Genomic DNA, 288,358 nt, shown 5'->3' with positions numbered 1-288,358 from the left:
TGAAACACAGCTCAACCCTTTCTGTTTGATTCTTTACATATTAATTACCTTTGGCTATGGATATTACCTTGTATGCTGAATTTAGAACGAAAAAAATAGTGCATATATTGAAGCGTAATATGAGCTGTTTTTGAAAAATAAATAAATAATATATTTTCTGTTTACATAACATTGAATAATGTTAATGCCATTTTTTTTTTTTTTTTTTCACTGCACTGAGTTTGGTCTAATGCCGGTGACTGTACTCCGAACTAGCATCTGGTGTGAAGACAATCCAAAGATAACTAAAGTGGTTCCATTCTTTTGCCAAGTATTTGGCCTTCTCCAAGCCAAAAAGCAAAGGCTACCCTTATGCAAAGAAAATATATTTCCTTATATATTAAGGCTCAATATATTAAATAATTTTCAGTATATTCATAGTTATATAGAATAATATATTGTGTTAATATATTACAATATACTGAGTAATACATAAGGAATTGCCGCTTTTCATATATTGGGAAATATATGACAGTATATGTCCTTATATATTGTAATGTATGTCATTTTATATTCAATAATACACTTCATAATATATAGATGTGCATGTGATAAAAAATGGTAGTGTGTGCTTAAATATATTTTAACATATATGTTGTACACATAGTCACATTTATATGGTAATATGTATGAGCAGTATATGTACACAATTCTGAGGAAATATATACTGTAATATATATCCATATATGTGAATATTTATGTAATTATGTATTTGTAAATATATATATATTGAGTATAAATACATGTGAACATATATGCACAAGAATATGGTGACATGCCAATCAGCTAATCAACTCAAAACACCTGCAAAGGTTTCCTGAGCCTTCAAAATGGTCTCTCAGTTTGGTTCACTAGGCTACACAATCATGGGGAAGACTGCTGATCTGACAGTTGTCCAGAAGACAATCATTGACACCCTTCACAAGGAGGGTAAGCCACAAACATTCATTGCCAAAGAAGCTGGCTGTTCACAGAGTGCTGTATCCAAGCATGTTAACAGAAAGTTGAGTGGAAGGAAAAAGTGTGGAAGAAAAAGATGCACAACCAACCGAGAGAACCGCAGCCTTATGAAGATTGTCAAGCAAAATTGATTCAAGAATTTGGGTGAACTTCACAAGGAATGGACTGAGGCTGGGGTCAAGGCATCAAGACACAGACATGTCAAGGAATTTGGCTACAGTTGTCGTATTCCTCTTGTTAAGCCACTCCTGAACCACAGACAACGTCAGAGGCGTCTTACCTGGGCTGAGGAGAAGAAGAACTGGACTGTTGCCCAGTGGTCCAAAGTCCTCTTTTCAGATGAGAGCAAGTTTTGTATTTCATTTGGAAACCAAGGTCCTAGAGTCTGGAGGAAGGGTGGAGAAGCTCATAGCCCAAGTTGCTTGAAGTCCAGTGTTAAGTTTCCACAGTCTGTGATGATTTGGGGTGCAATGTCATCTGCTGGTGTTGGTCCATTGTGTTTTTTGAAAACCAAAGTCACTGCACCCGTTTACCAAGAAATTTTGGAGCACTTCATGCTTCCTTCTGCTGACCAGCTTTTTAAAGATGCTGATTTCATTTTCCAGCAAGATTTGGCACCTGCCCACACTGCCAAAAGCACCAAAAGTTGGTTAAATGACCATGGTGTTGGTGTGCTTGACTGGCCAGCAAACTCACCAGACCTGAACCCCATAGAGAATCTATGGGGTATTGTCAAGAGGAAAATGAGAAACAAGAGACCAAAAAATGCAGATGAGCTGAAGGCCACTGTCAAAGAAACCTGGGCTTCCATACCACCTCAGCAGTGCCACAAACTGATCACCTCCATGCCACGCCGAATTGAGGCAGTAATTAAAGCAAAAGGAGCCCCTACCAAGTATTGAGTACATATACAGTAAATGAACATACTTTCCAGAAGGCCAACAATTCACTAAAAATGTTTTTTTTTATTGGTCTTATGATGTATTCTAATTTTTTGAGATAGTGAATTGGTGGGTTTTTGTTAAATGTGAGCCAAAATCATCACAATTAAAAGAACCAAAGACTTAAACTACTTCAGTCTGTGTGCACTGAATTTATTTAATACACGAGTTTCACAATTTGAGTTGAATTACTGAAATAAATGAACTTTTCCACGACATTCTAATTTATTGAGATGCACCTGTATATGGGAACATGTTATATTTATACACAAATCTGAGAGAAATATATTCTGTAATATATATCCATATGTATTAATTATATATACGTGTGTGTGTGTGTGTGTGTGTGTGTGTGTGTGTGTGTGTGTGTGTGTGTATATATATATATATGTTGTAGATTTTGTCCAACAGTTTGAAATACTATGTGGAAAGGAAATCTGTCACTGAATTTACATTTATTTCTTCATTTGCCTGAATCTGTAAAGAATTGGGGACCTTTGTAGGCATATTGGGAATATATTTTTGAGATATTTAATGCTGTATGTAAACCCAAGCGTTAACTAATTAAAGAGAAATGATTTGAGTGTTTCAATAAAGCTATTACATGTAAAAATGTAGTACAGTTTTTGTCTTGTTATTGCTATATATATATTTTTATATGTATCAATATATAGCCATACATGGTTCATGCATATATTACAGAATATTGAAAAATATAAGCACTAGATTCCCATATATGAAAATGTATTATTTAATATATCACATTATATTTTCCAATATATTCACATACAGTATATTTTTGTTTCGTAAGGGTATGCTTTGCTTTTGCCAAGCAAGTTTTTCTGTCCTACCATTTATGTCAGAAATAACCAAAACAGTGACACTTTTTCCTAATATTAATCACTGGTGATCACAGACTTCTCAAGATAAGTCTATAATGAAACAAAAATTCTAAATGACTCAAAATAACAATCCGGTAGTTCAGGCAAAATGGGATGGAACATACTTATATGTTCACTTATCCTTATGTTATGAATTTATACTGAAAATTCATTCCATACACTTTTATTTAGGGATTTTATTCCATGATATTTTGATTTGTTGTCATAGTTGGTAGTACTTTATGCTCAATATTTTTGTGCTTAATATGGAGCGCTATGACTCATAAACAGGATACAGCTTCAAAGTCCCTGGCATTGCCAGGTCTTAATGTCATAACTGGGACAGTTACAGGGAAAGAAAGACATTACTTGTGAAGTGCAGCAGAGCTTTTAAGAAAAAGGAAGCTTTTTTTGTTAATGTTTATCAACGAAACGTGCACTGACGCATTATGTTTACTCAAAAGTTTTACTAGAGTGAAGTTATCTTAATGCTAATGGGTTTACATTAAACAGCATGAAAACCATTTGAGTTAAAATGTTATCAGTCTACAAGCTTAGACAGGGCTGACACTGGTTAAACACAGGTCTGGAGGAAATGTTCTAACTGTCCTTAGATTGTCCGTAACTGTGACTCAAACTTTAAGTGTTTGATTGTTTCTGTGTGTACTCTATTTTATGTAAATATGTGAAAAATGACTTTGTTTGTGCCTCTATTGATATTTTTCCTTCATCCTCAGTAAAATAATAAAAAACACGTCAACACAAGCGCGATATAAAAATACTCTGGTATGAGCTGAAGCTGTATACCAGCTTTGGAGGCCCTAATTTGAAGGAGGTTAAAGTCTTCATTCATCTAGGAATGGGTGTGTCCAGCTGGATGTCAGTTCCACAGGAGATGTAGGTCATGGAGCACTATTACTACCCGTGTGTTTTCATAGGAAAGATCTTGGCAAACCAGACTTCTGAAAATAGGCTGTGTAATTAGTCAGGACCTAAGCGTTTCTAAAAGGTTAAGATGTCTGCAAGATGTTAGTTATCTGACCCCCAGCTTCTGAGCTTCTAAAAAAAAAACACAGTGACCCTAAGCCACTCTGAATCTGATGGTCTTCATTGAGGTCCTTAATTGGTTTACTGGGCAACAGTAGTCTTCTGTGATGCTTTGAGTTCTATTGAGTGCAACAGTGACTGCCCACTTTTTTCAGCAGCCTTGGTTCCAGTTATTTTTATATTTCTTTTTTGTTTCTTTTCTCCCCTTTTCTCCCCAATGTGGAATGCCCAATTCCCAATGTGTTCTAAGTCCTCGTGGTGGCATAGTGACTCGCCTCAATCTGGGTGGCGGAGGACGAATCTCAGTTGCCTTCGCGTCTGAGACCGTCAATCTGCACATCTTATCACGTGGCTTGTTGAGCGTGTTAGAGCGGAGACCTAGTGCATGTGGAGGCTCACTCTATTCTCCGCGGCATCCACGCACAACTCACCATGCTCCCACCGAGAGCGAGAACCACATTATAGTGACCACGAGGAGGTTAACCCAACATGACTCTAACCACCCTAGCAACTGGGCCAATTGGTTGCTTAGGAAGCCTAACTGGAGTCACTCAGCATGCCCTGGATTCAAACTTGTGACTCTCTAAAGGGACTTTTACAAGTTTTAAGCCAGGAACCAAACCAATCAGCTCTGAGATGAATCCATTATAGTTAAAAATCAATTCCTAGATAAAAATGAATGGGATTTTTTTTTTCTGGAACCCAACTGTTGTACTCTATGGAAAAATTCCTCTGGGTGTGATACTATAGGTCACAGTCCTGGCAAGCAGTTTATGGAGAACTACTCATGAAGTCTCGTAGATTTCAAACTTTTGATCCAAAGCAGCTCTTCCTTGTTTCCTTTAAGATATAGAGCCTGGCTTATTTTCTTCCCCAGTATAAGTTCCAACAATGATTCTATCTGAACATTTATCTTTAGAGAGTCTATTGTGCCAGTGTGAGCTTTCAATCAGCTTTATTTTGCTGACTATAAAATCTTGCCTAATGAAATATAGACTGCACATTCAAGTTTTTAGCAAGTGTGATGTCAATCACAACATTTTTTATTTTATTTTTTTGCATGTGTGACAAATCTATCCTGTCATAATAAACCCAACAAAGAACAACATTTTTTGGTGCGTCCTAGTTATGGGTTTGTCTAGTGCTCTCAGTTATGTCAATGACATATATCCCATATTATAAATTGAGATGACAAATAAAACATTTTAGACTGATTAACTGCTAAAGAAAGTTAATGATTAAACATCGTTCCCAAAGCAACAGCTATATTTGTTTGCAGGCTGCAGCCCACAACTCTTCAGTTTCAATAGAGAGTGTTTTTTTCTCCTCTACACACTCTGGTAGAAAATATTTGATAAGCATTCATATGCTCTTGTCTAGTCACAGCTTGTGCTATTCTTTAATTCCGGGGCATTTCATGGAAAATATTACAAAGGGTATGTGTGTGTTTTATTTGTGTGGAGATACTAAAATAATCTAGAACTTGTAGAAAAACAGGGAAAGTGTCTGCCAAAAGCATAAGGCATCATGTGGCCCTTTCCATACATAATGAGGGATTCCCTGTCTGTTTACAAAAACAGGCTGAGCTGAGTGTTCAGGCAAGTATGTTTTTCTCATTGGGAAACAAAGACCTTGGTTACAGAGCTCTGACTCATCTTGAGTTGTTTTGCTGATTTCAGTTTACCCTGAAAGAAGAGGTAACCAGGCAGAACCAGATCAAACTGTTTTGTAACTGTCCATAGGGACTTGGAAGGGGTTTAGTAGCCTATAGTAACTATACCAACATTATGATGATAGATGCTTTTTACACTTTGTATGTAAATCTATAATTATTTGTATATCTATGTTTTTAATAATAATTAGTTAATAATTTTATGATAATGAAACTGATTTAAAGAATTTTATAAATACATTTTAATCAATTAAATGTAATTAAATAATATCAATTATTATTATTATTATTTTATCAAACTAGAAGTTATAAATAGTTTGGAATAGATAAAAATAGTAAATATCATCACCAGATTCATTCTGAAAAACAGGCAGTCTTGTTGACAAACTTCCCTACATTTAAGTCCCATTAACTGGGAGGGCTAAGAAAGGAAATGTGGGAAAGTGACTCATGGATATAAGTGCAAACTAGGTTTAAAGATTGACCAAATTTAGAATTCATGTGCCTCACCTGTTTATTTAGCCAAGTCTCTGGGAGTACTGCCCAGGAAGGTCGTTAAATGGGACATCCAGTGGGCTGGAAAGAAAAATGAATGAATTTGCTGTACCAGCATCCCACTCAACACACACCAGGTCATAAAGTTTAAAATATCCCATGCAGAAGTGTGACATAATGTTTTACTTTTGGTTTAGTTATGTGGGCGTAGGGAGCAGTGGCATGACACAGTAATATTTTCAGATCTGTGCTCGTGTTGCCATAGCAGCCAGTGACTGCAATAGTTTAGGATGATGTAAAAATGCTCTTCTTTCCACAATACTCAAACTAAAGCAATGGTTTTGACAGTGGAAACTGAGCAAAGGGTAAGGTGGCATCTGAATCACGTTGAATGGCATGCGCTTTTGATAAATGGGGAAAACCCTATTTTTTCATGCCCTTATTGGCACATACAGGTTCTGAAGCCTTTAAGTATGACAGTAGATGTTTAGTAAAACAAGCAAAACAAATGTTGCTTAAAGGAAAAAACAATGATGCATTAACATCCACAATAATTGCAGCATGATTTCATTTACTCCGTGTTGTGCTGTGCACTTAGGAGTTTCGCAGCATCGAAAAGCACAAGGTAAAAACGTGTCAAATTTGCATGCCCATCCCTTCGAAAGACACTGCTGACTGCGTCATCGGGGCTAGCCACTTCCTACTTCACTTCCCCAAGTCTGTGTTTACAGTTACTGTATGCTACCATGGAAACTGTTCCCTAGCCAACAGAGATTAAAAAGAAAATGAAGAAAAAAATAGTAATCTCCTGACATGACCACATCATTTAGGAAACTCTTATTCATGCTACAGACTACCCTACTGAGCAGTACTGAACACTGATCTTAATTTCTCCTGCTTTGAAAGAAACCAGTCCTTGAAATGCTCCTGTAAAAAGATAGCAATTGAACAGATGAACTTGTTTTCATCTGTATAACAACATATTTGTTTTTCCATCCATCTAAAAAATAATAATAATAATAATAATTTCAGAACTGAAATTGTCATTATTTACATACCCTCATGACGTTTCCAACATTCTTTTATTTTTTTCTTCGCTCTCAAATCAAATCGAATCATTGATCAACTTCTGTAAACAGAGCCCAAATATAATATATTGATACGTCAATAACATTAAACCTCATTGGATCTTGTGTCATAATATCATGACATTTGGTAACAAGACATGCAAGAATCTATGAGGTTATTGTTGTGTTCCTATAATTTATCTGGGCTCTGTTTACAAGAGTTGGTCAATGATTTGATTTGAGAGTGAATAATGTACATCATACAAAATGATCATATCTTTGCTCGGTGATTTTAAACAAAAAAAAATTCTTAAATTCAATTTAAAGTGGTCAAAAAAAGTGCAATGAACTTAACATTGCAGGTTGCAACTTTGGCACTGGCTTTGATTTCACTTTAAAATGTAAGACAACAGTTACATTTTACTTTCAATTTTAGTGGGTTAAAATTGTACAATGCACTTGAATTGACTGTGTTCTGTTGTCAGTGTAAAGGAAATAAAAGCATCTTTAACCTTGTGCGACCCCACGTCCTCCTGCGCTAACATTGTGTTTTGTCATCGCTATATGCTATGCATAATTTAATTTAATTTAAACCGAATGATCTCAGTTCAGGTCACTCTGGGCTGTCAGTAAAAGGGGAAAATTTTGACACACTTAGTCATGTGACAAAACAACATGGCGCCGATCTCAGTGAAGTTTGACTTTGGGAGAAACGCCAGCAAAACTACATCTGGTAAGAAACCTCATTAAGTTTTACACTGAAACCTGTTTGAGTCAAAAGATTAGAGTCTCTAGTTTCATCCGATATGCCATTTTGAAAATTTGAGAGATTTATTGAGAAACGGCACGCTGTTAAACACAGTGACTACTTACGAGGGCTATAGGCCTTTTTCTCTTAAAAATACTACAGTATATTCACTGTGCATTATCATAAGTAGAATTGAAAAAACAAAAAAAAATCTGACTTTATATAGCTTAGTCCCTCTATCCACATATGAGGACATACATTTTCAAATTTTTAACTGTCATTTGTTATTATTTTTTTTATTAGGGACTACTAGTTAGCAGTCTAAAAGGAAAATGAAAAATGCACACAGCAGTCACGCTTGGGTCTCAGGAGAATAATGATGTCTGGCATTCTAGTGAGATGTTTCCATATATGGTTGGTAATTAGACCCATGGACACCCATGAACAATTAATGTCTCATCTGAGGGTGTGAGGAGTTGTTTTGGGGTGGAAGGTGTCAGCTTATAGCTTGCTAATTGTAGACAGCTTATCCCAAACAATCTGTTTTGAGCTTCGTAACACAGTGACGCCATATGCCCACATTCATTAGGTTGTTTATAGCCAAACTTGTTAGTGTTGTCCACCCACATTATATTCTGTACAGTGCTGTGAAAAAGTATTTACCCCCTTCCTGATTTCTTCTATTTTTTTTCATACTAAATTGTTTTAGATCTTCAAAACGATATATAACATAAAACAAAGGCAACCTGAGTAAACAAAATACAGTTGTCAAATATATATATATATATATATATATATATATATATATATATATATATATATATATATATATATATATCATCACCAAATGTTTCCGATAACTGGAGATCAGTCTTTCAAAATGCTGTGGTGGAATTTTGGCCCACTCTTCTTTGCAGAACTGCTTTAGTTCAGCCACATTGGAGGGTTTTCGAGCATGAACTGCCCATTTAAGGTTCTGCCACAGCATCTCAGTTGGGTTCATGTCAGGACTTTGACTAGGCCTCTCCAAAACTTTAATTTAGCTTCTTTTGAGCCATTCAGAGGTGGACTTACTCCTGTGCTTTAGATCATTGTCTTGCTGCATAATCCAGTTGCGCTTGAGCTTCAACTCATGGACTAATGACCGGACGTTCTCCTTTAGGATTTTCTGGTAGAGAGCAGAATTCATGTTTCCCTCAATTATTGCAAGTCTGCCTGGCACTGAAGCAGCAAAGCATCCCCACACCATCACACTACCACCACCATGCTTGACTGTAGATATGATTTTCGTTTTGTGGAATTTGATTTGTTTGATATACGCCAGATTTAACGGGATCCCTATCTTCCAAACAGTTCCACTTTCAATTCAACAGTCCACAGAACATTCTCCCAAAAGATTTGAGAAACATCAAGGTGTGTTTTGGCAAAATTCAGACGAGCCTTTATGTTCTTCTGGGTTAGCAGTCGTTTTTGCCTCGCCACTCTTCCATGGATGCCATTTTTGGCCAGTGTCTTTCTGATAGTGGAGTCATGAACAGTGACCTTTATTGATGCGAGAGAAGTCTGCAGTTCCTTGGATGTTGTCCTTGACTTTTTTGTGACTTCCTGGATGAGTCATCACTGTGCTCTTGGAGCAATTTTGGAAGGTCAGCCACTTCTGGTAAGGTTCACTACTGTGCCAAGTTTTATCCTTTTGGAGATAATGTCTCTCACTGTGGTTCTTTGGAGTCCCAGAGCCTTTGAAATAGCTTTGCAACCCTTCCCAGACTGATGTATTTCAATCACCTTTTTCCTCATCATTTCTGGAATTTGTTTTCGACTTTGGCATAGTGTGCTACTGGGTGAGATCTTCTGCAGCCAACTTCATGCTGCTGAAAGTTCTATTTAGGTGTTGATTTGATTGTACAGGGCTGGCAGTTATCAGGCCTGGGTGTGTCTAATCCAGCTGAACCCCATTATGAATGCAGTTTCATAGATTTGGGGATTTAGTAACTAAGGTGGGCAATAAGTTTTTTACACAGGCCCAGTTGGTATTGGATAACTTTTTTGCTTCAATAAATAACATTATCATTTAAAAAAAATTATTTTGTGTTTATTCAGATTGCCTTTGTTTTGTGTCAGATTTTGTTTGAATTTTTGAAAAAAAAATATTATGAGATATACACAAAAACGGAAGAAATCAGAAGAAATACTTTTTCACAGCACTGTACATGGAAAGCAACGACAAGACAAATTCTGAGTTTAGAAACCGGAGTCTTATTCATCCAACAAATTTCCTGGACTTTGTTAGGCTGACAGTAGGAACTAAAGCCTCAAATCAATCTTTGCTTTGTGTTGGTTGAGTCTTTTTTACCAGAAATGACATAATCATTCTGTCTTGCATAGAACCATGTCAAACAACGTGGGCTTATCTTATGAAGAAGCATTCAAATCTGGAAGAGCCATTGTGTCAATATTCACTATCACTTTCTGTTTAAGGAAAGTACCTAGTTTTCATGTAAATGGTTCATATTTCCTATATGCTCACATGATGTTTGTTTTCATAGTTCTGTCACATTACAGTCAACATTACAATATTTATTGTGGTCAAAAAACCCTGTTATGTTACTTTGCAGTAGCCTACTGTTTGAGTTTTGACCCTGTGTGTGCCCTTATGAATCTTTCTTATTTACAGTGGAAGTGCTTAATCTTGATCATTAATTATTCCAATTAATTTTATTTATATATATATATATATATATATATATATATATATATATATATATATATATATATATAAAATGTGATTCATGTGGTAATATCTACAGTAAATTGACTGGTTTCAAAAGTCAAAATATTATGTAACATTACTGAATGTAAAAAAAATAAAAAAACTTAAGGTAACAATTGAAAGTTACTACATTTTACAGTGTGGAATCACAATTAATTTCATATACCTTGAATTTATAATGATTGCAATGGGTTCAGGATGTTAAAGGTTAGCAAATATGCAACCAAGAGGCAAAGGGAGTTTTTTATGGCAATAAAACAGACTTAGAGACCCACACTTTTTTATTTATTTTTTTGTCTCGGTCTTTGCCTCATCTTGTTTGTCCTGCTTTTGAGGTTAATTTCAAAACCTCTAAACATGCATGGTTCAGTGTTGTTTACACATTCTGACACGATATGATGAAGTGCTTAATTCTTCCAAAGCCAGCTAGCCTAAAAAACAGGAAGTGCTTCACACAAAGAGATTATGAGCCAAGAAACAATGTTGGCTCACCAAGCAACTGGTTGTCTGGGTGTGCGCTGTGTGTATACAGCATCAGTCACTGTTGTTATATGTTGCCTGGTAACACATTAGCATCTCATTTCGCAAGCATTATGATTCAGAATGCATTTTCAGTTTCGCAAACACCTGTGCCTGCAGAAGACTTATATAGATGATGAAACCTTTCATATGGTGTATCAGGTTCCACGCATCCTTAAATCATATTAACTCTTACTATTGTCATTAATTTTGATGCTGCTTGTTGTATGCTAATGTTCACTGAAAAAAAAAAAAAAAAACATAATCAGTGTTTTTGTCTTTGTCTTGTCTCCACCTTGTATTGACATCCTTAAAACATGGAAGCAAAATTGTGCAAGACAGTATTGATTGTTTTTTAGAGAAAATGTCTTGAATTTAAGTTTAGATTTCTTAATCCATTGTTTTGTTTTGTTTTGTTTTGTTTTGGAATAAAATAAAATTAGGTTCATGCTTAAAACAAGTCAAAAAAAATTAAAAAAATAAAAAAATAAAAAATGATGTAAAATAACTTAAATAGACTGTAGCAAGTCTTTTAACACAGCACTTACACAGCTGGCTGAACACGCCAAACTCCATTTGCTCTAAACAGCCTGCACATGTGTTTGAGTATCTGTGTGCAACAGCATTTGCTGCTCTCTCCAAGTACTCCTCGCTGCAGACTGTAGCGTGATGATGTAGTGGATCTAATCCCATTCATACTGAATTTTAGTGACGTAGTGGATGTTTTAATGCGCATGCGTATTCACATTTTAATGTTTTGTTTTATTACTGTAGTGTACTTAATGGTCATTAATACAGTATATATTCATATTACACACACACATTTATATTAGGACTGCACAATTAAATAAAATTAAATTGCTGTATGACATTGTGTGATTATTTAACCGTAAAGGGCTACAACGATTGAAATAAATTAATAGATCAATCAAGCTGTTCACTTCAAAGTCTATGCAAGCTGCTTTGTCCTGTCTGCACTGTGTATAAGCATTATTACAGTGTATTCAGAGCGGTTCTGTGCTCCACAACTCCATCTCATGCTCAGAGTAACAGATGTGCTTCATTCGGTTCCGTGTGCTGAATGCATCATTTTTAAAGCTCTCCAGATTTACTTTAATTCACTTTCTCATACTTCCAAGTATGTTTGTCCACTACATGTTAATATATAAATATGAATAATTCACCCCATGGCATTTATGTACATCGGAGATGTTAAAATGAGGAGCACATTATAGTGAGGAGTATATTGCTTAATTTATATATTTGTTTTCTGTGGATGAAGAGGAAAAACAAGGAAAAGTAATTTACGAAATCATCCACTACATCACCAAATTCCACTATGCAGAGGATTAGATCCACTACATTATCACGCTACAGTCTGCAGCGAGGACCCTCTTTCGCTCTCGCTCAGGAAAAACAAGGCTCCTGTGACACAAATATCACTTAGCATGAGATAAGACGTCCAGCTTGGAATACAAGGCTATATGCTACAGCAGTGTCCAGCGCAACACTTTGGCCCTGATACTGTTAATCACATGGCCCCAGTGACTCTTTAGTTATTTACTTAATGGTGCTCTAAGCAATTAAAATATATATATATATATATATATATATATATATATATATATATATATATATATATATATATATATATATAAGCATAGAATAACATGAGATATCAAGCTCAGTTCTGACTCTCTAAACAACAACAACAAAAAATCTGTTTGTGACACACTATTGATTTAATGTCACTTTCTGGCTGTCAGTCATTTTGAACATTGTCTGACAAGTCTTTTGGAGGGCAGGATTTTGGAGAGAGGGGGCAGTCTAGTCTGGTGGAAGTTAGCAAAATGGCTAACAACACTTGCAGCACCAGTTTACTGAGTGAAATTTAGTTGTGTGCTAAAAGAAAATACATGATAGCTGTATGATTCTCTGCTCACTGTGTTGAGTTGCACAAGTCAAGCTTCATCTATTGTAAATCTGCTTAGTTAAAAGGTCAAAGTTCATGAGACATGTACAGTAAGACACAGTAAGGGAGTGAAAGTGAAACATTCCTATATTTGTTGGATCACCCCTACCTGCCTCCCTTAAAACCACAGCTGACCTCAAGGACATTGCAGCTGAATTACAGAAGACAAAGCAGACAGACTGCAGTAACTGCTTATAGCGCAAAACAATTCCAGGTGAATGTGTAATCAACTATCTCTTCAAAGAATTGCTTCTTCAAGGAATTTCCAATAATTTCAGGAGGTCTAAGATTTTAATTGTCCCACACTCCCACTCCGCCCTTTTACTATTGCAACACTATCAAAAAGGTCAAGTCAAAGGCTTCATCCAAGACAATATGACAGTAAAACCTGTGACTTCAAGACGGCACGCAGGCAGGCAGAATATGAGCTCCATATATTGCTTATTAAAATTGTATTAATCTATCATATACGTACCCACCCGGCATCTGTACGTGTCATCCGTGCTGCATCTGTGCGTGAGTTTATATACTTTGTGTTCTGTGACTTTTCAGTCTATAGTATTGTATTGTTTGTTTTGCTACAGATTGTAGATTACTGACGCCACTCCTGTCTCGTCTGCTGCTTTTTCATATTGTACTCTGTAAAAACAGTAATTCTTTCATGTCATTACCCTTGACTTGTTTTCACTACCTGTCAGAATGTGGCAGTAACGTGAGCCATGACATGACCTGCTGTGCATTTGCAACATGAAACTTGATATTTGCTCACACTCCTCCATCAGAGAACATACCAAAAAAATCAAATCAAATAAATTAGTTTGGCTGTTTCTTGATGGTACTGTCATAAATGCCACACATAAACATGATTATTTCATGTTGTGACCCAATGGAATGGGTTAGACAGGAAAGTCGTGGCCAAAATTGTACAGTGTGAACCCAGTTTTACACTTCGGGCAGTCCTTCTGAGGGATGATTCTAAGGTGTATTGTGTAGTGTAGCCTGATTAATTCAGTATGCAAATATGTGTGTCACAGGAAGAACCAGTACTGTATGTTTGTATGCCCTGGATTATTATTACAAATCAAGGTCTCAATTTGAAGACAGGACAAGAAGGGCAAGGTTGTAGGGGCTTTTTCTTGTTTAATAAGAGAATTTGTTGTTTAGCACAGGTGCACAGGACTAAACAAAACAAATGTTTTCATTAAAATAAAAACCTATTCTTGACTTTGACACAATGGTCCACCATTCTCTCTCAGCAAGAATGCAAAAGGCATTGTCTGCTAAAATAATAGGTGAGAACATGGGGGAAGAAAGATGTAAAAATAACAAATACATAGCAGTTTGTTAAACAAATGTGTCTATTGCTCCAGCATCATAAAAATGGCTGTCCTCACAGCCTAGGATCACTCCTTTAGCACTGGCATAATAAAAGTACTGTCAGTTCCTCCAGACTCCATGGGGAAGTGTCTTTTTATGCCCATACTAAGGAGCTGTGAGGCTGTGCTTCTCAACAGGAATTAATATACTCTGTCACTGGACGTTCCTTGCAGTTCTAAAAGCAGACCAACATTAGGCTTGCCAAGTACTGGACTGACCATCTAAAAGATCTCAGTTTAGGTCCTGACTCAGCTTGCTAAAAACCACTGAAGAAAAACCCCAGTGCCGTGGGTGGGTGAGTGAACTAAAATGCAGTCTATATTTAGGCCAAACAAAGAAGATATCGTGGCTCACGAAGATCTGCTTAATCTGGTGCCAATTATTGCTTCCAAAACGGAGATTGCCTTCTGATAATTTGAAATTAATTTATAAAAATTTTTTTGGAATGTTTATCAGTTAACGATTCTAATATTTATTATTCTGTAACAGTACATTTTTTGCTGACTAAGAAACAATGTTACAAATAATGAATCAGTGGGTTTTATGCGTATGTGTGTGACAGTGATTATTCTAATGTCCAAACACACCATACATCCATAAAGCATTTCATAGTGAAGTGAATTCTGGAATGGCCAGCATGACTCACTTAGCAATGACTTTTAATGTCCCATTCTCTGTCTCACTCTCTGCATAATGTCTTCTCACATCATTGTTGCCACAGTGATGGCGGCTAGAGGCAAATAAACAGACTGGGGATCTACTGAACCTGGAGGCTGATGAGAATAGATTTAACCAGGCCTTGCCTGATTGAAGAGTGGCATGGGTGAAGCCACACTGTGGTAGACAAGGCTGCCTGATCCTTGCCTCCAGCCATGCTGAGTGAGCTTTTCCCAGCTTTACTCCCAAAGCGAAATGGGTCAAGTCCTAGCCGCAAAGGGCACAATACTGCTAAGCACAGATGTGTGCTACAGGTGGTGTGAGGTCCCAAAGGTTTAACACCAAACTGCAGGTTGCCTCAGCATGTCCTGAGAAAATTGAGAGCGGTCATGTTTAAACATTAGCCTATAGTGGATAACTTGTGTAAGGTGGAGATCATTTAAGGTCTTCAAATCTAAGGAAAGTTGGAGCCTCAACACACAGATGTGGGTTATGCAATAAAACATTTGGACAGTTGATTTCCTTAATCTGATATAAACCTAGTAAGGCTTCGAGAGGAGTCCTGAGCAGCTGAAAAAATAAACAGCGGGCACTGAGGTGGTAGGGGACGATTGCTTCCTTCTGTGCACAGCTCGAGGCGACGTTTTGCTAACACCAATATTCGTCCTATCCAGATGTAATGAGGCTGTTTGAAAGATACAGTGTAAATGGTCAAGTCACCTCTCTCATGAACCTTTAGGGAGAAATTAGATTGCTGGTGAGTTCCCACTGCCCTATCAAACTGATAAGACAAACAAATCAAAACAACCCCCGCTGGCAGGTACACATCTGTTGCTTTTCAATAGTGTGAGAAAGCTTAATTTTTTGGTCTGTTTTGATCAAAATGTCATCACTGTTTATTTGGAGATTTTGGACAACAAGATATTTCACACAAAACTATAATACCCCATAAGAATTGGATATGTAGAATTGGAATGCCCATCGTTCACATGTTCATCACATCCCTTTCCCAGTGCATGTTACGGAATACATGTAATGGGAATACATATTTAAAATACAAAATATTAGTAACTGTATTCCACTACAGTTACAATTTATATCATTGGTATTTAGAATACAGTTACATTCAAAAAGTATTTTGATTACTGAAGAGATTACTTTGCATTTTATTGTAATTTGTTTCATTTAATATTTAGTCCTTTCAGATGGAAAACATTTATACACATAAATGATGCGATCCAAAGTGCATTTGAGCAGAGGTTAAACACTTTCTTATGATGTGTTACATTCATACGAGCAGACATAGAAGTAAGTTTGGAGCAGAAGAAATAGAAATAAACCTTGTGACCTTGAGTAATCTAACGAAATATGTTACAAATTACATTTTACAGCATGTATTCTGTAATCTGTAGTGGAATACATTTCAAAAGCAACCCTCCCAACCCTGAATATCAAAATGGGGGGTATGGTGTCGTGGTGTGAGGGATGACAGCCGGTGGAATTTTTGGTGCCCTTCTAGGGTAAAATGGTGCCCCTGTAGGGAGTAGGTGTACCACGCACACTGCGTAATATATGTATGGGTGAGACAGTACCGGTCAGTAATACTACACTGAAGATGAATAATACCAAGAAATTTACCAGTTTTAGCAAAAAATGCTTTTTGAGTTATTAATAATAAAAAGTGTATATCCCTTCTTATATACTGAGAAATTTTCTGACTTCTAAAAATATTTTCTTTGATTATTTATCTTATTATTCTTTATCTTATTTATGTATACATCAGTGTTGGTTTATATGTACTTACGTTTTTTTTTTGTTTGTTTGTTTTTTCACCTGTACTTCTTGTTTTATGACTCAGTGATTGTATTCATACATTGTTGGGTCTGTGTAATTTTGTACATCTTATTGAAAATGTAGATTGAATCTTCTGTTTTTCAATAAAAAAAATCCACAGTTCTAGTACAATATGTGGAATTTTCAGATGGTCCCTTACCACACCCTCCACAGTATTAGCATGTTTCAGCACAATGTGTGGAATTTTCAGATGACCTCTTACACACCATATAAAAAATATCCAACTTATATCAATGTTAAATTAATGATTTGGAATGATTTTGCCGTGACGCTATCTGACCAGCTTGCGGGACAAATCGCGTCCCGTATTAATTCGATATGGGACGCATACTGTCATATTTAAATAAGGGACGATCTCGTATGAGCGAAGTGTGGATGCAAAATATCTAGAGTTTATCGGAAGGAATTGTAAATTGGGAATGCAGTGAGAGGAGGGGGTGGAAAATTGGGGGAAACTCGGCAAAATCGGGAGTGTTGGCAGGTGTGATTTTACCATGTTTGAATCCATTCTGCAAAATTCAGTTTTTCCCAAAAAAATCAGCACAGAAAATGTGAAAAACTTCAGGCTGGGTCTGCCTTTACAACATGATCACACAGGAAATAGACTTGTTGCTACCGAATGTTACAATACCCTGGAATCAACAAGTGTCATCTCTCATTAGACATTTTTGCATCAACTCAAATGTGTTTATCTTTTCCTGTCATGCCACTGACAGCACATTGCACAAGCTACCTCGGAGACATAGGTTCTGGTCCTGTGAACACCAGGAAGTAATCACATTCACATAATCAATGAGCCCAAGTCAGTGGAAGCATTTTTTTCTCTAAGATTACAATTTTATTCGCAGTGAGGTTTAGGGTTGGGGTTTGGGGTAGGGTGTATGGTCAATAAATTATGTATTCCACTTCACTGCATTACATAATCTACACCTAAAAATACAACTCACTTTACTCGTGCCACTGTGGATATTTCACCTGGAAACCAGAGCTCACACGTGCCTATCCGTTCGACAACACTTTCAGATTCGGCAGTGTTTCGAATTTCAGTAAGCACAGACTGATTTCAGCAGCAGAACTTTCAACATTCTGTTGCTGAATTTACAGTGAGATCTGTCTGGTCCATGTTATTTATTATAAGCACAAGATTCTCATTGAAATCTTTGCAACAATCAACACAAGAGGCTTACTTTACTACAATGCATTTTCTCTGTTCACTGTTTGTGTATTTCCAGCAGTACGGTGACTGAGTTGGCTGGTATACCCTTGTACATCTTATCACTGTCCTGGGTCAAAGCTCAGGTGTGCCAGGTACTAGTGTATGCAAAGCTCTCCTGTACAATCTGAATCTGTTTATCCAGCTCACTAATTAAGCTTCAACTTCATAATCCAAATATTATAACACAGCTAATGGCTATTAGATCTCTGCATCAGCATGACCGTGTTTTGCTCTGTTTATAACCCAGGTGCAACAGCGTACCTTGATCGCAGTGTTTCCATGCTTCAGGACATTGATGGGTGTCTCAGATCAAGGGCATTGTTGATAAACAATGAAAGTTGCATGCTGTTCTGATAAACTCCATATGAACGGGCAGTACTTACACAATAAGTTATCAACATATGACGAACATCCAGAGTGTCTACCAGGTATGCTACGACTGCCAACACAAATATGTAAAAGCTTGACAGACAAGTAATTGGCACTGGGCTCTGAGGGCACAGTCCATTCAAACAGATATTGCCCTTTTTAGGTCATTGTGTTGTGTCACGTACACACTACTTAGTATCACATTCTGCACGTACCACATTCTTTGAAACCAAAGTAGCACCTACCAATATAAAGGCAGTATGAATATAAAACATAGTAGTAAACAGTAATAATAGGCCATAGATAGATAGATAGACAGATGGATTGATGGATACATAAAGAAAAAGAAGGAAAAAAAGAGACAAAGAAAGAAAGTGGCACAATTTTTAGCAATTCCAAAGTTGAAACCAAAGTTGTGTTTGGACCCGAACTCCAGAATCTTGCGTAATTTAATAAACCATCACATTATCCATGTAAGCATATTGTAATCTATGGCTCACTTGTGAAAATTTGAGGAATTACTGGCTTGCTTATAACTTACTGTACAAAGGATTAGCAGTGCTGATAGCAATTTTGCAGAGCTTGTGGGAACTATTTAGTCTAGTTTACCAAATTATTATTTATTTACTCTGTCATGCAATCAGTTGGCAGTACTCAACATGTTCCAGTGAACTCACACAGCTTTACTAGGCATTTGATTCTAAAGTACAATAGCCACTCAATTTTCAGCAATGTTACTTGCATTAGCGCACCGTAGATCTACGGTACATCTCTGCAAACCCCAGCTTGAATCCAGGAAAAAGGAGTTATGAAACCATGACCCACGTTACACATACAAAGAGAAAAAAAATCTGTAGAGGAATATCACAGCTCAGTGATAAAAGGCAGTATGGACTTTTCTGGGCCATTTTATTTGGTCAGTGAGGTGCCACATTAACGTGTTTGCACAGTAAATCCTGGCAGGGCTGGGTTCTTCTAGGTGTCACTCTTCTTTATTTCAGCTCTTTCCTTATAGCGCTAACCTGCTCCACCACAGCTGACCAATAACAGTTGAAAGGAAGACATCTGAAGTCTCTACTGACATTTGTTTTATTGTCTAGTATGCACACAGAGATATAAAATGGCTGTTTATTGCACAGATTTGATAAATTCTTTAATTTCTTATTTTTTTAACACTGCATGATCAATTTTAATGTTATCAAATTACACTTACAGTGCATACTGTAAATGGCTTTAGATTATATATATATTAGCTTCATATGAGTTTTTTTAAACTTGTTAAATTTATTAAAGTGAGCTATTAAGATGGTAAACATTTTAAATGAACGTTTACACTAAAATATGCAGTACAAACAATAGTATGTAAATAAACTCTGAAATAGATTTTAGCAATTTTTTAGAAACACACACGCCACTGTCCATTTAGATGTTTAAAAGAGCTTAACTTGGAAAGAAAAGGGAAAAAAAAAAAAAAAACAGTTTTATCAAGTTTGTCCTAAAAAGAGCAATTCCAAACTCGTGGATTCCTATTGTCGTTGAACATAGTAATACATCTATTTGTGTTCAGGAAGAGCATGTGACATCATTCTCTAAGCATTTTCCAGTGGGAAAATGCTCGTATTATCCTGCCGTTATGCATGGAAGACATCTGTATGAGGTTTCATTTGCAAGAGAACAACTCTAAACATTTACTACCACTGGATAAGTCACGCACAATGCTTGACCTTGTTGAACGATAGACCACACAGACAAGCATTGCGTGCCAACTATTGTTTACCTTCCACTCACAGGCTCTAGCTTGATGACTTCCCTTAGTCTTATGAAAAGTGTGATTGTATAATCTATTCCCTTGATTTTTTTCCCCTTGTGGTGAATTTAGGTTTGCTGACTGTCTCAGCCAAACTAAATGTCATGCACTGTAAAACATTTACTGTAGAATTTACAGGAATTACCTGGCAAAAGTACTGTAAAAATGTTGTTAATTGCTGTAAAACAAATTACCGTATAAAACTGGAAAGTAATTTACAGCTAATTGTTGTAATGTGAAATACAGTAGTTTGTTGTTGTTGTTGTTGTTGTTTACATTAACATTGAATTAAACTTGTAATCTACTTTACAGTCATATTTTGTAAATCTACTGAATTACAGTATTTACCTGGCAACTAGAGTTGCCAATAAAATTCTGTATATATCCTAAAGGCCAAGATGTTGCTGTAAAATAGTTTTACTGTGAAAATGCTGGAAAACATGATATATTACAATAACAAACTGTAATATATTGTTTGTCAAATTTTATCTGTAAATTCATTAACTTTTTAGAATTAACTGCTTTTAAATTTCTTAACAAATCAATAAAACCAAAGTCAAAGCTGTGGCAAATAAAAAATATATATGTATGTATTAAAACTGACAGCATATAAGCAGGACATAACAGGCAAAACAGGACATATAAGCAATTGCAAAGCACAGTGACATCATTTCAACTTAATGCGCCATCATATCCAAATCACATGGCTAGGTATTATAGACCACATGTGGATGTGTCAACAAACAACTCTTAATTAACTCAAACATTTTGGGGACAGAGATTTACATATGTCTAGCTAGGCAAAAGTGCCTTTTGATAGAAGTGTCCTGGTTTAAACACATTTTAAACTACTGTACTTGCTTAATCATTTAGTCCATTAACCTTCTGAGAAGAGTATATATACGAGGGACGACTGTGTCGTTCCTCTTCTCTGAGACCTTGCCTTTTTTGGTTGTCTTGGTGCTAGTTGGTGGGATGATTCCAATCTGCAAAATCAATCACAAAAATACTGGCAGAAGCTTTAGTATGCAGTGTGCAGAATTGAACGAAACTAGTTCAATAAAAAATAACAGTAACACTTTACAATAAGGTTGCATTTGTTAATGCATTAGTTAACACAAACTAACAATGAATACCCCACTTTTACAATCTCGTATAATATTAGTATATACTGTATATACTACTAACACATTTCTAAACATTAAAAGGTGCATGTGATAAAATTATTTAAAGCATTAGTAAATGTCTCAAACTCATATGACTTTCTGTCTTCTGCGGAACACAAACAAAGATATTTTGATGGAGATTTGATGTCTGTTTGTCCATACAATGCAAGACAGTGGGGTCCAACACTACAAGTTTCAAAAAAGACATAGGCATCATAAAGGTAATCCAAATGACTCGTATAGTTTAATCCACGTCTTCTGAAGCCATATTATCAGTGAGAAAGAACAAAATGTAACTCCTTTTTTTACTATAAATCTTGTCATTGCAGTCTCCTAGGAACGATCAAGATTTGAAGCTCGATTACACTTCCTCACACTTCAGAAGACATGGATTAAACCACTAGTGTTGGATGGATTACGTAATGTCATTTTCAGTGCTTGAAGGTTTGGTCCCCATTGACATGCACTGTACATATACTGTATATTCACATCATATCTCTATAAAAATATCTTTAATTTTAACTAATGCATTAAGTAAAGGACAAAGGACAGTTCGGACTGCTGAGAGGATTATTGTTTGTCCCCTGCCCTCCCTTCAAGAACTGTACACTTCCAGAGTGAGGAAAAAGGCTGGAAAAATCACTCTGGACCCCACTCACCCAGCCCACTACCTTTTTGAACTGTTGCCTTCTGGTCGACGCTACAGACTGAGCACCAGAACCGTCAGGCACAGGAATAGTTTTTTTCCCTCAAGCTATCCATCTCATGAACAGTTAAAGCTGCCCCATTGAGCAATAATTATGTGCAATTCACAGTTTAGTCTTTTTATATTATCCAACACAACTCTTTTGCCATTACATTCCCTTGCACTGTATATAACAGATTTGTATTTGCAATATATATATATATATATATATATATATATATATATATATATATATATATATATATATATATAGGTCATATAGTATATATGACACACACTTACACATCTACCGGTCAAAAGTATTTGAAACACTTACTCATTCTTTATTATAATTTTTTTCACATTTTAGAATAATAGTAAAGTCATCAAAACTATGGAATAACATAAAAGGAACTATGGGAATTATGTTGTGACTAAACAAAATCCAAAATAAATCAAAACTGTGTTAAATTTTAGCATCTTCAAAGTAGTCACCCTTTGCCTAGAATTTGCAGAAATGTACTCTTGACATTTTCTCAACCAACTTCTTGAGGTATCACCCTGGGATGCTTTTTAAACAGTATTGAAGGAGTTCCCATCTATGTTGGGCACTTATTGGCTGCTTTTCTTTATTATTTGGTCCAAGTCATCAATTTCAAAAACTTTTTTTATTTATTTATTTATTTATTTTTTAATTACATTTTAGTTTTATAATGAAATAAATTAATATGGTGGCACAATTATATTTTTGTCTACAAAACTAATTTCAAACATTTAAGCATACGCCTTCAGATCAAAAGATTTTTAAGATCATGAGAATCTCTGTCTTGTTGCTGTATTGTATTGTTTGTGCACTGGAAGCTCCTGTCACCAAGACAAATTGCTTGTAAGCATACCTGGCAATAAAGCTGATTCTGATTCTGAAGTAATGTTAACCCATTCAAGCTTGGTGTAAAGTGTATCCAAATAAAAAAAAATTTTTTTATTTTTTTATTTTTTTTTTAAACAAAGAACTTTAACATATCATTAAGCACATGGCTACCTTTGAATGAATGTAAGATGCAAGATGGTACACCAGCTTGAAGTAGTAAGTAATATGACGAAAATCCAGGCGGAGTCAAATCCATCATTCTCTCACTGCTGAGCATTCACTGGGTTAAAGTGAGCATTTCACCTAAAATGAATAAACATATAAGAAATCTACTAGAAATATGCAAACTAAAATACAACAGTCAAAGTGTATTATTTTATCATAGATTTCAGCAAATTGTGTTGTACACTACCTGAGGCAATCGGTCTCGGAGAGTCTGGAAGAGTCGGTGTCTTCTCCACACCAGCTAGTTGCTAACATCTACAAGTAAAAATGACAATTTAAATATGTTATTATATTTGTTGTCAGTTATCTCGGGAGATATTATGAACATCGTTCGCAACAGACTGCTTTATACTGGCTACAGATGGCGAAGACCTCAAATGCTACAGCAAATGCTCTCAATAACAAATTCAAATATGCGAATTAAATGAGAAAACCGCATGTTAGCATGAATGAAATATATGTTTTTCATTAGCTACAGATGACTGCACGGCTAATATTTAGTAGTTAAGTTTCGTCTTTCCTTCACTGTAGTCGAAATGTTGTGCCCCTCCCGTCACACAGCAATCTTTCTCAATACTGCTCTAATGCAAATCGTCTACGAAATTCAAAGAAATAAAAATGCGGATTAAGTGCTAAAATTGCAGCATCCTTTGATGTTATTAACCTGACATTTACTGATGATTTTCTTCAGATAAAGCTGACTGTGTACATACAATGTTTTCACCGTGTAGTTGAGGTTCATCTCATCTGCACTTCAGCCCAAAAAAATGGCGTCTGGCGTGTCACTTCCGTCGCGCTTTCCGCTGTCTCGCACCTGAAATAACGAAGTGCCGTGAAGTTAGCGAGACAATCTTCTAATTACGCTACACATAACATTTTGGAAAGTGGATGACTTTTACATCCGAATGTCATTATATCATGCTGTTTTCAACTATGAATTGCTATAATTCACTATATTTAACATTATATAATGTTATGATTTGTTTCTGTTAAAAAAATGGATTGCTTATACCTTCCATGCTACATTCAATAAAATAAGCATTTTAGTGAGTTTAAAAAGATGTTATTTTCAATATTTATTGACGTAAATTCAAATAAACTTACCAAACATTCTGAATAGTTTTCTTCAGCCATTCTCGCGCTGCTCTAGTCCACCAATGATTTCAAATTTGAGTGTAGCCTGTGCAATCCCATAATGCCAACATCACATGATATTATTGTAAAACGCATGAAATACAGTCACAACACCTACCTCTAAATTAATTTACAGTTGACATGGAAATTTACTGTTAACTACTGTAATACTTTTATTGACCCATAATGCATTGCAGAATACAGTTGCAACTTGTAAAATGTTAAAACAGTACATTTCTGTAGAATTTTGCTATAAAAACTACATCAATTTGTTATAGTGTGGACATAATGCTGAATAAAATGCATTGGACCTTTTGACTCTTTAAGTTGCATGGCTGTTTCTATTTATTTTCCACAATGGAAATGTGTATGGTTCTGATGCAAAGAATGGGAATGTTTTGAAATATGTAATGTAGTATCACATAGCCAGACCTGTGACTAAACAGTATAAGAACTGGTTCACATTGCAGCTTATTCTGTCCAGAACCATCTACTTCTACAGGTAGGGACTGTAGAGTGACTAATCACAGCTTGCTTGGTTTTTACATGCCTTGTAGAGTTCTGCTCGTGGTTATCTAGTTGTTTTTTTATCACCTCCAACAAAACTTCTTTGTTTTCACAAATCCAATAAATATTTCATCCTCAAAATGTACAAAAATCCAGCCAATCTGATTGGAACTTGCCAGATCAAAGTAGTACTTTCCAGTTCTGTGAGCAATATGCTTAGTTTTTTACTCTAACCCTAACCATAACCTTACAATACCCTACTGATAATTAACAATATTGACTAAGATGATAATCGTCAATGTTATAAATATGCATCACACAATCCAAACAATAATAATAATTATTATAATTATTATTATTATTATTATTATAAGCACTTACCTACAGTAGAATTGATTGATTGATTGATTTTTTCAAACTACTTGGACAGCTTTGCATTCTAGCTGCTCTTTTACTCTCTCTTTTTTCCTATGTAAATAATAAAGAATACAGGATGGTTTTGGAAGGGACAGTAGGTAGTATATACAGTACAGACAGTTGGTTTCAGAAACACTGGGGTGAACTGTTTGCAGTTTGGAGCCTGTGGAGTTTCTGCAGGCCCCAGACAGCGCCCTTTTCTCATGTCTGCTTCAGCTGTTATGTAACTTACCACCGAACCCTATCCACTCTTCCTGTGCCTGACTGGCTCAGAGAAATCTTGTATTTGCATATCCTGTCCAAACTGGGTGACTGAGAGTGGGCTTTGGTTGAACTGCTGGATATCATATTATGTATTCATGATGGCTTCTGCATTAGGGTTTCAATAACAAAATTGTCCTATTATGTAAAGTGTGGGGCTTCAGCTTTGTCTAATAAAATTATGGGAAAGGTACTTTACCCTTTTCATAAGTTCCATATTTAGATCACGTTAAGCCCAAAAGTGCAGTGGTTACAGTTTGCAGCCCATAGAATTTAGCTTGATTGCAAATGCACTTTCAATAAATCCTATGGACCACCAAAGATGCCTGGGAAATATGTTTAGTTTCATCTTGTGAGCATAATGAGCTTTAAAATCAAATTGGAAACATATAGATGCCCTTCTTCATAACCACATTATAGGTTTGTAGTTGTAAAATCACACACTGAAAAATTCAGTAAACATCACACTTCTTGTGCTGTTCTGCCAACTCTGCACCTAGCACTTGTGCTGAGATTTATATAAGTGTATAAAAGTTCTGATCTCAAATATTTATTTTTACACATGGAAATGCTAAAAATATTCAATTGTAACCAGACCATTTTTTATTTTATGTATTTACTTATTTTTAAATTACTTTTATAAAATTGCTTTCACTTCAGTTTTCTCTGAGCATGCAAATTTAAAAGATTAGTTCATGTAAAAATAACAATTCTGTCATTATTTACTCACCATAATGTCGCTCCAAACTTGTATATCTTTCTTTCTTCTGTTGAACACAAAAGCTGATTTATTTTTATTTTTATTTATTTATTTATTTTTAAGTCTTGACAGGCTTTATTTATTATCCAAGCTTCTGAAGCGATACAATCATTTTGTGCAAACTGACTTCATGACTTTGGTCACGAGATGCGATGAGAACCAATGAAGTTTGATGTTACTGACACAGCTGCCAGATTTGATATAAGCACTTTATTTTATTAAAATGTTTTGATTTGAGAGTGAATAACAACATATTTTATTTCATTGTGTTCATAAAATAAAGATATTAAACGTCTACACAAGATTTGGAATGTAGTGCTTAAGTCGTATTGATTAATTTTACTGTGGTTTATAGTGTTTTTTGTTCTTTTTCAAACTTTTTCAAGACAGACCTGGGTCACTATTCAATTACATTATGGCAAATAAATCTTGTGAGGACTTTTTTAAAATGTACCTTGTGTGTTCCACATAAGAACACATGTCATACAGGTTTGGAATGACATGAGGTATATGAATAATGACAGAATTGCATTTTTTTGGGGGGGTTGAACTATACATTTAAATGAACTTTGTGTTTCCTTTAGTGTTGCAGACCCTGTTTAGCAGCTTGTTCTATATCTGCTTCATGTCTTATTTATCTTTGACATATAGTAGTGGAGTCAGGGCATGTTCTAACACGACAAATTATCTGCCCAGACAGAAGCGCAATTACTGTAATTTTATACACACACACTAAGTGAACTGACAAATAATTAGGATGATGTCAGCCAGAACTTGACTGGCCTCAGAGCTGGGAGAACTGGGTCAGTTTTGTTGTAATCATTGGTAAAGATGATCAAATAAAACACATGCTCTACATGTCATTAACCAACAGTAGATTTTTCAAAAGGTTATATTGAGACATTTACATGAAAAAAGGACAGAAAAATCATATACCACCATAAATTGTTGGCTTGAAATGGGGATATTTTTGTGTGACTGTATAAGAATTCCATTCAACTTTTGCCATCTTGTCTTTGACAAGTACTAAACACTTCAAGCAGCTATAATCTGTATTTCAATGTAGTCCAGTTCAGATTTAAGGTCAGATTAAACGTAATTAACCTTTCTTGAAATTTTAGCCAAGGCTTTTCAGTGATCATGCCCAAACTATGCATTAACCTCAGCATGATCTGTTTCCACAACTACTCAAATCCGTGGAATCAAACCTCTCTAACGTTTGTTCTATGAAAGCTTGGAAGTTGTTTGTGACAGGAACATGTCTTGGTGTTTCAGCTTTGCCAGTAGCTCCATTGTAACAAATGAATTTTTACAGTGTAGCTTGCTTTGTCTGGCCTGTATTATTTGTAGGCTCTTTGCCCAGCAGTCATTTTCCTCAGTTGAGTATAAGCTTGCATCTTCCTTTCTGCCTCATTTCCGAAACTCTGGGCTTATATAAGACTGTAACACTTTTAATATTCTTTGATGGTGCTTATTCTTTTTGACATCTTGTGTACATTACAAATTCCAACGTCTCATTTAAAGTAATAGTTCACCCAGAAATGAAAGTCTATCATTATTTACTTACCCTTATGTTGTTCCAAGTTCATATGACTTTCATTAACTAAAAATCTTGACCACTCTAGCTCATGAAAATTTGAAAAGAGTTCATGGAAAAAGTAGCAATCACTGACTCGTGAACAAATCATTCTTTTGAGTCAGATATTTTCAATGAATCGGTTAATCTAGTTCACAAATCCGGTCTGAATGTTTCTTTTATGAATCATACACTGGCTCTTGAATTCAACTCACTGCAAAAAAAAATAAATAAAAAAATAAAAAAAATCCTATGGACCACTTTTATGGTGCTTTTTTGTCATTTAGAGGCTTGACAGCATCAGTTTTCATTTACTTTCATTATATGGAAGAAAAAAATGGACAGGATATTCTTCAAAAATTTACCTTTTTTGAGTTACTGACAAAGTCATACAATTTTGGAATGACATGAGGGTGGTTAAAAGATGACAGGACTATCATTCGGAGCAAACTATAACTATAAGCTTTAAAAAAATAAAAAAAGATTGTGACCAACAAAACATACAGTTCAAAAAAATAATCTTGGCTCACAAAGCAGTATTCTTCTTTCAACACTGCCAGCATTTCCCTGTACAACCTAGCTAATATCTTCTTATAATCTGCCAAACATTCTGAACTGCACTATAAAGAACATCAATACACTCCTCTCTCTTTTTCCCTTAAAGAGCAAGACAAACAGACACTTCACCTCTCCACAAATACCATATCAATTGCCAATGGAAACAGTCCTTGGGCAGTGTTTGAAGTGTGATAGACTGGGGGGACTTTTAGCTATACATTTTCAGGATTGATTTATCGATGCAATGAAACTCATTTCATCTTTTCAAGTTTAGAAGTGACCTGAGCTTCATCAATCATTTAAAACAGTGGGAGTTCTCCCGACGAGTCATGTGACCAAGTTCTTTGGAGACAAAGCAGAGAGGGAGTGCACTGGCCTCCATCCAACTAGGACAGAATGTACTGCATAAGCTGAATAACTTCCCCGCTCACATGCATAAATGTGCACAGCACGCAGCTGTCATTTTGCTGTAATGATGAATCAATGCAGCATTTGAGTCTGTTCTTGGCTATGGAGTCAGCCATGTGCTGAAGCTTATGCTGGGACCGTGCTTTCGTGTTGGGCACCTAAAATTGGTCACCATGGACCAAAGTTTCAGTGCAGGCTAGAAGAGTGGTAGTGCTGCTGCTTTAATCCTGTGCTGCATGTGTGCGTTTATACCTCCACACTAATATCATGTGATCCCATGTGCACTGAGTGGCCTTATGCAAAGAACCCTAACTGAGCTGGAATACACATAACACCAAGAATCAGTTTAATTTTTGTGCATATTATCAGAGATTACCTTTAATTTGCAATTTACAGTAGCTATGCTATAATGTGCTACTGTAATGGTTTTGCTTCAAGACACAGTTTTTACATTTTACATTAGACATGTGGCAACCCAACACAGTACCAAAATGTTTTATTGTAAACGGAAATATCCTTACAATAAAACACTAAAATATTTTGATATTTCGATGAACTACATAGACACAACACTTTTTATGAAATAAATAGGAACATTTATCATTTTGAAACACAAAAAAAATAGCAGAAGTTTGATTTAGATTTCTATAATGATTTGTTGTGACAGTTTCTAAATGTCTGTTGTATTTCAATGTTTTCATGCTCTGGTAGCTATTAATTCACAACACAAAACACACTGCAGTCAGCAAATCATGTTTAAAGTCATTGCAAGTGAACCCATATTTTATGTAATCTGGGTCTTTCTTTTATTTGCATAGTACTGTTCATGGTTTTTGAGGATGAGGGAGCATAGCACGAAAAATATCCATTTTGGTCTCTGCCTAATTTGGCTAGCTTCTTCCAAGTAATAGATGTATTTGTGCCAAAATACAGAGGAGTTGGGTTGTATGCACTTCCTTTGATGTCAAGAACAAATATATGTTTCCTTCTTCCTTTTATTTTACGATTTTAAAGAGGTCATGTCATGAGGAATAAAATTTTCCTTGATATTTTGACATTTAAGAGCTCATTATAGTGTAAAAACATACTGTACGTTTCAGAACTCAAAACATTCTCTCTAGCTCAAAAAGAGCATTTATTGTTTTCACCTGCAAAAAACGACTTGTCATTTGAATAGACCCTGAATAGACCATGAATGGGCTGCAACACAAAATAGTGGTACTATTGTTACTGTAGTTTGCTTTTAACCAAAGAAAAGATTAAGATGTCAAGGAAGGTCCCCAGACATTGTTGTGTTCCTGGTTGTGAAAAAAAAACTGTATCTCCGCATAGCCTTCTGTAGGATCCCAACATACTATTGATATTAGAAATGATGACCAACCTTTGTTCGGCACAGTTCTCTAAGGATTTTATTGAGAAACATTATGATTCAGACTCTGCAAAGAAACTTAAACTGAAAGATGCCAACAACTGTATATGGACAAGACAGTAATGCTGGTGAGTAACAAATTTATAACTACTGTTTCATCTGAGTTTCTTTGATATGCAGGAAATTGTGTTTTTGTTACATGATTAGGACTCCCAACACAGAGCAAATTGTGCTTATTACATGGTTACTTACCAAACAAAACAAAATTGCTGACGGAATATCATTAAATTATTTTTATTATGTAAAAAGAACGCATAGCACAATGAAAGACAATTGTGAAGTACAATATACTATAGTAAAGCTGCCAGCTGTCTCATGTTAGCCAAGATGTCCTCTACTTTGGCCCCAGTGAATGCGATTAGATGCCCATTTTCCCATATTTAAAGGTGCTATATGTAAGATTGACAGCAAGCATTTGAAATGGGTACTGCAGTCCAAATTCAAAATATTGGAGAGTTGTCTGACCTGCCCCAGACTCGAAGCTCACGCTGGTTGCCAGAATGTTGAAACGCAAATTAGCCAACTCAGCATCCGTTTTAAAGGATTTCTGGGCTTTAAGCTGTCTCCATCTTCCAAAGGCATCTCCTATATTTATCCTTGTTTTACTACGCCTCTGGTCATGGTGGTTTTTAGGTGGATGGCGAGGCTTTTTAGGTCAGTCAGAATCTGTTATCTCTCATCCAGTTCATTTGCAGGCTTCCATGGCTGCAGCACGCAGTGTTGTTTGCCTGCAAACTTGTTCAAATCTGGCAACCTGGCGGTGTCTAAATACTATTGGTGAGTGGGCAGTGGGTAGTGGGCGGGATCACTCAGGCCAAAACGTAAACAGAAATTCCGGCCCGGAATGGAAACTTCAAAGTAGAATATACTGGCTGTAGCATTGTTATCGGAGAAGCCAGTTTTTCAACTTAGCATGTTTCCTAATTCTCTAATGGCATATTATGGTTATTTTATGATTTAGAACAGTAAATATATTACATATAGCACCTTTAAGCAGCAATTCGATCGAGGGAGACCTTCTCCACCGGTCGACCAGCAAATCGATCGATGGGGAGATGAGAAAGGGAAACCCAAGGGCCGACCATCCCTTAACACTCTCCACAGCTGGATACAGATTTATTAACTCTTCAGATTCACAGCGTGTGTTACACTGGACTGTTTTTGCTATTTATATAGCTTTATTTTATCATCACCAAATCTTGTATGCCTAATAATATAAGTATTGTAGAGCAACAGTGTGCCGACTTTGTTCAGTTTTCTATTGTTATTTCAGTCAAACAACTGTTGTAGTATGATTGTGTGCTTCACATAAATTGGGACATATAGCTGTCAATGATTGACTAGACTGAGTGCTTTTTAGTGATTTTGTAAATCACTTGCACGTTTTCATTCTTTTAAAAAAAAACAGATTGGCTCTAAAAAGATGTTAGCCAATCATAACAGTGGGCGTGTCTTAAAGCAGTAGTACACAGAAACTGAGCATTTCAGACAGAGGGTTAAAGACAGGGTAGAAAAGGTCAAGTAATACTAAATTATTTGTGTTTTTGTGCATATGTTTAGTTGCAATTTATTATTTGCTGTCTGCAACCCCATCAGAACAGACCAGCGACTCACTAGTTGAGAACCACTGCTTGACTATATAAATGTACCATCCTACCCTCAAGGAACATTGTCAGTCCTCTAATATTTGTGTAGGTTTAGCATTAGTATGAGCTGGAATGTGTTATCCACCTGCAGTCTAGCAGGAGCACCCGTGCCTTACAGAAACAACACTTTTGTTTCAGCATTAAATGGGTCACACTTGTAGGCCTGCTATCCACAGTTTGTCCAGTTTTATTGACATTCCACCCTACTCACTGTACCCAGCCGGTGATTTACAGTGGAATGTTATGGTCACGCTTGCACTCTGCTCATCCCACTGTGATTAGAACTCACTGTGTTCTCCAGTGCAAAATCTCTCTCTATGTGTCTAGCATAGTGATTATAGCTAAAAAGTATCCCTCTCACTCTTTCTTTTTCCAAATTGAGTGTAAATCCTCCGGTGGCCCATTTGTTTATTTTCTAATCGTATCTGAGCGCATTACTCCAGCATTGGCTGCCAAAATGCAGATCTAAATTAGAAGTGTTCAGCATCTTCAATGTGCCAGCTCTGGAGCCCTGCCAAATTGTGTAAAACTGGATGACGAGCAGCAAAAACAAACCTGGTTAATGATTAGGCATTACTGCTGCATCAGGACCGTTTTAATTTGAGGACAGAGCGATAAATCTTTGATTGTATAAATAAAAAGTACCTCATTAAATCCAAGAGGCCGGATCCGAATGTCTTAGTAGGTGAGAGTGCCAAACAGGCCAACTGCTTGGAAACACATTAGAGATGTTTGAGTTGTACAGGGTCAAAAGTTCCATATTAATGATGCAGGCTGTTGATGGCATGGCAAAGTGTGGCCTTAATGTGTCTGAGAGGGGTATTTGGATCAGAAGCCCCTGTGTTCTAATGTAAGGTCAAGTCCCTTGTGTGTCTACTTGTGTCGCCAGTCTAGTTTAATGCAACAGCTGAAAATGTTGTTTTGAACAGAGCACCACCACTCCCTCACCCAAGCCAGAACGATCACTGTACTTGAACGTTTTTTGCTATAAACTTTATCATCCTAAAGAAATTTGCAGAGTAGCGTGTTTTCTGTTTCCACTTGATACAGCATACATGCTGAAATCAAATAAAAATGAAAACGGTTAAAAACCACATTAAAGCTGCAAATATGTGTGGTACTGAGCTGCAAAATCACTGCTAGTAACTTAGAGGTTTTGCAGTAAACATTAAAACCATTAAGTAAATAATAAAATATGTTTTATTTCAACATCCTTTCCAAGCAATGCTAGAGGTGCCAATGTGCGTGTCTTAACTTTAAAACCTTAATTAAACTTTTCTGTATGTTCAGATTATGTCAGGCCGTAATCTATTTCATAATGTGAGTAGGGCTGAAACAGCGTTCACCAGCAGCTCTCTGGAGATTGAAGGAATTGGACTGAATGTAGAAACTTGGCACATTTGTGTTTTATGCATCAGATTTGTGTTTGGTTGTTCAAAGATGATTTTGCAAGAAAACAAGTAAACAAACAAAAATAAATAAATGAAAACAAATAAATACAATGAAATAAAAAGTAAATAATAACAAATAAATAAAAACTTGTTTTTCTTGCATGATATCACTCATGTTGCTACCCATATATGGAAGGTCTGGGAAGGAGTGAAGCTATAATTTTGTTATGGCCAGGTTCTGCCAGCAGCTTCCAGAATTCTGTCCAGAATTCAATGTCTCACTAAAAGTAAGGTATTAATCAATCAAACATTAAAAAGTGAGCCAAAGTGTGACCTCTCTTCCAGTCAAACAGGATGTAATTTAGTGTCCTTTTTTGCTACAACCATTCAATTTCTTTTAGTCTGTATGTGTGGCAGTTTTAACCTTTAAATAGATACCTGCATCATTCATCTGGCATGTTCTGTGAATCCCCAAGCAGCCAGTCACAGGCTTTGGTAAAGCAGAGTGGAGTTGGCTATTATACAGTAATTTTTTTCAACAGCTCATGGCTGTCCTGTCCGTGGTATAATCTGAAGACATTTAACATAATAAAGAACATTGCGTTTCTCAGCCTCATGAATAGTGATAGATCTCTGCCAATGGAGTTCTTTCTCACACATCTGTTATGCTTGGATTGTGTTAATTATCCTACTTGAATTTTCTGAGTCCTGTACAGTTTTGCAGTTTAACTGTTTTAATCTGTGTTGATGAGATATAAATATATTTATCGTGCATACAGGAAGGGGTGTGTTGAACCATTTGTAAACTAGGACATCTCCCCATCTGCAGTCAGTAAGCAAGAGAATGAATGTGTTACATAAAAAAGTAAATAAACCAATGTGCTGTTATATTTTTTGTCCAAAGCCTGCAGAGTTTTGCATCCTATCTTAACTGTGTGGGTGTGTGTGTACTGCACAGTGGTGTTGTGTATGAATAGCTAAGGGTTGGAGCACACTAATAATCTCTAGCATACTCATGTGAAGCACTGCCTTTCCCAAACCTCAGGAAAGTCGTAAAACTCCCCAGAGAACACTATGTTCTTCTTCATGAAAAAATGCTGTGCATTTATCATATGGAACAGGTGGGCAGTAATTACTGTGTAAAACTATATAACGCTATCAACACAGAAATGGACTGGTAGCCATACCAGACATTTTAGCACTATGCCATTAGTGTCTTCACACGTTTTATTACACCCCGTTTTTATTTTAATGACTTTCCATAATTCACCTTTGAATGCACTCAAGACATCAAAACAAAAGCAAACAGGTGAGAATGGTTTTGAAACACCAGAGAGACTTGAATATCAACTTATATCAAGTTCTTGTTTATGATTTTATCTTTGTTGTTTCACATGCCCATTTCACAATGGAGACTTAAATGATTAGTTTTGCAGAAGTGGAGGCTCCTTTTACTTGACAAAGGGAATGCTGTAAATTTCCCACCGTGAGTCTGTTGCTTCCCCTTAAGGTGAAAACAGGAAGAGAAACTAACAGCCTAATATTTTAGGCTAGTATATATATATATATGTGTGTGTGTGTGTGTGTGTGTGTGTGTGTGTGTGTGTGTGTGTGTGTGTGTGTGTGTTTGTGTGTGTGTTTGTGTGTTTGTGTGTGTGTGTGTGTGTGTGTGTGTGTGTGTATAAACATCTTATGAAGACTTTAGTACAGTCCTGTTAGCTACATTTGAGAGTGCTTTATTAAATAATGTATTGTTAATGTGTTATTGTGAGTTTTTTGAGAAGCAACACGTGTTTAAGAGATATGACCTCATTCTAAATGGCAGGTTAAACTCAGGCTGAGTTGATGCATGTATCTAAGGATGACTTGCCAAGGTAGGCTTAATTGTGTCCATTACACTGATGCCTTCATTATTGTTGTAGACATGGACCAAAAAGACACAGGGTTACATAACTGTCTGACAAATGACTGATGGATATGTTCTCACCTGCTGTGACTGCTTCAAATTTCTTTGACACAAAGACAAGGTAAGGACTTTTTGTAGTGCACAAGATATAACTAGTTTATAATCTTCTCTATTTAGGTGTGAATGGTTTTTCCATTTATCACTAAGACAAACAGATCATGAGAACTTAACTGTGTCTTATTTTAGAAATGAGGCATTGTCCCAGGGAGTTCTTCAAAAACTCACAGATTTCTCAACAATAAATTAGTATTCTGCTTATTTCTGTAGATTTCAGCAGAGGCAACTCATGGTAAATAATATCATCTGCTGTGATAAAATTAGTCCATGGGAAAAGTTGTCCAAGTCACTGGGTCAAACAAGAAGGCATTGTGCAGTTACTCAGGAGATTTTTTTATTATTATTATTATTATTATTATTATTAGGAAAGATTTAGTGCTTTTGCCAGTTATATAATTTTTCTGGTTTAAATAAATGCGGTAGATTGTCTTTGGATAGGTATAAGAGATAACACAATGACCTTGTCATTGCATCAGTAGCTTAGGCCTTAATTTCAACCTCAAATTGCACCATTGTTTAGTAGATATTTTTTTGTTAGCTTCACATCAAACCAGAGGGCAGCAGTTTCCTTAAATAGTATCAGCTCTGGAAGCCCACGATTCCTGAGGTTCCTGAGGCAGGAAAAGCTGAAAGACTGTGAGGTCAAATATAGTTTGGACTTTCTCAGAGCTTACATTTGTAGAAGTCAAGATACACTCAGTAGCCCGATAATGGGAATATGTGGAGGAATCACTCTTGATAATGCGGCATTGGCCTCCACACCCAGCAACCAAACATGTAATATCATTCTCCTCTTTCAGAACACAGATAAAAAGCTTGCAAGCACTGACCAAGTGGAGTTAAGACATGATCTCACTCTTAATGCCCATGTTGAAAGATTAAAGGGCGAGAACAACTAACCCAGTTGTGCCCCTATATTTTGGAAGCATTTATACATACAATAGCAAGAATGGCTCACCTGTGCAGAAAATGGCCTAACTACACTCTAAGGCCTCTGTTGTTGGACAGAACAAATGTCAAGGAAGAGACAAACATCCGGGTTGTGTTTTGAAACTTTTAACAATACCCACCCTTGAGGTAATATCCAGTGCTGTTTACTGCATTGTGTTTCCTCAGACTGCAGGACTCATCATTGGCTCAAGCAAACTATGTTTGTTCTACAAAAGCATCACACTGCAAACATAACTCAGAAAGAGACACAACTGTATAATTATGAAACATTTAGATGTAATATCTGAGGCATGCACCACTGGAGCATGTGTCTAGTATCTTCTAAGCAGCCGTTCTCTTGTTATAGGGCATGAATGTTACTGAAGCTGTGATTGTTTCAAAAACTTGTCTTCTGAAATAAAACTAAGCCTGCTTGTCTTCCAAGACAAATAAGCCATGATTTTCTTTGGAGCTGTGGTGATTATTTTTCCCCTCAGTTCTCTCTCTGCAGGCATAAGAGATCAGAAAAGAGAGCTTTCACTATGATTGCTTCAAAATAACACCAGGCTGCTGTTAACACGCAAGATTATGAAACTTTGAATCTTCAGGCACAAAGTGGGGGGAGCAGCCATGGAGAATGTATTCTCTATAACTTCTGATATCTTCTTGAGATTCAGCAATTACAGTTAATTAACAGAACCCAAACAATTATAACCTGTATTAGAAAAATACCTATGAAATAACTGTTTTGTTGTCATTGTCAAATAGAAATACTGAACAGCAACAAAAATAATTAATTTAGATAGATAGATAGATAGATAGATAGATAGATAGATAGATAGATAGATAGATAGATAGATAGATAGATAGATAGATTATTATAACTTGATTATAAGTACATAATTTCAATGGAAGAAAAGTAAAATAATTAAATTGAAATAAGCTATTACTTCTGTATCACTTCTGTGTCTCAAGAAGTGTCTGTGTCTCAAATATACCATCTGGGCATATGACTCTCTTACAATCGCATTTAATTCATAACAAGAATAACTGCATTCATTACACAACCACACAATAATTATTGAAGCTTCAGGGTCTTTGATTTTCTTCCCTTTGCATGTCTACTTGTTCTGTTCCACCCATGTGAAATTAAAATTCTTTGAACTCACCTTAGTGTCTTGAGGGAACTAGAGGGCAAAGGTTCAGTGCAACGGTGTGTAACGGCATACCAGGTGAGACATTTGACCCACAGTTGCCCTATCTCTTTGCACTAGCATGCGTTCGCCGTGAGGTAAGTATGTAACAACAACACAGTGTATCCAACAGCACTCCGAATGCAGACACAGTATTATTTTAGGCAAGGACATAATTCTCAGGAAAACAGATGTTAACATGTTTGTCTGGTACATACATATCACATTACAAACATATGCATACACTGCTTCCATTAGCAAGTCCAGCAAAAAAAAAAAATACATAAAAAATAGGGGTAATCATGGGTCCATTCTGGTATAGACTTAGGTTATGTAATTAGGGCAGCTCACTTCCCCCAACTACCATGACATGTCACTGCTAAAAAACATGTAGTGCTTGTCCTGTGGAAGGACTCTGAATTTGAGGCCTTACCCTTAAATCATCTGCCTCATGCTGGTAGCCTTTGTTCTGCCACACTTGGTCAGAATAAGATGTTCTAAACTAGTTTTTACATGGCTGGTACCACAGAGGAGGACGCCTCTCACACAATCAGCAGTTCACACTTTTTTCCAAACCCCAGGGGGAAGAAGAATACAGTTCCTCTTACTGTAGATCTTACGGGGCTAGGAAAAACTCCACCACCTTTAAAGGTGAGGTGTGTCATTTCTTTGTTGTTAAAATACTTGCTCCTATGATCCCAGCTTAATATTCAGTAACAGCTAAAACTGAACCATTTATTGGTGGATTTCCCTTTCGAAACATTGCTCTGTTCGTTTGAGCCTCCTGACACAGCAACATTAACTCAACCAATGGCATGAGTTTGGGGCGGGACTATCTGTTTGGTCGAGACGGAAGAGTGGGGGAGTGTTCAGGGAACCTGTTTGAAAACAATTATTATATTATTGATTTATTTGTTAAGCCTATTGGTGGAGAAATTGCACACTTTACCTTTAATAAAGAGCACATTTCTTTTGCCTCTTACACAGTCTCTGCAAAAAAATCTGTAGCTTTTTTTATAGAGAAAAGGGCTTAGTAAAAAAAAAAAAAAAAAAAAAAAAAAACAGTCAGATAAAGTTGCAGGATATTTATTGTTAATTTTATACACTTATCTACAACTCAAGCTGAGAGACTAATAAATATACTATAAGCTTTGTGTATCCTTATTCATTTCAGGGTAATTGGCCAAATTTTGGTGGCATATCCGACTTCTTGCACCAGTTTTGAAATTAGCAAAGAGTGTTTAGGGTGGAGATAGCACCCATACTGTATGTGTTTGTGAGGCAACATCCTTTTATGTTGGTGTGAAAGTGGCTAATGTTTCTTTCCAAATCCCTTTTCTTATAGTTGGAGTGTGGCAAACTTATCGCATTCCCACACTTCTAGTAGTCTTGTGTAAAAACAAGGACAAAGAGGCTTACCTCATATAACTAGACCATTTGGTCTTGTGAGTACACAAGCTTATATCACATGAGATAGCTGTGTATTTTCATGAGAATAAACAGGCCTTTGTACTAGATTACTTACATTAGAAGAGAGGGAAATTAAATTTGCCAGTCTCGAACAGTTCACTATTTACTGACTGCTGCTGTAAAACAGGAGCTTGTGAGATGATTCGAAAAATTGTTTTTGAAATTTGTTTTGTCATAGTGAAATTGTAAGGGTGAAACTTTTACATTTCTAATGTTAATTCTCTCATTATGTTCTTGCGCTTATGCGATCTCAAACTTGCCAGACTTTCTTTCTTCTGCAGAAAACAAATTAAGGTTTTTAGATTTTTTTCTCAGCTGCTTTTGTCCATACAGTGTTAATCAATGAGGTCCAAAACTTACAAACCTTCAAAAAAAAAAAAAAAAGGAGTAAAATTTGGGTCTGTTTCTTCCCTAAAACTGACCGTATTGCTTCAGAAGACATGGATTAAACCACTCAAGTCGTGTGGATTACTTTTATGCTGCCTTTATGTCCTTTTGGAGCTTGAAAGTTTTGGACCCCCTTGACAAAAAATCTTCAATTTTAGACTGCATAAGAGTGAGTAAATAAATTGTCACTTTTGGATGAACTATTCCTTTAAGATCAAGGTCTACAGGCCAAAGCAGATACCGAGATATAATACCTAAAACAATCCAAAATACACTGGCGGCCAAAGGTTTGGAATAATGTACAGATTTTGCTGTTTCAGAAGGAAATTGATACTTTAATTCACCAAAGTGGCATTCAACTGATCACAAAGTTTAGTCAGGATATTACTGATGTAAAAAACAGCACCATCACTATTTGAAAAAAAGTCATTTTTGATCAAATCTAGACAGGCCCCATTATCCTTGAATAATCATGCTAAATTGCTAATTTGGTGCTAGAAAATCACTTGCCATTATATCAAACACAGCTGAAAGATATTTGGTTCGTTAAATGAAGCTTAACATTGTCTTTGTGTTTGTTTTTGAGTTGCCATAGTTGGCAATAGACCGGCATCTTAAGGTCAATATTAGGTCAAAAATGGCAAAAATGAAACAGCTTTCTCTAGAAACTTTTCAGTCAATCATTGTTTTGAGGAATGAAGGCTATACAATGCTTGAAACTGCCAAAAAAAAAAAACTGAAGATTTCATACAAAGGTGTACACTACAGTCTTCAAAGACAAAGAACAACTAGCTCTAACAAGGACAGAAAGAGATGTGGAAGGCAACTAAACAAGAGGATAAGTACATCAGAGTCTCTAGTTTGAGAAATAGATGCCTCACATGTCCTCAGCTGACAGCTTCATTGAATTCTACCCGCTCAACACCAGTTTCATGTACAACAGTAAAGAGAAGACTCAGGGGTGCAGGCCTTATGGGAAGAATTGCAAAGAAAAAGTTTCCACTTTTGAAACAGAAAAACAAAAAGAAAAGGTTAGAGTGGGCAAAGAAACACAGACATTGGACAACAGATAATTGGAAAAGAGTGTTATGGATCTTAACCCCATTGAGCTTTTGTGGGATCAACTAGACTGTAAGGTGCGTGAGAATTGCCCGACAAGACAGCCACATCTATGGCAAGTGCTACAGGAAGTGTGGGGTGAAATATCACCTGAGTATCTGGACAATCTGACAGCTAGAATGCCAAGGATCTGCAAAGCCGTCATTGCTGCACATGGACGATTTTTTGATGAGAACTCTTTGAAGTAGTTTAAGAAGTTCTGAAATTTTTTTCAAATTGTAATAGTAATTTTTCACATTATTAATGTCCTGACTATACACTGTGATCAGTTAAATGCCACTATGGTAAATAAAAGTACCAATTTCTTTCCATAAGAGCAAAATCTGTACATTATTCCAAACTTTTGGCCGCCAGTGTTTATTTAAAGATTCAATACATGATATATTGTACTCATACTGATTACAACTAAAACAAAAGGGCATGAGTCAGTGCATACACAAATGTACAAGTCATACATATGTCACATCTTCAAAAAGGATCTGAAATTGTGGTTTAAATAATAAAATCTTTAACATGACTGTGGTTATGACTTAGATACACCCTAGGTAAAGTATGGGTCACATATGTGTTGGCCTGTTATGTCAGAGGTAACTTTTAACTTACGGTACTTGACCAGATATGCACTGCACTTGAAACCTTAAACACCGATTCTTTTATTCCACTAAATGGAAAGTTAAAAGCTGTCATTTTTCAAATGAATCTTGTATAGTCTATTCATTTGATTTCAGACATCAGTTGCTGTGATATAATTCAATGGAAACTTTACAACTTATTTTTAATTATGTTATTTGGGAGATAAATGTAATTGTGTGAGTGTATTCCATAAAAGTAGTAAACACATTGGGCTCATTATGACTTTCTATTTATGCTCTCAACTTTCTTCAAAAGAATTCAAAAAGAAAAAGAAAAAAATCCTTCCTGAAGCAAACATTTTCTCATTTGATGATGTTGCTACAGGATGCACCTGGGAGCAGAATGGTAGCTGTTTGTGTAAAGTGTGAATGAGGTATCAACATTTACACTGCAGATCACACTCAATAGTTTTCCACAACATGGTCTTGGATCTGAGATTTAGGAAATAATGTAATTCATTGAAAAATGGCACAAACAGTCCTCTACGTGCCTGTATTTACATGGGAGCACAATCATGTAGTATAAATAAAATTCTCAGTGCACTGGAACTATGAGCTTGCATGCAAACTCAGCCACATTTCACCAGGCCTTGACATAGAAAGCCGCCCACCACACCAAACTGAAACAGATGTCTGAGTGTTGCATAACAGCAGAGATCTTGCAGCTGTTTTAGGCAGGCAGAAATCACCAGCGAATCCCATCTGGAAGTTCTGCTCTGTCCATGGTTTTTCCACCAGTCGAAAACACAACATTGTGTGAAGCCATTTTATTTATTATTTTTTTTTGGATAGACTATATATTATTTATTTGCTGTGGTAAAAATAGAAACTTGTAGCTTGCAAATCTTTATCAAATAACATTTTGGTGGGACATGGTTTGCCTATTCTGCTTGGAATAATGTCATCATCAGGGCTGAGGAATTCTGGGACCCCTGACAATATATTGCTATGGCGCCCATACCTATTAAAAAAATACAGTTTTGTATTTGTTGTAGGCCCCACTGGACCTTTGGGCCCATACAATCATTACCACCTGTCACCCCACTAGCTACGGCCCTGCTCATCATATTACTGCTTTTTTAAAAATGCAGTTTTAACATGTGATTTTTACGCTCCTCATGCCTAGTACTATTAGTACATGGCATATAATGCACAACATAGACAATGGAAATAAAATGTTAATGAAACCTCAGATCAGAGTGCATTTGGATTCCGATCTTTCCAGAAGTCATTGCACCCATCTACTACAGGAACCAGTGGAGGTAACTCACGAGAACACTAAATTTCATATCCTTTTTCATCTAATTTTTTACCTTCTACCTTATTGGAACCACCATAGAAATAGTCTGATCCAGGTCCTATATGGAAGTCTTACGCCAGGGAACTCTCAGAGGCTTAGGTTACACTGAGCGTGCCAGTGTTTTCAGATATCTCTTCCCAAGGAGAAAGAGATGAGGGTTTCACACACCAGCTCTGTTTTCTCACTGTGGTTGGCCCCAAAGCCATTTGGATTACTACAGATGAGTAGCCATTATGAACTTAGCTCTATAGATCTGCTTATCGGCATATCTGCCTACATTGTTAAATCTCAGCTTAGTTTTTATAGTTATTTTGACAGTTCAATGGTAAGTTTAAGCTTTGTATACCAATCATGCATGTGGTGCAGAGCTCATTGAGGTCAATGACAGCATTTTATCTTTTTATGAGTAAATGTAATTACGTAAAAAAATATTTCCATATAATTACGAGTCATATAAATTTTTTCATTGAATTGCATGTAGTAAATTCTTTTAAAAGGAGTTTCATTTAATTGTATGCAGGAAAATGTGAGCACTGGTCGATATCCATTCTGTCTTGGGCTTGAATAGTAAATGTAAATCATTAACACCTATGGATGCTAATGGGACAATACTGGCCCATTCATTGCATCAGAGGCCTTATTAACTTCCATGCCTGAACTTTAACCCTGGTATCAAATATTTATCTCATTTAACAACACTATTCCAAATCCTATATTAAGGCCAAGATTGTTTCGATTTCATCGCCACGTCACCTGAAGTTGGAATTTTTATAATGCTTTCCCTAGATATTTGATGAGAACCTGATTGTGACTTGACTGCAAATGCTGATGTAATTTCTAAAAGGTTACAGAGGAAATTCTCTAACAATTTGATCTTAAGGTCCTCTAAGGTTATGTCCATTTGTGTGAAGCAATCAAATACAACAGAATGTCCTTGTTTTCCATGTACACAAAGAAAAAGATCTAAGAGCAGTATTAGTGTAAACAAAGGTTTATTGCAATGTGCATTTTGCATCCATAAATTGTGAAAAAAAAGAAAATACCGTGGACACAAAAAAAAAGCAACAATACCCATGTTTCAAAAAGACTGCTGTCAAAAAAACTTCTCCCTGTGAAAAGTTACACATGGTCCTGTTGGTTTGTGAGTATTAGGCAAGTCTTTGGTAGTTAGAAAACTAAAAGTTCATAAACATATGGCCATCTTTATACAATGTCGTGCCAATTAGTTGGTTGGCATCGAAAGTCAACAGAACATGTCACATTCTCAGCAACAATATCCACACGTGCCTCCATTTCAGAACATTTGGCTTTACATCAGTTGCTAATTTACAGAACTATGCAAATGTATACAGATTTTCATTCCCACAAAATAAAAAATAAAAATCACCGTTTCACACAGCCCATATAAACAGGTAGATTTGTTCCATTTCAAAACACAAACAAGCAATAATCCCCATACAAGCAGCAGGCCCCATCTGCAGCGATACAAGCAGAAGTCACCACTGTGCAAGAAAGGACCATCTCAAAAGTCCTTAACTGCAATAGCTAAAAATAGCCATAGCTCTATTGACATTGAGGGTATGAATGTGAGCAGTCACACAAGGCAGGGACAATATCTGACCCCATATAGCTTGCATCAGAGTTGAGAACTCCAGCTAAAAACCTGTGAGACTTTGGGGGCATCTTTTGGGGATGTACATTTCCTTGGCTTGACTTGGATCGGCCTAGGATGCGTTTCTCTCTGGGCCAGCTCCATCAGGCAAAGCCCTCTCCTTCTCTTCATGAGAGGAGCCAAGGGAAAGCAAGGCTGGGCCCCCTTCAAGCAGGGGGCTCATCAGTCCCGTTGTACAGTAACCTCTGACATCTACTTCACTCTCTCTTTTCCACATCAGTCCGAAGAGATTGTCGGATATTACAGAAGACTAGGCCACTGGTACATCGTAATGCTTTTTTCAGGTTTCGTCGATACAGCCAGCTTCAACATGAAGCTGCATATCTGAAGGTCCATTTCAGGTGAGAGCTGTGGCTCTGCCCGCCCCTTTGGCAGAGCCACTTATACAGCAGATCCCATGCTGCTGTACTGGCGGTCGCCATCCTCGGGGGAGCCCAGGGGCTCCAGGGGGAGGCTGGACTCTGAGGGCAGCCGTGACTGAAACTTTTCTAGCTGCTCGGGGCTCGCCAGATTCTTCAGCAGGCTATTCTCACGCTCCAACTGGTTGTTCTTCTCTGCCAGCTCCTTGATCTGCTCTTTCAAGATCTCCACTTCCTCCCTGACAGCATACATTAAGTGATTCTTTACAAGATCCTAGAAGAGAAGAAGGGAATTGAGTTTCCATGATCGCACCAAAACATACAGTAGGCTATTAAATACCCTACTAAACCAAAGGAACTGATGTTTACATGTCATATTAATGCAATGAATACATTAGAACAAGGACAGCTGAATTAGAATTTAAAACAGAGAACTTTATTAAAAGTGTGCATTTGGGTTTTGCAAATTGCACTTTTGCTTTTACTGCAGATGTGACAACACAGCACATGCATTAAATTCTAGAGTGTGCCACTGCTCTGGTTACAACCTACACACAGAAACTAGATACTTCCCACTGAACTTCTACAAACACAAGCTCATTTTGATATAGTAATACATTTATAGCATTTACATTATGCATCTTACCATTGCTTGTTCGATCTTGTTGTCAATTGCCACTACGCTTGCGCCGGAGGCACTGCAAAAGACAAAAAAAAGAAAAGAAACTATTAGACAGCTGTTCGGACACTACAGTAGTAAATACCATGTATCCGAAAATGCTTGGTTGCACAGTAGAAAATATGTGATGGAACTATTTGAGAAAGAGCCTTTGTTTATGCAAACATGTATCATTTCAATATTATATACGATTTATAATGTCAAAACCATCTAATAATCCCATTAAATCCAGGGTACATATCGCCTACCTGTTGTCTAGTTTGACCGATACTACATCTCCTTCGATGAAGGATGAAAAGAACGAGATGGAGAAATTGTGCAGCTGGTAAACTGCTAGCTCCATTGGCGTTTTAAACATCTCCGTGCTCATGTTGAGGACAAGACCCGTCTGAATAATACTTCTCGCCACGTTTGCGACTTGTTTTAACACGTTTTTAAAACTCTTGTTTGTTTCGTTGCGTTCCTTTGTTGCAGTGAAGCTACAAAGAAGCCGGGTACTACGAGTGAGAAATGCGTGGTTTCTTATAGAAACTCTGTCGGCTAGTGATACTATTTCTGCCGCTGCTAGCCTTTTATACGAGGGGCTGTGACGTCACCTGACGCATGAATATATTATTCAAATGAGCCTTGTGGCATTGATTAAGCTGTGCCCTCTCACTGAACTCGTTCAAGAACTCACAGCGTGCTGCAGGAGCAGCAAACCATAAAACGCCCTAAACACATCAACACAAACAAGACACGCCATTAACAAGCGGCGTGTATATTGTTGTAACATGACGTTTTGAAATGTGACACTGTTTTCCCCTAGTTATGGCATGTTATGGAATAAATAGTTGGCCAATGACTAAATCAATTAATGTAGAACTAAACTGTATTGTCTAGATAAAAGGAACAACGTGTTCTTGTAAACCTGAGTAATTTGTTACATTGTGAAAAACGTTAATTTATTAAATTCGAGTAAATTGAGAGAATTTGTCTTTCAAAGTATGCCTCCTTGTCTAAATAAGTTTACAGTTTTGCTGTTGACAGCTGGTTCTCATGGGACTTTTTTTTTAAGAGTAGTTTTTCAGATTTTCTCACAGTACTTTTTCCCCAGTGTCTAGCGCCTCCAGTGGCCAAACATTGTAACAACAGGTACAAGCACAAACAAGCTCAACCAAATGCCTTATCCACACAACACTGTCTGAATGTTGAGATCAGGGTCACTTTAAAACTTGATTATTAGCTAATAAGTAATAAGTTTTCTTTCTCGTACAGACAGGTATATAAACACACACACACACACATACAAACTTGTTTTTTATATCATTGTGGGGACTCCCCATAGACTTCCATGCATTTAATAGTTTTTATACAGACATAATGATAATTTCTATCCCCTAACCCTAACTCTACCCCTAAACCTAACCTTCACAAAAACATTTTTGTATTTTTACATAAAAAAAAAAAATAAATAAAAAAAACATTGTTTAGTATGTTTAATAAGCCATTTCCCTCATGGGAACCGCTGGCTGGGCCCCACAAAGTAGATGATCTCAGGTTTTACTATCCTTGTGGGGACATTTGGTCCCCACAACGTAGTATAAACATGTACACACACACACATAGAGCTCTGGAAAAATTTTAGAGACCACTGCAAAATTATCAGTTTCTCTGGATTTACTATTTGTAGGTATGTCTTTGAGTAAAATGAAAAATTTTATTTTAATCTATAAAGTTTTGACAATATTTCTCCCAAATTCCAAATAAAAATATTGTCATTTAGAGCATTAATTTGCAGAAAATGACAACTGGTCAAAATAACAAAAAAGATGCAGTGTTTTCAGACCTCGAATAATGCAAAGAAAACAAGTTCATATTCATTTTTAAACAACACAATACTAATGTTTTAACTTAGGAAGAGTTCAGAAATCAATATTTGGTGGAATAACCCTGATTTTCAATCACAGCTTTCATGCGTCTTGGCATGCTCTCTACCAGTCTTTCACATTGCTGTTGGGTGACTTTATGCCACTCCTGGCGCATAAATTCAAACAGCTCGGCTTTGTTTGATGGCTTGTGGCCATCCATCTTACTCTTGATCACATTCCAGAGGTTTTCAATGGGGTTCAAGTCTGGAGATTGGGCTGGCCATGACAGGGTCTTGATCCAGTGGTCCTCAATCCACACCTTGATTGACCTGGCTGTGTGGCATGGAGCACTGTCCTGCTGGAAAAACCAATCCTCAGAGCTGGGGAACATTGTCAAAATGTTTTCTTCCAGAATAACCTTGTACATGGCTTAATTCATGCATCCTTCATAAAGACGAATCTGCCTGATTCCAGCCTTGCTAAAGCACCACCAAATCATCACGATCATCACGATCCTCCACCTGGTTGTCTAATGGTTAAACGGAGACCTGGAGAGGCCTTCAAGCCACAGTGTCTCGCATCCACTGTGTAATTTGGTGGAGGAATGGTGATGATATCGTAACATGAAGTTTAGCTTCATACACAAATTCTGTAATCGAATAATACATTTATTTTATAGTCTATTATTATATTAAAACCAAAATATCCTAATATTTTATTGTGCATGGTTGAATGTTGTGAATGGTGGACAATTGCTGCAAAAGAATGTATTTTAAGCAGCTCATCAATGCTTTGAAAATAGTCAATCAATAATAAATAGGTGCTGTTTATCTATTTAGAGTTGCTGACTGCTTTAGCAATAATGCTTTTTTCCCCCGACAATTTAAACATTTACACAGTTAATTCATCAAGTTATTATGCACCAATTCAAGCTGACAACACTGCGTGGACCACAAGAGACTACAGAAGCCTACATGTGTAGATACATTACACATAAAATGACTTAATATCCAATTTAATACTATTTTTATGTATTTATATTTCGATATGCTGGTTTTAGTAAACTGTGAGAGACATGATGTGGGTGACTTGACTCAATGAAGTTCTTGATTTTAAGTTTTTAACAACGATGAAACCGCAGTGCGAGCACCGTCTCTGTAGTATTATTCAAGCGTATTGATTGACTGATGAGTGTGCCTGTGTCATCTATGACTTCAGGGGCTAATACAGCTACATGCAGAGAGAGATGTGTTCATTCATTTCTGTTTTGTTATTTTTTATTTTTTTCATTGCATCACAAATGTCATGGACTCTGAAAAATATCCAGAATTCCAAAGGCTCGTGTCCAAACTCAAGTACCCCAACTCTAACTACCACCACCATGCTTGACGGTAGGTATGGTGTTCTTCGGATTAAAGACCTCACCTTCTCCCCTCCAAACATATTTCTGGTCATTGTGGCCAAATAGCTAAATTTTTGTTTCATCTGACCACAGAACTTTCCTCCAGAAGGCCATTTCTTTGTCCATGTGATCAGCAGCAAAATTCAGTCGAGCGTTAAAGTGCTGCTTCTGGAGCAAGGGCTTCCTTCTTAAATGGCAGCCTTTCAGCCCATGGCGATGTAAAACACATTTGACAGTGGACACTGACACTGACACCTGTGTTCCAGCAGCTTCTAATTCATTGCAGACCTGCCTTTTGGCGGTTCTTGGTTGACTCTTGACCATCCTGACCAATTTTCTCTCAGCAGCAGGTGATAGCTTGCGTTGTCTTCCAGAGCGTGGCAGTAACACATCTATACCATGCACTTTATTCTAACAATTGTTTGCACAGTTGATCTTGGGACCTGTAACTGTGTTGAAATGGCTTCAAGTGACTTTCCTGACTTGTTCAAGTTAATGATCTGCTTTTTCATTAAAGAGCTTCATGTTGAGCTCCTTAGATATTCCCATTGTAGCGTTTGTGGCTGAGTCTAATGAGCAGGGTTGGGAGGGTTACTTTTGAAATGTATTCCACTACAGATTACAGAATACATGCTGTAAAATGTAATTTGTAACGTATTCCGTTAGATTACTCAAGGTCAGTAACATATTCTAAATACTTTGGATTACTTCTTCAGCACTGGTAGATTTTTTCACTTGTTTTGACTATATAAACTCTGCCAGTACAGTAAGACAAAATACACATGTTAAAAATACATTCTCTGAAAAACCTAAATATCTTATGCAGTGTTGTTTCTAAAACAAGATCAATCTGATCTTTAAGGATTTTTAGATATTTTTACAGGAAAACAATACAAAAATTATTATCAAGAATACGATTTTTGCCCTAATATCAAAGTATTACTAGAAAAAAAAGAAATTATGATCCAACGTGAATTTTATTGATAAAAAAATACGATCGTGCCTGGTAACATGTGCATGTAAAATGGCTAGAAATAGCATTTTAGCTTAGCGTAATGCTGACAATTTACACAATGTTTATTTCTATTTCTTCTGCTCCAAACTTACTTCAAACGTACTTCTCTGTCTCCTCGTATGAATGTAACACATCATAAGAAAGTGTTTCACCACTGTTCAAATGCACTTTGGATCGCATCATTTATGTCTAAACGTTTTCCATCTGAAAGGACTAAATATTAAATTAAACAAATGACAATAAAATGCAAAGTAATCTCTTCAGCTCCTTAATGAAAAAGCAGATCATTAACTTGAACAAGTCAGGAAAGTCACTTGAAGCCAATTCAACACAGTTACAGGTCCCAAGATCAACTGTGCAAACAATAGTTAGAATAAAGTGCATGGTATAGATGTGTCACTGCCACGCTCTGGAAGAAAATGCAAGCTATCACCTGCTGCTGAGAGAAAATTGGTTTTCTAACAAACTTCTAACAAAGCCCTGCACATCACAGTAAACACAAATGTGCCATGGTACAGTATGTCTCCGTCTGTCACCATTGCCAGGGTGAAGATGTCGCAGACATTACACTGCTACTGCTCAGTTTAAAAACTAGTTTGAAAACCTTTACGACTGGTCTCAGTGTACATATTATGCTAAATACAGAATCAGTAGAGTGGCACTAATTATCTACACTGTAATCCCTTATGTAACAAGTCATCATATAATAAAGTATTTCTCATAAGTATGTGAATGCCACTCCTGAACCATGTTTTGCACAGTTTTCTTTAGAATTTGCATATACAAGCACAGTGATAATTACTATGATTGCTATTATGAATGTGTGGCATGTCATACTTTCGGTCACTGATGGTTGCATTCTATGAATACCTAATGCTTATTAGGTAAAAAAATGAAATCTAGTTTGCTCAAGAGGCTGGCAAGAGATTTCAAACAAGAAAGAATTTCTCACCATACTGAGGAACAAAATATGAAAATAACCTCATCTATAGTGTAAACTGTATCATGACTTTGTATCTTACGAAAATAAAAAAATCTAAGGCAAATTATTCAAGACTTGCATCGACCATCTGTAATTATTTTCCAACACGATCTACAGCAGATGAGTGCAGTATCACACTTCGGTGAACTCAGCATACTGATTTTAACGCCTTGTAGAGCAAGACTTGCAGTATTCGCCCTCTTGCCTGTTTGAGTGGTTGGGCAAGACAAACTTTCTTCCCTCTCACTACACACCTACACAATTAATCCATCACCTGTCAGTAATAACGATACACTCACAAGATATCAACATTCTTACACTTACGCCTGGCCATCCTTTTAAATAGACTTGGTGAGTAGGGAGGTGGGAAGCTCATGGCCGTTGCTCTATGAATGGTAGAATCTACACAGTCGCACCTCAAGATTGTGGGTTTTGTCCGGCTTTACAGTTCGACCAGTGTGAAAGTGTCCCATTCTCTCAACTGGATGGGAGGGAGATGGAAAAACAGGGATGCTGTTTTTTGTTCCCCCTCAGTTCCTTTGTCTGTCTGTCTGTCTGTCTGTCTGTCTGTCTGTCTTGCAAGAGAATGAGGCAAATACTCAGAATTCTCATTTAAAAAAATCTTTTGCTCACAGTAAGTTCAAGGGTAGTTGCGGTACTCTTATTGCAACATTAATGAGATCATAAAATTATTCTAAATCTTTGGCCAATGAATTTTTCAGTTAGCTTTATTACTTTTCCAGTAATAAATGGATTAGGAATTTTACTTATTATTAAATTTTATTATTTTCATGGCATTGCACTCACAATCAGGAATTTCAGCTGATGAAATATTTTAGAGCATAACTAGAAAATTCCATGCCAGATTCCATGACTGTGGGAATCCCGATCAGAGGACGACAATAATTTTAAATTATCAAAATCAGCAACATGACAATGCATCTGTGTTAAGCATAACCAACTCGGATGACTCTGCAGACAATAACAAATCACCCATCCAGAATTTTCCATAATGCTTTATGGTAAATATTGTTTACAGTACAATTACCCTTTTTTTCGAAGACAAGAAAACATGTTTCGACCTTACATGCATTGTGCTCAACAGCTTTGTTTTGTGTGAATAGTCTGGCAGACGGGAAGAAGCCATGAGTGACTTTGCAAAAAAGAAAAAAAAAAAGCAGTTAGCAGCACAGTATAGTGTGTACGTGCAGCATATACCACTGTGTTTGTTTGCCCACATAAAACATGTTGGTACACGAGACATGTATGCTGTATGTTATGTAAAAGTCTTGTTGGGCTGTGCCAAGAAAGCCTGCTTTTACCTGGGTAATTCTTACAGTTGTATATCACATCAGCCTATAGGCAAAAATTAGATGTAAGCTAAAACTAACTGTCATGTTCCAGAGGTAAACAGAGCTGCACATGTTTTGTGCACTTGAAAATGTGCAGGTTTTGTTTTACTTTTTGTCATAACTAAACTATGCCATGTCAGGATGGCTTTCCATCTTGTATTATACTTACATTGCACAGAAACCCTTGACCTAGTTGAGAGTCAATAGGGTGAGTGCCAGGTCCTGCCTCGAACTGCCAATAGGACAGGAATTTAGGCTACAAAATAGGACACTTACAGTAGCTCTGCAACACTATTAAAACTACACTGAATATTCGTAGTGACTATTAAATGCGCATTGTTGAAACCGGCTTCAGCCAGCCTTGCTTTCAGTGCTGTGCGTCCATATGCAATGCTCTACATGCTCCCATTAACATGCAATGAAACAAGAGAAATGAGGTGCAAAACAGGTCATTATCAAGCAATTTGACAGAATCTGCAGTTTTGTGCAGTACCTGACTGAGCAGTTATGATTGGTCAGATTATGGCACTGTTATCTTAGGGCATGGAGATGCCGCTTATGTAAGCCTCTGTTTGAACAGTTATAAAACCTCCTTTAATCAGTATGTATTAGCAGGTGCTTTGTATCTTTACGGCCCAGGTGTATTGCAGTTCCAACCCTCTTTGTTGCTATGACATCTGTCTAGACAAGGCTCATCTATAGGCCACTGTAGACTAGAGTGCTTGTTGGTTATACAAACATCTGATTACCCAGTTTCCAATGGGCTTCCTCTGTGCACATGGAAATTCTGCATAGCCTAAGCTAAATACTGAATCTTGACAAACAGCCTAGGCCCCCTGTAATACAGAGAGTTAGCCACTTAAGGCTGTCTATGACATTCAAAGCCCCTATCGCTGCTGGATATTTACACCCTCTTAAGAGTTTTGTAATTCGAGCAGATGCACTTATCTGTATTCTCGCTACTATAGAAGCTGCTGTCCTGCTGTTTGGGCTTTTTTATTTTTACAAATTTAAAGAGTAGTGAGACAGAATACAACAAGTTTGCCCAGTATTTCATCAGTAAAATATTGGTAGAGATATGAGTTGCATAATCCCGCACCAGGGTTTACAGTCTGGGAAGTAATGCTTACATTTTATGGTACATATTCTTTTCACATATAAAAAAAGAATTTCACTTGTTTAGCATGTAACCATACATGATTGTCGAGTGTACTACTACACATGCAAATTGTTTTCAGACAATATTTGTTTTATGAAAATTAGTTGTCTGCTCTGGTTATATAATTTAAAGTTACGTAACAAACAATATAGGGTTCAATACTGAGGAAATGATATATAAATCAGACTATTGTATGTAAAGTGCTTGTCTCACAGCTGCATACAGTATGTTAAAATATGAAATGCAAGAATTATTTAAGTTTGGTTACTTGTAGCCCATGTATGTAAACTTTGCAGATGTCTATTCTGTATGTTAGTGTACTAAAGGCTAACAAAATTGTCTAGATTTAAAAGTTTTTGTCTTCCAATTTCAGTAAAATGGACCAAAATATTGATGATTCTTCATGAACATCTTCATAATCATCATATTCAGCAAATTATGTTTCACAGCTGTGACATAACTAAAGCCTATTGGCTATTTTCTAAACAAAAGGGGATGAGCCCTTCGATATGTCCCCCTCAGATTTCCAGTTTCAATAGGAAATATCTCAGCACAGTATAGAAAACTGCTCTCAAACAATTTCAATTAAATGGGGTACAGAGAATGCTTCACTTATGATACTTGTATCCCTTTTTCTCTGAATAAACAATTTTAAAGGGACCAACCACTGAAACAAACAACACATGTCCACATTTAGATCAATTGATGACATGAAATGGGTGTTAATATGTCAATAGTGAGGGACGCATCGCATCTGCTCACTTGAGACATGGCGTTCAAGGAGATCGTGTACTGTCTGCAAAATGTTCCAGGATCTGAGCTCAAATCAAAGTAACCTAAATCAGAGAGGGTTGGCATGTTTTCACACAAAGTCCAGTGGGAGAAACCTTGCACTGTTTAAACAAAAATGGCTATGTTCAGCACAGTTTGTAAAATTATAATTTCACGTAGCGGCTAAGGTCTGGGCCCTATAGCAAGTTCATTTGACCAAGATCTGCCCACTTAGACAGGAAAAGCCATCTAATTGACATGTTAAGCAGCCAGTCACATTCGATTTTGCCATTACGTGGTTTTTAGGGGTGGGGTTATCATACCATGATCAAAGACCGACATGGGGGAATAAATAATTTATATAATGGCGCTTGAGTCTCCGCAAATGATTGCAAAGAAAACACACCGGAAAAATAGTGGAAAATGTGTAGAGTCTAAGTACAGTACAGAAAACCTTACCACAGATAATTTTACAGACATTTTACAAACTAAGTATGCCAAGCAGAAAATGCAGCTTAGCTTGTGGATATCCAATTTACTTTCTGATTCGTGCCTGAAACAAAACTCTGAATATCCTTAAAAGATTTTATGTCACTAACCTGGCAAACATGGGCAAATTCTTAGATTTTTCTGTCCTCAAAAGCGCTCATTGTATCAGTGTGGAACCTTGTGAACATGATTCGGCTTCCAATCGGACTGATGAAAAGTTCTGTATGTGTCTATTTGTGGAAGTTCCATCAAACCAGCCAATCAGAGTTGATTGAGAAAGTGTTCAGTTTTGTGTGCTATGTGCATTAGACATAGAACACGGAGTGTGGGCGGTTCGTGGGCTTACTGTCTGAGGTTCAGACTAGTACAATTATATCAAGTCGGTCTAATTTGTCTGTCATAGCATTTCAAGCAACAAAAAGGAGTGAATAGGAGGCCATTAACATTATCATCACTACTTTTGTTAATATAATTGTCTCGAGGTTATGTTGAATAAAATCTTGACGTTAAAACATCCTTTCACAAATTAACTCAGTGAGCTATGTAAATGATGAGCTATGTCACCACCTACAAAATTTATAATCCTAATTTCTCACACTCTGCATGTTGTTTCTAATTGGGAACCTCTGCAAAAAGGTCAAAAGTGGGATGGGTCTGTGGTGCAGAGTACATGTTATGAAGAACTATGTACAGTATGTACCCATGATCCACATGTCAAAGCAGCTACTGCTGTGCAGGCAAGAAGACAGATCGTTCCAGATGTGGCTGAGCTGCTGCACACACTCTTAATTAATAATGCATTGTTTTCTGAGGAGAACTGTCAGAGAGATTTACACATGCATGGCTGCTCGCAGGTCATACTAATCGATGCCTCTCATTAGGCCATGACCTTGTATGGGTTTTGCAATGAAAAAGAGCAGCTTTCCTGAGCAAATGGGCCTTGCATGTCACAGCAAGCTTACGTAACTATGTATGGCCAGTGGATGGACAATGGACATAATTATGTGAGAAGAAAGAAACCGTGGAGACATGGAATTGGAACAGTACAGGAAATGTCTGTCAGGAACAAATATACACTTAGTGGTCATTATACAAATATTTGGCTACACAATGCCATAATTTACCATTTAGAAACAAATATTCCAAAAAGCTGTGATAATAACTAATATTGATATTAGCATTGCCACCGTCATATAGCAATGGTAAGTGTCGTTAACTGCCACATTTAGGCTGTAAGAGGTCTGACGTGAGCCCCAGGCAGGTTTTTGGGCAGCCTGTGCTTTCCTGGCTTCAAAGTGGCAGCACTGAAAGCGTAGCCCCAGTTGTCTGGCCTAAGTAGATAAGTGGACTTGCCAAGAGAAGGGCAGAGAATCAGGCCTGTTATGTCAGAGCTTGTTCGGAGCATCCGCTCTAATGCAGATCAGCTGGCATCAACACAATGTGCAAAGTAAGCACCGAGCTTGGCAACATGCCTCCTGCTAAATCCATTCATTAGTGCATCTCATCTCAATTGAAAACAAAACATGAGCGCGTGGAGTGGTACTAATTTATTTTATCAGGTACGCTTCAATATCTGTTGGCCAGGGAAGTGCCTGTTTGTTTTCTGTGGGACCAGTGAGCCTTGAAATAAAGAGAAAATAAATGTAATTAATATTTCTGGTGCCTATTATTAAAACAATTATGATTTATTTGTACTTTGTGGTCAGTAAAATTAGCGTAATAAAAGGGCACCATTTATCATCTCGCCTCTTGCATTGCAAATCTGTATTCATGAATCTTTTATTCATTTCTTTCATTTATTGAGAAAATAATGCACTGTATAATCAACATAATCACACAGGAAATCGACATGTTGCATCCGAATTACTGATAAGCGCCATCCCCCATCAAACATTTTTGCATCAATTCAAATATGATCACCTTTTCCTCTAGCACTACTGATTGCAAGAAATCTTCGAGACACAGGTTCTGGTTACATGGAAACCCGCAAGTAATTGCGTTCGTATAAACATTTAGATGAGATTTAGGTGTTGCATTTTCGCTCTAAAATTAAATTGTCACTCCACTGACGGTTAGGTTTAGGGTTGAGGTTTGGGTTAGGGCATATGGTAAATAAAATATTAATTCCTGTTGACTATTACAAATTAAAAACTCACTTTTGGTGCACTCTGTGGACATTTCACCCCCAGAAACACATTCAACAACACTTCCAGCTTTGGCCACTGGGGGCAGTGGTTCAATTTTGATTACGACAGCAAAACATTTGACCTACAGTTGCCGAAATTCTCTGTGTGACCAGTCTTGTCTAAAGTGCACTGAAAGAATTTGTCCCCTAAATCATATGATGTTGTCATTAGATGATTTCCAAAGACAACACAGAGACAGCCTTTGACACAATTGAACCATAAACCTTTAAGCAAACATTGATGTCTAAATAATTCTTAAGGAACAGGGGCAAAGTTAAAAAAATACACTGTTATCTTTGTGCATGTTGACTTACAGCACACACTTGCACATTTAAAGATGTACACAGACAGTAAAGACAATATTCCATGATCCAAATCCTGTCACTTCCATTGTTTATCAAGGCAGATATGACATAGAGAGATACAGGGGCTTTGGTTATGGGGGATATGATCCATGTGTTGGCTTAAAGTTGGATGGAGCTATCTGCCAGGCAGGGAAGATTTACAGCTCCTGGACCGCCCTGGCTCTAATTCTTTGCTTGTTTCTCAAAATCACTGCCCCAAAGTAATTCCTCTCTCTTTGTCATGAACAAATACTAGTTAGAAAAGGAATTTCCCAGAAATGGAGCAACCCCGTTCACCCTGATACATGACTGAAAACTGAATTCTAAACATCTCTGCCGCTGTGTTTGTGTTCTTATTTACGGTTATGTACATGCATTCGTGCAATTACCCCTGCAGAATGCACATGTGTTATCTTGGGCTTTGTACGCTCTTAATCTCCTCAACTCAAAAGGCTTAAATCCTTAAATGGTATGAACGAAAGATGATACATATGCAGGTAGAAAAGTCGGTGACGTAAAAGCTCTGATCAGAGTCAGCCATTCGGAGAGAAATGCATAGGTCAACTGAACGAAGCAGAGATGTTGGTATCTGATGTGCGGGACTTTTACACGTAGGCAGCATTTGAGCCAAGTAGCTGTCATCATATCTCCATAACAATCTAGGAGCCTAGTCAGACTTGAGAAAGTTGTCCAAAAAATTGTGATATGCTGGCGCGCTGCCACTGCTCCAGAAACACGCAATGTTCAGAGGAGTCAGGGGAGGTGAACAGCATATGTAACCCCACAACAGCACGATACAAGGCTTTTCTGAATTTGATTAAGGTTGACTAGTGGCCTAAAATGATCTCAGATTATCTAGCATGCATAATGAGAGGAGCTTTGTAGGTAAATTCTGGGGACCAAGGGCACATTAGTATGCAAAAGTTTTACTCTCCTCTGCAAACTCCAAATACAAAGGATTGAAAAAGATGCCATTGAGAATGTATCTTTTGAGATATTGTTTGCAGTTCTTGGCACTGTAACAACAAGTGGAAAGCCTTTCTCAGGCTAATGCAAATAGAAATGACACAAGCAAGTGTGGTGCATTTGCTTGCGTTTTTCTTGGCTCTAAGTCAGTGTCTGTGATAATTATGAAACATAATCATAATTAGCATAATAAAACGTGGCTTTTTATTGGCATTTTCCATTAAAATTTAAAAAAAAGCTGTTTTTCTAGTTCTCACTGGGTATCAGTGCTCTGCTCCAATATATGGCAAAACAGTGAAAGATCAACAAGAAATATGCTCACACTAGGTGTCATTATCAAACCTTTTCCATTTGTATAGAAACTGATATCTCTGTATGGCCCTTATTCATGTTCATATTCCTTTTTAAGATTCTACTTTGATAGTTATTTTAAGATATGCAGGCACACAGGCATGGTTTTACATAACAGTGAACACTGTGAACCTGCCACACCCAGAGGAATGCTGAAGGAAACTTTTACAAATATATTTGTCATGTTCTCTGTGGCATTTAAGGTACAGTTCACCCACAAATGACATTTTTTTCATCATTTGCTCAACCTCATGTTGTTTCTTACCCATTTGACTTTCTTTCATCCGTGAAAAGGTGATGTTTGGCACAATTTTGGTCTTTTTGCATACAAATGAATGGTGATTGAGGCTAATTTTCTGCCTAAAATCTTAAGTCAAATGGGTTTGGAACAACAATAAGGTGAGTAAATTATGACATAATTTTTGTTTTTGGCTGAACAATTCCTTAAACACAACATCAGCATAACAAGATTTTTTCTAAGAGCTTACAGATAAATCCTATTAACATTCTCAAATATGGTGTGATTTGCCAATCGTTGCACCATGCACGCAATGACACCTCCACCACGGGACAAAAACAAAGGAGTGGAGTGCTTGAGGACTGGAATTAACTCTTGATAAAGGCAGGACCACCCCTTGCATAGCAGATTGCAACATAACTGTCATTTCTTAAATGTGCTCTAGCATCTTTAGTTGGACCTAAAAAACATTCCTTTCATTCTGAGTTGCATAGCGCATGCTCGATTTTGAAGGTCATGCTTTCTTCAGCAATTGTCTACATACTAAGCTCACCCTGTCTGGAGTATGAGTTCTGTTTTGCATGCACCCCTCCCTGATCCATGTTTTGCATGTCTGCAAGTGTTTGCCTGTTGTCTGGCTCTAAGCTTTTTCTGGCATGAGCAAAGGTGTTATGTGTGGTGTGACACTGAAAGTACCTGCAGGGTTAGAACAAAGTGAGTCACTTTGTGATACCTTTGCTCACTGTTAGAAGTGTCACCATTGAGCTGCTTTAAAAGGTGTGCCATTGCATGCTCTGTTGCCAGATAAAATTCTTCAGACTGCACTCACGCCACCTTATAAAACATTAATCTTCATTCTTTTGACTGTGGGGGAGATTCGAAAGAGAGACTTCGTGAGTGGTTCACTTCAAACTGTGCTGCGACACAAACATGGTGACCAGGAGGTTCTCAGAAAGCATTCCCAAGTAAACAGACCACAGGATGTGACTATACATGATCCCCACATGAGGACAACAAGGAAGCTGGCTAGGACTGGCCCTATTATTAGTTGTTAACACTGTGTATTTCAAGACCCTGACAACTTTTTTTAGCTTCTCTGGGGAGCCTCCACAAGTGTTTGTAAAAAAAATAAAAGTTTCCAGGAGTTTCCATGCACCAGTTGTTTTTCACATTTACGTACAGTGGCCCAAAAAAGTATTTTGACACTTGAGGCACATTTACAATGCATGAATTGCATTGCATTCGAAAACAAAATATCAAACCAAGTGGCATCTGGAAACAAATGATGCTAGACCACATACCTTAATTCACTTTTGCGAGCTAATTTTGCAATTTTGAAGCAAGATCATTTTTATTGGGTGTGTAAAGTCAGTTTCTCTAAAATTAACAGAGTAATCACAGGGGGAGTTCATCACATAAACTACGGACATTTTCCATGAACAACTGATAACCAGAAAGTGTCCAAATACCTATGTAATATATAAATACAAAGATATCTATTATTTTATCATTTGAAACCTAACAAACTACTTTTTTTATCTTTAGCTTGAAAAGTGTGTTAGTGTTATATTTTGTTCAAATAAATGCCACCGTGTTATTTTGTTGAACAGTAGGCTATTATGCATAAACAGTCATACATTTTAAGTGTGACTTAAGTATCCCAAAATGTTTGGGGCCACTGTATATCCAGTAAAAGCATGACTTTATTAATTTGGTTACATATATTTTTGTTGTTGTAAATGTTGCTATTTTGTATTGCATATTTGTATATGATGATTAATCCTAAAATAAGCTTAAGTGTGGGCAGTGCAAATATATTTCTTTTCCGAATGTCAGGAGGATGTCCTGTGTCTCTTTCCAATCTGATTGTCTCTCTGTGTGAGTGAGAGTTCTAGAGAGAGTTAAAGACAGAAGCAGAGCTAGAGAGACAGAGAGAGCACATTGAAAGGGGGAAATGAAAAAAAATGAGGAAGAGAAAGATGTGGGGAGGGAGGGCTTTCACGGCTGTTGTTGTGCAGTGTTTCCTTTGATAGTGGACTTGGCTGTACTCCCAGTTCTTTAGGTAAATGACTCAAAACATACTTACTTTCAACGCCTTTAATAAAAAGACAAGGTGGCAGTATACAAAGCAAGACTTATTTTGGATTTCTACTCAAATCAATATGTATAATTAAATGAGTTGTGCTTTAAATACTGTATATGTAATTTATGTTAAATATTTTGAGGATAAAGGGGTTGTGTTTTTTTTTTTTTTTTTTACATTTTAAAATTATTATTATTTTTTTATATAAAAATTATACATACAGCTTTTATGACCTCATAATAATTGAGAGACTACATGGAGTATTTACAAAGTCCCTTCCAAGTCAGTCCACTCGGCCGCCATCTTGGGAATGCTCCAGGGCAGCTATTTTCTATGCATAAAAGTACAGCTCCTATCTACTTGAATGGGGAAAGACTGAAATATCCAAAATGGGTGGTCAAGATTACGATCAAAGAATTTTTTTTAAATCAACAGTAAAATCTGACAACAATGGTCTCATAATTTGTGCTTCTTTAGCTCAGACCACGCTAAAAATGCTTATGCATATGCGTGTTCTCCAGCTGACTGACAGGTGATGCCTGTATCTAAAAGGTGATTGGCTCTTTTAGCTGTAAGGTGGGACTTCATTTTCTTCATCCGCCATATTGGGTGTTCTAATTTTTTCCATTAATTTTAATTCAAGTGCTCCATCTAGGGCTAGAGTCTCTGGTATTTACTATTAAAAATTATTTTGTCACACTGCAGGAACATTTAAAATAAACGAATAAAGACGTTTAATAATGATGAAAACTTAAAAGAAATGGTGACTAGTTACAGGACCTAAGATATAAACTTTTTTTTTTAAAAGTCAATGGCCACATTATGCATCAGCCACCCAAATGCTTCAAATGTAAGAATCATTGCAACTTTATCCTCTTTCAAAGCTGTCTCCCATCAGGACTGAAATTGCTGACATATGGAAAATCATTAGCCTCTTATATCTAGATCAGCTTATGGCGCACACTTTATTTAATCTGTTCTATACAAGTGACCTTTTGCAAATTGCGCTTGGCCAGGACGTTGAATGGAAGAAACTTATTCTTGAATACTAATTGAGGGGAACAAAAGCTCCCTATGGGCTTTCACCCATGGTTCCCCAGGTGACCATGGCAACACTTAAAAACCTGAAAGATAACGTCCTCTTGAATTTCAATGTGCTCTGAATGTCTACTATAGACATTTGCCCATAATTCAAAAGGATTGATTATACGTTGGACATATAATGTTGAAGCTAAAATGAAATCCATAACATGACATTGACCAATGTGCTCTATGCCTTTCAGTTGCATACTGTAGTTGAATATAGTTGTAATTATATTAAATTATGCTATACTATCACTTCATCTGAGTCAAAATTGTTGATGGTTCTGAGAATGCCAATGTCTAAGGTCTTTCATATTTGTTGACTGAGTTTCTTTGAAAAAAATGTATAGTACTGTTACATACTAATTTTTCACAGGTCTGCATCCATCATAGCTCAATCAGTCAACTCCAGAAACAAGAATATGCAAACTAGAGTAACAGATATAGTCCATTAACATGACAACACATTTCTCTCATACAAGTCTATTTTTTGACTCTCAGGTGTCGTCTGTTGGAGATACAGCTCTGGTGATGTAACTGTTATTAGTAAACACCAAAAAGAAGGGTAACACTTTACAATAAGTCTCCATTTGTTAACATTAGTTAATGCAATCGGTATCATTAAAAAACAATGAGCAACATATTTTTTACAGCATTTATTAATCTTTTTGACGTTAGTTAATAAAAATACAATTGTTTATTGTTAGTACATGTTAGTTCATAGTGCACTAATGTTAACTAATACAACTTTTAATTTTATAAATGTATTATGTACAGTATGTTGAAATTAACAATAACCAAGATTGCTGTAAAATTATTGTTCATTGTTATTTCATTTCAGCTAATGTTATTCACTTATATTAACAAATGAAACCTTATTGTAAAGTGTTACCAGAAGAAGATGTAAACAACAAGGTCTCATCTTGAATGCAAACTTGTGTACCAAGATACAACTATATGCTATATGGTATATATAAATTACATCACCTTATTTGTCAGTCATATATTTACCCCACAGAAAACAAAAGCTGGCAAGTTGTCTATGTACTAGTCAATGTGAAGACTAGAACATTCTTTGCTCTTATTTGACATCTGAGCAGCCCGGTTCTCTTACAAATGTCATAGCATGAATTGTGGGCCCTAGGAGTTTCAAATTTGGGCCACAGTTCTGTGGTTTAAGTCCAACAAGAACCCAGTTGCCCTGTTGGACAAGGCTGAGAGCAGCATGTTTCAAATTCCTGTTCCCTGTGCCTTTGATTTTTGGCAGAGCTTCCTATAAGTTACATTAGCCTGTGCCAGAGTTCAGTTCTGTTTACTTATTTGTCTATTTGCTTGTTAAAAGCAGACCATCTATTGATGATGCTTTGCTCAGTGACATCTCAGCAGAAAGAATGCGGCTGCAAATGTTGTAAATGGCACTGATAATTAGTGCCAACACTGGAAAAAATATTTTCTTACTCAGTATCTTTATCTTGTTTACCATTAAAAATATCTCAAAGTATTTTCCTTAAAGGAAGATTTTGTGTTCAATACAAGTTAAGCTCAATCGACAGCATTTGTGGCATAATGTTGATTATTACAACATTTCATTTTTACTCGCTCCTCCTTTTCTTTAAAATAAAAAGTACAAATCGAGGTTACAGTGAGGCTTTTACAATGGAAGTGAATTGGGCCAATTTTTGGATGGTTTGAAGGCAGAAATGTGAAGCTTGTTATTTTATAAAAGCACTTACATTAATTCTTCTATTAAAACTCATGTATTCAAAAATAAATGACAAAAAAAGCTAAATAACCATGGCACTCTTAATACATTAAAGACTTTTATTATCACATGGCTATATACAGAATGTAAGAGAATGTTTCCTGTTCAAGGAAAAGTCTCTATCCCTTTAATTTTAACTAATTAATAATAATACTAATTAACTATCCCTCTAATTCTAATTCTTTATAGCAAGAACATACTCTTTCAATTACTGGCTTGATCAACCTTGTCCAGTTTAAGGGAAACCCCAGATTGAACTTGGTTGTCATTTCTTAGTGAGTGATGGAGCCAATAAAAATTAAAAGACAATGCAGGCTACTGCAATAGAATATTGGATAGAATATTGGCAAAGGAACCTTGCAAAGTGTTTCCAGGATTCTCTGAATGTTTCCAGTAAAAGGAGAGGAAGATTACCTAAGAACCACCTACGGTTGTTCGTGCAAATATGGTCTCAAAGTGGATCATGAAGAATAAAGCCTGATGAATCATAGTGTTTTGAGTATGTTTCTGCCTTCTCTGTCTTGGAGAAGTGATAACATCAAACCATAAATCTCACAAAAGCCTTTAAGTAATAGCACTGTTTAACAGTTTGTCAACATCTCTTCCCAAAAAAGCTCTGCTAAAGCACCAGCGCCTTGCTTTCATCGAGACTGACCTTTATAATGATTTACATGCTTCTTTGGGCTTGGGAAAATAAACTCTTGTTTTTTGTTTTGTTTTGTGTTTGTTTTTTTAAGATATGGAAGGAAATGTTTTTGTGTTTCTGTAACAAAACTGCTCTATGTACAATATGTTATCAATATAATCAAAGTAGATGCGGGTGGCATCCATACCATATCCACAATTCCTGACTGGAACGAGAACATAAAGCTAAACAGCTAAGATTATTGCCACAGATTCTATTCACATATGCACATCGTACACTATATAATACACATTAGACAAGCATTGTATGTCTTGTTTAAAAGACTGAAAGTTCACAACATTGTATGACAATATATGACTGTCAACAAAAGTAGAATAAAACTTAAGTATGGCAACTTTATGCACCCAAAACAATCTCAGCCTTTTTTACATGTTAAAATATGGTCTTAGTTGCGTTGCATGAGACTGGTGATTTTAGAAACCAAGTTCCTATAATTAACCTTCCTATGAAGAGAGTGTTTACAGTGGAGAGGCTGTTTAGGACAGAAAATTGTTCATTGCATGGCTGCACGCCACACATACTTTGTAGCAACCTGCTGTGCACATGCCCAAGAGTTTCCTAACCCTGCAAGATGACTATCTCTGTTTAATAACATGTTACTAGAGAATACAGGGCAAAGTCCATGAGGAGAATACAGTAGAGCTATGAGATATTATTTGAATGCATGCAACAGCCCTGTGGAGAAGCTTTATCCAGAATAAGCTCTTATAGTGGGCTGATTCATTCACCCCATAGGCGTTTAGAAGAACGTTGTGTTCCAGACCAGCCAAGCCAAACCCATAATGAACCATGGCTTGTCAGGGTTAATCTTATGGGCTAGCGCAATGGAAAAACACAGGTCTCCATCACTGATTGATAGGAAAATATTGTGTCCTTGACCATACAACACTGGGATTAAATGAAAACACCTGTGATGTACATTATGCAGATTTATAAAGGGAGATCTATGAGTAAAATGAGTTGCTTGTGACTCGAATTGATGTAATCCTTGAAGCATTGTTTACTTGTTTACAAACAGCACAGTGTTGGCCATGTAGGTCATGTTGTACCACTCTAATACCAATGGCTCAGTCATGGTGCACAGATTCTGATTGGTGAGTCAGCTCACATTGACTCCCAGGCACTGATGTAACAAGGGCAAACGCTGAAGAGGGCTGTTGACAGGTTCTCTCATTATCTCAATGGACGTCGTTGCTGGGGTGTGAACGGATGAGACACTAAGGGCAAGCAACTTGTATCATCCTATGAACAACTCATACTTATGACAGCCATATCAATCCAAATGGAGTTGCTCACAAACAAGTGATGCTAGCATAGGTGGAAATGTATAAATTAATGGTGTCTATTTGCACCACGGTGTAACTGTACATTTACAACAAAATATCATGGTAATACCATGGTTACTGTAGTAAAAGCAAGGTTATTTTTTCTAAGGTAAGGTTAAGGTAAGGTTTAGAGGTAGGGGTTGATGTAGTGTGTCTGTGGGACTCTAAATAAACACAATAAACCTGGTGCAGTGATGCCCATACTGTATGTTAGTATATGACACTATTTGCTCCAGGGTGTAACTAGAATCTACCATTATTTGCACAGGGGTTGGGATGCAAATAATATTTGCCAATATTTACACCGGGGTGTAAATAGCATACAACATTATTTGCACCATGGTGCAACTAACATCTGACACATTTGCACCAGGGTGCAATTAGTATCTACCATTATTTGCACCAGGGTTGGTGTAAACAATATCTGCCACTATTTGCACTGGGGTGTAAATAGCATATACCATTATCTGCCATAAATTAATGTGACACCCCTTTCTTTTTTCATCCAAATGCATAGTTCCTTAAATAGCCTCTATTCCATCTGTCCACCCTGTCAATTTGATTTATTCTGAGACTACGTGAAATGACTGAAGTTTGTTTCAAGGTAAATATATATTTCTAGGCCTGAAAAATATCATGGAAATTAGATAAATCTTAAGAAATCATGCAAAAGTCAAATTTATAGTGAATATAAATGTTATAGTAATTACATTTCATAAGAAATTATGCTATGCTCAAAATTGCTCTTTGTGAGTGTGCTCTTTAAAATTTTTACAAAATCCTTATTCAGCAATGAAAACGTCATGGAAATTCACTGGTCAGAATGTGTAGGCACACCATTGTTTGTTCTTTCCAGGGCATAATGCAAGGTTTAAAAGTGTTGGCAAGTTATTTCATTCGAAGACCTTTGAGGCAATGAAGTCTATAATATACTGTACCTGGAGAAAGCAATCCGTTAAAGGCAGCTAACAGGGAAAAAAATGTCCATTTCAAGCTTGTAAGAGCCTTTCAAAAACTCTGGCACTGTAAACATCTACTATAATGTACTGAAGTATTTGCGATTGCTGTGTTGCTTGCAAAAAGATTATTTTGTCAGAATGCATGCCCTTTGAATCTCCATCAATGAAACGCAAGCTCATGCAAAGAAATTCCATATTCATCTGCGTGCAAAAGGTCAAGTTAGGCAAACCTAACTCAAGTGATGTCATAAGTAGACCTCTTGGCACAATACAAAGAATGCATATTGCAAGTATTTTTTATTTACACTAGAAGCCCTCCCGTGAGACATCATGTCCTGGTCCTTTGTGTTGTCTGAAAAAAATAGCATTCTCAAGTATGACCGCCCCTTAACTGGGCCATGCTAACCGGCCAAACTTTGACCCCTTGCTTTGAGGTCATTAAAATGAATGCCTTGGATGAGATCAAATCTTCTAGTAACAGACCTTTTCAGAGGTTGTGAGTCTAACAATCATTGATTTTCTGGATTTGTAAGCCAATTAATGTAAAATGACTTGCATGAATACTGAACAATAGAGTAAGATGCCCCTCACTGTTCACAGCAATGACTTTACGTTGTCTACAGCAGATTTAATTAACCTGTCATCCCGCATGTCTGCAATTGAATGCTATTATGTCTGCCTCGGCAGCGACTTCAACATGTTCAGACTTCCATTTTACCCTTAGGTAAACACCACTGAAGCCATCCAAAAGAGTGTTTTATCAAGTCAACAAACTGTGACCCCATGAAGCTATTTCACAAGCTATCAGGACCATTTTATTTCACAAACAACTGCTTTGACCTCTCCGCTAGTACTGTGGACTTGAGAATTTGGGACTGCAACCCTCACTACATAAGGTTATCTTCCAGCAGCAACTTTGTGCTTTGTAATAATAGTCATGTCTGCAATTATTTGGTCCCTGTTAGATTATATAACAGCAAACTATCTGCCTGATTTAAAGGGGTAGTAGACCCAAAATCTAGTAGACATCCAAACCTGTGTGAGTTTCATTCTTGTGTGGAACACAAAAGGAGATCTTAGGCTGAATGTTAGCCTCAGTCACCATTCACTTTCAATGTGTGGGAAAAAGATGCAATAAAATTTAATGGTGACTATGACTAACATTCTGCATACCATCTCCTTTTGTGTTCCATTGAAAAAAGAAAGTAATTTAGACCTGTTGTCCCAGGTCATGGACTCTAAGGCACACCAGTGCCTTCAATAAGCATATTTGTGTTTTGGCTATAGCATGTCTGCTCTGGATCAGTGAATGCCAGTGCTGCGTGGGCTTGCAGACAGTGCCTGTTAGTACCCTGAACCATTTTTCTGGGAACAGGAGCACCTTATACCAGACAACAAAGCCCAGGCTGGCCCCCTGCCTCTAGCTCACTGTCAACCCTCCACCAGCCCAGTCACAACAATGTTTCTATTCAGCCAGTCAGTTAAATGGATATTATACACCTCTGTGCTTGTTTGTCTGACTAGGAAAAGTAAATTACTGGACAAGCCTCTGCCATGCAGACAATTGACCAGTTAAGTCATTATGAAACTGGATCCACCTGTTGCATTCTATTACAATATCCCATCTACTGGCTGAAAGTCATTTATTACAAACAGCTTGTGTTAAAGATAGCATTCGGTACACTCAGAACTGCATGTGTGGTTGGCATAATCAGAATCATCAATGCAAATGACTTGTTCTCACAGCATGAGCTCCATGGCGCTTTAATTTTCAGACCAGCTGCAGAATTGAACGCTTCACATCTAAAGACTGCACCTCATTCAGCTTAGACATTATCAATTCAAGCTTTATATTCATAACAGGGAAAATTGATGACACCTGTTGACTATTCTCTTATTGCAGACCTAACTTAAAGGGATAGTTTTTCACTCAAAAAATAAAATTTTTGTCATCATTTACTCACCCTTGTACACCTTGTTCTTCTGTGACACACAAATGGAGATTCTGCCTAAGGGCAGAATGATAACATCAGTCCCCCATTCACTTTCATTGCATCTTTTTTGCCTTACGATGAAAGTGAATAGTGACTGAGACTACAATTTTGCCTAGCATCTCCTTTTGTTTTCCACAGAAGAAAGTTAAATGGGTTTGGAAAAACATGAGGGTGAGTAATTGATTTTTGGATGAAATGTCCCTTTTATATGCTCCTTTGGAAATATAGGGTAAACTACACAAAAAAAGATCTTAATTATGGCATATCACAGCATTGCATTCAGATTTTCCACATATTTTAGTCTCTGCTTCCATTTCAATGGTTTGGAAATGTGATCAAATCAGCATTCAAATTCTTGCTGTTCTTTTGAAATAGTACTCTTAACAGAAGTCTTATTGAAGTGTTCCTGTTTCTGTTGACACAACTGGGAGTGGCCAGCATGTCTTCAGATTGTGGTGTGATGTACTCCTTTATAGTAATGACCGTGTCAAATAAATGGGCTTGTGAGAGCTGGGGAATGAATGGGAATAACCCTCAGAGTATCCAAGCCTTGATTTCTTCACCCTTACACTGCAGAATCAGTCTGACTTTCTCAAAACAACTTTAAAGAAAAGACCACTCAGCCAAAACCACTGAAACCCTCATGACCCCGCAGCCTTTCATTTAACAGTCTGCTACATGTTCCCTTATGGCAAATAACCAGCAGGCTTTAGGAGGATCTCTCAAAATATGGTTCCATCCTGTTATATGTTTTTGTCCTCTGTGTGAGGTATCATAGACTTGGCTGCAGACAGAGGTTGATTGTTAGTAAGGAGTATTTTTTTATAAATGTTTTATTTTTATTTATTTTTTTGGCATATGCTACTGCTCATATTAATCTAGGTTGCTCAAGTCTCTGCTCCATCAAGTCTTCAATGTCTTGAGAAAAAAAAAATCTCTCGAGCTCTCATGTGGCGAGTATTAGCTTATTATGGCCTTATCCAAACCTCTCTCTTTCCTCATGTGATGTGCTGGATGCCTTTTATTAGCACTAGTGGCTCTATCTTCTATGCTGCAAGATGTGTGACCATTTAAGTTATTTCATTTGTATGTGTGTGTGTGTGGACATGCAGTTCTGATTGAATCGTTTAACATAACAGATATTCCACTGTATGTTCTTGCCAATTTTTTTTTAAGAAACAGCCAAAAAAAATCTCACTTTGGGACAGAGGATTGAGAACGAACAGTTCTGAATTTTGGCTTTTTTTTTTTTTTTTGTCAATCAGACGGTTTGGTCAGTGAGGAGGGATATTGGGTCAGTCTCTGGGCAAGGCTTGCATCATTTTGTGAAATGTTTCACTTGAAAACAAGGGCGTAGCCAGGAAATGAAAACAAAATACGTAAATATCATATACGAAAGCTGAAATAAATGTGTTACATGTATGGTGTCTGGGTGAGACCCAAAATTACATGTTTGAAGCCTCTCATCCAATGAACTCTTTTCTCCCCAAAAATATCATGATACAAGAATCTGCCATAGACTCCAATTGAAGCACATCTTCAATAGCTCTCTATGGGCCATGTGTCCACTAACTTCAGTAGGGCATATTCATAAAAAAAAAAAATAAAAAAAAAACATGGATTGCATTACTTGAATGGATAGCTCGAAAGTGATGTGTGAAATGTTACACTTTTATTTACTAAAATATGTAAATGACCAAAGAGTGATATGTAATTTATATACAGTAGATCAAATATATAATGCAAAGACATTAATCACTTTTTAGGTGTGGCTTAAGTGCCCAAATACTTTTTGGGGCCATTGCACGTCATCTCAAATGGGGCCTAACCTAGAAATCTGGCATAGTGTCTTTTCATCAAGTTTGGGAGGGACTTTAGCATGTTTTGCATAATCTGCATTTGTATTTTGGGTGTGATTACATTAGAAAATGTCCTGGGTGTCCTGGGAGTTTATGTGTCATACATTTAATTTTGCACAATTGAATCTCCTTATTTTTAATTTTGTTTAAAATATTAACCAAACACAGTCATTTCCATCAGAAAGGCAACAGAAACACACCTTTCTTTTAAAATCCCATAGACAATTCCCAAACACTGGCTCCAAGACATTGTAGCGCAATATTATAATTAGCTGCCCAGCTCCGCTTGTCTGGGTCTATGCCTATGCATGCTTGGAATTTTCAATTGCCTCTCTGCATATCAAGTAATTAGACTGGCATTTTAGAAAAATGTCAGAGAGTATAGCAAACAGGACTTGCTGGCAAGACCTCTGTTACTTCGTATCCTAAATTCAAACAGACTCACCTTCCTTATCATTGTTCCTATCAATAACACAGTGTTCCATTTTCCATATATCAAGAACCTTTGTGTGAAGAAAAAAAATCAATATTGAGTCTGTACGGATTGATAAAGTATGAAATGTGAAATATTATTTAAGGAGAACAAAGAAAACATATGCCCAAGTCATTATAGTGTTAATATTTGAAGTATGCTGAGAGTATCCAATAGCAAAGAGTAGGCCAACAAAATACAGAATTCCCTTTCCTTTCATGGAATGCAAGTACAGGCTAGTATTCAGACTGACAATGGTTATTTGATGGTATTAGATCAGAGGACTCTTGAAACAGTGGATTTAGTAACTGAGACTGTGAAGTCTTACAGTAGTGGGCCATTGGTCAGAGACTAATTGCTCATGTTTACATACTGACATACTGCTCATAAAGAAAAGCTAATTATGTAAACTGTAACCTTTCACTGCCACGTATAAAATTGAGGACACCCTATAAAGTAGATTAAACATTAACTGGCACACTAGGAGTCTTAAAAAAGGGAAAGAGGTAGGCCAATATTGTTGTAATGTTGGGTGCTTGGAGAGGAAGAGAGGAGATGCAGGAATTGATACCTTTCAATCTTTTAATAGTAAACAAAGAAAGCAATGCTATAATGTAATTATGCTATGTTACGTTTTGTTTTAAATGTTGTTTTAAACTTTTCAGGGAATCAACATATGAATAGCTACTTTTAGTTTTTCTGTATATTAAGCTGGGATAGGAGAAAGACTTTTAACATTTCAAAAATTGCACACCTCAGCTGTAACTCAGATAGTGAAATCAGATGCAAAACAACAACTTTAGTGTATTTTGAGAATCAGAACATTCATGTATAAGTAGCCAAGAGGAGAAATTTCATGACATATAACTCTAGTCATAAATTAACGTGGCCCCTTTAAGAACCAGAGTTTTGCGACACCTGCTTTCTGGCACTCTTGTGTTGCGCATGTGTGCTGGTTAGAAACATGAGAACGTATATTGTGCAAGAGAGCTCCCAGTTTTGTTCACTGGTTAAGAATTATTGGGTAAACATCACATTTTACACAAAGTGCTTATAAATTGCATTAAATAGGTGTTCAGAATAGTCATATTTTAAAATTGAGTGTTTGTTATGGATAATTTTTGAAGGATGCATATGGATTTCATGTGTGGAGATGTAAATTTAGTATTAATCATACTTCACTTAAATGATTTACAGGCCAGAGTGTTTTCCAGTTTAGTGAATAAGTATAATTCATGTTATATGTGAAAATATGAGTGGTATTTTTTAAACCGTTATACATGTCCTTAAAGCCTGATAAAAAAAAATAAGCAAAATACTTTGAGTGATTTTAGCATGTGTTAAATGCATAAAATGCTTTGAGTGATTTAAGCAAGTACTTAAATGTATAAAATGCTGTGAATGACATAAGCATGTATTAAAATGATGTATGCTGAAGCATATGGGTAGGCTTATGCTCTGTTTGTATTTTCATTTAACATTAGCCTCTACCGTATTTTGTTGTACCATATTTCATTTCCGTTTTTCATTTTTCATTTTTTCCTTTCTATTGTGTTTCATTGTACTGAAATGTATCATTCTTTTTTTAAATACAGCCCATCATCCACTTTTTTTTTTTTTTTTTTTTTTTAACAGCCATCAGATTAAACCCCCAAAAAATAGTTTTATATCCTGTGTAGATTATTTTCAACCCACCGGCTACATATAGGATTTCATAGAAAACTATAAATATACTGTAAATGGTTAACTTAATTAACTTAAGTCTGATTACACCATATTTAGATCAAACCACAATTCACCAGGGTTATTTAAATAGTTGTCCATTTGTGTTTTGTATATTCACTCTTCTAAATGCAGTAGCTTGAGATGTAGGACTATTACTGGAGGATGCTATGGCAACTCCCTTTTTGACATCCAATATATCTTATTACAATGTTATGTCATACTCATTTCATTAGTCATTATGATTATTTTTCTTTTCATTCACAATAGCTGTTTTATATATGAATTTTACATCCCCAAGTAAAGTAAAAATAATTTGCTGACTTAACATTTTGAGCTGATGTTTAGGTTGAATGGTTGTCAGCCAATTTTACTTCTTTTGTCAGATCTTGAGATAGTAATTTGAAAAGCAATGTGATCTTGTTATCAGAGAAAAATGTCAACGTCACCTAAGACAGTATGACTGGCTAGCTAGCTATTTATATTTAACCAATATCTCTGCAAGGTTGGCATAAAATCACAGATTTCCAAGCAAGTGAAACCCAAAGGGTGCTGTGTTATGATAACAATGCATTCTTATCATCTGGCTGCAAGCATCAATTGGTTACAGATCAATTCCCTCTTACCTGGCTTCAGCTGACCATTTTGCTAGTAGATCTCAATTCTAATTCTCCTGCAGACTAAACATTTCAAACACTATCTGACTTCTCAAAATATCCTGGTGTCCATATATGTTTCGTTTCTGTTTAGGGAGCAAGTTTTCATGGGAAAATGTGCAGTGAGCTTGATCCTGATTAGACACAACTGCCAAATACCGGTCATCTTATTCCAAAATTCAACATTATGTATACAATCTGAAAGCAACTAGATTCAGGCAAATGTTTACAGTTTATGGGATTTCTCATTGAAATCTGTTTTGGAAACTGCTGTGATCATTAAATATTACAGATATGTAGGAATTTGTTCAGCTATGGGGTGAAAGACCATGACAGCATGGTATGTAAATTGCCCATAGTTTAAGAGAACATGTGTTTTGCTCCAATTGACTGAACGAAGGAGACAAGTAAGTTTGGATTGGATGAAAATAAAATCCATGTGTACTTTCTGCACCAAGCAAAAGTATATGCATAAAAATCGTTGGATGGATGTTGAGTTGATGCGTTGAATTGGGACTGAAGGGTGCATTTAAGGTGGACTTACTCAAGATCCTCTTAAGTTTGCGCAAAGGCATGTTCTTCATACTAGTCCACACATTCCTGAAACCCTACTGAGTCTGTGAGCCACCTAGTTCCTAAATAACATAGTTGAAAAGGGCTACATTTAAAGTCATGGCCTTTCATGTTGTTTTGATCACCATACAGTACATCAAGAAGTGCAAATAAGGGGAAGCATTCAGTGCTTAAATTGAGGTTGTGTAACATTTCTTAGTGTTGCCGCGTGGTTGGCAATGAATAAGTGCTAATAAGTAATTCATTAATTAATACATCTTAAGCCCATTAAAATGAGATTACAGATTTGGTTCAATGAGTTAATAACAAAGTTTTATTATGGAGCTAAAATCTTGCTCACAAGGTTTTTAGAATTACATAAGTTAAAAACCACTGAATGTTCCTGGCATCAAAAGCTCCTAACACTTTTAGCTTTGGTCATTAACTTGCAATCAAGGCCGCTGTGGAGCCTTTTAAGGTTTTTATGGCCTGAGCTAGGTGTGTGTGTGTGCAAAATTGTTTGCCAGAGCAGGTGTGTATATTCAAGCATGTTTTTCACATACCTGTGGAAGAACAGCAGAATGGATAGCATCGTTTGGTCAATGTTGCTGTTGCAGATGCCCTCATTGAGCAGGTAGCATGGGTCTCGGACCACCGACTCCAGGGAGTCCTGTCTCATGATGTTGTTCAGCTTATCTGTGTTGAGGTTCTGAAAGTGAAGCTGGTCCCGTAGCTGTCTGAAGTGGTTGATCGAAGTGGGACTGCCCAGACTTGTGTGGCCCGGCTGGCCCGACTCAGGCTCGCAGCCATTGGCCAGATCCAGACAGCAGCTGCAGCAGTCCAAGCCGATGGGCGAGCGGCACTCCTCGTTTGACATCAGGGCGAAGCTGGCAGGTGAAGCTCCTTGCACACACCTAAGGGAGACAGGGAGAAAGTAGTGCTGGCAGGTCCTCCTTCACCTGCTCTCAGCACACACCACACCTGAATGTGGGTTTGTGATCTTAAGAGCAAAACTCTCTCTCAAGTTCTGAGAAGACCACCTTCTGAGTGCTTCTGTTCAAGTGTCCCAGGTGCGACGGGAGAAGCTGATGTTAGTTGATCCTTCTCGACTGTGCGTGCCAGAGTGTGTGTGTGAGTGTGTGCACATGGAACGCCGGTTTTTATGTTGCAATGATGCAGCGGGAATGTTTGAAAGAAAAACCAGAAGCTTCTTGTGTTTTTTTTTTCCTTCTCGCTGTCCCCAGCCCTGCACTTTTCCCTGCCCCTGTGTGTGTGTATACAGTGCAGACAGTGAGAGGGAGAGGCGGAGGAGAAGGTTGAAAAGTGGGAGGGGGAAATCCTCTGATTGGTCAAACATTCTGATCAGTTCACAGAAAGGCCCCTCCCATTTTCCTCTTACACTGACAATCTCGAACTTGACATCACAATTAGAGGAGGCGCAAAGTCAGAAAGGGAGTAAAGAAGCATAAAGCATGCTTTTTAACATGTGCACCTCAGTGCTGCCAGGAGCGGAACACTGAGCAAGAGCAAACTCATAGTACGTCTCCTGTTTATTTCACGGAATCAAACACAAAAACATTTTTCCTCATCGGTTTGGTCTTCCATTTCCTTAGGCTATTCAATTTTGACATGACTCCTTTTCTTTGCATGCTGTTGGCACAAGTAATGCTTGTGTGCAGTGTTTCGTGTCTCATGATTAATCTCTAAAATGTATCTATGAATTGTGTTTGCTTTGAAGCAGATATTTCTTTCCTTTTTAAGAAGAGAGAATTTTGGCACAGATGCCAATATCTCTATGGAAAAATGAAAGCAAAATAATGTATGTTTAAAGAGCATAATTAGTTAATGATTAAATGCCAGTAATCCAGTTATCTTGTCTATTAAACTCCACTGTTAAGGGAAGGTTTGAACTTTTTGTGAATTGACTCAGATTGAGAACTTACTCCGTAAATAGGATTCCTATCATATTAAAAAAACACGATAAAGGAAAAATGCTGACGTAACATTTACAGAAAACTGCAAATCTTTCAGTGGTCAATAAATTCTCAGAAACCACAAATACTTTCCAATGTTCAACTGATATCTACACCCAGGGGCATAGCAGTCATTTTAAAAGTGGGGGGGACACAGCTGTCATTAGGTGGCACGCACAGAACCAACACTTACAGTGCAGTATTAATATATTACAGTGTATGATATAAGTATTGTATTAATATATACGTATTATTTACTTTTAATATTTGTAGTATTTTAAAGATTCAAATATTGCAAAATAATTGCAAAATTAGCTGGCTCGAGTGATTTGACTGCGTTCACCAAAATTCGTTCAGATCCATTTAATGATTCAGTGACCATTTCTGGTGATGCCAGAAGGTGGTGACAAATGAGTGTCTTGTGTGAAATGAGTTAGTCACTGAATCAGTGATCGAAAGAAAAATTGAATCCTTTAAAATTTGTATGTCTATAGACCTAAAAAAAGAAACTTTAGTAAAGGGGTGGTTGGGCTGTACGATCTCCGTCGGACTGGGTGTGTTTGCGTGTGTAAATATTATTGAAAATATTTGTAGCCCTGTGTTACGCTTTCATGCTTAATTAATACATTCATGACACTTTTATGAATGGAGTAGCTAGGACTATTACTGTATCAAAATATTAGGCTTCATAAAATGTTATTAAATAATTTTTTATTCATAATTATTTTCCAAAATAAGCTAAAGACAAAAATATAAATGGTGGAATAAATTTGCACTATACTGGAAAATGTATCCCCAAAAACATTTTTAATTGGTTCAAAAACTTAATTGTGGATAAGAAATAAATGTGATACATTGTGTTGAACAGAAGAATGCACAACTGTATGAAGATCTTTTCCAAACATTCTTTGTATTTATGAAGTACAGGGAGGTCTGGTTAATATTTAAAAAAAGAAAAATAATAGTGTTGCTATGTTAATTATTGAGCCAATATGAATAAAGGATAATATCATGTCTGACTTTATGCAAACTAACACAAACAGACGGTAGTAGATTGCTGATTATGTGCAGGCTAATAGATTTTCATATCAGCACAGGAACATTTACAGAACCAGCAACTGAAATATAAATGAAATCTGTCATCTCTACAGGCAGATAAGTCTGATATTAAAACCAAGCAGGCTCACAGAATTCAAAACGTAATAGCATGTAACACATTAAGTACAAATAATGATCGTGAGTAAATGTGTTGTACAGTATCACCTACCTTTCCAAGTGTGTTCTCCAAAGATTCCAAAATATGCATAATATATCATAATTGGGGAAGAAAAGAATGACAAATAGATTATTTTGCTTATATAGGCAAGCGCAATTATGAACAATGTGGCAGAAATCCGAACTAAACTTTCTTAATTTAAAGTGTGCATTCGTTTCCTCAGCCATGCACACCGCGTCTGTTGCGAGTGCACGTGTAAAGTATGACAGCCTTTTTACACCCCTACAAACTATTATTATGTGTAAAAAAAAAAAATGTGGGTGTGCAAGCTTTCAATTTGGGTGGCATTTGCACACCCTAGAACACCCGTGACTATGATTCTGCTCCATCCGAGGGGCACCGCAGCAAAAAGGTAGGGGATCGAACCCTTAGAGTCACCCCCTCTGCATGTACATTACAGTACATTATTAAAGGAATATTCCGGATTCAATAAATCAAGTTAAGCTCAGTCAACAGCATTTGTTGCATAATGTTGATTACCACAAAAAAATAATAATTTCAACTTGTCTCTCCTTTTATAAAAAAATGCAAAAATAAAAAATAGCAAAATCTGGGTCACAATGGAAGTGAATGGGGCCAGTCTGTAAACGTTAAAATACAATTCTGTCTGTAAAATGTTAAAATTTCAAAAATATAGCCATAAGAAGTAAACAATATGCATATTAACATGATTTTTGTGCAATAAATCGCTTACTAACTTGTTTAAGTAATTTCCAATTTTACAGTTTTGATGCTATGACAACATAACACCATAGACCTTGAAGCCTGAAACCCTAAAACAACTGTAAATATTAGATTAATTAAATAACTTTAAAAAATCTAATTATTTATTTAAAAAATCAAATAATACACAAGTTTTAACAAGTTTTATAAGTTTAATTGGCAGCATTCCCTTTTTTATTTTTGCCTTTTTTTAATGAAAAGTCAAAATAATTTTTTGTGGTAATCAACATAACATTTGACATTGTAACATTTGTATGGTAACGCTTGTATTGAACCCAGAATATTCATGCATACAGTTGCAGTCGAAATTATTCAACCCCCCCCCCCCGAGACAGTAAGGATTTACAAAGGTAAGGTTTTCTGATGACCCAGAATTTTTAAACTTTACATCTATATCAGTTGTGACACATTCAAAGTCATAGTGTGAATATATAACCTAATATTTCTAAATAGCAGGATTTTTTTTTAAATACAGCCATGTCATAATTATTCAACCCCTATTGCATGTAGCTGTTTCTTAAATATGTAAGGCTACACAAGTAATTGTTTTAAAACAAAATTAAGTCATCAATCTGCAATGGCACTTATTTAAGTTTTAAAATGTAAGTTTAGCGTTGTAAGCAAAAATGTATTTCTATGCAAAAAATGCAATTAAAAATAAGCTGTCTCAAAAGCTAATAGAGGAAATTATTTCATTACACAAGAAAGGTCAAAGCACATTTCCAAGGCACTTCAATTTCCAATACACAAAGTTGGCAGCACCATTGATACATTTTTTTTAAATATGGTACAACAGCAACCTTCTTGGGGTGTGGAAGAAAGCAAAACTTCACCAAGGGAAATGTTGACTTGAATATTCAAGAAGTAATAAGGAAAGACCTGTGGAGTCCTGGAAGAAGCTTTTATAGACGTATGACACTAAACTGAAAATGTGTTTTAGACCCATGGGTCAGCAGTACATCTGGAGTAAGATGACAAGGTGATGACAAGAACGACACCATCCCCACAGTCAAGCATGGAGGTAGGTCAGTCCTTTTATGGGGGTGTTTTGTGGCTGCAGGAAACGGCTATCCTGACTATGTGACTGACACCATGGGTTCTTTCAGGTATCAGGCCATTTTGGCATGAAAAATGTGATGCCTTCAGTGTGTAAATTGAAGCTCGGTGATCACTGGACTTTCCAGCAAGACAATAACACCAAGGATACATCCAAGTTGTCCAAAATCTGGTTCAGGGATAGGTCGTGGAATGTCCTTAAATGGCCCTTTCAGTCCATCATTAAAATCCCATTGCAAACCTTTGTTGGGATTTCAAGTAAGCAGTGGCAGCACAGAAACCAAAGAATGTCAATGAGCTGGAAGCTTTTGCTCATGAGAAATGTGTAAAAATTCTAATAGAGAGGTGTCCAAAGCCTGAGAAAACTTACCTGAAACATTTATTTGCTGTTATTAAGGATAAAAGATGCTCCACAAATGATTGACTTTGGGGGTTGAATATTTTTGACGACATTTGTGGAGAGAATTAGTTTTTTTTATTTTAAAATTTGGGTAAACTGAACTCTTTGTTCTCAAAATCACTCAAATGTGTACTAAAAACTTACTTTGTTTACTGAGGTTTTAGTTGATGTGTTTTAATTCACATCACCAGAATGTATTGCTGGTCAGGGGGGTTGAATAATTTTGATTGCAACTGCATTTGCTATGATGCTTGCGTCATTATAAATGTACAGATTTTATACAATTGTAAGTTTCTTAACTTTAGCTTTGTTTGAAGTTAAATAAAAATACATTTTTATATAATTAATATTTTCAAAAATGTGTTTGAGATCAAGCAATAAATAGTGAACCCCTGCAGTATCAGCACAAGCCCCCTGTTGAAGACCCTGTGTATGTATATTCTGTTTATTCTAGAAAATTAAATTGCTGTATGTTTTTCTAGTGCATGTTAACCTGGTTGAAAAATTTAAAACTTCACACTACACCTCAGTTGTAGATTTACACCTTTGAAGAAACTTCATCAACACAACAAATCATAATTATGTATGTGTACTCTTTTCTTTTTTTCTCCCCTTTTACTCCCCAATTTGGAATGCCCAATTCCCAGTGCGCTCTAAGTCCTCATGGTGGCGTAGTGACTCGCCTCAATCTGGGTGGTGGAAGACAAATCTCAGTTGCCTCCGCATTTGAGACTGTCAATCCACACATCATATCACATGGCTTGTTGCGCATGTTACCACGGAGACATAGCTCATGTGGAGGCTTCACACAATTTCCTGCAGCATCCACGCACGTCACCACGTGCCCCACCGAGAGCGAACCACTTTATAGCGACCATGAGGAGGTTACCCCATGTGACTCTACCTTACCTAACAACCGGGCCAATTTGGTTGCTTAGGAGACCTGGCTGGAGTCACTCAGCACACCCTGGATTCAAACTCGTGACTCCAGGTGTGGTAGTCAGCGTCTTTACTCGCTGAGCTACCCAGGCTCCCTTTGTACATGTACTCTTACATTATTTATGATGGCTGTAGAAAATGTAATATAAATGGTCTCTTTGAGTGTTACCTAACACGTACACAAAAAAGCACCTTCTGTACTTCCCTGTACTGTATTTCTCCTCACAGGTAGAGCGTTTCTGTTGTAAATATATGGATGCATGGTTTGGCAAAAGTCAAACTGATCAAATTCAGTGTTGTTTTTTGATCCAGTTTATGCCAATCCCTAAGATCACTAGGGTAACATGCTTTTAGTTGTTCAAAACAGTCCTTTGCACGGGATTATGGGTGTATTTCCATTATCACTACTTAGATATTAATTAAATCAATTAAAACTGCAGGAGACTGAAGCTGATGTCAAAGAACTCTGTATGAGTCATGCAACTGTCTTGTCACGAGAGCAGAGATGTAAACATGTTTAAGGTAAAAGATGTTGCTTCATGGTAATCTTGCATTGATTAATCAAGGAAATCTTGCATTGATTAATCCAAACCCTTGTTGTGTGCCATAATACTGGTCAGCAGTCAACTTCTCCTTATCACCTCCTTATCTAGTCAATAGTCCGCTCTTAACAAACTAAAATGACCAGATGAAGTCATCTGCCTGTTTTTCATTGTGTGAATGACACATAATAGATCAATAAGCTCTTAAGTGAAAGCTATCTTCCTTCTTAGTATTTACTCAGCTGCTTTTTTCTTTGTCAGTAAAAAAACTGACTTTCACATTTAACACATTTTCTTTCCAGTGTTTTATACCAATATATTAAGAATCTCAACCACACATACTAATAAATGTATACCTAAAATGCAAATCGCTTTGGATAAAAGCCTGCCAAATGCAATAACAAAACGTTAGCCATTACCTATTCCCAATATAGCATAACATCTAATGCCTTATTGCTAACATATCTGTAAGATGGCAGTCATTTTAGACATGAAATAGCTCACATTATATGTTTTAATTTTTTGTCTTAATAATCTTTAGAGCTCTTTTGCTGCTAAGAATTTTTCTGCTGGCTTTAAGATGGAAAAACTGATGTAAAAAAAAAAGAAAGAAAGAAAAGAAAAGTTTTGCTGCCACCTTTTGGAGTAAAACTTCAGTTAAATTTTAGGGTAAATTTTAGCCCAGCCAAAATTGTGAATTCTGTCATCATTTACTTACCATCATGTTGTTCCAAACCCTCTGAAAATGAAAGGGAATGGTGACTGAGGCTAACATTGTCTCCTGTTGTGTTCCACAGAGGAAAGAAAGACACTGGAACAACAAAAGGGTGAGTAAATGATGATGATTATTATTATTTGTGTGTGTGTGTGTGTGGGTGTGTGTGTGGGTGTGTGTGTGTGTGTGTGTGTGTGTGTGTGTGTGCGTGTGTGTGTGTGTGAACTATCCAGTTAGTTTTTCCTGTATTCATGGTTAAAAATGTGTTCTTTACAAGCAGTGAAAGTTCATACAATACCTCATTGCTACAACAAAGCCAAGGCCTTACAATAGTAGGTTACAACAGGGCTAAAGGCACATCTTAAGGAAAATTAGCATTTTTTCTGGTCACAAAATGTATCAAGTATTGAATTGTATTGAATATTGTTGGAGCAACATGGTTTGTGTGAAAAGAAATAGGAACAGCAAGTTGTTTTTAATAAAATTCATAAAACATTTATTTATTATTTTTTTTAAAAGGTGACGAGGGAGTCTTTTACCCCAAACCTGGGGTATAAGGCTCCCTCACTTGGGGTAAAAGGCCCCCAGGGGGTTTATATTGATATAGTATAGATACCGGGGCAACAGTTATTATAGGGCACAATTTGTAAACTTATGTAAATACTTTAGAGACAACAAGATGCTTTTTTGAGTATCAAATAAAGATAATGCTTATTTAAAATAACCATTTCAAAAAAGGTTGCCAAAAGGTTAAAAAATAAAAATAAATAGGGGCCTTTGGCCCCTGCATCAGGGGGCTTTTTACCCCAAATACTATCACTTATTGGACAGTGATTAATTTTATATATATATATATAAATAATAATGTTGAACAAAATTGAAAATGGCAAATAAGTATTTTGTATAGCTACATCAATTTGCAACATTTTAAAAATGATTAAATGTTAGATCAAATTACCTCAAAATCAAACATTAGACAATACAAGCAATGATCTCATAGATCAGGAAAATTTTGCAGTGCATAGTGATATTTAGTGATTTGTGAGAAAATAAAATCAAAGGAGCCTTTTACCACGGGAAGCCTTTAGCCCTGTTGTACCCTATTCCATGCCAAAAAAATATATAATTAAATTAAATTATGATCTACAAAGTAATAGTGCAATATATGAAAATACTGTGTAAATAAATAAGTACCTCCATATTTCTGAGTCAACCATCCATATAATATATTTTGCACCAAATATCAATACTTCCGTTTGTAACGTCAACATGATATTAATGAGTAAAAACAGAGTAATGTTTAAGAAGAAATGCTGTTTGGAATTGTAGAGTCCCATAACACATTTTGGAGAGATTTGTGGGAACAGCACCTCTGAATCCTTTATTTATTTCTATTAATGAAGTATCCACATAATCATATTCACTTTAAATCATTTAATTATAACAGATCTATTTTGTGGAAGCAAAACAGTATTTTTACTCCTAAACTACAGGAGGAGTGATGGCTCCTCTAATCAGTGTTACAATCTATGTCACTAAGCATTATACAATCTATTCATGGTTAAAATGATCCATGCTAGTAGGGTAGTGAATGATGGATAGCACTGCTTTAGTATCTTGAATCTGATCCAGGTTTTGCTGATCTAATCTTTTTCCAGTCTCGTTCAGACAGAACCTCTCGCCACAGCTAGATGACATTGCGTTGTAGATAAAAATGTGGGTCCCCGTGTAAGCCACCTCCAAATGAGATGCAATCCATCACAAGGTGTATTTCATTTGGGTTTGTGGCCAAATAAAGCTTTGATGTAATTAATAAATAAATAAAAGAAGATAAATTAATTTAAGTTTTCTGTTCCTCACGGCTGTGCATTACTGCCATGAATGCAACAGTCATTCAAGTAGCAGTTAACTATTTAATGTTTTACTCAAATGGCTATCAACCCTGATATTAAAATCTCTTTCTTGACTCATTATTTGATCGGTTTGCTTTGGATATATATTTTTTAAAGTATTTATTTTATTTTATTTTCATTTTTTTTCTTCACAAAATTGGTTTAAAAGTGCAAATAACTATATTGTTTTAACTGCATATCACTCAGGGGTTTTCTTACCCTGCTTAGCTAATATTTTCTGTCTATGAAAAATGTCCTAAAACGATATTATAAATATTAACCTTTATTGTTGTTTCCAGGGAATTGTGGTCATTTTTAAATAGTTTAAATATGGATTTAATTTTCTTCCTTGAGTAAAAAGGCTGCCTAATAATAACTTTATTAAGTGCATGCAATTTTTTCATGTTTGGCCTGCACTAATCAAATCAAGCACTAGATGTCGCTCTATCCCCTTGCATTAACTTTACTTCAAGTGAGCTCATCATAGGACACGTCAACTGTAAATGTTTCCCAGCTGACAGAAGAATCAAGTGTAGTTCTGGTGTCCTACATTTCAATATATATATATATATGTATATATATATATATATATATATATATATATATATATATATATACACACAATACATAAATTGTTTATTTTTATTATTATTATTTTTACATTGATATATTACAAATTTACATCAGACCTTGTTGGGGGCAAATCCAAAACACTTTCTAACAAAAGAACGCAGAAAAGTATTCACATGCAGTGATGCATTTGCCTCAGGCTCAAAGCAAGTGATTAATTCTGCACATCTTGTCATGGAAGGCCATCTCCATTAGAGGAGCAAATGTGAATTGAGTCCTCAGAGACATCCAGCATCTGTTCAGTTACAGATTTATGTAGTCCACTCAAACACATCACCCCATCTTTTTCTGATACCAGACAGAAAATTTGTGAAATCTCTTAAAGGAATAATGGTTCACCCCAAAAATGTTTTTTTTTTTTTTTTGTCATCATTTACTCACCCTCGTGTTGTTCCAAACCTTTATGACTGCCTCTCTTCTCTTGAACACTAAAGGAGATGTTAGGGACATCCTCAGTAACCATCCACTTTGATGGTATTTAAAAAAATATGCAGTGAAAGTGAATGGTGACTGAGACTAAAGGCCCAGTTGTACTTTGTTATTGTTCATACCGGATCATGCCCGGTCATTCATGTTGCCTTTCAAGTATACTCTTCTGACCGCGAACGACTATGAATGCACTAAGACGCATACGCATTTTAACTGCTTTGTGATACTGTTTTAGAACAGTCAATGGCAGGTGCATGCGCATGTGCCGACGATGCTCCAAGATGAGGACTGTCCACGTGACAAGAAAATCTGGGCCATGCACGGACAGTCCGCATGGACTGTACTGATGACGGAATTTGCGCCACGCATACTTGTGCGTGGATCACCAGCGTGGACAAACAAAGAATACTTTGGCTTTAACATCTCTTTTTGTGTTCCACCAAAGAAAGTCATGCAGGTTTGGCACTACATGAGGGTGAGTGAATAATGACAGAATTTTCGTATCATAGAATGATAAACAAATATGAATCCACCACCTCAAACTTGGCTGAGATAAAATTTATTTATTTAAACAGAGTGCTCTTAGCAAAACTAGATTATGCCACTGTGCTAAATTCTTATGGCAGAATATCAATGAGTTTAGCCAGCATTAGCTAGCATTAGCATTCATGCTCAATCCACAGGGGTAAACAAAGACCTCAGTCACAATGTTCCATCTATTGTCCAGCTTTTGGAATTGCATTCTAAAATAAAAATATATATATATAACATATAAATAGTATATAATGTAGTACTTCAAAGCAAATGATATGTATTCGCTCTTGTTTTTGTTTTGTTTTTTTCAAGTCCAGAGAGCCCAGTTTGAGGATTGTGCATGCTTTTGCACCTGAAGCTTTGAGTTGGGCCTTGACCAGCAAGCTATAAGACTGATTTCAGCTCAGTCAGTGGATATCCTCCAGGGAAAACCTGCTGTGTCTTCTCAAAATTAAATTGCTGTCAAGCATCTGACTGAGGTCAAGGTTCCTGTCAGATCTGAGATGTGATCTGAGCCTTCACACTCCTTTTTTGACATGTTTGAGGCCAGTCATTGATGATTCTTATTGACACCCTGAAATATAGTGTATAATCCACATAAACCTTTCATATCACACAATACCCAAAGCGTTCATGTTTTCAAATATGTCGAACAGGCTTCACAATAAGGGGATTTTATGACTTGATCTTTCAAAGACCAATACAATGTTGAACCTAATTTCGAAAAGCGACGTGGATATAAGATGTTCTGAAACATATTGTTTTAAAAATTATTGATTTTTAGTTATTATGTCCATAGGCACTCAACACTACTCTTTATTTTGCTCTGCTGCCTCTCAGCAAGGTCTACGATGGAGTGTAAAGCCCCTTTGTTCCACACACTTTGGTTTGGTTTCAGATGCAGCTCATACAAGAGACTTAAATTATTCTTTTGGCAGCTAGCACATTTTGAAGTGTTCACTTTTTCTTTTGCTCAAAATAGAAGACATCTTCAATCATTTCCCCATAGGCATCATTATAAATCCAGCTATCATTACTACGATGGTGGGAGGCTGTGCAACACGCTGCTCTTGTTACTGTACGGCATGTGTGGTCAGACCAAAAATGTTGTTTGATTTGTCTGTTCCAAGGTTCCTTGCATCACTCAAAGTTTTTTCTTTCTTTCTTTGCAAGAAATAGGCTTAGCATTCCTTTGTAGGAAATCAGTAAAGCACTGTTTCTGGCTTTAAATTCCAATGTTTTCTCCAAGGAAATACTGAGAGAGTGGAATGTGTCTCATGTCAAAACACATGACGATGAAATCTGGCTCTTTAGTGGTGCCTTGAAAAATTCTCATTGCCTAGTCCTTGTTTACATTGTGTCCTAATGACAAATGTGTTTTGTGAAGTGTACAACAATGTGGTATTGTTCATACATTCGTTAATGTATGTGGCAAAAGCTGGTTGTGCAAGCACACAGGACTCTAAACTCAATGCTGACATGTACTGTAAATATATACTAAACTGTCTTTCTATATGATGTTGATTGCATTTTCCTGGCCTACATTTTGGAAGGATTTACGTCTTAATTAACATCTTAAATGTAATCCAATTGGGAAAAAGTCTAAATATCTGAATAAAAATGAAAGGGCAGTCAGTCCTTTGCAATTTTCTATTGTTATGCCAGTTTCGTTAATAAGAAAGATACTAATCTTTGTTTTTGTGTATTTCACTGACTTAAGTTTGCATAGTTTACATAGAAATTGATGTATTTGTTTACATGTAGAAATGATCATAATGTTAAAACTATCATATAAAACTGCTATTGGTAAAGAGAGACAGAAAAAAGATAAATGGAGACAAAAATCAACTAAATCAACTTTCATGCTCAATTTGTCTTTGGTGGTAGCATACAGAGAAAGTTGTTTCCTGTGTACTGCACCGTAATTGTTTTTTGCCTTGAGGTCTAAGGGCTTCTACTACAACTGGTTCCTCTGAAAAGCATAGCATTGGTTACACATCCAGTTTAATCTTACTCAAATTTCACACAAACAGAACAGACTTTCCATGTGGGACAAACTCATGTTACATGCTAAGAGATAAAATCAAGACATGCAAACTATCTACAAAACAAATATGCTGTATTATAAGTTATTTTTTAACAGTGCAATATTATGCTTCGTTACATCAATTAGTTCCTGTAATTTGATTGGACAAGCATTGTTCTGAGATTGTTCAGCACTGGGAAGTTTCACTGTTTGTGTTGCTCTACTTGTCTGTGTTGTGTCATTTAGTCTATGCATTGCTTGGCGACATGCAAAGCTTGATGCTTTGGCCTCTTTAGGAACTATTTTCATTGCGGATAAAAGCGCGGTCACACATACATTCTAATGGCGAAATTCCATGGGTGAAGCTGCTGTGGGTTAAAAAGAGTTCATTTAAAAACTCACTGCTAAAATTATACCCTTGTCCATTGTGAATACTCTGTTTACGAACAGTAATTGTTTACGAAGCACCGCCCATACAGAGGTCACCACCAAACCAAGCAACTTCCTATTGGTCAACGAAGCGATTTCGCCTGTCAGATTTCACAATACTTGAACTCGAGGCAAAATCAGCATGAGGAAATTCTTTGCCACAAGAAGTCCCATTGAGATTACTGTATTTCCCCCACGGAATTTCGCTGTGCAAAGGTATGTGTGACCGCGCCTTAAGAAATAGTCAGATGTTATTTGCACCTTGGTGCAAATAATAGTATATGCTATTTACACCCCAGTGCAAATAGTGGCAGATATTGTTCGCTCCCTATCCCTTGTGCAAATAATGGTAGATACTAATTGCAACCTGCTGCAAATAGTGTCAGATTCTATTTGCACCCATATTTAAATACTAATATACAGTATGGGCATCACTGCAGTGTGTTTATTGTGTTTATTTAGAGTCCCAAAGACACACTACATTAACCCCTAACCCTAACCTTCCCTTAGAAAAAATAGCCTTGGTTTAATACAGTATCTATGGTTTCACCATGGTATTATTTTGTACATTTAGAGTAACCACAAAATTACCTCCATATTACTGTAGTAACACCATGGTTAACTGCATTAAAACTATGGTTTCTGCCAAAAAAACCTGGTTACTAAAAATATTAGCAATACGGTAATGCAATCTACACACAAGCGATGCTGAGCCGCGGGAACGAATCAGCAACAATCAACAGACCCCGCCTCCAGATCAAACTCTTCTCTGCACACCTCGGCATTCACCGTGACCAAATCACTGTGATGAAATCAACATTTATATTCATTGTAGAGCGGTGTGTGAGTGGCTCCTCTGAGAGCTAACTTCAGCTGTGAGCCTGAGTAGCATGCTCATAGCTGCCCTGAATCTGACCAGAGGTCAGTTCAAGACAATCCTCTAAGCTCCCTGCTGAGGGTGTGCTCCTTTATTAGCACTGGCAACATTCTAGACATGAGACGAGAGTTTGAAGAGAGGGTCAGAGTGACAGAGTGACTCACATTATGAGAGGACGCTCTAATTAGGTCAGTGGTAAAACAGCTAATGGTGCCACTCACTCTAGACTGAATGTGTTATGACTACAATCCTCTGGCATGTGTGAATGGCATTCTTAGCCATCCTGAACACATGTAATATTGATGTACTAATGTGGAAGGCTCATAGCAACTGTGTTTTCTATTTTCAGGGCAAAGATGTCCTAATGACAATATGTCAGTTTATGTCTGTGTGGATCTACTGTGCTCTATTTTTGTAACAGTTCTAGTGCTATTAATACTGTAAAGTCAGCATCATCTGTTTCTTTTGCTTTTGCATGGTGCCTTATCTTTTTAGTGATTGTCATTCTGCAGGGACTTTTTGGGTGAAGGCTTGTCATTTAGAGGAAAATTATTTGAATAGAAATAAAAGAATGCTTACACATTACTTGCTGATATTTGTAGATTGTTGAAAACATGGCAAGTGTATTGCTTCTTAAAAAAAACAATGCTTCAATGTGTGCGTCTAAACTGTGGTATTTAAAGGACAGGTAGAAATAGAGAAAGGAAAAGAAAGGTGAAAATCCAGTCTGCTGTTCTTATCTTAATCAATAGTGGCAAACAGTGTAAGTATAAAGCAGTGATATGGCAAACATTTGCTGACAAAATGGGAATGTGTTTAATATGTATGAATCGAGCACTTTATTAATTACATAAAATCCTGTACTATATTAAAACCTGTACTATTATTATTGTTACTACTAACAGAAAACCAATATTATCATCATTATACCATGACAAATTCATATCACACCATCGCACTATTTTACTGCCATTGTTCTATACCAAAAGAGTGACAACATACCCATTACATTTTAGTTATGCAATGTATTTTGCTTTAGAGGAATGTATTATCAGATTGGTTGTCCTCTGTATTAAAGCATATGAATGAATGAAGCATGTTTTATTTACATTCAGGTTGTTCAACTTCTCAAACGCTGATAAATTAATGTCAAAATTGGTGTGAAAGGTTTTGGTGCACATTTTCGACAGCGATTTACAGTACTGCTTTGTCGCACCATTCTAAAGCTATAAGCCTTTAATTTGCAGTTATTCAAATATCAATAGCCACACATCTTTATAATCCAACCTATACATTCCACTGTAATTTTTATCTGTGAGCTGCATTAAGAGGCCTTGAACATCTGCTTTGGTCTGAGGAGAATTTGTTCTCTAGCTTGTCTTCCAAAATTATTGTGAATGAAGCACAGTATTACTCAGAGTCATGCACCCTTTGAAGTGATTCTCTTAGGATTTTTGAGAGTGTTCTAAAAATTTAGCTTTATATAAAGGGTCATGTGAGTGTCCAACAAATTCCCATCCTTGGATCTGTCCTCATGTTGGTGAGATATTTTTTGTACTTTGGATATCAAACAGATGTATACAGACGTCACCATGCTGTCTAGTTCCCAAAGGGAAGTGTTTACATTTTACCCAAAATATCATGCCCACAAAGCTCCCTCCAGTCCCATGTATTTTTGAATCAAGAGAGCCTTGCCTGCAGACTCTTGTTTCTGTGAATGCTCTGTATACAGTCTGGCAATGAAGTGTGAGAGGTGACAGGGTTTTATTTTGCCTGGTGTAATGATATGCCCATGGGCCAGCCAAGCAACTTCAGAGCACAGAGATAAGGACATTCTAGAACAAAGGGTCATGGCACCATGTTTGTACCTGCCTCTGAAACCACTCACACGACCGTACAGCCTGACTGTTCGGCAAAAGATTGTTTCAGGGTAAGCTCAGGCTCTTCCTGGAAGACTAGTCTAAATGCATTCCCCCCTCTTTTGGTGTGCGGAGAGTAGTGACAGCACTAAACAATTGGGTCTATTTGGCCCCATGTTTCCTGCCTCTGTCTAATAATAGGCTTTAGATTTTGCCTCCTGAAAAGCATACCAGTACAGAAGGGGCAACAAAACATAGCATGATCTTGTAGTATTAGTAAGACTCTTATCATAGATAGATTGATAGATACAGACAGACATACAGGCAGGCAGGTAGGCAGGCAGACAGACAGATCCTTGGTCATGGAGGCATTTAAATAGTTGTTAGCTAAAGAGGTTTTAGCTCTTTAGAATTATTTATGCTGTTTTCTTGCAAATAGCTGTTTCGTGTGATGACACCATTAGGGGGATCTGTGTCCTCTTTGGTCAAGTTAGACCCTGTTTGCATTATTTCATTTCACCTTGTGCATGTGCAACTGAAGTACATGTTTACATGTATTTCAGTGGAGAGTTACATTTAATTAATTAATGACCTAGATTCAGTTATAATCTTTATTAGATCTGTGTAAAATTATTTAATTTTGAGTCAATTCAACTAAAATGATAAAGTAAAAACAACAATATTTAAACAGCAAACCTGAGTTGAGTCTACTTGCATCAAGTTACCTTAAATAGTTAAGTTGAGAAAGTGAACTTCTAAGGGTTTTCATAGGGTATAATGTCTGCTTGATAGAGCTCTCTACAGGTAACTGTTTTAAATGTGGGGCTTCATACCAGAGCATATGGTGTTTGGGTATAATGAGTCACTAAAGTATGTTTTTAAGACCACTGAGGGTAAAATGAAGGACGTTAAAAATGAAGGACATTAAAACGTTTTTATCATTAAAAGCAACAAGTCTGGGTTTTGTAGGATGTTTTTGTAAGTAACATAATGATTTCTACAAACACATACTGTACCAGCATACATATGTGCCCCATTTCTTTGTTATTGGCAACATTTCTTAAATTATCAGCACCTAAATCCACACATATTGTATTATATCTGCTTCAGTGTTGCTTTCTCAATGAGCCTATTAATTATGCCTCTTTCTTAATAATCTTTCTGACAGACTTGGAAACAGTGATCACCTCCACAACCATTTTCCTGTCTGGTCAGATGCGATTGGAACGATTTCCAGCCATTCAAGGAGTGACCTTGAAGCACAGCAGCCAATCAGTGAAATGACCAGTTACCATCTGTCTGCTTTAACTGTGCCCAAATCTGCTATCTACCTGACGGCAGAAACTTACCAGTTCTATCATTCATTTGCAGGGCAGCATGCTGTTACAACACAGCCCAGTTGGATTTCTAAAATGTGACACTAGACCTTGCCAGATAATCAGTGACCTTTACCGTGATTTCTATACTGCCTCCTGGCTAAGACGGGCAGCAGCTGCCTAGTTATGCTGTCAAGTCAGACTTTCTTGCAGTCACTGAATATTTTCTATGTTCTCAGGCAACTAGGAGTAAAGTATCCTTGGTACACTGCATAAGAACTGTTTATGATGTTCTGATCAGTGGCGCATTCTCAGGGCCAGCAAAGCCTTCTCTGCTGGCCTAACATGCCAAATAAATAAACATTTTTCATCCTTTCATTCTCAATCACCTTTTTGCCTATGTATTTTTAATTGCTTTCCACACTTAATTAATCTACAAACAAATAGAGAAAAACGGAAAGTTTATCCAGTCAGAATTTATTCCTTGATGCTTACAAGTGAAGCATGACGACTGTTTCACAAATCACATGCCCAAAGCAGCACGTGAGTTTGAGCTCCACCCCCGCAGGCCTTCAGAATTTCTACAGAATCCCTCAACAGTGCAAATGAATGAGAAACTAAAGTTAGATTTTCAGATTCATCAGCAAATCAGATTGATTTATTTGTTCTTGGTAGGTGTGATCTTTAGGATATGTCCTGGTTATGGCCTTCTAGCTGGCCTTGAGTGACGCAGTCACGCTTTAAGTGATGTAATTTGAAAGCAAAGATCACCAGATCTTGCTGACGAGTCGACTGTCATTACTGCTGCTATCGCCATTGAGAAAGAGATCCTTATGGATTTAAAAACACAAGATGTTCTGCATGACTTTGTGATTGCTTAATTTATTAATTAGGAAAGGAGGACTGATTTTCACTTCAAGTAAATTGGTAAGTGCTTTTTGCATTGTTATTAGCAACATCAGGAGTTTTCTAAGTGTAAATTAGGCTGCTTGAGCATTCAGTGTCAGTTTTGAAAAGTAGTGCTGCATTCCATTCAACTTGGAAAGTCAGATTTTACAAAAAGTGCAATGGAAGTCAGAATTATAACTTGTAGGCTTGTGCAGAAATTCTCAACTCCGATTTCGCCGAGATGCAGGGGCGTGATATCACACAAACATGTCCACACTCAGGGAGATACACAAAGTAAGTGATAAACATTCACTTTGTTAAGTAATATTGATAAATGAGTTCGTTTCCACATTACATGTTATTAAAGCTTGTTTAACAAGCGCCTGCAGAAACAGGTGTATAAATCATTATAATCTCTTTTGATAATCGTACACCTTAAGCACAAATGCTAGCGCTGCAGCATTGTTTATCAGTTGAGTTGCTAGGAGACATCTCTAATGAGAGTCAAACCCCTGCTAAGCTAACGGGAGCGTTGCAGTTTTGTTTTCTTAAAACGTCATCTTCCGAATATTGGGAAATGGAATGCATTTATGGTCAGAGATACAGTATCAAGTAGGAATATCCCACTTCCAACTTGAATGGAACGCAGCATAACTGTATACCCTGACGAAATGAAATTTATTGCAAGCAACATTTAAATTGCAAATATTATTAGATAGATTTTTCCAAGTATTATAGACCTCCTTGTTAGAAATATGAAAAACTATAATTTTTGAATGTCTGTTCGGGAGACATATATGTCACAAAAAGTCATGCTGCAGTTAAAATTATGCTTGCTTGAGCATTAAGTGTCGTTTCAAGTTTTGGCTTTCGTGCGTGGACGTGTTTTTAAAATGTCAATTGGTATTATTAGTTAGCTGCGACATAATGTATGATGCCCAAAGGCATAGGGTGTCTTATTCATTGTGAAACTGTGTTTTCTTAATGGCATGAATCGCACTGAAGGCCTAGACTTTTAATGCACAGCCCACCACTGAAACAGATATATACTGTACTGTGTATGTATATATATATATATATATATATATATATATATATATATATATATATATATATATATATATATATATATATAGAATAAATGATTTTGAGAAATTGATAATAAGAAAAGTTAGGAATAAAAAGAGCCATTTCTACAGTAGGTCACTGATCAAATGTAAGCAAATTTGCATGTTACATCAACATGTTAATATTTTCCTTGCCTTCATTGAAGCACACATGATGCTCTTGGGAAAATTCTCAAAACATGCTGGGATAACATGGATCATCAGGTTTTGCACATGGGGAGCCCGTTTGAATGCTGTCAGCTAATTCCAAATTTAACTGCTATATATATATATATATATATATATATATATATATATATATATATATATATATATATATATATATTGAATTAAAACAAACTTGAAGCATTTTCACTATGCTGTCAGACTTTGGCAAATATAGCATTATCATTGATATCAATGATAAATGAAGATCAACAAACTTTATTAATCATATTACGTCCAAATCAGCTATTTAGATCCTAGACAGAACCGTAAAGATTTCATTTTGTTCATGTTTAACCACAGTGGATACAGCTGGAAAGAAGATAGTAACCAGGAAAGAGAAGTACCTTCAGACAAGCCATAGCTTCAAAGAAAGCATAAATGCTGAGCTTAGCTTCCTTTACCTTTCTCACATGAATCTGAGAAAACTAGATATTTTGTACTACAACCAGGTCTGTTGTCAGTCAGTATTTAAATGTGCACTCTACAGCTATCATTAGCCATTTTCATGCATAGCACATGGCACTGACAGCCTCTAGGATCCGATTGGTGCATTTATTGTTTGCCAAGTCAATGATATTCATGCAGCCATGAGTCTATGTCCCAGTGTCTGCTGGTGAATTGCTTATCACACTGGTAGATCTGTCTTATGAAATATGAAGCTTGTAAAGTGGTGCAGTCACTGGATGGGAGCCTCCAGCTGTGTACCACAGCAAAATGGAAATGTATGATGCAAACTTTGTTTTTTGTTTTTATCGCATGAATAAGCAGATGTACAGGTGTACCTAATAAAGTGGCCGGTGAGTGTATATATGTATATACTGTATATTCAGATTAAATAAAGGAAACCCCAGATTTTCATTGTGGTCTCAGACTTTTGGACACCACTGTACAAAATCTCGCTCTTTTTTGTGTTACAAAATGTTCTTCTCTCACTTTTTAATCAGTGAAATTCAGAAAGCAATAATCAGCTTCTCCTGCTCTCCTGAGGTTGCATTGAAACTGAGCTGTGGGCTCTTTGATGAAGAGATGAGGCAAGCATGGCAGATAGTGCTTCAACATTTTTTCATTATTTTATGAACAAAAAAATGTAAGCCCAGGTGGAAACTGTTTCTTACACTTTTCTGGTGAGCCACCCAGGCTTAAATGTGAGCAAAAAGTAAAAGTATGACTTGCAAGCATGAACTGGTGAGAAAAATGAGACTTTTTGCATTGAGGTTCCCTGTGTCACATTTATATGGTACATCATTTCACCAAATGTGACCACAGTTCTTAACTGTTTAAGTGGTCTTAAGTTTTCTTAGTGCTCTAAAAAGTTTGTGGGCTATTAATAAAAGACAGGGTTATCAGTTACAGAACTTAATTAGGCAGCATGCCCCATCTGTACTCTGTCTCATCAATTATTGCTCAGAACCTGCCTGAGTCCCCCATTATCCAATGAACTATTTATAAACCTTTAATGAGTCACATTATATGAAGCGTGATTCATCAGATATGATCTGATCTTATCATCCTCCACTCCTTTTCATATCTACTGTAAGCTCTAATATCGATCAGCAATTTCCCATTCAGAACAGAGGGAAATTAGAGGGAGTATGGCACAAAACAAAAACTTGCATCACACAATTAATGAATAAAGGGTGGATGCCGTGCCAATGGTTTGCTGAAATAACCTTTGGATTTCCAGCCCCACAGTTAAGAGGCTTGTTCAAATTAAATTCTAGGATTGTGATATGGTTGAAAAACCCTGAATAGACTTTGATTTTTGTGGGATTTGAAAGCTGAGCCTTTGTTCAGCTATGGGATCAGACTGCTGTATTTTTGCTTAGGACCATAGAGGAAAGAATCTTTAAAGGATTGCTTTGGTAAACCAACTAGGCATATGGCCTACAGTGCCAACTCAGCAGAGTATTTCATCAACCCAAATCTAATCTAAGATTTTTATCCTCTTTTAAGGGATTTTCTTTATTTTTATTTTTTTACTGATGCAATGAAAAAAAGAAAAGCATTCTGTGTTCCTAAATTTGCTTTGTCTGGCAAATTCATGATGACTGATTAAGGACAATGAAATCCCAATTTAGATCATTTTCATACATCAAGTGCACTATCATTTTGACAAGGATAATTCACATGTTTGACCTCTACAGAATTACATAACGTTTACCCTGAGTGACACTGATAAATGTGTTCTTGTTTACATAAAGTTGCAATATGTAACAATTTTCATGTAATATTCAACCTTTTTTTTGCCAATGTGTGAACGGCTTTTAACGCAACAAAAAATGAGCCCTTCCCGGACTTCCTAGGTTGCCTATTAAAGCCTGTAGACTGATTTTCATGCAAAGGGAGCAGGTCGGTTTTGCCAGGAAAATCCAAATGATGTGATGTTTATGCGCGCTCCCGAAAGAGCCTTGTCTCAGTAATCGCTTCTCTTCCACTATTCAACAGCAAAAACAAACTGCAACACTAGGAAATGTTATCTTAGAGATGGAATCCAGCAAACATCCGGCTCCCAGCACAACACCAACTACTACACAAACTCAGATAAGCCAAATTTTTTTGGCTAAGCGGAAACATGATCGTGGTCGAGCGAAAACTAGAGTACGTTGGCAGGGCATTTGATTCCTGGAAGGACCTTCGTTCGGTTTTGGGGATCAAAACCAACCCTGAATTGGCGTTCTTCTTATTGGACAGGTAAGTTTATATAACTGTAAAGCTGTGAAATATAGTGGCATAAGGACTGATCTGTATAATTTTAGCTAACTTGATCTTGCCTGCTAACGCTCATGAATTGCAAGCTACCTTGCTTCGTAACTTTCAAATAATTTCAACGATCTTCTCTTATTACAAAAAGTCAGGTATGCTGATTCACAGTAACTGACATAAACAATGTTAATCTGTAATTATTCAGCAAGGTAAACTACAATAACACATGAAATGAATGCTAGCCAATGTTCAAGATAATGCAAAAAGACCCATTCATTAGTGTAACGTAACTTGGTTATACAGAAAATATATATATTCTATTATTATAAAACAATAGCACATCAATATATCAAAATGACAGTTGTGATGGAATCACATCAATACTGAATTGTGTCAACATATTTATAATGTGCAGTCTATTTTATAAACAGCTACTGTCATCATCCACCAAATTTAGCTAACAGCTATTGATAAAGCTGGCTTGCTAGCTAACGCCAACATAGGCTATCGTATAAATGCAGTCAATGTTTCATGAAAAGAAAAGTGATTATTTCAAACTACAGTCTCGCATAGTCAGACCTATATCCACCCTTTGTTTTAGCCCTGTTCCAGCACTGGAGAGTCAAATATAATATACAGTCTCAAAGTTTGTAGTAAAACAATCATAACGGTGTAATTTTAATTATGCTACCATCTGTCAGCATGATGCCGGTGAATCACGTTGTCTCTTTGTACGTTACGTCATTGTTTTGGCTGATGCTCGCTCGCTCACGTCCCTATGGAGTGTGTGCACTAGTGCGAGCACGACACGAGCACCAGGTAGCTGGCTGCAGTTCACTTAACGGCCACAGGTGTCATTAATAACAAGGGTTTCTGAATCTTACATACTGCACCTTTAAGCATCAACACAAGGACTTAAATCATCAGATAACTGAATCATCAGAAAATTAGTTCTACTGCACAGCTCCCTCAAGCTCAAAACCTAAGAGTCTCTCAAAATCTGGTTTTGTCCTGGTCTAAAATCCAATGGGAAATGATTGTGAAGCCTGGTATTTGTCAAGCTTCCCTTGTTTACTGTAAACAGCTGAATGATGAGCATCCTGGGAAAACTCCACTATTGGCTCAACTTTTATCGTAAGAGTCCAACTGGCAATTATGTACCAACCATGACTATTTCTGGAGTAGGAGCCATTACACTATAAAGCTAAGTAGTAAGATCCACTACACTGCCAGCGGGTGTGCCCCTCCAATAATAATTTGAAGATACCATGAGACAATAATTTCTAGTGTTTTAAAGACGCATGCAATACCTGTTAAGCAATCAACATAGCCAATCAGAATAGGATGCTACCGCCAATATCCAGTTTTTGCCTTGTGTTCAGACTCAGAGTGAAAATGGATGCGAAAAATGTATTACTAGAAAACCATGAGAACTTGGAGACGATTCATGACAGCCCTATAAAGGTCCATCCGCTCCACACCGCTCCTCTCCATGAGGGTCCTAAGTAGTGATGGGTCGTTCATGAACGAGTCGTTTATGTGACTCATAAGAACGAGTAGTCTCAGAGAGTGATTCGTTCATTTTGTGTTGGCAGCGCATGTGCATTGCGCAACCTCTGTTCGTTTGTTACGTGAAAACCGCATAGGCACTGTACAGGAAACAGAAATGATTAGTTCTCCTCTCGAGTCTTCTGGTCTGAGGCGTTCGTTCTTTTGTCACGTGACAGCCGTATACGCTATGCAGTGACAAAAGAACGAATGACTCAGACAAGATTCCAGAGGTGAACTAATCTTTCTGTTTCTCATAATTTGTCCATGGCTGCATTATCAATTTATATGTCTACTATATTCAAGGTTTGCATAAGTAGACGTGTTGGGGGGATTTGGCATTTGAAAATGTAACATTTTAATTTAATTCTGCTCAAATGAACGAAATGAACGAAATGACTTGAATAAAGATTCGTTCATTTTGCTGAATGAGCCTCAAAGATTCAAGTCAGTAAAATGATCCGATCATCCCATCACTAGTCCTAAGCAACTGAATGTATTTAGATTTCTTTTCAAAAGCAGGGACCCACAGGGAATTCATTTTGTTTGTTGTCCAAACACTTCTCTGCCTCCAAATCAGACTTACAATATCATTTTTGTTTTTACATGTGTACTGTTTGCACTCAAAATTTATGTGTGCACTAACGATGTGAGAGCGGAATTGTAAGATGTAAATGTTGGTGTGAGCACCAAGATAAATTAAAAGTGAATCAATGTTCAGACATATGGAATGTAAAATGAATAATGTTTTTGCACAGCAAGTGAAACAGGATATGCTGTATATCTAATGTTCAGCACAGAGCATTAATTTAACCTCTGTTGTATCAGGGATATTAATCCCTGCAGTAGAAACTGCAATTCCAAGATGTGCTCATGCTCTGTCATAATTAAAATTTACCAGGAGTAAAACTTAAGACAAATATTGCAAGTTCTTGAAGTAAGTGAAAGTTTGTTATAAAGTGATTATTTCAGACTTTGGAAAGTGACAACTCACATTAGACACAAACATGTGCAACATTTAGCTTCTTTGGCTTGTTATGTATTGGTGAGTACTTACTGAATTCTAGCAGAAACGTATGTTCCAAGGAAAGATTTTCCACTTGGAAATCCACAAGTGGAAGAGGCCCAATGTGGTGAAGTTCCAAAATATGACTTGAGTTCTCTTCCACAACTCAATTAGCCTCAGCTTCTTTTTTTTAGAAAAGAATAGGAGACAGCCTGAAGTTAGATTTCTATATGCAATAATGATAATAACAATCACAATACACATAATTTCCTAGCTTCTTAGATTTAGTTACTTTGCCTTGCCCACAAAGCAGTTTTTACCAAAGTATTGGTTCATGATTTGTCACACTGGTCTTACTGCCCAGGGCGCCATACAAGCTAGAACCACTACTGCACTAGATCTTGATGGTGATTTAATCACGCCCTCCTCTACAGTTAAAAATCTTGGAGTGATTTTTAAATCTGCACTGTCATTAGATTCACATGTTAGTATGACTGTGAAAATGGCCTTTTTCCATCTTTGTAACATCTCTCGCATTCGCTCCTCTTTAAGCTTCAAGGATGCTGAAACTGTAGGCTAATTCATGCCTTTGTTACATCAAGGCTGGATTACTGTAATTCACTTTACATTAGTTTGTCTACAGAAACACTCAAACGCTTACAATATGTACAAAACTCTGCAGCTCGTATAATTATGCTTACAAAAAATAAAAACTGCCCACATTACTCCTATACTTCAGCACCTACACTGGTTGCCTATCATTCAGCGTATACAGTATAAGATCCTCATTCTCTCTTACAAAGCTCTTAATAATCTCACGTCTTAATATCTAGCTGAGCTACTCCAGGTTTATTCCCCAATACGTTCTCTGAGGTCCTCTGATGCTGTCTTTTTGACACTCCCAAAATTTAGACTAGCTTCAATAAGTGCTAGGTCTTTCAGTGTGGCTGCCCCTAGACTTTGGAATTCACTTCATCAAAATCTCAGGGCTGCACCATCTCTGTCTGATGTTAAAAACTTCTCAAAACATATATTTTTACGTGTTATTTTCTAGAGCAATTTCACTTTTTTTTTTTTTTTTTTTTTAAATCATGTTTCTTGTGCTCTGTATTTATGCTTTGTTTGATATTTCTGTAAAGCTATAAATAAAACATATTATTATTAATATTATTAATATTATTATTATTATGTTTTCTCATGAGAACAAGGCATTTATAATTGTCAGGTAATAAAATGTCATTATAAAAACTCTTGACCAAACTCCTGCAGAATCCATCCACTCAATTCTACAGATAAACAATTAATGAAGAATATATATATATATATATATATATATATATATATATATATATATATATATATATATATATATATAGTTTTTTTTTTTTTTTTTTTTTTTTGCGTTGGTATAGTTTCCACTATATACTGTAGGCTACCAAGGCACATAATGATTTTATATAATTCTACATCCATTTGCTGTTAGCTCTTACTGATTAGAATGCCAATGATTTGTCCAATCGTTTCCATTGTCCACTAATGTACATACTGTATGCCATTAAGAAGAACGCAATTGCATCGATACAGTCGAACACAGGTACGTGCAGGGGGGGCTAAAATGGTGTAACCGATGTCAGCAGCCGGTGAGGGAGGGATGAGATCTATTCCCGTAGGATGATCACGTGTCCGTGGGGAGTAGTTGTGAGGGGTAGCGTCAAGCACGTCGTGAAGACTTTATTGTTACAGCATGGGAGCTGTCAACACAGGCTGACGATATTTGCGCTTAAGTATCGCTGCGTGCAGTTTTCACACAAAGCGAACGAAAATGATCGTACGGCTGGAAGATCTCGCGACCAATTTTCATAAACTTCAGCGCGCAGCTCAAACGCAACAAAAACAATCAGTATAATAACGCAGCTGTTTACTGTTGCTGTATAATACGGGAAATACAAAAGTCTGTCACTACAAATCAAGGTAGGTTCTCTGATTTTATTCAGTTTTATAAGTTTTATTAAACGAATCCTATCGTTTAATAGCATAACGATTGTTTGACGCGCAAAGAAACAATAACTCAACTCACTAAACAGTATTCGCAGTCTAACATGATCTTGACATTAAATAAAGTAATGATTAAGATTCATTGTTTTGCATAATTTGTATTTACACGAGTGTATGTGTCGCGTGTTTTGTTATAGCTACACTGTACAAAATGAAATGCTGGTACATGTGACTTCTGTGATGAAAGCAACATGAACCAGATTCATCTTCTTTGAGAGGATAACCTCTTTTCGATTGTTTGCCTTCATTCGATTGTTTTTGTTTATCAGTCTTTGATTGACCCCAATGATTCTCTCTAGTCTTAAAGTTTTGCTTATCTTTAAAGAGAGAGCACGAGAATATAAAAGATATATTAAAAATGCTATTCATCTAGAAGTCTTTTGTTCTGATCCTAGAACTCTTGCATTTTAATTTATTGTAAATGAATGCCACTGTGCAGATATTCAAAACTGAGAAAGAAAATCCATTGCTGACTAAAGTTAAATCATTGATTGCTTGTGTGTGTGTGTCATAAATAAAATTGACATCCTCTGCTCCCATGGTAGAAATATCAGAGCTGTGTGGAGGTGTATGCCTTTAGCTGTGTGAAAGTATACAGTAGCTATTACACACCCCCATAAGTCTCTTTTTGTTCTGTGCAATTCATGTAGGGTTTGTTTGTAGCCATTTGGGAGTTTAACTAAGATAGGTGTATAGAATAGATATTACAGTGTATTGTTATATACTGCAGAGTTATTTTGGTGCTATTCTATAAGTGCTGTCATCCCTAGAGTAACACTGAGCTTATCCTACGGTATATCAACAGGGGAGCAACACCTGTGTGACCAGCTGTGCTGTCAACACTGATATGACATAAGTGTGGTTGGATGCATGTCAGACATAATGGTTTATGGTGCAGCTTTTCAATTGTGCCACTTGGAACTAGTCTGTAAAGCTTTCCTATAAGGTATGGAACACTTATGTTTGTGATGATAATAAGATCTGCTCATATGATGTGTTCATTCTCAAGGAAATTATTAGAATAGCAGGTGTTTTTTTTAGCATACGGTTAAAAGTTGCCCAGGATTGCGGTTTGAAAGGGGTTTATAAAGGGATAGTTCACCCAAAAAGGAAAATTCTGTCTTCATATACTCACCCTCAGAAAAAAACAAAAAAACAAAAAAAAAAACGTATTTTTGAGATTTATGCATTTTAATTTCTTAATAAAATTCCAGCAAATTAAATTAAATTGTGTAATTTTTAACAAAACCTAATTAATACAACTTATAAATGCGTGTATATATATATATATATATATAATATGCAAAATGCGTAAATATTAAAATGTTTTTTTTTAATGCACTTTCTTCCAAACCTGTTTGACTGAATTTCTTTCATGGAACAACAAAATAAGAGATGGCAGTATGCTAGTCTCAGTCACTGTTCAGTTTCATTGCATCTTTTTTTTTTCCATACAATGAAAGTGAATGGTGACTGAGGCTGTCGTTCTGCCAAACATCTCCTTTTGTGCTCCATGGAAGAAAGAAAGAAATCCAAATGGGTTTGAAACAACATGAGGGTAAATAATTGAAGAATTTTCATTTTTTGTGAACTATCCCTAAGTGTTGTTTCAGCTTGGCCTGTGTTTTTGCAAAGCAGTCTCAACTTCCTGCCGGTATTGTGAAGCATTCCTAAAATACCAATTTAAACTAGCAATAAACATCCAAATTAGACCTCTTCAGTGTTATTTTTGAGATATACAGTTGAAGTAAGAAGTTTACATACACTTAGGTTGAAGTCATTAAAACTAATTTTTTTAACCACTCCACGGATTTAATATTAACAAACTATAGTTTTGGCAAGTTGTTTAGGACATCTACATTGTGCATGACACCAGTAATTTTTCCAACAATTTTTTACAGACAGATTGTTTCTCTTTTAATTGACTATATCACAATTCCAGTGGGTCAGAAGTTTACATACATACAAGTTTACATCAGCCTGTGCCAGGTTAATAATTTTGCACATTTTTGGGCTTGTGATGTTCATGGTAATATTAACAAGTTTTGAGGACATTTTTTTGTTTACTTTTGGAGGATTTTTGTATTGTTGGGAAGCCACTTGATATCCAAAGTAAAATCTGGGTCCTGAAGCAAAACCAGTTGAGAACTACTGCAGTGACAGCACAAAGTGGAGATGTAAAAATAAGTCCTGTATTTATGGTTAGTAACATGTTCCCATGCATGTATGCTCCCAGATATTACTGACCATCTACACCCTTTAACCAAGGAAACATAATGAAATCATTCAAGTTGCAAAGCATTGTGGGTATTCCCCATAGCCGTTCTGTTGAAATCGATTGTGCAATGACTAATTTTGTCTTGAGCCAGAGTCAGGATGAGGTGATGTTGTGCTATTGAAAGCGGTTCCTTACAATTGCCCAGTGCTGGCCTTCTTTTCCTTTTTCAATTTTCAGTGCCATTAATGCTGATGGACACTATGGTTGCAAGGGCTTTGGATAGGGCATATGGTTGCTAGGGCATTCTGGGTTATTGCTAGTGCTTTGCTAAGATGTTCTGGGTACATACTAAGTGGTTGCTAAGATACTCTGGTCCCTAGATATTCTCCCTCAATGCAAGTTTATTTTTTGCCAAGGAGATTTCACCCTACTCTAGTAGAGGTGGGGGAAAAAAAATCGATGTTATATTATTGCAGTATTTTTCCTCACGATATTGTATCGATATTTACATGCCAAAAATCAATATTTACATTTATCAACTTCTACAACTGTCCCATAGGTGACGCAATTATTACCGCTGAGACAGAACGGAACTCCTTTGACATCACCCACAACATGGAAAAGTTGTTGACAGCTTGAACGTGTCAGAGACTATTCAAAATCTGCCTTTCTCTTTCAAATCCAGAGTTTGGCAACATTTTGGTTTGTCAGAGATCTGGAATTTTTTTTGGTTTTTGTTGCACATTAAAGTCCACATTACCAGAAGTGAAGTGCTCACTCTTTTAGTTATTAGCGTGTTTTCCAGTGCTCATGTATTGTGTGATATAGTGTGTAATGGTCGCTTAGTCAAGCTTCAATATGACATTAAAGAAGCATAAAAGCACCATTAAAGTTGTCCATATGACTCGTGCATTACATTCAAAGTCTCTTAAAGCCATACAATAGTTTTGTGAATCGCAAAAGGATGCTGTGACGAGGAGGAGGGTGGGGCCGTGCCGTGAGTGTGCACGCCTGGCCCCCAATCAGGCTAATCAGCCAAGGAGAGGGATAAAGACGAGCCGGATGTGGCAGTTCTAGAGAGAGAGAGAGCCACATGCAGCTGCCGTGTGTGTGTTTATGTTTGTGTCTTTTTGTTTAAGTTTTACATTACTTTGATGGTTCGTCCGGTTACCGCCTCCTCCTTTCCCATTTGAACCCCCACTGTTACATTGGTGCTGAAACCCGGGAAGGAGGAGGGATGCTCTGTCGTGGAGTCCTTGACCACTCCTCCACCTTCTGACGGACGACAGCCACACCTCCCCGGGCAGACAGCAGCGAGTCCTCTGACCCCTGGTGGATGGAACACCCCTCCGAATTCTGGTGGCCAGTAATGAGCCCTTATGCCCCTGGCAGGGGCTCCACCTTTCCAGGCGGCCGGCAGCGAGCCCCTCCTCCCCTCGCGGATGGCAGCTGTTCCTCCGACCCCTCCGCGTTCTGGTGGCCGGTAGCGAGCCCCTCCACCCTTGGCAGCGGCTCCACCGCTCCAGGTGGCCGGCAGCGAGCCCCTCCTCCCCTCGTGGACAGCGGCCTTTCCTCTGACCCCTCCACGTTCTGGCGGCCAGTAGTGAGCCCCTCCGCCCCTGGCAGTGGCTCCACTGCTCCAGGCGGTCGGCAGCGAGCCCCTCCTACCCTCGCGGATGGCAGCCATTCCTCCACGTCCAGGCGGCCGGCAGCGACTCCTCTGTACCCCGGCGGACAGCCGCAGCTGCTCCTTTGGGCAGACGGCAGTGGCGAGGACTCCACGACAGCGCATCCCTCCTCCTTCCCGGGTTTCGGCACCAATGTAATAGGGGGATGAAAATGGGAAAGGAGGATGCGGGAACCAGATGAACCATCAAAGTAATATTTAGTGAAAATGTAAACAAAAAGACACAAACATAAACACACACATGGCAGCTGCGTGTGTCTCTCTCTCTCTCTCGAACTGCAGCATCCGGCTCGTCTTTATCCCTCTCCTCGGCTGATTAGCCCGATTGGGGGCCGGGCGTGTGCAGTCATGGCCCGGCCCCACCCTCTTCCTCGTCACAGATGCATTTAAAGGGCAAATAATGTCTGCATTCGCAACGCGTTTCAGGGAAGTAACAATGCTCTTCTGTTGACACACACACAAACACACAGAGCACTTTAAAACGAGAAGCATATTAAAATTACTGTGAACTAGCTTACAGACAAAAACTCCAAGTTCTTCATGCAGTTACTCAAAAATAAAATCAATTATTAACAATAATAATAACAATAATACTATATTACAAATTGGAATAATATTTTAATTGACTATGTTACATCCTATCACAAATAAAATAAATAATTTTTTTTAACAGACTTATTTGAGGGTCAGTATTGTTTATAAAGTGCTTATAAAGTGTTCACTCTGTGACACTTTATACAATTTCCTTTCTCCTTCCAAGAGACAGTACGTCACCGTAAATTTCACTTGCACAATTTTCAGTATGGCAGTTTATCTCAATTTAAAAGGAAGCAGTGCAGTGTAAACCGTGATTCAAGACACTTAGAATACATCTTAAATTGCCATTTTCTCCTGCTGAAATGATTAACATTACACTAAGCTCATTAGTCACAATGCACATTAGTGTTACGTAGATGAATGTCGAAACATTCGTCAAGCCAGAAAGATTTCCATGTCTCTCAGCATTACAATAATGTCAGTGTCCCTCACCACACATGAAAATAATTAGAATTAATTGCTGACAGTTGCTGTGTTAAAAGAATTACACAAAAAGTTCAAGGCGGGTCATTAGACAACTCAAATGAATTCCTTCAAGCACCGGCCATCCCTTTCTTTGTTGTAAAACCGTAGACATTTGTAGCTTCAGCTGGTGGCTATCATTAGCTATCCTTTGTTTCGTCGTTCATCCAAACAACCTCATAGACATAGGACTTTCTTAAGGTTTTAATTTGTTTGCAAGATAAACCATCTCTATTTAAGTCCTGTCATTGAGTCATTGATAAACATGCCCATGCCCCCTCCCATATAACAAACAGACAGTGTTTGTCTTTGCTTTTTTCTTGAATAAGTACTAATTGTTTTGGGATAAAACTGAGTGTGTGAAACTTTCATAGAAAGTTTTGAACCAGACATACAATGTCTGTTATGTATTTTACTCAAGGTCAACACATAGCCCAGCTGTTAGAAATGGCACATATTTTAATAAAGTTGTAAATGTCTGAGTGGGAGAGTTTAAACAAATCACAATGCTATTGTTATTTGATTTGTTTGCTGGAAGCCCAAGAATGCCCATCAGTAGGGTGGGGTTGTCTAGACTCATGACCAAAATGGTTGCTAAAAAGAACAGGTCCATGAAAGCAGATGGCCTCTTAATATTCCTCATCCAGCCAATACCATGGAATTGGTCCCAAGGCACTAGTTGCTTTTCAGAGTATTTAGAAAAAAATTTAGGAGTTTAGTTGAAGTAAATTGGGCCTTATTTTTCACATTCATCATAATGTCAAATATCCTAAATTCATCCAACTTCTTACATTTTTACTTAGTATCTGTGTTGGCCCCTACACTGCAAAAAACAAACAAATAAACAAACAAAAAAACTGGCAGCTGTGTAGTCAACGTAAAAAATACATTGACCATGTTTCACAATGTTTGTCTTGCTAAACTTAATATACATTTCTACTGTTAACTATAAGGTAAGTCATTGTAAAACATATTTTTACTGTATATTTATATTTTACCATAAAATTATTACCATAAAATATTACTGTATTGTCTTGTTAAATAAAATATATGGCTGCCCCCTAATAGTCGACCAAATGTTAGTCTATGAGAAGAGTCTTGGTCGACCAAGTTTTGATTGGTCGGTTGGTCGCAGAAAGAAAAATAAATCCACAGGAAACTAATGAACACTGGTATTACTGCTGGTTGGACGCTAGGTGGTACTATGGGGTAATTTTCGTTAAGCAGGGTTAGGGTTAAGTCTACACAATAAAGCAAGACTCCTTGATTTCAGACTTTGAACTTTATTTTTTATTTGTTTTAACTAAAAATTCAGATGAAACTGGAAAAAAATCAAGTGCAATTAAAAATGTGTGAACCTACTTCATCTGTGCATTCTCTACCGGTCGGGTATTTCGTTGTCCGGGAAAATACATCATGTGTGTGAATACATTCGTTTTGTTCCCTCCTTCACGATATATATATAGTGTGCACTGGCGGACAAACATTTGGAACAATGTACAGATTTTGCTGTTTTGGAAGGAAATCAGTTCTTTAATTAACCAAAGTAGCATTCAATTGATCACAAATTATAGTCAGGACATTACTGATGTAAAAAAACAGCACCATCACTATTTGAAAAAAGTCATTTTTGATCAAATCTAGACAGGCCCCATTTCCAGCAGCCATCACTCCAACACCTTATCCTTGAGAAATCATGCTAAATTGCTAATTTGGTACTAGAAAACACTTTCCAGTATATTAAACACAGTTGAAATCTATTTGGTTTGTTAAATGAAGCTTAACATTGTCTTTGTGTTTGTTTTAGAGTTGCCACAGTATGCAATAGACCGGCATGTCTTAAGGTCAATATTAGGTTAAAAATGACAAAAAAAGAAACGGCTTTCTCTAGAAACTTATCAATCAATCATTGTTTTGAGGAATGAAGGCTATACAATGCTTGAAATTGCCAGAAAACTGAAGATTTCATACAAAGGTGTACACTACAGTCTTCAAAGACAAAGAACAACTGATTCTAACAAGGACAGAAAGAGATGTGGAATGCCAGATGTACAACTAAACAAGAGGATAAGTACATCAGAGTCTCTAGTTTGAGAAATAGATGCCTCACATGTCCTCAACTGACAGTTTTATTGAATTCTACCCACTCAACACCAGTTTCATGTACAACAGTAAAGAGAAGACTCAGTGGTGCAGGCCTTATGGGAAGAATTGCAAAGAAAAAGTTTCCACTTTTGAAACAGTAAAACAAAATAGAAAAGGTTAGAGTGGGCAAAGAAACACAGACATTGGACAACAGATAATTGGAAAAGAGTGTTATGGATCTTAACCCCATTGAGCTTTTGTGGGATCAACTAGACTGTAACGTGCGTGAGACAGGCACATCTATGGCAAGTGCTACAGGAAGCGTGGGGTGAAATGTCACCTGAGTATCTGGACAAACTGACAGCTAGAATGCCAAGGATCTGCAAAGCTGTCATTGCTGCACATGGAGGATTTGTTGATGAGAACTCTTTGAGGTAGTTTAAGTTCTGAACATTTTAAAAAAAATTTGTAATAGTAATTTTTCACGTTACTAAATTCCTGACTATAGATTGTGATCAGTTGAATGCCACTTTGGTGAATAAAAGTATCAATTCCTTTCCATAAGAGCAAAATCTGTACATTATTCCAAACTTTTGGCCGCCAGTGTGTGTGTGTGTGTGTGTGTGTGTGTGTGTATATATATATATATATCGCAATATCCAATTACATCAGCTGAGGGATCGGTGAATATTCTTGCTTTTGTGATTTTGCACTGAAAATTTAATTACTTTATTTAAAAAACGAAAAACTTAAATCAAATACATTTCTAAATTCAAATTGCTCTCCAAACGAAACGAAAAAGCAATTAAAATAATGATCAAAAAAATTATATAAATATAAGTAACCACCTTTTCCATTTACCATCAAGCAAGGATCCGTCTAAACATTACAAAATTACTTACACAAATGAAGACATAAAAACAATTCTAATGATGATAATAATCACTGAAATATAAATCATGGTTCGAGGTGAACGTGTTTTTGTATTATTTTATGTTGTAATCACAGAAGTATAGGCTGCAGAGTTGTGGTCACAATGAACTGCTCGTAAAGCAAACTGAACTTAAAGCACCTCCTGAGCTGAGGTGTCTGAGGTCATTTGCAGCACTCATAGACGATACTGTTCTTGCAAAAAAAAATTCAGAAGACAGAAACCAAGAAAGAATGAGAACCTTTTACATGCGCGTCTTCCACGAGACTGCACACCTCCGTACAAACAGCGTGACATTCATGCACATAGATGGCTTTTCTGTCATCTGTTCTTCATAATATAATAAAGTGTGTTTCTTCAAGCGCGTGCCTGTGCATGTCTTATTTGTAATATTAATTTGATAATAATAATAATTTAATACATTAATGGGAAAACGAGCCAAATATCATCTTGACATCGTCAAAGGCATCAGCTATGGCGATCACTCTGATCATCGTCGATCCCTGAGATCATCGTCTTTCGGCATAACCCTAATGTGCATTTCTCTCTATAAATTAACAAAATGTTCAGACTCCTTGCTGGTTTTTCCGACACATTCAGAATCATTACCGCATTACCTATATAGTGGATAGGGGCGGTTTCAGACACAGCGAGTGTTCCATGACCGGGGTTGGTGCCCTACGCACTAGGCCGCGTATATGCATTTAGAGCGCGGCGGTACTGCTGTACAGAACTAATGATCTAAATACTTTAGGGTGACCATACGTCCTCTTTTTCCCAGACATGTCCTCTTTTTCGGACCTTAAAAAAGCATCCGGACGGGATTTCTAAATTTGCAAAAATGTCCGGGAATCGGCTTTAGTTGCATCTCTCCGTGAATGCGCAAAGCGCTGTTGTGATAGGCATCAAACAGCTTGACAGTAGCAGCAAATGACAGCTGAGTGGAAAAATGCCCAAACGAAAGTGCAAATTTACAGAAGATTTGCACAAAAAATTCCCATGCTTTCGTCCAGGTCGAGATCTGTGGGAAGCAGAATGTATGACATGTAAAGCTGGCACTTATGTGTCAGTTGCAAATAAAGGTGCAAGTGATTTAGAAGCACACATTAGCTCTGTGAAGCATAAAGGGTCAGCAAAAGGTGAAAGTTCATCAGGTAAATTTAACAGACTACTTTTTGCGACCAGGTAAAATTGTTATCACATTGCTTCATTTTCCATGGCCATTCAAAATTATACTAATAGTAAATGAAGGTACACTCATGGCATCAAATATTTTATTTTAGTACATGGACATTCAAAAGAATGTTGTAGATTTTTATATATACTGTGTATATATATATACACTATATTGCCAAAAGTATTCGCTCATCTGCCTTTAGATGCATATGAATTTAAGTGACATCCCATTCTTAATCCATAGGGTTTAATATGACGTCGGCCCACCCTTTGCAGCTATAACAGCTTCAACTCTTCTGGGAAGGCTTTCCACAAGGTTTAGTAGTGTGTTTATGGGAATATTTGACCATTCTTCCAGAAGCGCATTTGTGAGGTCAGACACTGATGTTGGACGAGAAGGCCTGGCTCGCAGTCTTCGCTCTAATTCATCCCAAAGGTGCTCTGTCGGGTTGAGGTCAGGACTCTGTGCAGGCCAGTCAAGTTCTTCCACACCAAACTCACTCATCCATGTCTTTATGGACCTTGCTTTGTGCACTGGTGCGCAGTCATGTTGGAACAGGAAGGGGCCATCCCCAAACTGTTCCCACAAAGTTGGGAGCATGGAATTGTCCAAAATCTCTTGGTATGCTGAAGCATTCAGAGTTCCTTTCACTGGAACTAAGGGGCCAAGCCCAGCTCCTGAAAACAACCCCACACCATAATCCCCCTCCACCAAACTTCACAGTTGGCACAATGCAGTCAGACAAGTACCGTTCTCCTGGCAACCGCCAAACCCAGACTCGTCCATCAGATTGCCAGATGGAGAAGCGTGATTCGTCACTCCAGAGAACGCGTCTCCACTGCTCTAGAGTCCAGTGGCGGCGTGCTTTACACCACTGCATCCGACGCTTTGCATTGCACTTGGTGATGTATGGCTTGGATGCAGCTGCTCGGCCATGGAAACCCATTCCATGAAGCTCTCTACGCACTGTTCTTGAGCTAATCTGAAGGCCACATGAACTTTGGAGGTCTGTAGCGATTGACTCTGCAGAAAGTTGGCGAGCTCTGCGCACTATGCGCCTCAGCATCCACTGACCCCGCTCTGTCATTTTACGTGGCCTACCACTTCGTGGCTGAGTTGCTGTCATTCCCAATCGCTTCCACTTTGTTATAATACCACTGACAGTTGACTGTGGAATATTTAGTAGCGAGGAAATTTCACGACTGGACTTGTTGCACAGGTGGCATCCTATCATAGTACCACGCTGGAATTCACTGAGCTCCTGAGAGCGGCCCATTCTTTCACAAATGTTTGTAGAAGCAGTCTGCATGCCTAGGTGCTTAATTTTATACACCTGTGACCATGGAAGTGATTGGAACACCTGAATTCAATTATTTGGATGGGTGAGCGAATACTTTTGGCAATATAGTGTATATATATATATATATATATATATATATATATATATATATATATGTATATATATAATGTATGTATATATATATATATATATATATATATATATATATATATATATATATATATATATATATATAATGTTATGCTAATAGAGTGTCTTTTTCACTGTATTAAAGTTTGCATTCATAGTAACACTGTTTTGAACCCTATTATTCCACCCCCAGCAGCGAAAAAGAAAAAAAAGGTGTCTCTTTTTTTTCGAAAACCATACCAGAATATGGTCACCCTAAAATACTTATTACACTGAAAACTGTAACTACACTGAAATAAGTATCTATACAGGAATTTAAAAGCTATGAAATAGCTAATGTAGGCATTAATGAAACATGATCTTGCTTTGGTTTATATTTCAGCATTATATATAATGTCCTTGTGGGACATTTTCACGTTTTCACTGTAATAATTAGAAATGTTTCCAAACCTCTCTTATTGACAGATTCATCCAGATCTGACAAGAGCCTTTAAAGGGATAGTTCACCAAAAATGTACAATTCTCATTATTTACTCACCCTCATGCCACCCCAGATGTGTATGACTTTCATCTGCTGAACTCAAATATAGATTTTTAGAAGAATTTCTCAGCTCTGTAGGTCCATACAATGCAAGTGAATGGGCGGCAACATTTTAAAGCTAAACAAAATCACACAAGTCAGCATAAAAGTAATCCATAATACTCCAGTGGTTAAATCAATATCTTCAGAAGCGATGTGATAGGTGTGGATGAGAAACAGAGAAACAGATCTCCTTCACATTCTTCTTCTTGTGTTTTTGGTGATTCAAATACTTCTCTGCATATCGCCCCCTGCTGTCTAGCAAAAAATGACAAATATTGATCTGTTTCTCACCCACACCTACCATATCACTTTAGAAAATATGGATTTAAACACTGGAGTCTTATGGATTAATTTTATGCTGCCTTTATGTGCTTTTTGGAGCATCAAAAGTTTGGCCTACAGAGCTAAAATATTCTTTTAAAAATCTTAATTTGTGTTCTGCAGAAGAAAGGAAGTCATACACATCTGGGATGGCATGAGGGTGAGTAAATGAGAGAATTTTCATTTTTGGGTAAACTGTCTCTTTAAAGTGATAGCTCAGCCATAATTTAATATTCTGTCATAATTTCCCTACCCTCATGTTGTTCCAAACCAGTGTGACACTTTGTATTATGTGGAACACAAAATATGTTAGACAGAATGTTAGGGACTGACAGTCTCAGTCACCATTCACTTTCAAAATATGGAGAAAATAAAACATTCACTGAAAGTAAATAGTGACTCAGGCAAACATTCTGTCTAATGTTTCCTAATTCTATTGCATGGAAGAAAGTCATACAGGTTTGGAACAACATGATGGTGAATGATGACATTTCCATTAATAATAATAATAATAATAATTCTATAGTACGTTCAATGTGTATTATGTAATGGAATATAGGGGAGTTAACGTCTATTATGTCATTTGTGAAAGTAACGAGTTACTCACTACTTGAGTACTCTTTTAATTGGATACTTTCTTATTCTTACTCAAGTGATTATTTATGTTAGTACTTTTACTTCTACTTGAGTACAGTTTTTGGCTACTAACCACCTCTGCAGAAGACTTATAGTTGACTCTGCAAATGAAGTTTTGATACAAGAAAGACTTTTAACATTGGAAAAATTACACACACAAGCTTTATAAAAATAAATAAATTAATAAATAAATAAAAATTAGGTAACTTAAAAAAAACATTTTTCAATGTACTTTTTGTAAAGCTAACTTTATGCTTGTCAGTTACTATGTATTTTTTATTTATTAATTTATTTGTTTACTGTCCCACCTGATGTTGTATGTATTATTAAATTTTTATGGGTAAAGAATTCAGGTCTCCCAAGTATGGAGATACTAATTAAATGTTTTGATCATGCATATTTTATCATGCCGTTCTGCTAAGTACTGTAGCAATTTGAATTTTGCTGTTCTTGGTTTTGACTGCTATTTGCACAGATGTTAAATACATTGATTGAGGGTAGAGCAGATTGTCATAAATGCATTTCATGTGACATCAGGTCACCACTTTAATTTTGGATACAGTATTTGCATTCTCAAGAAAAAAAAATGTGCATTAGCTAATTGCTGCATTCGCCTCTGAGCAGCACTAAAAACTCAGAAGTTTGGAAAGCGTTTGTTTGGAAAAAAGAAGGGAAAAACGAATTGCTTTGATGTATCACCATAAATCTTCTGTTGTTAATTTGCGACCCACCATCCTCCACCCCTTCTGCACCCTGAACATGAACAGGAAATGGACTATATGCCCACACCTCTGTTTGTGGGAAAGGTTGAGGAGCATTTCTAATGCATATAATTAGCCAATGCCAACAAGCGATTAAATCCCACAAAGTTAGTAATTAGTCAGTTTTTCAAGTTGTCTAATTTCCGTTAGATTGAAGAATTGATGAATTTCCTCCCACCAAACTCTTTCTCTTTCTCTCTGCCTGCTGCCACATTACTGGTTTCTAAGAAAATTGTCTCATTAAAGGAATAGTCCACCCACAAATGAAACATTCTGTCATCATTTACTCACCCTCATGTTATTTCAAATGTTTCTTCTGTGAAACGGAGATGTTAGGCAGAATGTTAGCCTCAGTAAATATTCATTGTATCATATGGGTTTGGAACAATATGAGGGTGAGTAAATGATTACAGAGTTTTCAATTTTGGGTGAACTCTTCCTTAAGTGATTTGCCTAAAGTCACTCCTAAAGGCACAGCAACATGAACTAGTGACAGCGAAAGTCATGGTTATTTTTGTGACTCATGAAGTGCCAAATCCTTCTGAGTGTCTCTGGTTTAGCCCTGCAGTTTTGTCAAGTCAAGTCAGCCATTATTTATAGATCACATTTAAAAACAACAGAAGTTGACACAAAGTGCTTTACAGATCAATCAAATAAATATACAATGACAGAGTTATACAGTATATATATCAGTGGCGGCCTGTGCATTTTAAGTCTAGGCCTTCAGTGCAATTCATGCCTTAAGAAAACACAGTTTCACAATTATTAAGACACCCTATGCCTTTGGACATCATACATTATGTTGTGTTCTGTGCTGTCATTCCTAGGTTGCAATACTATTCCAAGCCTATAGGGGACACTGTGTCATGTTAATGTGAATTCTACCTGGCAAATGCATATAGCATTGAACATATAGCATATAGAGTGTTGGCTGTGTGCAGTGTAATGCAGTTAATAAAATATGCAGATAGTGTTTAACCAGCTGTCCAGTACTTTCATTTCTTTTACAACTTTAAACATTTCACATTACTTAACAGCCATGCATGAAAGTCAAAACCAAGGATGCCCAGTACTAGTAAAAATCTATCTAATAATATTTGCAATTTAAATGTTGCTTGCAATAATTTTAGTTAGGGTTAGGGTTGAACCGACACTGAATGCTCAGGCCAGCCTAATTTATACTTAAAAAAACTCCTGATGTTGCTATAACAATGGAAAAAGCACCTACCAATTTGCTTGAAGTGAAAATCAGCCCTCTTTTCCTGTTTATATCTCTGGTTTTTAAATCCATAAGGATCTCTTTCTCAGTGGCGATTGCAGCAGTGATGACAGCTGACTCGTCAGCTATAGATCTTGTGCTCTTCGCTTTCAAATTACGTACATCACTTAAAGCATGATTGCTTCACTCAAGGCCAGCTAGAAGGCCTCGACCGGGACATATCCTAATGACCACACCCACCCAGAACAAATAAATCAATCTGATTGGCTGATGAATAAGGAATAAATTCTGATTGGATAAACTTTTAGTTTTTTGCTATTTGTTTGTAGATGAATTAGGAGTGGAAAGTGATTGAAAATATATTTATGCAAAAAGGTGAATGAGAATGAAAGGATGAAAAAGTATTTATTTATTAGGCATGTTAGGCCAGCAGAGAAGGCTTTGCTGGCCCTGAGAATTCACCACTGATATATATATAATAAATAAATAAATAACTTTTAAATACAGCATCATGTATTTAACTATTTCAAACTATTCAAGCACCCATTCAAAAGCTAAAGAATAAAAATACGTTTTCAAAGAAGATTTAAAAATGGCTAATGAAGAAGCTGACCTCACATGGAAAGGGAGACTGTTCCAGAGATTAGGACCTACCACAGAAAAGGCACGATCACCCTTAGATCTATAGTGACAATGAGGAACCCTCAAAAGAAGTTGATCAGAAGACCTGAGCACTCTGGTGGGGGAGTAAAGGAGGAGAAGGTCACTGATATATTGGGGCGTGAGACCAGATGGTGCCTTGTGGACATAAAGCAGAATTTTAAAATCGACAATGAATTTCACGGGAAGCCAGGGAAGAGACGCTAATACAGGGAAAATGTGATCCCTCTTTCTTGACCCTGTTAAAAGCCTAGCTGCCGCCTTTTGGACCAGATGTAGGCGGGATAACGCAGTTTGAGGGTGATCAATGTACAATGAGTTACAATAGTCTAACCTTGATGAAATTAGTGAGTGGATCACAATTTCCAGGTCTTTATTGGAAAGAAAATGTTTTACTTTAGCGATAGATCTCTGGTGGAAAAAGCTACCCTTGACAACAGCACTGATCTGCTAATTCAAAAGTAATGATGAGTCTAAAATCACTCCAAGACTCCTTACATGATCTTGTACATTCAACGTCAGAGGACCTAACTGGGCAACCAGGCCAGGTAAGGAGGACACGGAGGAACCTAAAATCAGAACTTCGGTTTTGCTTTCTTTTAATTGTAAAAAGTTGTTTGCCAGCCAATGTTTAATATCTTTGAAGCAATTAAGGACGTAATCAAATTAACACTTCTTGTCTAAGCTCACTGGGAAATAAAATTGAGAATTGTCAGCATAACGGTGATACGCTGTACTTCTGGAATATAGAGCTCAGAGGAAGCATATTCAGGGAAAATAGTAAGGGTCGTAAAATTGACCCTTGAGGGACACCACATGATAATTGAGCCATCGTAGAAGAAAAATTCCCTACATTTACAGAAAATGTCCTATCTTTTAGATAGGAGGCAAACCACTGGAGGACCATACCCTGGATGCCAGCCATACACTCAAGACGCTTGAAAAGAATATTATGGTAGATAGTGTCAAACGCAGCACTGAGATCTAGTAAAACTAAGACAACTTATGAACCTGAATCCATGGAGAAAAAAATATAATTAGTGACCTTCACCAATGCAGATTCGGTGCTGTTCAAGGGTCTGAAGCCAGACTGAAGTGTATCTAAAATGTTAAATGTATATAGATAGGAGTAGAGCTGCAAATAAACAACTCTTTCCAAAATCTTGGAAATAAAAGGCAATTTGGAGATTGGTCTATAATTGTTGTGTATTGCCGGATCCAAAAAAGGTTCTGTTAACAAGGATGTAGAATTGCATGTTTAAAAGTGCTTGGAACAACTCCATTTGCTAAGGAGCTGTTAATTATAGCTGTCACACTGGAACTAATAGTTATGAAAATGTCTTTAAGAAGGCACTGAGAAAGAATATCCAGCTTGTAACTGGAGCATTTCATCTTGGAGACTACATCTGCTAACTGTGCTGACGTAACTGGTTGAAAGTTAGGCCACAGCGTGAGGATCACTGCACTGTTATGCTACCCATGTGTAGGCGGGTCTCGCTGTGCCTTAAGGAGCAAATAAAGACTCACATTGTTGCCACCCAGTCAGGCTGCTGGATTCCAGAGCTTGAGAGAGGAAATCTATCCACAACGTGAACAAAAGCAGAGTGGCATACCTCTGAAGAAATCAGCAGGGACCCTGGGAAAGTTTTTTCCCATCTTTTTAATTGAAACATGTTGATACTGTATAGCAATTTAATGCGTCTACAACATTCCGTTCTTGTGTATGTGAAATGTTTTTTCCAAACATGTTGAATTTGTAGTGCTTTACATTATCACTGCAACTGTTTCAGTGATGGAAAAGAGTTGGAGATTTTTCACAATGATGTTAAAAGAGCAGTATGTAGACTTCAACAGATTAGTTCATTTGAATGGATGGAATCCAATGAACCAGTTAAAAAAATGAACCAAAAACCTATTTGTTGGAGTCATTTCTCAAAAGTGTTCCCATAAGTTCCCACACACCATTTTCCATTACATTTTGGGATAATTTGTAGACCTTTTTAGGAATAAACTGCTGTTCATCACTTTGATTTAAGTTAGGTTGTATTGATATCTCACAATAGCATTCACTAATACCTGTAACCATCATGACAGACAGCAAAAGTAAATATAAAGTGTTTGTATTATGTCTGTAACAATTAGATTTTTATTCTAAATTATTTCGGATTCCGCAGCTTTCATTTTCTCAGATATTCGTCGAAAACGCTTTGAATCCGTTCAATTCAGTTCCATCTCAACACTTAACAGAAGTTTTTTTTTCTCACAATACCAATATTTTCCATAACCTGAGAGTGGTTGACAGCTCTGACTTTAGAGGTTGACAGCATAACCTGCCACATGTCACATGTCAGTGACTTGACAGACATCTAGTTGTCAACTTCGGTTCTAATCATACAGGATATATCAACTTAGTGAGTTTTAGGGAGACCTGAATATTTAAGGTGTCACTTCAGTTGTAAAATGTGGTTAACTGTGAATGAACAGAATTATTTTTTGCACTGCAAACTGGACTGACAATCACATTTCACTGCTGTGAGTATTATGTATTGTGAAAAATGGCCTGTAAGTTGGTCAAAACTTCTGTTAATTTTTTATTAATGAGAGACGAAGTTTAGAATGTTCTTTGTGCTAAACCAAGTCTGTCCCTTATTTTAAATAAAAATTTTCTTCAAAGAAGGTACTGTGTGAAACTGTAAACAGAATATAGTGGCTTGTCATTTCATCCTCTAGTTACCTCAGTTCAGTTCACTCTTCCCACATATTCACTGGCGGCACATCTTTAAAAAGCCCACAGCCTACAATTAACAGGGCGAGGCTGAGCACACAGGGACTCTCTCTTCTAATTGTTTAGCATATTGTTCTTGAATGAGATCCCTGAGATGCGCTCCATCAGTAAGACTTTGTTTAGGTAGAAAAGAACACCAAGGAAGGCAATTTGTCACTTCCTCCTGCTATAATGTATTCAGCAGGCAGTAATGACAGCTTTTGTCTCTCTCTCTGGGTCATCAGCCACAGCTGGTGGGCACAGCCTCTGCCAGCTAACAGACAACATTGCTTTAGATTTTCATCCATTATAACCTTGCATTTTCTGTGGATTTTAACGGAATTACGTCTCATCTGCTTTCTCAGTGCCCTTTTGTCATTTATTGAATTTTTGCAGTATATTCTGGTCTGTTTGGCTAAACTGCCTTTGTGCAATTGCCTTGTGACATTTTAATGAATTCTTTTTGAAAACCGCTTTTCTTTCTTTGTCTGTCACTGTACAGAGGCCATAAATATGCACATTGGAACTCCTATACGTTTTGAGGTGACAAAAGAAGAGTTTTATGATGTCTTGAAAATTGAGTCCAAATAATATGTTGGCTTATCTGAGCATAAGTGCAATACCATCACAGCACTGACTTTAAAGAGAATGGGAATATGACTAGGTTTTGGTCTTGTAAAAGTAATGACGTCAAATATGAAAACACAGCCAGAACTGTCAGCTGTTGCTATCTTGTAATTTATTTCATGATAGACCCCATGAAATCAGAATTGGAGTTTTGTGGCTTTTAGTCCATGTCAGTTAGCATTGATGCAATTTAGGCCTATGCCAGCAGCATTTCTCCTAGCAGCTCGTGCCTGTTTACCCTATAAAGCTAAACAGGGTTGAGCATGGCTGGTACATATTTGGGAAACCACGTGGGTAACACTACACTGTAAACCCGAATAAGTTAGCAGAACTCAAAAATTTGAGGTAATCAGTTACATCACATTTTTGAAGTTAATATATTACAAGTTTAAGTAAGCAGAACTGTCAGATTTAGATTTTGTGCTACTCATGTGTGTTTGTTATTATTTTTTTCTCTTCTTGAAATATTGAATAAGCTAACTCATACATTTTAATGGTACTTCATTTTAAATGTTACTCTTTGGCTGAACTTTAAATCACCATGTAGGCTCAACTTAATTATGTCAAGTAGAGGGAACATAGCTAGCTTGTACTAGCTAGAACAAGCTAATACAGTGAATGTTAGTATGCTGAATGCATGCTAATTGGATAAACCATGCTTTGATTAGCATAGTAATTGCTCAGCAAGTATATCAATATACTGTAGAACAATCTAATATTGTACCTGTCCTCAAGCTCCACTGTTCACCATAATGGTAACCCCCAAAAACTTAACATGACAAACTCTACTAAACAACACAACAAAACATTAAACAATAACAAGTATCTCCCTTTACATTTATCTTGCACAATGACACTTAATTTGAACATTTACTCTCCCTGTTGAGTGCCATGTAAAGCATGCCGGGAAATAAAAAATCCCCTTCTCAGTTTCAGGTAAATTTAAGTTCCTGTAAATTTAAAAAGACAAGTTCATTAAACTCAAAACATTAAACAATTCAGGTTACTTAAAAGGTGTACGTTTCGTGAACTCAACAGAAAGAGAAAGTTCTAAATACTCATCAAGGTTAATTTATTTGAACTAATTTGTATTATTAAATTTTTCCCTATTCAAAACAATTAATTATTTTGAGCATTAGGGTTTACAGTGAATGGTTGCTGGAAGAGGTACAGTATTAGGGAGTCCAGCAGGGGGTGCTCACCCTGCAGTCTGTGTGGGTCCTGATGCCCTAGTATAATGATAGGGACACTACACTGTCTTTTGGATGAGACATTAAACCAAGGTCCTGACTCTCAGTGGTCATTAAAACTCCTTCTCGTAAAGAGTAGGTGTGTAACCCTGGTGTCCTGGCCAGATTTACCCACTGGCCTCTATCCATCATGGTTTCCTTAAAATCCTCTATGACAGCGGTTACCAATTAGTGGACCGCGGTCCGAGTCCAGACCCCTGGTTGTCCTATCTTAACGTTTCTACAGTTTTAGTACGAAACTATACACACCACAAGCACTCGGGGGCGATCAGCGCTGTCTTTTTCTCAAGTGCCGAACGTGCTTCATTCCTGCTCTGTGCATGTTGCCTCTCTCCCTCGCGATATACACAAGGCGTCACATAAAGCCTGATTAGGCTACATAGAGTTCCGGGCACAATTATTTTAACAACAGCAGCGGAGACACGGTGAGCAGAAATGTAGATGGAGACTGGCATCTTTTGTTAAAACACACTGCAGAAAATGAGAATAAAGCAAAGTGAAACTATCTTCATCTGTCTAATAAATGACTCGGATGGTTCAGCTAAAGCAGGTTTGTGACAGGACAAGTTCACATGTCACCTTTTTAGACTAACGTCTTTTTCTGTCTAAATTTAGCTTTATTGATCAGCATGTTACATGCCTTTCATGACAAACAGTTTTTTGTTTCAATTTTGTGAAAATTTATGTCACCATCTCTGATTATTAGTTATAATTAATAGTGTTGGGTTCGAGTCCACATTAGTCGAGTCTGAATCAAGTCCAAGTCTTTAAACAATCGAGTCTGAGTGGAGTCCGAGTCCAAAAGGGGCTAGTCGGAGTCGAGTCCAAGTCTGAATAAATCTGTTCAAGAATCTGAATAAAAATTGTAACTGTAAACTCATCAATATTTTAAGCTTATTTTAACCTTCACAACTAAGAAAAGCAATTTGTCAATATAATTGCAAAAAACAAATGATTAGTATCCTGCTGAACAAATTTCAAAGTGGTTTCAGAATGAAAGCATAAGCTTTAGGTGTATGAAGACAGAACTGTCCTTTAACACGCTTCTTATTGCGTTCTGTTGACATTTCAATTATTTGTTGCTATTCCCCTCCAAAGAAAATGAAAGCTGCATTAGTCATTCCAACCAGAGTTATTATTATTTCAAATTTTAATGTAGTTTTTATTTCTACTTCATTTTCAATTTGTTCATTTAATTTAGTTAAGTTTTATCTAGGACCAACCAGACACACAATTATTCATTATTTAATGAATAATCCAACAGACGTCTTAAGACCGTAACAAGCAAAGGTCCAAGTAGGCCCAAGCAGACTCCGAGATGTCTGCTCTCCCACTAATCATTATCAGCTTTTACTCCCCCTTTGCTGACACTGGTCCAGCAACTAGTGGACCTCAGAGACATTCCAGGTGGGGGAAGGTAGCCACATGTAAAAGCAAAGGAATGTGGGGACAGTAAACTCACTCCATTCCCCCATAGGAAAGACACATAAAGCCCATAAAACAGACTTTTCTTCATTAATTTATAGACTAACTGTTCTATAACTGAACATGCATATCCTCAGGACATTGTGTGTATGATTATTACTGTCTCGTTTAGTGACTTTTGTACTGCATACCGTTTTGTGCATGCTTTATGACAGAACCACTAAATAATGTAAAATTATTGGTATCATGCTTCCTATCAAACGAATCCTTGTGTGATGCCCTAAACATTGGTGTATATCACCCCCTTATAGCATGCATTGAATGCTTGTTATATTAATCAGAGCATAAAGGGGTACAAACTGCCAGCTTACTCCAATCATGCAAATGAGTCAGCTTCCAAACAAAGGAACTTTTCCTGCTGAAAAATTGCATTTTTCTCATTGGTCAAGCCAAACTCGAGAGGAGTGGCCTCCCTCAGGAGTTAAAGGGCACTGTCAGAGTGACCTCTCTCTCTCTCCTCTCTCTTGCTGCTTCTACTGGTTGCTGTTTGTGTGAGACCGGAAACACCCGGTCCGACCGCGAGGTTGCGGGCCGGCAGGCCCCAAACACATCAAGCCATGTGTAACTTCCTCGACCATAATGGAGTCAGACTAACACCGCTCCTTTTCCTTACAAATTCCCTTACATAATAATGTAGAAAAAGGACAGTTTAATTTAATTCCTAGCTCACACATACTGTTTCCCTACATATAATGGTGGAGGTACGCGGGCACTTTAACCCATCCCGTGTACATTTGTACTACCAAATTCTCTACAATACATTTAATGTAATTAATTAAATACATTTAATGTGTTTAATACATTTAATAAATGGTAATATTAAAACATTTAATAATGCCCATAAAATTAAATACAACAACATAAAATAAAAACAGAAAAGATCAGATACCATAAAAAAATTATTTAGATACTACAGTATTACACTTCACACTTTTCAGTCCTCCTGCTGTGTCTAGGTGTAGCCTACTTCCCTAAAGTCAAGATCAAACTCACCTTGGGCTGACATTTCTTTTCACATTATATTTAGTATGGATAATAGGTAAATAGAGACTTCTCCCCTCACCTGTGTTCTTCATTGTATTTTCTGACTTTTTTGCCATTGAAAAGCAAATGTGACGGATTGAGTTGTACAATTTCCATCATGGTATATTTCATCCATCATATTAGTTTAAATGTCCCTGATACGTAGTCAGTTTGATTTTGTCTCGATTATAGTCAACATTTTCAGTTAGAAATTACTTTGCGTAGTAAGCGTGAGTCTGATAAATCATGTGTTCTATTTAATCATTTGAACGTACTTTTAAAGTGTATTTACGTTATTGATATTTCTTGATGAGATCAGAAGAGCACGTCTGGCGAATGGCGATCTCTTTCCCGCACACACATACAGCATGGGTGCGCAGGCGAGAGAGCTAAAAAAGTACTTTGAAAGAGTGAGCGCTGCTGCTCTCAACCAGAATAATCACACGTAAGGACATATACGCCTGAAAATGTATACGCAGTATCAAATACACAGAATGTATGATAGTACTAACTGTAGAGAGCACATCAATATGAAAACAAAGCCAAATCCCTGACATTTATAGTATAATTTGAAATCCCGGCCAGATGCTTTTTTCAGGTCTGAAAAAGAGGACATGTCTGGGGAACAGATGACGTATGGTCACCCTATGTTGTTTTTTTTTTTGTTTTTTTTTCATTGCATCACAAATGATATGGACTCTGAAAAAAAATCCCAAGTCCGAAAGGCTCTAGTCTGAGTAAAAATGCATCCGAGACAGTGACAAGTCCATTAAAATTGAACTCAGTTACACCAGTTCTTTCTGGTGGAATGGGCCAACATTCCAGCAACTAATTGTGAGAAGCTTGTGGAAGGGTACCCCAAACATTTGACCCAAGTTAAACAATTAAAAGGCAATACTTACAAAGTGTATGTAAACTTCTGACCCACTGGGAATGTGATGAAAGAAATAAAAGCTCTTATTATTTATATGCTAGTATACTCCTTGTTGACAAAATCAACTTTAAGCAGATGTACGCCTTTAAAATGTACAGTCCAGATAAGCCCTGCAGTATGTCCTGTCCTGCACAAACGTACTGTTTCAATAGAAAACGTGTCAACACACAAGAAAACTGTGTTCATCAAGTAATTTCATGGTGTCTTTAAATTAACAGATTAAAAACGAATGGCTTCTCCATTGTTACTAGAATGGTGTGGATGCAGCATCATTCAAAATCAATAGTTTTCAGTTACAAATGCCATTGTAGAAATTCACTATTCACAATCAGCCATGATTTATTTAATCCAAGAGTAAAAGTGTCCAATAACAAGACGGGTACTGAGATTAAGTGAGTTGTATTCAGCTGGTTATGTGATTCTAAAATGGCAGCCCCCATGAGGGCGCCCATGCCTCATGTAGAATAAAAGAGCTTTTATAAGGTTACTAATATGGTTGGAGTCTTCAGCTCATGTGAGTGGAAATGATTTTATACAGAAGTTTCAAAATTACAATTAATTTCTTAAGAGTACAACTTTTTTAATAGGGAAAAAATTACTGAGTGCACCTTTAAATCAAGTCATTTTTATTTGTATAGCGCTTTTCACAACTCACATCGTTTCAAAGCAGCTTTACAGGAAATCATGCATTAACAAAAAATGAAACTGTAATATCTATGAAGTCTTAGAGTGATCATTGTGTAGTTTGATTAAATATGATTGTAAATTGTGTAAAAATAAAATAATAATTACATAATTGTATTTAGAACCCCTGTGAGCAAGCTGAAGGCAACTGTGACAAGGAACACAAAAATCTATAAGATGTTGGTTAATGGAGAAAAATATGCTTGGGAGAAAAGCAGGTTTACTGTGGGGGCCAGTTCCCCTCTGGCTAAACAACATGAATATAATGCCAGTATTAGTTATTTGTGTGCAGTGCAAGTCATGGTTTAAAATGAGTAAATTAAGTAAGCGTTAAGGTCCAGTGTTTAAAAAAACAAACACATTTTTTTAATGAACTTTAAGATTAATGACTAATGTCTTTGAAGTCCATCCTGGATTAACTTCAAAAGTTCACACAGATGTATTGTCCTTTGTTAGTTGGCTGATGAAGGCTTTTGTTGGTAATTAAATGATAGTCTATGTATTCCATTTCAAGAGTGTAGTCCATCAATAGACAAAGGTGATGCAGGCAGATATCAATGAGGTGCATCGCAGTACAACTGGCAGGTCATTTCGTTGAGGTTCGGTGGGGTCCATCCTAAATCCAAGGTTCAGGCAGTGGCATATGAAGTATCCAGTGTCTTACAGTTGGAGTTTGCATCAGTTCATCCTCTGAAGTCAAAAGACTGAAGTGATGTCTGGCTAGCACCGGCTGTAGTTTGTCATCATCACTCAGCGACACGTAGCAGTGGAGTCTGACACCAAGCAGGAACGGAGCTGGATCTGGCCGGCTTTGGTAACCTTGGGATATGAATCCATGGAAACCAATAGAACAATATTAGCGTAGATGCCATTCAATTTTATGCAGAGTTATAGATCATGATAGATGTTTCTGGTTCCGGCAGACCTAACTAAAACAGCTTAATTGTGTATTGATGGATACATTAGGTGTATGCCTGGCTAAATAGACTTAAACTGAGTGAATGTGTCTGCATCCTGAACAGTGTTAGGGAGACTATTCCGTAGTTTAGGTGCTAAATATGAAAGGGATCTACCTCCGTTTGTGGATTTTGATATTCTTGGAATTATTAACAAGCCAGAATTTTGTGATCATAATGAATGTGATGGAATATAGAATATGTCAGAAGGTCACTTAATTACTGTGGAGGTAGACCATTCAATGCTTTGTATGTAGTTAACAGAATTTTAAAATTAACACAAAATTTAACAGGTAGCCAATGTAACGGCGATAAAATGGGGCTAATATGATCATATTTCTTAGTTCTAGTCAGCAGTCTGGCAGCTGCATTTTGAACCAATTGAAGTTTATTTATTGAACTTGCTGGACATCCTCCCAGTAATGCATTACAATAATCTAGTCTTGAGGTCATGAACGCATTAATTAGTTTTTCAGCATCAGCAACAGAGAGCATGTGTCGTAACTTAGCAATATTTCTAAGGTGGAAGAATGCTGTACTACAAACATTGGTAATTTGCATTTCAAAGGACAGATTGGTATCAAATATAACACCTAAGTACATTAATCTAGAAGATGACGTAACAGTACATCCATCGAGAGTCAAATTATATTTTAGCAGCTTATTTTTAGAGGTTTTTGGTCCAATAATTAGTACCTCTGTTTTGTCGGAATTGAGTAGAAGGAAATTTCAGACCAACCAATCTTTGATTTCTTTTATACACTCTGCTAATTTGGAGAATTGTGAATTTACGTTGGGTTTAGAAGAAATATAAAGTTGGGTATCGTCGGCATTTCAGTGGAAACTTATGTATAATGAGAAAAGCAGAGGCCCTTAATCAAATTTGTTCTACATTGATTTAGTAATGGAACAGACACAGTCTCTATATGATATCTGTTGCTTTAGTGTGAAGTTCAAAATAAAACATATTTATAAACTGTATATGAACTGTATGAAAGATTTCAAGAATTCTATCCTAACATCACCTTTTGTTTTTAATTGTTTTTTTATTTAGCCAGACATGTGGAAGAACACATGGAAGGCCTAAAGAACACTCAGAGTGTTTGTCAAAAGGCCAGCAGGGAGACGAAATAAGGAGCCGATCTGAACTGTATATGACTGGTTGAGGTAAAGGGATAGCCTTGTGACAGGTGGCTGGCCCTCAGTTGAACCACACCGTTCAGTGGCAGGGCTGAGTAACCCCCTCCCTCCAGTCCTCAGAGCTCAATTTCCACTTCCACCCTGCTGGCCAAGCCTGAGCCTGTGCCAGAGTAAATCTCATGGGACAGCAGACACCGCGGCTATCAATTTTTATCATTTCGTCCACGATACGGAATAGCACCTGAGGCACTTACTGTGAGTGCACCTAGAAAATGGAACGATAATAAGCTGAGTGGTTGTTTGTCTTTTTATGCTCATTAAATTTTATCAGCTTTATCAAGTATATTCTGAACTGTGGAGAGATTATTAATCAGATACAAGTGAGAAAAGAATCTGGATGTTATTTGTAAATTGTATAGGCTATGGGCAGCTTAACATTGCTTTTCAGGACTTATTCATTCAGAATATGTTGAAAATCAATCCCTATATAATGAATTTTGTTAATTAGGTTGAGGCTAATTCATAATGATTGTAGACTGGATAAATGCATCTACTATCCATGAACTGTCTCAGTATTTATTTAGTGTGTGTTTATGACTCTCCTAATTCACAGTCATTTCACTATCATCAAATTGTAGTGTCAATGGGTGTATACTTATATAATGTAGTATAGTATTTCAACTACATTAAAACTGATGCATAACTGCAACAAGCTGTTAGTGCAATTATTTATAAGGTAATTTTGCTACTCAAAAGCAAATACAAACATGGGGACAATTGCCCATTGTTTGCACACTTGCTCTAGGGGAACTGCCTGTAGTAAGTGCACTGCAAAGTCACTAGATAAGTAAGAGTCTGTTGAATTACATATAGTATAACTGTTCTCGAGTTGAACAAGCAAGCCACTGGGTGGCACTAGATGGCAGTGTGGACACACACTCCAACACCCACGCTTACACTTCACAGACATTATGTACCAGTCAGCATAAGCAAGCACATGTGCCATTTTATTTTGTATTTCAGAAATCTCTACCCCATCTATAAACATGATCATTTCATGTGGATATGGATAGAAATCTCATGAGACACCTAAACTGAGAAGGGGAAACATGTGACAGAAATGTTTTTGTGCAATCACTTCAAGGGTTTTATTTTATTTGTGCTTATTCAAAATGTGCCTTCTGACTAAGACTGCTTTAGAACTGCTTTACAGCTGCCAGAAAACAACTCCAATAATAAAATGAAATATTTGCAATCTATATGTTGCTTGCAAAATATTTTATTCATAAATGCAAAATATTTTATTCATAATTGTGTCATTATGGCAACTACCAACAGGGGCTAACTGGCTCATGCTAACAGGCAAACCTTGAGACCTTGCTCATACAAAATACACACAAAACTTAAAGGGTTAGTTCACCCAAAAATGAATATTCTCTCATCATTTACTCACCCTCATTTGAACGTAATCAAAGATTTTTAGTAGTATTTCTCTGTTCTTTAGGTCCATACAATATAAGTGAATGGGTGCCAAAATACTGAAGCCCCAAAATCCACATATGGGCAAAATAAAAGTACTCCAGATGACTCTGGTGGTTAAATCCATATATTCTGAAGCGACTTGATAGGTTTGGGTGAGAAACAGATCATCATTTAAGTCCTTTTTTTACTATGAATTTTCCTCCCTGCTCAGTCAATTTCCACTTTTCTTTCAATTTCTCATTCTCCTTCTGTTTTTGGTGATTCACATCCTTCTTGCATATTGCCCCCTAATAAGCAGGGAGGAGAATTTATGACAAAAAAAAAAATGACATAAATATTGATCTGTTTCTCACTCACACCTACACTGTAAAAAAAAAAGAAAAATGTAAATTGGTTAACGAGTAGTTACCATAAAATATACTTTAAAATTTGTTAATATATTTAAAAAGACAATGAATGTAGTTTTACGGTAAAATGTTGAAAAAGTTACATGATTTTCCTGTATACAGTGCATCCGGAATGTATTCACAGCCCTTCACTTTTTCCACATTTTGTTATGTTACAGCCTTATTCCAAAATGGATTAAATTCATTATTTTCCTCAAAATTCTACAAACAATACCCCATAATGACAATGTGAAAGAAGTTTGTTTGAAATCTTTGCAAATGTATTAAAAATAAAAAACGAAAAAAAAAAAAAAAAAATCACATGTACATAAGTATTCACAGCCTTTGCCATGACACTCAAAATTGAGCTCAGGTGCATCCTGTTTCCACTGATCATCCTTGAGATGTTTCTACAACTTGATTGGAGTCCACCTGTGGTAAATTCAGTTGATTGGACATGAATTGGAAAGGCAGACACCTGTCTATATAAGGTCCCACAGTTAACAGTGCATGTCAGAGCACAAACCAAGCATTGAGGTCCAAGGAATTGTCTGTAGGCCTCCGAGACAGGATTGTATCGAGGCACAGATCTGGGGAAGGGTACAGAAAAATTTCTGCAGCATTGAAGGTCTCAATGAGCACAGTGGCCTCCATCATCCATAAATGGAAGAAGTTTGGAACCACCAGGACTCTTCCTAGAGCTGGCCGCCTGGCCAAACTGAGCGATCGGGGGAGAAGGGCCTTTGTCAGGGAGGTGACCAAGAACCCGATGTTCACTCTGACAGAGCTCCAGCGTTTCTCTGTGGAGAGAGGAGAACCTTCCAGAAGAACAACCATCTCTGCAGCACTCCACCAATCAGGCCTTTATGGTAGAGTGGCCAGACGGAAGTCTCCATAAAAGGCACATGACAGCCCACCTGGAGGACTCTAAGACCATGAGAAACAAAATTCTCTGGTCTGATGAAACAAAGATTGAGCTCTTTGGCCTGAATGGCAAGCATCATGTCTGGAGGAAACCAGGCACCACTCATCACCTGGCCAATACCATCCCTACAGTGAAGCATGGTGGTGGCAGCATCATGCTGTGGGGATGTTTTTCAGCGGCAGGAACTGGGAGACTAGTCAGGATCGAGGGAAAGATGAATGCAGCAATGTACAGAGACATCCTTGATGAAAACCTGCTCCAGAGCGCTCTGGACCTCAGACTGGGGCGAAGGTTCATCTTCCAACAGGACAACGACCCTAAGCACACAGCCAAGATAACAAAGGAGTGGCTACGGGACAACTCTGTGAATGTCCTTGAGTGGCCCAGCCAGAGCCCAGACTTGAACCCGATTGAACATCTCTGGAGAGATCTGAAAATGGCTGTGCACCGACGCTCCCCATCCAACTTGATGGAGCTTGAGAGGTCCTGCAAAGAAGAATGGGAGAAACTGCCCCAAAATAGGTGTGCCAAGCTTGTAGCATCATACTCAAAAAGACTTGAGGCTGTAATTGGTGCCAAAGGTGCTTCAACAAAGTATTGAGCAAAGGCTGTGAATACTTATGTACATGTGATTTTTTTTTTTTTTTTTTTCGTTTTTTATTTTTAATAAATTTGCAAAGATTTCAAAAACTTCTTTCACGTTGTCATTATGGGGTATTGTTTTTAGAATTGAGGAAAATAATGAATTTAATCAGTTTTGGAATAAGGCTGTAACATAACAAAATGTGGAAAAAGTGAAGCGCTGTGAATACTTTCCGGATGCACTGTAATTAACTGTTAAAATGCATATTTTGTTTAACAAGAGAGTACATGTATTATTTATTAATAATAATTATTATTTATGTAATTATTGTTAAAATTATGGTAAAAAACAATAATCGGGTGGTTCCCAGAATTCCCTGCATGACCCATTACATTTCATTATATTTTATGGGAATAGTTATGTTTCTTCTTATTTTTTATATCAGTTATGTACTTTGTGGTGCTCTGTGTTATATTTGATGTAGTTTAGTTAATATTTATTACATAATTTTAATTTCACACGTTACCCTAATGATGTTTAGTGTTTGTGTGAGTGACACTGAGCACTGTCTCTATATGTTTATTGGTTATTGCTCCTGGACTATTGATGAACTTCATGTCATCATGTGCCCTAATGTAATTGCTTCGGTGATTATCAGTACATTATAAAGTGAAAAGCAGATTTTTACAGTTTCAGAAGGTTAATATATTAGGTTTATCATTTAATAATATAAATGACTGTACTGCACTGTAAAATATACCATAAAAACAACAGTTTTAAACTGTTAAATTTTCAGGTTGTTCTGTGAAGTTGTTTACATTTGTACTGTATTTTTTTATATATTTTTTTTTTTAAATAATGGGATTTTTTTGCAGTGTATCATATATTGTCTGAACACATGGATTTAACCACTGGAGTCATATGGATTACTTTTATGCTCCCTTTATGTGGATTTTGGAGTTTAAATTTCTTTGGCACCCATTCACTTGCATTGTGCGGACCTACAGAGCTGAAATATTCTTCAAAAAATCTTAATTTGTGTTCTGCATGATGACATGAGGGTGAGTAAATCATGAGAGAATTTTCATTTTTGGGTGGACTATCCCTTTAATTCTGTGTTATCAAAAAAATATGATGCATGAGCCTGGGTTGGATGTATTTTTTTATTTTTTTGGCAGCTCAACTTCAACATTTAGTTGTGTTGAGATCTTTTGATCCCTCTTAGCAGATTTTGCCTGAGACAACCTGCCTCAAAAACTGGCTTTTCACACATTACAGCTAATCGTTATTGAAGGGATTAGTGTACACTGACAAGATGCACTTACCCTCTCCTCTCTGACTGATCTAATTAATAGGATCAAAAGGGACGCCATATTGTCGACCACTACTTTGTCTCAGAAGACACTTAGAAATAAAACCAGCTGTGCTTGCAGGCTTTAAAGAAGGCTTTTGTTTTAGATGTTGTTTTTTTTTTTTTTTTTTTTCAAGTGAGATTGGATAGACAAACATAAAAATGGCTAATTTATTATCAAGTAATTTTCTTCAAGACTGGTGTTATAAAGACTGCAGTTTTCATGTCTTAGCATGACACTGTTTTACAGCTCCAATTTTTTCACACATCTAATCCAGCCAGCTTCTCTCTAAATGACATTTAAGCCATAGGTAATTTATTTTTCAAAGAGCTGGATACAAAATTGTCAAGCACTGCCAGGATGCATGTCTCCTCAGCTAACAAAGTGGCCCTTGAATAAAGAGTGTTAGCTTTATTCAGGGGGAAATGATCAGCACTGCTTTGCTTTGTTCTTTTCTTTTATACTCCTGGTGCTTAATTATGGATGAAATTCAAATATTTTGCTATGGTTTAAAGAATACTGATGTGATGATCTGATAAAGTTGCCATGTAATTTGAAATTATGAATGTTTTGATTTGTATGGCTTTATTTTTGTGAGTAGTAAAGCCAAACACGATGAAGTGTATTTATAATTTTAAGATATCTGTCATTGTTTGAATACATATTGTGGACATTAGAGAGAGAAAGAGAGACTGGTTTTGTAGAATGCTCTGAATTACATTATAGACATATAGACACTTCAGCTTTTTTACTATTAATGGGAAGTCAGGATTGAATTGCATAGAGCATTGCATTATTCTTTTATTTGTTTTATTTTTTTTAACTGAAACTGGTAAGATTTAGACTTTTGCAGAATTGCATTCTCTAAAGCAATTGTATGCGAATTGAATTACTGCTCTCCATTTTCACTGACCTTTCTCTCCTCATGGAGCTACAGTATAAAGGCACTGTATAAGGCAAAGGGGTGTTTTTAGTTTTATTTAGTGTGGCTGAGGGTAGCACTGGAGGAAATGAGGGCAAAATGGCTTCAGTCTCACACTCTTAAGACCCTTTCATTCCATTCAGACTGTCCCCTGCTTGTTCACAAGCTCCAACAAAGATGTTCTCTATGACTCAGACTCATTTAACGGGGTGGGAAAACTCCCTGCATTTTTGGAGCATGCACTGACTTCATACTGCACAAAGAGGATATTATTTTGCGCTCTTTTGAGGGCACCAAAAGTGGAGTGTCGCTGGCTGATAGATTTTTACCCTGAGCTTTTGTCTTCAGTGTGGTGACAGAACATGAGCCGTGTGCCATCGGGAGTCTCACATCTCTATTTTAAGCTGTATTGTGTCTTTCACCTGAGAGATAGACCACAGGCTGTAAAGCAGGTGGGAATAGAAGGGTGAACCCATAGAAGGCAGATATTTGAGCTGGTGATCTGTGTTTGATCATAGGGAGAACCACAAAACACACATCAGCCAATGTGGCCTTCAAAAACTGCATACATACAAATCTATTTAAAACTTTCTTTATGGCAATGTACTGATATACTGCTTTGACAGGTGTTGTTAAAGACCCTATAAAATCAAAACATTTTTGTGGCTTTTAGCTCATGTCTATTAGCTTTGAAGCCATCTGTATCCTAGTATACTTCTAAAAGTTGCCAAAATTGACCTTTAGTAGAAAAGTATTTCTCTTCCAGCAAGATGAAGGTTAATAGCTAGGAATGCATGATATATCGGCAGCTGATATATCATTTGCCAATAGCTGGGAAAATCAAAATATTACTATCGTGCGGATAATGGAATTAACGCCGATATTTTTGCCGATAATTTGTTACAGTTTATATTTACTTGCTGCTGGAGACTGCCTGCAGTGTCTTTCCTTCAGGCAGAAACTCTGGCAGTCTCAAGTGACAGTGTGCGTGCGCATACGCAGCGTGCCTGTGTGAGTGAGAGCCAAACTTATGTTGCTCTGTGAGGATTATTTCAAAATCTCTGTTCTGCACCTTGTAATGTTGTTTTGGAGCTGGTTGTAGTCATCTGCTGTAAGTAACGATGGCATTTCCCATATACTGTTTGTTTCATAAGGCAATAAACGAAACGCGGCAAAAACTTGTATGTATGTTACATGGGGGCTATCGTTTTCACTTATTACTTAATGAAACCTAAACAGAATGTGGGAAATGGCACATTGTTACTTATATCACAGCATTGGGATTAAAACAAGTTCAAGCACAACCTAAAACGTCACATTTAATAAGTTATACAGTTATACAGCTGTAGCAAGCTTCTGTGAACGAGACAAGCATAAGAACAAGCACGCACAGTCATAACACACACAAACCACTGCTACACTCGCAGTCCAGCTGCTGGCACTAATAATACACCATGTATACAGAGATTAGGGTTCGTTTTGTTTGTTTTGTTGTTTAATATTCGTTTTATGCAGTTTATGGCCTCATTTTGGTTTAATGTATTATTACAGTTGTTAGAAGTTTATTATTGTCTCGCTATGAGCGAGTCACCAGGATTACAGTAAACACCGACATAAATGGGCACCATAATTTATGTAGTGTGTATTATTTATTTTTCGTTTAACTCAGCATACATCTGTAATATAGGCACATTTATGGTTCATGTCAGGTCCGTAAAACCTTAAATAGTAATCCAAATTCCAAGCTTTTAAATGACACCAATCGGTGCATCCCTATTAATAGCTGTAAGCCTATTGGCTATATACTGTATAATATAAAAGATGAGCCCAATAATTCGGCCAGCTCCAATTTCCTGTATATACTGTATATATACATACTGTAAATACGGCAACACAGAAAATTAAAAAAGTGTCCTTCAAGCAATTTCAAAATTTTAATGGGATCTTTCACATTCACCTTATTACAACCATGATCTCCTGTCCATCCCCTGCAATATAGTTTTTGTTTTCTTGATGTGCTTGATTTACTTTCTCTTGGATGTAAAATCCACATGCCAATCATTAAATGTACCCAGGGTAATTGCAAGACTCCCTGTAGCTTAACACATTTTAAAGAAATAGGACAGAGTTTAAAAAAAGGTTGTCCCCAATTCCTCCCTATTTATGAGATGAAATGTCATTGCAACTCTATTTTGAATCCACTCATTAGCTTCACTGAAGGCGTGTTCCAATCAACCGCTAGGGTCCTCCGAAGTGGACCTCACATGGTATTCAGCCATCTTAAGAAAGATTCCAATCCGAATGGAGCATACATGTCCAGTTGGAAGGGTACTCCTAACAGCATAGGTAATACGTTTACATCGATACATCGATACACTTCACAGGAAGTGGAGAGGGAAATTGACCCACCAGTCATTGCAAACCATCAGAGTTATTGAGTTATATTAAGAGTTATATAAACTGTTATTGAAGGATGGGGCAGTTAAAAACACTATTGGACCCGACTGCAAAACCATAAGTTACCAATTCCACTCATGAATGTTTCAAATGTCATGGCTGTTTGGTAGTTTATGGTGCTGCTGTGCTTGAGTGAACAGTTTAATATATTTTGATGCAATGTGTTTGGTGTGCACCCTGAAATTTAGTTTTATAATGTTGTGGAGTTTGTTCATTTTCTTCTGATTGAGTTTCAAATATATATGGCTATGTGTTCAAAGGGGCTGCATGATGTTAATCAATCATAACAGTAGGTGTTTACATTAAAACTTTAAAGGAGACGCTGTGGCCAAAACCATTTCAGACAGAGGGTCAGAGACAGGGTGGAAAATGGTCAAATCTAATTAAATTATTACTGATTTGAAAAAAATAAATACAACTTTACTAACATTATCAGTGGATAATAAAATTATAGAAAAAGAGTATTTCATGACCCGTTAAACTGAGTGTGTAAGTGTTAGCATGCATTAAGGCAGAGCAATAGCATTATGATAGCATAATAAGAATTAAGAAAAATTAAGTAAGTCTCTTACTTGCTTCATTTAAGTGCCCTCCCTGATTTAATGCTTTGGCCCACATGGGAGGTACTTAAAGGCTATAAGTGTGTCTTTACCTGGTTTCAGTGGATATACTTAATGAAGAGATCCATATTAATATTTCATTTCTATTAATGAATGAGTATAGACATATCAAAGACATTGGTGGCCCTCCAGAGTACACTCTGATCATGAAATATTCACCTCCTGAATAATTTATCTCTCACTGTCAGTGTTTGTGTTAACAGAAGACCTCCAAGAGACAGTGCAGACTGGCAGTGAGGTTGGAGGACTCTCTGTACAATATGTACAAAGGAACATATCATTGGCTTCATGAACAAAACTCAATTACAAGTTAGTCGCTTAGTTTTTGGAATGTTTACTTCTGAGTTGCCTTCTTTCTAGAATTTTCTTATGGGGACAATAACAAAAATATCAAAGGTTACTTACTAATATCTTTTTACCATATCAAAAAGAGCAGAGCTGATTCGATGTTTTCAATATTCTGAACAAATAATAAACACATTAATAATGTACAACTTTTGGGTTAGCACATTACAATTGGGCATTGCTTTTATCTTCAGTTTGTGCCGCAACCATTTTGCTTTGCAATCAAAATAAAGTATATGAATAGGCCTGCAGTTTTACATTTTATATATTGCCTTAATTACTATAACTGGCATAAAAAAATTTTTTTTTTTAAAATGAAACATCTAGCAATACTAAAATGATCTTTCTGAAAATTGTGGTTAAAAGTCACTCGTTCTTGAAACTTAGAATTCCATGACATTTGGATATTACCCAAAAATTTTCATTTTTTTTACATTCACATCTTCATCCTTCAGCCATCTCAGACTCGTGACTTTCTTTCTTATGTGGAACACAAACAAATCATGATCGTACCAGATATCAAGATTTATAGTTAATAGTTTCGATTTAATTGTAATTTTGGGTGAACTATTATTTTGATATACAGTTGGTCAGAAGTTTACATACACTTAGGTTGCAGTCATTAAAACTATTTTTTTAAACACTCCACAGATTTAATATTAGCAAACTATAGTTTTGGCAAGTTGTTTAAGACAACTACTTTGTGCATGACATAAGTAATTTTTCCAACAGATTGTTTCACTTTTAATTTATATATCACAATGATATAGATGAACGAGATGAATATAGTTTGGTGCGAAAAGTGCAAATCAATCCCATAACAACAGCAAAGGACCTTGTGATGATGCTGGAGGAAACATGTTGACAAGTATCAATATCCACAGTAAAATGAGTCCTATATCGACATAACCTGAAAGGCTGCTCAGCAAGGAAGAAGCTAATGCTCCAAAACCGCCATAATAAAGCCAGACTACAGTTTGTATGTGCACATGGGGACAAATATCTTACTTTTTGGAGAAATGTCCTCTGATCTGATTAAACAAAATTGGAACTTTTTGACCACAATGTCGAAATGGCAAAATGGTTAAGGACAACAAAGTCAAGGTATTGCAGTGGCCATCACAAAGCCCTGACCTTAATCCGATAGAGAACTTGTGGGCAGAACTGAAAAGCATTTGTGAGCAAGGAGGCCTACAAACCTAACTCAGTTACACCAGTTCTGTCTGGAGGAATGGGCCAAAATTCCAGCAACTAATTGTGAGAAGCTTGTATAAGGCAACCCAAAATGTTTGACCCAAGTTAAACAATTTAAAGGCAATGCTACCAAATACTAACATATGTAAACTTCTGACCCACTGTGAATGTGATGAAAGAAATAAAAGCTGAAATAAATAATTCTCTCTACTATTCTTCTGACATTTAACATTCTTAAAATAAAGAAGTGATCCTAATTGACCTAAGACAGGGAATGTTTTCTACAATTATACGTCAGGAAATGTGGAAAAACTGAGTTTAATTGTATTTGGCTAAGGTGTATGTAAACTTCTGACTTCAACTGTAGATCCATCCAACCTTATTTGTGATTACATTTACAATGAGTTCCAAGAAAACTATGTTGAATTCATGCATAATTAGAGTATATTATGCATATTATATATTTGTTTCATCTGTGCATCTGAATCAGTTTAACTTGCACTGTAAATTACTTAATATATACAACAAATTAGTTTAAAGCTGTTTATTTTCAGTTTGGAAAGTGTTATTCAAAGTTAGTTACAAGTTCAGTTCATAAAGCAAGCTCCCAAAGCTCACCAAAATGCCCTAAGGTTTTCTGAAGGAAAAGTCTCTCCTCCTGGGTGTTGTTGCACAGGCTGAGGTGCACATTTATTAAAAGTGCACTGTGCCAGGAAAAGAGCTCGCTGAACCTTATTAAGGTGAAATACTCCAAGGTTTTAATGCTGTCATAGCCCTGCATTTCATAGTACAATTAGCCAGCTCTTCACACACAATTAGCCAAAACGAGTAGCCACCTTGATGGGACACGTCAACTTTAATAGGAATCTGAATGCCTTTAAGTTTTATAAGAACACCTGAAATGGCAGCAAAGTCTAATTACCTGCCTTTGTCCTTGGGGCCTTAAAGTTTATTTTCAAAGTTCTTCATACTTGTCTCTATACTTGTTTCTTAAAGCTTTTTTTTTTCTTTCTCTTTGCAACTTATACAGTCTTGTTCATAAAGGTAAAAAATTAAAACATCTGCAGCACATGAGAAGTAAACGACTATCAGTACTGAACACTCACTCCTGTAGTGGTCAATGAGATCATAGCATTAAGTGTTCCCACGATGTGACAGATATGCATACAGTGTTGTGTTGTGTTATGTTGTGTTGTGCAGAGACCTGCAGATAATGTGCGGTGAGCTAATTCCTGGGTTCTGATTATCAGTTTCCTCAACTGGTGTTCCACTGGATCGGCCATTCTTTCCCCCACAGTCTCTTTTTCACATAACTGCTAATGGAAAGAATTACCTGAGCTGAATATGCTATAAAATGAATACATTGTTCATTACAAAATAATTTCTCTAGCGAGCAATGTAGTGGTTCCTAAATATTGTGATTTAGGTCAGCTAAATTTACTTTATTAAAATGAATAATGGTAATGATAGTTTGAATGTTTTTTTTGTGTGAGGTAAGTTTTAGAATGAAGATCCTGGAATAAACAAATTGCTTGACTTTTTAAAGCACTTTGCACTAAAATTTCAAATGCAAATGAAGCGGAGCTCTTGACTCAAGTCATAAACATGAAAATGGACTAACTGCCAAGACTAAGCCCTGAATGTTATTGAAGGCAACATTTCATTTATTCTGCAAAGGGTTATCGTGACACATAATTTCTGTCCTCCATGTCTGAGGAATATAACTTGGCCTGCAGGAAGTTTGACGAGAGAGATAATGTTAGATGTAAAATGAAAGTGGGCAGTTTAATCGCACACAGAGGTGATTTTATCTGTGTTGTGCCTTACACATCCACTCCACGAACCCAGTGTCAGCAACATTCATTACTTTACAACTGCAATTTACCCCTGTGTAACTTCCATTTGGTTGCAGTGTAGGGCACTTTTAGAAGATTATTTAACAGACGCAGTAACAATTTAGCTGATTCTGTGTGGGGATTGTGTCATTAGCTTGTGTAAAAATGTTAAAAGTGCTGTGTGTAATTTCTGTGCTCTTAGCATAACTAAACGGCAGAACAAAAATAATTGCTATTTTGAAACAGATGTCCCAATACCTCACTCCACCTGCCATTAATTGAACAAAAAGATATTCCCACCCCAAACTCAGGAAATTGGTTGAACCAATGTTGCTATGTTGGGACTCTCAAACAGAGCAATGTTTTGAAAGTGCTGCAGTGTGTTACATTGTTTAAACTTTTCATGGGAATCAGTCTACAATTGTCTTACTTGTAGTCTCTGAATATTAAACTGGAATTTACAAACATTTAAACTTAACTTTTACCTTTGTAAATTATCCCCCTCTGAAACATCTTAAATCTACAGAAATGGATGGATGGATGGATGGATTTTGCCAGATGTTAGAAATAGAACACATCAGTTGGCCTAAATGTTTTTGTTGTTCCACTTGACTTAGCGGTGTGAAATCTGTTATCTAACTATTCTAAATAGTTCAATAGAATGACTGCAGTTCCCATTGGCTTTTTTTAAAAGTGCACTCAGTTATGTTTTTCCACATTAAAAAGTTTTACTCATAAATATATTATAAAATCATGACCACTCACATGAGATGAGGACTCTAGTCATATCAGTAACCTTATAAAAGCTGTTTTATTCTACGTGGAGAGGGTCCCCTCATGGGGGCTGCCATGTTAGAATCACATGACCAGCTGAATACGACTCACTTAATCTCTGTAACAACCCTGTTATTGGACACTTTCATTCAGGGATTAAATTAATCATGGCTGAATGTGAATAGTGCATTTCTGCAATGGCATAGGTACCTGAAAATATTGATTTTGAATTATGCTGGATCAATGCCACTAGACCAAGATGACAAACACTGAATGCACCTTTTAGCGACTGGAGTTTGGCATTCCTTGTTGTGATTGCACGCAAATTTGAGGAAAATATTGATTTGGACAAACCGTGATCAAATACCCTGAACAAACATGTGCACTCACATTTTTTACCATGCAAAAACAATATTACGATTGTAGTCAGTGCACCTTGCTCCTACAATTTTGTTGTATTTAAGAATCTTTGACTACAGTAAACATCGTTTGCATTTTGAAATTCAAAAATATCTTTTGGCTATAAATCTGTCATGCTATGGTTTATGCTAGTAAATAATAGCTCACATTCTTCAGTATTTATGAATGCAGGTGACATCATCCTCTGCTCTGCAATTGTCTGAGAGGGGAAATGTTTACTTGTGTACTTCTATAAATATAAACACAGACTAGTGGAATAAAGATTTTTAGTGTGTGGGCGTTCCCTCCTAAAATACCTTCAACATAATAGAAAATTAGTCTCATTCCTTTTTGGAAACCTTTTATTGGTTTCATATAAAGGGAGAAAGAAGACTTGGTAGGAAGCATAACCTCAGGCTGCTGACAGATTCACTCCCGGTGTCACGCTCCACTTGCTCATCACAAGATAGCCCCTGCGTCAAAGGTTCCCTAAAGTGCTGACCTTTCACTTCACCACACCTGCCTATATTTCTAGCTTCCATTTTCCATTAAAATGTAGAGGTCATATTCAGATAAGTCTTATGACAGGGAGATTTACTGTGCACTGCACTATGTTTCTCTTTGTCTGAGAGAGAGTGAATGTTGAATCAGGTCAGTCGGATCTGTCATAGTCATATTTCTTAGTCTTAATCACATGAAACATAAATGCTAATGAAGACGTACGTCTCGGTGTGAATGACATTTAATGAGATTAAGTGGGAGAATACACAGACAACCCTTTGTGCATTTTATTTTATTTTTTTTATTTTTCTATCAAACATTTGTCTTTAAACCTTATAGATTGAACTTGTAGCTGTTTATAGATATGACTTTGGTATTTCACACAATTTCATCATCAAAAGGGCAACACTTTCTTTGGTGTTTTTATCTGGCAACAAGAGGTGAAGACACTTGCACAGTCATTTGATACATGGATAAACCATCATCCTTTGAAGTGATTGTTTAGTCAATTTCATTGAAAGCTCAAGATATTCATGAATTGAAGTATTCTTTGCATATGATTTTGTGGCAGCGATATCAAAGCTGTTTATTGTGCTGCTTGAACATTTGGCAAACAAACATTTGCTATTAATGCCCTGGTTTAAATGAATGAATGAATGAATGAATGAACGTTACATTTATATAGTGCTTTTCTGACACTACACTCAAAGCGCTTCACACAGTTAACAGAAGATTTTCCTCAACCACCACCAGTGTGCTGCATCCACCTGGATGATGCGATGGCAGCCATAGTGTGCCAGTACACTCACTGCACACCAGCTATTGGTAGAGAGGAGAGAGTATAGTTATAGAGCGGGATTATTAGGAGGCCATGATTGATAAGGGCCAATGGGGGGAATTTGGCCAGGTTTAAAAGTGCATTGTTTAATTTCTAGCGACACCCAACAGAATTGCAACTAAAACGTTTTCACACAGGTTTTCCGAACAGTTCAGACGTCCCCAAACAGAGTCCTTCCCCGAACTCACACCATTGGATGAGCTAATGTTACTTTGTTGGGAAACAGATTTTTTTTTTTTAAAGTGATAGTCAGGGAATCAGATGGCTTACTTGTACTCATCACTGCAAATACAACTGGTATAGGAGAAAGTATTTTATCATCGAAAAAAATGGCACAATTCATGTTACAGACATTACAGCTGATTTTCTATAAAGCTGAATAAACAATTCTCATTCGAAGGAATGGTATCATCCAATCACTACCAACCATGATAAAATGTATTATTATAAAATTCTGAATCTATGTACTGATTATCATTGTCCCATGTCTGCCAAACATGTTGAGTGGTCCAAACATCATCTAGAGCCTGAAACTGAACTTTTGGTTGGATTTTAAGAGTGAATGCATTTAGCTGCATAGAAAGCTATAGGATGCTCTCTTGCTCCCTTGCTCCCTATTTAGTGAATGACTTAACTTCCAGTGTACTGTCTGTCTGCACTGGTCTCAGAACTAACTTGCACCTTATTTTCATCCTAGCACCATATAAAGCCTCTGAAAGCAAAATTTTTCATCTTCTGGATGAACCCATTTATAATTATATAGGAATTCATTTACTTATATTAATGAATAGAACTGTATTGTACAGTGATAACAAAATAAAATATAACAAAATGTATACAAAAATGAAGTGAAATGACCCACAGATGTGTTAATGGTGAAAGCTATTGAAAATAACTAACATGTTTTTTCAGCTTTTGAGGGAATAAGGTCCCATTTTCCACAAATGTGGACATCATGTTTATCAGCGCGCTGACGCACAAAAAATGAATGATTTTTTAAAATTGGCATATCAAACGAAACTAGAGATGCTACTCTTTACAACCAAACAGGTTTCAATAAAAAACTTAGAGGTTTCTTTCCGGAGGCACTTTTATTGGCGCTGCACCTGTAGAAGCACTTCATGCAAATCAATGTCATGCTGTTGTGTCACGTGACACTGTGCACCAGAAGTTTAACCCTTAACTGACCCTTCAATGAAAATCAGTGTAGAGTGTTGTGAACAGTTTTCAGATGGTTTAAATTAATTTAGATTATGCATTGCATATAGCGAAGCCAAAATACAACGTTCACACGTGTACGCGGGATCGCACAAGGTTAAGTTATTGAGTGTCTCTTAAGGATTTTTAACTGCCATATTGCCTCATGTTTAAATGTCGACTGTACGTTTATTAATTATGGGAATGTATATTTGAATTGCCCATGGAAATTTTTATCTGCATTGTGAAATCAAAGAATTCCTGTGATTGATTGTGTCATCTCAGCTGCTTCCAATATGTTGATTTCTGAGCACACTATAGTCCTCCAAGTTTTAGCCAACTGACCGTGCAATCTTTAGATAGTTTGTTGTAGAGGATTAGGTTTGCTACTATACTGCTACAATGCCCAACCATTTTTTTCAATGCCCACACAAGTGATGTGCTGTTGGTTATTCGTGCTATGTGGTCCATGGTAAGAAAAGTCCTATTGAAACATTGTGAAACCAGAGTGAAGCTGACCACCCACCCAACATGATAAATGAAGGCCGGAGCACTCAGGATGCTGGGTACACGGGTTGTGTCCATATAGCCTCAGACGGAGCCATCTCTTGTCCTGTTGTTCTTCATTACATAAGCTCTACATCCTGGTCTCTGCTCTGAATCAGTAAACAGTTTAGGACACTGAACTGTATTAGTCATGGAGAACATTATAATCTTCAGTCTGTAAAGGCTGGATTCATTATCATGTGCCATTTAGTAGTCTAGACAGGGTGAATAGATATAAAAAAGTAATGTTTCCTTTTCATTAGTGACTCAGAAATGAAAATGTCTCCAGAAATAATATTCTTTAATTCTTTTGATGCTTGCCGTTCTGTGATTCATGTCTGTATGATAAACAAAGGAAAGTTAAAGTTTAATGATACATCAATTTAATGTGTCATTCCCTCCATAGAACTGGTGCTGGATTAATGAAGTATTCTTAACAGGAAAATTCTTCTTATTTTCTAACTTAAGAAAACATTTTAAGAATATTTTGTAGTATCAAAAGACCTTTTAAGGAGTCTTTCACACGGAACACATTTTTGTGTCCATTTGCTCTTTTCTTAAGTTGTTTTTCTATGTAAACATGTGTCTTCTATGTAAAACACCACGTCTCACTGTTTTTTCGACATCGTATGCGTTTGTTTTTTCACGCCATGTCAAGTTTTTCTTTTTTATTTAGTGCAAGAACACGTTCATTTGAACAACCCCTTAGGATGTTCTTATCTTTTATTTTTTCTTAACCCATTAATGTTTATAGTTAGATACAGTCTTATTTATCCTAAGAATATTCATAATTTTTTTTTTTTCTTAAGGACATTTTGGTGATCAGGCCCCTGGTCCTTAGTGTATTAATTTCCTGCACAATACTGTTTCTATAATAATTCATCTTTAGCCATATTGTTTAGTATTTCAAGCATCTCTGTCCCTTCTAATGGACAATCTCCATTTGCAGCTCTCTCTAATAGTCAGCTAACATTGGATACTTTTATCATTACACAGCAAACATCTTGTACACCTAATCCTGAGAGAACCACTGTGTGCACATAAAATAATGTCAATGTAAGTGTGTTGTGGTCTTTTCTAGCCCTAACAAAAAGGTGCCTGGCTCTCTTCTTTTCCTTCTGATAAAAGCTTAATTTGTTGTTCTACTGACACTGTCAGCTATTTGCAAATGTATGTAATGTACAGAGCTGTCTTCATTGTCCTCCATTGCCCTGGGCTAAGCTGTTTTTTTTCCCCCTCATGTTATAAGTCTGCTCAAAGGAACTGGCTATAATGTGTTACCCAGAAACAAGGGAGCCTAATAATGGTCATTACGACAGTGTCGTGCTTTGTCAGTGTACATAAAGATTAAGTCAACAAATGTGTGTGTGTGTGTGTGTGTGTGTGTGTGTGTGTGTGTATATACACTATATTGCCAAAAGTATTCACTCACCCTTCCAAATAATTGAATTCAGGTGTTCCAATCATTTCCATGGCCACAGGTGTATAAAATGAAGCACCTAGGCATGCAGACTGCTTCTACAAACATTTGTGAAAGAATGGGCCGCTCTCAGGAGCTCAGTGAATTCCAGCATGGTACTGTGATAGGATGCCACCTGTGCAACAAGTCCAGTCGTGAAATTTCCTCGCTACTAAATATTCCACAGTCAACTGTCAGTGGTATTATAACAAAGTGGAAGCGATTGGGAATGACAGCAACTCAGCCACGAAGTGGTAGGCCACGTGAAATGACAGAGCGGGGTCAACGGATGCTGAGGTGCATAGTGCGCAGAGGTCACCAACTTTCTGCAGAGTCAATCGCTACAGACCTCCAAAGTTCATGTGGTCTTCAGATTAGCTCAAGAACAGTGCGTAGAGAGCTTCATGGAATGGGTTTCCATGGCCGAGCAGCTGCATCCAAGCCATACATCACCAAGTGCAATGCAAAGCGTCGGATGCAGTGGTGTAAAGCATGCCGCCACTGGACTCTAGAGCAGTGGAGACGCGTTCTCTGGAGTGACGAATCACGCTTCTCCATCTGGCAATCTGATGGACGAGTCTGGGTTTGGCGGTTGCCAGGAGAACGGTACTTGTCTGACTGCATTGTGCCAACTGTGAAGTTTGGTGGAGGGGGATTATGGTGTGGGGTTGTTTTTCAGGAGCTGGGCTTGGCCCCTTAGTTCCAGTGAAAGGAACTCTGAATGCTTCAGCATAACAAGAGATTTTGGACAATTCCATGCTCCCAACTTTGTGGGAACAGTTTGGGGATGGCCCCTTCCTGTTCCAACATGACTGCACACCAGTGCACAAAGCAAGGTCCATAAAGACATGGATGAGCGAGTTTGGTGTGGAAGAACTTGACTGGCCTGCACAGAGTCCTGACCTCAACTCAGGCCTTCTCGTCCAACATCAGTGTCTGATCTCACAAATGCGCTTCTGGAAGAATGGTCACAAATTCCCATAAACATACTCCTAAACCTTGTGGAAAGCCTTCCCAGAAGAGTTGAAGCTGTTATAGCTGCAAAGGGTGGGCCGACGTCATATTAAACCCTATGGATTAAGATTGGGATGTCACTTAAGTTCATATGCGTCTAAAGGCAGATGAGCGAATACTTTTGGCAATATAGTATATGTGTTGGGGCACTTTTTTTTTTTAATTTATTAATTTAACACCCTGTACCATGGTTCAGTGATCAGTATTTGCTCTTTGTACTCCAGGATTACATTATCTGTTCATTAGGCCCGCCAAGTGCTCTGGCAGCAGCTGGTCTGGAAAGTCCTGTACCACAGGTGTGGACTCAGTGGAGCGCTCTACATCTGCGGTAGGATTCGCGTTCTGCTTTTTTAGCACGGCCTCCACTCTAATTACGCTCTTCCTCACTCTCTTTTACTTTCATCCTGTAATTTCCTCGAGCTCAATCCCCTACCCAGAGCCGCATGTCCCCGGCTCTGCTGATTAGTGCTAAGTAGGCTGGGGCCCACAGGTGCACACGTCCTCTCTGTGCTATTTTTACCTCCTCTCTCATTCAAAGTGGGGGGAAAGAACAAATACAGTTTACTGTTCATAGTAGGGCTGGGTATCATCAATTACATTATGATGTACATGATGCAACAGTTAGTTCCTGTCCTCTAATCTGATTGGATAAGCGGCGCTCCAAGAGTGCTGATATTTATTATAACAGCGCCGGGCTGCTTCATTGTATGTATCATTACATTGTCTGTGTTTCTGTTCCAGAAAAGCTACTAATCTTTGCGTTGCTTGGCGACAGGCAACTGTTTATGATGCTTTGGCTTCATTGGAACTATTTATTAGTGTTGCAAAAATAGACAAACAACTGGTCATATTTTGTCTAAAATATAAGTTACTTAATATGAACTTCGTACTGTAGTATTGTTGCAGAATTAAATAAATATCAATACAACAATCTAAAGTAAGATGCAAATCGCAAGAAAAAGAATCACAAAATATCTGTATATGATGACATCGGCACAGCTCTTGTTCACAGTCTATCCAAAAGGCCCCTTTGCTTCTCCAAGTATATTTTGTCTTGCTTCTTGCCCATGTGTTTCTGGTCAGGTCTATGCACAGATTACTACTGAGTTTGCCTTCTCAGCTCTGTACTTTGGCAGGAAGTCAGACCTCCCAGAGAGTGCGAGATGACGCTGCTGGACTCTCATAGCAGGGCATCCCCTCTGGCTTCTCAATCTCAGTCTCACTATGGATCAAATAGTGAGCTGTACGCTATGTGTGAGTGTGTACATTTGTGTGTTTACAAAATACAGGCACTGTCCCATCTGAAAAGACTAGCTTAGAAGGGCATGAAATTCCATGCTGGTCAAGGGCAGGCTAGTTTTTGCTAGTTAGCACCGACTTAGTGGTGGTATGGCTGATGGCCATGTGGTTCACCAACAGAACTACAAAACTTTGACTAAGTTTGGAGTAGACGTGATTTAAGACCTTGAAAATTCTGTAATTTACTGTAAAATATTGCTCAATTATTGAAAAAAAAAAAGTGCAATGAAAGTAAATGGAAAGTGAGTCTGTCATTCTTCTGCCTAACATATCTCCTAATGAGTTTTTTGTGTGTGTGTTTTATGAAAGAAAGTGTCATATGGGTTTGAAACAACATGAGGGTGAATAAATGATGGCAGAATTTAAATTTGTGGGGGGAACTATCCCTTTAAGACGTTACAACATATTGAACGGGCTGTACTGTCTATTCCTCCCAACCTTGTCTTCATTGATATAAATTAAATAAATTGCATTTTTCCTGATTAAAGGTCCAATGCAGGCTAATCTAGTTTAGCATCCAAAACACAATAAATGCTGATAATCAGGAACATGCTGGTCTTTTCAGTAGGGTTGGCAGCTTCACTTCTCCTACAACACAACACTACAATGATCCTCATTATGCAGAGAGCCTTTTTTGCTCCATAAATCAATCAAAATAACTTCAATTTGGCATCCGTATATTACAAGTTAAATTAAGTGGCATTTCAAATTGCAGTTGCTCTAAGGTAGTTAGGTCTGTTATGCAAAGAGCAAAACAAACCTTTCCTTTATAGGTATTTGATCTAGGAAGACAAAGCTGCCCTTTTTTGCTTGCCTAAGCTATAAATCAGCTTAACTGAATTTCCCTCCAGGTATCAATCAAATTTTATCTTATTCTGATTTAAAATTATGGTACATTGCCTTGGTGTGAGCCATGACGAATTATCAGCTACAATGCATTTTACAGACTCCTACAGAATTACACAATTTGAAATCTGCCATCTTTGCTGATGGGCACTTAGTTCTGCATCCACATTTATAAGCCAGTCACCTGAGCTGTAAACGCCATGTGTTGAATCATTCTACAGTGGCAGGAAAATTACGTCCTGACAATACTGATTTGCTGATGGCACAGCAAGAATGCACACAATCCAGCAACTCGGCAAGTCAGCAGCGACTATCAAGCACTGACCATTTCACACATTTAGAGCCCTAAAAAAAATAAAACCCTTTTAAAACATATAGGATAATATAATACAAATGTGATTTATATGTTACTAGAAAAAGTGCAATTTTGTTAGAATTTACTAGGCTAGAATTCATACCCTTCAATGGAGGAAAATGCTTTTTGGGTCTAGATAGCTTTTGTTGGTAAATGCAGGTCGGGGGTTCAAGCCCCAGCATCGCCAAGATGCCACAGTTGGGCCCTTGAGCAAGGCCCTTGACCCCATCTGTTCCAGGGGTACCGTATCATGGCTGACCCTGCACTCTGACCCCAGCTTAGTTGGGATATGTGAAAACAAATAAATTTCACTGTATATATGCAAACAAATTATGTATAATGTGTGACCAAAATAAAGGCTTCTATTCTATTCTATTCTATTCTAACTATTTGGGTCATGCTAACCAGCCAAACCTTGACCCTTGGTCACATCTTTAATTTGGCATTTAGTGTGATTCATTATTAAAGAAAACTATATATGTATATATATATATATATATATATATATATATATATATATATATATATATATACATATATACAGTATACTGTATACATATGGAAAAATAGGGTCTTTTGCCACTTTTTATTGATATAGAAGAGAAGAGAGTCTAGAAGAGGCAGGGTAGCGTTATATTAGGGAGAGTTTTTATTTGTTTTGTTTGTGGTGTGTGTGTGTGTGTGTGTGTGTTTGTGTGGGTGTTTTGTGATAAGTTGTTTATTCCAGGTTCCTCACAATAAATACATTGGGATAAAACCGAAAAACGATGTTATTATTCAACACTTGGCTCATTCAGAAGTAGCAGTGCACACCCAATGAATCATTTATTTATTTGAAAATTTAGTATCAATGTCAAGCCTTTCACTTGCAAATAAGACGTTAGAAGAGCCTGTTTTCACAAAACATCCTCTGTATTCCAATCCTGTAGATAAACCTTGCCCTGTATGGGAAAGTAATGATGCCCTCTCTGCAGCAAATTGTAGTTAAGCACCAATGATTTAAAATTGCATTAAGGATTCTGTGGCTGACTCGGCTGATAAACGCTGTCTCAGACAGTTCCTTCTGCACTCCCCTTTAAGACATTTGTCATCCTGCTGTGCCAGCGCCTGTGTTCCCCTTCCCCTGTGTAAAGATCCCTTTGCAAGAGCGTTTTTCTCTGACATTCCTAAAGCTCTCAGTGATTCAGGTAATGCACTCTTCCCTGTCCAATGCTCTGCCGACTACTCCTAGTAACCAAAAGCATGAAACATATTTTTCTTTGACACAACTGTGAGTGGCGGGGATGCTGTCAGTAAGCTCTTTGTGATGTATTGTGAATGTGAGCAAAGAATGGAGCTCACTCGTAGATGTTGAGAGATGACCGTAAAGCTTGTCTGCTCAGCTTTCTGCTGATCATAGGGATGTTTTTTTTTTTTCTCATCTAGGCTCATCAGAGACTGCAATCTAAATCAGATTTCTCTATTGGGAATATGGAAAACTAACACGTTACAATATTAGACGTTATAGAGCAACTTATATTCCTGTTGAATGTTCAGCATTTTGCATAATATCATCTCTCAAAAGCATGGAGAAGTGGTTAAACCACCTGATCTATTAGTTTGAGAGCTTCACGCCTTGATAACCCTTCTGGTCTAATTGGTAGTGCTGTTTTTCAATGAATTGCAGGCTTCTGACAACAGCTTAATGACTTCAATGAAAGGTCACTATTTATATTTTAGAAACTGCACTAAAATCTCACAGATCTGGAGGAAGATCAAAGTGAAATTTGACTCTGCATTCTATATACTGTTTGAGTAGACCCACAGTACTTTATTCTTTTGATGCATAGGAATCTGACATTTGAACTACATGACATTCATCTGGCTGAAAACCTTCTATTTATTGTCCAAAAATGTTTTCTTCCTCAACTGGACCAAGGAGAAACCAACTTTAATTTGTTAGTGATTTCTGGAGACTTTCCAAATGCTACCATTTGAGAGAATTAGTGTTTCACTAAAAGGGAATTTAGATACCTTTTGTTTCCTTTTTTTTTTTTTTTTTGCTTTTATAAAATACAGTTAATTAAACTTTAGAATGTGAGCAGACAGCTCTGTGCACTGTGGGGTCTTTGTTCAGTTTAAGCCTGTTAACTTGTCTTAATTTGTGCTGATTTGTAATATTGTTATATAACTAATAAACATTAACAACCCTCTGATGCATTCATTATTAAATCACAAAGGGAAAAAAAATCAAATAAATATATATATACCTTAATGTTTCTTTTTTTCTTTAAAACAAAAATGTAAGCATTCCTAGTCAAGCTTTTTCTCCAAAATTATGTAATTTGAAAGAGTTACATAGGCTAATCTGCCCTTTACAACAGAAGATTATGCTAATTATTTCAGATTTACTTGGTGCATCACCACTCTCGTTGCTTTGTTGAATTTGTGTTGTTACACATATATAATGCAATGATATACAAAGAGGATAGCCATATATTTATGTGCGTGGGTCAAAGGTAATTCTCACACCTGAATTGTTAAAGGAATATTCTGGATTCAATGCAAGTTAAGGTGAATCGACAGCATTTGTGACATTATGTTGATTACCACAAAAATAAATTTTGACTTGCCCCTCCTTTAAAAAAAATCTAAAATCTAGGTTACAGTGAGGCACTTACAATAGAAGTGAATAGGGCCAATTTTAACCATTAAAATACTCACCGTTTCAAAAGTATAGCCACAAGATGTAAACAATATACGTATGAACATGATTTTAGCATGATAAAATCACTAACTAACCTTTTCTGTGTAAAGTTATAGCCAATTTTTACAGCTTCGTTGCCATGACGATGTAATGTCAACAAACCCTAAAACGACTGTAAAAACGATGATTTAAACAACTTTACAACACAAATAATACATGTGTTTTAACTGAAGAATTAATGTAAGTGCTTTTGTAAAATTATAAGCTTAACATTTTTGCCATTAAACCCTCCAAAAATTGGCCCCCGTTCATTTCCATCGTAAGTGCCTCACTGTAACCTTGATTTTTGCTTCTTTTAAAGAAAAGGTGGGACGAGTCGAAATACATTTTTGTGGTAATCAACATTATGCCACAAATACTGTCTATTGAGCCTAAAATGTATTGAACCCTGATTATTCCTTTAAAATGGCTTTTACAAATATCTCTGCACTTTGGTGGACAATCTGCACCAGAGGGTTAAAAAAAAGAAATTTCACTAAAATTACTCTGGTGTGTATCCATAATAAGTTGAAGGCTATGAAGAATAGGCTCTCCATTGTGAACTGCTGCTTCACAGCTATAATAAAAGTGCTCAGTTTCTTTGATTTCTCAGCAAAGACCAGCAAAAAATACCTGAAATATGCACAGTAAAAGGCTTCAGGTATGAGTAGTACCTCTCCTCTCTCTATGATGTGTGCCTTCAGAACCCTCTTGCATTCCTAGGTTGAGACGGATAAAAGTGGGTGCGGGTGAAGAAACCTTCAAAGAGCTGGATGTGGAACTCTCAAGGCTCTTTGAAAAGCTGCCCCCTTGTGGAATTGGAACGGTAGGTAAAATCCCATCAAAGTGCATGGGCTAAAAAAGCTTGTATAGCCTGGGGTGTGTTCTCTCCAGCCCTTTGGATGGTTGTGTCACCCGTGCAGTTAGACAAACTAGCAGAGAAGGGAAAGTAGTTACCTTGAAATTGATTTTGATGACTTCCTGACATGATGGACACTGCACCAATCTGCCACTTTGTCACACTTTGTCAGTGCCTTAGTGTCAGTGCTGAGTTCGGATTCTTGGAATCAATAAATTCACATTAGTACCAACACAAGATGTCAAAAGAGCAACTTCAACCATCATTAAACTTTTATACTTTGCTCCCAAAATGTCAAAATGATGGATTGCTGCAGTACATTCTACGTTTTCAGTGGCAATCAGGCTGAGAGTAGCGCAAGTTTTGGTATCATGATGGAGCTGCAGAAATGAATTAGAATTTAGAGTTGACATACTGATACGTACTATTTGCTGTCTAATTAGCTTGTTATCTAGTCATATCTTTGAACCTTGCATATTTTCAGCTAACAGTGACGACAGGCAACATACAATTGAAGTCAGAAGTTTACATACACCTTAGCCAAATACATTTAAACTCCTCACAATTCCTGACATTTAATCGTAGAAAACGTTTGTTGTCTTAGGTCAGTTAGGATCATTATTTTAAGAATGTGAAATGTCAAAATAATAGTAGAGAGAATTATTTATTTCAGCTTTTATTTTTTTCATCACATTCCCAGTGGGTCAGAAGTTTACATGCACTTTGTTAGTATTTGGTAGTATTGCCTTTAAATTGTTTAACTTGGGTCAAACGTTTGGGTAGCCTTTCACAAGCTTCTCACAATAAATTGCTGGAATTTTGGCCCATTCCTCCAGACAGAACTGGTGTGAGTCAGGTTTGTAGGCCTCCTTGCTTGCACATGCTTTTTCAGTTCTGCCCTCAAATTTTCTATCCGATTGAGGTCAGGGGTTTGTGATGACCACTCCAGTACCTTGACTTTGTTGTCCTTAAGCCATTTTGCCACAACTTTGGAGGTATGCTTGGGGTCATTGTCCATTTGGAAGACCCATTTGCAACCGAGCTTTAACTTCCTGGCTGATGCCTTGAGATGTTGCTTCAATATATCCACATAATTTTCCTTCTTCATGATGCCATCTATTTTGTGAAGTGCACCAGTCCCTTCTGCAGCAAAGCACCACCACAACATGATGCTGCAACCCCCATGCTTCATGGTTGGGATGGTGTTCTTCGGCTTGCAAACCTAACTCTTTATCCTTCAAACATAACAATGGTAATTTTGGCCAAAAAGTTCAATTTTTGTTTCATTAGACCAGAGGACATTTCTCCATAATGTAAGATCTTTGACCCCATGTGCACTTGCAAACTGTAGTCTGGCTTTTTTTATGGCGGTTTTGGAGCAGTGGCTTCTTCCTTGCTGAGCAGCCTTTCAGGTTATGTCGATATAGGATTCGTTTTACTGTGGACATAGATACTTGTCTACCTGTTTCCTCCAGCATCTTCACAAGGTCCTTTGCAGTTGTTCTGGGATTGATTTGCACTTTTCACACCAAACTACGTTCATCTCAAGCAGACAGAATGCATCTCCTTCCTGAGCGGTGTGATGGCTGCGTAGTCCCATGGTGTTTATTCTTGCATATTATTGTTTGTACAGATGAACATGGTACCTTCAGGAGTTTGGAAATTGCTCCTAAGTATGAACCAGACTTTTGGAGGTCCACTATTTTTGGCTTGGCTGATTTCTTTTGATTTTCCCATGATGTCAAGCAAAGAGACACTGAGTTTGAAGGTAGGCCTTAAAATACATCCACAGGTACACCTCCAGTTCAGTACACATCCTGTACAGTGTATGTTATTATTTGTTTATTGTGTTGTGTGTAATTATGTGTATATTAGACTTTAAATTGTGTTGTGTTAATTTGATGTTATTGTAAATTGGTATATGTCTCATCACTGTCACGACTGCTATGTTGATCGGAACTGCACCCAAGAATTTCACACACCATTGCACTTGTGTATATGGCTGTGTGACAGTAAAAGTGATTTGATATGATTTGAATTTGATTTGATTTGACATCCTATCAGAAGCTAATTGTCTAAAGGCTTAACATTTTCTGGAATTTTCCAAGCTGCTTGAAGGCACAGTTAACTTGGTATATGTAAACTTCTGGCCCATTGGAATTGTGATATAGTCAATTAAAAGTGAAACAATCTGTCTGTAAACAATTGTTGGAAAAATTACTCATGTCATGCACAAAGTAGACGTCCTAAATGACTTGCCAAAACTATAGTTTGCTAATTTTAAATCTATGGAGTGGTTAAAAAATTTGTTTTATGTGTATGTGAACTTCTGACTACAACTGTAAATATGAATACTTAAAGGGATATATCACCCAAAAATGAAAATGAGTCATCATTTACTTAGCCTAATTTTGTTCCAAACTCATACTTTTTTTCATCCAAGGAATACAAACTGAGATGTTAAGCAAAATGTTAGGGACCACCAGCCTCAGTCACTATTAGCTTAGTTTCACTGTGTGAAATAAAAGATGCAATGAAAGCATTCTGCCTGATATCTCTTTTGTGTTCCATGGAATAAAGAAAGTCAAATGGGTTTGGAGCAACATGAGGGTTAGTAAACGATGACAGAATTATAATTTTAGATGAACTATCACTTTAAAAGTTGTGCAAAGATTGTTTCTATTTTTGGTCAAATGTTGTCTTTTGTTTGTCAGGTATCTACCCAGGCTGCAGAACTAGTGGATATTTATCTGTCAATAACAGTTGTTGTTTGAGGTTTGTAGTGTTGCAGTAATTGTAACATCTCACTGTTTGGTGTGCTCTCATCTTCGATCAGCTCCAGCAATGCAACTTTTATCTTTTTTCGTACTCTCTTTCTCCACAGAATGTTTTAAACTTGGCTGTTTCAAATGATGTAAGTAATAATAACAAGAGGCAGTGAAAATGCTTTGTATTTATTTTTGATGTGACTGTGAGAGCGCACTCTCTTTTCCAAGACGCAAGAAATAAAAAATGGGATTGGGTTTTTACAGCAGAAACACAGGCTTTCTGTGTTTAATGGCTCTCATTGAAACTATCAGTCGCATCTCTGGTCCAGTGCACAGGGCTTTCCATCCAAGATATCTCATATCTCTTTGCTCGCAAAGCAGAGTTTGCAACATGAAGTAACGTGAATTTCTCTTCTGATTTTCATTTTTGTGAATGTGTACAATGATGAATGTTTATCTGTCTAGATCTTTAGAACAGAGAAGATAGATACAAAGAAAGTAATGCAGCAACGGATCAATTTTGGTGCACTTGCACTTATGGTAATGGCTGTAGTCTGGTGTTGTTTTATTATTAATTTATGCTTTGCTGATTTGCTTTCATACTTTTGCTCAAACTTGGGGTTACAGGTTTGTCCTAACCTTAACTCAACATGCAACTCATCTCATACCGTTAAGGACGTGAATGATGCCTTAAAGAATGTGGCTTGTTGAAATTGATGCTATTACTAAGCAATCAAACTTGTAATTTTTGTGAGACTGACAGTGAAATGGGTGAAAAAAGTCCATAGACTTGCATTGAAGGAGAGACTTGAGCCAAATCTAGAGACCAGAATATAATAGAGACTTGGGGGTGGGCTCTTTTGTCTTTGGTTAGCAAGCAACCACCCTGAATGACCCAGCAGTCAACTAAACCCTTGCAATGAAACCCTTGCAACCATTTAGAAACCTTAGCAACCTTAAAGGAATATTCTGGGTTCAATACAAGTTAAGCTCAATCAACAGCATTTGTGGCATAATAATACCACAAACATAAAAAAAAGCAAAAATCTGGGTTCCAGTGAGACACTTACAATGGCAGTGAATGGGGGCCAATTATTAAACATTAAAATACTCACTGTTTCAAAAGTACAGCCACAAGATGTAAACAATATGTGTGTTAACATGGTTTTAGAGTGATAAAATCGCTTACTAACCTTATCTGTGTAAAGTTTTAGACAATTTTACAACTTCGTTGCCAAGACGATGTAATGTCAACAAACCCTAAAACACTAAAAAGACTGTAAAAATGACGATTTAAACTTTACAGCCACATTCACTTCCATTGTAAGTGCCTCACTGGAACCCTGCTTTTTTTAAAAGAAAAGGATGGATGAGTCGAAAGTCATTTTTGTGGTAATCAGCATTACGCGACACATGCTAAACCACCCTAAAAACCTTAGCTGTCACATAGCAATGCCCTTTAGCAACTACACACCACAGCACCCCAACATTTTGGTGGGAGTTTTTCATAGGCAAGCACCAGTCATGTTTTCTTGAAACACATTTTGGTTAAAAGCTCCCTTGTAATACGTCAAGACTGCAAAGCTTGTGACACATAAAAGCTCAAAGATCATAATCCATCCCTTTAGTTGCTGCTGCTGTAACAGAATGATTTAACAAGTAAGGATTTGTGCAGGGTTCCATTTACATTCTAAACAGGCAGATGAAATGAGTCTTGATTTTTCCTTGCGAAAGCTCAGAGAAAATAAAATTTACTTTGTATACCATGACTTTTACTTACTTGTCTCTTGACTCATCCTGAGAGAATATACCCAGTGGCCAACATTGTCTCTCCAAGTTACAGAGTAGGTAAAGGGTGGCATTGCTCATTAGCCTGATCACCATTGGCTGTAATTACATTTAGCCCCAGAACAAGCTCATTCATCCATGCTTTATTATTTCATCGTTAGACTGATCATTAAATAAATTTAATATCTGTCGTCTGGAGTTCCTCATTAGAGGAGATGTTCGTTGTGGCTGTATGATAAATGGAAGGAGGAATGTCTGTAGTTGGTCAGCCTACAGGCATCTTTACACTGCAAAGATGACACAGAGGCCATATTTGAAACAGCATATATACTGCAAAACGGTGTGTTTATACAGGCTTTATAGAGTGTCACATGCTTTGCATAAATATGTTTACACAGGAATGAGGAATGATACATTGTCTTGTGGAATATAAGGAAAATAATACATTCAAAAAGTCAACAGATTGAAATTTTAGTCATTCAAAGAGAATCTGCCATATGCTGTTGCAAAATAAAAATATAACGCCAGGCATCAGGTTTGACATCAGTTGCATTTAATCACGAGACACGAAGACAGAAGACTTGGAAATGTTGCGCACAAGTCATATGGACTACTTTATTTTTTTGAAGCTTGGCAGCTGTGGACACTAGAAACTGTCTTTGTATGGAAAAGAGCTGTAGGAAGATTCTTCAAATTCTCTTTTTGTGTTCCATGGGAAAAAAAATTAACAGTATATTGGTTTGGAACAACATGAGGGTGAGTAAGTAATGACAGATTATATATTATGGGTAAACTATTCTTCAGATTCTTCTTTTGTGTTCCATGGGGAAAAAATAACAGCATATTGGTTTGGAACAACATGAGGGTGTGTAAGTATTGACAGATTTTATATTATTGGTAAACTGTTCCTTTGATTCTGCAGTGTAAAGATGCTTTAGGTGAGGCTGAGCTGCTCTGTGGTTGGCATTTCACCTAGAGGAAGTGCCAGAGTGAGCTGATCTTTCAAAAAGGCAATCTAGCAGATGTAAAAGTGATTTGGAGCTTAGTCTGAAGTGCTTGTATTTCACATAAGTGAGGTATCAGCCCCATTCAGCAACCATCCAGAGGAGTGTGATTCACAAACCAACCTTATGAATGTCAGATGAGTCTGACCTGTGAGGTGGTTAAATGGTGTGCAGTGTCTGTTAATGCCATTTGCCTTAAAGTGCAGTCTCGTGAGTAATGATGTCACTGTACCAATAGTAGATTTGCTGATTTAATCAGAGTGTTTGAAAGAATCATGTTATTTCTATTGCTGCTGGTTTCATATGGGCACTTTTATAGCACATGCATGACCAACACACTCGCTCTATCTGTTTATTCTGAGTACATATGCTACTTTCATGCTCCGATCACTCCATTTCAGTTCCTTTTTTTTTCCCCGGAGAAACAAAAGCCTCCAGTTGTCTGTTGCATTTTTAGAATTAATAAACAGTCAAGACGTAACAATCTTCAATCTCATCAGCTTAAGAACGAATGGTCAGTGCATGACCTAGTTTTTTGTCACTGCGTATTGATATGAAATGACATGCATTGTTACAATATGCACAAATCCGTTTCCAGTACACTGGATTCAAGTGTTTTCAAAAGCTCAGTAATAAAGGGCATCAGTTGGAGCCCTTGGTGTGATTTTGACATGAGTGAGAAATATGTGTCTCTGAGATCTGCATTTGTGCATTAATAAAAACAGATTGCCAGTACAGGCTTTGTAAACACACATTAATTACAAGGCTTATATGACATCTGGTCTCCCAGAGGTTAGCGTCGGTATACGCAATGCTTGATCAATGCTCTAGCCTGTTTCAGTATTGTTCCTGTGATGGAAGAGGTCACATACTTTCACAAAGCTAAACAATAAGATGGTCTGAAGGCCAGTGAGAGAGTGTTGGGCCAGTTGACAGAACCGCCTTATTGGGCCAGTGCTGCATTGTCACTACTTTTTAACTTTGTTAATTACATATGTGTTATGTCTCGCAAACCAAAACATTTGTATTTGTATCATATACAGTATTGAACGTTATTGTCAAATTGTGATTTAAATATGACAGCAAGATAACAGTGTCTTGCTGGCTAATATAGATTACTTTTTATTGAAATTGCAAAAATGACTTGGGATAGTCTATTGGAATTGGTTGAAACCAGTAATGTTTCATAATGTATGCCATTGATTTTCAGCAAAAGTGTCTTTATGAATTTAGAAGTATCATGGAGTTTAGGCTTGGGATCAATACCTTTTTCACGCATCAATAATCAGAAACTTTTCCAGATGATTATTGATCTATATCAGCATTTTTTCAGATACAAATAGCCAAATGGCCTACTCGTTGCACAATCATTTTTGTCTCTTCATACACATTTCTCAACACAATTTTTGTAAAGTTTGAGCGGCAGGGTAATTTAAAAGGGGTTGCACGGCGGATGTGTCTGGCAGAAGACATGGCGCGTTCTAAAATTTTTGAAGGTACGCACACAACCGCCGTCAGTTGGTGCCGCCCAGCTACAACTGCAGCTAAAATTCTGCAGCGCCATGGAGGGCAACTCGCATAGTTTTCCATTAAATTCGACCCAGATCATTTCAAATGATTTCTCCTTGATGCAGCTGAAATTTAATCTAAGCACAAAATCAACATTTTCAGCAGAATTGTCTGTTATTTTAGTGGATTAGTTGTATTAACCTGAGCTGCATATATTTGTGCTTCTCATAAGTGAGATCAGACATCAGATCTGTGAAGTTCTCACGCTTTTGTATATATTGATTGACAGGTGAGGTTAGGTGCTTCGCTGCTGCCGGGATGCATACAGGACGAATTAGCATTTACACATCAAATGTGATGAGTTCAGATGTGTTTTTGACCACATATGCATGTGGTTTTTGTGATCTGATCACAAAATGTTTTAGACCCTGTTTAGACCTGTATTCAGCACTGACCACATGTGATCAAATGTGATCACCAAAAACGCATCTTAATACCAGATGAAAACAGGGTCTTACACTAGCCTGAAAACTCATCAACATCCCTTTGGTCATTCTTGAAGAAGTACAAAAACCTTTGTAACTTTTGTGTGTATGGTGACAATATCAACAACGTTCGTACTGCCACCTGCACCGTGTCGACGCATTTTGTGGGTGATACCTGTGCCTTGTTCTACCCACAACATGGTGCTTCTGGTCTAGTGTGCAACCGGCTACAGTATTAAAGGGTTAGTTCACCCAAAAATGAAAATTATCTTGTCATTTACTCACCCTCATGCCATCCCAGATGTGTATGACTTTCTTTCATCTGCTGAACATAAACAAAGATTTTTAGAAGAATATCTCAGCTCTGTAGGTCCATACAATGCAAGTGAATGGATGCCAAACTTTTGATGCTCACAAATCCACACAAGGTCTACATAAAAGTGCTCCAGATGACTCTTGTGGTTAAATCCATATTTTCTGTAATCCATATGATAGGTTTGGGTGAGAAACAGATCAATATTTAAGTCCTTTTTCTTTCACTTTCACTTTTTCCTCCTCCTATCCCTACTGGGCAGGGAGGAGAATTTATGTTAAAAAAGTACTTAAATATTGATCTGTTTCTCACCCACACCTATCATGTTGTGTCTGAACACATGGATTTAACCACTGGAGTCATATGGATTACTTTCTACTTTATGTGGATTTTGGAGCTTCAAAATTTTGGCACCCATTCACTTGCATTGTATGGACCTACAGATCTGAGATATTCTTCTAAAAATCTTTGTTTGTGTTCTGCTGAAGAAAGAATGTCATACACATCTGGGATGCCAGGAGGGTGAGTGTGGGAGAGAGAGTGACTGGAAAGCACAACAGCCCTGAGAAAGTCATTAATTAAGAGTGCTTTCATTTATTTATGAGTTATTTTATGTTATCGACGGTACCATCGATTGTGTGTTTGTTTCAAGCACAAGTACTCACAACCCAGGTGACGAGCCTTACCGCTCTCCCCCTCCCGCAGACCGACACATGAACATGCCCCCCCATGCCATTACTCACTCATCATGAGAGAATTTTAATTTTTGGGTGAACTATCCCTTTAAGTACAGTAAATGTTAATCACCCCCTTAGAGTCTCCCAAATCTATTATACCAGACTACATTGAACAGAAGGCCAACTGACAGTGAATTGGAAAGCACACAAATTAGGGTTCTAATTTAAATGTCAGCCAATGCTAATATATAGTTGCCTCAAAAACGTATAGAGAAAATAATGTGCCAATCAATAATCAATGTATCGATATTTTATGACATTCCTAATGGATTTTCATAATAGCTTATTTTTGTAAGAAAATTTGACATTTATCACTTAATGTCATACAAAGTCCAGTAAACATAAAAAAGCTAAATAAATATTCGATGTGACCACCTTTGCCTTTAAAACAGCACCAATTCTCCTGGGTACATCTGGACACTGGTTGTTGGCAGATAGGATGTTCCAAGCTTCTTGGAGAATTCGCCACAGTTCTTCTATCTGTTTAGGCTGTCTCAATTGCTTTTGTCTCTTCATGTAATCCCAGACTGACACAATGTTCGGGGGGGGATTTGTGGGGGCCATGACATCTGTTGCAGGGCATATATATATATATATATATATATATATATATATATATATATATATATATATATATGTAGACACATATAAAAACATATTGATAAATATAGATACTTTTCATATTTGTGGCAGGACAAGTTAAAATTTGAACAACTGGTCAAACTGGGCCAGCAGAAAAAGTCCTGACTGTTGAGCCCTGTCTTTATTATTTAGGTGTATAGTTTCATTTTTCCTTTTTTCTTTTTTTGTTAGATCATTGCTTTTAAGTGGGAAAAAAAGTTTTTTATAAACATGATAAAACATGATCCCTGCCAGTCTTCTTGTAACATATTACCATTTTACTTTGGACACTTAAACTGAGTATTGTTAAGTACCCCATGGCATAAAATGAGTTGCTTTAGAAACAAGAAAACAAAGATTGCATTGAAGTACATAATACTCTTTCTTTCCTCATTATTTTTTGCATATTTAAATCTTGAGTTGCTCATATGCACTGTGCTGTCTACTCTGTTAAATGTTTTTGAACCCTTTTCCTACTGTGTTTCTCTGATCTGGAAGCAAACGTGGGAGGAGGGAACATAATGAGATTAAAACATGTTTACCAGTTCTGATTCATATGGGACTCTTTGCTTGAGTGCCCATCCCCACCCAATGAAAACATGGGTCAGTTCAAATACCCCACTTAACATTAACCAATAAACCCCAAATTACCATCTAACTGAGCCAGGCTGAATGTGGCTAATTCTCGTCTAGTCAAGACACTGATTTGAACTTCTTTTCGAGGTCATCAGCAGGCCAAGGGGCTGCCCGCAGAATTACTTTGAAGCCGCTGGAGTTTGCTCCGTTAATGATCTGTCATTTTAAATGGTCCACGCGTGAAAATTCATCTCACACGGCTCACCAGCAGCAATTCCAACTGAATTTTTACTGGCAATTTCCATTCACAGCATGGTGAGACTGCATTATGCTTCTTAATGACCAGTGTAATGCCTGGCAGTTTATAATGAAAGCAGAGGTGCATGAGATTAGTTCTTTATCGATTTGGCCTTAAGACGATAAGACCCACTAACCTGTTTAAAAAAGGCTTAATCCTAAATGACCAAGACTGTGCTGTTCATCATCACAATGCATTTTTAATGCACTAAAGAGTAACTCTAAAAGCATTCATTACCAATTAAATCATTGTAGACGAATAGAAGAGGATTTAGAAATTGACAGGGGTACCTTCTTCATAATTGATGAATTATTAATAAACTGATTCAGACCAAATTAAGCAATACAAATTTATATCACATTTAAAACAGACTGGCCACACTAACTAACATCTCTCATGTTTTGATATGAATGCTGATTAAGCAATGTCTTTTGTTGCGTCAAAACTTTTTTCTTTTTCTTTTTTGATGCGCTTTACTGCTATTCGTCCCACTCTGTTGAAGCGTAAAACATTTTATTCACAATCATATGCAGAAACTATACTATGAATTGTATTTGTTGTATACAGTAGGCTATTCAAATAACTTCTGACTGTCAAATACAGAGCCAGCTCATGATGTTTCTGGTCTCTGGCCTACAAATCATCTTTTGTTTCTAACCATATGTAGCAGTTGTTGCAATTCACATAATTTTAGAAACACTGACAATTTTAAAATAGCCCATTCCAAGTGAACTTTTTATACCAATAGATTTTCTTTGAAAACTGAAAAAACTTGGATACAAAGTTATTCATTTTGCTGTTGCTGAAGTATTAAGCTCACAGCTGATTGGTCTTGTGGATATATAAGGTGGAATATAACACATGGTTTAGTGTTGTGGTCCAGTCATTCTGTATTTTACAACTTGAATTACACTTTAATTCATGTTGCTTTCCACTGGGCTGTAGAGGCCATGTAATCACACAAGCCAGCTTTTCCATCCCAATAAAACAAATCACTGCATTCAGCAATGGTCTGCTTTCAAGCACCGAATGCTGAGATAGCCCTTAGCGCGACTTGTTGTACCATTTAAAGCACACTGTGATCCTATCCCTTCTGACAGCTAACAACAGACACTTAGTTCAAGACCACATGCAGAGCTAGCCACTCAGGCATGAGCATTTCACTGGGACTTAAAGGATAAAGCTATTTTTTCTGGACAGCATTTGTCTTTGGCTGTAATTTCTTAAATCTATTAAGGGGTGTACATCCTAATTATATGGAAACCTAGCAAGCCTTCAGATCAATTTGCCCCCTCAGCAATCATTAATTACTATGGTACTTGTGACAGACACAAGCCATAAATCCCTAATTGTTTTATTTGATAATTATTTTCCTAATGTATTACTCCTGCTTTTATTGGCCGGAATATTTTGTGCTCCAGAAACTTTAAAGGAAACACAATAGTGCCATTTCCCAGTTTGAATTAAAGGAATAGTTCACCCCCAAAAATTCTGTCATTATTTACCCACCCCTTGTTGTTCCAGACCAGACTGATCTCACCAAGACCGTAGCAGCCGTGTCCCCCGCACTCTTTAAAAATGTGATTTGGTCCCCCACACTTTTTTAAGCTAAACCCATATCGAATACAAATGGTGGATTTGTATACAGTATTCTTTGCATTTTGTTACTTTGGGCTGATTGAGCGACCATCCAGCCAATCGCAGGTGAGTTTCATGAGCCAAAACAACCCTTACATAATAGACCGTCAGTCAGACAGTCTAATCAACACAGCTCCATTCATTTCTGAACGAACGTTAATGAAACTCAATATATGTTAAACTCAAAAACTGTAGGGAAATTATAGATTTGCTTTGTTCTTATAATGCTTAAAACCTTTACTAAAGTCTCTTTGTAGATCTGTAGACATAAAAATTTTAAAGGATGAAAATGTTCTTTTGATCATTGATTCAGAGACTAACTAATTTCACACAAGACACTCATTTGTCACCACCTTCTAGCATTACGAAAAATGGTCACAGAAGGAATCATTAAATGGACCTGAACGAATTTTGGTGAATGTAGTCAAAACACTCGAGCCACTTTAATTTAAATCCCACAATGCACAAGCACAGAGTCAAAAAAATAAAAATAAATTGTGCACATGCACAATTGTCATTATTTTAATTTATTAAATATTTTATTCAGGACCAGCTTGTGCTCAGTCTTTTATTGTCATGTGCTAAACAGAAGCAAGTGCTCCACAAGATGCCCTTTATTTTTGCAGCTAATTAATTTGCAATATTTGAATTTTTAAAATACTACAAATATTAAAAGTATATAATACATATATATTAATATAATACTTACTGTATATCTTATATATTAATATATACTGTAATATATTAATACTGCACTGTAAGTGTTGGGTCTGTGTGAGCCACCTAGTGACAGCTGTGTCCCCTCCCCCCTCACACCTTTAAAATGGCTGCTTCGCCCCTGGATCTCACAGTGAAATCGGAAACAGCAGCTTGACTTTACTTTAGCTAAAATCAGTCTGTGCTTACAGAAATGAAAATCACTGCCCCCAGTGGCCAAAGTGGAAAGTGTTGTTGGGTGCATGGGCAGGTGTGAGCTTCATTTTTCTGTATGTAATGTCTACATAGGGGCGCCAAAAGTGAATTGCGAAGTGAGTTTTTTTTATTTATTTATTTATTTTTTTTTTTTAGCTATATAGGCTGTAATACAGTGTAGAGGAATGCATATTTTATAAACTGTACCCCCCAACCCAAACACCAAACCTAAACCTAACCATCAGTGGAGTACAAATGTTATGTTAGAAGGAAAAATGCAACCTTTTAATTGTACACATCACTGATTAGGTGAATGTGATTACTTCCTGGTTTCAGCTCGGGATCTGAACCTGGGTCTCCCATGCTGTTGACACAACATGCTTCCGGTCGCATCACAGGGGAAGGTGAAAATGCTGGAGGTGATGCTAAAATGTCTGATAGGAGATGGAGCTTGTCGGTGAGTCAGCATAATGTTGCCAATCCAAGGGTACCGGAGCTCTTGGAAACAACATGTCGACTTCCCATGTGATCATGTTGTTCAAACACGTATGCTGTTTTTTTTTTCTTTTCTTGCGGAACTCTAAAGGAGAATTTTTTAAGAATTTTTACATAGCAATTTTCCATACAACAGTTTATAGTGACCACAGCGGTCAAGCTCCAAAAATGACACCATAAAATGAGTCCATATGACATGTGCTACAGTATATTCTTAGCCCTCTGAAGCTATATGATAGCTTTGTGTGAGGAACAGACTGAAATATTTGTTGTTTTCACTGATAATCTTCCCCTTCACATTCAAATTAGTGCATCACATCCACTTACTACTCACAAGCAACCAGTGGTTAATGATGTCTAAAATGTGTCAATGCGCTATTTTTTAAATCTGAGCATGATCGTGAAAGACATTTGAGAGTTTTGGTGGTGGCGAAGATTATCAGTGAATAAAAACTTCCATTTCAGTCTGTTACTTACAAAAAGCTATTGAAAGTCTTTAGTATTCTTTGAATATAGCTCAAAAAACCAGATTGGCCACCAAGATGTGTAATTAATTCAAATCTCTCCTACACAGAAATGCATTTCACATGCAACTGGATTTTTTCTTAGCAAGGATTTAATGAATCCTTTATGTCACCAAAAAAGCAAGTACCCTTGATTTCTGAACTCGTTTGCATGTGTGAGCTAAATTGACTTGCAGTGGTTGCTGTAACAGCACTGGATGTCTAGACTAGCAGCCCAGGCAGCAATTAGTGATTGTTTGTTTTGATTTTATGTTCTAAGTGTTAGAGCATCACACACCAGCAATGAGTTGAGAACCCAGTGGTAGGACAGCATGGCCTTATCTCACTCAACAGGGGGTCCGCTCATACTTTAATATCTTATACAGTGTGACATTCAATTGCAATTTGCAATTTTCTTTCAAGAAAAACCGGAACTAGACTGTAGATATCAGGATGTGGCTAATAAATTATTAAGGGGCATTCAGACCGAACGCGTTCTTGCGTTCAAAAATGCAAGGTGCAGCACAACGAATACGACAGAATGTAGGTGTCTCGAGGCCCGTTTTTAAAGGTTTTAAAAACTTTTAACTTGAATATAGTGCTCCTGCATGAGATGCTGAAAAAAAACAAAAAAACAGTGAGGCGTGGCACAACGTTCAAAGATGCAAAAACATGTTCAATTAATCATTACCAGATCCTTTAAATAAGGCTCTGAATTAATCATATCGTAGTGTATATGCTCACAATTATTTCCTCAGCGGAAAGTTCAGGAATATTGGATCGCTCTTATTATAACCAATGAAGCTGTCTGCATGATCTGCGGACAAGGTAAGGATTACTTTTTTTGTGTGTGTGTTCCTAATTTGTAAGTCGTTTTGAATAAAAACGTCTGCTAAATGATTAAATGTAATAGTAAACGACTTGCGCAGCTTCTTTCATTATAATGGGAGAAATAGTCACTTTTAGAGCTCTACCTCTCAAACTTACAATTAGTTTGCATAAATTTCATTCACCTACCAGATATAAGATGTGTGCTACAGTTGTTAGTTCTTCATGTATCCAGCAGTCTAGCTTCATTGCACCAGTTCATGCATCCATTTGTGGTTGCTTTTTCAGAGATCTAAACACTTTAATTTCCATTAGTTCTAGGCATCCAGAGATTATCCAGCCACCGAACAACATTTTAATAAGATTGTTGTTGATTTGCTCAATGAGAAAGAAAACATTCGAGACACTTCACAAACTCTTTCAGTTCTCTTGCTGAACAAGTTGACTGGCAGTATACACAGTCTGAAAAATCCAGTGTAAAAAATAATATTAACAGTTAAAACATGTTATCAAATGGAATAAGAGTGATTATTTACCACTGCCACGCATACTGTATAAACTTGTGTGTCACGAGGAGGAGGGCGGGGCCGGGCCGTGACTATGCACGCCCGGCCCCCAATTGGGCTAATCAGCCGAGGAGAGGGATAAAAAAAAAAAAAAAATATATATATATATATATATATATATATATATATATATATATATATATATATATATAATTTTATTTTTTTATTTTTTAATCACTTTTATTGTCACACAACCATATGCACACGTGCAACAGTGGGTGAAAGTCTTGGGTGCAGTTCTGAGCAACATAACAGTCATGACAGTGATGAGACATATACCAATTTACAATAAACTGTTCATTCCAAACTTCCTCAGCCGTCTCAGAAACAAGAGGCGCTGATGAGCCTCAGTGTGGACGGACATGTGAGTTCCTCTGTAATGTGGACACCGAGGAACTTGAAGCTGCTGACTCTCTCCATCAGTGCTCCGTTGATGGTGATGGGGCTGTGTTCTCTGTCTTTTCTCCTGAAGTCCACCACAAGCTCCTTGGTCTTGCTGATGTTGAGGGAGAGGTTATGCTCCTGACACCAACGTGTCAGAGTGTGCACCTCCTCTCTGTAGACTGTTTCATCATTGTCAGTGATCAGACCTACCACCACCGTATCATTAGCAAACTTAATGATGGTATTGGAGCTGTGCGTTGCCACACAGTCATGTGTGTACAAGGAATACAAGAGAGGGCTGAGAACACAGCCCTACTGGGCTCCAGTGTTGAGGGTCAGTGATGAGGAGATGTTGCTGCCCATTCTAACCACCTGACGTCTGCTTGACAGAAAGTCCAGGATCCAGCTGCACAGCAAGCTGTTTAAGCCCAGAGCCCGGAGTATCACATAAAGCTTGGAGGGCACTATGGTGTTGAATGCTGAACTGTAGTCTACAAACAGCATTCTCACATAAGTGTTCCTATTTTCCAGGCGGGAGAGAGCAGTGTGTAGTGTAGATGCAATGACATCATCAGTGATGTGGTTGTTGTGGTAAGCAAACTGCAATGGGTCAAGTGAGGCGGGCAGCACAGAGCAGATGTAATCTCTGATTAGTCTCTCAAAGCATTTGCTGATGATGGGGGTCAGAGCAACAGGACGCCAGCCATTTAAGCAAGTGATTTTGGATTGCTTTGGTACAGGCACAGTGGTGGACGTTTTGAAGCTTGTGGGGACTACAAACAAGGAGAGGGAAAGGTTGAAAATGTCCGTAAAAACACCAGCCAGTTGGTTCGCGCACGCACTGATGACGTGGCCCGGAATGCCGTCTGGACCTGTGGCTTTACAGATATTCACCCGTAAGAAGGATCGGGTTACATCCATTACAGAGACGGAGAGTAGCTTCAGCGCGAGAGTTCTCTCCATGAGGGCGGTGTTATTTCCCTCGAAACAAGCATAAAAAGTATTTAGCTCATCTGGGAGAGAAGCAGCGGTGTTCACAGTGGAGTTTTTATTCCCTTTGTAGTCTGTGATGATATTAATTCCCTGCCACATGCTTCTAGAGTCGGTGGTGTTGAACTGTCCTTCAATCTTGTCCCTGTACTGGCGTTTGGCTGCTCTGATAGTTTTGCGGAGGGCATAACTGGCTTGTTTATGCTCCTCCACATTCCCGGAGGTCCACGCATTAAGTGCCGCACGAACATCGCTGTTAATCCATGGTTCCTGGTTGGGGCAGATCCGTGTTGTTTTGGTCGGAACAACGTCCTCTATGCACTTTCTGATGAAACACGTTATGCTATCAGCGGAAACCTCAATGTCGTCATCAGAGGCAGACCAGAACATCTCCCAGTCCGTGTGATCAAAACAGTCTTGTAGCATAGAATCTGATTGATCCAACCAGCACTGGATCATTCTGAGGGTGGGTGCTTCCTGTTTCAGTTTCTGCCTGTAAGTGGGCAGAAGGAAAACGGAAGAAGAACAGTCTAATTTGCCAAATGGTGGGCGGGGGAGGGATTTGTAGCCATCCCGGAAGGGAGAGTAGCAATGGTCCAAAACCCGGTCCCCTCGAAACCAGTTGAAACTGATGGTGGTATTTTGGTGCGATTTGATTTGAAATTGGCTTTGTTAAAGTCCCTGGTCACAAGAGGTTTCCTGCTCACGTATTCTCCCATACAGTTCCTTGAGTGCCCGGTCTGTGTCGGCTTGTGGGGGGATGTACACAGCAGTGATAATGACCGCTGTGAATTCCCTCGGTAGCCAGAATGGTCGACACAGAAGCATGAGAAATTCCAGATCAGGAGAGCAGAAAGACTTGATAGAATGTACGTTCCTCTGATCACATCAGGATTTGTTGATCATAAAACATACACCATAAAACATACACTCCTCTGCTTTTACCTGAGAGGTCTTTCGCTCTGTCCGCTTGGTGCACTGAGAACCCCACGGGTTCGATGGCTGAATCTGGAATCTCAGCAGACATCCAAGTTTCTGTAAGACAGATAATGCAGCAGTCCCTCATCTCTTGTTGGAAAGAGATCCACGCTCTTAGCTCGCAGAGTTTGTAGCTGTCATGTGTCCTTCTCCTCGCAGGCCCGGCCCCGCCCTCCTCCTCGTCACATTGCGTTAATTTGTTTAAAATCACTGTGTAATGCACACACAGTATGTACAGTATGTATTATGACAGTTAAAACTGATGTTTTCAATTGGAACAATACTGATTGTAGCTTATTGCCATGTGTATATATTGTGTTAAACATTTGCTCAAAAACATGCATGTTACAAAATAAACGAGAACAAATTTAAATGCTCCAAGAGTCTATATAATGCAAGCAATAAAACACAGATCTTACCCAACAAAACCCATTCAGTCTGACCCATTATTAGATACTTTAATACTTGCCAATGACAGAACAGCTGTTAAAGACTCAACAACAAAGACTTAACAATTTTGTGGAGACACCGCACGGTTTTGGTGTACAAAGGCATTTTGAATACAAAGACATACAGTATATACACTGCAGTGCACTGCAAGTCACAGCAATAGTATTATAATGATTTAATATTTGGCGAAGAAAAACACTTAAGATCCATGAAGTTGTTTATTACAGAAGGTGATATTAAGGCGAAGTTGTCGCGAGACACAGTATATTGTATAAGAGATATATGAGAACTCACGTAAGATTAAATACAAAGGCAAAAAATGCAACAATGTGGAATTAATTATAAAGATAATCCACATAAAATCAGATCATTTTTAAAGGGTATGCAAGGCAATGGGGAGATGCAGCAATATAATTTACATGATAAGAGAACCCAAGAGAATTATTTTTATTTATTTATTTATTTTCCATTTTTAAGACATTTGATGCACACGAAATCCTCACAACTGGTTCAGGATTTGTTCCTTGAGCTACTTCAGCATTTAATGTGGGTGGTCAAAACAGCTTTCTGTGTTTTAGCGCAGTTGCACTGGTTTTGGTAACTGCAACGGCTTCTGACACGTGATCCAAAGCTCATAATTTATCGGTCATTGCATTTCTTCACTGAAAAAAATTAAAATTGACACACTCACCGTAAAAAAAAGTTTCACTTTGTCAGTGCACGATTCGGCACAAATGTTCACTTCCGGTGTGAGTAGCTTGGTAGGAATTCATTATTTCGATTCAAAATGTTGATCATGGTGAGAAATCGTGGCTAAATTCATATTTGGTGTGCAAAGGATGTGATAGATTCTTGGAATGGATTGTAGTCTTGTTGTTTTCCCTTGTTTTCACAGAGGCAAACTATTTTATTTATTTATTTATTTATTTGCATTCCTCATCTCTAAAAATATACATTCAATACGATTCAATGCAATTCAGCAGAGTACAGTACAGTATATCAACCATTACAATTCACTTGAAAAGTACTCACTAGATTTTTAGCATCTTCATGCAATGAAGAGTTGTGCCCTAAAGTTACATTTGATCTGTTGATCATTTGCTTTATTTCTTATTAATATTTAATAAGTACAGATAGTTAAAGTGAGGGTGTGAGTCATGAGTATGTGACTGAGGTTATGCATGCTGAAGAATTCCTCTAGGGGCCGGGGGAAGGGTGGAACTGACATTTCTGGCCATTAAATTTGGTTTGTCAGAGTGAAAGCATCTGTGTATGATAGTAATGGAGTCTGCATATTAGAGCACCACATCTCTGTCAGAAACAATATGTCGTTGTTCAACTGAAAATAACAACAACAGCAACAATATAGCCTGTCTTTTCTGGTTTTGCAGACTGGCCAAGAATTCAGCTTGGCCATTGTTTATAACCAAGATACACAACATTTTTTTTTTTTAAACATTAAAAAATACATACCAGCAGTTCTCGGTGTCTGATTCAGTGTTTATGCTTAACTATTTCTGGACTCTTCTGAATTTTTCCCATGAGTCATGGAGAAAGTCTTTTTCTGGTTAGAGGGTTTTACACAGTGTTGGGCAAGCTACTCCAAAAATTTAGCTAGCTAAGCTACTAACTACTCAACAGAAAAATTTGCATTTTCACTAGTTGTAATTTAATTACTGATATAAAGAATGTACATTTACACTAGTTGTAATTATTTAAATAAAAATATACATTATTTACGTAAGAAGTGCTTTGCTGTTATGTTAAATTGGAATTTCAACTAGTAATACATTTATTTTAGATATCTGTAGTTGTGTTTTGATTTGAAGTGGATGACAGATCATTGTGAAATTCTACTAGTGAAAATGCAGTTACAGATATTAAGAATTACAGTTTTTACTAGGTGAAATAAAAATTTTGATATCAAGGATGTGTATTTCTGTGAGTGATGGCGTCATTTTTTACATCAAGAATTAACGTTTTTAATAGTGCTAATGTAATTACTGATATCAAGAATTGGCATTTCCACTAGTAGTAATTCCATTCCTGATATCACTTAGCGTTTTAACTAGTGAAAATTAAGTTGTTGATATCAACTGTTCTTATTCTGCGTATGATTAAAAGTCAATTTGGCTTGCCATAATATGGCATGATGTAGTGGTTTAGCTTTTGTCAGTGCTATGCCACTACCTAATAAAAAATATAGCTTCTCTACTGAAAAGTTACTTGATTTTGAAAAGTCACAAAGCTACCACCTCGCTACTGAGAAATGTAGTTAAACTATGGCTTCATTGTTTGTTGCGAAGCTACTGTCCATCACTGGTTTTACATTTACATTGCTTTACACTGCATTAGCCGATAGTAGTTAAAGTTTGTTGTTTTTGTAGAACTTTGCATAAATGTCTGTGTTTAAGTGCTTAATAAAAACTACTAGAAAAAAAAATCAAAGTTGTCATCTCTCTCCTATGTTTTAAGAGTACAGTATAACACAATATTAAGTATACAATAAAAATATTGAAGCTTCCTTCTCTTTGCATATTATTCTACTTAGATATTCTACATAGATATTTCACTTCAGGTAAACGTGCTCACATGTGCAATTTCTACCTAGATAAATATGATTCAAAAATATATTTTATTTTATTATCCCCTTTTCTCCCCAATTTGACATGCCTAATTCCCACTACTTACTAGGTCCTCGTGGTGGCGCGGTTACTAACCTCAATCTGGGTGGTGGAGGACAAGTCTCAGTTGCCTCCGCTTCTGAGATAGTCAATCCGTGCATCTTATCAAGTTGCTCGCTGTGCATGACAACGCGGAGACACACAGCATGTGGAGGCTCATGCTATTCTCTGCGATCTACGCACAACTTACCACGCGCCCCATTTAGAGTGAGAACCACTAATCACGACCACGAGGAGGTTACCCCATGTGACTCTACCCTCCCTAGCAACCGGGCCAATTTGTTGCCTAGGATACCTGGCTGGAGTCACTCAGCACACCCTGGATTCGAACTCGCGACTCCAGGGGTGGTTGTCAGCATCAGTACTCGCTGAGCTACCCAGGCCCCCCAAAATCATTCTTTTAAATAAATGTTTGTGCTAAGTAAATGTTAATAAATAAGTAAAAAAGTAAATGTTTGCACTGTATCAAAGTCTTTTTAGCAAGTCAGTCTACGCGATGGCCATCTTTGGAATGCTTTCTGGCAGACTGGGCAGCTATTTTTCTAATGTAAACAAACGGCATTCAAGTGCAGCTCCTATCTGCTTGAATGGAGAAAGACCGAAATATCCAAAATGGTTGGTCAAGATTACGATCAATGAACATATTTAAAATCAGTAATAAAATCTTACACAATTATGTGTAAATAGATTCCACAATGATTTTTAATGAGATCAAAAGGACATCATGATTGCATCTATTGGTTGTTTAATTAAACTCATGGATGGCTAAACAGTGCTAAGCAGATAGAAACATGTTGAAAGTTTTCTAAAAATGGGAACAGCATTTTGAGAAGAGTGGGAAAGTTCTCTCTGTGGTTTTGTGCACATGTTGTGGTTCAGCCCAAGCTCTCAGATGAAAGTAAGTGGAGGTTTATAAACCAGCCAGAACTCTGCAGCCCATCTGGCTTTAGTTTCTCAGCTTCCTGTGGACTGCAGCCACTTGCTGTTTCTGCTGGAAAGACAAATTTGATACCTACAATTAAACATTGTTTACTTTTTATTGTTTCTTCTTGGAGGCCTGCTTCTGATTGGTTAATTGTCACCCAATCCCACCTTCAATTTAAATATTTCTGAACAGTTATCAGTCAGGTGTGTTTGAAAGTTCCATTAACATGTCTGTCCTGAAAGCTGACCCGATACGTCAGTGGCGGATTTAGGCATGGGCGACATGTGACCCCCCCCCCCCACCCAGCAACTTCCTGAAGGGAGGGTTCGCCCAGGGCGCCATACAAGCTAGAACCGCCACTGCGTCTGCTGTGTTTCCGATGCGTGATAGCGTATAGAGGCAGCTTGTCATGCAGCATGTCACCCACCTCAAACTGAATAAAAGAGGGGCGGTGATGCGTTTCCCCTTGGATCTTCACGCTGATGTGTTAATGATGATTTGTTATGTAAGCGGCCCTCGTGTCATTGTTTTTCCTGTCAGCTAGAGTTTTACCCTCATTCTTTCACCCGGGCCCCTCAAACTGTTCAGTAGCTTGTGATATTTCTCCCGCTGAAATAAACTTTAGAAAAAAGAAAAACAGGAATGCCACAGAAACATTCCTGGCATGCAGGCAGCATAAGAGCTGATACTGGTTGAGTGAAATGAATTAATTCATCATGAAAAATGAGAGCACATCCCCTCAAAATTATTCCATACTTCAACAAAATTCAAATTGATTCACTCTCCACATTATAATAATTTTTCCCTCATCCAAACCGCTAAGAGTTTTGACCTGAAAGCTTCTCAAGGCAGTTCTTGCAAAAAGTGTCTTTGTATTTCGTCAGATAGCCACTGACACCGCTTTCTACATTGCTGTAATAACTTTGGACGTATCATCTCCCCTCAAAGTGAAATAAGCTTTGCAAGTCTGACAGGTTTTCTTCCTGTGATGGGTGTGTCATGTGGCGGCAGGCGCACAGGAAACATAACATTGTCTTCATTCATCTACATGACCACAAACATTTCATTGCAAAGCTCAATGGGGTTCTCGGTTGACTAAACCACAGCCAGTTTACATATTGTCTGGATCTGCTGCTTTAGCAAAATACTGTCTTTTTAGGTGGCAAGAATAAACCGTATTACCTCATTTTGTTGTGCCATATCCCTTGTTTATGTTTTGCTGTAATTGGTGAGCAGATATCCAGATAAACCGAGACAGTCCCCATTCTACGAGCCGTGTCCCACGTCCTGACAGAGGTACAGTAAGAACCTTTTGTCTTAGCTTAAATGTTTTACGAAACGGACATAGCTGTGTTTTGTGCTTTTTCTGTCATGAGGAACAAGTGACGAGTAATGATAGAATATTTATTTTCTGCACTCAGAATCAGTGGTACTTTCTCCAAGCAGATCCCAGAATGTGTTAAACTTTCCCCGTACTGTACAGAACTGCAATCCTATTAAGCTGTTACTGGTTCATACATCGCCCTTCACAAACTATGCAGCGAGAACGGAAAGCATATCATGTGTGCTGGGCTTTGCTTACCGTAAGCTAATATTGGGGAGCAGTTAAAAGAGAAAACATGAATTTCAACCAGTAACTTATTTTTAATATCAATAGCACACGTGAATACATAGTGAAATGACTATGTATTCTGTGTAATACTATGCAATGAATATGAAGCTTTGATACATTTAATATATAAAGAGCATCTTTAAATTCATTTTTTAAATAATTTTAGGACATTTCAGTTGTGCATATGTCTGGTCTCCATTCATTGTCTGTGTAAATTTGGCACAATATTATGTTTTTATCATGTATTGATCTCTTTAACATATCTCCTGCACACACTATTTCTGCTATATTTTTCAATGCAGGAGAGCGACAACAATAAACAATTATTTTAATTATAGTGTTTAATTAAGTATTTGACACTTATAAGTTTATGCAAAACTATAGACTTTTACTTACATCAGCTGTAGAATATTCTACAGGTAATTTTATAGACAGACATAATTTCATCGTAATCTGATCACCCTATTTGCAATACAAGAGTCAGTGCATGGGCCAGTTAGCTCTTGCTGGTAAAGTACATGCCACAAATACATAATTCTGAGAGCAAAAAGCGTCTTTCTTTATTGACGAACATTAAAAGTAGACATGTATTCTAATTAAATAAACATTTTTGCAGGCAACATTTAAATTGCAAATGTTTCATTATATCATAGCAGATGTATATAGTATATTAGTAGATTATGTATTATAGTACATGAGGTGCTGAATAGCTGTGGAAAAAAAAAAAAAACACTGGCTCCAGCTATACTAGGGTCTATTACACTTTTATAAACTTCTCAAGTAAACCTTTTGTAAAAGTCTGAAGCAGATGCCCTTGATTTCTGATTATAGATTTCTCTATTAGATGCGAGCTAAATTGTTTTGCCAGTGTTGACGTCAGACTGTAACCACTGTATTTCTGGACTAGCAGCCCAGAAAGCAATTAGTAATTGTTTGTTCTGATTTCATGTTTGATATCTGTGCATCACACTCCAGCCATAAGTTGAGAGCCCAATGATGAGACAGCATGGCCTTATCTCAGTGTGAGCCACTCCACAGGGAGTCTGCTCATACTTTAACATCTTTTGTGACATTCATGCTTTCATTGCAATTTAAAAAAAATTTTCCCCGAAGGAAAACAGTAATAGAGTGTAGACAGCTATGCAGTCTGTCTCTTTGTAAAAATAGCTTCACATTGTTTAGCTGAATATCAGGATGATGCTAATAAGCTCCAACTGGTTGTGTATTTTATAGGCTACACTCTTGTTATGTATTGAATTAATTTGTTTGGGATTTTATAGCTTTGAGATTTTTATTCAGCTATTGCACCTTTTCTTGCAGAGGGGCTCATTTTGTGTGTATGTTCGTGTGTGCATGTTTAATGTGTTTGCTGATAGACATGCAGTGACCTTCTCTGTCATTATTTTACTTGTCCTCAAATAGCTTACTTGAGGTAATTTCCTTTTACCATGCATCTTTACCTCCTATGGGATTCCTCTTAATAATTTGCTGAAATACCATCTCTCCTCGGATTTATGGAAATAGTTCTGCGAGAGGTGTAACAAGGTCAAGGATATCTTAATTGTCCCCGAGGGGCAATTTGTAGTACAGTCAGCAGTAAACACACAGCCATCAGACAAACATTAATAAATGGAAAATAGATACAACATATTTATTTATTTATTTAACGAGTTCTTACAGGACGTCTATTTGTCCTACATGTTGGCAGATTATATCTGCGGCCAGACGGAAGCAACTTAAACTCCTTGGACAGGGGGTGGCTAGAATCAGCCAAAATTGACTGGGCCTTCTTTAAAACCCTGACCGTGTACAGATGAGTTTAATGATACTCTGCAATCTGTTTCTATTTTTAATGTTAAGTGACCCATACCAGCTGACAAAAGAATACGTAAGGACAGATTCAATAAAACAGGAATAAAACATTTTCATAAAAGTATTATCAACATTAAAACTTAGAAGCTTACGATAAAAGTGCATACGTTGATGGGCGTTTCTACACACAGCATCCACTTGATACTCAAAGGTCAACTTGTCATCAGTGACAGTGCCAAAGATATTTGTACTGCTGCATAAATTCAACAGCCTGATCATTAAACACTACAGGGGATATGACCATTGGGTTCCTCCTAAAATCTATTGTCATCTCTTTAGTTTTAGATACGTCCAAATGTCCAAAAATGACAATTTACACCAATGGGGTCATGGCTGCTCATTGGCAGTCCACATCCGACCGTAGCATCCATAATTCCTGTTAAGGTTCATATTGCAGCCAGCATGGAGACGCGCTAGTCTCACTGGTGATGATTAATGACCCTGCCAGTAAGGAGAACCCGATATTTAAACTCACTGGAAGGAGACTATAGGCGCACAGAGCCACCACAATCTCTCATTCTGGAGCTCTCACTTGAATCTGCGCATAGGTAGCTAGCTAGCGCCTATTGTGTGTGTGGGAGGAGCTGATTTCCTACGATTGTCTGGCTGCGCTCATGTTGGGTTCATTTCTCTAAAGTTGCGTTCTCGTGACAGATTGCGTCGCGGAGGATTGCGCGTCGAGACAGCCACGGACACCGGGTCGCGCTTGTTTCTGATATCAACATTTATTTTATTTATCCTTTCTTGGTTTCTTTCAAGATGACAGAAGAAAAGAATGTTCGACATTTAAAGCTGGTATGTGAGTACTCCTCCGGTCATCTCCTCGCTCTGCTTTACTACTTAGTTGGGGTTTAAAATATGAGATACGGGCAACGGAAGTCATTCGAAACGGTTTTATTCGTATTCTTTGAAGGAATGGTTCAGTGGTCAAATTGAGCATAGTTTCTGATGTGAATTAACTGCAGAGAACTTTCAGTGCTACGGCTGTTGGCTTTAACCCATGGCTGTGTGTCGAAACCTAGTGAGCTGTCTACCTAGACAGCGTTTTTTTGGCATCATAGGCGCCTGTGACGGCCAGCATGTAGCACCCGCCTATGACGCCTATAAAAAAAAGCTGCACGCGTCTATAATGCCTCAAAATGCTGTCTAGGTAGTCAGTTCACTATTTTTGGAAACACTGCCCAGTAGTGCCGGCGTGTTTTATTTCTCAACCTGCCTCTGTGTTGCACTTTATAACGACGCAATTACTGAACCGTCTGTTTAATGCTGCTACTAACTTACATTGTGCTGTTCCAGATTATCAAGATTCATCGATTCTATTGCGCATACCGTTGTTAAGATGCATGACATGATGTGGCAGCAATACCTACATTCCTGTTATTTTGTATAAAAATGAACCCAGCTTTTGTTTCACTACAGGCTTTATTTATGCAGAGAGAGCAAGGCAAAATTCACTAATAAACATAAAGTCAATAATCTCACTTGCAACGTGGCCCTACAACTACACATTATGAGGATAAAGGTTTTACCCCCAGGCTTCCTCAGGGTGGCTTACATCAGCCAAAGTCTTTTGGAGTGTCTAAATGATCAAAAGTATTTTTTCTAAACTCCGGAATATGGTTGTGTGTACTTCAGTTTGGAGTTCATTTCTCAAATAAAGTTAGCATAAAAATATTAAGTTGTATAAATACTCTTCATGCCCACTGAAAACAATCTTGCATTGTTCATATTACCGTGAGCTATAAATGAATGAAACGTAGTGTATTAAAAATATGAAATATCTGTATAAATCCTTTAACAGAAAGCAAGTAAATGTGGGTTTATTTGTTTGTTTGTTTGGCATTCACTTGAAGGCAGGGGCGTAGATTCTGGAGGGGATGGGGGGGGAGGAGGTAACCCTACCAATAATCAAAACAAGTCATTACATGAAAGGCCTTCGCATAAACACTTGTGAAGGCACACTGTTTTTACACTCCTGCGGCTAATGACATGACACTCACTCTGCTGAATTACACGAGTAAGAGTGAAATGTGATGATATAAGGTAATGCATAAAAAAATGCTAAAATGGGTTTTACTGTGTTTTTCGTTGTGCCTCCTGCCATTGTTGTTGTCTCTGTGACATAACAAATTGTATGATGGACTATTGTGTGACCAAAGGGCAACCACAAATTACCATTTTGTCATTTTTTGCTGTAATTGTGATTTAGGCTGGCTGCGTTAAACCACACTGTAAATCAAGTGCCGTTTCAGCTGGGAAAACTGTTACTTAAATTGATTCATTTGTTTTGCCATTGTTATTGTGAAGCAGTACACAAGGCCGCAAGCTGAACGGTTTTTGACATAATTCATTCTGGTGATGTGCAGAACTTTCGCCTGACATGGCCAGTTATAGATTAATCAAGCAGTACTTGATTAATATTCTGCACAGTGCTCTGAACCGATCAGAGGGAAAAATGTATGTAAAGATGTGATGTCATTGCTCATACTAGGGGTGGGTGATATACCGGTAGACATGATAAACCGGTGGAAATTTGGCAATCGGTATACATTTTGGATTATCGTCTGTTTCACGGTTATGCAAAACCGCCACCGTGTGGCAAGAAATGTGCACCTCATTCTATTCACGTAACACGTACGTGGTACACATTCTGTTGGAGAAATGGAGGAGGAAGGCGGAGCTGCTTTATGTGAGACTGAGAGAATTGAAGAAACAGGGTTTTTCAGGTACTGACAAATTCAATGACACCAATCTCGCGTTCTGAACATGCTTCTCATCAGACACACGCAGCGGTGTTTCACGTGATTTCCGTGCATGCTTTATCTCTGAAAGTGCGTGTGAGTCCAGAAGGCTTCTAGATTGGGCTCCACAGACACTTGCGCTACTCAATCCGGAAAACTACTGAGTTTTGTGGGGGGCCTGGGTTGCTCAGTGGTAAAAGACGCTGGCTACCACCCCTGGAGTTCGCTAGTTCGCTAGTTCGAATCCCAAGGCATGCTGAGTGACTCCAGCCAGGTCTCCTAAGCAACCAAATTGGCCCAGTTGCTAGGGAGGGTAGAGTCACATGGGGTAACCTCGTCGTGGTCGCTATAATGTGGTTAGTTCTTGGTGGGGCGTGTGGTGAGTTGAGCATGAATGCCGCAGTGAGTGGCGTGAAGTCTCCACACGCACCATGTCTCCATGGCAACACGCTACATGATAAGATGCGCGGGTTGACGACTTCAGACGCGGAGGCAGCTGGGATTCGTCCTCCACCACCCGGATTGAGGCGAATCACTACACGACCACGAGGACTTAAAAAAAAGCGCATTGGGCATTCCAAATTGGGTGAAAAAGGGGAAAAAAATCCCCCCCTTCCCCCAAAAAAGAATAATAATAATAATAATGCGCTATGTTGGAAGTCGGTGAGAGAGCCTGACATTCTAGCCAACACTGATGTGGAAAACAGCTAAAACAATGTGTTATGCGCCAGCAATTATGTGCCATCTGTCATGCAGATTTTTTAAACTACACATCATCACCCTTTATAAAATTCAGTGTTTGTTTCAGAATGATGTTAGATATTAGAAAGCAAACCGGCTTTGCTTTCAGATATTCAAATATTGTCTACAGAGATGACTTAAACCATTAAGAGCCTAATGAAGTGTTTTATAATAAATATACTAGTCAACAACATCAGACTGAAATGTGAAATTTAGTATTGTGGTAATGTTGATTACCACTTTTTGAATAACAACAGTTGTTTTTATTTGTTTTTTACTCTGACTATGTCAAATTCCAAATAAAGAGAGAATCATATAAGAGGAAGTAGTTTTCATTTATAAAGTATTTAATTAAATGACTGGATTTTTCAAAAATTGGCATTGCAATATGGTTATTTAATTTATAAACCAATGTTTTTTTTTATTATTATTATTATTTTTTTATTTTACTTTTTAAATTGAACTATATCTTGATATATATCGTTATCGTGATATAAAATTAGTGATACCGTGATAGAAGATTTTGGTCATATCGCCCACCCCTAGCTCATACTTTTATTTACTTTTTAATTACATTTTAATTTACTTTTGCTTGAGTAAATGACAGTTTAACCTCATACCTCCTGTCATTGCGACCAGGCAGGTTTGGCTGTTTTAGTTTATGAGTCTGCATTGTTGTCAGCATTCCACGAGAAACGCTATTATAACCACAGTAAATGGAAACAAATATTTGTTCTCAGCATTTAAAGCTTGCTTGCTTCCGGTCGGTAACAGTTACAATGACATTTTTAAACTATGCTGCCTTTCTGTTCAATACTGCTGATGTGTATACTCCCTCATTTTCCCATTATGTGTCTCTGACTGCAATTATTGATCTTTTTTGATAATAGGGATGGGGTTGAGTACCCGGAAATGACAGCAGTGTTCAATCATGAAATCAATAATTGCATGACTTGACCTTTTTCAACTTCAAAACAGTTAACACTGATCGAAATCCAGAAACAATTTTACGTAAACGTGCCAAAAAGGTGCCTCATTTTTAAGTTTGTGATTGGTTACAGCACCATTACATCATTTTCTGATGCATGTGTACTGTACATAGACCAACAATTTAAAAAATAGCACAGATGTGTATGCCTGAGCACTCGTTTGAGTGATCTATTAAATAATAAAATTGACAAAATTGACCAAAATGCCTATCCCTGGCATTCAATATATTTAGCTTCATCACATGGCCTTAAATTCAGCTCACATAGAGCTCTGTTGAGAGCCACTTGTGGGGCCGGCTGGGGACTGTGTCTGGATTGGACTGGCTCTGAGAAAAGCATGAAGGGTACATTTTGCACGGTCCCTAGCAGACGCTGCACTGATCAGGTCGCTCTGCTATAGCTGGTGAAGCTGAGGTGAAAATCTCACTGCTTTACGTTTTAAGGTCATAGTGTATCTAATAAAGGTGTTGCATATTGATCACATGCTCTCAGTCACATGTTTTATTCAGGGCTGATGATCCAATTCAGTTCCTTGGCATTCCTCAGTGCCGTACTGTTTATTCATGAGACGTGCAGGTATCCAGGTAGTCCTGCTCGTGACCTTTGTTCTAATTAGGTGCGTCATAGTCAGCACGCGAGTACAACATTAAGATATTGTCTTAAATTATGAATGAGTTTCAATACCACAATCTGCTAATTAATTTGAACTGCAGACAGACACTCAACAAAACAAGCTGCTCCTTCTCAGTCTGGCTCTTGTTCTTTCATAATTCTGTCTCAGATGCATCACAAGTAAATTGCTAGGCAAAATAGCAAAAATATGAATGTATTTTTGTACAGAGGAGCCGTGAGTTCGAAACAGTCATTGCTGCCAAATAGATTCAAAATGTTTAAAGCAAGATGTAAAATACAATAAAAAAATCGAGTTAAAAAATTACTCCCTAAGTGAACACGAGGAAGAATTATATTTTATAATTTTTATTTATATGCACCAATATAACAGTGTACAAAAATATTTAAAAAAAATTTTTTTAAACATGTATTTGCCAACAGGTTTTTTGCTAAAATATTTTAAAGAATAATTCCACACAGGGATTTCCGTGCAAATTTTGCATGGTAATGTTAACAAATAATGAAATCAGTGTTTTGAACCAATTCATTTAATTTTTGAATTCTGATTTGTAGAAATGTATCCAACAACTCGATATTTTTGCCACTGATGTATGAATCAGAAGTGCGATTAATTAATCTCTTTCTATTAAAATCTTAACACTATGAAACTTATGAGTTTTGATCCTGAAACTAGTCTTATATTCACAATATTTAAAAATATACACTGGCAGCCAAAAGTTTGGAATAATGTACAGATTTGCTCTTATGGAAATAAATGGTACTTTTATTCACCAAAGTGGCATTCAACTGATCACAATGTATAGTCAGGACATTAATAACGTGCAAAATTGCTATTACAATTTGAAACAATTAGAGATGCACCGAGTTGATACCTGGATCAGTATGGGTATACTTCCTGGAGAGTTTAGAATGTCAAAATAAAAGCGTGAGGGTTTAAAAAGTGCATGATTTAAATATATTACTGTTGTATTTACAATTAAAACTAAAAGTTAATAATAATAATATTCATAACAATTTATTATTATTATTATTATTATTATTATTATTGTTGTTGTCATCATTAGTATTTGTTTACAGTTTATAACAATATTTAAGTTAAATGGGTTCCAAAAAAAATAACTGTGTGAATGAAAAGTGGACTGATGTCTTAACTAAATTGAACAAAAAAGATATCTGAATCCTTTAAAGTCCAGATGCATGTTGATACATTTTTGAAAGAAAAAAAAAGACAAAAATAAAACACGTTTCTTTTCTATTGAAGACTTGAAGACTGGAATTACTGTTAATTTTGCTGCTACATTATCCAGTATACTAGTTAATAATAAAATGTTTCTTAATAAGCTATACATTTATATTGAAATAATGTGTAGTTAGAGGTTTGTGTTTCTTTACATATTAAAGAGTACTCCCAATTAGTATCACAATAATGTAAAGATATTCTAAACTGATTATGCAAAAAAAACAACACTGGTATCGGCTTGGGATCGGTATCGGCCGAAACTGAGATTTCTGATATCGGAATCAGAAGAGGAAAAATTGGTATCGGTGCATCCCTAGAAACAATTTTTCAGAACTTCTTAAACTACTTCAAAGAGTTCTCATCAAAAAACTCCTCCACGTGCAGCAATGACAGCTTTGCAGATCCTTTGGCATTCTAGCTGTCAGTTTGTCCAGATACTCAGGTGACATTTCACCCCACACTTCCTGTAACACTTAGATATGGCTGTCTTGTCGGACATTTCTCATGCACCTTACAGTCTAGCTGATCCCACAAAAGCTCAATGGGGTTAAGATCCATAACACTCTTTTCCAATTATCTGTTGTCCAATGTCTGTGTTTCCTTGCCTTTTCTTTTTAGTTTTCTGTTTCAAAAGTGGCTTTTTCTTTGCAATTCTTCCCATAAGGCCTGCACCCCTGAGTCTTCTCTTTACTGTTGTACATGAAACTGGTGTTGAGCAGGTAGAATTCAATGAAGCTGTCAGCTGAGGACATGTGAGGCATCTATTTCTCAAACTAGAGACTCTGATGTACTTATCCTCTTGTTTAGTTGCCTTCCACATCTCTTTCTGTCCTTGATAGAGCCAGTTTTCCTTTGTCTTTGAAGTCTGTAGTGTACACCTTTATATGAAATCTTCAGTTTTTTTTTTTTGGCAATTTCAAGCATTGTATAGCCTTCATTCCTCAAAGCAATGATTGATTGACGAGTTTCTAGAGAAAGCTGTTTCTTTTTTTGTTGTTGCCATTTTTGACCTAATATTGACCTTAAGACATGACAGTCTATTGCATACTGTGGCAACTCAAAAACAAACACAAAGACAATGTTAAGCTTCATTTAACGAACCAGATAGCTTTCAGCTGTGTTTGATATAATGGCAAGTGATTTTCTAGTACCAAATTAACAATTTAGCATGATTACTCAAGGATAAGGTGTTGGAGTGATGGCTGCTGGAAATGGGGCCTGTCTAGATTTGATAAAAAAAAAATGACTTTTTTCAAATAGTGATGGTGCTGTTTTTAAATTCAGTTATGTCCTGACTATACTTTGTGATCAGTTGAATGCCACTTTAGTAAATTAAAGTACCAATTTCCTTCTGAAACGACAAAATCTGCACATTATTCCAAATTTTGGCTGCCAGTGTAAATATAAAAAAATGAATATTGAATATATACAGCAATCTAAATATTCTATACTTTGCCTACTACCTCTAATCACAGTGTGCCACTAACAGCAGAATTCTGTTGCACTGTGAACAATCTAGTTAAGTTACTTTTTTTTTTCCCCCAACATATTTTAGCATGACAACTGCATTTACTGTAAATGCAGAAGTGAATCCCTTAAATTTTCATTCCACGTGTGTAGGGAATACATGACTGACTCCCGCAACTGCGATGATTTACAAGTGATCACCATAGTAACGCTTTAGCTTCTCGTGTCTGTGAACAAGAAACATGAATGATCACGTCATTAACAACTAGTTGTTCAGTTTGGTTTTGTACATACTGGGTGGAATTTATGAAAATGCGGTTGTCATTTTTCGGGAGTTAATTCAGTTGTAGAATGCAGGTGTCATTCCAGTATTTTATCGAATAGTGTGTGTACAGAACAGTATTAAGCACTAAAAGGTGAACTGACAACTGAATTTATCTGTAGTGTGTACATGGCCTAATTAAACTTATTCCCCTGGATAGTCCCAGTTCCAGAAACGACACTGCACTCCACCTCTCGATTTCACTGGGTGCCATGATGCACCCCTAGGAGCTTTCACATCACCTCCGATCCTGGGGCTACTCCTGTACCATCACTAACTGAGTGGCATTTTCTGTTTGTGTACAGTTTGTCGCATTTTTTAGTGTATCCTGAAAAAAAGAAGCTTAATTGGATTTTCTGCCTATGTTGACATCCATCCTGCCATTCACAGAGAGGAGTACTGAGCTGTGAGACACTGGAAGTGAGATAGACAGTTGACTCTAACAGAGTTGCTGACCCTGGGGGTGGGTGCTCATGTACAGACTGTTCCACTGTAGCCCTGCTACTTCCTCCTGCAAATAGCAGCTGAGCAGAAAATGGGCTCTGTTCTGTTTGGTGCCTGAGAGGTCTCCATAGAGACCCAAACCACTAGTACACTTCAAATCATGGGATTTTAAATGCTCTGAGAAGGTTATTGACAATCCGGAAAGCTTTTATAATTAAAATTGCATTTCCTAAAGGAAAGTGCTGGCAAGACATCAAAAGTATAGTGTTAAAGTTTTAGGAAAGTTTAGGTTTTAGGCTTTGGTTTTAGGCTTTTTATGTTTGAATAGAGTCTGCACGTGAAGCGGTTCGGGCTAAATTAATTGCCAAAGTTTTATGGTTAGGGGTTTAGAAAAAAAAAATGTTAACCAGAATATCAATACAGTGCATACTTGCAAGCACTGTAATTCCTTATGAGGCTTGTCCTCCTTCATGTTGTCCCATAGGATTTAAAAGGTACGCAAAAAGCAAGAAATTTGATCACGTCAAGGAATTGATGCTTTGTCACCATAAATGATTAAGTTGTCAGTCAACCATCTGAGATGCACTATGTTGTTTGATATCCACCTAGAGATACAGTGTATCCAGCTCTGTCTCTGGGCTGGTATAGGCAAAGCTGAGCATACTGGAGTAATTGGCTCTGGAAGCAGGCGAGAGGTCAGGAGTTTCCAGCAGCAACCGAGGGAGCTCCCGCTGTGGTTGTTAAAAGCCAGCTGCGGTGTGTGGATGTATATGGGTGTCTGCGTGCATCCTGTGATCTCACCTTGCACACTGACTCACCAGTGTTGTCATCCACCCTCACCGTAGAGTCTTGTCCTCAGGGGCTGGTAAAGCACAGGCAGGGTGGGATGCGACTCGTCTCAACGTGATTACAGACACATACAACACACTCTTCAACTCTAGTTGTCATATTAACACACTCTGCTACATTACATTTACATGAAACTACGAATAAATATGTCAAGGACACATACAGTATTGCATTTTTTCCTGTTGGATAATGTATAATTTTTTAATTACCTGAAAGAGGCGTTACACTATTCAGCCATAACAACAAAATGAAAAGGCATTTGCAATGCATTCCAAGGTAATTGTGTAATTTTTCTGCCTCTAGCAACACCAAATGGAAAAATAATGAGTGTTTTTTAACACTCCCCCTGTCTGTCATTGGTTGATCCATATTTTTCAGAGTACACATCTCTTGACTCAGTATGACCAAATATGACCAACAGCACATTGTCTTAAGATAAATTCATGTGCATGCGTAACCCACGCGAGCTTACCTTAAAACCCTCGACAGAGTGATCTAAGATCTGAGCTCTGCCCATTAAAGCTGAGCTCCACATACTGTATATAAGGCTCTTGGTTAAGAATGCAGGCACAGAGAACTAGTAGGAGGAAGAGAAGGGATGAAGAGCAAGCTCACCAGGACTCATGATGCAAGACAGACACTCGCTTTGCCATCATGCGAGCAGAGAGCAGGGACTCCTACTCACACCGTCAGCTCAGTAACATCCCAATTTTAGGCAGAGTTGGATTAGAGTGCTCGGCTAAAAAGCTTTCTGCAATTTATGCGATGCATAATCCATGAATTTGGATTACAAACGAGCTAAGTGTTTGTGTTTCTGGTCGTGGAATGCTATCTATAGCTCATTGTGTTGAAGCACATTTTTGCTGTTTGATGGCTTTTTGTCTCATTCAGTCTAGATAAACAAACAAACAAACAGAAACCAAGATGAATTTTGCTGAAATCTGTGTGCATTAAGTGGAAAATCTGTATTGTTGAATCACTGCTTAGACAGTAAGTTTTGTCTGAATGGATTCAACACTTTTATTGCTTTTCTCTGAATTCCGTCAGTTATAATGTAAGTCAAGGTTTGCATCATGAACTGTTGTAGTTAATTTCACATGAAAATGTTCAACTCTCTCTGAATCTAAACAGACTATGGTTTTTGCTGCTGTACCTTTAATATATGTGTAAATGAGCTCTGTTTTCATTGGCTAACTTTTGTAATGTCATTTTTTTTTATTTATTTTTTTTAGGATGGCTCAATTTGCCATATTCTAAATTGAGTTGATATGTAAATGTTGGCAGTCACATGTTAATATGCTCATGGATATGACTTTTTTAGCAGTTTAATTTAAATGGTTTTGGTGGACTGGGGAGGGGGCCTGGCAATGGGAAAGTTCAAATATGTCTACTTAGTATTTTACATTTTTTTATGTCAAAATAGCAAGTTGGAAATCCCGTTTTCCATGTTATGCACTTTTAAACGGATAGTTCAACACTCTTTTCTTGCAACTAAAGTGGATGGTGACCATTGCTTTCAAGCTTTAAAGTGAGAAAAAATAAAATAAAAACAAAAATCAATAAAAAATACCATAAAAATATTCTATATCACTTAAGATTTGAGAACTACCTATCGAGGCATGATTTTCAGTGAATAACGATATACATTAAGTCTGTTTCTGACCTAAATCTATCATATAGCTTCTGAAGTCTTGGAATATAGAACGCAAGTTTAATGGCCTACTTTTATTATGCATTTTTGTCTTTGTTGGAGCTTGACAGCCTCTGGTTCCCAACCACTGCCATTGTATGGAAAAGACAGCAAAAGAATTCTATTAAACATCTCCTTTTTGTGCTTGAATGAAAAAATTTCAGTTGACGTGGGTGAGTAGATAACAGAGTTTTCATATTCAGATTTTAACATATACAGTATATTAAGTGTTAAGTTTTAACAATTATATTGAGCTGGACACAGGACTGACCATCCTTTAATAAAAGAGCAGCTTTTTATCACAGTAGCAAAAACCAGAGGAAGCTGATCTTCCTGCCTAACACTGAACAGACTCATAGAAGTGAGCTTATGCTGGCATTTGATCTCCCCTGCAGGCATATTTTCCATCTGTATACTGATACCCTGCAGTGTGTTGAATGAACACAGAGTAAAATGGTTTTGTGCTACTGTACATGGTAAAGCCATGAGTCTATGAAAGCAGTTTGCACCAAAAATACAAACTGCATGACTTTTGTAATGGGGTGGGAGGAAGTAATGGCTTGCTCACCTCAGCACAAATGGAAAGGCATAAACGGAACAGCAAGACTTTGACATTTCAACAAAAAGAATCAGCAAAGCAATCAAAGTCTGCCAAGATAAACAATGCCTTTTCCCTACCCCCGTCCCCAAAGGAAATACCAAGCATTACAGATGATTATAAAAAGAACCTCCTCACTTTCTTCAGCCATGCAAAGGGGGGTGTTCCACATCTCTGGTTGTTTTTGGAAACATGCCAGCATCTCTTCCACTTCTGTCTTGCACTTCCATTGCACTCTTTTCTTCTCTATCTCTTTGTCTGCCCTGCTTCTGCATGGGTTAGCAACCTTCTAACACCTCACAAACAGTTGTTTATTTATTAATAAGGAGCAGCACTTGTGTGTAGAGTGTTCATGTGGGCACTTCAATGGAAGAATGTGTTTGGACACTGACCTGAGTGATTGCTTTGGTTATGTGAGGTCCTCAATCGTTCATCGATCACGCAGCACCCTTTGCGAGTTTCCAGCGGTCGTCTCCACACACATTGTAATACACAGCTCCTAGAGGTGCTAAAATATGCAAAGTATTAGTGCAAGAACCAGAACACAGAACCTTTTGTATATATTGAATCAAGCTATTCTTACCCATTTTCGTTTTACCAGCAGACTTACTCACCTTGATGTTGTTAAACCCAAATGGCTATCTTTCTTACGAAAATGAATGAAAAAGATGCTGTCAAGCTCCAAAAATAGCATATCCATATCATGTGCACTATATTCCAAGCCATATGAAAGCTTTGTGTGAGGTAAAGACTGAAATAGGCTTTAAGTCATTATTCACTTATAATCGTACCCACTGCCAAAGCTCTCATATCTCATTCACGCTTCAGCATATTCAGTTGTGATGTGACACAATCAGTTACCACACACACAACAACTAATGCTGTTGAGCATCATTGACCAGTTGACACAAATGAGAATTGAGAGCTACAGCAAATGGGAAGCTTTTTGGCCAAAAAAAAAAAAAAAAGATTTCAGTCTGTAAAAGAAGATATTTCGGGCCTGTTCCTCACACAAATCTATCATATGAATTCTGCTAAACTTTTCCCTTTGTTTCACATAAAATTAAAAGTCATACAGGTTTGGAATGACATGAGTAAATTATGATTTTGGTTGAACTATTGCTTTAATGATGAGCTGGAGAGAGACACAGATTGAAAATCTGGGGATGAAATCTGTTTCATTAGTGATATTTCTTGTTTAAAAATGCTCTGCTCTTTTTTTTTTTTTTTTTTTTTGCCCATCTTTCTTGGCATTGATCCAGAGTTTAAAGACAGATTCTTTTGAACAGTTCAGCCGCACTGTGAACAAATGCCTCAGTGGATTATCCATTATGGACTTGCGGAAAGAAAAGGTATTAAATGTAAATTTCCATTACAATTGTTTATGAGGATTTGAAAGCTAGAGTTCATTGACCATGTTTTGAAAAGTAACTTCCATCTATTATTATTTTCTGAATAATTAAAGCCAGCAGGGTATTTCAGACATAATTTTACTTTAAGACCTTGTGGAAATGGTGGAAGGGTTTTGAAAGGTTACATAAGTATTCAGGCTTGTTCCTAGGAAACCAAGAGAGAGGCCATCAGCAGCTAATCAGTTCGTTTGATTGGTCATGCGATACTGAGTCAAAAACTGCACTTTCATACATACATTCCCACATTTCATACTGCTGACAAAATCTGTATGTCTGGTGAAAAGTTAATGGGTCAGAAACCCCTCAGCTATTATACATGCCAAACATTATTTATTGCCCATTTATAATGAGCACATTCTGAATTTTATACAGTACTGTGCAAAAGTTTTAGGTACTTAAGATGTTTCACAAAAACATTTGTCTTAAGATGGTTATTTATATCTTCAGCTTTAGTGTGTCAATAGGAAAAATTCATTTTAGACTCCCAAACATTACTTTTGCAAATAGAAAATATTAGAATAAAAGAACAGGACGCTCTGCAAGAGATGGAATTGCCCCCACAGAGCCCCCCCACTGAACATCGAGTCAGTCTGGGATTACATGAAGAGACAGAAGCAATTGAGACAGCCGAAATAGATAGAAGAACTGTGGTGAATTCTCCAAGAAGCTTGGAACATCCTATCTGCCAACAACCAAGAAAAACTGTGTCCATGTGTACCTAGGAGAATTGGGGCTGTTTTAAAGGCAAAGGTGGCCAAATATTTTTATGTTTGTATGAGGTTAACTGATAAATGAAAACTATTTATGGCATTATTTTTGAAGACATCCTCACTATGCAGAATTTTTCACAGTACTGTATATGCAAATAAAACACAGTTGAGTTGGACAGAAATGTTTTAAAGACATTAAACTGTACACTAAATCATGTGAAGTTACTTTGAACAAAGCAAGTAATTTTGGTATGGTTTGGTATGGGATGGTATGGAATGGTAAGGTATGGTAAGATCTGGCAGGTATGGCTTGATTTGCAATGAAATACATATCAAACCCCTTAGAAAATACTTTTGCAGTACGATAGTATAATGATGGTATGAGGTGGTATTACCATTGTACATTGATATATATACCATGGTCATGAATGATTACAATTTTCATATACCATGGTATTTATATGGTACTCCAAGGTACTTCAAAGCATATCATGAAAAATGTGATAGTATGATAGTTTTGGTACCTTTTTTGTTAGTGAGAACAAAAAGAAACTGTTTTCTTAGGTCCAGGCCAAAGCAACATGTACAGGTCAGTGGTAGTGAAAGGAGCCTCATACATTGGGAATTTAAGCTGCATATGAATTGGTACCCTAATACTAAGTAGGCTTTTGTCATGATAGCTTGTGGAGACACCAGTTTTGAATATCAAAAATGATTTGGATGGAGCAGAGAGACCCAAGACACCATACCAGATTTGTGTGTTCATTATTATCAGAGGGAAATGCCAAATATCACATTTGAGACCTAAATTAGGAACCCATCAGATTGTCATTTATGTGTGGCACAGACCTCTTTTTATTCAGCCTGCAGAAAATTTGCATATTTATAGGAATTTTAGCGTAAAGGTGCGCCATTAGTTCGGTCGTCAGTTCCTCGCACGTTTTGTGTCAACACATTCTGCTCTCTGTGTTAGCAAACTGGAAATGAAACCAGATTGAAAATGAATTTTGCAAGTGCAAGTTTGTTTACAGTGGGGCATAACAAAAGGATTTGCTGCAGCCTTTGCATGTTTACACTCCTATTGATTAAACTCTTCATGCTTGTCATCAGGGATCTGCACCACAATGCTGAACCAGACCTCAGTAATGTTTGTAGATTCAGTTCATCCTGTTCACCAATTACATGACAAAGAGAAAGTGTTAAAGGATAGTGACAGAAATGAAAGTGATATGATATCACAAGCCAGAAATATCAGAGAAACCTGCCATTTATGTTGGCAAGTCATTTCCTGATTTTAAAATGATGAAATCAAAGACTATATTTTTTACTTTGATGCTTTCGCCTATGATGCTAAACCACAGTCCGAAAGCGTCTGATACACTTTTGTTGGCTCCAATGGGACAATTTGTTCTCATACCTCTGTTTTTCTGTGCTGTCCTGTGAGGACTCTCTTTAACATTGTCTAGGACATATTGGGAATAAGCAAAGCGCCATCAGCACTGTTCCAGTTCTCACCCCCGTCTCTTCTCTGAAGGTGCCTGGAGGTGAGGACGTGAGGTCAGTAGTCCGTGTAAGGAACACCAAGCCAAAGAGTGTAACCAACTCCTTAGCAGCTCTTTTTGTTTAGCCTGCTTCCCTATAATTTGGGCTTAATATTTCATGTGATTTTGTGCTGCATTTTATATCCCATTTTGTTCTCACCAGAGCAAATGCACATCAATAATCAGGGTAGGGAGGGTTACTTTTGAAATGTATTCCACTACAGATTACAGAATACATGCTGTAAAATGTAATTTGTAACATATTCCATTAGATTACTCAATGTCAGTAACATATTCTAAATACTTTGGATTACTTCTTCAGCACTGGTAGATTTTTTCACTTGTTTTGACTATAAAAACTCTGCCAGTACAGTAAGACAAAATACACGTTAAAAATACATTCTCTGAAAAACGTAAATATCTTATGCAGTGTTGTTTCTAAAGCAAGATAAATCAAATTGATCTTGTTTTAAGGATTTTTAGATATTTGTACAGGAAAATAATACAACATTTATTATCAAGAATATGATTTTTTTTTGCCCTTATATCATAGGTCTTACTAGAAAAAAAATACATTATGATCCAACATGGATTTTCTTGATAAAAAAAATATGATTGTTCTGTAACGATAAAGACAATGTATTTACATGCATTTTATTAGTATGCAGGGTACCTTTAAACGCTGACCATCTAATTTGCATATGCGTGTGCTATGTAATTAGAGAGTTACTACTCAGTCTGTGTCAGATCTGCTCTCCCTGACCTTTATTATAATTTTATGTTTTGTGATGCTAATGGTTTGTTAATTTTCTCATGTATAAGAAGAGCGTGCAGCCTGTGTATCTGCCATTAAATGTGTGGAATACAGACTTTTGCTGTTTGGCACCTTGATTTGTCGGACTAAACCATTTATCTCCAGGGAAAAGCGTTACAGTGCCTGGTAACTTGTGCATGTAAAATGGCTAGAAATAGCATTTTAGCTTAGCGTAAAGCTGACAATTTACACAGGGTTTATTTCTGTTTCTACTTCTGCTCCATACTTACTTCAAACTTACTTCTCTGTCTGCTCGTATGAATGTAACACATCATAAGAAAGTGTTTCACCGCTGTTCAAATGCTCTTTGGATCACATCATTTATATGTATAAATGTTTTCCATCTGAAAGGACTAAATATTAAATGAAACAATTGACAATAAAATGCAAAATAATCTCTTCAGTAATCAAAATACTTTTTGAATGTAACTGTATTCTAATTACCAATTATTTAAATTGTTACTGTAGTGGAATACAGTTACTTATATTTTGTATTTTAAATACGTATTCCCGTTATATGTATTTCGTTACTCCCCAACACTGTCAATAACGGAAGTGCTTTGTGGTAGCAGTGAGATAGAGAGTGGTAAATAATAAATTTCACCAACATAGACTATCTTTGATCCCAGTTCTGTGCTGGAGTTGTGAAGACTTTTGAAGGGAAATAAGTCATAAGATATCAAAGAAGATATCAGTTTTTCAGTACCACATTTATGGTTGGCAAAATGAATCCTCAAAATCAGACTTAATATTATATATTAATATCATATTATATACAATGGGGACCAAAAGTCTGAGACCACTAGTAAAAATGCTTATATATTTCTTTTTTTTCTTTTCTTTTTTTATTACAAATTACATTCAGCATAACAATTTCAGTGAAAAGTTTAGCTGAAAAAATGACATTAATTTCTCAGAATTTCTTAGTGTTTTGTATGTCTCTCTTGTACTTTAGTGTCAGCACACACTCGAGCTGGCGTGTACTTATCAAGTTTGTGCAAAACCTGTTGATTAATGTAATCCCTGTATGATTTGAGAACGTCTCAAAGAGCATCTTGTGTGCTTCAGTGGATACAAAGAAATCTGACCTTTTGCATAGAAGCTTATTTGATTAGTGACCTAGAAATATTGCAGGATCTTAAGTTTTTCGTATTAATTTGACGTCATAATGTTTATTCCCAGGTTTTGAATCCCAGATATTCAGTGTGGGCCCCAATGTATGTATACTCTCAAAAAGGATCAAAAGTAGTCAAATTAGACTCTCCATTGCAAGCCCTTTGTTTTACTATTTAATAATAAAGTAATAATCAAAATATTTTACACTTTTTTCTTTTTTTTTTTCTTATTCAAATCTTAATTGTGGCTGCTGAATGTTGTGAAACAGATTTACATTTCTGTTACCATGTGTAGATACACATGTTATGTATTGTACAGTATTTGTTTTAGTATGTTGCAAGTAGATATTTAGCATTTTATCGCTTTCCTGCAACCTGGAGCTCATGGATCGGCCCTTGCAGGGTTTGAATAAAGAACCTTTTGGTTATCAGCCTACCTCATTAACAACTACACCACAACATCCCAGCTTAGTGTTGCAGCAGCACAAAAGTTTGTTGGAACATCTCCGCTGGTGGAAACCCTGCCACTTCCATATCTGGGACAAAAGAGGCATTTTCCATCATTTCACAACCCTGTTATTCTTGTGTGGTAGGGCAGCAGATGGGCTCTGACCTGGATCTGCGATCTTCGGACATGAAGGTTACCCATCCGTATTTGTGCAGATGCCAGAGCATCTAGTCAGCGCCCACTGCTCTGATCCCTCACGACACTCAACCACCACAGTACTGTTTACATTCTATGAATAGAATTGAATGTTTGATTAAGCCCAGCATTCAAGAGAGGATGTGGAGAAAACTGACAGAGGCCAGTAGCTGCAGTGTAAAGTGGAAGCTGGACCCTGGGTATGGAAAACTGTAGGTTACTTTTTATATGACACAATTGATATGCAACATGTTATGCCTAGTGAAAATACAACAAAGCACACCTTTGGGGATTGTTAGTCATGGTTGAAACAATATGCAGTTTGTTCTTTGGTGTTTTCCATTGTTAGTGGGGTGGGTAAAAATATAGATTTTACGATGCATCATAATCTTCATTTGAACGATCTTGATATCGTTTTTTAAATCCCAAGATGGATCTTTTACTCTGTCCACAACCCTCCACTACAATGCAAGGAAATCACTCGTATTTTGCAACCAAATTCCACGCTATGCGGCTAAAAGTATATACATGTACATACACCGATCAGCCACAACATTAAAACCACTTGCCTAATATTGTGTTGGTCCCCCTCGTGCCGCCAGGACAGCGCCAACCCGCATCTCAGAATAGCATTCTGAGATGATATTCTTCTTACCACATTTGTACAGAGTGGTTATCTGAGTTACCGTAGACTTTGTCAGTCCGAACCAGTCCGGCCATTCTCTGTTGACCTCTCTCATCAACAAGGTATTTCTGTCCACAGAACTGCCGCTCACTGGATGTTTTTTGTTTTTGGCACCATTCGGAGTAAATTCTAGAGACTGTTGTTTGTGAAAATCCCAGGAGATCAGCAGTTACAGACATACTCAAACCAGCCCATTTGGCACCAACAATCATCCATGCAATTATTTAATCAGTCAATCGTGTGGCTGCAGTGCAGTGAATAAAATCATGCAGAAGCAGGTCATGAGCTTCAATTAATGTTCACATCAACCATCAGAATGGGGAAAAAAATTGATCTCAGTGATTTGGACTGTGGCATGATTGTTGAAATATACCTATATGAACTGATATTGAATCAAATCAAAATCAGAATCGAATCGAGAGCTTGTGAATCCGAATTGAATCAGGAAATCTGTATTAATACCCAGCCCTAGTCGTTAGTTCCAGACATACAGCACTTATAGATCATATAAGCATCACCTACTGTACGCATCACCTAAATGGCCATCTGTGATATTGGTGCACAGTTTTTGTGTATAAAACACATCCTCTGCAGTTATCCATTAATCTTTCTTTGACATTGAAAAGAAATAAAGTAGCACTTATGGTTTGGGAGACTGGCCACTTACTTTTAGGATCGAATGATGGGATCTAGGCAGCCTTGTGTTGATGCTCCCTGTGTGACTGCATTGTTTGGTTGAGTTAAAGTCAGGCTAACCACTCACCACTGAAATCTCACTGTGCTGTATCTAAAAACTGGCTTTACACATTCACTTATTGCGCTGTCTCTTGGGAGATTAAATAAACTGCCTGCTTAAGACATACTTCAACCTGATAAAGGTGCTTACACCTGTTGGGTCTAATTCTAGCACAAGCATGTACTTCAGAACACTTATTTAATTAGTAAAATGTTATGAGTTCTACATGAAGTCACTGGTGAAATAATCATTTAATTTGTAATTAACATCTGTAACCTTTTGTTCTCATCAGAAATTTGAGGAATGCTCCCTGCATACTAACTCCTTCAGCTCACTCATGTCTTTTGTTAAGGCTAATGTCACATAGGAGACGGGTTTATTTTTCAGAAGACATACTATGTTCACTGCATCGACTGCAGAACCACACAATGGCTCTAGTCTCAAAGCAATAGATGTTGGTGAAGAGATTGTTACACAGTTTGGGCTCTTTGACACGTGGTGTATTTGTACAGTGGTGCGATTTAGCACACTGAAAACCCTAATAAGTTAGCAGAACAAAAATATTTTAGGCAATCAGTTACATCAAATTTTTTAAGTTAATAAACTCCCAAGTTTTTACATTTGTGTACTACACATACATGTTAGTTACTATTAACTTGCAATATTGTGTAAGTTACCTTACACATTTTTATGTCATTTAACTTGAAATTTAACTCTTTGGCTTAAGTTCCATATATCTCAACTTAAATACTTCAAGTAGCTAGTACACGGAGTGCTAGCATACTGAATGCATGCTAATTGGTAGCAACATGCTTTGATTAACATAGCAATTGCTCAAATAGTAAAGCAGTATCTACATAGTTAACTTATACCCTAAGCTAAAGCTCTGCTATTCACACTAATGGTAACCCCTAAAACTCCAACATAACAGAAACGCTTCTAAATAACACAGCAAAACACTTTATATAACACTTAATTTTAACATTTACTCTCCGTTTCGAGTGCCATGCAATGCATACTGGGAAATTCCAGCCCAGTTTCAGTTAAATGTAAGTTCCTGTAAATTCAAAGAGACAAGTTTATTAAACTCAAAACAGTAAAGCAATTCAGGTTACTTGAAAAGTGTCAGTTTCATGAATTCAGAAGAAAGAGAAAGTTCTAAATACTCATCAGGGTTAATTTATTTGAACTGATTTGTATGATTTAATTTTTCCCTACTCAAAAGCGTTAAAGGTGAATAAGGTAATCGTGAATGTTCACAGGCAGCAGTGGTGAAGAGCCGGGGATTCTGTGCCAGATAATTCACTTGAAACACACCTGCTTGCTTTTATTCACTCCACTACCCTCTCCTGGGATTGGCCTTTTCATAAATGCATCCTACAGCTACGTAGTAGAAGTGTAGTCTTACAGAGGGTAAAATAAGTGTTGCCGTGATGCATAATAAAAAGTTGGTTTGATGCTTTGTAATTTAGGAATTATTGCGCTTTTATGTTTATGAAATTGCAGGTGCCCTGTGAAACTGTTAAATAGATCTTTCTTCGATAACTTTACTGCTGTGATTCACTGTTTTGTTTTAATGCACAATACACTGTGCAATTTGTATGTTCATGATTTAAAAAAAAATGGTTTCAACTCGATTTTTAAATTTTTTTCAGAAAATGTGAGTGATGCTTATTGCTTACCTGTGCAAAACCTTTTTTTTTTTTTTTTGTGGATTAGAGTACTCATCTAAAAAACTACTTGATAATGCCCATCCCTAACCACGATGCTAGGGTGTTATGGGTGGTTGCAGGGCATTGCCATGTGGTTGCAAAGGTGTTCTAAGTGGTTGCTATGGCATTACTAGGTGGTTTTTAGGTGTATTACTTGCATAATTTTGAACGTGTTTCTATGCAGTTGCTAGGTGTCCCTGATGATTGCTTTCAGTAGTCGGTACTGATACCAGTGAAATTCTACGGTTCTCGATACCAATTTCGGTACCACAGCATAAATGTGCTAATATGACAATGTGCTATTGAACACACCTGTTTAGCCTATTTAAAAAGTTACATTTCATACATTACTTTTTGTTATTATTATTATTATTATTATTATTATTTTCCAGAACCCCATGTTTTAGAATTTAATTTAATTTCATCATCAAAATGGTGTCTAATCATTTCATTCTTAAAAATTTTAATAAGTGAAAATAAAACTTTTTAACATGTCATTGCATTTTTTTGCCACGCTTTTATTCGACAGCAGTCTTGCTTGTGATATATTGCTTAGTTATTATTATTATTATTTATTATTATTATCATTACAGTGAATATTACATTTAATTATACAGTTGTAATATATTTCTTTCACAATTTCTTCAATTGTAGGGCTCTAGCTTATATTTTGAAATGTGCTTTTATTATGACGTGTATTTTTTGCCAGAAGCTTCACTTTCCGGATAAACAGTTTGCGACATGGAGACTTTTAAGTCATGTCTGAAATCTCATCTCTTTACACTGACCTTTGAGTCTGACAAATGAAATGTAGGACACAGTTTTGGAGTGTTTGTATTTTGTGTTTTATATTACTGGTGTTTGTATATGCTAATTTTTAAATGTTACGTTTTAAATTGTATTACTGTGAAGCACTTTGGTCAACTCTGTTGTTTTAAATGCTTTATAACAGAGGTTTTCAATTGGTGAGGCACGTCTCCCCTGGGGGGCGCCAGAGAGCATGAGAAAAAAACATAACGGTTCACGTCTGTACACATCTGTCCTGCTAGCTTGCGTGTTAAAGTGCATGTTATGCATATGCGTGTTGCAAAATGGATCGCTTTGTAGTGTCTACAATAAAAAAGTCTACAGGAGAGGAGGCAGATTCCGTTCACCTTCACTTACTTATGTGAGTGCAGGTTTTCCGCTTTGACCCTGCTTAAAAGCAAATACCAATCAAGGCTGCAGGTAGAGGACGATTTATGTTTATTCCTTTCTACCGTGCAGCCCCGCATCGATCACCTGTGCGCATCAAAAAGTCGGACTCATTGTTCCCACTGATGTAGGGGCGATGAAAATGAAGAGGCAAAATCAGATTTTTTCTTAATTTTTTTTTTTCTTAACGTAGGCCTATATGGAAGTGATTTTTACGCATTTGATATTGTGACAAAACAGCGCTGTCCATCTTGCTGATGTTGTTTGATGTTTGATGTTGATGTTTTCAAAGTTGAATTGGCTTAAGTAGCCTAAAATCTCCAAAATAGCTCTTATTCAATTGAGATAACGTTAGTAGCCTGTGGCTGTTAATGAACATGTTTCCAGTTTAGTTATTTGACCGTCGAGGGTTATCTGTTCAGTGATCAGAAAATAGAGCTGTCCATCGTGCTGATTTCGTTCTATGTCTGATTTTGTTGGCTCTTTGGTTATTGGGCTGTTGAGAATAATTCGTTTAGTTTTTTGACTGTGGAGGATTCTGTTCAGAAGGCTAATTTTAACAGTTTCCCAATTGCTTGAATGTGGTAAAAATGTGTTGCAAAGTATGTGTTCACAATATGTTTTAAAAAGAAAGACAAACGTGTTTGAAATGTTTTGAAAAAATATAACCTATTTCAAAATGAAACTGAATTTAAAATGGAATGTTGATAGCTTAATAAAAAAGTTTATCTTAATAAAAAAAAAATAATTATATTGACGAAACTCATTTTGAGTGGAACATAGCCTAGAAGCAATACTAATAATAGTATTACTACTACTACTAATAGTAGTAGCCTAGTAGTACCAATAATAATAGCCTAATTAGTGGTTGTGGAGGTGTTGGGGGGGGGGGGGCACGGCTGTCTTCAAATTCTCTAGGGGGAGGCTCACTTTCACCCAATTTGAAAACCCCTGCTTTATAAATAAAGTTGAGTTGAGAGATTAAAGTGCAAATGCTGTGATTTAATAATAAAATTGTGTAGTTTACATGTGCTGCATGGTTCACAGTAGATTAGTGCTCTGCTCTGTCATCTGTGGAGTTTTCAGTGTTTGAGCAGTCGGATTTATATATTCATTTAAAGTACGCATCTCTTCCACACTAAGATTGCAGCCTTCAGCGGTTTAATAAATCACACTAGGACATGTCATGATTTTACTTTGATAAATTGTCTATCTCAGTGTGAGTAACAGAGCATGTGCTCAAAATGAGCATTTTAAAGCAGTCGTGTCAGTCATATTTTGCGCTGGTACCGGATAGAGTTGGTGCTCGTTACTACATACTGCAGACTGCAGAAACACTGGTATTGTTACATCTTTTTTATTTTAGTATCGACTTGGTAGTACTGGTACTTTTGACAACACTATCTCAGTTTATTGTCTATTTTGCTTACATATGAATAAAATTCTCTTTCAGCTAATGCTGTTAATTATACAGGGAACTTATAACCTGATACTATACAAAATAAAAAATTTACCAATATTATTTTATCATTAGTTTATCATAATTTTGGTCACATTTTAGCCTTTGAAAAATGTACAAATATGTTCCATCAATAAATATGATGTCTTGAAATTGCATATATTATATTGCACACACATTTTTTATTGCATGTTTATTGTTTACGTGCATTATTTGTACTATTTACTTATTTACATGACATGTAGAAAAAGTGCTAAATTGGTACTGTCTTTTTATGACTACCGGCTGTTCAGCCAGTGAGTGCAAATTAACGAGAGAGGATGCGCACTTCTTTTTCTTTTTTTGGCGCTTCTTTGATATGTGTGATTAGAATAAATTTTCTTTTTTTTTTTTTTTTTTTGATCAACAACTGACTGAAAAGAACAGAAAGCATATTAAAAGAGACATTATTCTATGACAAACTGATTGCGTGGATCTCATCTTTGGACACACATTAGCCTACACAGACCAAACTTTTACTCTCAACAGGCAGTGAAAAGATCTCGGTGCCTAACTTCGTATAGAGTAAAACATTAATATTGATATTCATTTTAAGCCATACATTTTGTTAGGTCAAAATCCAGTTCTTTTCATGTACCCTCTGGAATCTGCCTACGTACCCCCGTTTGGGAATAGCTGATCTAAAGAACCCATAAAGTAACATTAAAAACCTTTCTTAATCTCCAAAAATGATATAGAAATGTTTTTGGTAAAAAGAGAGTACTTTTCTGAACAGAAGGTGCTGCAAAGAACTATTGAGGATCTTTTGTTTTTATGAGTGTATGGTGGAGGATTTGCCACTCTTGGGGAACTTCGCTTTCTTATTCACTCCTCCTGCTCACATCATCCGTCACTCAGCATGTCGGCAGGTCACTCGTTTACTAGGTGTTTTTTAGGAGTATCAGTAGCATAATTTTGAGTGTGTTTCTATGCAGTTGCTCGGTGTTCCAGATGGTTTCTAAGGCATTGTTTAACCTGTAATATCATACTTTTGCTAAACAAACCCATTATTTGAGGTTATCTGAGTAATGCACTGAAGTTTAATACTCTAGGGTAAGCATTCATTGAAATCCCTAAACCTAAGGATGAGCAATAGTTATAGTGATGCTTACCTTTGCAAGAACCACTAACAAATAAGAGCTTAGCTTTCTCAAACACTCCTCCCACTCACATCAGCTATCACTCAGCATGTCGGCAGATCACTCGTAACAAATTCAGAGGTGATAAGCTGCGAATAGCTTCCCTGGCACCTGTCTCTACAGCGGAGCTCAGGGAATCCCTGAAGTCCACTCACTCATTCTTAATTGATGTCTCTCCAGTCGCCCATGAGGTGTGGGGCTACGGTAGAGCCCCAGTGGCTCTTTGTCCAGTCTGGACTTCCTTTCTATCCGTGACTCCAGCTGCCTGGCTACTCAAGCGTTAGAGGAGTTAATGAGGAACTGGTAACCAGCTGCAGGTTGACAGGAGATAAATGGCTCCATTAGAGTGTCTGGGCTGCAGGGTGGAGTCTGACCCACTGGCCCACCCTGACCCACTGGCTGCACCACAGTAAGCCACTTACAAAGATTATAAAACTAGCAGACCAACCAGGGATACTAGTACACTGAGGTGTCTTCAGTCAAAGTACACTGGCTGGAATGGCCTATATTGCACCATCAGGAGGAGCAGTGTTATGGTAGGTTTATTAAAGATTACAATGTCTTACATTTTCTACCTGTTGTTGAAGATAATCAACAGATACAAAGCAATAATATCTATGTAGTCATAAAATTAGTAATATGCCGATAAATCGACTGATATTTGACCATTTCAGCTTCAGCCATTAACCATGCCAGCTTGGCCAATTAACAGAAGTGCTACTATATAAGTCAATGTAGAAAATTTAAATATAATATATTATACATATTTTTAGTTCATTTTGAGTATCTGTTGTGTAAAAAAGTATGTCTCAGTTGCTTTAATTGAATTGCATTAGCCTATATCACACTTTAACAAAGTTCACAATTAGGGGAAGCGGGAGACGGTGAATCCAACTCAAATGGTATGTTTATTTTAAACTCAAAATCATGCTTTTCAGTGGTAACACTCAAAATCCACTTTTCAGCAGAAACAGTTCAGCACAGTCTCTGGGTGTGTGTGGTAACTCTCTCTCTCCTCACTGGTGTCCGGCTCGCTCATAAAACCCATCTCCACTCTCACTGCAATGACAAACAGCTGTTAGAGACAATCATTGCCAGGTGATGATCCTTACCATTCTCATCTCCTGATCTCACTCTCCATTCACAAGCCGGCGCTAAACCACGCCCCCACCATCAGAAACATGTATACTAGCATTATCTCAACCCCCTGCTCTCTAGTATTTACAGTATATTAATATCGACATGACCATTAAGACATCCACATTTGTCGACAATTGGTAAAACATATTGCTAGAATGAAAAATTACCTAAACTGACTGGTGTAATGTGATATGATGGATTTCCTAGTCACCTATATTTCGAATCCACACAGATGTGAATGTCATACAGCATTGTATTGTATGAACATTCTCCTATATTTTACTCTTTCAAGGACAAAAGATGACTGTTACTTTATATGACATGTCCATGCGTCTTGATGTGTGTGATACATTTGTTTTGCAATCATTCCCTCCTCACTGTACAAACCAAGAAGCGACCCTAATACAACCAAATATTAACAACAAAGTTTTGGTTACTGCCTACTTATTAAATTTGCGTTAAGTAATCATTGTCTCATTCTCAGTGTTTACTTATAATTAATGGAAGAACAGTCCTTTGAGTCATTTTAAAAATGAATTGTCTCTGTTGTTTATACAAGGGTAATTGTCATTGTTCCAGAAATGCCATACGTCTCAGTGATGCATGAGTGTTGGTTTTAATTTTTTCTACTATCATAGCAAGCGCTGAAAAAGTAGAGTCCCAGGAGACACCAAGACAGGACAGTCAAATGCAACTGCCTTCTTTTCGACCAAACTTTGCTTAGTATTTGCATTTGCGTGAGATTATTCGAGAAAAAATTACATATCCTATTATGTTACCTTAGTGGCATTTATGCGAGGCAGCCAGGCATTGGTTTCCGAAGAGGTAAACATGTTAGACAGTGGCTGGAAATAGGCTGGTATCTACGATTGAGCATTAAGTGGCTTTGTTAAATCATTACCATGTGAGTCATCTCTTATTGAGAGTGCTTTCCGTCTTTTTTTTTATTCCAAGTCGACATCAAAGGGAAAATAATGGGAAAATAATGCCTTAATCATCCCGAGAACAGATCAAATAAACCAGACGGGCTCTGAGAGTGTGTGCATGTGCACATGTGTTTGTGCATGAGGGAGGCTGTGCGTGAGCAATGGCAGACTCTGATCAGCCGCCATATGGAGCATTTTCATCATAATCAGATTATGTGATGTGGGGTCTTTCTTTGAAAGGAGCAAAATGTTTACTTCTCCATGAACAACTTATCCAATCTATCACATCCTTCTGCTGCCTGTTACACTTGCACTAGACATAAACAGTGACCCCAAAAGGTATTGGACACTTAAGCCATGCTTAAAAATGTCAGTTCCCCTCATATTCACACAGGTGTCCTAGCAAAGTAACCGAAGGTGTAGTTCATCAAAATAACATAATGGACTTTTTGAATGGGTTTGACATCCAGTTAGTGTCCAAAAACTTTATCTTTATTTTGAACAGTATATCTAATGTTTTATTATTTAAAACTAACAAGTATCTTTTTTATGAAAATTTTTTTTTTTTTTTTTTTTTTTTAAAGTGTTCTTGCTCTTTTTTTTATTTTTATTTTTTTTTATAAATGCTACATTTGATGGTCAGTTTACATGCAAAACCTTTTCTAGCTCACTTTATACATTGATTTTAAAAATTGATTGTCCCTAATTTCCCATGTGATCTGCCATGGGTCCATTACTGACCTGAGGTCATGCTGTTTGTGAGTCTTGCTTCTCCCACCCATCCATTTGTCCATCAGCCTGATACAATCAATACAACACAGTAATTACATGAAATTTCCGTTCTTGCAGAACCTCCTATCAGTCAGCAAGGTGACTATATCACAAGGCCCAGCCTCTTATCGCCATGACATCTGCATTTATTTATTTTTTTCAGTGAAAGTGACTCTTTCCAAGTCGACCACTGTGGCTTCAATCACTTGCCCATCATACCTGGCAGTCAGAAGTGCTTGTCAAGTTAAAGGTTTTGTAGAAGGTCTCTGGATGTCTGTAGACTTCAAGGGCTTTTGACTCCTCATAGGAGCTGTCAGATATGTTTAAGCAGCAGTCTTAAGCAGGGCTACAGGTCAGAAATGGCAATAACTTGCTGCTTCAGTAGAGCAGCCTTTCTTGAAGGTTCTGACATGCTCGATAGCCATTTAAAAGGATGGGAGTTAAATTCTGATGTGGCAATGATAGGATGGAGATGGACAGTGTCACTGGTAGATCAGAAGGTGCTGGGAAATGTGATAGACTAGGGCAATGCGATCATAGCCTTTCATGTGAGTTCAGAGTCCCGCATTGATTTGTATGTAACATCAGGGATGGGAAGAGTTAAAAGCCACAGGGCAGTTTGGCTTGATCAATATGAAGCCACATGGCTGCGCACATATCCAGGCAGGAGAGATGTGATTTACATGAGAATGAGAAAGTGTAATAAATAGTAAGAAAATAACAGAGAATCTTCAATGCAGCAATAATATCTCATAATATAGTTTAATCATGATTTTCTTGTTTCATGTTGGTTGATCAGTGTTGTTCTGCGTATGAGTGGTTTTGCTTTGTTTATGTGTGTCTGTTAAGTGTTTTTGGTGAAAGACATTTATTAGTTAGCCATTCGTAGGTTGATACTCCTGAAAAGTGTGCTTTGTCTTAGCATCACAACCAACACAACACTGGCTCAACCAATGTCATGAGTTTGGGTTGGGACTATCTGTTTGACTGACCAATAGCAGGTATAAATGTTTAGGAAACCTGTTTGAAAACAGATATTATAATATACACTTCAATAAGTAATGCATTATCACACCACATGGCATGAAGTACAATTAAAAAATGAGGGCTGGATACAGGTCCCCGTGCTCAGTGAAGATTATGCTGATTTGTGCCCATTCATATTCATCAAAGCAGAAACAATCTAATCTGCTCGATTAAAGCAGAAGTGATTTAGCAAAAATGTCTGGTTAGAAATAAATGTGCAGGAAATTACTTGCAGAGTGTTGGTAGTTCAAGGCTTTTTGCTTTCTTTTAAACAGTCATAAAGGAAGTGGTGCATTATATCGGTTATGACTTGATGGGCAGATGAAGTGTTGCTTGATGACATTGATTGCTTAGCTGAAGCTCAGCCGAGTGTGAGTGAATGTGTTTGTGGATTACTCACATCTGCACTGCTCATCTAGCCCAGAATGTTTGGTAATAACTCAGCACTGCTGTCTATACAGAGAACTGAATTTAAAAGCTACCCCCCTGTTATTTATTTGACGACACAGCTTGCTGGAAATCCTTAAGCATGCTTTGACATGTATGTTCTCTTTGTAAAACGATTAGCCTAAGCACGCTCACGCCATTGAGCCAGAAATAATGCTTTAGTGTGAAAGGGATAGATCAACCAAAAATTGAAATTCTGTCATCATTTTATCATCCTCGTGTTGTTCCAAACATAAATGACATTCTTTCTTCAATTGAAAACAAAAAGAGTTGTTAAGGACTGACAGCCTTTTCAGTTGGAAATTCACTTTCACCATTCACTTTTTGTGTGGGAAAAAAGATACAATGAAAGTGAATGGTGACTAAGGCTAACATGCTTCCTAAATTTTTGTGTGTGTGTTCCATGGAAGAAAGTGTTAGATTGTGTTGTTTACCAGGAGATGGTGTAAATGATGACAGAATTTTAATTTCTGGGTGAACTATCCCTTTAAAAAATTAATGTTTGTTTGATGTTATTAACCAAATTGCTTAAAATTAAAATGATTTTCCACTCAAAATGTATTACCTTTTGTTTTTTTCTTCTCTTGTTACTTACGGCATACGGTAATCACAAGAAATGTGATTATACATTCACTACATTGTCAAAAGTACTGTATGTGGAGACCCCCTTCTAAAGTTTAGCTCTTGCAGCAATTTCAGAGAAGACAAATCTTAAAGGAATACTTCACCCAAAAATTTAAATTTAAATTCTCTCATCATTTACTCACCCTTATGCCATCCCAGATATGTATAACTTCTTTAATCTGCTGAACTCAGATGAAGAGTTTTAGAATATTTTTTTCAACTTTTTTTTGGTCCGAGCAATGCAAGTGAATGGGTGCCAAAATTTTGAAGCTCTAAAGATCACAGAAGTCAGCATAAAAGTAATCCAGTGGTTAAATCAATGTCTTCAGAAGCTATATGATTGGTGTAGGTGAGAAACTGATACATTTTATTTTTTATTTTTTTACTATAAATTCTCCAACCTGCTCAGTCAATGTCCACTTTAACGTTCAGTTTCACATTCCTCTCCTTGTGTTTTTGGTGATTCACATTCTTAATGCATATGGCCCCCTACTGGGAAAATAATTTCTAGCAAAAAATTTACTGTTTTATCTGCTTCTCACCCACACCTATCATATCACTTCTGAAGGTATTAATTAAAACACTGGAGTCGTATGGATTACTTTTATGATGGCTATATGTGCTTTTTGTTGCATAAAGATTTTTGCATCCGTTCACTTTCAATGTAGGGACCTACAGAGCTGAAATATTCTTCTAAAAATCATAATTTGTGGTCTGCAAAAGAAAGAAAGTCATACAAATCTGGGATGGCATGGGGGTGAGTAATTGATGAGAGAATTGATGAGAGAACTATCTCTTTAATGCCACTGCATACAATGACATTTGAGAGAATTTTGTACTTTCAACTTTGAAACTGTTTAGGAGCGCACTTATCTGTGTGGAGCTGTTATGGCAGAAAAGGGAGGGATTAAAACCTATGGTTTTGAAATTAAATGCTCAAAGAGCACATAAGATTGTTCTGTTTGGGTGTCCACATACTTTTGGCCTTAGCATGGCATATTTGTTTTTGAGTGGAATTTCTCTTCTCTCTATGCTGCTTTTGCTATACTAAAATTGCTTGCCACTAACCCGTAGCTGTCCGCTGCACAGGTGACTGACCAGCTTCTGTGGGATTTGATGTCACCTTTAGATTGGTTCAACTGAAGATGGAAACACTGGAGTCCGAGCTGACATGTCCAATCTGCCTGGAATTGTTTGAGGATCCCCTCCTGCTGCCCTGTGCCCACAGCCTGTGCTTCAACTGCGCTCACCGCATCTTGGTCTCGCACTGCTCCAGCACCAAGCCCCTCGAGTCCATCTCCGCCTTCCAGTGCCCTACCTGCCGCTACGTCATCACGCTGAATCAGCGTGGCCTTGAGGGCTTAAAGCGCAATGTGACACTGCAAAACATCATTGACCGCTTCCAGAAGGCCTCCATCAGCGGATCCAACTCACCCAACGAGAGTCGCCGGCTGCGGCCTTACAGTGCCACGCTCAGTGGGAGTGCGCGGGGCAGCCCCGCCAGTAGCGCCATGTCGCTAGAGCGAGTTGGCTGCCAGTTCTGTGATCAGGAGCCACCAAGGGAGGCAGTGAAGACCTGCGTGACATGTGAGGTGTCGTACTGTGACCGCTGCCTGCGGGCGACGCACCCCAATAAGAAGCCCTTCACCAGCCATCGTCTGGTGGAGCCGGTGGCAGACGCTCACTTACGTGGGCTGGCCTGCCTGGAGCATGAGAATGAGAAGGTGAACATGTACTGCGTGGTAGACGACCAGCTAATCTGTGCTCTCTGCAAGCTGGTGGGACGACACCGTGAGCATCAGGTCACATCACTTAGTGAGCGCTTCGACAAGCTTAAGGTGAGTCCAAAATTTTGAGTCAAGATTTTCTTTAAGACCCCATTAAATTGTTTGACGATTGCAGTTTTCTTTCCTGTTTTGACATTTCCTATTGAAACAGGAAGTTTAGATGGGATTTTTTAAAATTGCCATTAGGCTTTAGTTACGTCACAGCGTGGGACATTCTCATTCTAGAGAGCATTTAAATGGATAAATCTATGTTGTGTAAGATGAGTCATAAATATATTTGGTCCATTTTCCTAGAAAGAAAATACTTTTTTTGTAGTAAATTTTACTTTTTTTTTTTATCTGCTAGGTAAGGTAAATTGTGTTAAGTTTTAGGAGTACATTAGCATATAGATGGCTTCAAAGCTAAAACACATGGACAAAAAGCCATTGGGTCTTAAAACAATTATTGATTAAAACTATCTGTTATTGGTATTATTGTCTAAGGCGTTCAATTTAGCACTTTGTTATTTGGAAAAACCCTTCGCAGAATGAACAATAAAAAGGTTTCAACTCTTTTTGACCACGACTTGCTCCATTTCTACCAATGTTCAGTGAAATACAAATTCAAATCCAAATGTCTTTGATATTTGCTGTGTTCATTGCTTTACTGTCAATGTGAACTCTTTCATAAAATCTTTGCTTTCTTAGAGATGATCTATTGTAAACCCTTATTTATGCATAACATTGTTTTGTTTTTGTTTTTGTTTTTTTAAGGCATACAAATTTCATTTCATGAGAATCAAACTAACCTCATTTTGTGCAATATTTGTTACCCTTCATCTTGAAGCTTTTCGTGCATAGTAGTAACCAGTACTGCCCAGCTGTTCCATTGAGCTATAGACATTATCATTTTAGATGAGTCTGCTGTCCCTAAAGCCATTCTCTGTTCAGCATTGAGACGCAATGCTGACCTACTACAAAGAAGCTGATTGCTGAATCAGGGCTAAAATATCGAAGCTCACACTGGCTCATTTGAACCAAAGAGCTCCCAACCTAAGCAAAGCTGAGAATACTCAAACCCACCCTCACAGACACACATCAGTATAATCATTCACAGCTGCAGAAGGCTTAACAACAGCCTGAATCTATATAGGTTGTGCCCAGTTAACTGTCATGTTGTTCCACACCTGTATGACTTTCTTTCTTCTAGGGAACAACAATGGAGATGTTTCATTATATTGAAGAAAAAAAAAAGTGCAATGGCAATGAATGGTGACTGAGGTTAACATTCTGCCTAACATCTCCTTTGATTTTGAAACAACATGAGTTTTAGTAAACATTGAGTGAATTCTCATTTCTGGGTGAAATATCCCTTTAAGGCCGCTAGCAGTAATGTGTGAGTTGAGTTCTCATGGGATGGATTTGTTAATATAAGCCTACACAGATGCCTTTACACCATCATAATCTTGCTCTCGTGAATAGGCAGCCATTGACTTCTGCATCAGCATTAGAATAGCAGGCATCGAAGGCACATGTGATCACCCTGTGATCTTGTATCCCCGCTGACCTCTTTGTTCACACCAGCTCACACAAAGGAAATTCCGATCATTGACACTGGGCCCATCTGGTTTTTGAGAAAATGGATGCAGCTCTGCTCAAACAGCCTCGATTGTGCTAGATAAAGTTCATTGTGTGTTGCAGAAAGTCGATACCTGAGAAAGGTGCTCCTCTTTTGTCCCAAGGTCTCCTTGCAGGGAAGCTGCCATTATGGAAAGGTTACAGCATTCAGATCGACGTTTAATTTTCTCTTTGTATACCAGTGGACTGAGAGGATTACCTTGGTTTTGAATTACTCTGGAATGCTCTCTCTATAATTACCACTTGTGCTGAAGAATCTTGTTGTACACTATACACACTGTACCTGTGATAGTCTTGTCTCGTTCTAGATGCCCTATATTCTTTAAAAGTAGTTTCTGTGAGTATCCTAAGATGCTATAGCTGTGTCTCAAATGACACACTATAAACTGCACTTACACTATATACAATGTACTCAGTCATCTAGTATATGAATGAAAGGGTAGCATTGCCTCAAATGTAACACTAACGCCTTTGTACTACACTGAAGCATTAATTTCAGCTGAATGAATTGACCTTTCAAATACATATGAAGTTTTGCTGCTAGCTTTAGCATGTTAGCCAACCTCATTTCAACCCTTGTATCTCAAATGATTCACAAATATATTCACACAGTCTGGGATGATGATAAAACATTAGCAAAGTGATGTCTCCGCAGAAGTTTCAGTAGTTGCCACATTCGCCATTATAACAATTGTTTTGTCAGGGAACCTCTGCTATGTATTGGGCAAGCCATGACTGCTGAGTGCATAAAGTGTCCAACATTCTACATGTTTTTCATACACTCTTTACGCAAAAAAATGGCATGTAGTGCAGAAATGTGTGATTTGGGACACAGCTTATATCTAAAATGCACTTTAATGCACTTTTGCAAACGTCTGGATTCCTGTCTCCATTGCAGAGGCTTATTTGAATTTCCCCTGCTGAAGCTTTGAACCTGCCTAACTTTGAACTCCCAATCCACAACCTGGGGAGAGAGAAGACGCAGCAGGGCTCAGGGCTTCAAATTTTTAATCATCTTCCGGCTCAAGTTAAATGAGAAATCCTTGTTTGTACGTAAGCTTCACTATGGTGGATGATGATTCAAGCAGTTCCACGCATTCAGATGGGCTCTGCCATTTAATATTCAGCATTCGTTGAATCGCATGTTACTTTTATAGTGAAGCCCAACTGCTAGCTCTTCTATTGTTGGTGAGTAACTTACTAAAAGTAGCGACGCAACTAACTTAACTACATTTTTCAGTAGCATCGCAGTAGTTCAGCTGTTTTCAAAATAATGTAGTGTGTTTCTAGTTAGGTTAAACTCAATTCAAGTGTTAAGTTTAACTTAATTTAGTTAATTAATTCAAAAACCTTCAATCTTTTTCTGACAGAATAATTCAGATAAAAAAATTAATTATATAGTTATATATTTAAATCTATGTAGTTAGTATACTGTAAGTAGCTTATAGTGTATCTAACAAATGTTTTTTTTTTTTTTTTAAAGAGTAGCTTGACTGTAGTTTATCTGCTTTAAATTATGAGTAGTTTCTAGCTTCCCTAAGCAAAATTAAAGAACAGCATTTGAACAGGGTGTTGTCACTGCTGTGGATTTGCATACGCTTATGATGATTTTCTCAGAGGCATTGCTGCAGGCGCGCTAATTGATTGAAGGTCAGATACTTCAGACATTCGGTTCAGCTTTGTGTGCTTTCCTTCAAGGAGCTAATGAGCTGCAATTATTTTAAAAACTCATCAACGCCTCTCCACACACTTGCCACCTCTAAACAGCTGCAGAAACTAGCCAAGACAAACATTATGTTTGGTCCTGCGCTGTCCATAGCACTCAGCATGCTTCTTCAATCCTCCTATTGATCTCACTCTTCTCCTGCATTTGAACGTGACTTACATGAGGAGCGTCGGACAGCGAAGCATTCAAAGCATGACAGCACTCTTGCGAATGCTCAGGGATTAGGTTTTACAGGGCCAAAACACAAAATATGAAAAAAGTGGCGATTAAAGGTTTAATTTCTATTTCGGAAAAGTTGCAAGTCGCAGCAGTCAGCTTTGATTAAAGTTCCACCCTGTTTGGCGGTCGGGCCTCTTACTCTAAGCTCCTTAGGGAACCCGTCTATCTTCTCACAGATATATGAGCCCAGCTCAGCAGACACCAATTTCTGCTGCATTTATTGAGCCCTCAGTAGGCCACTGGGGTCATTTTCAAAATGTTCCTAAAAGACCGTTTTAAAGGCCAGAATAGCAAGTCAGCTGAAAAAGTGTTTGATATGAGCTGGGCTTTCCTTTCACAGGACCTCAGCCAGATTTTCTTACTGCGGCCTCATTTGCCCATACATGTGCCCAAGGTGTGCAGAGGAGATAATTCAGGAGGCAATGTGCCATGCTTATAGTCTAAGTTCTATAGAAATACCTCTCGTGAGGGTAATGAAATATACAGAGTATGTGTGCTCTCACAGTTGTGCTGTGATCTACACCTATATATAGAGGAGAGACTGTGACCACAAATCACCCAAAAATTTAAATGATATAATTATTTACTAACCTCATGCTGATTCAAACCTGTGACTTTCTGTCTTCCTTGGAACACAAAAGGAGACATTTTTAAGATTTGGGGTCGCTCTTTTTCATTAAATTGCAATGAGTAAAAGCACCATAAAATCATTATAAAAGTTATTAATTCAACAGACAGAACAGACCAAGTCATAATTCACAAAAAATCTGTGCTAGCTCATGAGAGTTCATGAGAGAAGTAGTGATTTCTGATTGTGAACAAATCATTCTTTTAATTCAGAACTTTTCAATGAATTGGTTAGACCAGGATCGGTTGTCTGAATGATTTGACTAATCTCAAGTTCAACTCATTGACTGAATGGTCTGGTTAACTTAAGCTCACTGGCTTGGAAGACTATCAGTGAATAACAGTATAAATTTCAGTCTGTTTCTCTAACAAAGCTATTGTATGACTTCAGAAAATTTGGAATATAACACTTAAGTCAAACATATTACTTTCACATATATTAAATATAAATATTGCTTTCACATCCTTTTTGGAATCTTTTTAAGCCTTAGTCCCCATTAATTGTAATTGTATAGAAAAGAGCAAGTGCGTTCCACAGAAGAAAGAAAGGGGATGGTGAGACAGAATTAATTTTTGTGCAAACAATTCTTGAAATATTCTGAAAAGATTTACAATAAAATGAGCATGTGTCTTGATCATTTTTGTTGATATTATTGCTTTTTGGAATTTTACCATCTGTATGGAGATGTGCCAGTGTTTTGCAGCTGTATGAAAACCAGGTGGTGCAGAAGAGTGTTAGTTGGTTCTGTATGGAGGCCTTCAGATGTTCTTTGGGGCTTTTCTATTCTTTATAAACTCTCATGTCTGCGTGTTCCAACCTGGTGCATGATTGCATGCAGAGATCCCCACATGGTGCATGCTGTGAAGATATATAGTGACAGGTTATCAGAGAGGAACATAGAGGCTTGTTTTTAAACTGCTTTGAACCTTGTGCTCCGCATACACAATTAATGCAGAGGGGAACTGCGAAGCTTTTAAGAGCATTGAAGTGGAGTCATCAGCCTTACAATGCGAACAACCATCTCCTCTCTGCACTCTGGTCTCCAGGTTCAGGTGCTTTTTAAGTGCGGGGGGCTAATGTTGTATTTCTCTGCTTTGTGCTTTGGCGTGAAGTGCAAGGCACCACTGTCATCATCCAGCTGCATATGCGATGTACAAATTCAGCAATGCTCAGAGTGTTGGATTAAAAGCTGTAGTGGATCTGGTTTTAAGAGGTTATTCCACTGCAGTCTTGCCCCTCTATGAAATAGGATTTATGTATTAGTTATTCATGGAGAGTCTCATGCACTCATGTTCTACCTTTATGTCTTATTTTGGCTGTTGCAGTGCCAGACGCCAAAGTCCTGTGAAGTTATTTATGCTTGAGGTTTTGCTTTGGAATTCGTCTTTAATGTGTTTATCCCTGATGTTTTACCACAGAGCTTAACTGTGGTATTCACTGAGTGTTGGTTGTGTTCAGGCTTTGATGTGGTGGCATTTATCTTCATTCCTCCATCTTTGTCAGTCAACCATTTTCAGAATGAAGTGCGCCTCCTAATGCATTCTTTATAACATACACTATAAAAAGCAAGGTGACAGTGTTTCAGACATTACAGAGGATGTAATTTTGTTGCCTTTAAATTGGATAGTTCAAAACTGTTTGTACATTTCATTAACTGATGTATACCATATACCAACCCACTTGATCTACTAAAATCTACTTTGTATCTTAAAGTACACTGATAACCACCATATTAATACGGGTGGTAAAATAGAAGGCCATGATGATTTTAAGTTTACCAAAATTGGCCTCTCCATGAACCATAGCTAATGAAAATGTATAGGCAGTGTGTACAATGTTACCTAAAAAATATAATAAAATAAACATTAACTAAGCAATAGAAAATGTAACATAAAACACCATGATAGACATAATCGATAACAAAAGTAAGAAAAAACTTTATTTAATAAAATAAAATTAAATGTGATGTGATGTGGCACAAAAGGAATTCTGGGGACATTGTTTTACTCTTTTTCATTGTAAACTATAAGGTGACTTTTTTTACTTACAAAAGAACATAATTTTAACAGTATTTTTCAGAAAAAAAGTGTATCTGTTGTCTTGTTGAATATAATACTGTATGTATTTTTACTGTAAATTATATGGTAATTCATACAAAACAAAATTCTGCAGTATTTTACAGTAAAATGATGGTTTGGTAATAGTAAACCAATTTACTATTTGTTTTCCTGTTACAGTTTTTTTTTTAAGTGTGTGCTATACATGGCTTATGATCAAATTTGCTGTACGAAAATGTTGTTCCATCTTTTCTGGCTATGATTTCAAAGAACGAAAATCTGTAAATTGCTCAACATCAGCTTTGCTCTGAGCTATTCTGATCCCAGAAGTTCAAGGCTCATGTGACCTTGGTCGTCCACTGTCTTTGCTCGGGATACTTGGAACATTTCCACCAAGAGCTGGAATGTCAGATGACAGTCCAAGGAATGAATTTCCTCCGGCCCCGTGTCCATCATGCAGCCGCTGCTGCGTACATTCCAGCTCATACTGTATGACTGAAGCATGCTGTTCAGCTGCCAAGAATGTTGCCTCCCCTAGGAGAAAACAAGAGCACATCCGCATTGCATTCGAGACCTATTTCCTCAGCCCTGAAGAACCCCAAACCTCCTTCCCCTGCACCAGGACAGTAATCGACCATGACAAGACTCCCCTTCCATACTATTCTTCACCTTTAAAGGTGGAGTAAGCGATTCCTGAGAAAGACTGTTGATATTTGAACTCAAAAGCCAAATAAACACTCCCCTCCCTTCAGTGCTCCTTCGGAAGCTCCACCCCCCAAATTCATGCACGCGCAATAGTGTTGTGTGGATCGGTCCAATCCACTTTGTTTATTTTCCCATTTACAGAGCCAGGGCTGTGTACAAACACCAGATTTTTTTTTCAGCACACACACAGAACGGACAGCTAGCGGACCATGAAGAGATATTCACAGAATTTGACAAAGTGTATTGGATTAAAATGGCTTATTCCACCTTTAACTCTTCTGTCAATGAGCCAGGGAGCCGGACAGACAGCCTGGATCTTATCTCACAACCATAAAGGTCACTGTGAACACCAGACAAGATGGAACAAGCTAAAAACAAATTCAGACAAAAAGTAATCTGGACTTTTTTGTTGAATAGCTTTCAAAAATCCCATGAAATCAAAATGAGATGTGGCTATAGGTCTATGAGCTTTGAAACCTTCTATGTACTATTAGTCTCCTATAAATTGACATATTTTAACTTTACCAGATGCAGTATGCATATTTAAATAACAATCTTTTCTAGGAAAACAGTCCAAATATATTGATTACTCAGCTTGAACTACAGACTTTTCTCCAAGCAAGTCTGCTCTCTAGACAGAGAATGTCCCTCCCCCTTATACCGTCTGCAACTGCCTAGCATGTAGCATATCATAGTTCATGTTTATGAAGTTACTAAAGTCTATTGGATATTTATTTATTTATTCAAAATATCTGTCCCACCCCAACTTCCTGTGTCAGTAGTAAATATGTCCAAACATGACAGAAATCAAATGCACGTCAAATGATTTCATGGGGTCTTTTATTTTAAAATTTTACAGCAATATTATGCTCTCTATTACTGTTTAAACATTTAGTATAAGCCTACTAAAGGGACTTTTCATCTTTTTATATGTGATTAAATATCCCATTCTTGATGCAAAACACCGAAATGAACAAGCTTGAATAATATTTCCATCTTCACCAGTGTGCAATTATTAAGTTAGCGTGTCTGGTCCTTGGACCAAGTTTAGCTCTAAGCCTTATGCATTTCATGTCATGAGTGCACTTCTATTTATTTTGAGATATATTGTGGATCCCAGACTAAATTTCTTGCCCATGCAGCCCACTAAAGTCCAGGACACCTCATGCATGCTTTATACACAGAGCCATCCTTAATGGACTGTTAAAAATGGCTGTTTCACCTATCAGCTGTCCGTAGTGCCAGTGTGAAAAGAGCCTGGTCCAACAAATCTGCCATGCTGCCACACACATGAGAGTCCCAGCAGTAAGCTTAGTTCCCATCATACAGTCTGTTTATCTCCAAGCGAGCGTTAAACCCCATGCCATGCATGCTAATTATTCTAAAAGATTAGAACCAGTGGAGATAAAAATAGTTTGCGCTGTCTACATAATTATACATTCTGCATCTCAATGCAATGCAGAATCTATTCCTTATCAATATGGAAACTGGAAAATTTGGAGCAATTATAAATGGCTATAAAAATCTCACACCAGGTGTTAACCAATAGCTGTAATTTTAACTAAAATAATTCGTTTTAAAGCTGTAGCATCATAGGAGGAAAGATGATTTAAACCATTGTTTTTATAAATATGCAGTATAGCCTGAGCTTCATTCTGGTGATTGTTCCTTACTAATGTAGTTTAAAAATGGGAAGAATATTAAATATTTGGGCTTTATTACATCCAGTTTAGGGGTAAGGGCACAATAATAGGATTTATTAGGACTCCCGTCCCAGCTGCAGACCAAAGAGTGGTAAACTCAGAATTATAGAGTAGTTGTTTAGATAAATTATTATAAAAATGGAGCAGTGACTTCAGGGTATCCAAAGGCCAAAATAACAATGACATTTTCACTTTTCTAACACAGAATAAGAGGCCTACCCTGCCAAACTTAAAACAAACACGTGAAAACATAATTTACACAGGCTTGTAGCATGAAAAGAATACAGATGTTGAGATTAATATTTTCTTTTATGAAAATATTGTTGTATTGTAAATCCATAATGATGTCTTAAGCCCTATTCGCATGGGATTAGTTTTCAGGACAATACATCTGTGAAGTAATTTTTCCTGAAGACAACTGGAAGTTTATGTCATTTTGCTCAGGACATGTGATGTACTGGATGTAGAGATTGCAGAGATGGGGACAGAAAACGAGGACAGGAATATGTATTTTCTTCCAATTCTAATATTTTACACACTTCAAATAAATAAAGACATGTTTCAGGCTGCAGTAGTGTAGTGACCACTCTGTTTCAAGCATTCCTCAGTGTTCATGTTTATTGTAGTCAAACATATTAGTTTGGTTGTGCTGCAGTGGTCTGGGTATCACGGAACGTTGTGGATACTTTGTATCTGTCATTTTTATAGCACTGCTTGCTTGCCTGCTTGCGTTTTTAAAACCCAGATCACACAGTTCTGACAGAATATCTCATAAACCACTATGTAGTTCACAGACTACCATCCAGAGTGTTTCAAAAACCCATCAAAGGGATTTTTCACTCTTATGTAGCCAATTAGAGGCTGAAAGCTGTGGTTTTGAGAGGAGATACAGTAGTTTCAGTGTCTGTTGCTGCTGTGAGACTACAGTCGCCCCTGTTGTGCATCTCAAATGCCCATCTCATTCTCCTGCGGTTTGGAAACTAGGCCGTGTCTTTGCTGTGAACCCTTAAAGAAGGCAGCCCTTGTCACTCTTGCCATCAACACTACTTTTTATCTGCGTTTGAAAACATATTTACACTTCAGAGAAGTTTTCTCTGTGTGAAGGCATTCTGTATTCTACAGGCCGCTGAGGAAAGCCCACAACTGCAACGAATTTAAAGTCACCTTCCTGCCCAACTCAGGTTTATAGTCTCGCTGAGGTCAGAGCTTGTAAAGAACAAATACATCAGAGGTTGCTGGGTCTGAAATCTTTTTTTTTTTTTTTTTTTTTTTCAGAATTGCAGAGAGGAAGTCAAGAGATGTCAGTTCAATCTTTGAGTCGTGCTTTATTCATCTACCATTGCACCTTTTGAAAGCTCGTGTTTTTGCATGTGCACAGATCCTTCCCTATATACAGTTGTAATTTTGTATTGTATTAAGGAAAATAGAAGACTGTAGTATATAGAAATAGTTTAAGACAATATTTACATTTCTAGAAGAAAATGCCAGTGTTTGCAAGCCGTTGCCGGCTTTTCTCCTTCACTTCTTCTTGCTGGTTTTTGGGCATTGAGAGGGAGATGGACAATGTGTACAGAGAAGGGACAGAAGGTTCCCTGATGCAGAATGACAGCTTGACTCACCCATCATCCACAGTTGAAAGTTTCAAATAGCAAGTCATTGCACATGCCTGCCCATGTGCTCTGCTTAAAGAGGGGGAATTCTTATGTTGTTGTTTTTTTGCTTTGTATAAAAGTAGCCTAATTTATCTGAGTATTGCTAATCTATGGATTTATGGATTTAAGTTTGCCCCACATAAAAAGGATGCATTTGTTTTGAGGCTTTCCCCTTAACAGGTCCTATTCTGGAGGCCTCCAAGCAAAAAGGCTTAAAGGGAGTGTCAGCAAAAGATGACTGAATATCAGTTAGTTCTCGTTCAAAGTGGTAATAAAATGAAAACTTCAAACTTGCCTGAACAGGACAATTGTACCACGCTGGCTGACAAAGCTTTCCACTTACAAAAATATGAGATCTTTTTTAAGAGAAAGATACATGACCGATATGCCAGGGTACATCACTCTCTCAAATTGGAGAGACACAAACCTTTTAGCACAGACTGAGAAAAACATAATGGCAATTAGTAATCTCTAACATTAGCTCAATTCCATAAGACCAAAATAAAAAAATGTCTTGCCAGTAAGAATAATAGGCTTGTATAAATGTGAATGTTTCAGAATAGCTTCAGTGAAAACTTCAATGAGAAAACATTGTCTCAACAGTTTGTTTAGTTTTCATGCTAAGCACTTGTCAAATGATTTTCGGCATTCAAAATATCTCCAGGGTGCAAGTTGTCAAATAAAAACCACAAACCATACAATAATGTCAATTGTAGATTTGATGTCGTTACTCAAGTCTGTGCATAGCTGTAATAATTTTCGGTGCGGAATGAGCAACGGTGCTGTCATTCCTTCCACCTCTGCCCCATCCCCACCCTCTCTCACCTTGGATTCATAGCACCACTTTTCACAGCTTAATGAGAGTCTGGAGGCAGTGTACAGCATTCCTGGGTGGTGATAGAGCATAAGCCATGCACCTGTGTACGCTCTCCCATAATACAGCCCAGTGTTTGGACGTTGGGACTGGGGTGCTCACACAATCTTCCTAAGTTATTTTTTTTAAACTGCTTTCCTAAGAACAAGACAAGCATCAACCACCAACCCCAGCCAAGGCTCGATTCATCACTAGCGAGCAAACTGTTCCAAGGAAAGTGAATCACCATGTCATTTGAATCAGTGCAAAATCTACAACAGTTAATTGTGTTGCACAAATGAAATGTAAAGTCATTTACCATACATGCAACGTGTGTCACTCTTTAGCATTCCCATGCCTGTCCAAATTGATACCACTTAACTCATTGGCAGAAGAGCCAAAGCTTGTTTCTGCAAATTAGTTTTCTGAATAAGCCATTTGTTACGCTGTCTGTCAAAAGGCGGATGTCAGACTGAAAGTTGTCTTCAGCTTGTGATTACAGTGAGCGTGCGAGGTTGGGTTCGGATACCGTTCAAAGCCAGTTGGAGGAGACAGTATCTTTCAAAAATAGAAAAAGTGCCTCAGAAGTTTTACCGCTAAAAATAAACCGCAAGCTCAGTTTTTGCATCTGAGAGACCCATGAATCCTCTCAAGGGTTTTGCCTTTTTGTGTAACAGCCTCTGCCATGCATTGTTTTCATGCCATTTCATCAGCTTTGCGTGGCACAGTGACCTCCGCTTAAATTACCCTAAGTTTGCTCCTGGTCCACAACAGCCATTAGCTGTGACCTCCTTTGTCCTCTCTCAAGCAGACGCCAATATCAGCCTCCCAGGCACAAAGTAAGATGAGATAATGGCTCTGTCTAAAAAAGCTGTCTGCCTCTCTTCCTGACAGTCTATTAGACGTTTTTCACACTAGTTTTAAATATAATGCAAGCTTGGCATTGTACGTAATCTTACCTCACCAAGGAAAACAAACTCGTTTCCATGTTGTACCCTCTTCTCTCTCAGGTGTGTATACTTCTGCATGTTTTACTGTTGTGTCAAGTGACAAGAAAAACCTCATTATTTTGTGAACTAATACTTTAAGACTGTAGGACATATTGACTGTTCTGCAGTCCCTCACAGCCATTTTTTTTTTTTTTTTTACCACATCAATGTAGAAATCAGTCTCTGTGTCTAAGGAACTCTACACTTTGAGGAAAAATAAGTATTGTCTGACAGAGCAATACTTTTATCCATATTTATTGAACGATTCATTTTCCTTGAATGGTCTTTTTTGGGTATAATTAACACAAACCGATTCTTCTGAAGTTATGGTGCTTGAAATACGTTTTCCCTCAAGGGATTTGTCTTCCTCATGAGAGCACATAATTCCTCTGACACTCGTCCCTTTAACCTTCAAACCGGTTAGTCTGTGGAGGAAGATGTCTTTCTGCCTCGGCTCCCCGGGCTGCTGACTGTCATATGGTTGATCCGTTCCCAGTGGCATACGTTGATGTACCCTGCCCCTGTCGTATTAGAGACTGTTCAGTCAACGAAAGGATGTTCTCATGAAAAAAACACCTGGGCTTTGTGACCTCAACCGTAACTTTTCATTTAAATTAAAAGTAAAGGCTTTCTAGACTGTTTGATGTAGGTCAAAGCCCTAAACAGGGCATCAAGTATTGATTTTTGTGTTTTTGATGGAAGGAAGCAGGCGTATTGGACTGTGTTAAAAGCTTAATGGTACTCCCTAGACAAGCCTCAAACAAGGGTAATGTAGATAGAATTAAATGTCTCAGTCTAATTAATTAGAAGAGTGTAGGCTGGTAAGAAACAGCAGTGGCTTCTCATTAGACTGAGTTTGTGTGTCTCTGGAGAGTGCTGCTGTGGAATATTATCCGGTGCGAGTGACATCTCCCAGCAGGCTTTGGTTGCTGACACATACACGCACTCAACCGCCTGTTGTTAGCGTTGTGCGCGAAGCGTTGCTGTGTTTCTACATTGTGCTCGCTCTACAAAACACAAGAGGAGAGGATCACGAAATAATTAAACACCCACTTTGAAGTGTGTTTTCTTGCCTCAGGATTTCATTCTTTTTCATGTTTTGTTGTTGTTGTTGCTCTGACCCAGAACTCTAATGGACGCAACGCACATGTATTAAAGTGTGCAACGCCTGCAGTGAGAGTAAGAAACAGCAACTCAGCAGATATCTTGTACATCTTCACTTGCTTGGGTATCTGGGAGAATTCCATATCTGATGACATGGACGAATCAGGCTGAATCGCTTTAACATGTAGCATTTCAAGCTTGAAGCATAAGATAATTAGGCTAAGCGACCATTTACACCGAATGTGTTTTTTTTATTATCTGCGCTGTATTTCTATGTACATTTGCGCTAGACTGACGCCTTGGACTGTTATGACACTTCTCACTGTTTTTCAGTGTCTCACGCAGGAGCAAAATTATTTAGAAGCTGTGTCAAGTTAAAAGAATTTCAGCTTTTAAAAACATATCTTGAGACACCAGTGAACCTTTCTATTCATTACTCTGCTTCTAGATTTTTTAGCACAAGGCGTTGCGACTTTTCACATTAGAGCTTTCGGTTCAGACTCAGCTTGATTAATTTGGTAGGTGTGAAGACAGTTTTCCGAAACTGTAAGGGCACCAAGTTGCTTGAAAATAGAGTTCTGGGTTATGTTTCATGTGAACTCCAGCATGGTACAGAATTAGTATGAAAGAAATTTGGCCTTGCTTGCAGAATTTGACTGCAATTGGTAATATGTAGTTTGCTTAGTGTAGTACAGTATACTGCATTTCTTTAATGACATTTACACTGACAGTGATTAAATTGCAGAAGGTTGCCTAGTCTCCGTGCTGTTGGTTGTTAGTTGCCATTCCTACTCGACTGCTGTTTCCAACTGTATTAGGCTCCCACTGGTAGTTGCCACATCTGCAAATTGCAGTCAATGCGAACACCCCTTAATTGCTGTAAGTATGAAAACAGCCTAAAGGCCCCAATCGAAGAATGAATGGGTGTGACCTCATTTAGAACAAAATCTGTCCAAAAAGGTGTTTTTGAGTTCATTTCGGTGGTTCGTAACATCTCGCCAGGGCGAACCTTCAGGAAAACCTCTTATCGGCTGCTAAACACCTTACTGCCATTGGTCCATGTCATCGGTAGTTGTGACCTGGAGCTCCACCCACTTTGAGGCTGACAGCTAATTTCCATTCAGTCAGTCAAGATCAGCCAACATGAAAACTATGCACAATTATTAGCGAGCTGGTGCAAATTTTCCTGCATCTGTACGATCATTCGCATAGAGACATTTTCCAAGAACATGTTTTTGGTTTGTTTGTTTGATAAATTAGTCCACAAAAGGAATCAGATCTACTCAAATACTCTTAAAGTTCCCATTCACTCCTTTGCTTTATTTGCTGCTTCACTCATGTTCCATCTTAAGCGAAAGCCATTCACACATCCGGCCATATTAAGGTATGCCTATCATCATTCTTTGTCTGTATTCTACCCATTAACACTCTTTTATTCACCTATTTTTCATTAGTATCAGTGTCATCATAACTTATAAGAACAGAGTGAAGCCTGATCTGCACATAGAATGACCTTGTATAGCGTGTTACCGCAGTCGCTCTATGAATTCAGAATGTAAACAAGACAAATTAAACATTATCTACTGCAAATATATTACTTTAAATCCTCATTGATTAATTAAAACAGCTACTTTTACTGATCTCATGTGAATTCTACTGATAGAATGAGGCATGAAGTCATTGATAAAAGATTTTAATGTCACATTAGTTGATGTTTTACATGAAGTCTTTAGCGTTCTTATTTTTAAATGCTCCTCTAAACACCTTTTCCATCGGTGTGACACAGCTGAGCTCTGAATGTTCATAGCTCAGCTGTTTTTATCGTTTTCTTTTCTTTTTTTTTTATCCTCTGAATGAAGAGCGAAGAAGAACTTCTTTGTGAAGTCTGGGGCCTTAAGACTAAAATAGATCAGAGATGCATTTGTATGTAGGATGTATGTTAGGTTTCCTAAACAACAACAACCAACTACTGGCTAATATGTTTGAGTGCTGGAAAAAACAAAAACGATGACAAAACAGTCTAGATATTGGTGACAAGTGTCTCTCTCTCGTTCACTCTCACTCACTCATTGCTTAATTCCTGTCAGTTTGTCAGCTCAGTCATGCCACTGTCTCCAGAGTGACGCCAGAGTGTTATTTATCTTTCTGTTTGTTCACTTTGTATCTTGTTCCTTTTCTGTTTGTTTGTTTTTTACTCTCTTGCTTATAGGACTTTCTCTTGACTTTTTCTCTCTTCACTTCCTCTCGCACGGCTCTGTCTATGTCTTTGAAGTTTAGTGTCTGCTTTAATGAGTGCACTTCAGACATGTTCTGCCTGAACCACAACAGGCCTGGTGTCCTGAGGCCATTGCAGTACCACTCGTTCTCTCTTTCCATGTCTTTCTTTGTTTTTTTTGTTTCTTTCTTTCTTTCTAAGAAAGAGCAAACTTACTTCCTTGCTTTCAACACATTCTCTCTTTCTCTCTCTCTCTTTTTCTCCAATTGGACTCCAAGCTCGCACACCCCCGGCAGCTTGTCTTCTGTCTCCTGGGAGGTGATTCTTGGTTTTGATGTATAAATCATCCTCGACTGTTCAGTCTTTAATTAATGACCCCCATCTGTCCTTGCTGGTTGAGTTTGAATTTTAAAGTGCTGACACACTAAGCAAGTGCCTGTGCGATGTCCTGACGCAATCAGTCCCCGAATAAAGCAAGCTGTCAGTGCACAGAGAATAGGCAGTCTGAGGTCGACACCCTCACCTGCTCCAAGGTGCCTCGAGTCCACTTACCCGGCAGAAAAAGAGAGTGATAAAGAGAGGCTGAAAATGAGACAGCGGACAGAGCAGAGGCAATAGCACTTGCATCCATCAGCTCCAGTGCCACAAAGCGGGCCAGACCAGTAAGGCTCTCTGTATATGTGTGTGTTCATAGGCTTTTCAAGTGAGCCCTGCCAGAGTTTCTGAAGCGGTTATGGAGGCATCAAAGACAAGCGCTGCGGTGAGTCACCGGTTGGCTTTTACAATCTATTTACTGGATGTGTGCAAGGCCGGGTTTCAGGCCATAGACGGGGGGTGCGGGACGGGCAGGTGGGCAGAGTCGGGCTGCATCACACATGCATGAATAGCCAAACAACACAAAACAAGTGAAGAAAAAGGCTCTGTTCTCGCTTTTGTATGTCGATGTTGTTATTCCCATCGCTGCTGCTTTTGAGTCCGCTTAGGCTTCTTTTTGTTTGTGCTCATGCCATTAATATAATTTGTTCATCTCAATGCCATGTTCATGTCTTTCCCTTCTTTTTCCTGACGTTGGGGTCATCACTTCGTACAGCTGCTCATGTAGCATGACAGGGCAGTACGCTTTGATTTGAAAGCTATGATTTCCCTCTTTAATCTTTGAAACTTTTGTTTGTAGTGCAGCATGTGCAACTCTTTAACTGATGAAACAGTTCTCCGCTATTCACCATTGTGATGCTACTCAACTCAGATTCAGTCAGATTCAGAAGTTAATAAATCTTTTGTATATTTTTAGTAAAATCCATTATTGTGCTATATTTGATGTAATGTAACAGTACCTTACCTTCCCTATTTCATGAGTCTCAGTGACCTAAACACTTATTAAATTTTAATTACTGAAAACATATTTTTCAGAGTGGACACCATAGCTCATAAATTAGGAAGCACCCCCGATGTGAAAGTCTCAGCCCAGCATGCATTGTTTCTTGTTAGAGATGATTAGTGGTCATGATGTGGAACTAATTTGCTCTTAGTTGCTTGTTTTGAATCTAATCTGTCTTTGTGGGATCTCAGTGGACTCTGTGTTATCATTTTCCATGCGCACCTAAACTAACATTATCATCAGCATTCCGTGTTTTCCTTAATAGATAAAAAAGGTGGATAAGGAGCACTGGGGACATGAATTTGCTGCTCACAAACAGTTTTACTCTCTTGAAAGCAGATATATTATGTAATACAATTTTCAATTCCAATGTAGAAGCCTGATTCCAAGAATTGTTTATTCCCAGTCTACATTTAAACTTATATAATTTAAACTTACATGAAAGGTAGTTCGCCCAAAAATGAAAATTCTGTCATTATTTACGTAGTTATGTCATTACAAGCATGTATGGTGTTATTTTTAATGTGGAACACAAAAGAGATATTTTTTTTTTAATAGTCTTCACACTGCTCTTTTTTTACATACATAGACAATTCATTCAGAACAGACAAAAAGCATAATAAAGGAATCCTAAAATTACATTATGCATTAATTTCAAGTCTTCTGAAGCCATACAATAGCTTTGTTTGAGTAACATATTGAAATGAAAGTGTCAATTTACAGAAAACCTTGAACCTGCAAGTAATGTTCACTTGTCACACACACAAGAACCAGTGACACTTTGCTTTCATTTTTGAATCTGAACTTGAACCCTGGAAGGAAAGGTTATCAGTGAATAACTATTTAAATTTCAGTCTGTTTCTCACACAAAGATATTATGGCTTTAGAAGACGTTGAATATAGTGCATAAGTCGTATGGATGACTTTTATTGTTTTTTTTTTGTTTTTGTTTTTTACTTGGGTTTTTTGTCATTGCTTGACAGTAGTTGTCACCATGAACTGCCCTTGAATGGACAAGAGCTGTGCAAAGATTCTTCAAAATGTCTCTCTATGTGTTCCACAGAAAAGAAAAAAAAAAGCATACAGGTTTGGAATGACATGCTGGTGATTGAATAATGACAGAATATTCATTTTTGCGTGAAATGTTGCTTAAAATTTGTTTGTTCATATTGTTGTGCAAATTGTGTATCATATGACAAGATTGAATGGAAAAACTGTGTCATGCAGAAAGAGGGATTCATTCTGTCTAAATGCCATACCGTTGCTTTTCCAACAGCAAACCCTGGAGAATAACTTAACCAATCTGGTAAAGAGGAACAGTGAGCTGGAGAACCAGATGGCCAAACTCATCCAGATTTGCCAACAGGTGGAGGTGAGTCAAGCCAAACGTCCTACTTTTTTTTTCTTTATAATATGCATGCCTCACATTATCATCAACGTTATGTTATCTCACTAAATTTCTATACAATTCACCTTAAACAAATGCCCCAATCCTCCAGATGTTTTATTCATTTATTTATTTATTTTTTACAAAAAAATAAATAAAAATAGATCTGATATTTAGCTGCAAAAATATTTGATTTTAAACTGCCCTCTTGATCAACAAATGCTTGCTAGAATATGTAGGGCTATTCCTGTATGGAGGAATGCAATATCAAAATATAAATCCGAATGTATGAAATTTTAATTTTGATTGTTTATGATTGTTGAAGCTGTGCAGCTGTGTGATTCCAAGTTTGTTTGTATGTGATTATGCATGCCTCTGCACTACTTACTCATGTCATGTATAAATGAACTCTTAGTGTATTTAAATGTATTTTCTTTGAATTCAACTACTGAGCCAAATGCTAGAAGTGCCTTCAAGAGTGTATCAATGTAAGTGAATGCCTTTCTTATGAATAAAAGAGACTAGAATTTTGCCTTCTCTGAAAATGAACTTGTGGTCAGTAAGAAAGAGAAACCCTTAAATAGAGTTAATAAACAACATATAAGAGTCATAATTTGTGACTGTGAAATGTTTAGTTCCTGCTATACATATTAATGGAGGACTGTGAAGTCAGCAGCATTTGCAGGAGTGTTGTCTTGTAGACAGGCCTTAAATTAAGAATTTGCTATAGGAAAAAGACAGTGTTATAATTTTGTTTTAGTTTTTTATTTATTTTTTTTTTTTCATATATTAATTTCACATTATTTAAATTATTCCTTGAATGTTGTTTTAGCATTCTAATTTCTAGAATTTGTTCATATCTTATATCATGCACTATTTTTGATCATACATTAATTCATCCATTTATCATTTATCCATTGATTTTTGCTTTTGTGATTTTTTTTTTTTTTTAAATATTATTTTCACTAATATTGCTGTAATGAAAATGTTTTCCTGTCTGATTGTTTTGTAATAAAAGTGCTACTTCACTTTTCCACATACATTGCAGGCAGCTAAGTACTGCATATTAATGTGTCGTTTTTGAAGAAACATTACCACATGTTAACGGCCCTTTTGAAAGTCAATTAGCACCCTTTATCTTTAAATCAGAGCTCATTAAAAGCAAGACAACAAGGTGCCAGGGATAAATTTAGCTTTTTCGTATGATGTCACCTTGAACATTGGCTGAGTGAGTCTCTCTGCATTCAAAGATGCCTGAAGATGAGCTCTAAGGCATCAGGCACAAGGGAAATTCGAATGCAAGCATCCTTTTAATGACTCTGTCAGGATGGTCGTCCTTGTTGTATGTGAAAAGAAAGCAGGTGACAAGGCATGGTTACTTCATTAGCTGAATCAGTCTTGTTGAACCTCAAGGGGACTGCATGTGTAACATGTCTTCACCCAAAATGAACCGCGTTTAAAAAAAAAAAAAAATCTGTGCATTCCCGCCCCCTGCTTATAGCACACAAAGATTGTAGCTCAGAAACAGCTGAGTAAGTTAGTGTGGAATAAGGCATATATTTTAAAGCATTTAAAATGCATCACAAAATACATATATTGCATTGCGATGAACTCTCTCAAGGTGATGAAAATGACCTAACCAGTCAAAAATATATATATATATATATATATATATATATATATATTAACATCATACATTTGTGGTTTTCTCTTTCATCATTAAAACCTAGTTCAATTTTTCATAACAAACTGATGTAAGAACATGTTTATTGAATGACTTCAATCACCAGAAAAATATTACATCTCTGGCCAGGTCCACTGTGTCATGTTTATTTAAAGGCACAGTAAATTATTGAGGCTTAAATGAGGTCTGATAATGTTAAGTAATGCAGATTTCAAGGAAACTGCTAATTAAATATTTTGGAGATTAAATGCAAGGTTTGACCCAAAAAAGTGGTGCACGTCAAGATTTTTGGTCCTTCCAGTTAGAGGTCTGTGCAGGACTGTTTTTTCCATCCCACTCCTGCAAGTTTGTATCCCGTACCTGAACACTCACGCTGAATTTTACTCCATGTTCACCCGCTCTCTACCCACAGTGATTTTTCTTCCCGACCGCTCCCTTTCCCACAACCCTGCTTTGTTTTCCACATAGGTCAAAAGCAGTACAAATAGAAAAGAAGAGTACACAAAGAGCATTTTATTTTTCTGTTATTGCTATTATCAGATGACGCATGACCTGATGCCCGTGTGACTTGCCTGAGGTTGATTTTGTAACACTAACCACTGACCATTTTCCAGTCCGAGTTTGACATCCTTTGATCTCCATGCTTTACTTTGCCATTCTTCTAAAGCCCTTTGACTACCTGCATCGCCTCTTCTAAATATTGGATAATTTAATGCACGTGCTGTGTGCACATTTTTAAGTTGTATTTTCTGTTTATTGTTAAAAATAAATAAATAAATAAATAAAATTAAAGAAATTGTAAAATAAAATAAGAATCATTGTTTTGTATTGTTTTTTGGATTCATAAATTAATAATATAAAGAAAAGATATCCACATCGGACATTTCAGGCTCTACTCTGACCGCCCACTCCCGCCCACCATTCATTGGAAGTACTGTCTGCTCCCACCTTCAACTCGGAAATTTAATCCCGTGCCGCAAGGGTCTGGAGGAACTTCTGCAGGAATGCAGACCTCTACTTCCAATGTATGTAAATATGAACTGGCATTAACAGAACATGTGCATTTAAATGATGTAGGGGTTTAACCTCAAGCAGCCCTTTTTCTAGGAGTTTTTGCTCTTCGTCCTTGTAGTAATGATTAAGTTCAATGTACTTTGTAATGGTGGAAAGTCCCAAACTACAATTTAAATAAATTCTTCAAGTAAATAATAATAATAATTGCATGAAAGATATCAGGTGCCAGACATTTTTTTCAGATTTAAGTCTGTCAAAAATAATACCTTGACCCAGTATAGCTCTAAAAGCCACCGGTTATGAAAGTGTGTAAGTAATTGTATTTTCAGTTAAAAAAAAAATAAGAGGGTTCAGATTTCTAAAATACATTTGAAGTCAGAAGTTTACATACACTTTAAGTCATTAAAACTCATTTTTTAACCACTCCACAGATTTCATATTAGCAAACTATAGTTTTGGCAGGTGGTTTAGCACATCTACTTTGCTCATGACACGAGTAATTTTTCCAACAATTGTTTCACTTTTAATTGACTACATCATGATTCCAGTGGGTCAGAAGTTGCATACACTATGTTAATTGTGGCTTTAAGCAGCTTGGAAAATTCCAGAAAATGATGTCAAGCATTTAGGCAATTAGTCAATTAGCTTCTGATAGACCGCTCAGGAAGGAGATGCATTCTGTCTCCTAGAGATGAATGTAGTTTGGTGCGAAAAGTGCAAATCAATCCCAGAACAACACCAAAGGACCTTGTGAAGATGCTGGAGGAAACATGTAGACAAGTATCTATATCCACAGTAAAACGAGTCCTATATCGACATAACCTGAAAGGCTGCTCAGTCAGGAAGAAGCCACTGCTCCAAAAATGCCATAAAAAAGCCAGATCAAAGAACTTACTTTTTGGAGAAATGTCCTCTGGTCTGATGAAACAAACATTTTACTGTTTGGCCATAATGACCATCTTTACGTTTGGAGGAAAAAGGGTGAGGCTTTTAAGCCGAAGAACACCATCCCAACCATCAAGAGAATTTGTGGGCAGAACTGAAAAAGCGTGTGCAAGCAAGAATGCCTACAAACCTGACTCCAGTTACACCAGTTCTGTCTGAAGGAATGGGCCAAAATTCCAGCAACTTATTGTGAGAAGCTTGTGGAATGTTTAGACCAAATGTTTGACCTTGCTTGGGCCAAAACGTTTGACCCAAGTTAAACAATTTAAAGGCAATGCTACCAAATACTAAAAAAGTGTACTGTATGTAAACTGACCCACTGGGAATGTGATGAAAGAAATAAAACTAACTGACCTAAGACAGGGTATGTTTTCTAAAATTAAGTGTCAGGAATTGTTAAAAACTGAGTTTAAGTGTATTTGGCTAAGGTGTATGTAAACTTCTGACTTCAACTGTATATTTTCTTCTAAACTCAGTAAAAAAAAGAAATGTCCCTTTTTCAGGACACTGTATTTTAAAGATAATTTTGTAAAAATCCAAATAACTTTACAGTTCTTTATTGTAAAGGGTTTAAACAATGTTTTCCATGCTTGTTCAATGAACCATAAACAATTCATGAACAAGCACCTGTGGAACTGTCGTTAAGACACTAACAGCTTACAGACGGTAGGCAATTAAGGTCACAGTTATAAAAACTTAGGACACTAAAGAGACCTTTCTACTTACTCTGAAAAACACCAAAAGAAAGATGCCCAGGGTCCTGCTCATCTGCGTGAACATGCCTTAGGCATGCTGCATGGAGGCATGAGGACTGCAGATGTGGCCGGGGCAATAAATTGCAATGTCCGTACTGTGAGATGCATAAGACAGTGCTACAGGGAGACAGGAAGGACAGCTGATCGTCCTCGCAGTGGCAGACCACGTGTAACAACACCTGCACAGGATCGGTACATCCAAATATCACACCTGTGGGACAGGAACAGGATGGCAACAACAACTGCCCGAGTTACACCAGGAACGCCAATCCCTCCATCAGTGCTCAGACTGTCTGCAATATGCTGAGAGAGGCTGGACTGAGGCCTTGTAGGCCTGTTGAAAGGCAGGTCCTTACCAGACATCACTGGCAACAACGTCGCCTATGGGCACAAACCCACTTTCGCTGGACCAGACAGGACTGGCAAAAAGTGCTTTTCACTGACGAGTCACTGTTTTGTCTCACCAGGGGTGATGGTCGGACTCGTGTTTATCGTCGAAGGAATGAGCGTTACACTGAGGCCTGTACTCTGGAGCGGGATCGATTTGGAGGTGAAGGGTCCGTCATGGTCTGGGGTGGTGTGTTGTCATTGCAGGCAATCTCAATGCTGTGCGTTACAGGGAAGACATCCTCCTCCCTCATGTGGTACCCTTCCTGCAGGCTCATCCTGAAATGACCCTCCAGCATGACAATGCCACCAGCCATACTGCTTGTTCTGTGCGTGATTTCTTGCAAGACAGGAATGTCAGTGTTCTGCCATGGCCAGCAAAGAGCCTGGATCTCAATCCCATTGAGCACATCTGGGACCTGTTGGATCGGAGGGTGAGGGCTAGAAATGTCCGGGAACTTGCAAGTGCCTTGGTGGAAGAGTGGGGTAACATCTCACAGCAAGAACTGGCAAATCTGGTGCAGTCCATGAGGGGGAGATGCACTGCAGTACTTAATGCAGCTGGTGGCCACACCAGATACTGACTGTTACTTTTGATTTTGGACCCCCCCCCCCCCCCCCCTTTGTTCAGGGACACATTATTCCATTTCTGTTAGTCACATGTCTATGAAACTTGTCCAGTTTATGTCTTAGCTATTGAATCTTTTTTATGTTCATAAAATATTTACACATGTTAAGTTTGCTGAAAATAAAAGCAGTTGAAAGTGAGAGGACGTTGAGTTTATAAACCTATTTGAGCTGTAAAGTTGTTTAAATTGTCATTTTTACAGTCGTTTTAGGGTTTCATGACATTACATCGTCATGGTAATGAAGTTGTAAAATTGGCTATTGGCTGTACTGAGTAGCCTCACTGTGAAATGTTATTGGTCCAAAATCCCACTGATTATAACTACATTAAACAAATGTGTTCTGGTTGGCTGTGAATGGCTTGCGCAGTGGTTTCGTGTTTACTACGGACAGAGAAATTGCTTGTTGCATCATACCTGGTTAGAACATGACGTAAACGTTGCACACGTCTGCTTTATGTCATTCGGCGACAAAAGTGAGCTATTACAGAAGCATCTGCCCATATGTTTACATTACAGGGGTTTCTTTGTAAGCACTATATGAAATATATTAGAATATATAGATTTCATTAGACAGAGTGTCATCTCTAACATTAAACAGTAAAGGAAATGTTTAAGAGATTTAGTATATAATTTACTCATGCTGTCAGGGGAGTGAAGGTGTCTTTGGAAATTCCTGCACTTACTCATGGGAATTTACTTTAGCCTACCTTGTGTGATCAGAAGCTTAGATTTCATCACTCCCTTCTTTGAAATTCCATATGCCTTCTCTTCCTCTCTCTCACCACTGGGCCACTGTGGGTTATTAGACCAGCAGTGCACGGGGCAGGTTTGTTTTGTTGGTGTTCCACCGAGTGGACATGTGTGCAGCAATGTGGTGAGGGCCGCCACGCTGTGATGCATATGCCTCTCTCTCATCCATTTTTAACTGGGCCACTTGGACTTTGCGGTGATGAGGCAGGCCCCAGAGGATCCCCTCATACGGCCGTGCACTTAGAGCTCTCAGACCTACCCCATCTGTCAGCATATGGGAAAGATACACAGTAATAAGAGCTGCCACAAAAACAGACCATAATACAGACCTCTGCTCAGAGGCATTTCTTCAACAGCACTAAGGTCATTTGTGTGCCCACGGTCAATCACTGGAGCTCATTAATGACCTTTTAATAGCAGGCAGTGCCTTTTCCGCCTCGTGGATTAGCAGATTAAAGATTTGGCAATATGAAGAGATAAAGGTCGGGAACTGATGAGCCTTGTCAATAATGGGGCTTGCTGGGGTCATTATATACTCTGGACACAATCATCTTGGCTCCATCTGAAAATAACTTGCTGTATTTCGGTTCAATGTGCATACAGCAAATCTTTCTGTAGTCTTTATTTGCCATAACCTGTGCTTGTGAATTTTCTTGCAACTGGCAGCAGTTCCATAACTACAGGATGTGTGATGCAAATCAGCAGAGTGCTCGAGCAATGCGCGCAGCCCGATTTTTCTAACTGCACGTCTTTGAACGTGCAGAATGTGCATGCACCTGGTATTATTTGCACTAATTAGTGTGTCCAAGAGGTGCCAATGCTCAAATTTGAGCCGTTTTTGTCACCAAGATGCACTAGAAGAAGATGTAATCGCCGGTAAACAACAGGAGACAAAGGTAAAAAATGTAATAGTGGATGTGCATGTCAAGAGGGCATATGTGAGGAGGTCAGGAGATACCTGCATTTGTATAACTCGAGTCTGAAGGATTATAAAGACATCTTTATAGGTCTAAACTCCTAGTCCGGTGTCTCATACAGTCATAGTGCACATGTGCCAACCACCTGTGAATGCGCTTACCGTCAAATGAAGTATATTTTGACAGGCTCGCATTCGCCTATATGTAGACTCTGAGCGTTCGCGTCAAATTGAAGTATACTTTGGGCTTAAGTTTTTAATTAGAATCCATGTCAAACCCATAGGTTCCCTTAATGTCCTAGCATAAAGGAGTGGTTACACTAAATTTTGTTCACTCCCATTTAAATGCATCTTTCTATAGTCTTTATGTGCCACAACATGTGCTAGTGGAGCTAGAGTGCTTGCAAGGCAGCACTGTTTTGATATTTCTCAAGCATTCTGTTTAGGGTTTGTTCTAAACCATGAACACTAAGTAATAAACTTGTGCAATTATGCTGATTTATTGTGAATAGTTTAATGTACAAACTCTGTGTACATCTACTTTTTTATTATAATTTTTTATCTACTAAAAACCTAGGTGTTTTGGCCTTTATAAACCACACGTTTTAAGAAATTTTACATTACAGTACATGAAGAAAATCTCCCAATTTCTTGGGTTTTTAGAATGTTCAGGATTTAAAATCTAATCAATTGTAATTGACATCATTGTAATATTTGTATTCTGAATTGTGATTATTATGATAGAAATATTGCATATTACATATATAAATTATCCTCCCTTTACCTATATGTATATTTGGGTTTATATCTTCCTAATTATTATTTTTTCTACAACTTTAACACTTTTCTTTGCTGTATTTCAAGCACTGGTATTTCCAGTTATTCAAATCTAGTTTATTATAAGTGAATAATTGAGCACAGTTTCGCCTTGCACAACGTTGACATAGACTCCATTTACACCTGGTATGAATATGTGTCTTGGGTGATCCAGTGACATGTGGTCAGACTAGACACATTGCTGTTTACGCCTGCTCACGTACATGCGTCTCCTGTGACCACTTGTGATCGGATGTTAAGGGGAGGGTCTCTGTTTCATCACGACATACATCTATCACTATGTCAGTGTGTTACCTAGGGTTAAGTGCTTTACTCTGAACAGTGTAACAGTGGTGGTAATTCAGGGATTGCCTCTTCAAAAGTTGAACCTTTAATTTACCAGCCCAGGGCCCAGTTGCTAGAAACTCGTTATGTTAAGAAAACCCTTAGTTTTAATTGTAAGGCTATTGTCACTAAGAGTTTTCCTAACTTAAGAGGTTTCTTGCAACTGGCAGCAGTTTCATAACTACTAGGCTAAGTTTTGAATTAGAATCCATTGTTAAACCCATAGGCTCCCTTAAAGTCCTAGCACTAAACGTTGCATTCTATTCACTCCCAGTTAAATGCATCGGAACACAGGATACCACAAGCATAAGAAAATTCGCACTAGATGCATAGGACAATTCAAGTTTGGCAAACTTTGACCTGCGAATCTGGATGACAAAAAGAAGTGTGTCCAATAGAAGATACAAATGTCACACACTGATCTCTTGGCTCAGTTCAAAGAATACATATTTCAAAGCAGTGTGTTTTTACTGTTGCTGGAAAGTGAGTAGATGTATATTATAACATTTTGAATATAATATTTTTTTGTTATTTGTTATTTATTAAAATCAGAAGCCCTCACGTGTGGCTGGCATCAAATCCTGGTCCATTTTGATGCCCGTAGTCATTTCCCTTGCTCAAAGCCTAGTGTGACTGGGGCTTGAGTGTTTGTAACAGAGTGCAGAGTAAGACATTTATCAGGCAGAGCTGTGTTCAATCCCCAATGATTCAGAGCTGTGATAAATTCCTCCAACTTGTCCAATAAACATTAATCCAGTCCAGGACAATCTAAATGACGAGACAAAGCCTCCGTGCGCAGTGCCACACGTTAAAGGTGTCGGTATGAATCTGCCAAAGTGCAGGACGAATCAGCCCTCAGGGTCTTCACTTACTTAATGCCGGTAGTTAGATATGAGAAATGGGGTTGAGTAAGGAGAGAGGCAGGGGTCACATATCACGTCCAGGGTTCAACAGTAATGTCCCTGGGCCAGTGTGTTGTTTTGGACCAGTTGACAGAACTTCACTTGTCACTTGCTTTATTGGGCCAATGATGCATTGTCACTACATCTTAGATTTGTTGATCATGTACATGTGTTTTTATGTATTGCAACCTTAAACATTTGTATCTTTTTGATGTATTGAACATTGTTGTTGGAATTCTGCTCATTTAAATATTTCACCTAGGTAACATGAATGAGGAAGTTTCTTTTTTTTTTACCTGGATACCTGGATCGGTATCGGCTCCAATACTGACATTTTTAGATGGATCGGGTATCGATCCAAATCCGATACTGTGTGTTAGTGTGTTCGTTACTGTCAAGCTCCAAAAATGACATAAAAGAACCATAAAAACACCATTAAAGTAGTTCATATGACTCGTGCATTTTATTCATAGCCACTTGAACATGTGCGATAGCTCTGTGAATCACAAAAGGCTGTGTTTAATAAGTAAATACATAATATGCACACGCAGCGCCAGCGCATTAGTGAATGGCGCTGCTGTGTTTACACACACACACTCGTGGCTATTTTAGCCTTCACGCGGTGCGCAATATTTGGTCCATAATCAGAGACCACATTGAATATCTGGGATTCGACATTTAATATAATCCTTTAAAGAAAAAGTCTTAGGATATTTTTAAATATTTCAAACAAAGTAGCGCTGTGACAAAGCTATAATTTGTGATGAAAATTGTTTTTATTAAATTAGAAAAAATGCTAAAATGTGTGTGTGTATGAATGATTAAGAGCTTAAGTAGATCTAACATGAATAATAAGCTTTGTGCAGGGATTGGGCAGTACTATGATAAAGCGTTTTAAGAGAAGTACTTTGATGGGATACACAACCTTATGTAATTACAGGGATGATCTGGGAATCAAAGGAAAAGTAATTGAAGTGCAGTCTTGAATTCCATCCCCAGTCTCTTCTCTGTAATGACATGGTCCGCCTCACTCCAGTCCAGACAGGATATGATGCTGATATTTTGAGTGCCTCTGCATGAACTGAAGCACAGTAACTTACTTAGTCCACCAGTCTGGTTAAGTTCCATTGTATTTCTTCATGAACGCTGTACTCTTATCTGCAGGTGAACACAGCCATGCATGAAGCCAAGCTGGTGGAGGAGTGTGATGAATTGGTGGAGATAATTCGCCAGAGGAAACAGGTCATTGCTGTCAAGATCAAAGAGTCCAAGGTACACAGTCTTTCTTTATTTGCACCACTGAGACTGGCCTGAATTGCACATTTAAGTCAGACTCATACCATGCACATAATCGCACTTGGGTCACATTTACAAAGGCTTTTGTATTTGCTTATTAATTTACTTATTTAATTTGGAACTGTTCACCCAAACATTTAAATTCTATAATTTACTTACCCTCAAGTGGTTCCAAACACATATGACTTTCATCTTTCATTGAACACAAAAGGAGTCCATACACCTCATGAACTATATTCCAAGTCTTCTGAAGCCATGCAATATCTTAGTGTGAAGAAGATAATTAAGCAATTTTTCCACTGATAATCTTCCCATCCAACATAGATTTCAAATCTCACTGGCATATCTGCATATTCAAACTTTGTCACATTCAGTTACTAGACAGGTGAGAATCATTTGTGTTTGGTGTCATTGATGTCTAACCTGGTACAACATGTCTTGCTTGCTTTGTTGTATCGAAAAGATCAACATTACCGTTCTTCAAAATTTCTTCTTTTGTATTCCACGGAAGAAAGTTTTACGAATTATGGAACTACGTGAGGGTAAGTAAATAATGACAGAATTTTCAATAATGAGTGAATTGTGCCTTTAATACAGTAATGTGCGCTTTCACAACACAACCCAGAGTCCTGTGGGCAGTTGTCTTCTAACAAGAGCTCAGACTTTCACTTTCAGAAACCAATTTGAATTTGATTCTCGACAATATGTCACACTGGGGCACAAAAATGGAGCTGGCATTTCTATTGCATCTTTCAGAGCTTGTCACTACCACTGTTACAATGAGAAAAGAACTGTCAGGGTCTGTCCAACCCTTCCCTATGTAAAGAAATGGTTGATGTGTAAAAAAAACCCCAGCATGAAAACATGTTTTTTTTTAATGTTTTGTAAAGGGGCACTTTGAGCACATAAAATAGGGCATTATAAATCCTGTCAGGAGTGAGGAAGCGGGAGACAACGATTTTCAAACTCAAACCTTGTCTTTTAAACAGAAGACATGCTCGCTTAACAGCGAAAAAGAAAACCAATGCAAATAACAATCATTCCAAAAGGGGGAATTAAATCAGGGCAGCGTTCAGTATAACAGCAACGGCCAACACACAAACTGCTTGTCAGCTGGGCTCTCTCTCCCTCACACTCTGAGGACTCACCCTTTTATTTCCCCCGTCTCTCTCACTGTGAACACAGAAACAAGCAATTACCAGCAATTCATCTCAGGTGAGAACCCTTACTGCTTACTTTCTTCCAGATGAACACTAGACCATGCCCTCGCCTCCACACTGGCCAAAGAGTGTGATGGCCATCAAGGACACAGAGTGAGGAGGCAGTGAAGTGTAGAGACACTACTTATATAGGATTGTTGAAATTATGACAGGAAGAAGGCTGAGGCTCAGCTTGGCTTGTTAGAGCAGACCCTGGCCATGTGGCTTCATTTAACAAGCTTCCCTTGTGATATAGGAGCAGGGCCTGATAATCTTCACAAGAACAACCATAAACACCGGCCCAGTGCACTGGAAAGCACCATTCTCCTCTGGGATAGGATGTGACTGCTACTCTCAGGACTCTGAATAATGATTCAGATCATTCATAGACTCCATTACAAGACTCCATTAAAAATGTAATGTTAATTTGCCTTTTATTTAAAATAGGGGCATTTCACTTTTGTTGCACTTATGACCTCAAATAATTATAAGGAAAATATACCTAAAATGACCTAAAATGCAATAAGGCACGAAAACTGTGTGTTACAGTGATTTTACCATAGGTAATGCAATAAATGACTGCAACAGCAGTATGATAAAAGACACAAGAGTGTTGAATTTATTTCAAATTAGATCATGCAATTCTTCTATGAAGTAATATAATTCACTAGCCTCATAAGCCAACCCTATGCTGTTTACAGTAACTAAACGACTTGCCCCATAGAATTCAGCTGAGGTGCGGCAACAGAAGTGCCTATATCAGCTATTTTGCAACTGCTTCGAACTTTCCACTTTTGGCTTATCCAGTCAGTTAGTAGAATCAGACTAGTCCATTTCATAATAGAGCACAACAATGCCCCTCCAATTTTTCAGCCGTCTTCAATCCGGAAGTGTTTTTCCTATTCATTTTTTCCATTACATAAAAGTCTTCATAAAAGCATTCTAAACCATGATCCAAAACAATCAGCTCAGAGGTGAATCACAACATTACAAATTTTTATTTGAAGCAAGACATTATTTAAAAATCGGACAAAAAGATGAAGGTGCAAGAATGTGTATTTAACGTCTTTAATGAGGGAATGAACTACTAAACTAATTTCATGAAGCAGTGCGAATGGTAATATCTATTTAAAAATGGTACAAATGGAAATATGTAAAAATATTGATTTTAATTTGTTGATTGTACTGTAAGTATAGACACAATATACTTTAAGTTTTTTGCAAAATATTCAGATTTTTATCTTTCTCTTTAGAGTAAAAAAAAAAAAGAAATGTCAAAAAAAAACAGATTGATGGCCATTGATTAACAATCTCGTTTAACAGCCTGTCACTGTCTTTAAAAATGTATCATTAAAAATCAATTCCTTTTGATTAATGGGATATTTACTTCTGGAATCAGACTGTTGCGCTCAGTGTGGAGCAATTGTTATGACGTTACTGTTCACTTGTAAATTGAGACAATGTCACAGACTAGAAAACATTACCAAAATTGAAGGCTCAGATTTTATGCTCTAGTTCATCACTGTGATGTGGCACATGTAGGGTTTTGTGAAGTCTGACAGTGAGCGTGCAGCACAGAAGCACTTTAACTTGACAGCCTGAACTCGCACTCTTGTCAAGTGGCCATTTGAGCTGCAGGACAGGCCTGTGGTCCACTGTTTTTGGGTAATGTAATGTGAGAGACCTGGACAAATGCACTAATATACATTAGAATTCACTGTGTAAGGCCAGCAGTGATGCTCGTTTGTACAGCAGCCCCGAGATGACATGCAAAGCCTGCAACAAGAGATTATGTCTGGACTTTTGCAAACATCAGTAATGCTACTCTATAGGGGGCCTGGGTAGCTCAGTGGTAAAATACGCTGGCTACCACCCCTGGAGTTCTCTAGTTCGCTAGTTCAAATCCCAGGGCGTGCTGAGTGACTCCAGCCAGGTCTCCTAAGCAACCAAATTGGCCCGGTTGCTAGGGAGGGTAGTCACATGGGGTAACCTCCTCGTGGTCGCTATAATGTGGTTCGTTCTCGGTGGGGCACGTGGTGAGTTGAGTGTGGTTGCCGCGGTGGATGGCGTGAAGCCTCCACATGTGCTATGTCTCCGTGGCAACGCGCACAACAAGCCACGTGATAAGCTGCGAGAGTTGACGTGGAGGCAACTGGGATTCGTCCTCTGCCACCTGGACTGAGGTGAATCACTACGCGACCACGAGGACTTAAAAGCACATTGGGAATTGGGCATTCCAAATTGGGAGAAAAAAAAAAAAATCAAGTATTGCTACTCTTTCACATAGTACCTATTTCTAGCATTAAGGAGGCTTTTAGTATCATAAACCCATATGCAAAGTGAGATTTGATCTGAGGCTTTGGCTGTGCAGGCTTTAGCTGGTTCATTACTTGTTTTGATTTTTTTTTTTTTTTTTTCAGATGCAGTCCATTTTCTTGAATGCCATCTCGAAATTCCAAAATTTTTTGGCAGTGAAACATTTGATCAAAGCAAATGATTTGAGACTTTTATTAAGAAATGGGATTATATTAGATCTCTTGCAATCCACTGAAGCACTACTTTTTTCACTCCTTGTTTCTCGGTTTATCTAAATGATTCTAGTGACTTCTTCCTGTCAAACAGCACATTCCTCCATTGAATCACACTATGATATAGACTAGAACCTGCTTAACTGACTCAACTGCATTATTGAGGAAGTGTATCTGATGTCTCATAAAAAATCCAACTTGAAAATTACACCACTGTCTCAACATTTATGCATAATAGAATTAGGTAGTTCATTACACATATCGCGGCAGTTTCAAGGTGAAATGTTCACTGTGTGGCACTAAAAGGGAGTTAAATCTTCTCCCAAATAGAAGTTTTTGTTTTACAGTTATTGCTCTATTGAGTTTTAAATGAACAAAACCTAACCTAAACCTAACCGATAGTCTCATGAAAGTAAATGTGAGGTGAGAAAGTCAATTGCTGAAGCAACCACTTCATTTTGTGGTGCTTCTATGACACTTTCAGCTCACGCGATGACGAGCGTGCTTAGGTAGACTCGTACCCCGGTCTTTCGCATTGCAAATTTAGCTACTGCACAACCTAATCATGCTGGAATAAGCTTGTAAATGTTGTTGGTTATGTAATGCAAATGTTAAAATGTATCACCACTGAAATCATGCGCTTTCATAAAAGTGTTTATGATAAAAAAAACAGCAAAACAAAAATCGTAAAAGATAGCGTTGTGTGAGGAACAGAGTGAAAAATAAGTTTTATGAACTAATAATCAGCCATTTTACTCATAATTTGTGTGAAAGGGAATAAAGTCATTGTTGTTGTAGCACCTCTAGTGTTTATTTCACCAAGAAACAGCTGTGATGCATAGAACAAGCCACAAAAATCTCATTTAGCAAACATGTAGTTATGGTAACGTGATTCTATGAGACCAGGTTGCAAAAATCATGAATACGCAAATGGAACATGAGGTTATATGAAGGAAAATAACTTAATAGTAAGTCTGTGGTCAGTTTATGCTTACTATTGTTTTGGATATGATCCTTTGTACAGTATTTTATACATAAGAGAAGGATGGAGGTAGGTAGAAACAGTAAACAGAGAAGTCTTAATTGAAAAAGGATCCATCCAGAAAAGTGGACCCAGATATTTTATGAAAGAACAATATGAGGTCTTTAAACATTAAAGAACACATTCACTTAACAGTTGCACTCAGAACTGTCCAACAAGATGCACCCTGGAATTGCCCTGTGTTTTGCACCAATACCTGATTTGCTAATACAAAAAAAGACGGCACATGCAAATAAACAACAATATCAAAGGGAACAATTAATTTGTAGTAAATTTCCCCCCTCAAAGCTAAACGAGTGTTAAGCAAATGAGATTCTTTCCACAGCAGCCTTTGTGCAATTTACTTGGGTTAAATTTTTTTTTGACAGACATCCAATACTGCATGAGATATGCATTGGTTATACCAATGCATATCTCAGTCACTGCATTATTTCACAGCTTGATCAGTCACTGATCAGTCATTTGATCAGTTACTGCATTATTTCACAGCTATAATTGCACAAAGAGCAAACAAAGCAAAGGGCTCGTTTAACTGTGATAATGAGCACAAGGGCGATAATGAGTTTTTGATAACATGCTCTATTATGGTTACATCGTAAAGAAAGTTGCGATTTGGAACATTAATAGCTTAAGAAGTTGTGATAACAGTTCCATACATCTGCAGTGTCCCCTAAAAGTATTTGGACAAATAATCCACACTTAAAATTATATGAAACCAAGTGGCATTTATTTTTAGGGTTCAGATTAATAAACAATAGATACATTGTTGTTAAAAATTTAGACAACAATACATATGGACACTTAGTGGATTGTCAAACTTAATTGGTTCTCAAACTTAGTGTAACATGTCCATAATTAATGTAATTACACCTTTACTCTGTTTGGACACCTGTGTGAACTTAAGGGTCAATGAATTCGTACATCCACTAAAAATAACTTTTAGACCAAATGTAATTAAAAGAAATGACTCAGAATAATGAAATTAAGATCATGTCTAGCATAATTTGTTTGCAAATATCACTTCTTTTGATATTTTGACACTCATCTGACAGTCATGACACTCATCAGCATTTTTAATACCAAATAATTGGGGCCACTGTATCTGTTGTGTAAAAAATTGTGAAATATGAAAATAGTGGAAAATGTTTGATTATTTTAGGTGATGAAGCTGAGGAAGTTGGCACAGCAGATTGCGAACTGCAGACAGTGTCTGGAGCGCTCTAGTGCCCTCATCACCCAAGCTGAGCACAGCCTGAAGGAGAATGACCACGCCCGCTTCCTGCAGACAGCCAGGAATGTGGCTGAGAGGTGAGACGAATACACACACTCACACACACACACACACACACACACACACACAAATACAGTTAGTGCCACTTACCACTTGCCAGTGTGAAATCAGCTTTAGCTACTCTGCACATTTCCTAGTGCCGATCCTTCCACTTTTTAAGGATACTGGTGTAGGAATCGGGTCCGATACTGTGCTCACATACTCGTACTCGTAAAAAGGCTCCGATGCCAATAAACGATACCATCTGATAGTGCTGGGTTCGAGTCCACCAGCCAGTTTAAACAATCGATTCCGAGTCAAGTCAGTGTCTTTAAACAATCAAGTCCGAGTCAAGCTGAGTCCAAAAGGGGCCGTGTCGGACTCAAGACTGAGTCCATAACAGTCCGAGTCGAGTCCGAGTCCGAATGAATCTGTTCATGAATCTGAATTAATGTTGTAACCATACACTCAACATCAATATTTTAAGCTTATTTTAACCTTCACAACTAAGAAAAACAATTTGTCAAGATAAATAAAAAAACAAACAAATGATTAGTATCCTGCTGAACAAATTTCAAAGTGGTTTCAGAATGAAAGCATATGCTTTAGGTGTATGACAAAACTGTCCTTCAACACACTTCTTATTGCGTTCTGCTGAAATTTCAGTTATTGTTTCAGTTTGAACAGCCCCTCGTTCACATGACACAGCACTAGTCAAGTCAGTCAAGTCATTTTTATTTGTATAGCGTCTTTCACAACACACATCGTTTCAAAGCAGCTTTACAGAAAATCATGCATTAACAGAAAATGAAACTGGTAATATCTATAATGTATTAGAGTCATCTTCTAGCTGAAGTTACCTCTCAAAAAGACAGCCTTTTGTCTCAGTTAATTGTAGGTACATTTCCACTGTATCCAGAGTGGTTTATTCTCTGTATTCATAAATATCCCAATGCTGTTTAACTGTGCAAGAAACTGCTCCAAATGATTCCATGAGAGAGCGCTTTGTATTGAACAAATTGTATTGAATCAAATCGATTCAGTCTGTTTTGTAAGCCCGTTTGGCCAATTCACTGAAAAGAACCAACTCAAAAGAATTATTCATTCGCAAATTGGTAATCGCTGGTTCTTTTAAACAGACACAGGACACACTTCATGACTGATGAAATATTCTGAGAGTAAATATTTCTCATGACAGTCGGAGTGCTCATGGTACGCACAGTGCGTACAGCTGTACAGCTGCAGGCGCCACTGTAGGGCCATACATGATAACATACAGAGATGCTTCTTGTCATGAAAAAGAATATTCCCTTTAAATATGCAAAATAATTCTTAGACAGCCTTTACATCTTATTTGAGTTACAATAGCTGAAACCAATAAAGTTAACAGTTCATTTCTCTTGGTTTTCTTTACAGTTATTATTTTATATGATTTTATAATATATATATATATATTATTTAATTTTTTTGGAAACTGTAACATTAGAAAAAATTGGTATCAGTATCGGGGAGTACTGAAAAGGAAGTATCGGTACTCGTACTCGTTCTGCAAAAAAATTGTATCGGGACATACCTACCTCTTTTAGTTCTTTTGCTCATGGCTTATATTCAAAATAATATAAAACATGTCTTCAGGACAATGACAATATTTAAATGTGTGGCTTCAGGTCTGATAATGACTGGGGGTTGTAGGGATGGTCCACTAGTTTATCTAAAATAAAATAAATTTGTTTCAATATTTTTAGCAGTGGTGCTTTGAAGGGGATGAATTACATTTACATTTTACATTGTCATTTAGCAGATGCTTTTATCCAAAGTGAGGAACATAGCAAGCAATTTGTCATACAAAAGACAAATATCTCAGAGTAGCTGGAGTAGTATAGAAGCTAGCGCAGAAGAAAGAGACAGACAAGGGAAGGGTTATTTTATTATTATTATTATTATTATTATGAAATAAGTGCAATTAGTGTGGGTTGGTTAAGTGCTCATGGAATAGATGTTTTTTTCAGCTGGTTCTTGAATGTTGAGATGGTTTCAGCAGATTGTGTGGAGGTTGGAAGCTCATTCCACAACAAAGGAACAGAGAAGGTGAATGATTGTGAAAGGGACTTTGAGCCTCTTTTCGATAGGACCACCAAGGGCCACTTGTTTGACTGTGAACATTGACCATAGAGAGTGAGTGGGGATATAAACCTGGAGGAGTGAACTGAAGTGGCTGTCCTGAAGACAAAGCCTTAAATTTAATGTGGGCAGCTACAGGTAGCCAGTTGAGTGAAATCAAGAGTAGGGTGACATCGAGTATTGACGCTGACTACCACCCCTGGAGTCGAAAGTTCGAATCCAGGGCGTGCTGAGTGAATCCAGCCAGGACTCCTAAGCAACCAGATTGGCCAGGTTGCTAGGGAGGGTAGAGTCACATGGGATAAACTCCTCGTGGCCGCGATTAGGGGTTCTCGCCCTTAATGGGATGCGTGGTAAGTTGTGCATGGATCGCGGAGAGTAGCATGAGCTTCCACATGCTCTGAGTCTCCGCAGTGTCATGCACAGCGAGCCACATGATAAGATGCGCGGATTGACTGTTTCAGAAGCGGAGGCAACTGAGACTTGTCCTCCGCCACCCGGATTGAGGTGAGTAACCACGCCACCACGAGGACCTACTAAGTAGTGGGAATTGGGCATTCCAAATTTGGAGAAAAAGGGGATACAATTTTGGAGAAAAAAAAGGGGGGTGGCATGAGCCTTCTTTGGTTGATTGTAGATCAGATGCACTGCAGCGTTCTGGGCCATCTGCAGCAGATTAATTATGCTTGCTGGGAGGCCAGCCAACAGAGCATTACAGTAGTCCAGTCTTGAAATGGCCAGAGCTTGGACCAGGAAGTGCGCAGCACATTCAGACAAGAAAGGTCTGATTTCCCTGATGTTGTAAATCGCGAACCTGCAAGACTGATCAGTTTATAAGACGTGGATGATGAAGTTAAGCTGGTCATCAACGACCACTCCCAGGTTCCCGGGTGTCCTGGTTGGCATTAGTGTAGTTGAAACAAGAGGTTGTGGTCAGCAGACGGGAATTAAAAAATGCAGCTTTGTTTTGTTTTGTTTTTGTGTCTGGTTTTGTTTTGGTTTGCTTGTATCATTTTAATAATGGCTGCTTGAAATGAATTAGAATGCCGTTATCAGGGGTTTGACTGGTTTAAGTCACTTTTCAGCTGGTCAGGTTTGGAGACCAGCTTCATGATCAGCTAAACCAGCCAATCACGAGTTTGGCCAGACAGGGAGACTCTTTGAAAACCGTCTTGAACCAGCTAAGGCCACCAAACCAATTTATGGTGTATTATGTTTTGTTTTTTGTCATTTTTTTTTATAACTGTCATATATAAAGTGCTGCCTGACTGCTTTCTATCAAACTTTTGCTATTATAAGACAGATCATCATCTCACCAAATGGCTTCTTTGCATTATATAATGCTGGCTCTATTGTCTTACTGTTTTTATTTCACGTACCACACACATTTCTCTGCATTTGAGTGTTACCAGATGCTGTTTATAGTTAGTCATTCAGGATAGGATCATATACAGCCTCACAGCCTGTAAAAAGACTGTTGTAAATAGACACATTTGTAAATGAATTGCTGTGCCTCTCTTTCCTCTCTTTGGTGTCCAGAGTTGCCATGGCCACCGCCTCTTCCCAGGTCCTCATCCCAGATGTCAATCTGAATGACGTCTTTGACAATTTTGCCCTTGATTTCTCCAGGGAAAAGAAAATCCTGGAAGGACTGGATTACTTGACAGGTAAAACCAGTGAGAAACTAAACGCTTTTTCCACAACAGGTTTCTCATTGTATTCAGTCCAACTTTAATGAAGACATGGTGTATGTAAGATAAAGTCAGAAGTACATCAGCCGTTCTTTTTGTAGAAATGAATCAATACATCCTGTCTTGACGGGTGTCTTCTTTTCCAGCACCCAACCCTCCCTCTATACGTGAAGAGCTCTGCACCGCCTCTCACGACACCATCACAGTGCACTGGACCTCTGAAGATGAATTTAGCGTCACCTCCTACGAGCTTCAGTACACCATCTACACTGGCCAGACTAACTTTATCAGTGAGTCAAAGTACACATCCTACACAGCCTTGTTCAGATCCAGAACCATCAAAAACTCTTTTCTAAGACATCACCATTTTGTCTGCATCTCTCACGTGTATCCTCTATAGTCTCTAAAATAAAGGTTCCGGTTAGAACCAAAAAGGTTTTTATAGCATAATGCCATAGATGAACCTTTTTTAAGTTCCACAAAGTGCTTTTTATTCTCTAGTTATATAGCCAGCTCAAGAACTGTATACAGTGAAAAATGGTTATTGAAGAGTGTGATTTGCTGTACCTAAGATGCTGCAAAGAATCAATAAAGAGTATATGTGCAAAGTTTAAGTCCATGAGCAGAGTTTTCACATTTCACACATTAGGTAAAAATACATCCGTAGTATGCATGGTAAGATCACACTTTACATAACTATGAGTTCAGCAGAACATTCTCTCTCTGACAGTGTTTTTATGTAACATAGTCTATTGTAGGTCTTCTTTTCAGCACATTCTAGCTCTGTATAGTGCTCCACATGTACAGTGCAAATACTGTATACTTATCATTTTTTAACACCTACAAGTTAAACATCCCCCACACCTATTTTAAGGAAGAGAAAAGGTAGGACACTTGTGGTAACACCAGTCGAGCTATGTTGAGTGAAAAAGCTCAGCAGTGTTAGGAAGAGCAAAGGATATGCTGTTAATTGCTTCAAGGCGAGTGAAGCACTCAACATACAAAGAGGCAGACAGTTTTTTCCTGTCTCTCTCTTGCACGCAGACCTGCTTTTCAGTTACCATTCAGCCTTCTTCGGTAACAGAGTATATTAATTTCAACCGCTGATATAACAGAGACCTAAAAACATCTACAGTGCTACCGCAGGCTCCTTGGAGGATACAAACAAACAGACAGAGAAATGGAGAGGAATTCATTCTTCCCAGACCTTTTTACAGCATTGCTCTTTGAATGTGAATGCCTAAACGGTGCAATTCTTAGATGCGTTTGCTCCACTCCCATGAGGAGCAATGTGAGCCTTTGCTTGTGCATTTGCACAGCCATGGGCCAAGTCAGGGAAAATGACTCCAAGCAAATGCTTACAGCCCCCAGTAAACATCTATCAACTGCACTGCTGAGCAAAGGCAATACATATTATCTACTCATTTCATCAAAATTGTCTGAAATCGCATCTCTTAGACCAGTGGTTTTTAAACATGTTGCAGGTCTGTTAGGGTCGTGAACAGCAGGATAAACAATGTTAAATGCAAATAATAAAATCAAACTTACCAGTATAATGCATAATTAGGATAATATAAGATATAGGATAATCAGCTTTCAAAAAGTTAAAGAAAACACTTTCCATATCTTTTGTTGTTGACATCAAAGGCTGCGCATTCAATCAAATCAAAAAACTTAATTTGACTCTGATTCATGTCACTTGCTAATATGGTTAATACTAATAAAATATCTAGCCCAGTGTTTGTTCCATTGGGTTAGGCTGGTAAATCAAACTCCTATTGTTATTTATGCAGTTGGAAAATTGTAAATGTTCCTATTCAGCCTGTCATGTTAATCATTTTGCATATTGTTGGGTCTATGCAGTTAAAGGAAATATTAATACAGTTCAATATTTGACTGAAGCACATTTTTGTTAACTGTTTGTATGATATAACATTTTTGTACCATGTTGGGTCACTACATGATGTCCAATTTAAAATCTGGGTCTGGAGAAAAACCAGTTGAGAACCACTGTCTTAGAGTATGATCTTTCCGTTGACTGAAGGGTTTGGCTCAACTATGCTAATGTCAAAGAGAACAGTGAGTGAGAATGCCATTAAAAACAAAACCCACACAAATAGGAAAAAGTTTGATTTTTCTCTCTCAGTGTTGGCATAGTTATTGCGTTTTGCCTTTGTTTGGACAGTGTAGATAGATGTCATTCTACAAGGAGGTTTAATCAGATATAGTTTCAAGGCAACATCTTTTAATTGTCTATAGGTTTTATTTTTTCATCAATTCCCTTGATTGTTTGTCATGTTTGAAGGCCAGTAAAATTGTTGGCTTTGTTTCATGTTCCCTCTTAGCAAAACTGTATTAAATTTTTCAAGACTTTAATAGCAAAAGCATAATATGCAAGGGCCCAGGCTGGATAACAGGAAGCATCTTTAACAGGATAGCAGTCATTTATTGTGATATGTCAGTTTGTTGTTACCCAGTGTTGAACTAGTAACATTATTCCTCTCACTGCCTTTGACATGCTGAAAAGCATCCATGTGGTATGAAACAAATCTATACATTTCCGCTGCATTGCACTCAGGTCCGATATGCGTAAATACCCAACTGCCATGAAGGGAAAGCTGACCTTTGGTGACCAATTAAAACGTGTCCAAAATTTAGCTTTATCAGCCAAATCTCAAGCTAATAGAACAAAGAGTAGTGGGAAACGGGACATAAAAGCGTCCTCACTTTGCCATTTGAGGACAGCAATTTGGACCATTTGTTTCGTTGAAAGAAGCTCATGTTTGTCTTTGGACTCTGTTTATCACCAGCCCTGTGAAAGAAGGCACTGTAAAAAATAAAAAGGCACTGGCCTGGCATCGGCCATGATTAGATCTGACATGAGCTAATGCTCTTTGCTCCGCTCGCATTGTGACATTGATTGATAGTGATACAAGCCGCTGGACTTGCATGCTAATCTTCAGCAAACAGTATGCAAATGCCGCTGTCCTTGCAGGAGAAACTCAGGCCACATCACCTAATCTGACGTGCGTACCCCTTGGTCAGTGATGTGGGCTGTGACTCATGGGTAGTGTATGGAAAATGGAAGAGACATGGATGTTCCGAAGCATGTAGGCAGTCACAACGGTAAAGCTAACAGTTGTTACAAACTGGATCGAGGTCATACCAGTTAAAGAAATGCATGTATTATGTTCATCTGACTCTGTTCCCCTGCACAATTCATGTTTATTTGATTACGTCTGCTCCCACAAAACTGTAGCTCAGAAAATGTAAAAAGAGAGAGAGAGAGAGAGAGAGAGAGTGTAGACACAGAATGCTATGTGTAACTATGCTATGCTATAAGTACCCTCACCAAATAATGTCTCGTTTGCTAATTAAGGGAATTAAACAATTACGAATCATCTTAACGATTCAGGTTCCATTAATTATTTTTTAGTACTTTTGAGAAAGAAAAATTTGGAAATATGAAATGCTATTCTTATTGGATTTACTGCCCTCAGCAGCCTGTAAACAAATAATGAGATCTTTTCATATTTTAACAGAACAGATTCTTGCAAGGTGTGTATTTATTTTGTTAATTCATAATTTTTTGTAAAATAACACCAGTTTCAACAAAACTGTCATTGTCATTGACATTTTCATATCAACAACCATCCAGTAATTCCTCTGGCTGAAGTCTCACATGCCCTAAAGGAATACTTCACCCAAAAATTTAAATTCTCTCATCATTCACTCACCCTCATGCCATCCCATATGTGTATAACATTCTTTCTTCAGCAGACCACAAAGATTTTTGGAAGAATATTTCAGCTGTGTAGGTCCATACAATGCAAGTGAATGGGTGCCAAAATTGTGAAGCTCCAAAAAGCACATATAGCCACAATAAAAGTGATCCATACGACTCCAGTGGATTAATTAATGTCTTTGGAAGCTTTACATCACGCAAGAGGCCGTTTGAACTCCACCTTCGTGAACATGCATACCACAGCTGGCCAGAAGCAAAACATATTTGTAAAAAAAAAATTTTTAAATATTGATCTATTTCTTACACACACCTAGCATTTCACTTCAGAAGACATTAATTAATCCACAGGTGCATTGTGCTGAGGTTCGGTCACTTCGGTCTGAGGTGTCGGGTTTGTGTGTGGCTGAACTCTCGCACAGATGTCTTGTCTCGTTTTGTCGCCTGTTGTGTGCATGTACGCTCAGGCTTTGTTTAGTGTGGGGATGTGTGGCATCACTTTGTTTGGCGTTGCTACGCATTGTCTTGTCTGTCGGTTGGCATGAGCGTATATTGCCTGATTGTCTTGGCATTATGCGCTCATGCCATTCGGGTGTTTGTTGTCTTGTGGGAGCACATGGCTTTGTTTTGTTTCTGTATTGCTCTCAGTCTTGCGCCATACCCCGCCTCCTTGTTTGCCAATTATTAGTTCATTAGTCACACCTGCCCTGTCGGTTAACCTGTTTGATTTCTCTCCCTATTTTAGTCTCCTCATGTAGTCTCCTCCTTCAATTATGGAAATTGAATTCATATTTTGATTATCTAGTAAGGTTCCACAGTATGTATTTCCAGGCAAACCCCTTTAGTCGCAAAAATATTCCAAATATACCACAAACTCTCGCAACTTATTGCTTAATAATGATGCTTAAATAAAACATAATGCTTTCCAAATGATGCACACTTTCACAGAAGTCTCGCAACAGGGTCATAATGGGACACAATATGCACAGCCTGCTTCTGTGATTTATCACCACAACATAGATGGTGATTATTTCTCTCATTTTATGGCTGAGGTTAATTTACAAAGCACCGTCACTGAGCAGATAATCACAGAGGTCATTAAGAGTGGTCAGCTTGGCACTGATGAACTGTCATATTATGTTTACATGATGATATTGGCCATTATAAGAAGGTGGTTCAGCCATATGTCTGCTGCAGGGTTTCTCTTGCTGTACTCAGGGTGAGATTGTCAGTGGTTACTGCCAAAGTTCAGGTTTTTGTACCTTAAGATATTCATAAGCTGGGCTTTGGAGAGCTTCACAAGAATGTAGAATAAAGACAGTCCACTGTAACCAGCGACAGAGAATTATTGCAGTGATTGTGACAGTATGTTCTGGTTTTCCATGTTTTAGATGATCTGTTGGAAAATGCATTAATGTGGAATGATAATACGCAAGTGTATGCACATACATAATGCAGAATACCAAGATATGTGCTTTTTAATATGTGTCAAAGTAGTTTATGACAGCTAAACACTGAAAGGCACATGCATGGTCATGAAAACACATGCACTCAATAGAGCAACCCCACTGCTGCATCAAAGGCAGGTTTGGATTTGCCGACAGTATTGAGATCAGCCCCGTCCCCATCTTGTGTTTTTGCTCTCTTTCATCTGCCTACAAACACACACACACACACACACATACACTAAGACTCACTTATGCACAGTCTAGGATACCTATTCTCACTGCCTTTTTTTTACCCAATGTCACATGCACATACCTTCATCTGCCTCTCTTTGAAGTCTCTCTGTCAAACAATTGCAGAGAACTTATAATATAAGCAGCATATTGTAGTCAGCTATTATAATTCCATTCTTCAAACAACAACATCAAACGCTGTTTGATATGGGCATGTTAAAATGACTATTGCTCATGAAAAAAATATTAAAGAGATGTGCAGATGGCGGAACTTAGACATGGAAGCAACTGGTTAATGCTTTACAAGCTTTGCTTTTTTTCTCATATTATAGTTGTTATGTTATGTAATGTTTATGTTTTATTTATTTACCTATGTATTTGAATGTATAATAAGCATTGAATGTAAAATTTACTAGCAGGCAATGTTTTTACTTAGACAGGCGGTTTCCATTGTGCTGAATGATGTAGTAGATGTCCTTGCCAAAGGGAATTTTTTTGCCGGCTAAAAGCTTTTCTCTTTAGTGGTCGAACGATTTGGATTTTTCAGTGGCTGATGCTGTTATCTAAAGAGCAGTGTGGTTATGATGCCAAAATTAATAAAATGTATACAGTATGATATTTAAGCAATATCACACAAACTGAACAGCCTTGATGGTTTTTAGTACAACAGCACAATTGGGAGTGTAATATTGCTTTTAAACATCTGTTCTATAAACATGAAGTTAATACTGAGTGACTTAAATTTCAGACACATTATGGCCAATATTTTGGACAATTTTTATTTTCTCCACAAAAAATAAAATAAAATAAAAAAGATTTTCTCAATCAAAATAAAGCCAAAGCAGGATGAACTATTGTGTGTCGCAGAGTATTTCAAATAAAAAAGTGTCCCAGTGCAGTTATAATAAATATTAGCACTCTCAGAACACCGCTTGGCCTATCAGATTCGATGACTGGAACTAACTGTTGTATAATGAATTTCTTCATATCTTTTGGAAATTATTTTAATTATAAATTGTTGATTAACATACTGGTAAGTAACTTTTTAATTCTGAGCTATGAAGTTGTATTTGTACTCTTGAATGTAACGAGTAAACCTTTTTTTACATAGCACCTTTGAAATGGTCTTTTTAAAGTGCTTTACACAGAACGTACAGTATGTACATAAATGTTCACATTCATACTATACATACGTAGACGTTAGTGTGGCACACATGGTTCATGGCAGTGTTGATGTCTCCCAAGGGCATTTTGGGCAAAGAAAACTGTCTTGGGGAGGGGCAACTCTAATTGTCTGAGGCAAACATCCTGAGTCTCTCCAGGAGAACTCCCTCTACACTCACATAACATGTGCTATATGTGCTTTCATATCAAACAGGAATAGATATGCCATGGATAAAAAGCATCATACTGTATTTACCATTCCCATTTACTGTATGTAGTTATTATTTATTGTTCTCCTTTGTTAATGTGTGCTGGCATAGTTCTGACTGAGAGAAATTAAAAAATAACCTTAATCTGTCATTAATGTTATGCACTCTCTCTTTCTCTCCTTTCTTGCAGGTCTGTATAACTCTGTAGATAGCTGGATGATCGTGCCCAACATCAAGCAGAATCACTACACAGTGCACGGTCTGCAGAGCGGCACTCGTTACATCTTTTTCGTCAAGGCCATCAACCAGGCAGGCAGCCGAAACAGTGAACCTGCTCGCCTCAAAACCAACAGTAAGTCCAGTCCTCATGAGCCGTACAATGCAAGGATCTATAAACCTAGTGGTCAGTCGATACAGGTTTTTTAATAGCTGTTGCCAATGTTGCTGAGAGCAGTGTGGAATGTAGTGCTAAAATGAACATTTATTTACAAAATATCTACTCAAAATTCACTCAAAAATATTTGAAAAATCTCTGTGATTAAATCACTGTAGGTTGTTAGTAGGCATCCAAATTTGACTGGATTATCCAACTGTATCAGCCTGCAAATAACTGTCTGCACTTCCATTGGAAGTCGCCACATTGTGTCACTTCTCATTTGCATAAAGTTGAAGTCTCAAATTTGTCCCATCACCAACAGATACTGTCGCTCATGTTGTTGAAAATCACCAACTTTTAATCGAAATGAATGACTTCTGGTTGCTTTGTTGCTGCAAATCACTGTTTGTGTGAATGTCCCTTAAAACTGAAGTGTGTAACTTTTTTAATGTTGAAATAGTTTCTCCTATCCCAACTTAATATGCAGAGTATACTTCAGTATAAGTAAGCCATTCATAAGTTGATTTCCTCACAAACGGTAAACACTGTGGCACTATAAAAATATATTGAACGTCCCGACTGCACACCAAATATTGGCTTAACCAGCAGTGCAAGTTTGGTGCAGGACTATCTGTTTGTTCAACTGATGGTATATGGGGGGTATTTAGGAAGCTTTTTGAAAACAATGTTTATTTTTGCAGTTCTGTTTGGTACCATTAGTGGTGCAGCAATTACACACTTCTGATTTAATACTGTGCTTCAAGTGTGTTATATGACCTACTCACCTCAAAATAGAAATCTTAACATTGTATTATTGAATATGCATTAACACTTAACTGGTTTTATTATAGTAACATCCAGCCAGTGCATTCTTAAAGTCTTTTCTAACAGTACATTGGGCTTAGCACACCAGTCATCACCTCATCAGCTCTCATATCCAGAGTTCTAGTGTATATGGTGGTCATACGTCAGTTTGAAGGCAGTGTTAATGCAGCAGCTCTGTCATACTCTACCCACTCAATACCTTTATCGGCATTCCATCAGTGGTAGGCATATACAGTATGTTTATATATTATAATACAAAATATAAACATTTATAAGTTGTAACAAAAATGAATTATATTCCCTCACTCCCCTAATGTAGCATATTACAAATTGAATAGAGCTGAAGTGATTATGTACTATTTATTATGAATCTATTTCTGTAAATTCAAGGGTGGTGATGTAGAATTCTGTGCCGAAAATGGTTTCCGTGTCTCACGACATGCTTCTCACTGGTTCTCGCAGTGCTGAAATGACAAATGGTGCAAGTTTAAGAGCTTGAGACCGGTCTGCGAGAGAAAACGTACCTGCTTTGCACATGAGCTGCTCTGTCGAGCCATATCAAACTACAGAGCCATATGTTTTCATTAGTGGAGGTTGTGACTCCACCTGTCTATTTGACGCTGCTGCTAAACCAGACACTTCAGATGCGTCACTAGACTTCAGAATCAGATGAATTGCGTTACAAATGTATACCAACATGTACAACCCCAATTCCGAAAAAGTTGGGACAGTATGAAAAATGCTAATAAAAACAAAAAGGAGTGATTTGTAAATTATATTCACCCTTTGCTATATTGAAAACACTACAACTATACATTATATAGTTTACCTTTTTTTTTTTTTTTTTTTTTAAATCAGATGTAATTTGAAATCAGATGATTGCAACATGCTCCAAAAAATCTGAGACAGGCAATTTAAGACTAATAGCAATTTGACGAGTTGAAATAACAAGGCGATGTGAAAAAGATGTTAAACAGGTGAGGCAATTGTGTCATAATACTGTATAATATATAAGAAGCCTCCAAAAACAGCCTAGTCCTTCAAGAGCCAGGATTGTTCAAGACTTTTAAATTTGCCAACAGATGCTTAAGCAAATAATCCAGCACTTTAAGAACAATGTTCCCCAAAGACAAATTGGAAGGATTTTTGGCATTTCACCCTCTACAGTGCACAATATAGTTAAAAGAATCAAGGAATCTGGTCAAATCTTGGTGCGTTAAGGGCAAGACGAAAACCATTTCTGAATGCACATGATCTCTGATCCCTCAGACGTCACTGTCTTAAAAAACGTCATTCATCTATAATGGATATCATGAACATGGGCTTGGGATTACTTTAGTAAACCTTTGTTAGTCAACACCACTCGCCACTGCATCCACAGATACGAGTTAAGACTTTACGATGCAAAGCAGAAGCCCTATATCAACACTGTCCAGAAGCGCTGCCGACTTCACTGGGCTCGCTCACAGCTTAGATGGATAGTAGAACAGTGGAACTCCATAGAGTCTATATTTCAAAAAGTTTTTGAAAAATAAAGCCGTCGTGTTATCCGGGCCAAAGAGGAAAAGGGCCATCCAAGCTGTTAATAGCGTCACATCCAAAAGCCAGTGTCTGTATGGGCCAGGGGTGTGTCAGTGCAAATGGCATGGGTATCTCGCACATCTGTGAGAACACCATGAAGGCAGAAAGATATGTACAAATTTTGGAGCAACATATACTGTCATCCAGCACTGTCTTTTCCAGGGACATCCCTGCATTTTCCACAACTTCAAACCACATATTGCCTGGATTTAAATTGCATGACTGTGTAAGCAGAGAGTGTGGGTGCTATATTTGGCCTGCCTGCAGTCCTGACCTGTCTCCAACTGAGAATGTGTGGTGCATTATGAAGCACACCATACGGCAACGAAGACCCCATACAATTATGCTGCTAAGGATCTACATAATGGATGAATGGGGGAAATTCCACTTTCTAAACTTAACAAACTTGTGTTTTCAGTGCCCAGATGCTTAATAAGTGTTATTAGAAGAAATGGTGATGTTTCACAGTGATAAACACTCGACTGTCCCAACTTTTATGGAGCGTGATGCAATTATCTGATTTGAAATTACATTAAAAAAAAAAAAAAATCACAGGGTAAAACATTATGTGTAGTTTTAGTGCTTTCAGTATAGCAAAGGGTGAATATAATTTACAAATCACTCATTTTTGTTTTTATTAGCATTTTTCATACTGTCCCAACTTTTTTGGAATTGGGGTTATATAATGGAGAACTGGTATACTCCAAGTCTAGATAAGCGTTATTATGCAAAGAGGAGCTTGATGATAGATTTGATTAAAATGACTGATAAACGCACCCCATTTGTAAACAAATGTCCCCCTCTCAACTAATTTGCTCTCAGCGCCCCCAGGCATCCTTTGAACACCCCCTGGGGGTGGTACTGCTGCTGTTGAGAATCCCGGAGCTAGAGCATTTCATTTTTGGAGTTCCCAAGGGTCAGTCTTTGGTGCTTCATTCAGTTTTCAAATGTTCTGTGACTTTCTAGATAGGATGATCTAGAAGACAAGGCTTTGCACCTTTTTCCATCAGTCGAGAGCTCAAAGAGGTCTTAGTTAGAACTTTGCACTGTGACACTTTGAAGTGCAAAACCCACAATAAGGGTTTTCATATCAAAGCACAAAGCAACAAACAGGAGATGCTGCTGGGATGCAGGATCGAGTCTGGCCTGTGTCATTTGCCAAGCCTATTCCCCCACTCTCTACCAATTTATTTGGTGTCTACTTCTCTCCTGTACTATACAATACAATAACATAAACTCCATAAATAATAAATGAAAAGACATATTAGGGAAAATATAACATTTTGATAATTGCTTTGAAGCTTTCTTTACCTCATCATAAGTCGTGAATAAGGACATGTGTTGCGCATGATGAATGAGCATGTACTGCTCCACACAATCAGTTTCTGTGCTATGATGCGCAGTCAAGTCGAGCGTGTACCTCCTGGAAATTTATATATGGCAGTTTTAGCCACAGAAAGTGGGGGGAAACAGTGACGTTTCAGGAAGTGAAAAAAGCGGGTACTGAATTTATTGCGTGAATAAATTTTTTTACGCGTTAAACAGTCAAATATTAATCGCAGAAATTAACGTGTTCAATTTCCCAGCCATAGTAACAACTACACAAATACATTTTTTTGAATACTAGCTATAATGGAATACTTTCAGCTCTCGTAAAATAAAAATGTTTACTCGCTTGTACTTGGCTCTCTGGGGCTAGATTTTGAATGGCAGTCGCACAAAATAAGCATGTGTCTGCCTGTTTGTTTGTGTGCGCAGTCACACTGTGTTCCTATAGGAGGCCTTTCCTGTTTAATCAGCACTGTCATGGCTGGTGGCCGCACATACAGAGACATATCGCATGACAAGCAGCCCCAAGGGCAACTATGTTTACTTGTTGTTAAAAGATCTCGAAATAATATTTACTCGTCCTGCACAGCGCAGACATCACTCAAACTGTCAAGCCGGTGACCACTCCCTCTCCTGCAAAAAGCTCACAGCACTGCGGCCCGAGAGCAGGAGCCCAGTCAACAGCGTAACCTCACTACACACAGTCAGAAGTTACAGAAAAACACAGCAGTGCTTAGATGGCATATTACTGGAAATTACAAAGTGGCATATGTTTTGCCATTTTTTTTATATTTCTGTATAGCCAGCATAGTATAAATACTGGATAATATTACGTGTTGATAGTTCCTATCTTTGGTGATACTTTACAACATTTATTAAAAACATTATCAAGTGTTACATTACAAAATGCTAAAAGATGTGTTTACTTACAAATACGTAGATAGAAAAGTCCATGAAACTGATTCATATTTTTTTCAAGTTTTAATATATAAATTGATTACTGATCTGTTAAGCATTATATAATGCTTGCTAAGGTCTTATTAATGAAAGTTATTAGAAAGTTGTATATTTTCTAACACTATATATTTCACCCTATTGTTCTCTGAATTGAAAGTGATCTATTTACTGTTCTGAAGGAAAATGCAATAGTCTTTTATGTTCTGGCCCCAGCTGGCACTGTTCATTTTGTAGTTGCTCGGTGAACTTCACATTGTTGTGCTTTACGAATAAATCTTTGAATATATCTGACGCAGGTGTTAGGGTCTGACTGCAGCTGTCGTAATTCAGCAAGTTCTTTTCTCACTCAGCGTTCCTCGTTTTTGCGGTTTTGCTCGCTCAGATATTTTGTCACTTGACAAAATAATAATTTTCAGGTTTATAAGTATTTTTTTTTTTCACAGATTCTTGTCTTTTTCTGGGTTTTTGGCTTTTGTCATGTTGGTATCCACCCAACCCTACACCTTTTCTATATCTAAGTATGTCTTATATTTTTATCTTAATTTATATTTGTACACAACGTGCAATGCAAATTTCTACAATATCTGACCTTTAAAGATGATTTTGTTGATGTATTCTAATGTTTTGATTTAGTGATATTAAATATTTTTATTGCATAAATGAAATAATTTAATTCAGAAGCACGTACATTTTTAAGTAAGCTGACAAAAAAATGTTACAGTGTCATTTCCTATAGTTTGCATAAATAAGCGTAGACAAAGTCCTTACCAGCTTGCTAGTTAGCACAGTTCAGTAACTGTTTAGATACCTGTGTTTAGACACTTTCAGTTTATTCTAGCAGGCAATAATTGTTTCATGTGAATCGTGCTTGTCATAGCCAGTCATCTGTATGCATCTGCATCTCTTTTTATAGTGCCCTCAAAGACATGTTGCAAAATGGCATGACTGTGCACAAGTGTCGAGAATGGCTGCACGTACAGTGATAAGCAGTTCAAAGACAACAGCGGATTAATTTAATTGACTTTCAGCAGCACGTCGCCAGAACCTTTCATATCTGGGTGCAGTAACTCACACTCTGGGCACAGACGATTGGTTTGTAGGAAGAGACAGAGCGGAGCTGATTGTTGTCCTGTGTTGTTAGTCATTACACTAGGGATGGGAAGATTTAGACATGCCAAAGTTAACTGTTGATACTGCAGGGGTGACCTCTGCTTTTCAAGAAATATAAAACTCATAAAATGTCTTCATTTAGCTTATGATTCTCTCTTTCACTCTTACACACACACACACACACACACACACACACACACACACTGCCTTTTATCACAAGCATTCATCTCCTAATTAAACCAAAGAGATAAAAATGACATTGAACAAACTGCATGAATTACAAAGTTACTCAGCTCATCAAACTCATTCCACTGGGTCTCATTGATGCAATTTTCTGATTTCTGATTCTGTTTTCATTGATGATCTTTTCTGACCTCTGCTCCTCAGGCCAGCCTTTCAAACTGGACCCCAAAACGGCCCATAAGAAGCTACGTCTGTCTAATGACTGTCTGACCATGGAGAAAGATGAAAGCTCTCTGAAGAAGAGCCACACTCCAGAGCGCTTCAGCGGGACCGGATCCTATGGTGCAGCTGGTAACATCTTCATTGACAGTGGCTGCCATTATTGGGAGGTTTTACTGGGAGCCTCCACTTGGTAAGTGATTTTAGATGGCATTACATACATGGTTCCCACAATCATGGAAAACCTGGAAATAACAGGGAATCTTTTTAATTGTGTTTTCCAGGCCTTGAAGTCATGGAAATTTATAAAATGAAAGTGTTTTCATGCACTGTCCTACACTGATTATGGCTAATAAGCGACAACATGTAAGGTCATGTAAACGCCTTAAATGGTTTTCTTTTATCTAAAAAAAGTTCATAAACAGTTAAGTAAAAACAGATCGGTGTACGTAGCATTTTGGCCATTACTCTGATTTCACATTGTATGTAAATAGCTTTACCTTTGATAGTTATATCAGCATATTGGTTTGCATGTAAAGGCACTCAGTGATAAGACAAAAATCTGCACACTCCAAAATATTCTCCCATACAATTGTTCATTTGTAGATGGAAAAATCACGGAAATTCATTGGTCCGAAAGTGTGGAAACCCTTCACATAATGAACACTACATGTTTGTAATATACTTTTCTCAACAAGAATCGCCCTTAAGATTAAGCATGTATGGAATTCTATTTCCCTTTTAGGTACGTTATTGGTGTGGCCTACAAGTCAGCGCCCAAAAATGAATGGAGTGGTAAAAACTCGTCGTCTTGGGTTTTCTCACGCTGCAACAACAACTTCCTGGTGCGGCACAACAATAAGGAGTCGCTCGTGGAGGCATCACTGCAGTTGCGCAGGGTGGGGGTGCTGCTGGACTACGACAATAACTCCCTGTCCTTCTACGACGCCATGAACTCCCAGCACATATACACTTTTGATGTTTCCTTCCTGTTGCCGGTGGCTCCCACCTTCATGATCTGGAGTAAGTCACTGATGATCATGTCAGGGCTGCCCGTGCCAGACTTTGTGGATTGCAGCGAGCAGCAAGAAGGCATTTGTCGCCAACAGGAATCACCTTATGTGTCTGGAAAGAAGAGCTGCCACTGAGACATTGGGCAGTGATTATTTCCAGGGCTTGCCCGATGTGTTCCTCAACCTTCCTCTGCCTCCAGTTTGGCAGGTTTACATAGCTGGGGTGAAGCTGCAAGTGCAGCATGGATTAAGGATGTGTAGATGTTGCCGATAGTTTTGGTCACATATAGAAGCGTTATATGACGGCAAGTCCTGTTTTTATGAATTCTCTTAACTAAAACAGTTTAAATTGTAAATTATTTATGACTAATACATTGGTTTGCTTTTTTTGTCAGTGTCAGTGTATCCCTAAAAGCACTTTTTAGAGTTGGAACTTAATGTCCCTCTGTTGAAAAGATTTGCTAATTTTGAGACAGGGCTGGACTTCCTTTTGGATAGAATATAGTAGAGTATATTAGATAAAAAAGGATGCGAATTTGGTGTTTCTACTAAGGGTTACATTTGTTATCTGATTGGTCTATATACTCTTTTCATATTCAGGGAGAATAAGATGATTCTTTAGATGAGATAATAGCATGATATGTATTTCCTCTGTGATTTGTTCTCACTATCTCAGTTTCTGGTTTTGTTTTTTGTGAGAAGCATGAGGCACAAAATCCCCTGCCGTTTTTTTAACATGTATCTTTAATAATTGGTATATTATTATTACTAATGTTCCACACAATTCCATACGTCGATGTGTTATATCATTGACATGTTTTCAACCAAACCATCAAGAACGGAATTTTAAGACAACAGTGAATATTATGCAGATATTTGTCATAGATCCATTCATTCAAAAATATTTAAAAGAAAGATCAACGATCAGCAACAAAAAATGTTTTTGGCTTGGTTTTTCATTTGCAGTTACAAATGAACTTCCTAAACAAATATTACTGCATTCTCCCAGCGTAAAGTATTCTATGCCATCAAGTGCATTTATTTTATACGGCCATAAGAATATAACATTTATGGCTGTTATGAATCTTACATGATCTTCCTGAGTGTTATATTTAGGGCTATAATAAGGACACCCAGAGCTGGGTTGAGATGACGACAATCACTTGTACTCCTGCAGGCAAAAAAATCAAGTGTGTAGCAAGAGATTTTTGCAATAGCATGGTAAACTTGAGATACTTCTTGAAAAAATGGTTTGAATTCATTTGAATGCCAGTTCGGTGTAAATATACAGTACAGATTGGGAAGTGTACAGTACATACTACTGATGCCACTGTCCTGCGGCAGTTTTTGCTTCAGATCAGTGATGTTTCCCTCTTTTCTCAGCTGAATGTTAGTGACTGGTCTGTTTTAGTTACTTTTTATTTTTCTGATTGAAAGTACAGAGCATTTTACCATCAGATTCACTTTGCCTACATTTACACATCTCTTTCCAACACATGCTTTGTTTTCAACAGGCTTTTTTTTTCTTTATGAGTTTCTGAAGAATGTTCAGCTGGAGAGTTCAGGCTTTGTTCATAACACTAAAGGTTATACAAACAGCCGTTTACCTCACTCCTTCCATTGGTTGAACCTCTTTTGTTAGCCTCAATTACAGACATGAAAAATCAGAAATGTTGATTTTCCACTTTTCCACTTTGCTCTTTATAGACTCTCTAAAGAATCTAGCAATAATAAGCCCTCAACAACACACTTCAATAGTCTATGAAGAGTAAGGGGTCGTTCAGACTGTACTCGTTCTTGCAATTAAAAAAAGCTTGATGTAGCGCAACGAATGGAAAATAATTCTCAATATGTGAAGCGGCTCGCCTGTGCAAGATCTGGCCTATTGGTCAAAGATTCCCATCTAATTTATATTTACATAGAAAAACTATTCAAAAATAGTGCAGTAGATGCAAAAACACATTTGGTGTGAACAGCCTCTTGCTGAGGCCTTACTTAGCATTGAGAGTCCTGCCATTTGTAATGGTTTGTGGTGAATAGCTACAATGGGATGGCCTGTTACATGCTACAAGTAGTTTGAGATGGGTTTAAATCTTGGAACCATTTTTTTATTTTTTTGGTCTTGCTGGGTCTCGGGCAGAAAATCATTAGTGGAACATACTTCTCAATTGTCATTTAAAAAATTTTAAACTAGTTTTTTAGACATTTTTAATGAGTTCTACACTGATGAAACAGCAATCAATATGGGAGACATATGGCACAGTCACGTTGAACCATTGTAAGTGTTTTTCCTGTGTAAGAACATCTCCTTATGTCCATTACTGCTCTGTATCTCTCAGTCAGTTACTCACTAGTTCTGCTGTCACTGTCCATCCACTGGCTAGCTGCTACAGCAGCCGCTGTCATGTGTCTTGGCCTGGATGTGTCTTGCTTTTTGGCTAAAAATTACAACCCTCCATGTATGACGGGAAGTCTTCAACATTATCATTTATCATTGATGAAATATCCGTAGGCAAATCTGTTTGAGATTCGCTTTTTTTTTTTTTTTTTTTTTTTTTACATCAGGTCACCAAACATGAAAATGTAAGTCTTTCAGAAGCCAGTGAAGGTGCGGAGCTGGAAGGCAAACCTCACGAGTCTCTCGCAGGGGCTTTTGATCTCTGATCTAGACGACATGTTCAATCAATTTTTTTGAGTGCGCTTCATTGGGTCACTGCATGATGATCTGGCCCAGGCTGAAGCACTTCCTGTGATATTCTCTGCTGTTTATATAAACATTTTTATGGAAAATATCCAGGAAATATAACATTGTTATGGCATATCAGGTTTCCAGATAGCTGCAGTGATTTTCTTTGCATTTAAGACTGTTGTCTGATTAACTAATTGCATTTCCATTTTCAAGTGATTGTTTTTACATCTCTGAAAAAAAGAAAGACATAATAATGAATCCTCTACTTTGATATTTCAGTCTTTATTATGTGCTCAAGCAGCTGTTCATCAACATAACACTCATGTTTCAATAGATAAAACTTAGCAAGAAAAGAATGTAAATCATAGGAGGAAATATATATTATATAAAATTGTATAAAATACAAATATATATATATATATATATATATATATATATATATATATATATATATATATATATATATATATATATATTAACTATTGTTATTTATGTGAGTCCAAATAAAAGTCTGATCCCAAATGTGTTTTGTTGTATCTTTGTCCTATTTTGTGTTTTCCATGGAACATTGTCTTGTAGGAGGAGGTTAGTAATGCCAAATTAGTATACCCAAAAGGTTATGAGCAGAGCGCATAAAAGGAACGCTATTGCACTGGCAGGGCACCCAGTGCCCACAGTCATGTAATAGGGCATTGCCTTTGTTCCTCAGCTGTTATATCTGGCACAAAGAAGAGGCACTTAGGATACATGGCAGAAAGGTCACTTTAATAAGCTTTTTCAGTATAAGCCTGCATAATATAGAATCTCTAGATATGAAAATATCGAAACAAATCCAACCTAAACCTGTATTTTTCTAAATTAAGATTACTACACCTGTGATTACTCTGCTGGGTGACCTTTTTTAAATTGAGATGAAATGACATCCACTAAAATGACTTTGGAACCAGCTGGTTTTCAGTTATTGCAAAAATGGCAAAGAAAAATGTTAGTTCTGGCATCATTTGTTTGCAGATGCCACTTAGTTTGATATTTGGTTATCTAATGCAATTTAATTACATTTTTGAGTGTGGCTTCATGGTCCAAATGCATTTTGGGGCCACTGTAAGGACATTTAAATAGTTGATCAGAATATGGCAAAGAAAGCAGAATAATGTGAGATATTCATAATGAGAATGCAATGGAATCGCTTGTTTCAATGCAATGATTATGATAAATATGACCTTTTATTTGAACAAAAAAAAATTCTATTTTTGAACACGTAATTGAGCTGAGGTTCTTGCAACAGTTTCAGTATGTCTTCGATGCTTTTCGCCCAACTCCCGCTCGAGTACAGTCACAGCGGAGGCTGTATGATTACAGCTCTCTGCAGTAATGTCTCTTATCGCAGACACCATGTGCGAGCATGGAAATCAGGCCCAACTTGGAGAGCTCACCCCACTGTCTCCGATACACCACAACACAAGACCTTAAATTGCTTTGCAAATGCAGCTACAAAGGCTTCAAATTGAAATATTCAGTATTGGTGACTGTGAATGCGTCAGAAAGTCAGCAAAAAAAGATTAAAATGTAGGAATGAAAGCTTCTGGCTGCCATGTGCCAAGTTGTTGCATTGAACGTGTGATTTGTTAAGCTGGCTTAACAAAACGCACAGCAGATCTGCAAGCAGCACAGGCTTAGCTTCACATTGATCGAGAAATAGATCTCAGGTTAATCTTACGCCATGTTGAACAAGGCATTAGATTCTGTTTAGGATTTATTCCTTGAATACACCAAGATGTCCTGTTTAGTCTGTTAGTGAAATTATGTTTTCTGAGACATGCAAAACCATGCTAACCCTTGTAGCATATGTACCTATAATCCCAGACTTCATACCAGGGCTGTTTTGTCCACTTACATGAGATACATGAAACACGCATGTTACTGGATTACTGCGATTATTATTTTTGAAGCAATTTGTAAAATAATAAAACAAAATGCATAAAAACTTTATCAGACTTTAATGTTACTTGGTTTTAATAAATAGTACATTTAAAAAAATATTATAGTATTGGTTGCTTGTTGATAGTACCAAATGTAAGTATGCTGTTCCATTTGCCTTCAGCCTGGAAACCATGTAAACATCAAATGGAAATGGAATTGGACTAAAAAAAATAAATAAAATAAAAAACCCAGAGAAGTCCACCTCACACTGCTGCTCTAGACATACTGCATTTTTATTGTGGTGCAGCTCTCTATCTGTCTTTTATAGATATTAAGGTTCTAGGGTAGATATGATCTGATGGAAACTGCAATGAGCACTTTGAACTGGATAGGAATTTCACACACTTATGAAAAGTTGAGAATTTAAAGTTCCTCTTACATCAAAGCTTCAGCAAGTCTTGTCGATCAGGCTCTTTTGAGGCTTTGATAATGAGCAGTTTTATGTGTAACTGATTGCCAATAGCTAAATGTAGCTAATGTTAATTCCCACCTAGCTTCATCACCTACTCTGCAGTAGAACACCTTCTAATTATAATCTTAATTACACAAGTAATTAGAGGATCCTGAACAACTTGTGAAATCATTTGTCACCTTGTCTTTTAATGTGATGTAAAACAACACTTTAATAAGATCTGCCTGAAAATGCATTTTAGCAAAGCTAAACCTGTCATTCATAAATCAAGCATATATGTCACAATGGCACTTTGTCAGGATTAATTAATACCAAACTGAAGTGTTGTCATTATGTAATTAGGGTCAAAATGTCTTTCAATGACCCTGAAATGGCATTTAAATGCTACAGATAAAGAGAGACACTTCAGTAGACCACATTTAGTGATAGCATCGTAGCACAATACAAAAATAGCCAACATCTAATTATTATTCATAGATATTCATACGTAAAGTGACATAAACTTTAATAATTTATTAAACATAAACCCTTTTACAAATGAACAACTTTAGAGATGTACCAATGTGTACGAAACACGAATACTTTGAGGTTCATAGAACTTTGTATTCATGGACTACATTTGTTGATTTCGTATTTATAATAATTGGAAAATTAGAGAGATTCATTAAAAACGTTTGTTAAAGTTCTAGAATATGTTAAAGGTTTTAAAAATGTTCTGTTTCTGACCAGTCTTCATGGATTATAAAAGATTTGTATGTTTCTAAAGTTGGAGATACGTAAAAGGCTTTACATTTTAAGTGCGGTCAATATGCTGATATTGTACTTTTCAGTGTCTATCCAATCATACAAAAATGTATGTGTAAATGTTACAATTGATTACTTAGGGATTGAGATCACCCTTAAGTATCTCGGACATATCCTCGCCCTCATGACCATGCAATCTCTGAAATCACTTAATTCACCAACTTCTGTTAAAATCCGACAGTATTTTCTCATTGCGTAAGGTATTACCCTAGCAGCATTACTCAGTCGAGTACTGGACTTTTCAGGATTGCGCACAGCTGACTGTAATGAACAGTAAAGCCCATCAGGCTATGGCTGACGGGTTATAAGCAACTGCGACAGCTGCATCTACCTGATGACACTGACACCTTTGTAACATCTCTGAAACAGCCCACTTTAGTTCCATCTGTTCCACACAAAATGATACCACCCTCACCAGCTCTCCTCTATGCTCCAAACACCAGCTGCTACCCAAATAAGAGTTTTTTAAGAGTGTTTTCCCAGAATGCAAACGTACATCTCTGGATGTCTTTTTAAAAGCGTTTTATCTGGAAAGCATCACACTCTGATTGACATCTGCTAAACATTTACAAACATTTACAGATTTACAAACATTGGAATGTTTATAGATTTAGATTTAGAAATCATAAATGTCTCAAACACATCTGCTTAATGTCTTATTGACATCCGAGAGGAAACGTCTTGAAGACATTTAGCAGATGAACAAACAACTTTAAAAGTACATCTTCCAGATGTAACCACACACATCAAAGATATGTCTGTCCTGAGTGATGTACGTACATCTTTTTTTGTGTGATGCTTGTTTCGCACTTCACCTTTAATTAAACAGTCCATATTATCACTGTCCACAATAAATCAAGACAAATCCAGATTCAATATTCACTGTAGTCAATGTACAAATTGGGCAGCCTTATTCAATACAGTTGCCAGTTTCCCTATTTTTTTCGATTCATGTATTATTGATCACATTTCTTCATAACATATGAATGCTATATCTTTCCAATCCAGTCTGCAAGTTGAAATGTATCATACTTTAAGGAGGAGCAAAGGAGGTGTAGCCTAACAGTCTACTGGAAATAACACACTGGGCCAGAGATATAGCATCCAGCCAATTGACTGATGGAGCATCGCCCAAAGTCCTGGGCAATGAGGATCTAAGCAGCCAGTAGATCATTACTTTCCTGGACTCAATCAAGATTAATCTCACAAGGAGCCATCGATCACACCAGCCAACCAAGTATCCCTGAGTGTCAGGGTTTTATGGCAATGTCTGAAAAAGATTAATGAGCCTGCATTTCGTCAACATCTCTACAGGTACAGAACCTGTGAAATGCACTAGGAACTGAGGTTTGGTTGTAGATATCTAACAGATTTATGCTGGATTTGGATTACATTGATATCAGGGTGTTTGATTGCTTTGTCTAGCCCTTTCTTAGTATGTGACCCTCCACGAGTGATCAGTTTGGTTCACCTATACACCTAATACGCCTTAACTAGTATGTGACTTCTTCCTCTGCCAGAATGTTCTGCTTTGTATCGACCAGGGCTGCATTTCCCAAAAGCATTGCAAGCTTAAGTTGATCGTAGAGACCATTGACGGAAATGGTTTCTACGATCTATTTAGGCTTACGATGCTTTTGGGAAACACAGCCTAGGTGGTTTCAGGAGAGAAGAAAAGTTGGAGAGGCTTTTTGCCTCCAAAATGGGGTGGCTACAGCTTCTCAGGGGCAGTTGTGGGGAGTAACGGAATACATGTAACGGGAATACGAATTTAAAATACAAAATATAAGTAACTGTATTCCCCTACAGTTACAGTTTACATCATTGGTATTTAGAATACAGTTACATTCAAAAAATATTTTGATTACTGAAGAGATTATTTTGCATTTTATTGTCATTTGTTTCATTTAATATTTAGTCCTTTCAGATGAAAAACATTTATACATTTAAATGATGTGATCCAAAGTGCATTTGAACAGCGGTGAAACACTTTCTTATGATGTGTCACATTCATACGAGCAGACAAATTATGTAAATTGTCAGCTTTATGCTAAGCTAAAATGCTATTTCTAGCCATTTTACATGTACGTTACCAGGCACGATCATTTTTTTTTTTATCAAAAAAATTCACGTTGGATAATAATTTCCTTTTTTCTAGTAAGACCTTTGATATTAGGGCAAAAATCATATTCTTTATAACAATTTTTGTATTGTTTTCCCGTAAAAATATCTAAAAATCCTTAAAACAAGATCAATTTGATTTATCTTGTTTTAGAAACAACACTGCATAAGATATTTAGGTTTTTCAGAGAATGTATTTTTAACATGTGTATTTTGTCTTACTGTACTGGCAGTTTTTATAGTCAAAACAAGTGAAAAAATCTACCAGTGCTGAAGAAGTAATCCAAAGTATTTACAATACATTACTGACCTTGAGTAATCTAACGGAATACATTACAAATTACATTTTACAGCATGTATTCTGTAATCTGTAGTGGAATACATTTCAAAAGTAACCCTCCCAACCCTGCTAACGGTTGATGCTAACCAGTCAAATTTTGACCCCCTGTCTTGGCCCAAGTCATGACCCATTAGTTGATTTCTTATCAATATATTTTTTTATGTCTTGGTATAGTAGGTGCAGAATTGATGAAAAAAAAAAAAAAAAAACTAAATGTAAACAGCTTGAATTTGGAAGTCTATCACATATTCTCTGCTTGACTTTTCATTGTCTAAATGATTAGACTACTGCAGCTTAACCGTCTCTAATTCAATTAATTATTATGTCTACTTAGACAACACTATTTAAGTGAATTATCCAAAAATAATTCCTGAAAGCAGTAGGGGGAAATACATGCTGTACAGATGCATGCAGATAGCCTTAACCTTCGAGATGTGATCTCTTGGGAGAAAACGATGGTAATTTGAATGTCAGCTGATTAATAAATGAAATAGAGCACCTGAGCTCTTTGATGAAGGAGCATGTGTTCTACGTAAACACCTCTCCAAAAATACCTCTTCATCCTGCTGGAGCTGATTTTCCTCTGTCCTCACTGGTTTTGTCTACCCTTTGATATTTAATCAAATCAGCCTTTCATGTGGATAAGAAAGATTAACTACAGATTTATTCGGGGTGCAGTGTTTACCTAATTAGTTCAGCCGCTCACAATAAACAGGATGATCAACTTTGACTTGCTTCTAGACGTCTGTTTAGAAACTGTTAAGGGATTGAAAGCTTTTCTGGAAAAATCAGCTTGAGGGGCTTGAAGCTTATTACCGCTATGCCCCACGTCCCTGGCCATTTAGAAATCAGAGTTTACCAGTGTTCATTGCTGATTAGTCCTTGTTTCATTTGGGTAAGTGGTTTGGTTTGGTTTGGTCAGGGACTATAGAAGAGTTGTATAACTCTAGTCATTGATCAGCTGTAGGTGCTTGATGTAGGGGGTGCTAATGCTAGCACACAGCTGGAGGCTGCTGTTGTCCTTCGTGTGAGACTCAAGCACATGTTTCTGCTCCTCAGAGGACACAGCTGAAGCAGGATACTGTTGTCTTCCTCAGGCTTCAGTTGCTCTGCACAAAGCTTTCGTGTTGGTGCGCTGTGCCACAGTTCTCTCTGGAGTGAACCGTGAAACAGTTTGCGACCATTGTCTCAGAGGAACATGGTGGGTAAAAGTTTGGAACCGGCTCAGTAGGGGGAACGTTTGTGGTATTTGAATGCCCTTTGCAATGAGCTTGCTATTTCTTCTTCAGTACTTTATATGAAATGTCACACCTCAGTGGATTACTCTCAAAATATTTTGCTCTGTCGTAAGGAGAGAGAAGCTTTTAGAAAACTTTGAGTTGAACAAATAGCTTATAGACTCCTTACAAAAAAGTGCTTTGGGAGTATCATGGTAATATTATGGTATCAGATGGTTATACCATGATAATTTGAAATACAGTATACCATAGCACTGAATGATTTTCACGTTCATTTACCATGATATTTATATGGTACACCAAGATACTTAAAAGAAAACTACTAAGATGTGAAACTTCAAATGCCGTACTTGAGAGGAAATGCAAGTTCACCACAAGGGCATGTCCAAATAACAGGGTATTACCATGGTACCATGTCCAAAAGAACATGGCAATACCATGATGCGTATTGGCACTTTTTTGCTAGTGTGTTGCATTTAAATATGTTACCTCCTTAAATCAATTTTGAAATTACTTATATAAATTTTGTCATGGCTTTCTGTTAACAGAATATAACTTTCTGTGTAAGATTCAGAGGGAAGAGATTTTATTTTATTTTTTATTATTTATTGCACCATGTAACAGGTAGAAAACAGGTTTGCTCTTAGTGGTGGAAATTCATTAGAGATTCATTAGAGGGACCCTAGCTGGGGAGTCAGGGGGCATGTGCTCTGAGTGCTCTGAAAATCAGGAATTGTTAAACACATGTAGAGGTGGATCCTGTTGAAGGGCATTTTCCTTCAAATAAATTTAACTAGTTGAAACAGACTAATCTCATTGTGAATTCGGTGACTGTAGGTCGAAAATTCTTCAGCTAAAGTTGGTCTGTGCTCACTGAAATTCTAAATACTGCCCCCAGTGTTTTTGAACATAAGGGCACAAGTGAGCTCCAGTTTCTGTGTGAAATGTCCACAGAGGGGTGACTAAAGCGAGTTGGTTTTAGTTGTTGATGATGTAATACGGTAAAGAGAAATGCATATTTTATTAACTTTACCCCCAAAACCCAACCCTAAACTCTGCTGTCACTGGAGTAAAAATGTAATCTTAGATTGAAAATGGAACCTCCAAATGGAACTCATCATTGTTTGTGAGCATGATCACTTCCTGGTTCCAACTCAGTACACGAACCCAGGTCTGTGAATCTGCTGACCAAACACGTACTTAAACTGATGCAAAAAAAAAAATTGATGGGAGATGGCGCTTGTCAGTAACTTGGCAGTATGGGGCCGATGTCATTGTACTGTATAATTCGGTACTAACATGTCAATTTGTTTGAATGGGAACTGCATACCCTGTATAAATTAAGTCACCGGACACCCACCCCCCTCACAACCTATTTTTCCTGATTTAACCTTAATGGAAACCTGTCGCTTTCACTATATGCAAGATTGTTTTCCTCAAGGCAAATAGCTTATGCAGTTTTTTCACTGGCTCCCTGCAACTTCTGAGGAACTATGTCAAGTTGAATGTACTGTTATTTTGTTCTATAATAATCTAAAGATAAGAGATGCCTAGTGACCTGGAGATAATCCCCATACTATGATACATCGTCTGTAACACATGTGTAAATCCATTTTTTTTTTTTCTCATTGCACCTTAGGTGAATGTATGTGTATTATGAACCTCAAGTTGTAAACCCTTAGCGGTATGAAAATATCATGTAAATTTAACATGCAAATATTTTTAATTTCATACACTATGTACAGATAACTGTCCTGCCATTATATCAGATGATTATGTGATGTGAAAATTGACTAAATTTATACAGTTTATAGCCATAATCGATGTGATTGCTTGGCCGTTATACTGTATATCTGTACTTACATATACAGTATATATTTATATACATTATACTATATATATATATATATATATATATATATATATATATATATATATATATATATACAGGGTTGGGGAGTAACGAAATACATATAACGGGATTACGTATTTAAAATACAAAATATAAGTAACTGTATTCCCCTACAGTTACAATTTACATCATTGGTAATTAGAATATAGTTACATTCAAAAAGTATTTTGATTACTGAAGAGATTATTTTGCATTTTATTGTCATTTGTTTAATTTAATATTTAGTCCTTTCAGATGGAAAACATTTATACATTTAAATGATGCGATCCAAAGTGCATTTGAACAGCGGTGAAACACTTTCTTATGATGTGTCACATTCATACGAGCAGACAGAGAAAAATGTTTGAAGTAAGTTTGGAGCAGAAGAAATAGAAATAAACAAGTAAATTGTCAGCTTTACGCTAAGCTAAAATGCAATTTCTAGCCATTTTACATGCACGTTACCAGACACGATCATATTTTTTATCAAGAAAATTCATGTTGGATTATAATTTAATTTTTCTAGTAAGACCTTTGATATTAGGGCAAAAATCGTATTCTTGATAATAATTTTTTTGTTGTTTTCCTGTAAAAAATATCTAAAAATCCTTAAAACAAGATCAATTTGATTTATCTTGTTTTAGAAACAACACTGCATAAGATATTTAGGTTTTTCAGAGAATGTATTTTTAACATGTGTATTTTGTCTTACTGTACTGGCAGAGTTTTTATAGTCAAAACAAGTGAAAAAATCTACCAGTGCTGAAGAAGTAATCCAAAGTATTTAGAATATGTTACTGACCTTGAGTAATCTAACGGAATATGTTACAAATTATATTTTACAGCATGTATTCTGTGATCTGTAGTGGAGTACATTTCAAAAGTAACCCTCCCAACCGTGCATATATATATATATATATATATATATACTACTGGTCAAAAGTTTTGAAACACTTACTCATTCTTTATAATAATTTTTTTTCTTCGCATTTTAGAATAATAGTAAAGTCATCAAAACTATGGAATAACATAAATGGAACTATGGGAATTATGTTGTGACTAAACAAAATCCAAAATAAATCAAAACTGTGTTGAATTTTAGCATCTTCAAAGTAGTCACCCTTTGCCTAGAGTCATCAATTTCAAAAACTTTTTTTTTGTTAATAAAATTTTTGTTTTATAATGAAATAAATTAATATGGTGGCACAATTATATTTTTGTCTACAAAACTAATTTCAAACATTTAAGCATACGCCTTCAGATCAAAAGATTTTTAAGATCATGAGAAACATTTCAGCCAAGTGTTTCAAAACTTGATAGATAGTGACCGGTAGTGTGTGTGTGTGTGTGTATATATATATATATATATATATATATATATATATATATATATATATATATATATATATATATATATATATATATACACTATCGGTCAAAAGTTTTTAAACACATGTTATAAAAAAAAAATTTAAAAGAAGTTTTTGAAATGGATGACTTGGACCAAATAATAAAGAAAAGCAGCCAATAAGTGCCCAACATAGATGGGAACTCCTTCAATACTGTTTAAAAAGCATCCCAGGGTGATACCTCAAGAAGTTGGTTGAGAAAATGTCAAGAGTACATGTCTGCAAATTCAAGGCCAAGGGTGACTACTATGAAGATGCTAAAATATAACACAGTTTTGATTTATTTTGGATTGTGTTTAGTCACAATATAGTTCCATTTATGTTATTCTATAGTTTTGATGACTTTACTATTATTCTAAAATGTGAAAAAAAATAAAATAAAAAGAATAAAACAAATTTATAATAAAGAATGAGTAAGTGTTTCAAAACTTTTGACCGGTAGTATACATATATATATATATATATATATATATATATATATATATATATATATATATATATATATACACACACAAACAGTATTTGACAAGGGGCTCTGTGGTCTCAAGTTTGGTATCAGGTACTTTTAGTGCATAGTAGGAGTAAGCAAATTGGGACACAGCCATTGTATCTGTAATTCTGAGCACTGAACTCTGTTTTTAAACCTGTTCTCTGTTTCTGGACTCTTGCCTCTGTTTTTTTAACTGGTTTATCTGTAGTTCATTAAACATCTGCACATAGATCTTAAGCCTGCTCCATTCTCTGATTCATTGCAATAGAGCGCAACAGTGCCCATCCACTTTTTCAGCCATCTGGGTTCCGGAAGTATTTTTCCAATTCATTTCTTCCATAGATTTTTCAAAAAAATCCTCCATTAAAGAATTGTAAAGCATGAACCAAACCAACCAGCGCTGAGGTGAATCGCAATATTACAAACTTTGTTTTAAGGCAAAAAAGTATTTGAAAATCCAACAAAAATACAAAGGTACAAGTCTGTGTATACCGTCTTTCATGAGGGCACGGAGTACAATCCCATGAAGCATTGCAAATGATGTAATCGAATATAAAACTATGGAAATATATACAACTTTTGATTTTAGGTTGTTGATTATAAGTATAGAAACAATATAGTTTACGTTTATTGCAAATTCCAATACAATAAACTACATTCCAATAAACACAAATATTTAAGTAGTTTGAGAGTGCTGGGAGATCGACTTGTTTGCGCCATTTAGTGTATCGTGGGAGTAAGCGGTCACTTACGGTCTTACTTTGCAGGCTTTGTTGGCCATGGTTCTCTGATTGGGGAAGCTTTCTCTGCTGTACCATGGGTAATGTAGTTGTTCAATAGGAATTCCGCTATTAAAGACAATTTTTAAACAATGAAGTTGAAATAACGCAGATGGATAGTTTCATTGGAAGCATATACCATTGATAAACAACCTCGGAGCTCACTGTAGGTCTGTCTCTAAAGGTTTATATGTTAGCGTTGAAAATCAATTAATCTATGGAAGAAATTAATGGGATTTTTACTGCTGGAACCAGACTGTTGAGCTCTATTAGATTGTATCAGTGTAATTAATTTCACTCAAAAAGCCCTCAAAAGAACCACTCTAAATACTTATTGAACAAGTGCTGCATCGCCCCATTAAACTTTTCCTTAATAAGAGAACTACCATGCTTTAGGCTTTAATTTGTATTTTAACATGCCTCCATTACTGGCTAGTTTTATTCCAAGCCATCATTCTTCCTACTCCATTCTGAAATAACCTCACCCATTTCGATTAATCTCTTTTTGTGGCAAATGAAAGATAAAAGAGTGTTTGAAGGAGGAAAAAAAAAAAAAAAAGAGTTAGACCTGAGCTCATGCCCTGGAGATGACTTGTTCTTTCCACCAAACAAGGCCAAACTTATATCCCAGCCTCCTGCTGTTGGCCTGTGCACTCTCTAAAAGGACAAGAACTCTCATGACATTCACAATTAGCCGAAGCAAACAACTCTAATTGACTAGCTTCCACCACAAGAAGCAAGATATGCAGACTTCTCTGGTCTAAGTACTCAAGAATTTTGACTAATTAGATTGTTAGTAGCATGATCTATCGCATCGCATCAAACTGGCAATGGCAAGCAGAATCTCAGACACAGTACTATGAGATCATTTGCATTCATATATATGAACAGCTGAAATGCCTTTTAAAGGCTGAATTTGTGGAGATTATAATAGTGTATGGATGTCTGCATGGATGACAGTGTAAAAGGTTATTTGTTAAAAGTGTCTGTCTACCTCCGCTCTTGTGATAATTATGCGAGAAAAGGCACACTTGTGAGGTTGGGCTAAAAAAAGGTTATGAGCATTCACTCCCTGGCACATTAAAGATGCTTGCCGTCATCACCCTATTATTTCTCGATAATAGCAAATTAAACATGAAAATATGAACTTTATTTGCCTTCTAGAGATTTAATTTGTTTCTCCAGTGTACTAAAATGTCAGTATCCACCTAAGGCATATTCTTACATATTCATAAATAAAAAAATAAAAAAGTCATTTATTGCTTGTTTCTGGTCACAGCAAAATGGTAGTTAAAAGCACATTCCTAGATAGCAATCTCATACTCTTGGAAAGGAAAGTACAGTTGTCCATCAAGCTCCATCTGCAGATCTTCCATTTAGACATGATTGTTTATCTTCCTTATCTCTGCTGTTTGCACACAACTTGGACTTCCCCAGTGATATCTGTTCCAAAGTCCTTTGAATACCTCTACCACCCACTGAGAAAACGGAGTATTAATTTACCTCTTCATACTGCTGTAACATGTTATGTGATATGAAGTGGTTTGTGGGGAAATGTGGGCTGGGAACTGAGGAATAACCAACAAGGAAGTAAAGCAGTTGATGCTTTCCATGGAATAAAGTTCTGTTTGTCTTCATCTAAAATATATTGAATTCTCAACAGGAAAAGCACTTTGATTTAAGCTTTGGTAGAGACCAAGCTTCTTTATCCTCCTAACTTCTAATCTTATTGATTCATAGAGATTGTTGTCAGTCTGAGCTTTGGTCTTTATAGCTGGATGAAGATCCATTTAGATTCGTCTTTCATAGGTATGAAATCTGAGGCTCAGTTATGTACAAATTTATATCTAATAACATACAGAAGAGACATTACAGCTTTCAAATGTAGTAGAGAACTGTTATAATACCGTTCTCTTAAAGGGGTCATGACGTGAGGAATCAAAATTTCCATGCTCTTTCGACATACTGTATAAGAATTCATTGTACTATAAAAACACACTGTAAGCATCAGAACTCAAAACTTCCTTCTCACAGCAAAAAGAGCATTTGTTGAAACCAAGCTGCTGAAATGACTCGTTCTCTACTTCCTCCACATTGTGATGTCAGACTGTTGGAAGACATTTGCATCTGACCACCTCCACAACAACACATCAACGCCTACTTTACCTTATCACTTCAGTAGCCCTGCCCAGTAGTGGTGAGCAGTGAGAGAGCAGATCAGTCAAGAACAGAGAGCCAGTCAGAACAATGGGTGTTTACTGGCAAGTCTTAAAGGAGTAATAGCACCAAAACCAACCATTTCCGACAAAAGGTCAGAATGAGTGTGGAAAATGATCATGTTTTACAAATATATGACTATTTTTTGTGAAAAAACTTTACTAATATTAAACGTTAACCTCAAGTAACATAGTGAAATAATCAAAAAAGGCATGTCATGGACCCTATAAGGAATAAATTGCTTTTTATTAATAGACACATGCTTTGAAATGTCAGGCCACCTAATGAGAGCTCTACTCTGAATTATGTGTGAATCAAGGCTGCTAACAAACACCTAAGGGATCCTAATGTTGGTGAAACAGCTAAACTGAAGGGTTCCAAAGCTGCATTATTATTATAAAATACCTCAAGCACTGCAATTTTAAGTCATCCCAATTGTTCTTCTCTCTCTGCATCCTTTAATATGAGATATGGTCCAGGATTCAGCTCCTATGAGAGGAAGGTGGACTAAGCAGCATTCACAGTAGCAGATTGGGACCACTTTCCTTTAATATCACAATACTGTGTGAGTATTATTGGACTCCCAAGAAACTGGATTAAAGGATTTGAGGGGGAAAAGTGATCTTGCTCCAAGTCCTACAATTTAACCTAGGCTCCCATTAAACACTTGATCAATAAGATAACTGTCATTCAAGGACAAATGTCTGTCATTGATTTGCACCAGAGCTAAAACTATGGGGCAATTTGTGCAGACATGACTTAAAATACCTATTTCAATGATAATATCCACAAAATCCCTTGCGTGGAAGATCTTCACATTATAGGAGTGTCAGAGCTCTGCACTCTGAAATCAATTACATGAAGTTGGAAATTACTTTCTGCCAGTTTCAGCTTATATCTGAATGGCTTGTAAACCCCTTTCTCCTCTTGTCATTGAATAATCTGCCCAGGAGCACACTACAAAACTCCATAAAGTGCACTCTGTTGACCCTGATCATTTACATCTACAATAGCTCTTTTTAAACAGCCCCACTGCAACTTGAAGACTGGGAGGGTGCCGAACCGAGACTCACACCTCAAGGTCTCCTTCATGTCAGGTAATAAAGTGAAATTATGTGTCATGACACCGCTTTCTAACATGTAATTGCTTTAGACCTGCTCACATCATTTCTGATTAAAGTGTCGTACAGGGTGAAGAGGCAAGGGAAAATATGACCGTTTTTCTCTATACACTCACAGTTTCTGTAGAGTACTTTGGAAATGTCCCATTTTACATATTCTTTTCTCTTTTGAAAGAGAGCGGTCATATTATTTAAAGGGATAGTTCACTAAAAAATGAAAAATTCTCTCATCATTTACTCACCCTCATGCCATCCCAGATGTGTATGACTTTCTTTCTTCAGCAGAACACAAATTAAGATTTTAGAAGAATCTTTCCACTCTGTAGGTCCATACAATGCAAGTGAATGGTGATCAGACCTTTGTAGCCCCAAAAATCACATAATGGAAACATAGAAGTAATTCATAAGACTCCAGTAGCTAAATCCATATCTTCAGAAGCAATATAATAGGTATGTGTGAGAAACAGAACAATATTTAAGTCCTTTTTTACCCTAAATCTCAACTTTCACTTTTACTTCTGAAAGTCACGTGGTGCCTGTTTAGTTTCACTTTCACATCTGAAAAAGGACATAAATATTATTCTGTCTCTCACCCACACCTATCATATCACTTCTGAAGATATGGATTTAAACAATGGAGTCATATGGATTACTTTTATGTCTCCTTTATGTGATTTTTGGAGCTACAAAGGTCTGATCACCATCCACTTGTACTGTATGAACCTACAGAGCTGAGATATATATCTAAAAAAAATTGTTTGTGTTCTGCTGAAGAAAGAAAGTCATACACATCTGGGATGGCATGAAAGAATTTTCATTTTTGGGTGAACTATTCCATTAAAGACCACATGAAATGGCTTGATAAGCACATTTTGATTTTCAGTGTTGATGTATTTTCTATTAAAACAGGAAATTTCAATAAGGCGGGACATATCGAAGAGCTCGTCCCCTTTTTTGAAATATCCAATAGCCTTTAGTTTATGTAACAGTCGTGAACCATGATTTGCCACTTGCTGTTGCTAGTCAGAGGCAGGGGCGCATTAATGCACGGGCTTACATGGGCAGAAGCCCAGGGGCCCACAACTCCCAAGGGGGCCCCATTTGTGGCATCAAGCACCCTATTTACATTCGCAGGAGGAGCGCATATAAACACATTCAGCTGGAGATGCTGATATATACACGGAGATGGTACTCAACAGTGAAAGCCATCTGTGTAGCACTTGTTCGTAGAATAACACTCCAGACCCCTCAAACCCCCAGCGTTGGACGACTGACAGGTGACAATGTACCTTAATTCGGCCCTGGTCAGAGGCTGGGAATATTAGCAGGAGAGCATTTAGAGAGCATTTTATAAGACAAACATTTTTTTGATTACGCCTGTGAGTGTAAGATGAGTCATTAATATTTATTTTGATTTTTATTTTTTTTTCAGTTTTCTTGGAAGATAAAGATTAAATTTTGAATGCATATATATCTGCTTAAAATTTGCTTTTAGAAATAACCTAGCATAAATACTGTATGTCCTCAAAGCTAACAGACATGAACTAAAAACCTCAGAAAGCTAATTTCATGGAGTCATTAATTCTCTGAGCTCTTAAAATCAAGCTTTTAAAAGGGTTGAGTTAAATTTTATTGAAGCATATGGTCCTTCAAAGTAGTAACTCCCTGAACCTCTGAAGACCCAACTGAACTCTAGTATAAATCTGTGCTGTACAGTTTCATGGTTTGATGCATGTAGTAAAAACCTGACATAAGCCGTTCAGACAACTGTTGTCTTTGTTATTTTTATCCTACCATCAGCTCAAATTGGCAAGATCAGGTAAAAGTACCACATGTGGCTTTTACTCTTCCACTGGGTAAAGCAATTTGCTTTCATATACAGCCTGTTGTTGATAAGTTCTATGTGATTTTCAGTGCTGCTTTTAGTCCCTCTGGTTTTAGGTTAGAATAGGGCTGCTTTTCACAGGGAGATGTGATTTGTGATCTGTGCCGTCCCGAGAGAGGCAGTCTGAGCAGGTTAGAGTGCATGCTACTGTCACAATCTTCCACCTCACTTCTCTAATGCCCACTGTGGTCCCCTGTCAGCTTGTTTCATCTGGAACAATGGATCATCAATATTTCAGAGCTCTGACATGCAGAATGGAGCACTGATTAAAGTCAGCCTGGAAGTTCTTATTGTTTGTAGTATTCTCTGCTTGGAAGGAAGACAAAGCTTCTTTGCTCTGAGCCCTCTCTCATGCAGTTTTTGATGTTTTCCATTTTTCTTTACTTCCTACGGTCTGGAATGAATCTAGCTAAGTGGGTTATGGCTTGACCCAAGGTATGGAGATGTACAGTATTGCTGGAACCAATATATATATATATATAAGTATATTCTCCGATAAGAAAATCAGAATTGTTTAAAATTAAAACAACCTGCTTTCAATGGAACACACGTGTGAGGAGCTGTAAGGAAATCTATATCTGGCAGAGATATCTCACACTGATGTGGGCAAGACATGTGCTGTCTATTAAAGGTCGGTGGAAACATGTTTGCCTGAGTTTCCTCTCATTCTCTCCAGAGCACTTCCTTTCTCTTTGGTATATCATGACTGTTAAAGAGCACTTTCCTGAATATATTTGGCTATGACAGAGTCTGTCAGTTACTATAAGAATGTAGTCTGTTCCCTCGCCCACCCAATTCCCAGACAGAGAAAGAATATAACACGATTATAACATGACCTTGAAGAAAAAAAATGACACTAGGTTTTTGAAGATCAGTGATATTTTATGCAAACAAAGCTAATAGCTGTAAGACCAAGGTGTAAACAAACCTCAATGAATGTTAACACTTTCAGACACTTTATGCTGTTTAACCTATTGATGCTAATGCAGCCCCCTCTAAATATATTTAGCTAAGTATTAACAGCTGTTGAAGCTCATTTAACCCACCCACAAGTCTAGTAAAAAAAAAAGGTTAATAATGCTGACAAATTATACAGATGTATAAGTTGTCAACATTATTAACAATTTTGGACAGTAGACTATATAGCAAATGTGAACGCATTTAAGCAAAGTGAAGTCAGGCCCGTGGGTGGGTTAAATGAGCTTCAACAGCTGTTAATTCTTAGCTAAATACATTTCTTTATTTCTCTGCCTTTGAACAATTTTATAAAATATTTATTATAATACTCTAATTGGTAACGCTTTACAGTAAGGCTCTTTCTATTACTTAATCATGACCTAATAACGAACAATATTTTTTACAGTAATTATTAATCTTGGTTAATGCTAATTTCTAAATATACTATTTCACTGTTACTTTACGTTAGTTCATAATGCATTAATTAATGTTAACATATATAACTTATTTGTATGTTGTATTAATAAATGCTGCAAAACTATTGTTTGTTTTTAGTTCATGTTAACTTAAGCTGGCGTCACACTAGCAGACTCAATACAACTTGATTTTGAGCATCAGTGAGCAGGGGTGGGGGTTGGGGGCAGTTTTCCTCTGGCTTAAAAGCATGTATATAATACCATATTAGTTATCTATTTGTAATACAAGTCATGGTTTAAATCAGTTAACTGAGTAGATGTCGGTAGCTAATGTTTAAACTAAAGGATTTTGTATGAACTGTAAGGTTAATGACAAAGTCTTTGAAGTCCATCTGGAATTGACTGCGGAAGTGCATGTAGATGCGGTGTCCTGATTAAGTCTTTAGTTGACAATTAATTTCTTGTTTATTCCATATTCCATCACAAAGTCTTAATTTCTATGTAAATATGACTTTGACAGATGTGATCAAAGAATTGAATGCCATTTTATACAGTTTAGACAGTACAACCTTGATTTGAGCATGTACAAATCTCATTTGACTATTGGTGAAAACATGCAGACTGTTACATGCATGAAGTAAAATATAACAAGGACACATCAACGATAGCGAAACAAAACAATCAAATAAACAAAGACAATTAAACTTTTCATATTTCATAAACTTTTTTCTGTTCTCCAAATCAAATGCATAACAGAAACTCCCACTTCTAAAAAGAATCTTAATAAGGATCCTAACCTCATTTCTGAATGATTTTTAAACAATAAAAGCAAGGAGAAAAGCGCATTTGAGCTGAAGGATGGTTCACTCATGCAGAGATCAATCAATAATGCATCAAACCACCAAAGAAACAAGTGACAAGCTTTTCCAGTTGCTAGCTATGGATGAAATATTGACAGGTTTAAAGTGAAAGACTATAGAGGTGATTGCTACTTAAAGCAGTTTCAGGCCTGCATGTGTCTATTCTGGTCTCTCATCCACTCATCCAAATGCATAGAGGGATAAATAAAGCAACAAACGCAATCCATCAGGCTTATGGAAATTATTAAAGCTCTATCCTGAATGGGTCCTCAGCAAGTGTTTTACTCTCTCCCACCAGAATGTAACCTGGAAAAAGAGCTGTATTTTGTGGGATTGAATGTAAATTTTTAATGTTCAGTGTTGTTTTCCTTTTTAGTGGCAACCTACTCTATCTTAAATTCAAGTGAAGTACCGTTTTTGAGGTTTGTTCTATGAGACTTCATATCTGGCTTGAAGTATTATACATCTCTTTATTGCACTCTGTCTAGAAAACAATCAGACTGGTTGTGAAACCAACATGGCCAGCTGTGGATTTTGGGGTCACAGTTTGTTCTTTAATTTCACAAACAGCCTATATGTATACCTATGGAACAATTTGAACAAAAACAATTTGAGACTAAAACAAACATTAAACATTTAGACACTAAAACAAAAGGTGAAGATCATTTAAAAAATATTTTCTGTAATGGGGTAGAACTATTGCCTTTAGGTAGTTTCTCGTTTTTATTTACATTATACTAAGATAAATGATGCCTCAAGATAAATGATGCAGATTTCCATGTAAATGCTCACTTGATTATTGAACACACTTTTCTCTGGAGGTAGATTGTGAACATTCTTAAATGCAATATAATACGAGTCTCATTCGTACAGTTATGCATGGCAAGCTGACTAATTTCCTGTTGGAATAATCTGGACAAGTTTGAGGGAAAATGCCTTGTGTAGAACAGAACAGTGGCTCTGGCCCCTAAATTGATAAATTCAGTAAATGTGTTCTGATTCCTGTTTTACATTTCAATTGGGGGGTAAAAACAGCAGAAAATCAATCCTGTGTTCACATGATATTGTCAACATTGTGCTTTCACACTCACAGGCATTGTTTAATGATATGTTGAATGATTATTTGTGAATAAAGCAGAGAATTGGGTTAACTCTTTTAAAATTAATTCAATTGGGTGCAATATAGTTAATTTGTGTATTCACTATATAGTGAACTTGAAAGGTGGCAGTTCTTATAGTCAGGTCCCTACGATCTGACTAATGGTGCCATGATGGGAAACCATGAACCAAACCAAAACCATTTTCTGAACTGGCATGTACAACCAAAACACACATTTTCTAACTATAGAGTGTCACCTACTGGTTATAAAAGGAAACACTTTCAATAGAGTGCTGAATGAACACTGACTCTAAATGCTCAGTGCAAAAGAAGATTTTGTAAATGATAAATATCCGTAAGAGCACACTATAACACCATAATCACAATTATAATTAATGTATGATTAAATATATTACAACATGTTGATTTCATACTCAGTATACTACAATTCCAGTATTTGCTGAGGCTGTTATAGAACTGCCTGATCTATAAATGACTCTTAATATATGGAAAATTAATTTCACTAAATCGAACATGCATTATTTAGCATGTGGTCTCTTGGTCAATGTTAAATATGAGGTAACAGGTCTCAAGATGGTCTGTCCCGATCATGTGGTGAAACTGTGGCTGCAGATCTTCTGGTGTAAGGCCATTCAAAAAGTGCTCACTGATTTCCTCAAAGACTGAGGCTCCAACATCTTCTATAAATACAGATAGGAAAACAGTATTAATTAAGGGAATACATAATTTTGGGAATACAGGGTTTTACCGCATTATGTTGTCATGGCATTGAAGTTGAAAAACTGGACATAACATTACAAAGAAAAGGTTTAAGCAATTTTATCACACTAAAATCATGTTAGCACGCATATTGTTTAGGTCTTGTGGCTATACTTTTGTAATAGTGAGTATTTTAATGTTTACAGATTGGCCTCATTCACTTCCATTGTAAGTGCCTCACTGTAACCCAGATGTTTGCTCTTTTTTTGTTTTTTAAGAAAAGGAGGGACGAGTCTAAATTATTTTTGTGGTAATCAACATTATACCACAAATGCTGTTGAATAAGCTGGTATTGAACCCGGAATAGTCCTTTAAGTTGTGATAAGAGAAAGTATTTTAATATAGAAAAAAATCACAACAAAATGTACAGTATATATGTGCATGTTTACCCATGTATTTCTCTCTCAGCACTTTCATTGTGACTGAGAAACCGTCAGCATCTTTGAGCTCCAGTTCAAAGGAATCATTCTCTGAGACATAGTTCATGACTTCTCTGGCACAGCTGACCACTTCTGCCAGGTCATCATCCTCAGCTTCTTCAAAGTCATCTGGATAGTCAGAGATGTCCTCATCATCAGACACAACTGTCAAAAGAAAATAATCCTTATTACATTTCTCAAAAGCACTGGAAGAGCCAGCAATAATATGAGATCATGTTTACGTCACAGTCCAACTTTGCATATTCCCTTGCAATTAAAATTGCAAATATGGGGCCTGGGTAGCTCAGCGAGTATTGACGCTGACTACCACCCCTGAAGTCGTGAGTTTGAATCCAGGGTGTGCTGAGTGATTCCAGCTAGGTCTCCAAAGTACCCAAATTGGCCCGGTTACTAGGGAGAGCAGAGTCACATGGGGTAACCTCCTCGTGGTCACGATTAGTGGTTCTCGCTCTCAATGGGGCACATGGTAAATTGTGCGTGGATCACGGAGAGTAGCATGAGCCTCCACATGCGGAGTCTCCACGGTGTCATGCACAACGAGCCACGTGATAAGATGCGCGGACTGACATCTCAGAAGCGGAGGCAACTGAGACTTGTCCTCAACCACCCGGATTGAGGTGAGTAACCGTGCCACCACGAGGACCTACTAAGTAGTGGGAATTGGGCATTCCAAATTGGGAGCAAATGGGATAAAAAAAAAATAATAATAATAAACAAATTTGATATTAATAAATATTATTTTTAATGCCATTAAACCACTCTCTTACCACAAGACTCCTCAGACATCTCTTCAACCACATTTGCAGGGCTGGAGGAGACATCTTCCCTTGAAACATCCTCAGAGGATATCAAGCTATCATGTTCGTCAAAGTCCTCTGAATAATCAGACTCTGTTCTTTCATGGGCCACTTCCTCCTCAGTATTGCATGTTCCCTGTGTTTTGTCAGAGATTGCTGCGGCACTGTCTGTTCTGCTTTCCATAGATGACATTTCACTGTTAAAGTCTTCTTTTGTTTGAGGTCTGGATTCAGCATTAACTTTTGTCAGTTCTTTTTCTTGATGTGCGATGAAGTTCCCCAGATGTTCTTGCACATAGGTCATGCTAAGAATGCTGCTTGCACTCGGTCTGTTCTCCGGAACCAAGGAAAGCATTTTCTCAATCAATGTATGCATGTCTTCTGAATACCTCTCAGGAGCCTTTGTGTATTCACCTTTTATGATCTTGTAAAACAGACTTAAGAGATTTTTGGCTTCAAAAGCTGGTTTGAGGGCACAGAGCTCATACAGTAAGCAGCCAACAGCCCATATGTCAGATTTGGTGCTGTATGGGATATCCTGGCAGAGTTCTGGACTCAGGTAACTGGGGGTTCCCACACAGGTGGAGGCCATGTCAAGCGTGTGGTTCATGACCTTTGATATTCCAAAATCCCCCAGTTTAATCACACCTCTCTTGGTTAACATCACATTTGAAGGCTTGATATCTCTGTGCAGGATTTTTATCGAGTGTATGTAACTGACTGCCATGACAACTTGCACAAACCAGTTCATGATCTTGCATTCTGCAAAGAATTGTCCACCCTTCTGCTCTTTAATGTGGTCATCAAGTGTTCCACCATCACAATAATCCATAATGATGTAAATATGGTCATTAGTTGAGTCAAAGAAAGTGTCAATCCATGTTATAATATGAGGGTGCTTCAGGCTCCTGAGAATATCTGCTTCTTGCTGCACAACCTCTTTGGTCTTTCGAGAACTGTCCACATGTATTCTCTTGACAGCACATAATTTCTTTGAATCCACATGTTTCATCAACAACACAACACCTGCTCCTCCTCTGCCAAGTGTAAGGACTGTGGCATATTTCTCCATGTCTTTACACTCTCGGTTAACCAAACATCCTCTTTATTTCTGTATTAGTAGCAGGAACTCTTTAGAACCCTTGAGAATTATGATTATGGCCACTTGTTCGCTAGATAAGTACTGCTTTCTCCCGAAGAAACACCAAACATGTAGGCAAACACATTATATGAGCTTCCAATAAATCAACTTAACTATGTAAACTACTGAACTGACAGATGGAGCAACGTTTTCGAAAACAAACATATTTAAAATCTTTATTACCTTTGGGTCATCGTGCCTTATGGACAAAACGAAACTAAATCATTTATTTTAAGATAAAGCTGTCATTTGGCGTGCTGTCGGTCGTTGTGTCAAAAACAGAAGACAGCTATGTTGTCGTCGTGTTGCCATGGCAACAGCTGCTTCATTCAAACGGGAATCCGATTCGAAACACGTCTGATAACATTACTTGCCTAATTAAACTGAAGAATGTAAAATTTACGACAATAAATCGCACAGAATACGTAAGTGATTTCCATACTACATTTTTCACAAAAGTAAGTTAGAGGGACAGGCATGATGACGGGTCTCTGTCTATAAGGTAACCCTCGGCAGCCAAAGTCTCGCGAGGCAGTAGGCAAGAGTAGGTTATCAGGAGGGAGAAGGAGAAAAGATAATATAATAACAAGACTAAGGTTGGGTCATACAGGGCTGAACAATACATTATACTTAATAGGCAAACATCCAACAGGATTTTGTGAAGTGTGTGGAGTCAGTGAGTCGGTGGCGCATGTAATTATTCATTGTTGGAAATATAGAGTGGAAAGAAAGTGTAATAGAAGAGTTAAGCAGAAACAGAGAACAGCTTACGTTAAAGTATTTGTTAAATCCACAAATAGGAAGTGATAAAAGATCTATAGTGATGAAACATCTGAAAAGTTCTGGGCAAGTTAATCGAATATAAGGTGAAAGGATTTATTTATTTATTTATTTTTAATTATTTTTTTATAGGGGGCTGCATGTGGAAGCTGGAGGAGCTGAACACGCAGCGCCAGCTGAAGTTGCAGTCTGACGGGGTTAGAAAATTAGGTGTGAAGGTAGATAGGGTGGTGTAGGTATTTTATTTGTAAATAGAGTGTCGATGGTCCAAATGGGCGATAGGTGGCGGTAATGCACCAATGGGTTTGCGAACCGCCGTTAAACAGCAAGAAGAAGAAGAAAGTCGTGAAAGTCTTAGACGCTGTTAATATGGTTAGGTTTACGGTAGGGTCTTTAGCGTTGTTGGGGGTGGGAAGATGTATGGTATGATTAATCTTGACTACAAAGCAATAAATTAAATAATTAATTGTTGACATGTGTAATTTTCAGGTTTGCCGCGTGGGAATATGTGTACTGATCTCTGACTGAAGTGAGTTAGCTCGTGTGTGCTAGCTAACATTTAAGAGGAATCATCCTACACGAGGTACAAAATGATTGGGAGTATGAGTACTCTCAGTTGGAAAGCTTTGGTTGGACTGCAGGTGAAGAGGCTCAGCGTATGGGAAACTTTGTGTTGATTTTAGTCCAACAACAGTGGCTATTTTCAGTATATATATATCAAATTTAAGTCCTGGAAAACCCTTGAAAATAGCCCTTTTTACCAAGAGGTGCTTAAAAAGTGCTTAAATTGTAGAAAATCTTAAAATATGTTGCTTAAATCATTTAATAAATGAAATTTATTTATTTATTTTTGGAAAAACATGACGACAGACCACTGCTGAAGCAGACAGTACATAGTTGGTTCTGACACTTGGCACCTGTTACTTTTGGCAGCGCTGTTTAGAATGGGCCAATCACAATCAATTGTTACTGGAGGATTTAAAATACATATTTTATAGATACCGCTGTGGCGGATTTAACAAGTATGAATCCTTACAACTATCAGTTTTAATTAAAAATTACTCTCCAGAGTG

The 288,358-nt window shown here is 37.3% G+C and overlaps 3 protein-coding genes across 12 annotated transcripts; 1 reads left to right on the top strand and 2 right to left on the bottom strand.

Moving 5' to 3' along the window:
- Window positions 1-43,454: 43,454 nt before the first annotated feature.
- Window positions 43,455-74,744, bottom strand: LOC127418383 (TSC22 domain family protein 3-like). 2 transcript variants are annotated; one of them, XM_051659028.1, is made up of 3 exons: window positions 74,031-74,744; window positions 45,157-45,208; window positions 43,455-44,784 (listed from the first exon to the last, which is right to left on the bottom strand). In XM_051659028.1, the coding sequence occupies exons 1-3, from the start codon at window positions 74,342-74,344 to the stop codon at window positions 44,533-44,535; spliced, it is 618 nt and encodes a 205-aa protein (XP_051514988.1). In that variant the 5' UTR covers window positions 74,345-74,744; the 3' UTR covers window positions 43,455-44,532. The 2 variants fall into 2 exon arrangements, with proteins under 2 accessions (XP_051514988.1, XP_051514989.1); XM_051659029.1 differs by lacking the exon at window positions 74,031-74,744 and adding an exon at window positions 45,438-45,756.
- Window positions 74,745-100,143: 25,399 nt separating this feature from the next.
- On the top strand, window positions 100,144-263,196 carry LOC127418379 (probable E3 ubiquitin-protein ligase MID2). 8 transcript variants are annotated; one of them, XM_051659020.1, is made up of 11 exons: window positions 100,144-100,156; window positions 207,072-207,780; window positions 223,892-223,957; window positions 225,852-225,947; window positions 236,270-236,377; window positions 242,330-242,478; window positions 246,101-246,228; window positions 246,399-246,542; window positions 253,237-253,398; window positions 259,612-259,819; window positions 260,372-263,196. In XM_051659020.1, the coding sequence occupies exons 2-11, from the start codon at window positions 207,088-207,090 to the stop codon at window positions 260,772-260,774; spliced, it is 2,157 nt and encodes a 718-aa protein (XP_051514980.1). In that variant the 5' UTR covers window positions 100,144-100,156; window positions 207,072-207,087; the 3' UTR covers window positions 260,775-263,196. The 8 variants fall into 8 exon arrangements, with proteins under 8 accessions (XP_051514980.1, XP_051514979.1, XP_051514978.1 ...); XM_051659019.1 differs by lacking the exon at window positions 100,144-100,156 and adding an exon at window positions 100,308-100,533; XM_051659018.1 differs by lacking the exon at window positions 100,144-100,156 and adding an exon at window positions 100,308-100,533 and having other exon boundaries at window positions 207,032-207,780.
- An 18,738-nt stretch (window positions 263,197-281,934) lies between these two features.
- LOC127418381 (serine/threonine-protein kinase Nek4-like) lies at window positions 281,935-286,775 on the bottom strand. 2 transcript variants are annotated; one of them, XM_051659025.1, is made up of 4 exons: window positions 286,689-286,775; window positions 285,335-286,547; window positions 284,517-284,711; window positions 281,935-284,048 (listed from the first exon to the last, which is right to left on the bottom strand). In XM_051659025.1, exons 2-4 carry the CDS (start codon window positions 286,434-286,436, stop codon window positions 283,891-283,893), a joined length of 1,455 nt encoding a protein of 484 aa, XP_051514985.1. In that variant the 5' UTR covers window positions 286,437-286,547; window positions 286,689-286,775; the 3' UTR covers window positions 281,935-283,890. The 2 variants fall into 2 exon arrangements, with proteins under 2 accessions (XP_051514985.1, XP_051514984.1); XM_051659024.1 differs by having other exon boundaries at window positions 285,335-286,757.
- Window positions 286,776-288,358: the final 1,583 nt, after the last annotated feature.

This window comes from Myxocyprinus asiaticus, chromosome 27 (genome assembly GCF_019703515.2).
Source record: "Myxocyprinus asiaticus isolate MX2 ecotype Aquarium Trade chromosome 27, UBuf_Myxa_2, whole genome shotgun sequence".
Taxonomy (NCBI): domain Eukaryota; kingdom Metazoa; phylum Chordata; class Actinopteri; order Cypriniformes; family Catostomidae; genus Myxocyprinus; species Myxocyprinus asiaticus.
Note: the sequence above shows the minus strand (reverse complement) of the source record. Positions and strands in the feature narration are given on the sequence as shown.

Coding starts and splice junctions, on each gene's coding strand:
- LOC127418383 (XM_051659028.1), bottom strand. CDS start 74,344: ATGTCAAACGAGGAGTGCCGCTCGCCCATCGGCTTGGACTGCTGCAGC. Junction 45,209..74,030: donor ATTCTGCTGTTCTTCCACAG/GTATGTGAAAAA, acceptor TGTCTTTTGCAG/TGCCTCCGGCGCAAGCGTAG. Junction 44,785..45,156: donor ACAAGATCGAACAAGCAATG/GTAAGATGCATA, acceptor CTTCTCTTCTAG/GATCTTGTAAAGAATCACTT.
- LOC127418379 (XM_051659014.1), top strand. CDS start 164,186: ATGCTTCCGGTCGCATCACAGGGGAAGGTGAAAATGCTGGAGGTGATG. Junction 246,229..246,398: donor AGGACTGGATTACTTGACAG/GTAAAACCAGTG, acceptor CTTCTTTTCCAG/CACCCAACCCTCCCTCTATA. Junction 246,543..253,236: donor TGGCCAGACTAACTTTATCA/GTGAGTCAAAGT, acceptor CCTTTCTTGCAG/GTCTGTATAACTCTGTAGAT.
- LOC127418381 (XM_051659025.1), bottom strand. CDS start 286,436: ATGGAGAAATATGCCACAGTCCTTACACTTGGCAGAGGAGGAGCAGGT. Junction 284,712..285,334: donor GATGTCTGAGGAGTCTTGTG/GTAAGAGAGTGG, acceptor TTCTTTTGACAG/TTGTGTCTGATGATGAGGAC. Junction 284,049..284,516: donor GCTGAGAGAGAAATACATGG/GTAAACATGCAC, acceptor CTGTATTTATAG/AAGATGTTGGAGCCTCAGTC.